Genomic DNA, 288,358 nt, shown 5'->3' with positions numbered 1-288,358 from the left:
ACAATGCCAGAGTGACCTTTCTTCTGCTAAGAAGGGGCTGTGATATTCTCTGGCTTTCTTTCTCCCAGATTCAGTGATCTCCACTGCTCTTGGCTGTAGACAAGTAAAATCCAGGCAGACACACCTACCCAGTGCATGGGCAAGTCTCTGTTTGGAGGAACACAGCACAGCCACTCTTCTGTACTTCATGGGTCACCCAAGAACCACCTTGCCACCTGCCCTCCACCACAACCTGGGAACATGGGGACCAGAGGCCATGCACTGCCCTTCTGCACAGTAGGAAGGAGGGGAGGTTTGCCCCAGCTAAAAGCATTTTATTTTTTGCAAATGTTCTGCTTTGGAAACAGGAATTTCTGTTTCTTTTGGGATGGTCACCAGAACCATAGTCATCATCAGGGCTAGGCTTTGCGAACAAAGATTTGAGAAGGATTCTATCCATGATTGCTACAAGCACACTGATGGCTGAAAAGGCCAATGTGAGATAGACAAGTCCGGTTGCAAAAGGTACAGGTGGTATTGGCAAGTGCTTGGCCTCCATGCTTCCAGACTTCACGTGGAATTCCATCAACCCCAGCTGCCTTGCCAGTTTTCACCTGCTGTATGACCTTAATAGTTTCTCCCATAGTAGGGGCAATATCCAATTCATTTTTCACTGGTTGTTGTGTAATGTACTGTATTGCTGAGCCTTGAACTACATGGTTGGTACTGAAAAGAGCCTGAAAATGTTCAGACCATCGATTCAGAATGGAAATTTTATCTGTGAGAAGCATTTGACCATCTGCACTGAGTAAAGGCCTTTGAACCTGGTGTGTAGGTCCATACACTGCTTTCAAAGCCTCATAGAATCCTCTGTTAAGTTGTGACAGTTCATGGGCAATTAGAGCCGAACAACGTTCGGGACGTCCACTATCCACAGTATCAAGCATGGTTCTGATGTTCCAGCATGTGAGTGTCAATTTGAACACATCTTTAAAGGCAGGTGTATGCCTTTGTCTCTTTATCTTTATTTGACAGCATCAGAAGATGCCCGTTGGCTGCGGTTAACCAACCGGGTGAAGGGTGGAAATGAGCTTTGGTTAGGCCACCTTTTCTAGGCTCCTCTCTGTGTGGAACAAGCAGTGCTCTCCTTGAAAAGGGCTACTTGGTCATTCAGGATGTTGCCAAACAAGACTGTCATCTCCGGGGTCAGTCTCAAGTGACCAATGTCCTGGACCGCCTGCATGCAGAGTTGGGTCTGCAGCTTCCAGTGCACCTTATCACCTCCTGTCCCTTGCCTGTTGCTACAGGGCTTTACAAATGTGGATATATCCTTCAAGCCTGCGCAGTGGATTTTTTAGGTGAGGCACAGCATGCGCAGAACTAGTCCCGCCCTTTACTCCTAAGGTTCATCTGCCAGGGCCTAGATGGTGACACTTGGATGGTGACAGTAAAGTCCTCAGGACATAGGTTTAATTACAGTATCCTTCTCTTGGATGGATGACCTTACAGTGCTAAGCAAGCTCCATCTGCTCGGGTTTGGAATTAGAGTTGTCTTTCTCCTAGGATGACTGCCGGAAGGCTAGCGAGCCCATCCTGCCCATGGACACATTTTATTTGACCCTTCAGTTTTGACCTGTCTGGCATGGGAGACCCTACCGGAGGCATATACCACCACCAGTACAGCTCACAACCTCATAAGGGCTTCTCCCCCACTAAAAGCTCACAAGCTTCTCCCCCACTAAAATGATTTGGATGAGCCTTTCTCTCCCTAGTTTTACCCCCCAACCTCCTACACTCAAATCCAGGGACATTCCCTTGTCCTAAACACCCTTCCAAGACACTATAATTCCAAAACAAACCATTCCTGGGCAGAAGCTGCAAGCGAGCCAAGCCCAGCACATCCCACCCTCACTGCAACAATGCCGGAACAGGGAGTGATGCTGACACACACCCGGGCAGGACGGGCACACAGATAAGGGGTCTTCGCACCCACCCAGGGTTTAGGCACCTCCCACAGCCCCAGCCCAGCCTAAACCCCTCAACCCCAGAAAAACCCACTACCCACCCTAACCTTACCCCCCCCCCGCCATGTCACCACAGGCCCCCCCTTGCACTGCACACCCGAGGCCCTCCAAACAGGACTCGTGGCACAGCAAGCAGGGTTGAAAACACCGCCCAGCAGAATGCCAACAAATATATATGACTTGTTTATTATATTTAATGTTCTTTACATTAAGGGGAAAATGAGGAGATAACATTTGCATTAAACTGTTTCTCTAATATTATTATTTCTAATGGACTCATACATTATATTAGCTGGCAATTATACTTTAAAGCTTAGTACAAACATTGACAAACTGGTGTCTCACAATAGGTACACAGGAAAGCAAATATTTGGGGCTTAGATTCTTATGGAAATCACAGAATGAAACTGACAAGATTCACGGAAAAGAAAGGACAAGAAAATCACAGAAATAAAGTGTCTATACATTTGGTTTGTGAAAACTATTTCTCTGGTTCAGTATTAAATCCCTGACTAACGATGGTGACGCATAGTATTTGGATCAAGGATAGATGTGGATTAATGAAATTATATTTACTAAGGACAAGTAAGAACCATAGTAGAGCAGGAACAACCGGCAGAAAAGACAAAGAGAGCCTCCTCACTTCACATGCTTCCAACAACACAAAATTTGACAAAACATATTTGGATCTGGCTTTATTTTCCATCTCTGCTATTTCCTAGGGATGAAATAATGGTTTTAATGCCCTGGGTGCAGATGGTTCTGAGATGTGTGAGTCCCAGAGATGCTCAGGGAACAAACTTTGCTTCGTGAACATGCTGAGCCTGAGGACCCTCTAGAATAAGTGAGTCCAAGCACCCTTCAGAGTAAGTGGCCAGGTCACAGGTTTGATTCATTGATTTGTTATAGGTCAAAGAGAAGCTAATTGTGTGACACTGCAGGATGTAACATCATTGCCATTATTCATGTTTAGTGTTCTAGCGTTTTAAGACCAACCATGGATGAATCCTTGTACAAGATTAGCTGACAGGCCCTGAATCATGAAAGTTACAGTTCAATAGGCAGGGTTGGGAAAAACATCTAACACACACAACATTCATGCATCATAGTAATCTCAGAGTGCTTTATTTTGTTTATGTCTCTCTGTGTGTAGGTTAAATAAGCATGGGTAAGATAAATGGAAAAGTGAATGCAGAATAGATGAGAAAGAGCAGATGAGACAAGAACAAAAGGGACAAAAAGGGACATTTTAAAGAACTGAATTTTTCTTTAACCCAAAGACCCTAAGTTTTCACCAAGCCTAGGATCCAATCCACATGTTTGCATACACATCCTCCAGTCATAGCCCAATCCACCTGGGAAGGGCTTGAAGAAGTTGCTACATGAGAGATGCAGGTTGTCTGTCAGTCAAGCAAGTTTATAAGTTGTTCTGCCTGTTTAAATATTTTATCCAGACAAGGGAACACTGCTCCCAGTTTGATTTCTATTACTGGCAAGTATCCATCCGTCAGTCCCATCTGTTATGCTTAACCTGCCTGACACATGCAGAGAACTCAGTCCTGAGGGCAGGCTGACAAGGTGCTGGTGCACATTTACATTTCCTACCAGTGACTGAAATGTCTATGCCAGCATTTTCTGCGGATGGGAAATGGGAGAGTACCCAAATGTCAGGAAGAGATCTGACATCAATAATTCTAGAAGCTAAGACTCCTAAAAGTCAATAGTCCACAGACAAGATAGCAACACTATTTGGACCATTTTTTAAAAAAATTCTGTTCTTAATCCTGCCTCCAAAACAGGTCTATCATCATGTTTAGGAACTGTTGGGGTATTTCCAAATTCTCTTTTCTGGGAATGTTCAGTGAGTTTCCTCCCTTCTATTTTTTGGGTGCCAATGACATGAGAGAAATACATAGAGATATTCAACAACTTTGAGTTTCATCGGTTTGCAGCTTCCATCTTCTTGGACAATTCAGTTTCTTATGACCCTTCCTTCCACATCAACTAACAGTACCATTTACATGGTGATTTGTTTATATAAAACATTTATTTCTGATCCTCAGATTGCTTGTGAAGAGGTCCTCCCATGCTATTTTCAACCATCGCACAAGCAGCTGTGTCTTGAAGTGCTGCAAGTGACCTGGAGAAGTCGCCCCAGCTGGTGACAGCACTGCTACTGAGAAATGAGACATGTAACTCTTGCAGGTGTATAAGGGCAGTAGGGGGAAGCCTGAAAACACAACTGATAATAGACCGACAACCACAAAAATTGTGTCTTTCCTCAGCTGAAGTCTGCGCTGGTACTGAAAGTATAGTGTGGAGAAAACTGAGTGGATGAGGCAATATCCATAAATAACATCCAGTGATATGGCACTAAGGGAATTGCTAGTGGTTGTAAAACTCATATGTGCTAAATGTATGGATATTTAGCTAATTAAAACAAAGTGTGTGATTGAAGACAGTGACCAAGGAGAACACATTATGCAATGTAAAGAAGATGAAATATATCTATATATAAAGGAAAGACTGTCTATATGCTGCTGAACAACCAGACCCCACTTTGTGTCGCTTGATCACTGGCATACCTATAGGTATACCTGTAGCTTTTCCCCACTGTGCACTGGTATGGAAACCTACTGAATGAACCTGGTGTGCAGCTGACCTGCACAGTTGGTGGTGGCCAAGTCCTGGGTAAAGATTAGGGTCTACCACAGCTGACTGTGACAAGGATAAAATATCTTCTGCACAGAGTGCTGACCAAGTGGTATCCTGTACTGCCAGCATGTTTCCAACCCTCAAGCTCTGGAAAAGGCTGCCCAGAGCCCAAAAGCTGCCAGGCATGCCAGCCAAAACTTTTCAAGAACCCCAGCTTTAGTTTCCACCCTTGTAACTCTGTGCACGGTCAGCTCCGTAGATCCATCTGCTGTGTTCCTCACCCTCACAAGCAGAGTCTGATATTTGCTTATTAAACCAGCTGTGAACTGATTTCTACACTGCAACAACACAGCAGTGTAGCAGACCTGCACACAGTTTTTAGTAAAGCTACAGGTAAATGACACCTTATATCCATGTAGCAGATTTTGGCTCCCCTACTCAATGTAATGCAGTTTATTTTAAAGTACTGAGCTACCTTAAAGACAGCTTAGCTAAAGTAACATGCATAAAAATCAAGCAGTTTTCCTAGTAAGATTTGGTATTCGATAGCAGCTCTGAACAGAAGTTTCCCTCTGTGGCTGATTAGCAGGGTGGTATCTGTGGGTTCCACATGAAGATTTGCACCACTCATTGTATTAATCAGTTTTCTGCAGGTCATGGTTCCTTCCACACCTTTTCACTCGTCACACAGGAAAACATATGGCTCTTGCTCATTATTGCTTTGTATTTTCCAAATTCATGTATGGACCCCCTTGCCACACTACTTGCAAGCTGTTGTTTATTAAAGCAGTGGGACCCAGGTGTTTCTTCTGCCTTTGTGCCAGTGTAGGCAAGGGAACTGTAGAGACATGGAGCCCATTTCATGCTTCACTGCATTTTTGCCCATAAGCTCCTTGGGTTTTTTGTGGCATCCATGCAGGTGTACAACAAGCTCCCTGACTAGAGGAAAAAATCCCCCTTCTTATGAGTGAGTTCTGCAAGATAATTAAAGCACGTCAGAGGAACATTAAAAAACATCCTGTGGTTATGCATCTCTGTAATTAGTGGCTGGTGGACAATGACAGAGGAAGGAGTCAATTACTCCATGTCTTCTCAAGATACTGTGCCTCCAGAAAGGCCTAGCAAATGAGTAACAACGAAGGGAAAGTAAGATATCATCCATAGGAACATCAGGCAGTAGCCTCCATGTTACTCTGCTGTCTCTGCTCTTTGCAGATCATTGGGTTCATTAAGTTTTCAAGGTTACAGCTCTTCTTCTCTTTGCCAGGGGAAAACCTCCTCTTTGCCACGGGAGATACGTGGCACGAGTGGTTCAGAATGACATCTGTGGGATTGAATGTGCTTTGCCTTTCTCATGGGTGCCCAAAACAGTGATTATCTTGAGAGAAAACCATCAGAGTCTGCAGTGCTGCATCAAAAATGCCAACTAAACAGTGTAGTGAAAAGGAAGAGAGAACATGTTTAGGAAAAGGGATGTTGAGAGGGATGCAAGATGAAATGGATTAGCTCACTGACAGACTTTAGTGGTTCCAACCCAAATGTCACATTTTGTCCACTCTCAACGGGATATACTTCAGGGAAGGAAGCCAGCTCTAATGGCTGATAGATATTTTCTATGGTTTCACAGGGTATTTTGCCTCAGTTGGTCTGGTTTTTATACAACAGCCTGTCTAATGAAGTCGTTCTGTTGTCCTTTCCAACAGTTTTGAAGTACAGCATGTGTTGATTATCTCAGTTGAATGAATCTGAGTACATTTATAAGTTGCTTTGTTTTGCCTTTTTTTTTCATTTCTTTGTTCCTCCCTGCTCTGTCTAAAGCACACAAATTGTTTGTAGAGGGAAAAACATATAAACAGTGTGATTCAGTACAATAAAGAACAGCTTGTTAAAAATGTGCTTTTGGTGTATGTGGAACACAAGCTTTTTGTCTTTCTAGCATGCCTTGGTACAGAAAGCATTAGCTGAGGTTACTCTGGAACTTCCATTTTAAAACCCTCTTTTCTTCTTCCCGTAAAACCCTGGAAAATTCTTCTTTTCAGTTGAAATTATGCATGTTTTCCTTTAAGCCAGACAATATTTTACAAAAGTTTGAATCAGACTCATACACCTTTTAGTTTTATGAAACTTATGAAACTTATCAGAAAGAAATCGTATTGCAATGATTAGCCATTGTATGGAAAATCTGTTTATTCTTTTTTTCCTTTCTTCTTTTTAACCAGCTGAAAGGAAGACAATGAGAGCTTTTCTATCTTTCTGCTGAAACAGAATCAAATCCCATCCCTTCAGCTGAAAAATTGCATGTGACTCATTCTTATGAGCAAGGCCAACCTGTGGTTGCCATTAAAGTTGACTTTAACTCCTCAAGAGTTGAAGCGACTGAACATCTGTTTAGTACTCACACAGTCATATGCATTCACTGAGCGCCAACCTATATGTCTGGAGCTGCACACTGACATAAATGCACCCAATGAATGTTAATTATGTTTCATTCTGGAGATCTATCACTGTGTAAGCCTCCTTAAAAGATTACCACTCTCTCAGCATTGAGACTGATGTGTTTGGGCCTGCTTCTATGGCTTCACTTGCCTGGGCAAACTGCAGAGGCAAGAATTCTTTGAATAAAAATTTCAAAGCTGACATGCTTTGAATAACAAATAAATAATGGCATGCAGGTAGGGATGTATTTCTGACTAGGAATCACCCAGCCAGCAGGAATGGTTTACACGAAAGGGAGAGGCGCAGTGCTGAAGCCAAGGGCAGATCTTGGGGCTAGGGAGGGAAGGGGACCCTGGAGCCTCTGCCAGCCCTTGCATCTCTTGTTTCCCTATGCCCCAGGCAGCAGGATGAAGAGCAAGGTATTTGCCTTGAGCCACAGTGACAGGGTGTGGGAAGTGAGGGTGGGTGGACAGAGGTGGGTGGAGTGGTGGAGTGAGTGACCATGGGCTCAGAGGCTGCCCTGTGGTTGTGGCATGACCTGTGAATGTGGGCACAGTGTTGCCCTCTTGATGTACCCATCCCCTCTCCCCCCTGCAGGGGCTGCATCTGTTGCACAGGCAGAGCTGGTTGCACAAGCCATACACTTCAGTGAAGACAGACATTTCATCTGGACCCCTGAAGGCAGGGGCCATCAGGGCTGGTGGCCAAAGCTGGAGAGAGAGGGGCTGCCTGGGCAGGGGCAGGCAATCAGGAGCTTGCCAGGCAGCTTGACTGGGGTCCCTTTGCTGCAGAGTGGGGATCACAGGTTTTCTTTGCAGGGAAGAAGACAGGTTACGTGTCAATCTGAAGGGGGAGGCTAGAGGCTAGGGTACAGAGCACCAGGGTAGGGCCAGAGCAGACAGCAGATGCTAGAGGAAGGGTTGAACGCATATAGAAAAGAAAGGGGAATATAAGCTGAAAATATTAAAAACCATCACTAGAGAGAAAGTATTTCAGGACCTTCTGTTCTTTCTTTTTATAGGAAAAAGGAAAAGGGGACAGACTCTGGAAATAACAGATCACATATTTCTGACGAAGGAATCCATTTCCAGCCACAGGCTAATGAAACACATGGAGGTCCTCTGCAGGAGCTCCCAAAGGTCAGGAATACCATAGGATTCAAACAGGGACTATATTTTTGCATGGCAGTCAAGGTGGTTCATGGGAAACTTCTAGCCTGTTAAAGAGCAGACATTTCACGGATTTCACAGAAAAGCTTACTATCATGAGACTTTCATCTAAATTTGCAGACACAAGAGACTCAGGCACTTTATAGACACATTCGGATGCTTATGTATATGTAGCATCATCCAGCTGGGTCTGTGCTCTTCTCCAGCAGAATCACTAGGATGAGGAACAGCTTTTACCACTGCAGATATTTGAGGAAAGCAAATGCAATTGGATTCATCAAGCTGTTCCCTTAGCACGGCGTGAACTTTAGCTCTCAAGTTCTGAGAAGAGAATTGATCAGTCAGTCCCTTGAAGACAGAAACCCTTAGGTAATTAGGAAGATGGCATTATTCAGAAGCCTTTGCTTTTAGTGCCCTTTGCTGAACAGTTGGGTTTGGGTAATTATGGTCCCTGGGGGATAAGTTTCAGTGACTGACAGCCCCCAGTGATGCTTAGGTCTCATCCTCCCAGCTGCACGAGAAGTGAAACTGCACACAGAAGCAGTTTTTGTTTCAATTTGCGGTAGCAGAGATTTCTCTGTGTGTGCACATGTGTGTGTCTGTGGGTTTATTCAGGTTTAGCAGTTCCAAATATAAGACATAGGTTGTGTGTACAACATTTCCCTTACATCCGCACTAATGCCATTTTTGAAGTTTAAGAGCAGTTAATGTACTGCTAATTTTTAACTCCTTTCTTACTGATGAGCTGCTCTGAAAACTCACCAAGCCAAGTGCAAAATCCGCTAACCTCCGTGTACCATAAGTACGGAATATGAACCAAAGAGCAGGCTTTTATTCACCTATTTAATATTTGCCAAAATTCAGGGATGTATGCAATTATTCAAGACTCCTGTGTATGAGAAAATCTTGAACTGCTTAGCAATGTCTTTGTAAGTACAACATTTACAGTTAGAAATAAATACAGTGGATGCTGCTGGTCTGCAGTTTACTTCTAACAATTTTCATTTGAGGCAGAACCAGCTACACTTCTTGTTCTGAATAGTCCAAGCTATTTCTGTATTTCTGAAATTTTCCACAATCTTTTTCTGTGAAAGATCTGTGAGTTTCAACATATTTTCTGTGGAGTTATTTGGTGTTCTTTTTCTTTTTAATTCAGTGTGAATTCTGAATTTCCTGGCTTATAAATATCTTTCTGATATAAGATATTGCCCATCAGGTTATTGATGTGTATATCTAACCTGAAGAGCAAGTTAAGTGAGGGGATTGTTTGGATTAGAAGCTGTTCATTAGACTTCCTTTTCTCCTGTTAAATCTGTGAGGTCTTTTTGTTTAAGATAAAAAACCAACACAGGGTAATTTCTTACCATGAAGAAGTTTTGGATGGATTACAATTAATTGTGAGCTGCCTCAGGAGCCATTTTGAGACTCTTTATTTTAGGCTAAACTATCTGAATAAACAGTCATCAAACTAAGAAACAAGGACTCATATCCATAAAACAAAAGCCAAAAAGGCCTCAGAAATGAAGCTTGTGGACAGATGGGTATTTGTTTCCGTAGGTGCCTTGGAGACTTTTGTTATGTGTGGGAATGGCATAGGCATGCATCTGGCAGAGGTAGATCTGATCAAACGAGCTTAAGCCCGGGTAAAAATCCAACCAGACGAATGAATCATATCAGCTTTAGCAAAGCAACTGGATGTGAGAACAATATAGCACTCTATGAATGCACCCCAAAGATACACTTGTAACAGCATGGAGATAGGGAAGGTGAGGCTTGACATTTAAAGGGAATGAGAAATTTGATCTGAAGATGAGTAAGTAAGGTGAAATAGTCTTTTGACAATCAGGGTAAACAGCAGCAGCTTCACATCCAGCCTTTCACATGTACCAACACTGCAGTCCATTTACAGGACCATATTCAAGTTTCTCTCTCTCAGTGACCCCTATACTTTTTGTGGGTAGCCTTCCCTTCACTACTCTGTGGAACACAAACTCTTCACAACCAAGACCATTTTGTGAGATTAACAGCCATCAGTACTGCCCAGTCAAACACCTCATAGCTCTCAACAGCACCTCCTGACCATGTAACATAGGAATGATGTATTATAGAATGCTGCCAACGAGGCCAGGGGCTTGCATATGCTAAGAGCTGAGCTTCCCACAATACTGTTTTCTCTGCATCCATTTATCCCTTAATTAGTGTGATGCCACATTAAAGCCCATGCTATCCCACATTTTCTCTCCTCATTGAAGATGTTCCCAGTGTATTTACGTCCTTCTTACTAAAACAGCACAGAAATGCTTTTTTGCATTTGCACTCCTGGAATGGTTTAATCACAAACAAGGGATGCTGATTTGAAGTCAGGGCAACAGAGGAGCAGGAATGGATGCTGTAGACTTTGGGCACGCAAACGTGACAGTTATTTGAACCTTATGGCTTCTGACTTTCTGAGGCTGTCAAATACTGGGTTCATATTATGATGCAGGTCAAGTTGAAGAAAATTTGTATTCATATGAAGATTCTTCATGATGTTGTGTATGGTGATGCATACTGTGGTGCTCAGAGGACATGACTGTGGTCATTAGAACCACAGGAAAGGACAAAGGACATCAGGAAAGATGCAGAACAAGTTAGCAGGAGGAACTGCATGGGCAGAGATGGAAACATAGAATCATTTAGGTTGCAAAAGACCTTTGAGATCATCAAGTCCAACTGTTACTCTAGCCCTGCCAAGTCCACCGCTAAATCATGTCCCTAAGAGCCACATCAACGTATCTTTTAAATTCCTTCAGGGATGGTGACTACACCACTGCCCTGGGTAGCCCATTCCAATGCCTGACAACCCTTTCGGTGAAGAAAGTTTTCCTAATATCCACCACTGGCACAGCTTGAGGCCATTTCCTCTTGTCCTGTCACTTTTTACCTGGGAGAAGAGACCACACCCCACCTGGCTACAACCTCCTTTTAGGTAGTTGTAGAGAGTGATAAGGTTCCCCCTGAGCCTCCTTTTCTCCAGGCTAAACACCTCCAGCTCCCTCAGGCACTCCTCATAAGACTTGTACTCCAGCCCCTTCGCCAGGTCCATTGCTCTTTTCTGGCCATGTTCCAGCACTTCATTGTCTTTCTTGTAGTGAGGAGCCCAAAACTGAACACAGGATCACAGCCTCACCAGTGCCAGGAGAATGCTCACTTCCCTGGTCCTGCTGGCCACACAATTGCTTATACAAGCCAGGATGCCATTGGCAGAAGAGAGCAGATCTACCTCAATGCCAGAACTTTTCTGTAGGTTAGTAGAAAAGAAGAATTAATTCTTCAGCTGTCAGGTCCTGCCTGAGTTTGTTAGCTGCTCTGATTGCCATGAGGCACAAAGGCAAGTGCTCAAGCCTGCTCTTGTTCTGGGGAATCTCCTACTGCTGAGATGACCCAAGCCTACATGATGCATAAGCTTTGAGAGAGCATAGTAGATCTCCCTGATGAGTAATATTGTTGATTTGCTTGTACAGATGTTAGCAAACACCTTAAAACCTCAGTGTGGAATCTCTTGTTGCTGCATTGTCTGGTTTTAGAGGCTTCCCACTTGCATGTAAATTTTGTTGTTTGCTTTTGGCTTTCTGTAACCATCCTTTTAGCTCATTAAATGTCTACAACAAACAACTAGTACTAGACCAGTGAAAGTTAACCTCTTAACAACATTGTATATCTGTTTGGGAATGTATTACTCCTCAAGAATTTGACATCCTGTTTTAGAATACTGATGCTGAAATCCAAGAATTCTCCTCTGAACTATTCCAAATCTCACCTGATGCCTATTGACAGTGTCTGCAATCTAACCCATTAATAATGTTATTAATCCCACTGCATAGACTACTTCTGCTGCCTGTGTGAAAAGACTTAGCAGTGCCGGTCAAAACTGAAGCAGCTGCCTTAGCTTTTGCTCATGGCCTGGTCACCAGAGGTGGTACAAGACCATTTGGTTGCACCCTCAGAAGAGACTGCACAAAAAGCAGATGCCTTTATTTCATACAGGCATGCAGCAGAACAGGCAGGATGGAAAACTCTTCAGCCAAAGTGGGCAATCTTGGTTTTCCTGTCAGCAGATGGACAAGAAATTTCTCTCATGAGACTGATTCTGCTATTTAATTGTGGTGTCTACATACTCTAGTGAACAGTGGATTACAGTGTAGAAGATCAATAAATACAGTGACTTCAACTGACATGGAGACTTGGATAGTGTTCAAAGGATTTTGAAGGACAAATATCTATATATTGAAACAAATATTGGGCAAGAAAAAACAAGGGCTTTAGTGTTACTAAGTGGACTCTTAACTATTGCCGCTGTCTTTGCAGCAAATAACGGGAACTATGAAATTAATTTAAAAGACAGTATTTTCCCCATCTGGAGTAAAGCTGCACTATCTCTGTCAACTTCCCTCATTAGCTTTTTGAGAAGTAAGGAGTTTCTTGTTAATCAAACCCTGGAGGAATGAGTTTCCAAGAACTACATACACAATTATCTTAAGCATGTTACACTGCATATCCTAGCCCTCAGCCAACTCATTTGTGTATCTAAATGCCATTTCCTGTCCCTTCTGTATGAATGCCTGGCCCCCCTGGCCAGACAAACACAGGAGAGGAGGGGTGCCATCAAAGCAACCTCTCTGAGCCTATCAATAAGAGAACAGCTGCAGGCATGAGTGCTGGTGGTGGAGGGGAAGAAGCAGTAAGGCTGGCCTTCAAGCCACAGGGCTCACAGAAGGAATTTTGCTTTTGCAGATGGTGGTCTAGATCATTATGCCACTCTCTGGTCATGGTTCTGGAGCCCTTTGAGGACTCATGCAGAGCAGTTGCAGGACCGCAGCTCTGCTGAGATATTTGCAGGCAATGGTTCAAACTGGAGGCCTGGAAGAGAAACAGAGCTGTGGTCCAGCACCAGCAAAGCCTGGTGGTTCTTCATGGAGCAGCAAGGAAGCAGGTGAAAGCCTCTTGAGAGTCCCTGCAGGGCCCACTGTTCCTCTGTGAGCCATCAGGGTGTGGGGGATCCTAATGCTGGGGCAATGGCATTGCCACACACTGGAGGCAATTCCACTGGCTGTGAGCAGCACCGCACAGCTACAGTTTAGATGGTCCTAACCCCTCTTTTCTAGATGCTCAGTGCTAGAGGTGCTCTGCTATTGTGGTTCCTCTCACACCTCACCTGAACATTGTTTACACAGTGCTCTACATTTTACTGGAGCATCCTGTCTGCTTATGCTCCCTCCCGTGTGTGCTGCTGGCTCCTCTGCAGTCAGACTTGCTTTCATTTCCTCAAAGCACAGCCCCATATCCTGCCACCACCAGCCCCCAAAGTGAGACTACTGGGGCCAAGTTCTACTTCTTTGGAGGGTCCTCTTGTCCCATAGTGACTATGGGAGCAGTAAATACTTTATTAGGTTATCAGGTACTTCTCATTTTAGTCTTTAAGCGTAGTACAAAGACCTTAACACCACTTAACCAGAAAAAAATTGAATCAGTCTCTGTGGGAACCATCTTTCTCTGCCTTGTTCTTCCTGTCTCCTTGAGTTTGTACACCATAAAATAGTCTCCCTTGCTATGCTTCAGATTCCACACACCAAAACCCCTCCACTATGTTTCAGACCAAATAAAGGACTCTGAATGTTAAGTTTTAAACTTAAATACTCCATTAAGCACTGTCAAAGTTGCCATTCTGCTTTTTGCTATATGGAATTGTAGTTAAATGTGACTGTGCATTTATATTCTCAGTGTTTTTGTGATTTAAAACTTCAGCTGAAAAGTTTTGCCTTTCTTTTTTGTCAATTTTCAAGTCTATTCTAGCATCTAAGCTGATGAAAACCCTACTCTGATTCAAATAAGATGGAGTCAATTTGGGATCAAAATTATTAACATTGTATACTATTTCATCTCTTCAGGGACAAACAGAGTTTTCCTTTATATTGGCATCAGTCCAGTCTAATGAAGAAAGACTTTTTAAAAATTTATCTTGCTGCTTCTCTCTGTTCTGGGTCTTGTTATCACTCTTGTGGTCCAGACTTCGGGGAGGCACAGAGTCCCTTCACCTTTTCCAGTGCTGTCAGATCATTCATCATTACTACTTTTCTGCACAGACTGCCACAGGTCTTTACTGTAAAGGTACCTTATTAGATGTTGTGCACGTAAGGCACTGTACACATCAGAATCTGTACATCAGCAGACACATCTGACCAATAACTTAAAAAAACCCTCTAAAAGAACAGTGCATAGTATTTAAATGAAACTGTGTTGCAATAGAGCAGTTCCAGCAAGAGATGGCTGTCATTTGGCCTTGTATCTGTATGTGTTTGTATATATCACCAGCCCCGGCTGCTGAAGTGAGTAGTGATAAAAGATTTATTTTGAGACAGTACATTACCTTGAATAGCATCACAGTCCTGGGTACCAGTGACAAATGAATAATGGAAGTGCTTTTTCTGCCAACAGTGTGTATATTTGTCTATTGCATCTGCTGCCAACAAGTTTCTGAACTAGTGTTTGCGAATCCAGGGCGTGAATTTACATAGAATATGAATAGATATTATTTACTATGGCTTGTTTTGCAGATACAATACATTTTTATACTTTTATTTCTTAAACCATATTTCTCAGAAACCAAAAAGCAAGCAAGCAAGCAAGCAGTCTTTCATTTGATTTTTAAACTGATGAATGCAAAGTGACAAAGCTTATCAGTCTTAAACTCCACAATAAATCCTCTTTTGACTTTAGAACTTAATATCCTTACACGAGTAATCTCTCCCTTTTGTATGCAAACTGGCAGCTAACTTGCTTCAAGAAGGAAGTAATTGCTGCTTCACAAAGGTGACACTTAAAGGTTTGTGGCAGGAAACTTCTGTTTTGATCCTTTATCACCCAACCTGCACTGAATGAAGATCAAAAAGTAAAGGACCATTTCATAAAGACCAGACATAGTTATTCTGTGATGCTGTAGGAGTTGTGCTGCTGTCTGTACTGACCAGCGTCTGTACAGTATCTACACTGTCTGCCATATAACCAGGCTATAGTACATGATGGAAACTGCAGCTACACTCCTTCCTGCGACCTAGATCAGAAGGTGGAGGCAGAAGGGAAAAGATTAGGACCAGCTGAACCTTGGCCTGTTTCCCATCTCATTCTGAAGAGATTTATGTCTTGGAGGAAAGAAGGGAGAAGTGGTTTGTACTTGAGGGGTCAGACCTTGGCAAGGCCAAAGAACAGGTTTGGGAAGCCACTGTGTGCCCATGCCCCATCCTGTGCAGTCTGCACAAAAGCTGTGGGTGCTTCAGTCCTTGATAATTGAGACAGACAGAGACAGGATTTTTAGAAATGAGTCTGACATATCACATTCCCTTGGCGGTGGCCACTGCCAAGTCACATTGACTTCTGATGTTTCCCTCCCAGTCTGGTCCTTACCCCAAGGTTATCTCAAGGGGAAGGGACCATGCTCCTCACTTCTTCTAGCCTGAAGAGCTGATTTCTGTTTACGTTTGTTTGTGAAATTACTTCCTCCCTAATTATAGCTGTTCTCTTGGAAGGATGACACATTTATTTCAATTGAAAATTACTGTTATCTGAATCCCTGTATTCACTTATTGCTGGCTATCAGTTTGTGTTATATATCCCTTGATGACTTCATCTCTGACTTCCAAATCTGCAACACTGCCTTTCTGCTTCTTTCCCCTTGACTATAAGCATCTAGTTTCTGGTCCACTTCACTCACCTTCTGTCCCTTTCCTAAAGTCCTCTCTGAGGCCCCATGATTTTTGCTCCTCAGTCCCCAAACAGGCCAGAAGCAGATATGCAGGAGAGAGGACTCAGGGATGGAGTACACAAGTGGCTCTCACTGAGAAGAAATTTTACCCTGCATGGTCAGGCAGTCCTGAGGTCTGGTGAGGAGAAGCTGCATGAAAATATTTGTTTAATAATTTTTAACCTAGCCAAGGCTGCCTGAAGCACACAAGTCTTTACTCCCCTCAAAAGTTTTTATTACACATGGAGAACTGCTAGGTCAGGGATCATGAGATGTCTGCTTTACTTGCCTTCATCTGCAGAGCTTTCCAGGCTGCTGTGCAGCTGTATTGTGTCACTCATGTCCCCTGGATTTTTTTCCATATGAATTTTGATTACACATATACCAGCACACTATTTAAAGGAAAAACACTGATTAAAAAAAAAAAGAAACACCAAAATGCAAACAAAAACCAAACCAGAACATTAGTAGATCTGACTGTACTGCCATTGATTTAAAAATCAAATTTTACAGGAGAGCAGATCTGTGTAAGTCCCTTACTCCAATTAGACTTCCAGTTACAATGAGCACTGTCAGCTGAAAAGAAATGTGTTAACAGTTCAGCAAATGCTGAATCACAGCAGACACCTTATAACTAGCCTATCTCGTTCCAGTGTACAGAAATTGGCTGCTGTCATTTTCCCTGTAGTGATGGGTGATATAATATACTAACATCAAGACACAACTGTAAGAAAGTCCAACTGAGAAGAACACAATCTTAGTAAGGGTTAGGTTTGAGGAGGGATTTATAAAACTGCCTCAGCAAACTAGTTCGTGATCTTCATTCAATCATTGCGCACAGAGAAAAGCACGTTGCTAAGTATAGCAATGCCTCAGACTCCACAGGCATGCCTAATGGCAGAGTCCATCCACTCTGCAGGCCAGTGCTATGGATTAGTCTCCAGGTGCCTTTATATTTGAACTATAGATATATTCTCCATATTTAACAGCAAATGAGAGGAATAACTGAAAATGAACAATGCTGCATGCATTTTAGTCTGCTGGTACCCAATACCTCAGACCAACTCTAAACTGTTAAACAAAACAGTATCTTTTCTGTTTAAATGAACTCAATTAGTGGTGCCACCCAGAGTAAAGGAGTGATGCTTCATATCTGTCTTAGGTCTTCAACATAGTCATCATGGCAGGATTTCCATTTGCAGAGAACTAAGGCACAGAACAACTAAGTACCAAGACCTTGTTTGAGCTGAGGTGAGTTTCGTCCCTAAAGCTTGTGCTGGTAAGAGGAGGAGCAGAGTTCATGTTCAGACCACATTCCTTACATCTCTGATCTAAGCTCTAACCCTACTCCTTGGTAACAGAAGAAAGTTAATGTTTGATGTCTCTGCTTTCTCTGTGTAAAAGATGAGGGAAAGTGCTTTTCCTTCTGTGAAGACTGCTTCTATCAGATGAGCCCTGTCATGCCGTGGCAACATGACCTGACCTATCCCTGTTCCTGGTGGAGGATGAGATGCCTGCACCATCTGCCCTAGAGAGGCTGGCTCACTCAGGCATGGGATAGCCAAGGACTGCTACAGCCCAGCTCCCTGGGTCCCCCTCCTCGCAGATCACCACACCATGTAAGCCCAGTCATTGCCTAAACTACACTTTAAATGAGCTCATCCTTTGGTCTTCCTTTCTTTCCTAAAAGTCCACCACAGACTTTTACTGCTCTGATTGCATAAAAACCTTCTTCTTTCCCAACTAAATGTATTCCTGACTGGGAAATACTTGAGATGATCTGTAGATGATGGCCAAGCTCACATGGTTCACCTCCCCACTGCTTCCTCTTACCCTGCCAGATGCAGAGCTCTGGGCTGGGGGAACCTCGCACAAAATGCCAGGGATTGATGGGAGAGAGCTGGTAACAGAGCTGTGATGCCCTGCAACAGAACTTCCCACAGATTTCTGGAAAAGGAAGCTTGCCCCTTTGCCACAACTCAGCTGGTGGCAGGGGGATGCTGGCCCCTTGGCCTTCCCTCCCCAGCCTGGCCACGAGGTCCTGTGGGGCAGCAGAGAAGGTAGCAGGAACACCCTGGGGGTTAGGACAGCCAGTGCCATGTTCTGAAGAGGATAAGGGAAAGCTCTTTGCACTCTTATCATCTTTGCACATTCGTTCAGGGATCTGGCTATAAAGATGCAGATCTGTGTATCTGTTAACACATCTGGAGAGAAGAAAAAGATACATTAAATTCCCATTAAACTGACAAAGCAGCAGAAGGTCTGCCTCTGCTGAGAGTCTGGAACAAAACCTGAAGCTACTCTGTGTAAACAGTAAACCAGTGGGCGGGATCCTGATCCCCTCTCCCCATTTTCCCCAGGGTGCTGCTGGGAAGCTCAGTGGTACTGTTGCCACTGGTTTACTTAAAGGCTATGGAGATCTGCACAAGATCCAGAGTGTTTTTAAAGGCTTAAAATAGGCCACAACTTGGCCAAAAATCTAAATTAAAACTCTCTTTCCAAGGTTTTGGCCAGCAGCTCCAGCCGTCACAGTGACTGGAAAGCCAGGCGCGCAGCTGTGCATGGCTTCCCTCATCCAGAGCCGGAACATTTTAATTGGGGAAGTGTGGGGGAGACTACAAGGCCAGGAACCTGTCAAGAAAGAAGGCGGCTTGAAAATTCTGGGAGACTGTGGAGGTTTGCTTTTGCAAAAGCAAAGCAGTGGGCTGCTGAGCCATCCTGGCCCTGTTGTTAATCAAGGAAAGCATCCTGAGAAAACCCCACAGTAACAGACACTGCAATATTATTTTATTTGCCATAGGGGTGTCCCCTTTAAAGCATATAAAAATAGAGGGAATGGTGTGCAATGCCTGCACAAGTACTTATACACTTTGTTTTTTGCATGCTCCTCAGTGTTGTGCCCACAGCTGAGCTCGCTGTCGGCACCACGTAAGTTTTGCTTGCTTCCCAAAGCAGTGAATTTGGTCTGTTTATTGCTCCTGTCCTCTCCCAGATGCCTACCTTAAACAGTCTCTTTCAAGCAAATGTTTCAAATTTCAGTGTCATACTGGCTGACTTCAGCTGCAAGTCAGAGGCAGACTTCGTCTGACTTCAGAGGACGAGACTGCAAGCAATGTTATGATAAGGGAACATTGTCCGTGGAGGGACCAAATTCTGAGCAAGTTGTTCTGGCTTGCTGTTAGCTCTGAAGTTAGCTGTTATGTTTCAGACCTAGCAAAGGTGCGACGTGCTAGAAACCTAGCATAATCTTCTCCAGCCATGCCATTTAGTCTAATAAAAGACAGCCTGTGAGGCAAAGTCTCAGAGTAACAGATAGTAGGAAAGTATCTGACTCTCACCACGCCCTCTTTGCTATGCAAGGGGAAGACGTGGGCACAAATATGGGGGTGCTTATTTGTGAAGGCAGCTCTAAACAAATGCCTCATGTTACCAATGTCCTTGTACTACTGTGGTTATGGCAAGACTCTTACTGATATACTTCAGTCATGTCATTCACTTGCCAATATTCCGGTGAAAAAGAGAGGGAGGACTCACATTGCCACTGCATGGCTGCAGTGTGCAATTAGAAATACCTGCATGTGTATCAGTGGAAATTTCCAAGGGCAATACAGAAGGTACTTCCTCTTTTTTTTCATAACAAACCGATCTCTGGCATCTTCCAGGCAGAAATATCAGTATAAAAATCAAAACAGTCAGTTTTTAACTTTTTTATGCTTTCCTTTTAATATTCTCAATAAAAGCAAAAAAGAATCACAAAAAAATCTTCAATAGGACATAAGCAATCCCCTTATAGCATAAGAGAACATATATTTAAAAGTGGAAACTTACAATTTATCTACTTGTACAGGAAGAATCTTTGAAAAGCGACAAAAGTCTGTAAAATGAGCACTACTATTGAAAAGCATATCAGTTCAAAACTTATGATTTGTTTCCTGGAGAATTTCATTCACGTCAGTCCAAATATGTAGAGGCATGCTCATATGCACACACACACAAATATCCAAATGCTTTTGTTAAAACAATATTTTTATGACTGAGTGTTTTTCAACAGAAAGATTCTGGACTGCTCCACCAAAAAGTTCTTTTCTAATCAAAGGAAACTGCAGAGATCGCCAATAGTATGAAATGTGTTTGCAACAATCGTTTATTATTAACTCCTGATGGTGCATCTGTTTCATCCTACTCAATAGTCTTTTATAGACTTTGATTCTTCCCTGTCTTGCATCAAACTAACACTTCTTGCTGTAGGCTTTGGATGTGCACCCTTTTGTTTCCATGTCCTTCTACGTATAGTTGCTGTCCTGAAACAATCCAGTGATTGCTCTTGTTTCTGACACTTTGGTGAAGATCAGACAACCTATTTATTTTATCTTAACTTTGCCCTTGATTTTGTTTGTGTCCTTGGAAATATTTCTAGTAGTTCACTTTACACAACAGCCCATTTTTATAAAACTTGTGAAGACCAGTGGGGTTTTCAGCAGTCGCACCTCACACTTCAGACATATATCTGATTGCCTTCCATCTTCTCTTTAACATGACACTTCTCAGTCTTCTATCACTTTGCACCAACTATTTCGTTTTCTGTTTTCACATTATTACCTTTTCATTAGCTTTAAGAATTTCTCAGGGAAGGAACCAATAAAATAATTCTTACCAGTTGTGTAACACTTTTGAAGGCCTCTGTCTTACCATTGCATCCCATAAATATTGGCCTTGAGATAAACTGAAACTATTTCCCTGCCCTACAGTTTGTCCATACATGGGAAAACCCAAGCTTCAACAACTGAGTATCCAGAATACATACAGGATGGATTTTCAGCTGATCTTGGTGATAAAACCCACATTTGAAAAGAACTGAAAAATCTTGAACATTTAAGGGCTCCACACTTACCAGTGGGTCTTCTTCCAGAAGGGCAAACTCCCTGCAGAAAATACACATGCTTTCTTCTTCACTGCTAAAGCTTATGAACCTGTTACGTACTCTGAGAAAAAAACATGGCCACACTGACACATAAGGGCAGATCATGCTGATATGGAATGGTTCCCACTCAATCCACTCCTCTTTAATATTGTGAGACAGTCATTTGAGCATGGCAGAGGTGTCTAAGCCTCACACCCATATCTAAACAGAAGCATTTGTCCTGAACAACCTTACTATGCCGTCTGCTCTGCCACTAATTCTGGGGACTTGGCTGGGTCTCCTACCCAGACCAACCATAGTTTTCCTGCCCCCACCTGGGCTACATCCAGGCATCCTGTGCATGCTTTTGGCATAGACATAGGCATGCTGAGCTATCAACTTTCAACATAATCATGAATCGTTACTGTAATTGAAGGGATCATTCCTACTGTGAACTGTAGGAAAGGACTTTGCCACCAGAAAGATTAGCTCATATTTATCCAGTCCACAGACAACTGCATCACTTCTATGATGCTCAGAATCTCCACTGGAAAAGGTTATGTGCAAATCAAAGTCGTTTACAAAGCACTTACAAAGCCATTCCAAGTGATTATTATAAATCTTGTGTCTCTTGACTAGACAGAGCTGTGCTGGAGATGATTCAGCCCGGTTTGACAGAAATGGCTGTCAAGATCACAGCCAAAGTGGCTGTTAAAACCCACTTTTGGCGAACTCTGTTCCCTGCTACTGAACTTCAGTCTCCCAGAGGCAGTACTGTTACCCTTGCCAGGGAAACTGCTTCTTCCTAGCTCACCAGTAAAACTCTGGTCTGGAAGTCTCTAGGTTGACTACATGAAGGTAGTGGGAGATTGTTTTGCCAGGTGCTGTGGCCCCTCTCCTGCTCCCATCCTAGCCTTGCCAGGTGTCCCTGGCCCCAGAATGAGCTCTTCATCTTCTAGCAGTGCCCTTTGCATCCAGGTGGACAGTGAAATCACTCCTTCCAGAGATATAGAAAAAGTAGCCATGCCTGCACATTATAAAAAGCAGATATTTTCCAATGTTATCAACACTGACATCAAGCTTTCTGCCATCTTATAAATTCTTATCTTTACTCTTTTTTTTTACCTTTGTTTGATGATGTGTTTATTCCCTAAACCCTGGATTACCTTAAGAACCTTTTTCTCAGTAAGTCTTCCAAGACCCCTCAATTTCATCCACAAGTGACCTTCTGGAGGTCAGAAACAAGCCTTAAATACAGTCATTGACTGTTTCCTTATGAGTCCAGTAATTCAGGATCTTAATTCTTCCTTGATTGCCTTCATTCTTTTCTCACTGCTCCAGAGAAATGTTAAAATCCAATTGCTTTGCACATGCAGTACACAGACGTACTGACAACAGCTTATGAATTGGACCTTGGGAAAGAGGGTCATCACAGACCCATAAGATGCACCATCACCAAGGAGGCTTACTTGGGGGCCAGGCAGTTCTAACAGTGTAAGAAATGGCTAAGACTGTCAAACAACGTAATTGGCTGTGCTAGGGAACTGTGTAGACAGGGATGAAAAATGAACTGCATATCTCTAGGAGCACTCTAGTCTTTCTGCAATGTTACAAGCCAGCCCTCCATGTTCAGGCAGACAGGACCAAGGGCAGGATGTTTCTGGTGGTATAATCTCAGACCCACATGTTACCCAGATTTGATATTTTTTGTGAGTGTTCTCAAAACACATTTGTTTTATAAGTGCATTCCATTCAAGCTGCTTTCTGAAAATTAACTTTTCTACACAGAGGTTTCAGCTTACCCTAGCAAATTCCCTTTGCACAGACAGGCAGTAGTTCTGTGTCTGTGCATGTCCCTCTGTGCCTCTCCTGTGTAAATGTGTCCCTCCAGCTCTGACCCCTAGGTTTAGCTGCAACAGCACCAGGCAATCTTTTCTGTGCAGTTTTGCAAAGAAGCAGTGCTTGGGTATACCTATCAGCAGCTGATGAATTTGGTGATATTGCATGGTAAAAATGTTTGTGTTTTATGAGAGCACAAAGAAACCATAAGGAATTTCGCAGAAATTTTTTTTTTTCACAGGTTAAGGAACCTTGCAGGAATTTTTGCTGATGTAGTTTGTTTTGTTGCTTCCTAATTGGAATGAGGCCTTGTTATCAGCATTTGTGCCCAATTGCACAGATTGTTTGCCTGCTGTGAGGGAGCTGCAGCTCTCTATATTTTAAGTCAGAGCTGCTAATACCATTATTTTCTGAGGACACAGCTGACAAAAATATTAAAGCTGTCTGAGGTTAACATGATGGTACCTCCCCTCAGCTTTGGCCTCCAGCTATAAGAAGCTTTGTGGTTACACAGGGAAAATCTCCCAGTTTTTGAGAGTTTAAACTTTAGTTTAAGTGGACGTGAAGGAGAACAGATTTATGCTACTATGGGTTATTTCAAGAATGATGGTGGTTTCAAGAGCAGAGTCCTGTTTTCACTTCCCAAACCCTCCTGAGAATCTGTTTAAACCCTGGGTGACTTTATTTGAGATGCAGTTGTGAAGGGCTTGGGATACACTAGCCAGTACATATCAATATTAATAATTGAGACTGACAAAAACATGATTCTGTTTCCAGATGTTCCCTGACATTTTCAGTGGGGTACAGCGAGGCCAAGATCCTTCCAACCTAAAGTTGGATGGAATGCAAAGAAAAGAGGTTCGTGCCCTGGAGGACGGGTGGATCTCAGATCACAAGGCAACAAGGAATGAGGCTCAGTGATTCATCTGGTTTCTTTGGAGCCACTCAGCTTTATTAGGAATGGCCCATTACAAGGAATGAGAGAAGAAGCTATATTTTGGTATAGAAAGGCTGGGAAGAAGGAAGCTATTACTCTCAGCAATTGAAGAGGAACTCGAAACACTCTTGATTAAAAGGTATCTTCTCAGAAACCTTTGTTTAATTTAACATTAATGCATTCATCAGCCTCTTTTTTTAATGGATTGTTCTCAGTAAATTTATGATGTTTTCCCTGAAGCATCCAGGAACATGCTGTATTTACATATTCAGTACTTATATGTAAAATGGGAAATATGTGTTTACTAACCCATTACATTCCACTTGGTGAGTGAGGGTAATTTTTTTTCAGTTATTGGGTTGATTACAGACTTTTTTGCTTAATTGAGTTCATGTGTGCTGTCTACATCTGTGATGGCAGAGGCCCAAAATGGGATGTGAAATAGGGAAGTGGCTGAAATGCACCAAAGATCGCCTCCTATTCACATGCTTCTGTCTGAAACAGGTGTATCTGGAGGGAGTTATTTTAAGATTAAGTCAATGCTGACCTCAGCTGAAATAATTTACCCTCTCACTCTTCCTCCAATACAGAGTCAAGAGGGAGTTGTCTGACTGCTGTGTGTGATTGTACACATCTGTCAACAGAATCGGAGATCCGAATGCAAAATGTAGCACTTGGGAGCACTGTGTGGGTTTCCAACATTCCCTGAAGGACATGAGGACCATAAACCAGTGAATGGATTACAATAAGGCATAAATAGAGCATTTTTATCTGTGACAGATGTAATCCTGCTCCAGCACTGCTTACGTTATTTAAAGGAAAATGGTCTCTATTTCAGACCAGCTCTCTGAATTTCGAATGAAAAGAGAAGTGATAAGCATTCTTTCCATGTGAATAATTGTGAGGTTCCTTTGGAAGTGGTTTGGCAGCCTTATTTTGAAGAGGGCTGGCCATTACCTCCTACAGAGCACCCTTTCCCCAAGAGCACACAGAAGAGACTGTAGGCTCTCATGTAGCTTGCCACCCCAAGCAGGGAAAGGCCTGCTTTGCTGCCCTAGCTTGCCATTTGAAGCCTCCAGCACCACAAGCCAGCCAGGCAGTAAGGGAGTTATGAGAAATAACATCCCAAAGCCAAGAAGCAGGTGTGAAACATGCTTCTCTCTTGCGCAGGCATATGCTACAAAGTGTTGCAACCTTTCCTGCATAATATCCTAATGTATAGTCATTAGGCAGGACAGAGTGGAGAGCACACATATGGAAAATGTCTCTTACTTGGAGACAGGAGCGTGTACTTTCCCTTTAATGCTGGCACATGCAAGGAAAAACTGATATGTCAACTACAAACTGCTGATCACATCCCAATAAAGAGACAATCTTGAAGAAGGCAGAAATTTTACTGAGTTTTAGGCTTTTTTTAGGTTTTTTTATTAATTATTCCCAGAAGTGACATAGGTGGATTCTGGGTGACTGCATCTGGATTTCAGTGCATCGGTAAGTCTTAAGGGAGAAATAAGCTGAAAGACGAAGACTGGAAGTTAAGACTGTGCTAAATTCAAGTAACCAGGGCATACGGCGCTAGGGTAGCTCACTCCTTTGCACAACCTCCAACGTACACCCAGCTTTCGAGGCAGGAGGGGAAATGTGGGTGTCAAATACCTGGACAAGAGTATGCAGCTGAATAGGATATTCATTTCAAAAAATGGCCATATTCTAACATCTTTGTAGTACTGGATTATTTTATTTTTCCCTAAAAGTAGATGCTGATGAAAATCAATGAAATCTAAGACATTCTAGACTATTTAGCCAGCCAAGAGGCAATCAGACACTGACTTGCCATGGGAAACAAACTCACAGAGCAGCTGATGGCTGGGGTTTAAGGAACTTTGCATTGTATTACCAGGCAAAAACTGCTGGAATTCAGGCAGAACAAAATAATTCTATAACTGAAAAGACTAGATTCATAAAGGTCTGGTTATCTATAGATTTTTGAAAGATTCAGGCATTAAGTGAGATTAAGAATGATGTGTCTATTAGTACTGAAGTGAAATGACTAAGTTGAATATGTTAAAAAAACCCCACGAGTCTTTGCAATGTCATCTGTGAAGCAACTTTGCATGGGAAGTTTCATTTCTTAAGACATTGAAAAACTAACTGAAAACTAGGAAATGTGTTGCAGAAGATGGGCATACATTGTCATGGAGATGAATTAGATGAGCTGCTTGACACAACAGGCATTTTTTCACCTCTGTCTCTGTTCATCTTTAGCTACAGAGACATATCGTACTGGTATAACAATCCAGTGATTTTGTAGACTTGATCTTTTGACACAGACACATAAATATACCTCAACAAATTCCTCTCTTTCTCTCAGCCATTGTAGTTTAGATTTTTATCCACATCACACCATGTGCTGCTGTTCTTCTCCCAGCTGGGGAGATGATCAGTGACTTCCAGGTCAAATAAATTCAGCGGGGTCCAGTAGCAAAAATAACATACTGACGCAAATCTGTGCACATTTATTCAGCTGCCTTTGAACCCATGCTCAGGCTCAGTCCTGTTGCTTGTACTGCCCTTCCTAGATATGTGCCTATGGGGACAAGACATGGGCACTGGAACCACACAGCATCACAGCCACACAGCTGTCACATTTCACTCCCTTTTTTTGGTTTTTCACTTCCACTGCTCAGATCCCAGACATGTGAAATCTTGGGCTTTTCCTCAGTGGTACCCAGAGAAGCAGAGAATATATTACCAAGGAAGCGCATAGCTCTTTTGCTCTCCAAGGGAGCCAATGGAGCCAGAGGCGTATGGTTCCTTTCCTCTGCATGTTCCAGAGTAAGAAGAACTTGCAAAAGATGGAGTTTTCCTCATGCCTATTTCTTAAAGATTAGGTTTGTGCAGCATGAGCTGTAAGTTATGAATTTTTATGGTGGTATTACTTTTACTGACTGTGAAGCTTTGACACAATGAACTAGGTAAACCTTGCCATGTTCATTAACTACCCAAGCTGCTTCCTAGTGTATCTTTAGCAAGTGACACCCCAGTGGCTTGTAGGACAAGGAATTTGTGGATGAATGTTCTTCAAGGACAGCTCCCAGGTAGGCAGTAAAGGAAGCCATGACACATACTGATCGTGGAGAACATCTCCCTTTCCCCTGCCACCCATCCAGACCAAAGTACACTCGTGCATCTGCTTTCAGAAAAGTCAGCCCATATCACGTTTTCTCTACTATGAGTGTCAATGCACTGAAGTCATCCCATAACTCCCTGTTATTTATATCACTGGTGCATCTTTCCAGCCCTGGCCAGGGAGGAAAGGCTCACCGGACCTGCCACAATTTGTTAATGGCACAAAACATTTGATTTGTTTCAAGCACGAGGGCATATTTGGTACAGCCAAGACAAGCTGCAAAATTTTTCTGTTTTTTCAATGACCTGTCATCACCTGCCTTCTAGCCAAGATGTGGTTTGGAAGAACCAGTGGGTAAACAGCATGTGGAACAAATTATTTCGGGAAAGAGAAGAAATCTGAAGCAGTGCTGCATGCCATGCTGGCTCTCATGCAGGAATCTGCTTGCTGGTCTCCGTGGGCACTTGGTGAACAAGGAACATTTCTTTTATTAACATTATCCTGTGCTCTTTCATTTTACCTCCCAACTGTACCAGCTAGTAAGCAAGTGATGATTTTAGCACACATGATTTAGCACATGTGGCATGAAATCAGGTTTTGCTGGGGAAATAAAAATTCACCTCAGAAGAAAAACACCATCCCATGCCCAGTCTCCTTTAGTTTGTTTTTTGTTTGTTGCCATGTGGTTATAAGTAACCTGTGTATGTAACACGGCTGTGTGTAACACAGTAGGGATCAAACTGTTTTCAATTTTGTGGATGTAAATAATATGACTTACACTCATATATTTAAGGAAATTATCTACCCATATTACAAATGACACAGACAAACTTTTAAAATCAAATCTTTTTTTCTGACTGCTTACTCTTCTTTATTTTATATTAGTGTTGAGTAGGCTTTTTTTAGCTTGGACAGTTAAAGCAGAGTTGTTTTCTTTCCTGTTTTTCGTGTTCCTGTATGCCAGAGAAAAGAGTTGGCTTTGATTTCTAACAATGTAGAACATTTCAGTTCAGAATTATAGCAATAGAATTTAAACTGACATAGTTTTGTTAAATGTTATACATTAAGATCATAGCCTAGTCTGTAAAATCCACTTTAAAAACTACTTAAACTATTTAAACTGCTCATCAGTGGCAATATGACAGGAAAGAGGAAAAGAATAAAACCAACTGTGCCTGATTTCCCTTGCCTCTGTGTAGGGAATTAAAGTCATGAAGTTTCCCATCACCACCTCACTATCAGGCAACACTTCCTTCTCTCTGCCAGGCACGGTGCAGCCGAGAAAGGGTCCCTGCCTTCCCCCTGTGCCCCACTCCACAGGAGAGAGGGAACACTGCTGAGACAGTAGGTTTTCAGGGATAGAGTGCATGCTATGGTAGGTGGGAGGGATGAGATGGGGAACTTGCACAGGCCAGGATGAGGGGCTTGGAGGGAAGCACTGAGGTCCATGCAGCACGTGTCACTCAGGAGGAAAGGGGTGGTGGACCCTATATAAGTATAAGTAGGTATAGCCCTGGCCTCCCACCCAAAGGGCTGCATGTGGGGATCAAGGGAAGAACACCTGGTGCAGGAGAAAGGAAAGGGCATGGGAAAAGATCACCTCCCCACCACTGTGCAAGTGCTGTACCTCCTGCTCTGGGGCCAAATCCTGGATGGCAGTAGTGTTTTTCTGCGGAGAAGAGATGGGAGCTCAGCCATCTGTGCTTGGCTATCAGTTCACCCCTCCATGAGCTTGCAGTGTCCTCACCATGTGCTCATTTACAAGGAAAGTCAATTAAGTTGCTCAGGAAAGGTGAAAATGCTCAGCTAAGATGAAGGGCTGGTCTTTCTCAAGATTCAGCTTCTTCTTTGCCTGGTTAGGATCTCAGTAGAGGAGTGACTTTCTCAGCCATGCTCAGTGATATGTCTGCAATTGTTTCTTAACTTCTCTCTACATCCCAGACCACGAGACCAACTAATACTGGATCCCTGGGGAGAGTTTTCTCTGTGCAGCTGTCCTTTTAACCTTTTAATGCGCTTCTAGTTTAAGCTGTTTGTGGCAAGACCCAGACTTAAATTGCAGAACGCAGATGTCACAAATTGCTTTTCAATATGCTCTGGTGATGCCTGGAGCTGCTGACAAGACCTGAAGGGGTGAGTTTTAAAGGAAGGTTTTAGGTTGGACAAGCTTTAAACTGCTTTCTCCTAGTTCAGCACCCACATGAGTGATGAACTGATGAGTACAAAGAAAAAAAGGAAAGTGCTTTCTCAAAGAATGGGCTCATGGCCTGTTGAAACTCTGCCAGAAGATAAAAGTAAATGTTATAAAGAAACTTAATTCTGAAGAAAGTAGGAAGCCTCCTTCCATGGCAATTTTCAAAGAGAAACTAAGAGAAAATGTGAAGCATGGCTGTTTGCAATTACCTTCCATGGGATTACTGCTGTATTCCTCCTAAGCAGTCCATGGCAGGGGCTGCCAGATTTGGGTAACTGAGCAAGACTAGTTGGTTATGACAAGTCCTGTTTCCTGATGGACCTTTGGTGGTTCAGCCAGAAGAGAAGGGGACTCCAGAATGCCATCTGGGAAAGACACTGCTCCTGCAGTACTGCCATCATCAGAACCAACAAACCAAGAGCCTGTTTAGGAAAAAAAGTGACTCTTTGGTGCTCATCACCAGAGTGGTAGAGAACTCATTGCCAAAATCCTCCCTTCTGTACTGTGACACATGCTTTGCAAGCACTGCCACAAAAATTCTCAATCAAATCCTCTGGGCTTTAATGAAAGGGCAACATGTACCAAAACATGCTTGAAGGCAGTTACGCCTTTTTTTGTTATTATCTTGTTTATAAGTGTGTTCATCTGGCTGTAAATGTCCGTGATATTATCTATTCAGGTTGTATTCCTCTTTTAATTATGGGAATGTCTGGATCTTATTTTACAAGGAATGTTTCATTTTCTTCCTTCCCCTGTTCTCCTTTTTTCACCCAAATTTTTGGAGATGCATGGGGTTACTGGTCTGCAGTTGGTAACTGGAAGGTTTTACTGTTCTTATTAAATTTTTATTTAATTTTTATATCAATATTGATATTTGATATAAATCTGGTAGGCATGATTCTAGTGCAGACATCTAGTTATTTGTCTTTTTTTTTTTTTTTTCCCAAAATGCATCAATCTTGTTGACTCCCTCACCATCAATTGCAGACCAGTCCAGACTGGGAATACCTTCCTGTCAGGTCTGCATGGGAAGGCATAAGTTTTCACTTGCTGGCTGCTGCTGGTTCATTGAGGCTGTGTCTGTGCCACCAGACCCCAGCTTGTCCTAAACACAATGGAGAAGTTGGGATGGAAAACATAACTGCCAGCCTGCCACCTCCAAGCGTTGGCATGGTCTCTGACACCTTGGGAGAAACAGCATCACGACACATGTGTGACTCAAGAATTTGGGGCTGCTGAAGGGATTATACTTAACAATTTTGGGTCATGCAGATCTAGGAGTCAGAGTGGGACACAAAATTATACATCTGTCCATGACTAGCAGAAAGAGGCAAACCCTCTCCACAGACACAAATTCCCCAAGTCTCCAGCAGGAAGATTTGGCTGCCTACTGGCTCAGTTTTTGGAAGGGTATCCAGCTCACCCTGAGACCTGAGCCCCTGGGACAGGGGGAGGGAGAGCACCCTGACACCCACACCATGCACAGCAGCTCACAACTGCACCCAGGCACCGCTGCCTCAAGGACCAGAAAGCACTGCAAACGTGAAAGCGTATAGCTCAGACATGGGTTCAGAGCAGAAGGAAAGTTGAGTGTGAAAGGAGATTGAGAAAACCTTCACATTTGGGTAGGCTACCAAGCAGGAGAAGGGAGCTGCAGGCTAGCAACAAAGAGCAGCGAAGTCCATAAATGCATTGGCACAAGCAAGGCAGGCCTCCTTGTCCCTGATAAAACAAGAACTCTATTCTGACAGGACACAGATCTGTACCTTCTTCCTGACTGATCATTGGAGGCTGCATGTTTATTTATCTTTTAAATTCAAAATCTCTATGATAAACACCAGGTAGCATGCAACACTGTGTTTACCATTGCTTCTCCTGTGAACAGATTTCTTAATTGTCTCGAGTGATGACTGTATATTGCACTAATGCTCCCAGTCCCCAAGAGATCTCACGCTTGCCTGGCTTTCCTGCAGGGGTTTGCTAAGAGCAGATGGTTTTGGTCTCAAAGGCTTCATTTTTTTCTAGCAGGAGGAACAGTTATGGCCCAGCTGAGTGGTCCCCAAGGCAGGTGTGGGACTGTCTCTGGAAAGAGCCTTCTGGCAGAAGTGGGAATGGATCATAGCTTGGGCTGCTGCCTAGCGAGAGAGCAAAGGCCCACAGGACAGGAACAAAGCACAGCAGGCTGGGTGCGATCCATTCCCGCAATAGCACATCTGAACTTTCAGTTTATTTAAAACAATATTTCACAATAAGAAAAAGACTTGATGAGTTCTCACTCATCTGAGCACTTTGCCTTCCTATCTTTCACAACAGTGCCAGCTAATCAGGCAATTTTTATGTATAACAATGAACAACCCTTTCCCAGAATGATTTTCTGCGCTCCTAGTGAACTTTGCTTTGTTATATTGGACAGCTGTCAGAAAATTATTATACTCACTCTGCAAATGAGGAAGATGAGATACAAAAAACTTATGTGACCAGGTCAGGACACAATTACATTCGCAGAAACAGGTAAGAAAATTCTGACAGCTGCGTAAGATCGCTTGTTCTTTTTTCATGGCACAAACACTAGCTCATTCTCTAGCACATTGCACTGGGTAGGGGCATTTATTGCTGGTACAGTTTGTTTTCTGTACTTGTTTCTGATAAAATGAGCACTAATAGAGATCACTAGTCTTGAGAATATGCAAATAATTATTTAACCTATTACCAATGGTTATGGTCACGTGAGCACATACATATTTGTACATGAACTCTGCATATGGAAACCACACAAAGCAGCTGCTTTTGAAGTGTCATATTTTAAGTAATTTTTTTAAAAGTAAATGTCTAAGGAATGTCTCCTCAAGCCCCTAAAAAATCCAATTGCACATATTTTGACTAATCTCTTGCCAAAGTTTGTTTTTAATTGGCATTTTTTACATTTAATTACCATATATAAATGCAGAAATACAAATCAAACCACAAAAATCCCCCTATTTTATTTCACACTCATAATAAGTTAGAGTAAAATTATCAAATGTGTATATTTTTTTAAAAAAACTTGGAAACACTCTGTCTTGAGCAGGGACAGTTACATTTTTGCATCGAAGCCACTCTGCAATAAAGCTATTTCCCCGAAAACCTCCTATTCTTAGACTAGGGGAAAAACTTAGCGAGATGCTCTTTCTTAAAAATAGTAACAATATATGCTCAGTAAACCAGCAGGGGTAACCACGAGGGTTTCCAACAAAATGATCTGACTTGTACGTGCAAAGTATTTCCACCAATATTTTGGAGCCAAAGTTCTGAGAACGGTTTCAACCTCTGAGTTCCACAAATTCTAAACTTGAAATGCCTTTGGGTGCTTACCCTTATGATGCTCCTGGGACTCATTTCAGGAGCGCCAAACACACCTCATCCTTGTTGACACACTGGGAATTAGGAATGCTTTTTGAAGGTTGGGCTGGCAGCATCTCAAAAATCAGTTGCCTGCTAATGAGTTGCCACATCTGACAAATTGATCCTGAATTTTTTAAGTCCTTTCAATTACGAAGCTGTTGCCCACCTGATCCTATCACTGCTTACAACGTGCCCTACCAACAACTTTAATGGCCTTTGTAGTGGCCCAAGGGAGAGGGTTCTGGACCTTAATACAAGCCTCCTCTCAGGGATGGAAAAGCACAACCAGTCTATGAGCACATTAGAGGTTTAACACTTTGGTGTCCTGAAGGCAAAGCTAGCTATTGAAGACTCCCATGGCTCTGTGGTAAAGGATATATGGAGTGGAGGGCAGTGGGATGCCAGTGAGGGTTAAACCAATGTCCTGAGAAACAACAAATATGAAATTGTGAGACAGAGGCTTTAAAGAGGCAGTAATACATGGTAACCTAAATCCAACAAAGTCAACAGCCTCCAAAAATGCTGTGAGGTGGCTTGTCTTTCACTCCTCTGTAGCCCCACACTCTTTCTGTTCAGTAGTCAGAGTGAAACCTTCACAGAAACATGGGCTTTAAATTGGGTGTGATGAGCAGTGCTCAGCAGCCACACACAGTTATCCTGACCCAAATAGGAAAAACCCACTGTTAGACATAGCAGTCGATACCATGGCTGTAAGCAGGGTGGAGTACCACATGCAGATGGAATGGCAGTGGCCTTGGTGGCGTGCTTGCCCTGTAGTGGTGGTTTATTCTCCTGCCTGAGGCACAGATAGGCATCATGTTCTCAGGGCCTTACTAGCAGCAGACTAAAACCTGCTCCAAGCACTAGTGCATTTATTTTTTTCCTGGAAGCTTTAAATGTTTGTTAGTTGTCATGTTATGCTGCGTAAGAAGTATAGTCCTCTACCAACTGGACAAAAACATCATGGGTGGCAGATAAGCAAGCTTGCCTGCTCCATCCTCCCCATTCTTTCTGGATAGATGAGTGTGTCTCTAAACCTGTTTCACTCTTACCATGAAAGCATCAGTATGTGGAAAGAGAAAGTTTCTCCTCTTGCTCTACAGCATCCTCACTGAGATTAGTGAGAAATGAGTTTGAGCCATGAGGTCTGACAGAGGTTGCAGGACTTCCTTCCCCTTTTTTCTGAGGTGCAGATCCCCAGAGTGCAACAGAGCATTGTGAATGGTGAGCAGAACCTCTTCAGGATGGGAATCCTTGGAGGACTTGCTTCCAGTCACCCTTGTCCAGCTGTTCTCTGCCAACTGTGATTGAATGTGACATCTCACTGTTGCCAGCTCTTATCTTTTGTCCATAGTCTTACCATAGCTGATGATTTACCGAGAGTATAGATGTGGAAACAAAAGGTTGCCTGAGCAGCTGAGGGCTACTTTTTAGTTTCTTCTTCTTTTTTTTTTTTCAGCAAACACATTTCTAATTTTCACGGGAAAGCAAACAAAAAACCAACCAACCAAAAAAAAAGCCCAATTAACAAACTGAGTTTAAAAATACTGCAGTCTTTTGTTTTGTGGATTTTTGAGCCTGTCTGACTGTTTGGGGCAAGAAAAGGCTGGGTGCCAAAACAGGGAAGAATGTAGGGTCAGAAGGAATACAACTAGACAGAAAAACCCCTCAGACTTCTGGGGAGAACTTCAGGGATTTTGAGAAACAAATTCGTTTCACATAAACTGCCCTCACACAGTGGTTTCATTTAATGCTACAGCTATGTTTATTGACTACCTTTTCTGGCCTACTGCTTAATCTCAACCTAGCAAATGTGGGTTTGTGGAGATGCAGCAGACGGATACCATTGTTTCAGTAAATCTTTATTACAATGTTTGTTTATAGTGCAAAGGAAGGGATGCCAAAGGAATTCAGAAAGAGGGGATTTCAAAGACTCTGCAGATTACTTGTGAAATAGATTCACCACAAATCTGGTGACCCATGAAGCTGGTGGGTTAACCACTGTAGCTGCTGCAGTAGTTTATCTGCAGTGGTGTCCCAAAGGCAGATGTTTGTGCTGCTGAGCCGCTGGACATCTACATTGCATCAAGAGGGATGAAGAAGAAGGAGCACAGTGCAGACAGGTTGCCCAAACTATTTGCTCTGTTTGATTGAGACCTTTGACATTAGATCAAAACCAGTTTGCTTAAAAGTGATTTTATTTTTTTTTTTAATGAGAGTCTAATTGCAGGTATTCATTCATTGATCTGCATCCACAGTCATTTCTTTGAGATCTATGCAAAAAAGGCATCAGTGAATAGATAAAGATATACAAATAGACAAATGAGTGCTGGCTGGAATTGCTTTAGCATGTTTTTTTATTCATTCTTCAGACTTTTCAAAAAAGAAGTTGAAAAAATCCAGGAGAAATAAATCAAGCTTTGAAAGGGAATTGAAATCTCATAGTGGAAGCTTGCAGCATCAGTCTTAGCTCAAACAAAATACACCATAACAACTCCCAGAGAACCAGAAAAGAAAGAGCTGGAATGTTCCTCTCTTTTCACCCAAATTCATTCCAGATCGAGGGCTCCAGCTCCTCAGTCACTGGTGTAGTACATCACTACAGGAGATGGCATCATTTTGTGCAGCAGTAAATCTTGTGGCTTGGAATACAAGTTCCAGAATGATAAAGACCATTTCTGGATGGGGTGTATATGATCCTAAATTCTGTTAAGATATGTACAGGGCGTGAACTTGTCTTTTTCAATACAAAAGCTAAAGTAAGTATGGCTAAGGCTAAAGCATTGATATTCTCACTTAGAGGCAGTAACAGTCTATAGACACATTGGGATATCTCTAGTTAAATCCATGTAGATTGGCATATCCATGAAGCAAACAGCTACAAGGCTGGGTCGTGAAAGCCCTGTAAGCTGTTAGGAACTCCCCTGTTCAGTAGCAGCATAAGGAGCACCTTTGTGGCACATGGGCCCCCACACTGCAGTGTGTGTCCCGGTTCAGCATGTCCCAGCCACTCACAGGAAAGAGCAAGATCCCTGTGGCTGCACAGACTGCACCTGCCATGAGTGATGGACCAGCGGAAGGAGATTTCAAAACATCAGAAGTTGCTCAGAGGCCAAGTACTGTTTCTAAGTCAGTATTCTGCTTATAAGCAGGTCACACAGATTCCACCTCAGCATGCCCTCTCTCCAAGAACCTGGAAGACTCATTTCAGAGAGATTAATGAGGGCTTTTTCAAGTGGCTGAACTTGCCTTAGTGTGTCCTCGATCTGGCCACAACCTTTTATTTTGTTGGAACCAAGGCGGGTTACTTCCTCTACCTGTCCTTGGCTGAGAGCAACCTCGAGGTGTTTGACAATACCACCAGTGGGTTGTGTTCGTCATTCCCTAATGCAGCTGACACTGTGATACATTTTCTGTCAGGTGCAATTTAGAGGCACATTAACCTACTTGGTGGGAACAGTGAGTCAAAAACAGCTCCTGCGGGGAAATGTCCTCACTGTGGAAAATGTTTCTGGGTTTTTAAGGCTACAGTTTGATACATCTACTGATTGTATTCACAGTCTCACAGATATTCCCCACCAAAAACCATAAAAATACATAACCTTCCTAGAAACACAACTGGCTTAGCTGCCTGAATTTTCTAGACATTTCTGTCTTCTTTAAGCAACCAAAAGCAAAAACAGCTTTGAGACTCTCTTTTCATGCCATCTATTCTGCTGGTAATTTCAGAGTTGTTTGGTCTACATCATGAGGGCTGGTAGTGACCAATACATCTGCTCCAGAGTCAGATTAAGAGTCAAGAAGAAATGACCTTTCCCTGGCTGGACTTGCATATGCCTGTGTGTCCTGCAGAGTTTCCAGCTCTGCTAGCACTGGTACTGGACCTGGATGTGTTGCCATTGTGGCTGTGGAGGGGCCTAGCTTGGCATCTTTGCTCTTAGCAGCTCTGCAGAGCAAGAGGGTGCCCTGGGCACAGTGTGGCACAGTGCAGAGACTCCTGTACCATTTTCCATCAAGGACTGGCTCTTTCCCAGTTGGTGCACGAGTGAGACATTGACACTCAGCTGATTTCTGACAGACTTCCCTGGAGACAGGCCACTTCCATCAAACCCTGAGAGGAGCCTGGAAGTGATCTGAGCATACCAGGCAGCTTAGGAAGAGCAATTGGTACTGGTTATCTCTAGTCATTTGCTTTAGAAGAGTAATTCTTAGTTGGTAGTAATGGCTACTGTCAGAGATGTTTGAAGCCAGAGTCAATAGTGCCACTGGTATCTTTAACTTGAAAGTGACCATAGTTGGAAAGAAATCTTTCTGTAAAATATTGTGTTTCCTGGTTCAGATTCATCTTATAGCCAGCAGTGTATCCAAGCTGCATTATTTACTTTTCCCCTTCTCTTGCTCTCATTCTATGTACTTGTATGGTTCCTGTCACACTTATATATGAGTGCCTCTCCCTCAATGGAATTTAAGAATAAAAATAACTCTCTATCTCCTTTCCCAGGCTGGAGAATGCCTCCAGTTTATAGTTTCCTAAAAGAGCGCTGAACATACTTTATCCCAAAAGGCCTTTTTCTTCAACATGAGTATGTGATGGGAAAGTTACATCAAAAAACAGCTAAAGGTAAAAAGAATAGGGAGAAGTTGTAGGAACTGGGTCTGGTCCTTGACATATAACAGGAATGTGATCTCTGTTATATTTGTGTAATCTTTAATTACACCACAAAAGGTACTAAGGAAATAAATATTTACCTGCACTAGTGCACCTATTTAATTCAAGCGGAGGATGTTTTGTGATGCATTAGTTAATGCTGTAGGCCACTATGAAGATGTAAAATGCTACATCTGTGCTATGTATTATTATAATTATTATTGTTATTAAAGGTGAATTGAATAATGTAGTAAAGGTGATGCGGAGTAATTAAAAAGAAACATTTTTTTCTATCTATTTAGGGGAACAAACATAGAATGATTAATACGTCCTATAAAGAATTAGCAAACCATTAATTGCACTTGCTGTAGGGAGATAAGTGTTTATTTCCTGGCAAAAGACCCTTTTCTAGATAGCCCCATCCATTAGACACTTCCAGTTAAATTGGACATTTCTTTTTACAGATTTTTTTTCTGCTTGCTATTGGTGCTAACAATTTCTATGAAAAGAATTGTCAATCCTAAGTACTTGAAAGTAGTACCAATAAAAAGGAAGGTATTAGTCTATAAAGTCAGCTGGTAAGATCTTGAACTGAAAGATCAGGAGACATTTGCAACTACACTTCCAATGTAAGGAAGTGCACTTTGGTCAATTTATGCCACCACTTTTCTACCCTTACAGTCATTTCTGCCTTGTCACCCTGGCTTCTCAGGAAGTAACACAGACCTCAATGCTGATCCAATGTATGATCCCAGGCAAGGATCCCAGGCAAACTTCCATTGGCATCAGTAGTATATACAGGGCAGGGGATGTGAACACACAACATGATGAAAACTTAGTCTGCAAAGCCAGTATTTTGTACTGGCAATGACACATCTTCAGAGGAAGGTGGGAAGATCTGTACATTTGTGTTTAAAGCAATATCTTCAGAGTGGCTGGAGACACAGGCATCTAGGTTGGATTTTCAGATGCTCCTTAGTGCCTAATTCCAATGACTGCAGTAAGTGGTGAGAAGTTAACAGAACAATTAACAGATGTTTTTGATCACTCATGTACAACAAGGGTCAAAGAATCTTAGAGTACTTGTCCAGAGCAAAACATGGATGGACAATTACATACTGATTTATCTATAATGGAAATCCTATTTAGAAAAACACATGCCCTCATGAATACGCCCACTTGCTAAGAGAAAGCTTACAGCATTTGGAAGAATTTTTCTTAGGCATCTCTGGTATGTAGATGCCTACTTAGTGGCAACATGCACTCTTTATAAGATGGCCAAATCCCCAGGTGATTCAAATTTGAAGGATGCAACTGAGCTGACTGATGCAACAGAAATCAAAAAGCTTGTCCTGGAGCGCTTTGCAATGTATCCCTTTCAGGGAAGGCAGGGAGGAACCCGTATTGTTCTCTGGGAGTGCACAGCAAGCTCACCAAAATTGAATTAAATCTTTGAAAGCAATCTTTAGCCTGTTATATCTGAGTGGTTGAACCCTGTGTGAGGTTACATACAGAAAGAAGTTATTTTGCATTAGCAAAGCTGATTAGATTTTTGTATTTTACTCTTTGTTGTGACCTTTGCTATGCATTAAACAACATCAAGTGAGAACTCACCAGGGCTTGCTCCTTAGAGAGAAGTGGAAAGAAGTATGTGATAAACTCTTGATTCTGCTGTTATATGGGAAAAGACCCTCACAACCAGCACTCTCCCATTTCTGCACATTGTGGCTGTGGGCCGGGGCTCTCTTAACCCTTTTCCTTGCTTAGATCACATCAACATAGCACAAGACATTTTCAGAGTGGACTTGAACCTTAGTTAATGTTGGTTCAAGGTCCTTGATAAAATGCAATTTTGCTATTTGCTAATGAACTGGTTTGATATAATAAATAACAGGAATATATTCACGAGTAAGGTATAATCTGGAAAGTCTCCTCAGGACTTGTCTGTATAAAAGGATTAGTACTTCAGTCCTAGGAGTTGGATCCACAGTCCTTCACTGGGCTGTTGACCTGAAGAAGTCAGGATAAAGCAGAGCAGCCCTGGAGTATGGATGGTTGCTGGACTGGTATGGAATTGTTAGTATGACTGTTCCTCAGCATCAGCGTTTACTGAGGCTCTTATTACCACACATCTCTCTTAGAGAATTTTGCCCCTCTGCCAGCTCCAGCCATGCTCTGGATAACCCAGGCCAGCAAAGGGGACTCCGGCACCGGGTCTTGTGGTGGGACTTCCTCCACACTGAACCACTGGCAATTGCTGCTTCTCATGTATCTTCGTGTCACAAGTATCCCATGCATCTGATCCTGTACCAGCAATTTGAGACCAGAAATCATTTCGCTTCAGCAAGGATGTGTATTTGTTTAGTGTTTCTGTGTATGGATATTCCTTAAATGCATTCCTACTTGGCTTCATTCAATTAAGCTTGCTAATTAATAAAAACTGAGTCCCCCAAATCTTATACTTCCTTAGTTTAGGAATGCTTTGGTGTCATTAAGTGATAGGGGACTTGGTTGACATTCAGTGTCATTTTGGGTGAACTCTTAAAAAACATACTCTATAAAGTGAAGTTGACTGAGCTGCAGGAGAAAAAAAAAAGAAGGGGAAAAAAAGGCACCACAAACAAAACATATTCTTCTCTCCGAAGAAATAAATTCACACTATGAATTACTCCAGTAAAACTAAATCAGTTTGAATTCATACCTTTGTTTATGCCACTGTAAGTTTTCCAAGTAGACAACCCCATATAGGGAAGTTACATTTTACATTATAATGAGGTTACAACGTGCTAATCCCCTTGGACTGAAGCAATTATCACCTGACTGCTAGGTGTTAAATGCTGCATTACAAGGGGATTATTTTCTCTTTTGTTCTTACTGAGGCCTGGTCTACCCATAAATTCACACTTGTTAAACTGATTCAGGAGGGAGTTTTGCATTTTGCTGCCTTTGAATCAGTTATGTATTGCATTATTAAAACTGGACTCAATGACAATTCCCTTGATATGTTGTAATTCAATGTAGTAAAATTATTATTTCTGTGCTACCTGGCCATTTACCATTATTCTGTAGCCTCAGTTTTTTTGATTTTATTAGTAGCACATTTTATTTTATAGTTGGGCATTTTCTCTTCCACAGCCTAGCTTTTAACTATGCACTGAAGCACAGTTAAATAGTATAAATTAGGCGAGTTTGAGACTTTTTCAGTCCCTGGAATAAAACACAGCAAATGTTGGTGCCGCAAAAAGTAGGTCAACAACCGGCCTTTTTTTCTTCCTTATCACTTGGTGCAATAAAATAGTACCAGGGGACACCTGGTTGTCAGAGATGCAGTCTTTTGAACAAGCTATAAACGTCTAGCTCCCACGTCAATCTTCACAGCAGTAATGAAAGGTTGCTGCCTTGAGTGTCCTGGGTGAGTTCCAGCTACACTATTACGGTTTACATGTCTCAGTTTCCTTATACCTTATTTGTACGAAGAACCGATCACAAACTTTTTGTGCAGACATGCATCAAGTTTAGAGGCATCTATCTACCACTTCAGAGCAGATTGTGGTCTAGTGATGGTTGAGTGAGCTGTACCCATACACACATGGCATACCAACATACACTGCTCCTCATCTACAGTCTCAACACAGAGGAGGAGAGAAACACCCACTCCAGTGCGTGCTTCAGATCTTGTATCCTGAGCTGGCCTTTGCTGTTCACTTCAAAGCTGAAAGGTGTGTTTTGGCATGAGCCGTTGCAACCTATTCTGCTGAGTGTGTTCATAACACTGCTGGGCACAGCTCTTGAATGCATCTCCTCCTACTTTTCTCTCTGCACTTCCTCAAGGTTGCAGGACAGACATTATTTCTTTAGCCAGGCAATTCATGACTGTGGACAGTTGTATTGGACTTGCCCAATGTTTTGAGAACATAGTCTTATTTGGAGGAAAGACACCATATACTACCATAATTTGTTCCCATCATTTGTTATTTGTAATATATCCAAAGACTCCTTAAAGACCAATTATATTACGCCTATTGTTTCAAGAACTTGGAAGAACTTATATGAAGTATCTCAAATAAAAACAGAATTTTTTTGTGGTTGTACAAATGCCCTTCATGAGTCTGAGTCCTGCAGACACTGTCAAGACAAAAGTTGATGCCAGAAATCTTCATAAAACCATCTTGAAACCCACCTTTTTTTCTTGCTGATAAGCTCAGTCCCACACTTAATATAATCAGTGTAAGAACAGCACATTTTAAAACAATGTCTGACTTCAAATAGGTCCATAATAATAAGTAATAAATAATAAGTAATAAATCAGTGTTTACCTTGCAGATTCCTACTGATTTCATGGTGCTTACAACCTAGGGAATCTACAGGTGCTGTTTTTCCCCACTGGATAAGCAGTATGGCAAGATTCACCAAGACTTTCTAATACTGCTGTTCTACATGGTGACTCAAATCAAAAGCCAACCCAGTTTACACAGCAGATTAAGATGCATTTGCCATTGGTTTGTACCATAGGAGTACAGCAAGCTTCCTGCATTGGCTTGTCTATCATCCTGAGCTGTGGCACATCAAATCAGGGACATATGATTCTCAAATGAGAAGCCCTGAAGGGTGCAGGCCCATTCAGATGGAATGCAATCAATGTTTTGAATGGGTGATGTCACCTTTAGTGAACATCTAAAAGAGAGATAAAGGACTTTGGCTCAGTCACTCAGTCACTCCTTCCACCTTAGCTGCACCATGAAACAAGGCAGAGTGTGGCCAGGACTGGGTGCCATCACAAGTGTTTATCTGTGGAAGGTGTCTGTGAGCATGCAGCAAAAAGACTGGCCTTTGCCCCTGGCAGAGTTCCCTGCTGCTGCTTCTGGGGAGAAAGTGGGAAGGAGGGAAAGGAGTTGACAGCAATGAAAAGAGAAGTGTTACTCAGTTATCTTGGTAAGCTCTACCCCCTTTTTCCCCCAGCCAGTTCTTGTGATGGAAGTCATTCAGTCTCTCCTTCCTAGGAGGGCATAAGTAGTCCCTATTCCACCCCTAAGGAGAAATCTGAGCTACCTCTGGCACAGGGAGAATAGCAAAGGGAAAAGGCCTATCTAAAGTAGCTGATAACTGAGCTGAAGTCAGTGAAGTCATGTGGCAACATATAACCAAAAAACTGGCATTTCGTCTGGATATCTCCTTCACCTGCACACTTTGCTATCACTATTACTTAATTGGAAGCTGCACGACTGCAGGTTTCTCACTTACAAAATAAGAAGGAATGATAAACACATCATGTAGTGGGTGAGCAATTTGCTCACAGGTCGAGCAGGGACAGTAATAGTGAATGGGGTAACATCAGACTGGCCACCTGTCAGTAGTGGTGTACCACGGGGCTCCATCTTGGGCCATGTGCTCTTCAACATCTTCATAAATGACTCGGACACACAACTGGAGGGGATACTAAGCGAGTTTGCAGACAACATAAAACTCAGAGGAGCTGTTGACTCCCTTGATGATAGGGAGGCCCTGCAACGAGACCTCAGCAAGTTAGAGGACTGGGCAATCACCAACTATAAGAAGTTGAACAGGGGGAAGTGCCAGATTCTGCACCTGGGATGGGGCAACCCTGTATGTATGTACAGACTGGGGAATGAGATGCTGGAGAGCAGCACTGGGAAGGGGATCTGGGCGTCCTGGTGGATGTCAAGTTGAATATGAGTCAGCGGTGCCCTGGCAGCCAGAAGGGCCAACTGTGTCCTGGGGGGAATCAGGCAAAGCATCACCATCCAGTCAAGGGAGGGGAATGTCCCTCTCTGCTCTTCACTGGTGCGGCCTCGCATCAAGTATTGTGTGCGGTTTTGGCCACCACAATATAAGAATGATATAAAGCCATTAGAGAGTGTCCAAAGGAGGACTACAAAGATGGTGAAGGGCCTTCAAGGGAAGCCATATGAGGAGTAACTGCGGTCACTTGGTCTGTTCAGCCTGGAGAAAAGGAGACTGAGGGGAGGCCTCATAGCAGACTACAACTTCCTTGTGAGGGGAAGAAGAAGGACAGATCTCTTCTCTGTGGTGACCAGTGACTTGACCTGAGGAAATGGCCTGAAGTTGTGTCAGGGGAGGTTTAGGTTGGATATTAGAAAAAGGTTTGTCACCCAGATGGTGGTTGGGCACTGGAACAGGCTCCCCAGGGAAGTGGTCACAGCACCAAGTCTGACAGAGTTCAAGAAGCATTTGGACAACAGTCTCAGGCACATGGTGTGACTCTTGGGGATAGTCCTGTGCAGGGCTAAGAGTTGTTGGATTTGATGATCCTTGTGTGTCCCTTCCAACTCAGCATATTCTGTGATTCTGTGATTATTATTTTTCCCTAACTCTCTTGTTACTTGAGTCGTATCTTGTCTAAATCTAGTAGGAAGCCAAAACTGTAATTGTGAGCACTGCTGAAGGATTTTTTCTTCTGCTGATTAATGATGGTAAATGAAACCCTGATGAGGTCCCTGCCTTTTGTCTCACAATAAAGCCCAGAGTCCTATGTATCCTGTATGGCTTCCCTGAAGTGCTACCCAGTTGATCCACTTTAATGAGGAATGCATTAGTGATGATCATCTTTGGCAACCAAGCATTTACCAAAATCCTTAACTCCAACAGATGGAAGAGAAAGAAGAGGATGGAGCAGGAAAGTCATAGAACCAGTTGTGATGGAGGCAGGAGAAAATAGCATCTTTAAGTGATTCACAGCCCACAAATTCAGGTCTTTGCTGGTTTCCCTTCTGCCTGCTCTACCTGTCCTACCACCCTGGGAACCCAGGCTGGCTCCTGGCTCTCCTGCCAGGTAACTTACACTGTTACCTTGCAGAAGGTAACAGTGTATGAGAAAGTGACTATTGTTTGTGAAGCCCTTTTAACAAGAACAGTCATTGTCCTCATCTTGCCTATTTCCCCGGTGGCAGAAGGAGCAATAATACTGATTTTATAGATCCCTACATGCTTGGGGAGCCTTTGGGCAGTGTTCTTCCATGCCTTAAAGCTGATCCCAGGCTGACTGGAGAACATTTCTAGAGCAAATTCTGCTGACCATGAGCTATAGCTAAGTGCTTTTCACTCTGGTTAAGAGCAAGACAGATAATTAGCATACTCCTTTGCTAAGAGTCCCTTGAGATGTCTGGAATTCCTGGTCAAACATTGTTAAATTCATGGCATACTGCACATGACACGATCTTCCCAAAGGTCATCATTTTCCAAATGATTTTGTATGTCTGGCTTGTGGCACTCGTTTTCTGATTTGCAAGGACAATCTTTAACTTCAGTTCTTGTAAACTTTATGCAGACTTTTGAGCCTCTGGCCCTACTCAGATACAGGCCATCATGCCTGAAATTGGCACTGAACAGCTGATGAAACCCCAAAGGAAGGAAGAGAAATTCATGGAAATGTGACTATAAGTGTGCAATGAGCCTTATTCCAGGCACATGAGAACAATGCTCTAGAAATCCTCAGGTTCTGCCTCTGCAACAGAGTCTCATGCTGATCATCAGCTCATACTGAAAGGTATTTTAACCTCCTGAGTTTATTTATAGCTCAGAGAAACCTTGTGCTTGCCCTTTTTCCTTCAGAATTTGTAATGATTCAGTGTTCTGTGACTGTGAACTTTCATCTTTTCAGGGTCATAAACTCCCTGTGCTCCTGCAACATTATTGAAAGGAGCAGTTTTCCTTGCTAATGTCATCTCTTGTGCACTAGGTCTGGATGAGGGGTCTTGCAGTTGGACAGCAAGGTAAATGATATAGCAATAAAACAAGGACATCACATTTAGCTATTGGGGTAGAAAATGATCTGTTTGCAGACTGAAAATCCTTTTTTTTTTCTTCAGTATTGACTGTTACAAACCAAGGAATGCTGCGGGAGAACCATAATTGCAATTCATATAGATGTCTACAGTGATGAAATTTCCTTCTGTCAGACTGCAAATAAGAAAGATGAAATCCTCAGCTGCAGGTGCCCCCAAATTAGTTGAGTGGACAACTGGTTTACATTAAATTTCAAAGGCCTGCAATTTTGAATTTGCAGTAGGCCTGAGTTCAGATCTTTTTTCCTGTTATTATTCCTACTGAAGTATCACCCAAATGCCTTCATCTAGAACCCTTTCTTTGCCAGAGGAACTGGGAGCTCTGTTGTGGCCACCAATTCTTATGTTCCAAGGCTTTTGTTCAACAGTGTGTGTTTTGCACCATTGTACAGCACATAGATCTACTCTAGGATTAAAAGCAGAGAAGCCCATAGAATGAAAGGGGAAACGGCAATAAATATGGCATTGTTATCACCTTCTCTGGAACTTGCAGGGATAAGGAGTGCTCCCCTTCATACATGTCTGTAGGTTTTCTTTTGTGCCTGCTTTTCCAGAGGTCCTTTTTCCCTGGTGAGCCCCAAGAAAGCAGCTCCTGGAGGGGGTGAGCACGGCTTCTGTGATCCTGAGCTGCCTTCTCTTCCTGAAAGGGCTGTGTTGGGAAGCAGGACACCCATGTCAGGACCCTTGCTCTTTAGGTCACACAGCTTTGGTTGAGGAACCTGTTGTCATCTGCCACTTAACTCTGGATAAATTTAACCACTAGATGAAATTTAAAGAAGAAATATTTGCCATAATGCAATAGAATACAAACATAAAGCAATAAAAATCTCACTGTTTATATTTACAGCTAAAGATCCTTTGTGGACCTCAGCTATTTTTTGTATTTCTTTCTTATTACGTTAGGCACCAGAATCTCCCTTTATTGACGTAAGATGGAGTTTCTTTGTCAGATATGGCTGCTGCCACTACTGCCTCCTGTTACTCCCCATTCGCCCAAGAAGAGAAGGGTAGAGGGAAAAAGCTAAAACTGTTTTGCTATCCCATCCCAAGCTCAAATACCCCAGTTTTCACATGGTTTACTTGAAAAAACTACCTTCTAAATATCTGTGATTAGTTTCTGGGCTCTGCATGGCATCATATAAAAGAGTTATCTTCTGTCTTCCCTGTTCCTCAAGATCCTTTTGCTAACATTTTTGATCTATGCCTTAAATAGCAAAATCCTAGCTTTGGAATATTGTCTTTGTCATTGTCTTCTTCAGACAAACAAACCACTGTGCCTATGTAATTCTTCTCACTAGGCTTATAACCACTGGTTTTTTGGTGACTATCTTACAAAAAAAAAAAAAAGAAAAGCAGATCATGATGAGCAATACCAAACACTACTCTCTCCATTTTAGTTTTGATAGACATTATCACATATACTATGTGAAAAGCCATCTCAACTTATACCACATGCAGGAGAGAAGTAGCCTTGCTTCATTGTCTGCATATGGATTTTTAAGCAAGATGTTACATCTGAGATTGCATTTATGCAAGAACTGATTAGTATGTGAATAAGAGTTGCTAACAAGATGGCAGAAATTAAAATCTATTCATACTTTTGAAAGAGTGAGATGTGTAGGCACTGCAGTGCTCCATTCCATGCTCTGACACCTTCTCTCTTTCTCTTGAATAATCTAATAATAACTGAAGTTTCCACTCCAAAAAGCTCTCTGCATTAATCATTTGGTCTGTCGAGATCTCAGCTCAATTATTGTCAGTCTTGCATCTCTGCAACTAGAAAATTACATTAAAAGTTACTTCAAAGTGATGTCAGAGTGCAAGAGTTGAATTGAGAAGGGGTAGCTGGGCTTTACTCTGTATCAGCAAAGCGTCCTCTCCAGGACAGTGCTGAGCTGGTATGCAGTACTGTTTCCAAGGGGAAAAAAAATTAATGCAATCAATTTACTTCACATTTTGCCTTGTCTCAAAAATTATTGAGTCATTAATCTTAGCAATGTCATAGTGTTGTCATTCACTGAATTAAATTAAGCAGGAGCTCAGCACTGGAAATCTGTGCGTTCTTCACATGCAGTAATAACCTTCTTGACCGTAATGAATGGAACTCCCCTTGTTGAATTAGGGAAAATTTAAAGGAAAGGATCTAATGAAGATGAATAGGATAAACTGCTTCAGAATACTACATCTTGCACATACCTAACCCTGATAGTACTGGGGCAAATTCTTCTTATATAGGCATAGGCATTACATGGAAATGCGAGTTCACAAGCTTCATTTCAGGGTCCCTAGCTCTTATGCTCTTCCATTCTTTAATTTCCATTTTCACTGAGCTAGTGCACAGTCTAGACGAAGAGTCCAGGGGCTTTCATGCACAAGGGCACCCAGCTACCTTCCCCTGAAAGCTGTGCTGTAAAGTGACTTTGTGCCCTTGTGTCATAGTAGCCACTGCTGAAACAGCACCATATTGCTATGCAGAGAAGTGTTCACCAGAGGAACCGAGTGCTGATGCTCTGAAGGAAAACTAGCAGGTCTGAAGAGAAATTGGAAAAAACAACATATGTCAATAGGTTAATTGAGCTGAAGCTAATTTACACTGCACGAGCAAGCAGAAGTTTCTGTGATGCCAGACAAGAGTAGGATTAACATGGAATATCAATGAAACTGCATTACGTTAGATCAATAGATCATCAGGAAAAAAAATAAATCTGATCTTGTCTAAGGGAACTGCCAGAACAAAAAGTCAGATAGGAAACTTGGTTTTGTCCAGCAAGTTGAAATTATGTCACTGGGAATGCTACAAAAGATGGCATGCAGACTCTGATAAAGGAAAAACACCATCTCTGACCACCAGGGAATGCTTGGTGGGAATCTTGGGGTCACCTCTATTTCACATAAGAGCATGGTGCCAGGAATCCCAGGCTACCATTGACTGATCTCCGGCCACCTTATGACACAGGCTGCAGGCTATTAGCGACAACAAATGTTAGTTTGATTCCCTAAGAACGTATAGGTGGAAGATAACAGGGCTGCACATAAGGTGATTAGTCTTGTCTGTCAGCAGAACTAATCAGCTATAGCAGCAGTGATAGCATAATAGTATTACAATAGGGCTTCTGATTTTTGATGGTGAGGGATGGTGTGGATGGGTGTCTGTGATCTACCTGTACATTATGCAGCACTCATGCTATCTCATGCACCAAACTCAGCCTTAAATCCAGTCCTTATGCTTGGAAGTGCTATATGTAAAATGTGTGCTGGATACCACATGAGGCACTTTTTGAGCTGTTTCCCAGGATTACCAATATGAAACAGGATCACCACGTGTATTGGTTGTACTTCCATAGTGTCATGGGGCTGTATAGAGTCACTGGTAGGTGGTGTAGATGCACATGCTGAAAGATGGTTCTGGCTTTGACTCTGAAGACCTTCCTTCAAAAGAAACATAAGTGGAGGAAGGGACAGAGCACACAAATACACATACAGAGCCTACCAGGAACATGTAAACATGGAACACAATAAATTACTACAGAGCAGTTCAATTCAATGTGTGATGTTAATGCACCTAAATTACAGGGTGTAGAGTGTGTTAAATCCTCAGGTGAGTAGTCTCATTCAGATGTGTATTACATTTTCACTGCATCATCCTCTTTAGACAATGATGCTATTCCCAGAGGAGGGCATCTGCATAGGAGCTGAATGCTCTCTAACTTTTGCTTATTGACTTTGTACCATTAACTAACTTGTTATCCTGAATGCACCTGTGAAGGATCAAATTTTGTATCACTTCAGCTCTAATCTTCACAAGTAAGACCCACTAGTGTTATAGACCAAAGAGATGAGGGCAAGTTGTCTCTCACCCTGTGCTTCTGTGAGCAAGAGGTATGACTTCAGAGTTGCAAAGGCAGTGGTAGTGTTGTCACTGATAGTGTCCCAGTCCTGTGTTAGAAAAGGAATAGAAAAGGAATACCAAGGCTTGAGGAGCTTTGCTCTATCCCTGGTCAGGTGTAGCCACTGGAGTGGTACTTGAGAATTGATGTATGTGTCTTCATCTCTGGTCATTTCCTGGCCTCCTAGGCCAAACAGATTCTTCCAGAAGGAAGATTAGGTTCTAGTCTAACCCTGTGCAGTTACTCAGTGTATGTTTCACATACTCAAAATGTTTCATCAGATTTTGTAGTAACTGCAGAGTGCAATGGGCACTGATTATAGTTCATACAGTAAACACCCCCATCATTTGATTAGTGAGCCTTTTTTGGAGATAATTCTTTCAGCAAAAGAGAATAACTCACAATACAAAATGTAGGGATATGAAAGGAATAGGCAATGACAGTGTGGTGAGGGATAAAAATGGTCTTTATTCACATAGTTTTGTCCATTTGCACCTCAAAATTTTCAGTAGATTTTTCAAGTACTCAAATACTAAGTCCTGTGTATGGATGGTTTTATCACCTTACACATTTTTTCTGCATTCTGTTCTTGTTTTGTCATTGATAAAATATCTCTGACTAGGAGAATAAGGAAAAAAGAAACAAATGGGCATATCTTAAAAATGAATGTTTTTAGTTTATATATTTGCACCTTCCCTTGTGCTTCTGATAGGTTCTTAGTTTGCAACACATTTTTACTATTTGGTAGAACTTCAGACAACGTTTACTATTATCGAAGTAACCTTTGAGTTCTCACAGTGTACAGCAGGAAACATCTTGTATCTGCATATGTGCAACTGTTTTAGTTCATTAGCTAGTTTAATTTGACTGTTAAGGTGTTAACAGCAGTGAGCAGCTACCTCTGTCCTGCCCTGGGACCACTGCAGTTTTACTGATGATGAAGCCACCAAAGCTGGTCTGTGCTAAGCAAAGGGCGTCATCCCAGCATGCTACAAACAGGCTCATCCTACATCACCTTTGTCATGGGAAGTGGCTGGTGTGACAGCTGCTGCAGGATCCCATCTGAGGCATGGAGAGGGTAGATGGAGTGGGCAAGCTGGGGTGGGGAGGAAAAGGAAGGAAAAGCTAGTACCAAGCAGAGAGGGTGCTGGCAAGGGGAACTGGAGTAGAGTGGAAAAGGGGAAAGATGGCCCTGCAGATGAGGTGGGGGCACTGGGAAGGAATGAGATCTGCCAGCATCTGGGGAGAGTGGGACTGCAGAAAGGGAAAGCAAAGGCATCAGCATGAGGAGAAACTCAGGGAGAAGGAATTGGGATGAATGGGATGAGGTGGGAGGGAAGGTGGATTTAGTAGAGGTGGAAAGACTTGTAAGAGAAAAAAGCCTCATCTGCTGCAGAAATCAGCAGTTACAGCATGAAATAGGTATTGAAGAACAGGAAATTAAAAGCTTATCACAAGGTTGAAATAACTGATCATTGTTTCTGTCCTTACAATCATCAAAGAGATCCTGTGTCATGCCTGACATGCTACTTAACCCAAATCTAGTATTAGTCATCACTGATACTGTATTTCTTTTCCTGTTTTTTGCTGCTTGACTTGAGATGCCGGAGCTCTTACATCTGCGGAGGCTGACAATGGACAGAGCTAGAGGGTGTGTTTCAAGCCCTACATTGTCAAATACACCCAAATCATCACACCCCCACTACTTCTATGACATGTTGAAATCAATGCTAGCTTTTGACCTTATTCTTTCTATACCTCAGCTGTAAAACAGGATCAGACAGCCTCCACCCCTGATAGCACCTGCCGTGGTGCAAAGTCACGCAAAAATACAGTGGGACTCCAGGTGTGAATCAGCATTCAGGGAGGCTGGTGGCCCGTGGGACACACTACACGGCTGGCTGCAGAGCTGGAAGCAGTACATCAGAGGATGCTGCATTATCTCAGCCACAGTGTGAAGGAAGGGGATTTTTACTGAGCTCACCAGGAAGGCCATAATGGGAAAAGCAGCTTGGGATTCTTGGACCATTTGAGATGGGTTCAAAGATGGTAGTGCTCATCTGGCAGACAGTCAGACCAGAAACATAGCTTTCTGGGAAGGTTTTGTACAGTGAGCAGAAAAGTAGGCTTCATTTTCAGAAAACAAAGCCCAGCAGTGAGGTAAAGAAGCCAGTAGTCTTGACATGTTATGGTGCGGACTGGAGGAGAAAAACAGTCTGTCACTGTACATCCTGCAACAGGAATCAGAGTGCCACGTCTTTATTAAGTAGCTTCCCAGGATCCAAGGGGCAGCACAGCAAGGCACATATGAGAAGCCCCCAGATTTTTGAGTGGGGTTATTTCTGAGTGCCTCTCTGGAGCAGGCAACTGCTGCAGTTGGCCATTTGCCACCATATTCCTTTTCTCTCATTCCAAGGGTTTCAGTTTCAGTCAGTAATAAAATGGGAACAATACACCATCTTTGTTTTATTTTTTGAACCATTGTCCTGCTTATGGCTGGGACAGAGTTAATTTTCTTCCTGGTAGCTGGTACAGTGCTGTATTTTGTGTTCAGTATGTGAATAATGTTGATAACACCCTGATGTGTTAGTTGTTGCTCAGTAGTGCTTATCCAAAGTCAAGGACTTTTCAATTTCTCATGCTTTCCCGGCCAGGATGTGCACAAAAATCTGGGAGGAAGCATGGCTGGGACAGCTGATCCAAACTGGCCAAAGGGATACTCCATACCATAGAACATCATGCCCAGTAAATAAACTGGGAGGAGTTGACTCAGGGATGGGCTGAGCATCAGTCTGTGAGTGGTGAACAATTGTATTGTGCATCACTTGCCTGTCTTGGGTTTTATTCCTCTCTCTTTGTTGTCTACCTTTAAGTTACTATTATTATTATTGTTATTTTATTCTATTTTATTTCAATTATTAAACTGTTCTTCTTTTTCTTTTTTTTTTCTGATTCTCCTCCCCATCCCACCAGGGTGGGGGTAGGGGAGTGAGTAGGCAGGTGCATGGTACTTAGTTGCCAGCTGGCGTTAAACCACTTTTACATTTACAAATTACAACCATTTATATTTATGGTTAGTGAATAACAGGAAAAACAAAAGATGCTACCGTTTAAACCAAAGCAGTCAAAACACTATGCTCATCCTTCCAGCCTAGAAAAAAATAAATATCATAGCATTTAGTGAAGAGGCAACACAGTCATAATAATGAAGTACATGTTTTTTAAGGCAGTGATTGAAAATAACCAGTTTGCAAGCAAAATAGGTGGGACCAAACAAATTAGGCACACAAACCTACCAACACTAATTGAGGTTATGTTCCTAGGAGGAAGAGAGTGACTAATAGAGATGACATGCAATTTTTTCCAAATAATAGCAGATTGTTAAAAGACCTTTAAGTGGAGTAATACAACACACAAGTGATTCCATCTCTTATTTCTTGCCTGGCAGACTGGAATAAGTTTAATAGATACAAAAGGCTGTAAGCACATGCATGGTCTTCCTCTGTGGTTATGTAAGCAGATTTTGACTTTGCAGTAACCTGTGTGCTTCAGCAGAGAGTAAGCAAAACTCAGCTTTGATTCCTGTTGAAAAAAAAGGGAAAAAATACAAAACTGGTGAGGAATCATAGAATAGTTTGGGATGGAAAGGACATAAAGATATCTATTTCCAACCCACCTGCCATGGGCAGGACACGTTCCACTAGACCAGGTTGCTCAGAGATCCTTCCAACCCGGCCTTGAACATTTCCAGGGATGGGACATCCACAGCTTCTCTGGGCAACCTGTTCCAGTGCCTCATCACCCTCACAGTAAAGAATTTCTTGCTAATATCTGATCTAAACGTACTGTCAGTCTGAAGTTATTACCCCTTGTCCTGTTACTACACGCCCTTGTGAAAAGACCCTCTCCACCTTTCTTGTAGGCCCCCTTTAGGTACTGGAAGGCCCCAGTAAGGTCACCCCAGAGCCTTCTCTTTTCCAGGTTGAACAAACCCAACTCTCCAGATGGAGAGGTGCTCCAGCCCTCTGATCATCTTCCTAACCCTCCAACAGGTCAATGTCCATCTTATGCTGGGAGTCCCAGCAGTACTCCAGGTGGGGTCACACAAGAGTAGAATAGAGATGGAGAATCACCTCCTTTGACCAGCTGGCCAGCCTCCTTTGGAGCAACTCAGAATATGGTTAGCCTGCTAGCTGTCAATGTGCTTTTATTGGGTCATATTGAGCTTCTCATCCACCAATCCCCCCATGTCCTTCACCTCGAGGCTGCTCTCAATCCATTTTCAATCCCGCCTGCATTTGTGCTTGGGATTGCCCTGAGATAGGTGCAGGACCTTGTACCTGGCCTTGTTGAACTTCGTAAGGTTTACACAGGCCCACCTCTAAAGCCTGTAAAGGTCCCTCTGAATGACATCCTGTCCTGGCTCCGTCCAGGACAGAGTTAATTTCTGCAGTAGCCATGAGGAGGAGGAGCCTGGAGCCATTTGGGCTTGGCTAGGAAGTTATTCTATACCACTTTGTGTCAATTGCCTGGGGTGCAGGTAAGGGCCTTTCTGGCTTCCAAAAGAAGGGTGTGAAGTTCCAGTGGTGGTGTGGGGAATCTGTCCACCATTGTTCATTGTGTCAGCATCCACAGTTAGCATTTTTGCATGTGAATCACCCTCTTTTTGTATACTTTTGTTATTAATATTTGTTGCTATTATTGTTCATTTTCTTATCTCATTGCTGTTTCCAGTAAATTTTTCTTATCTCAGTCTGTGATCCCTGCCTTTTGTGCCTCCCATTTGAGGAGGAGGGGAGCAATTTGTGGTCTCTTTAAAGGAAGTACTTAACTGGGGACTACCATTCCTAAGCCATAACACATCCCTTTCCCTCCACTGTGATTGTACCACACAGCTTGGTGTCATGGGCAAACTCGCTGAGGGTGCACTCAATCCCCCTGTCCACATCACCAACAAAGATGTTAAACAGTGGTAGTCCCAATACTAACCCCTGTGGTATGCCACTTGTCACTGCTCTCCACTGGGACGTGGAACTGTTGACCACAACTCTTTGAGTGTGACCAGCCAGCCAATTCCTTACCCATTTAGTGGTCCATCCATCAAATCCATGTCTCTCCAGTGTAGAGACAAAGATGTCATGCGGGACAGTGTCAAATGCTTTGCACAAGTCCAGGTAGATGACATTAGTTGCTTTTCCCTCCTCTGCCACCACTGTAACCCCCATCATAGAAGGCCACTAAATTTGTCAGCCATGATTTACCCTTAGTGAAGCCACGCTATCTGTCACCAATCACTTCCTTGTTTTCCATGTGCCTTAGTATAGTTTCCAGGAGCATCTGCTCCATGATGTTTTGGGGCATGGAGGGGAGACTGACCAGCCTGTAGTTCCCTGGGTCTTCCTTATTTCCCTTTTTAAAAAGAGAGGTTATGTTTCTCCTTTTTCGGGGGAAGTGTTTTCCTTATTAGCCCCCCTTGAAACACAGAAACCTGGGGCCAGATCCTGAGCTGTTACTAAGGAAGATGGTTCCACTGGCTCCTGTTGAACTCTCAGTTCTCCAAAGGTTGCAGACCTGGCTGGGAATTTTGCAGCCCATTAATTCTTTTCAAACTGCCATTGAAGCTCTAAATAAAAGCAAAAGCAGTAACCATACAGCCCTTCTCCCTGCCTTTGTGTGTGCCCCTCTTTTAGTATGAACAGTGCAAAGTACAACAATGAAAATCAAATAAATTTATTTAGTTTTTCAAAAGTCAGTGGAAAGCTGATGGAGGCCCACGTGAGGTCTCATGTCAGGAAGATCCACCGTCTCCAAAGATGGGTCACGGAGAATTATTTTATTTTTGAAGGGAACATTTCTAATGAGACTGAGTCAGAGTGTGACCTGCTCTTGAAAAAAACTGAGATGAAAAAGTGGAAAGATGCTCCTGTATTAATTACCAACATATTTGGTTGCCCTGTTAGATGCATCCAGGAGGTGATCCTGCAAGATGCATCCAGGAGCAGAAGCTGACCTTCCAGACATCAGGCCATTGTCAGTGCCCCAGTCTCACGCCGCCCTTCAATAAAATGCAGATTCTTCAGGAAAACTTATCCTGTTTATGCTGTCATTCAAACACATCAAGTTAGAAAGACCTAGGGTTCCTTCAAAAATTATCAGCACGATTTGAATTTATTTCTTAGAAAAACAAAACCAAAAGTCTGTTTCAATCTCAAATGCTTCTAACTCACATATTTGTATTCTGTGCACTGGCTCTGAACATGTAAACAGCTATTCCATAGTCATATCAGAGAAAGATTTGACTGTTTCCATTTTTTTCTTAGCTAATTTCTTATAAAATGTCCCAAAATCATGGGCCATAGAACTTCTGATTAATGGGTACAGAATCGGTTGCCTCAGTGCCATAAAGAAACCAAAATAAATTACTGAACAACCAGATGAACACTTTAGCTCTTAGCTAAATATGTAAACACAATTCTTGATTAACACAGTAACTTCAACATCTTGCCCCAATAGCCGTAACAACCATCAGCACCTGCAATGCTGTTGTGCCTCGCTTCTGTAATGTGGGCCCATCCATGACCTGGCTAGGGCAAGTTTCCCGGTAGAAAAAAAATCACAACTGACAAATAAACAAAGGCTTTCTCCCTCCTTAAGAGCCTTGGAGAGGAGAAGGGAAGCGGGTGACAGGCTTACTGCTGTCATGAGTGAGCATAATGTAAATACCTTGACAGGCAGAATCTGAGATTTTGACAGATGTAACATAGCTGCAAAGCCAGTAATAACCGAGTGTTAAACCCCCGTAGTGAGGGCGCAGCCCATCTCTGCTGGTATTCTCCTTATCCTCTCTCCCCCACCCCGTCTTTGTAAGATCTTCTTTGTCTTTTTTAGCTTTTTCTTCCACCTCTTTCCGCCTTTCTTCCTTCTATGCTTTCCCCCCACCCCCTTCTCCCTCTTGGGTGCTGGCAGTTTGGGCCCTGTGATTCTTCGTGGTTCATTGGCTTTGCTTTGCAAGGCTTCATTTCTCCGCATCAAACAAAGATTGAGAGGAGGAGAGGTTACATCAGGCATGTTGTAGACAGCACTGAAATGCGTTTGTAACCTTGCCAGATGGATGGACAGCCCCTGCACAGCAGGGGTTCTCAAAAGCAGATTCAAAGTCATATATACCAGAGGGTGGGGAGGGGGACAGAGAGGCAGAATGTTGTATTTCTGTATATTTCCATGAGCTTACTGTCATTTATGCCTAGCATGTCACTAGCAGCATATTACAAGGCTTTCCTATAATAGTACTGCCTATTAAAAGGGTATCCTGACCTAGTTGCTTCATTTCCCCCCCCAAAAAAACAAACTCATACTGTGGAAAGATAGTAGATACTGCCTGGAGCTGGTAGGAAGCATTCTCTGTCACAGTTTGCTTGTTCATGCTTGTTGCAGTTTCTGTTCTAAGCCATGCAAAACAATTAAACAACTATAGACAGGGGTATCCCCGTCACTCTTTGAGCTTATCAAGGATTTGATTTAACATCATCCAGATACAAAGGAATGTGGTGTAAACAGACAGAAGCTTGTCACGCTGGCAAGTCATACAGGTCTTATAGTCCATATCGCTGCAGTGCCTTTGGCTGCAGCCCTGGTTGGAAACTTTCAGGGCCAAGTGCCATCAAGAGGTCAACAGGGAAGAGCCTGGACCGGGAAGCTCACATGGTAAGCACATCTGAAAAAGTGTCATCATTACAAATAGCAGATAAGAGCATTCAGCACTTTATAAAAGGGTCTTTCAGCAGTGGCCAGTCCTCGGTACTTCTCTCCTGTCAAAGCCCCAGGGAAGAAGCAGCCTCACAGATACCTCATCCCAAATGTGGTCTATCTTGGGCATGGTGGGCAACACAAGTCTATCCCACCCCACTACCAAGCCACCACCAGTGGCTTTGCTACACTGAAGACTAAAGAGATAGCTCTGTTCAGGGAGCTTGAGGATAAGGTGTTCTCTGGAGAGATGCACTGGGAGAATTCATTCTCTCGCTGTTCGTACCCAAGCAGGGCAAGACAATTTTGCAGGAATTCCTGTCATAGAAAGATTTGAACAGTATTTTAGTATCCATATTTTAGTATCCAAAAATATTATTATGTCTGTCTAGTATCCACTTTAAAACCAAGTCTGGTTTAACTACCTTAATTTATCTACTTACAGAAGCTAAACTACTTTTGAGATAATTTTTCTTATATTTTGTCTTATGCCAGTGATAACTACATGGCGTAAGTTTAGCCAAAGTGAGCCAATTCTTTATTTTAGCAAGAAATAAATAATTTTGTTCCTCCCTATTCTGTTGTCTACCTTCCTGCTCCTACCACCACTCCCTGCTCCAGCAGCTGAAGGCTGTAAAATTTTCACAGAATTCACAGAATCCTCAAAAATTTACAAGATAAGCCTGAAGGCAACAGGTTTTATGGTGTGAGAGGAGTCAGCTGGGCCTCTAGCCCATTTTGCCACTGTGTGTGGTACCACAGAATCTGGTGTGCTCTGGCATGTAGCAAACTGCTTAGCTGTTAGACCACTTCCAGCAGCTTACAATAAGACCTTCCCTCAGAAGCAAATGCAGTGGCTGAGAATGAGCAAGAGCATCAGAATGAGCCTTTAAATACAGTGGCTTTCCATTGCTTTTCTAAAGGCGTTTCTTCTTTCCTTGGCACTCCATAAAACAAGGAGTATTGGGCCCCTCAAATGCCTTCAGATGCTGCTGAGACATTTGTCACCGAATGTTAAAGCTGTTGTTTAATCACTTTACTCACAGCCAGATTCTTCCTTTTGCTTACAGAAATTTCTGCAGTCTGGTATGTGTTTTCAGGCAAGATCAAGCTGTTTTCCAGCAAAAAGGTCTTTTCAAATCTGCAGTCATGTCTTATTTGAACTCCAGCTGGGCTCCTTTCTGAGTGCAACTCGTCATGGTCTACAACACATCTCTTTCTGTAGCTGTTGTTTTACCATTTCTATTTGAAGCTGACTCCAACCTTCTGCCAGTTTGTGCCCGTATCATCTGGTAGGAAGCGCTGGGAAATGGGGGCCACCACCATGCCATGCTTGGTTTGTTGTAATGCAGAAAATACATTAAGATGTGATGTTACATTATGTTATGTTATGCTATGTTATACTATGTTATATGTTATGTTATGTTATGTTTTATGTTATGTTATGTTATGTTTTATGTTATGTTATAAGCAGAACACTGCAGCCGTCTGTGCAGAGCTACATCCAGAAGATGTATGATGCCACGCATGATAGTCAGCTGGTTTACTCAAATACCTGGTGAATACTTGGGAGTCTGCTACAGTTAGATTACTGTCTAACCACTGTTTCCTACATCCATTCATTGGTTTAATGCCAGTAATAAATAAAGTTAATATTTCAGGGAATGAAAATTTTTGGAGACATTTTTAACTTCACAGCTCCACATTGTCTGATTTGGCAAGTTAAATGATCAGTCCAAGATCTCTCTTAACCTGCTGTCATGAGTGAGACATGCCTAATCTTTTTTTTTCTGAGTTGTTTATAGGTTTGTTTTTTTGTTTGGTTGGGTTTTTTCCTTGCCACTTAAAATAAGAAAAGGTTAAGAATCTTTCAAGGATAGTTTAAATGATCTTTTTTCTTCTTCCCAATTTCTAAATAATAATATTAATTTTTAAAAAGCCTTCACCTTACCCCAGTTTGTATCAAGTGTAGAAGTAAATTTTCATTGATGCTTACAATAAATGCTGTCTAGGGAATGAATTCTTTCCAGGATGTCTCACGTGAACTTTACGGTGTTCAAAGTAAAAGTAGACAGAATAGCCCAGGTACATCACAAAAATTAATATAGCAGTGTCAACAGCTGATCTGCTGTTCAGGGCCTGTGTGCACAGAGCCTTTTCACTGCACACAGATGTAGTTTGCATAAAACTATTTGGTCAGTTTTCTACTATTGCCCTATTTGGCTGTATGCACAAAGGGAAATAAAACAGAAAAAGAACCCCAGCATACAAACCAGTTAGATACTGAAGTAGTAACAGGATGTGTAGGATGACTGCTAACTAGGTAATTTCAGAGCTCACAGATATCATAACCTGTTAATTTATTTATGGCTGCTACCCAGCAATAGGGGTAAGTGTGGATGGATAGAGAAGGATATGAGAGGAAAAAAATCTACAAAGTTTACATGAAGTTTGGTAGTGTCAGCCGACAAAAGGACGCAGCAGAGCAGGTCACAGCCAGGTTAGCTGCAGACTGCAGATGTAGGGCTGCCCAGCACTCAGCCATTGGTGCCTCCCAGTGCGTGGACTGGTCTGCTCAGCCAGGGGTGACAATGCAGGGAGCAACATCTCCGTCCATCCACTGGCAGATCCACACCTCATAGGAGAGGGGTTTTTTCCCTAAATTTCAGTGAATCCTGCTTCAAAAAAAATCATGAAATCTACCAATTTTGTTGCAATTAGTTATGTATACAGAAAAACTGGTCACTGAAGAGGGAAACTAAATGGATTCCAAAGCCCTAGAGTTATGAGATCTCAGCTCCTACTGTAGTCACTGGGATTGAGGCATCTATTTTTCCTTAGAGCTGATGAAATGAAGTACCTCCTGCATCTCATGCAGTTAAAGGAATTCCAAAACAGGAACAGGGCTATAAAGCTTAATTTCTAAAAGAAGCAGTGCACCCTGTCAAAAAACTTGTGTTATATTTCATTTGGTGGTTGCTCCAGAAATACTCTCAGCAGCTGTTGCAGTATCTTGGTTGGGATTCCTCTCATCTAACTTTAGTTCTTCTCAAGTGAGACCTCCAATCTAAACTTGATCCCTTGGCCTCCCCTGCATCCAGGCAGCTACTCCAGATGGTGATTCAGGACTGAAAAAGTTTAGTAAGTGGAATTTCTGCGGTTCCAAAGTTGAATTTACTTCAAACAGTCAACCTGTTTATAAAGTCCTGCTCTGAGAAAACACTCTTCAACCCATTAAAAATCACTGCATTTTGTTACATAGAGCATGAGACACACAGGAACCTTGATGTAAAATAAAACAATTGTGTTTCCTCTTTGAGATTTCAGCTGCTCATGAGCTGCAAACTGGCAGGGAGCTGGCTGGGGATGACCCGCAGGAGCAGGGTGCTGAGCTCCCAGGAACTCCTATGGACCCAAAACCAGAAAATAACTATTGCTGTGGCCTCATTTCTGTCTCCTCCAAGGAGGAGCAGGGCAGGATCCTTTTATTTCAACAGGATTACTACATTCAAATTGAGAGTGGCATAACCTGTAGTATCACACTAGCTAGAGCTGGAGTCTTCAGCATTACAGTAAAAAGGGCAGGCACAGGGAAAATAAAGGAGTAGTAAGGGGATTGCCCTCTGGAGCCCATGGCATTCTCCCAGCACTGCAGAAGCAGCTCTGGGGCAGCCATCAGAGCTGAGACAGCTCACCGAGAAGCTGTAAAGAAATGGAGTCGCTTCCCTGAAGAGCGCTGGTGAAGTCCTCTGTACCACAGCTTTGTCGCATTAGCAAACCCTACTTAAAAGCAGCTCATTCCTCCAGGTGAAATACGGAGCTTTCCAAAACAATGATCTTGTTCAGCTCAGGGTAAAAAGCAGTTTCTAGAACATGCAGAACTGAATCCTTTGTTGTGCAGAGACCCTGAAAAGAAATGGGATTAAGACAAGCACCGAGACTTTTAGCAGTATGGTAAATTGAGCTATTAACCTGGGCTGGTAGTGTTGACCTCTTTCTAGGAGGTTTTGGGGTTTTTTGTTGTGGGTTTTTTGTTTGTTTTTTGGGGGGGAGGGAGGTTGTTTTTGTTTTTTAAATTCCCTATGCTCTGTGCATATGGGGATGGGACATTTTTGGTCATTCAGGCCACCCGAAGGAGGTAATTTAATTTATCAGTGTGGTAGTCAAAGCTGTAATTAATCTCATGGTTTACGGCTGTGGTGAATGCTCATCAGCTGTCACTAGTGATAAGGTGCTTCTGCAGGGGTTCTTTGGTTGCATGGCCCAGAGCAAGGAGGTCAGTCCTGTTGAGAAGTGAGGTAAGTCCTGATTGCTTTTGGGTGGCTGACAGTGAAGTGTTGTGAAACTGTGCCTGCTACTGGTGCCAAGAGCTGCAGAGGCAGTTTTCTGGACTGAGCTTCATAGATCTCTGCAAAAAAATTACTGATTAGTGTTTATTTCTACCTGCTAAACCCTTCTGCAGCAGCTTGTCTACAATTAGCAGAACAGAACATGGTAAAAGCTGACTGCTGGAAGTGTTTATGTCCTTACTAATTGTATCTGAGCATCCCTTTAGCTGCCTTAGTGGCAGAGCTCTTTGAAAAGTATTGCTTTGGGATGAGGGAGTTGTATCTTTACATGTTGAAACTCTGGTGCTCTGATACTGAAGTTTGCAGTAGAGTTAAATTTGAAAGTAATCTTCTAGTCAGACTTTTCTTGACCCCTCTGAGGTCTAGGCTCCCATCTGTTTTGCTCACAGAGACTGGTCCTGGCCATGCTGAAATAGGTCTGCTGGAAGAGCTGTTCTTGATTTGGCCTGAGGTGACTTCTCCCTTCTCCTTTGAAAAGGAAATTGCTCCTTTTGAACTGTTTTTTAATCTCAGCTTTTAGATGTCTTTCATGTAAAGAGGCTGTGTCCTCCTGGGATGTCCTCCCTTTCCTTAAACCCCAGCTCCTATAGCCTTTCCAGCTGGTGCTGCTTCCATAAACTAACTTTATCCCTGTTGGTGAAGAGGAGTCTCAACTTGTTTCTCAGAAAGCAAAGCTTCTCCCTCATTCTTGGGGTTCTACCTGCATGAATGGTGTGAGTTCCCATGCACTGACTCAGGGCCATGAAGCAGAGGGGTATTTCTAGGAAGACTTTAAATTGAGGAAGGGGAGGCATTGAGCTGCTGGTGTATGACCACTCCCACAGTTGTGCTGTGTGTATCTTGGCTCTGTGCTGTAGCTTCTATTCTGTTGGTAATTCAGTTGAAATCAAAACATAACCATGTCCCTCTGATGCTCTGGCTGCTAATTAGCAGTATTGTGAGTAAACCAATGTTACTTAAGAGAAGTGCTTAATGTGGTAGAATTGCAGTAATTGGGGTACAAAGTTAGATTTAAGAGTATCTGGTAAAGGAGCTGACTGGCGTTCAAAGAAAAGCTGCTTTTGTTCAGTCTTTCTGCAAGTGGGGGTAAGCATCATCCAGAGGAATTACCCTGGCCATCAAACATTGTTAACTCCTCATTCCTGCTCTGCCCCTGATTTTTACCCTGTTGGCTTCATGTAGAAAATTTTGCTTCATGTAATTTTTTTCTAGTTTTAAGAACATTTATTTCTTTGGTTCTTAGTGCTATGTGAGACTGCTCATTTCACTGTAGGAAGAGCTACATGGGTAATAAAGTGCTTCCCCCTTCCCAATGTCAAACTAGGTAGGTTAAATGACAGGCAATAGAATTGCTCCATAGCCAGAACTGCAGGGTGATAGCTGTGAGGACCCAGTGGGGTTTCAAACCATCCCTTGAGATAACCTTAGGTCTTGCCATCTACAATGGCAAATGATGCCACAATTCAGTATTGCTGCTATTCAGTGCTCCTTTGTGTTGATCTTGTGTGCATCCCATTGTCTTTGCTGTTGTTCCTATAATGCATCTTTGCCATCTGCCGCAGCCTTTAACCGGACCATGCTCTACAAGCCTTGAACAAAAGCATTAGCCTACCCAGAGAGGGGGTAAGGAGAAAAAAGATTGGTCTATCTTAAAAATAAAAACCACTCAAGAGGTTGTTGTTAGTGGTTAGCTTGTGAAGGAAACATGTACTACAGGCCTGGTTGGTTGGAGAGGGCAGGGAGGGATGCTGGCTCTCCTGGCTTTCAGCAGTGATAATGGGCAACAGGTGAGCATTTGATAGTGAAGCCGGAGTCTTAAGGGGCTGCAAAGCAAAATTTCTGGCTTCGAACTGCCACAGCCATGCAAGTGGTGAACGGGAAGGTTGATCAGAGGGATACCTGAACACAGTTTTAAAAAACAGATTATCTTCTAGGTATTCTGTTTAAGAGACTAGTTTTTCAGGGAGGTTGTGTGTCTGTTGGGAGATGTTAATGTAACTGAATTTGTCAGGTTTTGGAACCTTTGGAAGCTTGCACCACAAGCCCATGGGTTAATGACGTTGTTTTTCCCCCCCTTTATTAAACACATAGATTTATTTTTTTCTCCATAGTTAGAAGTGGGCACAGAGACTTTCCATGTAGTGTGAACTGTCAGAGTGAATGGTGTCAAGGTTTGGTCATGATATTGTGGACACTCACATTTTAATGAGCTCTAATAAATGGCCCTGTGAACAAATAATTAAAATATGATTTATTTTTTCAATGTCTTTCATGATGGCAGAAAAAACAACCCTCAACTTGCCCATTTGAAAATGTTTTTTCTTTGCTAAGCATATGCAGATTAGGATTTTGTGGATTCTATCAAGAATTATTTCAGTTTTATGCAGAACTACCTTTAACTGCTCTAAAGTTACATTAGCATTGCCAGTCAAAAATAAAGTCTGTGGCTAGGTATGACCCCTCAAAAATCATACAACGTCACTTTTTTATTATTTTAAAGTAGAGATAATAGATATCTGAGACAACTTGATTTATATACTTATTAACAGACATATGGATGTACTAATATTTTGTTTAATTTCTGGTGCTTTCTTAGTTCGATCGGGGAAAGTTGTATGAAAGACCTTTTGTGTAAGCATGTACAATTTTGTTTCAGTTTGTCATGGAAAGGATAGCCTATAGTTTGAATTCCTGGTGTGGTATGTTGGCACTAATCTGATTCAATCTAGATTGAGAAAATGAATCTATTGTTTCTGATCTGTAGGTCAAATCTGTTGCCACTTATAATTGCCTATATGACAACTTCTGTGTAAAAGACCTTTATGCTTCACTGGCTGGTTAAAGACACTGAGAATATTTTTTTTTTCCTTTCTTAAACTAAGGACTTAAGTCTTAGGATCTGGCTATCCATAACACTAACATATTTCTTTCTCTGCTCAAAAATATTAATGTGTTTGTACTGGAGTATTGTATGCTTTGAGATATGCACTGCTGTCTTCAGTGCTGTTCCTCAAGATAGAAGATGAAGGTCTAAGGCAAAAGTGGCAATTAATTGAGTGCTATATGGAACCACCTACAGAATTCCTTGCACTAGGATATTCCTGATGTTCCCCTCGTGTGAATAAAGAAGGGAGTGGAGACAGCACACAGGGAAGTAGAATTCTGTCTTATCAGACTTCCTGTACAACTACAAAGCGGTATGACAAATAGTTTACATCACTCTTCTTCTAGCTCAGCAGTTTTGGAAATCTTTCCAAAACACCTTGGCTATAATAGTAGTTGTACAGCTTGGGTGTCTGCCTTTGCAGGTTCAAAAGCTCCTGCCTATCAGTACAACCATTTCCCTATGTAAAGCTGCAAAACTGGTTTTGCCTTGCCTATGGGGTTCACCTATCCCAGCTTACAAAGCCAGGTGTGAGCTGGAAGAATCCCTGAATTTTTGTGGTCTGAAACTCCCTCTCAAGTTTCATTAGCAAGATGAATACATTTGGACTGAAATACAGTGGGAATAACAGGCTGGGGCACTTTTCTTACCTGTCTTTAGTAAGTTATTTCCTATTTTGCATAATTCTGGTGATCTCTCACACTTTGCTTGAAACCATGTCCTGGGTAACAATCTGGAGTTGTCTGTCAACACCATAGAAGGCTCTTTCATTTTTGTTTTGGCAGTTTCCATGGCTCTGAGTTACTCACAAGAAGTGCTCTGTGAACTTCCCTATCCCAACTCTATAGTACAGATCAGGCTCCAGGTGGGTTGCCATCCTGCAGGGAATTTCATGTTGTCCAAAACTTTTGAAAGTATTGTTAGTGAAGTAGCAGCCTTGGGGACCTATGAGATTATCAGGGATACAGAAGGAGCAAGACTAAAGCCTCTCTGACTTAGTGAGATAAAGAATTTGAACCTTCCTCCAAGGAAGTGCACAAGTGCTTGTCTGCTAGCTATGGTGGGAAACATGGGTGGTTTCTTAATTAATGTTTTTTTTGTTATTTTGTTTTGCTTTCCTTTCCTTGATTAAGAAGACTAACAAAGCATGATTTCCTCAGGAGAGATACAAAATAAAGGTTTCTTTTAATGGGATAGTAAAAATATTTCCTGCAGAGCTCTAATAGCAATATTCTGCTAGTTCAGGCAATATTTCAGGTAAACAGTGCCTCTGGGCAGATGGGAAACTTCTAGGAAAAAAATATATCCCCCTAAAAACATCTGTTTCCAGTATTTTCTGGCTCCTGTTCAAGTATAGAATTAGTCAAAGATGGCCCCTCATTTACATCCACCTTCTGTTCTTGCAGGATCCAGGGGAAGGCAGAAGATGCACAGGAAGGGAAGGCTTTGTTGTTCATATTTGTGGTTAACCAGGCTTGAAAGTCAGCTCAGCCTCCGTCTGAGCTGAACTTTGTTGGCTGATGACTCTTATTCTGTGAACGCCGATTCCCTCATCCAAGTTCATCAGTGATTTATAGGAGTCCGCACGTAGGTGCTCCTGTCAGTGCGGAAGGAAAAGCCTTTCGCTCCCTCAAAGGGGATAGAACTTAGTTCTTGCTGGGTGAGAGCAGAAAGCTTTCTGGAAGAGCAGTGAGTAACAGGGAGGAGCAAGGATGACTCGGCACTTGAAGCTTGTCCTTGCCACTGTCCTGGTCTGCTCTGTAGCTGCTTGATGCTCCTGTGGTGCTATGGGGACAGCCAGCTGCAGCATAGGCTGGGCAGGGTGTGATCTGGCCCACACTGAGTTGCTCCAGTCAGGTAGAGAACAGTCCTGGAGAAGTCTGTGTGTACAGATTGTTTCTAGCAAGCATTGACATTCAATAAACCTGCAAACAAATTCTGTGCCTCATCGCTTAGCTACTGGGGGATCCTCCTTAACAGAAGGCTCTGTATTACCCCAAGAAGATGTGGTTTTGTTGCTGGGTTTAGTTTTTTCCCCTTGCTTGAAACTTAGTCCTGCTAGCTTTCCCCCAGATAGTGATTCCTAGTGCACAGCAAAGATGAATATGGAACACAAGAAATGTTGTTAAAAAGAGAAGTTGTTGCCTTTGCTGAACTAAGCTGAAGCATTAGATGATAGATGAAAGCCATTAGAGCTAGGCCAATTCACATCTGTATTATCAGTGAAATGCAAAATGCTATCTCCTGCCTCTCATTCTGTACAAATTGTCACGTGCACACTCCTTATAAATGGCAGTACTACTGATGATGTACCTTTTGGTCTTGGGTTTCTTTGTTTATATTGTGTGTTTATTCTTGTTCACCATGAATTGCTCTGCAATCATAAGAGCACAAGCATCTGCCCAGGGTCATGTCTTGGCCTGCTGGATCTGTCAAAGGAGGATTAAGCCTCTCTCCTCCTTACCTAGCAGAGTTTTCTACTTATGCTGCACCGTGAAGTGAGAATGGTGAGAAGGAAACCCCAAGCTGTGCAAGGTAGTGCTAGAGAAACAGCTAGTAAAGGCAAGTGTGTGGAGGAAGCATTTAGATAGAGGGGCTTTTTACTGTAGGAGCTGAGACTCTACATGTGCTAAAGGAGCAATATGATTCTCAGGCTTTTAGAGGAAAACCCACAATAGATATCCCAGATCCTTAGCTTAATGTTTGGGATTTCCTGTCCAGGTTTCTTTATTTATTTCAGGCTTAAGTAAATGAAAATACCATAAGCCCTATTGGGGTCCTGTAACCACAACCTTGAGCAAGTTGTGATGCTCCAGAGCATGAATTCCTATTGGTGAAAACTGAACCTGCAGACAGAAGTGGAGGGAAGGGCAGGTCCTACCTCAGCAGCCAGGGGGTGGCATGCTGAACTCTGGGCCTAAACCTAGCTAAGGCACAGGACCACAACAAGGGTGTCCTAACAGGTGGGTTATCAAGGTGAGCTGGTGTGAGGCTAGGTTTTGGAGGCAACTCTTCCTGCCCATGGCTTTGGAGTCAGAGCTCTGGTCTCTGGAAGGCTGTTGCATGCCACCAGGGTCTTTCAGCAAGTGAGCACTCTGGTTTCAATATATGGCTTCTCTTCCCCTGTTCTTCACTAGATCTCTTCCTGCCTTCAAGGCTCCACAGCCACCTCCCAGAGATGATGGCACATCGATGTGCAGAACAGCGTCCCCCTGCCCCTTCTGGAAAGGGAAATCTTATCCATCTGGCATGTAGTGCTGGGTGAGTTAATTCCTTGCTGGAGCATATTTGTAGGGTGCGCTTGAGTGTTCCTCTGAGCTGGTGGAAAGGAAACCAAACAGGAGGTGCTAACAAAGGAGGAAGGACCTGTCTGCAGAAGGAAACTTTGAGAAGTAGGAATTAAAGGGATGAAGAGTCATCTGTGGTTGACATGCTGTAGCTCATGTCAATCTCTGGCAGTTCTGTGTTTATATATCTTGTATCCTCTTCCTGTTTACATCAGGTTCCTCTGAGCTATGCACCTCACGTGTGAAAGAATCTTCAGAAGTTGACACTAAAGCTGAAATTCATGCTTTAAGCTACTACTTCTTTTAAGAGAAAAAATCTTTATGCAGCTGTGCATTTGATGGGTTTCTAGTGTGCAATTTCAAGACCATTGTTCCTTTATAACTTATAGGTGATGCTCTGTGGTAGTAAAAATGTGTAGTACATTGAAATTGTTTACATCTTACCTCGAGTTTTGAAATGGTAGAGAAAAGTCAGTCATGGCCAGTCTTCGTGAACGAAGATTTGGGAAAGGTCTTTACCCTTCGAGCCTGCGCAGTGGATTTTTTAGGTGAGACACAGTGTGCGCTGAACTGAGCCCACCCTTTAATCCTGAGGTTCATCTGCTGGGGCCAAGCGAGCTTGGATAGTGGCAGCGAGGTCCTCAGGACATAGGTTTGTTTAGAGTGACCTTCTCTTAGATGGATGGCCTTACAGGGCTGACAAGCTCCATCTGCCCAGAGAAGCTCCCTGACTGGGAATCAAACCTGGGCCGCAGTGGTGAGAGCACCACATCCTAACCACTAGACCACCAGGGGTCCTCGGTAGAGAAAAGTATGTTCAAAATAACAGCATTCCTCAGTAGGGACTTTACATCTTCCTAAGGAAATCAGATGATTATGCTATGGCTTTTGAAAGGATGTGGGTCCTTTAAAGTTTTGTACCTAGCTCTTCTTGTGGGAAGAGCCAGGTTCAATTTCTCATCTGGGCAATATATGGAATTTAGTGTATAGATTTTGTCTCAACTTTGGGTTTGAGGATCCATCTTGTACACAGTTGTAAGACTTTGAAAGTCCACAGTCATGGGTGCCGAGATGATAGGCTGAAAGCATGCCATGAACTTGTAAGGAAAGGCAGCAGATGCTGACCACAAAGTCTGTGTGCAGCCAAGGGGGCTGCAACACACCAAGGGAAATTGATTTGTTGCAGATGCTGTATCTGTGACTGAGCCAATGAAGGAAGGGGAAGAGGGCCGTATTACCTCTGACCTGCATGCTACAAATGCTCTTTTCTCCCCACTCCCCTCACCAGCTGCATTTTCTGTGTATGTTTGGGACAGATGAGAGCTCTAACTTGAAACCTACTACAATTCTCTGTGGTAAAGAATTGGGCATCCCCTGCATCCTTTTGGCTCTGTCCTTTCTCTATCTGCCCCTGGTACCTATCTAAGACAGACAACCCAATGTTTGAGAGTTGAATATAGCAGATAAATAAGGGAGAAGCTTTCTGGAGTCCTTAAAGCTGTATAGCAAGCATGTACTTTGCTAATCTTATATAGGCTTTTGATGTCAGCATTTCAAAAAAAGCTCTGAAGTATCCCTTTTCACTGTAACTACAATAAAAGAGAAAATATAGATGACTCTTGAGCTGACTTTAGAGATGGAACAAAAGCCTGCAATTGAAGTTCTTCTCCAGGTGCCACAAGCAAGTGCAACAATACCTGGGAAATCAATCTTGAAGGTCTCAAAGTCAGATTAAAAGGTTGAAGCTTACGGTCTTAAGCTCTGCCAGGGGAGGTTTAGGTTGGATATTGGGAGGAAATTTTCTACAGAGAGAGTAATCAGACACTGAAACGGGTTGCCCAGGGAGGTGATGGATTCACCATCCCTGGAGGTTTTTAAGAGACTGGATGTGGCACTTAGTGCCATGGTCTAGTAACCATGACGGTGTTGGATCAAGGGTTGGACTTAATGATCTCAGAGGTCTTCTCCAACCTGGTTGATTCTATGATTCTAAGACATTTGGAGGATTTTGGCATCACTAATTCATTGAGTATCCTCTATGAAATAGTTCTTACAAATGGACATGCTTCCACCGTGACACTGGATGGTCAAAACCAGAACCTTGCGCTCCACTTGACTCTACCTGTTCCCAGCCTTTCTGGGAAATGGTTCTTCCTGGGACAGCCAAACTTTTTTCTCCTCTGCAGTCATTTTCTTCAACCCTTCACCACTGACCTCCTGAGCCCCGATCCAGGCTTCTGTTAAATTGAACAAACTTGACTCAAAGTATGTATATAAGCACCTGACCTGAAGGATTCTCATCTTCATAGGTCATAGCACCTGCAGCTTCCTCAGAAACTGGTGAGAAGCTTGAGCATTCCTCTCTTTAGAAAACCAGCAGAGCCTCTTTGGCTCCTGGAAGACAAACGGAAGGAGACAATATAGGAGAAATACAGATATTATATTCCTTTTGGGATAGAATCTCAGATGATAGTGAGAAGTAGCTGAGAAAATATAATCACAGATGTTCACCTCTGTTTGGAAGAGGAGCAGTGTTTTTTCTATTCTTTGCTATTATTTCTGTGGAGTCCTACTTCCAAAAGTGGAAGATAACCAGAGTCTTTACTCCAACCCCCAGGTCATGCTGGGGTGAAGACAGTAAGGAGCTACCATAGAGGACAAGGACAGTCCCACTTTTTCACATGAAATGCTATTATCTGAGCGAGTTTTGGTCTGTGGGTTTCTGTTGTTGTCCAGGATTAATGTACACACTGGTGTTCCTGGGTCTATAAGTGTTACCTGCTGCACTGTGCTGTCAAGCAGAAGTGTTAAGCTCATCATCATGGTAAAACCTACACTATTCTTGCCTAAACTGAAATGTAGGGTAGTCCTAACCTAGCTACCTGGAAAATTGGCATTCAAGACCTGCTTTTAAAAACAGTAAAGTGCCGCATCAAAGGGGAAAGCAGACATTTTTCTGGTGTTGGAAGGTGGCGAATGCAGGTGAGCCTTGAACTTAAAAGGAGCAGCTCTTCAGAGACTAGGGATGACTTCTGTTTGGTTTGCTCTGAATGGCCAGAGGACAGGTAACTAATAAGCCAGTATTCAGATGTGGTCCTTGCTGATAATGCAACATCAGCTGTTTGGGACCTGGCTGCTCAGTGAAGTCAGGCAGGCTGTCTGGTTTCTGTCCTAAATGCACGTGTTCACATTAGGAAGCAAAATTGGAACTGATACTAACTGGCACAGCAGTGGCCACCTGCATGTGAGGGAAGGGTGAGTAGGCCCTGAGCACATGGGCTGGGAGAGGACTAGCTCCAAGTAGGGGATGCTCTCTGCTGCTGACTGCTGAGAAGTTAGGTTGGCACTGAATTTAATAGCTGTTTAGGCATGCTGGAGATATAATTCATCATGTGAGAAGTGAAGTTGTGACTCCAGACTGGGGAGGCTAGTAGAGACTGGGAAGGGATAAACTCTCACCAGCTAGGAGCGTATCATAGAATCATTACATGTCCTGAATTAGAAGGGACCTACAAGTCCAATTCAGGGCCTTGCACAGGACAATCATAATACAGTTTGTTGAAGCTAAGAACTTTCTGCCTGTAGAAGAAGTCAGCGGTTCAAAAAAATTTTTTTCCTGTCCAGTATGCCTTGAACCCTGTTCTCAGCTGAAGTTTTAGGGCTGCTGGAATCTCTGCAGCAGGGCTGCAGCTCTGGTTCAGGTGCCAGGGCAGCTGCTCCACATTCAAGCTGTAAGTCTGTGCTAAAGGAACACTCTGCATTAGATACCCTGATAGGGAATAAGGCCAGTTACTACTGGCTCCCTACTTGATTTTTTTAGGTGAGGCACACTGCAAGCAAGGTTTCCATTAGCTGGAGGGGAAGGTGGGACTGCTATCTGCATTTATGGATGGAAGAATCCGTATGGAGAAGAGGCTTTACAGCTGAGCAAGTAACATTTGTGGTTTACCTATTACCAGTGAATGCATGGCATTTCTACCATACATGCAACTCTGCCTCTTCTCCTAAAATCCACCTGGGAAAATAAATTAATTATTTCTCATCAGGCTACAGGAATTTTGAAACTCCTCTGAGGGTTCCTTCGACACTCTTCTGCGTATGTCTTAATTTCCTGTAACAGTCCTAATCTGCTTCCCATAGGTACCCATGGGAGCCTTGTTATCGACCTTAACTGGAAAAAGGATTGTTTCTCTCCCTCATTATAACTGCTATTAACTGGCATAGTTCTTGTCTGTCTCCATCACGGGGGCCATTAATGCAATAGGTCAGAGAAATGGAGTTCTGCCAGTGTCCCTGCAGTGTAGGGATGGAGCATATTGGCTGTGTGAGAGGGAGCTGGTCTAGCTCCCCATCTGCTCTGGGAGTGCCGAGAGCTGGGGCTGTCAGAAAGGGCATCCTTCGCAGCATTTACACCCCCACAGGACGCCTGGGAGAGTGATACAGGTGACAGGCTGGAAACTTCCTCTGATGGCTGCTTTTTAATTGCCTGTTCCTGAAGCAGCCTCTGGGTGAACTGACACTTGATAATTTGTTACCTGTGTGGCCTCCATAGGATTTCCGAAAGCTGTTGCGTAAGATGCTGAATTGGTCTTGGAGCTTGCCTTCCTCCTCTGCCTTCCCAGAGTAACTAGGCACTGGAGCTAGGGTGAGCTGCCAATTTAATCAGTGCTCTCCCTCTTTCAGTAGTGTCCCAGAGCACAGTGATCTTCCTCTCCAGAACTGGGAATACCCAAATACTAGGTCTCAAGTGGAGGAACTGGAAGCAGAATTGGTGGAGAAAATATAAGGATAGTGTAGTCTCACATGTATTCTAGGAGCAGGTCACAGGTCTGCGGTATAATCTGACTGGTGTTACAAACCTCATTGCCTGATGTCTCTCCTGAATGTTTTCTTGTGGTCATACAGACTAAAAGGAATGTGGAGGAAGAGATAAGAAAAAGTAAGCTTCTGTGATGGGCAACATATAGTCTTCAGTCCTCAGAGATCAAAAGCATCAGATTTCAGTCTGGGAAAAGGAAGACTTGGTGATGTGCTTTTGGGGAGAAAAAAAAAATCAGAAAATGAGATTATAGAAGTACTCATAGTTCTGCACACAGCCAGTATGCAAAGCTTGCTAAGAGCCATAGAGATCTGTAATTACATTTGTATGGATTACAGTAATCTGTGAATTTGTAGCCTATGGGACCTGGCCATGTTGGGTCAGAGAAATACAGAATTATCAGGTAGTGCTGTGTGGTGTGCTAGTACATGTCTTGTGATTTTTTTTATTTTTTTTTTTTCCTGGACCCCAGTAGAACCTTTCTAGTAGGGTGCTGCTGCCCTTCCCCAGTCCAGGTTCTGGTTGACAGTGATAATTTGTCTTTTTCAGTGTAACCTCAATTGTACATTTAGGAGGCAAGAAAACCTTACCAACCTTTGAACTTGCCTTAAGGGATAGCATAATCAGGGATTTATTTAAATATAATCCAGGAATTTTCTTAAGTGTTCTTATTTTCTTACTATAGTGCTGGTTATGCAGATGCAAGCAATCTTAAAATCACAGATCACAGTTTACATTTCTCACCTTGGAGATTAATCTCACTCCAGCTTCATCTTTGACTTCTAACATTCCTCGTTCTCTGGCTTAATGCTGCAATTTCAGGGTCCCAGTCCCCACAGGGGATGGCTCAGCTCAGGCTGCTCACTGGCATTTCACTGTTTGAATCTGAACTCTCCCTCTTGGGTAATCCCTCTTGGTAATTGTTTGGATATCCCTGACAGTACCCACTTACTTGAGGAAAAAAATTAACTTGCTAACGTCTCTGCTGAGACAGAGGGAACACTTTTATATGCTCATCCAAGAGTAATATTCTTTAAAGAGGCTGTTGAGATGTGTGACTACTTAAATATCCACCTGAAACCTGTACTCAAAGGAGGCTGTGGCCAAGTCAGAACACCTTACGCGTTATTAAATTTAACTGAAAGATAAATTTAAAAATCATCAGCATCAAGGAATCACGGCATGGCTTAAAGTAACTGACCCCTTCACTAAGCTTTTGAGCATCCTCCATGCCTCCTGAAACTGAGGATGCTGGAGGGGCTTGTGAAGTGAACACCTAACACATCTCCTATTGAACACTTTAAGCTTAATGGGGAACAGCGATGGGATAATGTTGCCTGAAGCCAACTAGTAGAGGTCACGTTCTTGTGAGTGCTGCAACCATAACTTGTTGGACTTTGGGTCTACTCAAAGTGTTTATTTTAAAGATGTACAAAACCAGGCAAGGCAGATGGGTTGTGCAGAGTCTTTCTGGGTAGACATGTGTTTGTAGGAATCCATAGTGGGGGGAGGGAAAACCACATAAAATGCATCTTCCATCTACTGGGTCATGGATATAGCAATACAGTGATGGAGGGGCAGCAGGGCTCACAAGTGCCATTTGGGAAGTGTTGGGACAACAGTAAATTAATTTCTGAACTTCAGTGTGCTCGTGAACTGCTAACCTGATGTGACTACTTCCTGACACATAAAGTGCTTTAAAAAATGTTTCAGCATATGATGCTGCCATCTGCTATGAGATGGTGGCATCCTCATAGTGGCCTATAGCAGGGTTTCTCTCAGCAAGCTTCATGTATTCTTCTGTAAATATGGGCGGGCTCTCAGTTCCCTGTCCAGGCTCTTTTATTAGGCCAAAAGTCAGGAGCTGATCCAGAGCATGGCCAGCCTTTTCCCCCACACACTAGTGGTTGTAAATTGCCATTAATTTTCAATACCTCTAGTGAGGTGTATGGGAGGAGGGAAGAAATAGATGCACTTATACTGGCTCACAAGTCAGACACTCAGCACAGGGGTGCAGACAGATAGCCCCAGCCTGCTTGGCTTAACCATGTCTGGAACTTATTCAGAGTGTGTGGACTGATTGGTTTTAGAGAAGGATAGAGGTCTTTTGGTCCTGGCTTGCTCCAAGATAGTATTCCCTACCCTGAAACAAAGCTTAGAATTGCCTTCCCAAAATAAAATGTTCCCTCTCTCTTAGTCACATAGTGTATCTGCTCTGGGCAGAAGACAGTGTCTGTTCCTCAATATTATTTGATCATGGGGCAATTTTTATGGTACCAAGCCTGCTAGAGTCTGATGGGCTTCATCTATCTAGCAAGGGCAAAAGAAACTTAGCATGTGAGTTGGCAGGGCTGATCAAGAGGGTTTTAAGCTAGGTTTGAAGGGGGAAGGGGTTGAAACCAGGCTCTCCAGAGAAAAGCCTAAGGGTGGAAAGCCAGGGTTATGAGTGATATCAGCAACCCAGTTGAAGTGCATGTACACCAATGCAAGCAGTTTGGGAAACAAGCAAGAGGAACTGGAAGCCATCGTGCAGCAGGAAACTGATGTAGTTGCCATCACAGAAACATGGTGGGATGACTGTTTTATACTAGGTTTGTAAGGCTGCAAATCCTTCAAGGGCGAAAGAAGTTAATGTCCTGGGTTTGGTCTAAAGCACAAAATTTCTTCCACACAAAATAGTCTGACATGAATGACACTGCTGCAAACTGCAGGTGTGTGAGGAGATGGTGGCCGAAATCCTTACCTCACCTTCATCCTTCACTAAGAAGGTTGCTCGTTGTTCTTTTTTTTTAAATTAATACTCCATATAATGCAAGGAATGGGGCATACACTACCTTCTGCACTGTCTTGCTGGGGGTGTAGTGATGATAGGGACTCAGTCTGTGGACTGTTCTGGGAAAGGCATTGTATATGAATGTGTAACTGTCTCTGTCATTATAGGACTGCTGAGAAGATGGGTTTGTGTCCCTTTGTGGCTGTCAATAGTTAACTAAAGAGATGGCTAAAGACAGATCGTGCTTTGGAAAAATAAATACCTTGCTCTTCCTAGATAATCTTTAGCATTGCTGACTTATTTATTTCCTTATTGTAGCTAAAAATGAGGACTGCATCTTTTCTTTTCCTTTTTAAAACTGTTGTAAAGCATCATTACATTAGAAAGATTCCTATGCCCTTTACAAAAGGGAATTTGTTTCAACTAGGGGTAAAATGTTCACAAGATGTTTTGGATGAATGGGGAAATAAAAAGAATGAATCTAAGGTAGTGTCTTCCTTAGTGAATCCAATGATGTCATGGCTGCTATCTTGAAATGCATAATGGGCTCTGAGATCCTACAAGCCCTCACTTAAAGGGATCCAAGAAATGAGCTATGCTAAGTTGTGCCCTTTAAAGAAACCCACCTCACATCTCCTGCCTTACTGAATGAAAAGTGTCACTCATGGGTAGCCTGTAGAAATTCTGCAGTGTCTGGCCTGAATCTGTTTTCTGTTTATTGCAAGAAGAGCAAATTTCTATCACCTTCTGAAAGCTTCACATCTGTCCATGAGCTGAAGGAGCCAAGTCTGTCCTTTACTGCTGCAATGCCTACCTTCTGGTGCAAAGTTTGTGTGCAAATATCATCTTTCCTGTTATTTTATGAGCACAAAAGAGATTAACTAAGAGAGGGCGGTCTTATACCAGTTTCAAAGGGGAAAGATACATGAGGAGCCCAAGCAGAGTTCAAATGCTGTAGGGATGTTGTTGCAGACATTGGAGGTCTTTATCTTATTACCTTAGGTCAAGCTTTCCTTAAGCAGCTCAGCTGTTATTCCAAAAGGGGCTGTAAATTGTTGCTTGTGCTTACGTTTTATGTCTGGGTCAGTGCTTCTTGTAAAGATGCAATTTGGAAATGAAATGCACTTACTGGTTGCCATTACAAGAATCCTGTGTCAATATCTGTCTAATCTCAGGTTTTTCTAGCATTTTAAGAGCAGAACTTTGGAGCCATATCAGTGGTGTGCCTCTTACCTGCATTTTTTTCCTGGTATCACTTTGTGACTCTCCTTGGAGAACTCTACATGATCCTGCACACTTTAATGCTCCCTCCAGCAAAACCTCTTAAAGGATTACTTTGACTTATGATTAAAAGTGGCAGGGAACACTTGGCAGATCTGAAACTCAACTAAGTAATGCTGTTTACTTTCTGAGCTTTTTCCGCCTCTTATCACAGAATCACAGAATGATTGAATTTGGAAGGGACCTCTGGAGATCTTCTAGTCCCCTCCCCCTGCTAAAGCAAATTCAACTATTGCTTATGACACCTGGAAGGGCAGGTGGGGTTTGGTTCAAGACTCTGTGTTTAGCCTAGGAGACAGTGGAGTGGGAATGTGTATATTAAAGTGCAGGAGAAGCTCTTCTTTGAACAGCTGTTGATATAAATTCTTGTGCTGTATCCTCTGTTAGAGAAGCTGTATATCTGCAAGGGGAAACCAGAAGAAGGAGGCAAGGTCTCCAGGGAGCGTCAGAAGGTGGAAAGAGAAGCTAAAAATTAGTATCAGGGGAGTAGCTGAGGCTGGGGGAAGTAGAGCTGCTCACTGGACTCATCCATGTGAGTGGTGCCTGCTGAAACTCATTGCCTCCCAGATGCAGAGCAACATAGTTCCTCCATGTGAGCAGTAGTAAAAGTCGTCAAACCCTTCTTTTAGCCCCAAATATCATGGGAGAAGATGTTCTACCTCTTGGTGAGTCTTGAAGTGAACACTGTAACTTCTTGGCCAGTGGCTGGGAGTTGAAGCAGCAGGCCCCTGCTGGGGCATTGTTTTCAATCTGAGTGAGAGTTAAACTGCATTCAGTAACACACTGAGATTTACAAGAGCATATGGTTGAAATCTTGTCACCAAGTTGCAAGGAAAAACTTGACCTCTAGTGGGTGCTGTTTTTTGCAGTCCGTGTAGTCACACAGTGTCTGCTTTTTCCTATGCCACATGCTTCACGGAGGATGTCTTACAAGCTTTATTTCTTCTACATCAATTCAGGGTTACACAAAGCCATGCCTAACTGTAGAGGACCATAATATCTTTTCAATTACCCCAAGCCTCACTGAACCACTGTAGATGTTTTCAAAATCAAGCTGGTATTCAAAGTCACAGGCTTACGTGGAAAAAAGGGTCTGAACATCCTCTGCCAGATGCACAGTGCAACCTTGCATAGGGGGTTCCTATAGACTGGCCAGGAGACCTGACTGGTGAGTACTAGGTTCACCAAGAACAGAGAGGCATGTGGATTTCAGCCTAGCCTGACTAGAAAGCTCAGCTTGGACAGTAACCTTGATGGTATGCCATGTTTTTATTGTAAGGTTGTTGGTAAAATTTACTAGGGACTCAGATTTGCATTCTCAAAATGCAAATGTGCTTAAAAGCCCTGAGGGATGGAGACCTCTGCCCTTTCATCTGCTTTCAGTGGGCAGCACTGCTAATTATTTGGGGATAGTTTGGAATTGCCTATAAGGCATGAGAGATTCATCTTTCCTGTTTCTCTAAAGTCTTCCACAACCGGTAACTGAACTACACAGTAACCACCCAGGACTGATATGTTAACTCTAGCTGAGACTGGTACAGTGAGGTACTGAAAGCCCATGCTCACACAGCCCAGCTTTGGTAGGGTCAAACAGAGATCCAGGCTATCCTTGACTCTTGAATTTGCTTTTGCTGTATCTCCAGGCAGATGAGTTTGCTTTACCGGGAAAGAAAGCGTGAGAAGGTACCACTGCAGCTGATAACCCTCTGTGAGAGCCTGGGCCTGTGGTGCCAACTGGGTCCTGTAGCTCTTCTGTCATTCTGTGATGAGATTAGCTCTTCTGGGAGAACTGCTGGGGCAAGCCCCTGCCTGTCCAAAATGTACGTTTTGCCTCCTACTTCAACTAGTAGAACTAAAATGTCTTGCCTATCTGGTGGTGTTCTGTCAGTGTTTCTGCAGGGAGAGGGAGAAGACTAGTAGACAATTTGGGTGTGGGGTTAGAGACAAATAGCTCTGCTCTCTGCTTGGCTGGCTTCAACCTCCAAAGAGGCAGATGTGTGCAAGACTTGGCTGAAAAGAGCTTTCTCTGACCTGTGCTCTGGGGATCCTCAATCCTTGAGCATGCCTGCCTCCCCTAAGCATCAGGCTTTCAGTAGACTTCAACCCGAAGGAGTCAGGGTAAAGCATCTGGGCTCTGTTTATTCCCTCGGATGGAGCGTGCGTGCGAGGAGGGGTGTGCGTGCCCACACACATTTGCAGAGTGCAGGGGTGAGGACTGCCACAACCACCCGTTTCTCAGAGCTGATGTGCCAGGCCATGGCAAAGGCAGGATGCTCTGCAGGGAGATCAAAGAGGAGAGCTGAAATGAAAATATGACTAGCAGCAGTGGGGAAAAATTCTTGAATTCCAGTATGAAGTTTCCTCCTTTCTTTCAAATTGGTGCACCATTTAGGACATGCATAAGCCACATGTTAAAGGTGTTAGAGGGATGAATGTGGAGCACATGTGTCTGCCTGAGCCTTTACCTCAGGGGTGGACTGACTGGAGGGAAGGATAAGCACCCTGAGAGCTCCTGACCACAAGACATCAGATGCTTTGCTTAGGTTTCACTAGTGGACAGTCCATACACAGGAGTTGGGATTATTTTCTTCTATTGATTCAACTCCTAGGGCTAAATACCACTTTCCATAACAAATGACCCAGTGACCATTAACAGCTGGAGGCAAAACTTGAAGCTTACCAATATCTTTTGCAAAAGATAAGCAGGCTCTGTTACCAATTTATGGGGAAAGTGAATAAAGAAATCGCTGAATGATTGTTCTGCTGACCTCAATATATCTTCTGGGAAGAACTTCCTAAAGCTGAAGAACTAAGGCTGCAGAAGAGAAGACGTTAACCAGGCCTGGTGATTTAGTTCTCTTTAAGGAGACAATATTGCTGGTTAATTTTTTTAGTCTTTTTTCTCCTCTATAGTAGACTCAATCAATATTACATTTTCAATTCAGGATAAAAAGAAATTCACACAGCAGAAAGAAAGAAATAATGCTGGTGATGCCTTACTATTCCCATGTCATAACGAAAGGAGTATTACTGTACTGGAAGAGCTGTTCTGTGTTGCAGCCTTGTGCTCACAATGCTAGGGAGAAGTTTTGTAGACAGCTGTAGGGGGTTTGGTACAGCTGTAGTGTATTGATTCAAAGAATTTGGGGTACTTGTTGAGAAGACAAAGAAGAAACATTTCCCATCAGGATTAATGGAGAGAGACTGGTTTCATTTGCTACAGCTCATTATAGAAAATTAGCAATGACAAATCATGTATGGCTGTGAGGGGCAGGGTGTTCTTTTCACCTTTTCTTTCTCATTTAACAAAATCAAGTGACACGACGTTGATCAAATGACAGCACTATAAGCCAAGACAAGCAGTGCCCGATAGCTACGGTGCTGTTTGGGTTTCTTTGGGTTTTCCTTTTTGCAGAGGAGGGTGGTCAGCACTTTAAGTGGATGTGCTGCTTTTCATGCTGGAGCACAGTCCAAGTGCTGTGGCACTACCTCTGCTCCCCAGCCACCAAATCTGGTGCCAGCACCACCCTGTTCTGCCTGGTACTACATCATGAAACGTGTCCGTAGCCCATTTAAGCTGCCTGCACCTGGGAGGGAAGAAATTTGGCTCATAAGCCTAGGCTCCTCCCTAGTCAGGCTGTGAACCATTTTGTAATAGCTTCAGTCTTTGCTTCCCAGGAAAGATTTACAATAAGGCTTTCCTTAGCATTTGGTTTCACTTGCCCTTTTGAGCTAAGGTCAAGATCAGAGAGTAAGTAAACAGGCTTTCCCGACTTGCAGATACCCAGCTGTTCTGTCCTCCAGCTCCATCTCTGCAGCTAAACAGCAGTTTATGAAAGCATTTTTCCTTTCTGTGCTGTTTTTTTTTTTAAGCCATTAAGGAAAATGCATATATTTAAGGTAAAGCAGTGTGACTATCACTCAGTGCCATACATAACATGCATGCTATACGAACTTGGATTGTGTTGTTTTCTGAATCAAGTGTATTACATCTGGGATGCAGAAGGGCTTTATTCACAATCTCTGGGGAAACAAAAAAAATCCCAAGGTTCCTTTAACTTTGAAAGCCAGTTCTGTGCTCCAATGGACAATTACTCTCCATGTTAAAAATATTTTTTTTTTCCTCTGTGGTGGAGAGTTCTGCTAGATGAAACAACCAGTAGGCATTGGAAATCTTTCTCCATGTAAATACTAAAGGACATGAGCTGCTCACTTTTTGGCCTTTAGTTAGCAAGTTATCTGTACTTAACTTTGTTGGCGTTCTATTGTAAGAAAGTTAGTTTGTCTTAATCTCCAAGAGGTTCTTGTACCTCTTCTCCTGAAACCTTGCCTGCTTTTATTTTGTGGGGGCTTAGCAGATTTGGCAGTGCTATGTGCAGATGGCAATACCCTGTTCCTGCTCTTCAGTGTTGCCCACCTAAGTGAGGGAAATAGCCTGGTCAACTTGTCAGCTGCTGCTCCAGGAACTCATGTTATTGAAATTAAAGGAGTTAACTGTGATCCAAACTCATCAGACAATAGCTAGGAACAAATGGATCTCACTGCTTGACCTTACTGTATTTGAGCCAGGACAAATAAAACAATCCTGGTACCTCTAAATTTCAGGTTATGGAGGATGCATAAGGGACTTTCTGAAAACCCACTCTAAAGCAAAAACAATAGGAAAAATTTTTAAGCTTCTAGAATAGCACAGAAATAGTGAGGTGGACATATCACTATCACCCCTCCCAAGCCCTAAGGAGTGGAACAGGTTGGCGCTGATATCTCTAACCCAGTCCCTGTGACACTGACTCCCAGAACAGTCCTGAAGAAGCTCCTAGATGTAGAGCTGTGTCTGGCTCTCAGATGCTACCCCTGAGCCTTGCCCTGGGACTGGAACTAAAAGGAAGCCTGAGAGCAGGCACCAAACTCTGGGTTTTGGGTTGAGCTGGTAGACTTAAAATCTTGAGTCTACTTGACAAGAAAACACAGTGGCCCTTCCTTTGGTGTTTCAAAGTCTCATTGTCAGAGAAGTAATAAATTTGAGGTTGTTTTCTTCTTATAAATTGGACTGTTACTGTGGAAAGGTCTCTTAATTTTCCATTTCTCCGGTGAGATTTATAATGCATCTCCTAGCTGTGACTGACTAGTTAAATATTCTCTCTCTTTTGCCACTTAGTATTCCTGTACAGCTGCTTGTTATTATAAACTATTTGTTCAACTTTGCAGGCAATTATAAGAACAAATAGCTTAGTGATGTATTGACGTTGTGTGTGTCTTTGACAATGCCCAAACACCTCCTTCCCGAAGATACTGCTCTTCCAGATGAGAAAACAAGGACAGTGTGACTAAATGACATGCATTTGCAGAACTCAAACATTTCCTTACTCACTCAACCCCAGATGTTCTTTTCCCAGGCCTCATATTCAAAACTTCATTAGAAATTTGAGAGAAATGCTTTACTGTGGCTGCTGGCTTGGCTGCTTTTCAGGTTCAGGCAGAATTTCTTATATTCACAGGCCCTTTTTTCTTTTTATTTTTTTGATACTTCTCCAGAAACTTGTATCATCATCTTTAGCAGTGCAGGAAAATATCCACATGAGCGTAATATTTTAGAGCTTCTTTGTACCATGTTAATCTCTGAGACTAAAAAAAAAAAATCTCTTGGTCCCAGTTTCATTTTTAATAGGATAGTAAACTAAGAGGATACATAAGGATTATTCTAATCTCACCCTCGAGCTCTCTCCAGCACTACTGCCTATCTGGGACCCATTATTGAACTGCCTTCTCTAGTGCTCTAGAAAAGAGGCACTTATCTTGATTTAACAAGTAATGATAGCAAAAGCCTGAGCTGTCATGCTTTAGAAAGAATGGATTAGCTAATTGATTGTGAAGAAAAGAAATACTAGGCTGGAGCTAAACACCCTTTGGGGTGCAGGCCTTTCCTTGCTTTCTTTTTAGTTCCTTGAGAATATGTTTCTACACTGGGGGGGGGGGAGGGCTTGGGTGTGTGTATTTAACACAAACTACTCCTACAAAGCACATGCAAGACACCACTAATCATGAGTTGTTTCCTCATTTTGCAGCTCTCCTGGAGCAGTCCATTCTGTGCTTTGGAAGAGCAAGGGAGCTGGTAAAGGGGCTGGAGCACAAGTCTTACCAGAAGCAGCTGAGGGAACTGGGTTTGTTTAGCCTGGAGAAAAGGAGGCTCAGGGGGTATGTATCACTTGTTACAACTACCTGAAAGCACATTGTAGGAAGTTGGGGGTCAGTCTCTTCTCTCAAGTAACAAGTGTTAGGACAAGAGGACATAGCCTTAAAGGAGCTGTGAACCAGGGGACGTTTAGGTTGGATAGGAAAAAACACTTCACTGAAAAGGTTGTCAAGCATTGGAACAGGATACCCTGTGAGTGATGGTGTCACCAGTGCTGGAGGTATTTAAAATGTGTAGATGTGGTACTTAGGGACATGGTTTAGTGGTGGAATTGGCAGTGCTGGGTGAATGGTTGGGCTCAGTCGTAAGGTTTCGATTTAAATTATTATTCCATTATTGTGGCAGAAGATAACCACATAAAGCCTTATATGCCTACATACTCTTCAGACCCTTTGGGTCTGGGGTCTTGGATGGGGACAGCACATGTCCTGGGCAGGACAGGGGCTTATTTCTGGTGATACTCATTGTTTGCAGGTGATGGGAGACCAGCCCACCTGGAAGTGAGAATTCTAGCAAGTATGTGTGGAACTGGTCCTTGGGACAGTGTACATACTCTCCTACCTCTAATCATAGCAGTAAATGCACGTAAGGGCATAACTTTGACCTCAGATATGGCTGTAGCCAATACACAATCATACTTCCCTCAACCCTTAACCATGGGTGAGGAACTGAGGGAGGGCAGGCAGGATTCAGTTGCACAGCAACAGTCTCAGTAAAACTGAGACTCAAGTGCAGGTTTTGCCTTGTCTGTATAGTTCACTGCCTGATATTTCCTTCTCCCTCTCACACTGAAAACAGCTATATTTTTACTGTCAGACTCTAGTGTTGAATATGTCTTTAGACTATTTCCAAAAGGCATAACAGACTCCTCCAAGCAGATAAATTACTGCTGTCAACAGCATAATAATAGTCACACACATGGTTTCTTTCTCCTTTCCTCCCCTCCACTCCCCATGATAAAACTTCTAAAACGTTGTACACTGCACAGAATGTGAACAGACACTGGGTTAGTTAAAAACATACTTCTCTTTATTTGAAAGTTTTCTATCCACAGATAAAAGGCAGTTGAGACATTGCATAGTATACTTTTTTTTTTTAAGTATGCTTATTATCAAATGTGTCTGAGAAAAGGGATGGTTACTGGCTCTAACTTCCCACAACAAACAGTGAAGTTAATGGAATAATAAATTAAAGTAGTAGTAGTCAACATTATGTTTAAAATAAATGTTAACAGATACAAATATAACTTGAATGATAACTGATCCAGTTTCCCTTCTCAGGAGTTCAGTGTCTTCTTAGAGTGGTTACCTAAGTGGAGTTTTATTAAAATGCAGTGATGCTCTGAAGCTTCAAAACACAAAAGCCACACAGATTTTTTTTAATTGAATGGGAGTGTCTTCAAGAAACCTTGCTAGTGAGAATGAGGGTGCTGTTTCCCTGTCCCTCTGATGGTTGGTTAATATCCCTGTTGCTGAGCCCTTGCTGCTGCAAGGAGGCAGACTTCATGCTCCAGCTGTGGCTGATCCTGGCTCTAAGGCACTTCTAGGGCCTACCAGCTATTTACAGTGTAGGCACTAATTATTCAAAGGACAAAACTCAACATATTCTGCAGTGTGCGAGAGAGGATTGTCATGCAATCTTAGTGTACTGGCCATTGTCTCTGGGACTGTCCTCATTGTCCTATATAAATGCTCATTGCTGGATACTCAGTACCTGGGCCCTCTGCGGGTCTTAAAGAAACAGTTTTAAGAGCTCTGTCTTGTCAGTGTGCTCTCTTTCCTGTTACCTGAACTCATGTGGGTTTCCATGAGTGCTTTCTGGCAGGTGGGGTTTCGCATGGAGCTGGTCCTGTGCATGGGCTGAATGTCAGGGTGCTGCAGGCTGCCACCCATGCTTGTTGGGCTGCCTCGAGATGGAGACAAACACCTTGCTCATCTGTTCAGGGGAGCTTCAGAAAGTGTCAAAGCTACTAGGGGGAGGTAGGTATTAAACAGGGACTTATAGGAAGAAACTTGTCAGAGCAGCAGCAGAGCAGCAAGAGACCTCCATTTGAAACAGGGCGGGGAATGCAGTAGCAGAGTCCATGCAACCTTAAGATCCAAGAGTCTTTACAGCAACATGGATGCTGGTCCATATATTACACAACAAGAAGTCAACCAGGTTCTGAATGTCAGAGTTGTAATTTGACCCTGAGGATCTGATGACCACAGAAACCACCAGAGTTCTGCTTCCCTGGTTTGACAACTGTATGCTCCTGCAGGCAATTATAATCCTGTTGTATGTCTCAGCTGCCTGGCACTTTTTTCCTCCTTCATTATGTACTTAACATTGAGGTAGAATTTTCAACTAGTATTTAAAAACACAAGAAAATGAACACAATCTTATTGGGCAAGTAGTCCAGGGACCTCCAGAATTTGCTAAAAACCTTCACAATGTGGCTATAAAATGAGTAATTGAAGTAGCAGAGAAAAGTAATTCTAAATGTGTCAGAAAAACAGTATCAAAAAAAGTACAGCACTGAGTTGCAAGACATTTTCTTCATCTGTTGGATTTAAAACAATTCAGTGGTTTGTTTTTTTTTTTTTAATTTTTCCCTCTGGAACAAATGATAGAAACAGAATTTTTTTATGACATCAGAGATATACTAGTATCACAGGAAGAATACACAATGAATTTTTGAAGGCATTAACTTTTTTGAACAATGATCTAAATAGAGGTAATTTATAATGGTTGGCTTCAGTTGAGCATTGCTTTTATTTCTTATAAAAATACATGTTTAAGGATGTATGTATAGATGTGTCTTGCAAAAAAAATCTGCATTCCTTCTGACGTTTATAAGGAAGATCAAAGTAATAGTAGTAACCTTTACAAGGAGACTTAAATGTCTTATTGTTCATACAATATTTAAATGTAAGGAACACATATCAACACAGGCTTTTTTTTTTTGCTTTACAACCCCTGTTAATAGTAAAGCAAGTTTATACCTAAATAAAGCTAGTTAAACTAGTGCTATAGGACTGCTGTTAGTTACCTCCACTGTACTCAATACCACATAGTAAATGAGATCCAAATTTCTGTTGAAAGAACTTGGTTAGCTTGAATTTCATCCTATTGATTTAATTATTGGCAGGAATGTGAAAATACATTCAGTGTAAGAAAGCTGTTTAAAGCCAAAGGGGAAAAAAAGTTCTTATTATTCTTACAGCTATTTTCCAAGAAATACTAGATGTTCCAGCTTTAATGTTGCATTTTTAAATCGGGAGGAAAAAAAATCCATGAGACAGATACCGTTTACGAGTCTTCAAGGAGAACATTTCACTGACATTAAAGGCAACTTTGCAGACTCACTTGAAATGTATCAATTTGTAATCTACACATTTACAGGAGCTGCTCTGCTCTGAAAGCTGTTTCCCAATCTGTGCCAAAACATGTGAGGCTGCCTAGCATACTTCTGATGATAGACCTTCAGGCTCTATTTCTCCATAATTGATTTAGTTATTAGTTATGCAGGGGAGAGAAGAGATCCCTGAGGCTTAGTAAAACAGTATTCAGTTACTAAAAGCAGCCCTTTGTGAATTGTTATCCTACCAGCTCTTTCTGCTCATTATTCCTTCAAGTCTTGTTTTCCTGGACACCAGCTGTCACAGAGGAAGTCTCCAGCCTTTTCTTCTCCTGCCTCCTTGGCTGACTGAAGTTGCACTAGCACGGTCTGGAGTGTCTCCTTCACTACCTGGATCTCCCTCTGCAGAGACTGTGCAAGCTTTATTAAGGAATAATCTATAGGTGATTGGCAGTCCCTGTTCTCTTTCCAAGTTATTAAGTAAATTCTTGTTCTGCTGCTCACGACAGATGGCCACGGCTATCTAATTGTAGCTTCAACTTCTTCCAAATTGTTTGGATTAAACATTAATACATTTCTCACACTTGCTTTCAAAAGAAAAATTCAGGCAAACTCAAGTTCTCAAGTAGCATTACTTGGTACTTTAAAAAAGGGAGGGGATGGGGGATACTGTTTTCATGGGAAGGAAGGAGATATAGAAATTGTACCATGGAGGCAGCAGCATGAGCTGTGAGTTCCCTGCTGGATGAAGGGTGGATTTTTAAGACAGAGACACTGGCCTGGGTGGATCAGACCCCAGGTTAAGGCAACAGGGCAGTGGGAACAGTCTGAGACATAACCCAAGTGACTGCAGCTTATGGGGCATTAGTGAGCTTAGCAGCGTGTGCTGTGCAAGGCAGGATGGGAATCTAGGTAAGAAGTAAGATGAGCTTATAGCAGAGAAAGTGTTTCTGCTCCACTTACCTCCCGAAACCTTTAACGTTAACTCAATTATCAATATAACTGTGGTGCAGAACACACAAATATAAAGCCATACGAGACTCCACAGGCAATGCTTTGAACAAGCTGAAAAGCAAAGAGGGCAGTAGCAAGGTTGTACTGTTGTGCTTTAGAAGGAAGAAGGCCACTTGAAAAGTGTTAAATAATTCAGTATAAAATGCTTAATGTGGTTAAGAAAGAGTTTTCCACATTTTATTGGCCTTTCTGCTGATAATCTTATATCAGCAAGACTATTCACTGTTGAAAGAAGTGCAAGGAGTAAGTGTAGCTCAATGAGACCAGTATTATTTTCTCTTCCACAGCTTACACTATGTGAAGAGGAAAGCGAGCAGAGGAAAGTTAAAGCCTGCTGAAATGCTAAACGAATGACCAAGTCTATGTGAACAAGGCCTAGAGCCCATCCCAACCACACTGAGGCCTCCTCTACAGGTATGGCCGAAGGGCAAGGATCCCAAAAGACAGAAACAGTTTCCTTTCTAGCAGTGTGTCATGAAATTATCTCAGAATCTCACTTCAAGGGAAGTGAAATAGGAGGACACTGAAACAGCTCAGTTTCAAAAATACAATGCACAGAAAAGATAATGCACGAGGACAGTCTTCATCCTTTACAGAGCTCATACATTATGAAATGATGTTTTACTTGACCCCTGATGTCAATACAATGTGAAGAAAAAAAGCCTCAGGTTATACAACTGTAAAAAGAAAGACACTCCTTTTGAAAAATTGCAACTAGAGTAGACTGTGGTAAAGTTATACAAATCACTGCTATTTCAGGAAGTCATTATTATGCCTTTGAAAAGTGTTTTGGCTGCTTTTGATTCTGTTATCAGTTCCTCAAAATTTCATCTTTGTGTATTTACATGCATTTACTATGATGTTTTGCTCTTAATATTTGTGCATACTTCTAATTTCTGCACAGCTCTGTTAATCTAAAGGTTTTCTGTCTCTGATTACAAATAATAGCAGTACACACAAAGCTTCTCCTATCCAAGAATCTCAAAGCAGCGTACAAGGACAAATTAATTATGTTTTGCATCTTCTCTGAAGTAAGAAGAGTTATTATCCTCTTATTAGTGGTCCTGGACTCTCCACCCCTCTGCAACTTAATCATGAGGCTCTGCTGAAAATCTAACTAGTAAAACAGAAATTCTTCAGCTTAAGAACACCATGAAGTCTCTGAAATTTAATTACTTCCGATGTGTAGTCTCTGACTACATGCTGTTACTTGTAATATCCCAAGCATTTAAAAAATTCTTTTCAGGTTGAGAGAAAAAGCAAAATTGAAATGTTTCACTGGATGAAAAATCTTGAAGGATGAAAGAAAATGACGAAGACAAGGAAAGAAACTTCTAACCAACAGAAAGATAGAGCAACAGAAAAAAGATGACTGGATAGTCTAACTATAGCAAGATCCAGTAACCTCATAAATAATACCACAATCATCTGTAGACAAGTATCTGTCAAACAAGCCTTTATGGCTAAGTAAAATATATGGCATATGGCTAAGCATGGAATCTCTATCCATATACAAAGGTTATATCTGGATAAACAGCTTCACCCATTTTAAAAATTCAAATAACAGTTTTGCATGGGTCCACATGCAAAGGTGTTCTTCATGCTTAAATTCTCTATCCAGTGCTGCAACTATTGAGCCAGTATTCAAGGCAGGAGCAAAACCAAGTTTCAGCTAGGAATATATTCTGGTTCTGCTGTCTACTTGTGAAAAATTGACAAAATCTCTCCAATGTCTCATAAGCAGTAAATTAAAGTACTTGGGTACAGTTTCACACAGCCACAACCCATATTCAACAATGCTGAACATTGTCTTCCATTAAGCTTTTCACTCTCTTTGAAAAACTTGAGTATCACGAGAAAGTCCATGATTTACACAGAGATAAAAAGCAGATCTAAATATGGTAGAGATTTAATTTTTTGAAAAAATAGGCTCATTGGTGCAGCTTCTGTTCTCTCAGCACAGATGTTTAGAGAGTCAAAAGGTAGATATTATGAATCAATTTCCTGTAGGAAAGATTAGAAACTAAGAGTATATGTTGTAAAACAAAAAACCTTAGAAGGATAATCAAGGACTACTGCTGAGCTAAGGGCCTCTGGGATTTCAGAGAATAACAGCAATTTTTGGACATCTGAAGAAGAAATTGTCTTGAAGAACAGAAATATCAAAGATGTTTTGTGGTTTTTTTTTAAATTGGTTAACTATTGTTCTTGTTTCCAACAGCTAAAAGTTACAGTGGCTGGAGACAGAAACTCTGCTAGATGTACCACCACCTAACTGCACGTGTCTCTTCTAACCCCAGGTGCTCCTAGACATGAAGTGGCCAGCCAGCTGGAAAGTAGCTCTGCAGGAAAGGACCTTAAGGTCATGAGGGACAGAGCTGAACATGTGCCATCAATGCATCTTGAGGCAAAGGTGGCCAACAGCCTACCGGGCTGGATTAAGAAAACACTGCCAGCAGGTGTGGGGAGCTGATACTTTCACTGTAGGCAGCAGTGGTGAGGTCCCATCTGGATGTTGTGGGCTCTACAGTAAAAGACAGAGATGGACTCTCAGTGTGACTCACAGTGGGAAGGGCTCAGTCTCTTATGATCTAAAATAAGATCAAAGAGGGTACCACTGCCAGCTCTCACTCTTGTGGGAGCCCAAAATCTCTTACAGGTTCACCCAGGCTGAGATTCCTCAGTGAGGTACAGACAAGGCTAAATTCTACACTTGTGATTCTGTTGAAAAGCTACTGTGGTGTAAAACAAGACTTGTATGAGTGCCTGCCATATGATAAAGGTGAAAGGTTAGCAAAGTGACCTGCAATGCTTAACAAACATTTAGGCACAAAATTCCATTTTCAAAATAGCTGATTAAAATGTCTGTTTTAGGGCAAGGAATGAAGATTGCTTTTCTAATAATACTCTAGCCAGGTTTTCTTCCAACAAAGCATTTTCCTGAGGACAAACTATTACATGCATTCAAATTGTCTATCAAAATGTAACTGCTAATTAAGAACAAAAATTACTGTGAAATTGCAATATAGGCTCCATTTAATTTTAGTGGGAATTCCAGGCCTTTACTGTCAGGAAAGTAACACCTCTCATCAGCTCTGCAGACACCAGAATGAGTCACCTCTCATCCTTTGGTTTTTCCAATTAATGATGTGGACTGTTTTCATACACTCACTAATGATTAATCATAATTGAATGTTTTGTGGGTTTGTTTGGTTATACTGTGTAGAATTCAGCAGATCTGTCATAGTGCTGCAGAGAGCTCTAACAACCCCCCTGCCATTGTTTGATGCTTTTTGTACAAAAGTACAGTTTAATGTTTGCTGTGAAAAATTTCAATAATAAATTAGAATCACAAGTGGGTCTGTGCCTATACTCAGGACCAAGAAATATCACTAAATTTCTCCTTTGTTCAGTCATGTTGGCAATTATGACAAGCAGCATGGTTGATTTACGCGTGCTATGCCATCAAAACATAGACTGTTTCATAGAATGAAAAACAATAACATCTGGGTTTTTTCTTCTAATACAAACTTAATTATTAATCAAAGCTATGACACACACTAAACATTGGCAAATGGCTTGAGAGTATCATGAATTTATTTTTCTCAGTGGAGTCTTTAAAAGTCTTTTAATAATCAGACCACAGGACTAATTTACATCTCTGCAGCCCCCAGATAGATTTTTGACCTAATACAGTTTGCTACATTCATGTGCAAGGCAGTTTTTTGGGGGGATGATGGGAAGGGTGAAAATAATCAGTGAACGAGAGTTTGAGAGCATGAGCTTAAATATCTGAAATTGTAATGAAAGCAGGATAAGTTTTTCAGAGTTCTAAAGATTTTTAATGAAGACTGCATAATTTTCCACTATTGTGATAGGAAATTATTTAAAACCAAATAAACTACTGTGCAAACAACAGATCCATCTATTAATCATCCATCTTCTACTGAGGGTAATTGTCTCCTATCTCAGTAGTAGTTCCTGAAATATATTCAACTTACCAATGAGTGAAAGTTTATTTTATAGGCACTGAGCAGTTTTTATTTTTAAAAAACCCACAACAATCTACAGGTCTGTAGCACTGTGGTAGCTATTTTTCTCATTCCTTTTTGAAGGATAGCTCAGTGATTACATGTACCAGATGGTAACATTTTATGCACATTGATCTGGGCTACTTCTGAAATAGCAACTGAATGTTAATGAGGGGTAGCTGAATCGCTAAACTGCTTCTTTGTATGTCCCTATGTTTTAAACATGTTTTTTTATTTTGTGACTGATGGTCTTGCTAGGACCAGGATATCACACAGTGTGCATTTCTGTATTTAGGTAACGTGAGCTGAATTTCACTGATAGAGGAAATCAGATCTCTATCAGACAACCATGGCTTAAAACAAGACTAATCTATAACACTTCTGAAACTTCCAATGATTAATTTCATTTTTTCAACTGACTCTTGCAGTTTGAACAGCTACGAAGAAATATGCATACTCCATAAAAAGTACAAATACTACTATTTTTCATACTTGTAGTGTATTATCTTCTGGAACCAAAAACGCAGTTTTTCAGCTTATTTTATCTTACCTTATAGTAAACTATAACTATGATCAGACCTGACTGTTCAGAAGGTCATTAGTTTAAATCCTCTGCAAAGAGCCCATAACTCCAACCCTCAATACTCTTCTTCTACTAGGGCCAATTAAAAAAGATCATTCAAGAGTAAATATACATAAGGAAGAAAGGAATTAGATGCTGTACACACAACCAAGTATGCACTCTGTAAATATAATTAAAAGAATGTTGAATCTTTCTATATATTGTCTGTATATTGAAATGCTTAGAAAAGAAAGATTTGAAGTGGTAACAAATTACTGACTGGATTTTGTCCCCTCCGATACAACTTTGCCCCAACTCCATTCTCCCCTCCACCCGCCTCTTAAAGTTTATCCTTCTGATACCTTTAAATAAACCAAGTTTTTAAAATGGGAATTTTGCAATGACTTGGCAACTGATGCCAAATTACTTAAAACACAGTGGTATTTCCACACACTATTTTTTTTTCTCCTTTCTCTAAACTACCCCACCTCAGCTTAGCAGGAGCTGAATCCTTTCTAGTACCATCATCACCTTAACTCACCTTCAGATGTCTGCAAGGGCTCCTCTGCTAATCTCTCCGATCTGAATTTATTAATCTTTCTTCATTATCCTCTCGACTGACACCTCTTCTTCAAAAAAACCTCACCAGCTAAGTACTCTCATCTTCCCTGGCCACATTGGTTCTTTTTCTCTTTACCCTTTCTCAGAAGAACAAAATCTCTTTTATGATACATTTTTCCTATGAAAGTTACAAATTAAATTTAAAAAAAATCAGTGCCCTTAAATTTTGAAATTTTGAAAAATTCCTAATGAATGCCTCATAAAGGTTAAGCAATCTTAAAAAAATACTGACAGGTGAAGCACAGAAAGAGATAAGGGTGCGTAAGACATCTCATCTGGTTGCTTCCACTGGAGTATTAGAGGTAGATTAAATTTTGTAGGATGCCATGATACATCTGTTTCCCACTTTTTTAAAAATGAAAAAAACCCAAACTATATGTAACAATATACACAGTCTGAGTCAATAATGTAGGATTTAATTTAGTTAAATCATGTTGGGAAATGCAGGTGCATGAACACTTGTATCCATGCAGCTTTTGGTGCATCATGTTTTTACTTATATGAGCATTACAAACAAAATGATTTTAACAGTAAAATAAAGTCTTTTCATTGCCTAATCTCAATTTACAAAGAACTAATTTCTATTTAAATCAATTAAAGCTAGATCAGACCACAGTGAAAATGCACTGCAGGAAACAAAAATGCCCATTTCAGCAAGACAATTAATTCTTCCATTCTTAATGTATCAAATCTACAATAAGAACTAGCATTCCATGTGAATCTGAAAGGTAAGTATTTCATGTACATACTTACATAGATTGATACATATCTATAGCTATAGCAAAAAGGATATGAATAACTCCTTCATCAACTCTGCAGGTGGAACTTTGCAATTGATCTTCCAGATGCACCAATTTCTCACTTATTGCTTCACATTTTTCTCCTAACTCTGCAGAAAATATGAAGAACTCCTACAGAAAGTTGAAAAAGAAAAAGAAAAAGGCATGTTTGCTGCTGGCTGCACTTTTATACATCAAATTTGCATCAAATAAAGGGAAAATAAAATATTAGTAAGAGGATATGATGCTTTGCAGTGCAAAGACATTGCCTAAAAGCAAATTGCTATTAAAGAGACAAAAAGCTGTTACTGTATAATAAATTGGTGATTTATATGAAATGGAATGAGTTTGTGGTCTCAGTCTACTTCCCAGAAGAAACAAGTCATGATATCACTTTCAGCAGATGATTAAAGGGGTGTGAAGACCAAACTGCTCTCCATTTTCCCCTGTTGACTCACCACAGCAGGAGAGGTCTCATGCTGACCACACCATTTAGGTTTCCAAATTTCAAGTTGTTCATATAAATATGATTTACACTTTTCGGTCACTTAAATATTTCAAGCAGCATCACTTTTTGTATCTTTTATAAACACAAAATGTACTTACATTTTTGAAGAAGAATCTGGCTGGAATACTTAGGGACTTTGTTCAATTAATCAAAGAAAATGCATCAAAGTCTTGGAGATTATGAGACAAAACCATGCTTTTTTACGGAATTATCATTAAACAAAAAAAATTTCAAAAATAATGGTTCTCTACTTAGAATTTATACAGACAAATACTTCTGCCATTTTACACTAGTTTCAAAGTCCTTCCCATAATTTTTTTTCAGATACACTGCACAAGAATAATTGTTATCTTTGACATTTTTCAGTGAATTTGAGAAACGACCCGAGCAAGCAGCAAATATGAAGAGGGAAAAAAAATTAAATCAATTTGTGCAGCTCTGAGACAAGCCTTTCCTCTCCCTCCCATGGCACCATAGCACTGCCTACAGTGAATGACAGGGATTATTTGTAAGGAAAAGATTATAGTGCCAAGATGAAGTTCTGATGCAGCCATGTTGAAAAAAAAATTGAATAATTTATCAGCTGGGATCCAGAAAACTGGATTTTCTCTAAACCTGATCTATGCACTCATCCATAAAGCAACATGACCATGGGGCCATATACAATTTACAGAAAGTTTTTCCTCTGCTAAAAAAAAAAAAATGTACTTGGGGTCCTTTGCACTGATTTGTTGCTGTAAGAGCAACCACCAGTGGTTGTCTAAGAAAACTCAAGCCTTCAATCAAAGACCTTCTAAATAAATTGTGCCAATGCTTGTTGGAACGCTGTCCATTTGGTAAACACATTTACCAGACATCAGTTCTGTGCTATCCTTTCACTTTGCATCACACAGTGCATAGGAGGAGTCAAATGTGAGAAGAGCTGTGCTTCCTGGCACATCCTCAGTTATGGCACAGAGCTTTGACCCTCCTGCTTCCCTAGGGCCTCTGCCAGACATGGCTATCCAGCACATTGCACAGGTGCAAAACCACCTGCAGCTCAAACCCTGGACGGGTGGGCTTGTTAAGGGAGGTCATGTTGCAAACACTGGCAGTTTAGACACAGAGCAGCACAACGCCTGAGTCCCTGGCTCTGTGCACAAGACCAGAGACATTACCAAACATGAGAATCTACAGCAGCACTTCACAGAACTTACAGATGTGAAAATGATCCTTTGTTTTTAAAATGACGACAGGAGAGAAGAAAGAAAACATTTTCCTTGCAGCAACTAGGAACATCCTTTTCTCATGACCAGGAACAGAAGATGAGGACAAAGTCTTCCATTCAGCAGCTAAATTATTACTCAGTATACCAGCAGGACTCCATATGCTGCTATGGAGTGGGATAACCCAAGCAATTTCTATCAACAGAAAGCTCTTAGTGAATCATTCTGTGACATGCATGCAAGAACAGATGACAGTTGCCTAAAAGACCTTAGGTCTTGGGCTAAAAAACTCAGTAAATAGAAAAAATTACTGAGTACTCTGAAAGCACATCTAAAACTACGACCATGTAGGGAAAGATCCACCTTTGATCACTGATTTTCCTCTAACAGTAATAACATGTAAGAAAATGATGTCTTCACATGCTGTCATTTCTAACAGCAGCTTAATTTCTCTTTAATACAGCCATAACAGTGTAGGGATAAACTATTTCTGCATCTACATAACCCAGCTGCCTTTTTAGTTGAAATGAGAAGTTCCTCCAATACTTTAGACCAGTATTGTCTCACAGGAACTTAGTTGCACATGTCATATGAAAAATGCAGGAGAACCATCACATAAAGTATGATTTTCCAGAACTTATATATATAAAAGAAAATGGAAAAAATATACACTGCTCTCAAAAATACACAATAATAATTCTAAATATTCAAGCAATTCCACAGTTTCTGCCCCCAAGGTTTCATTTGAAAAAAGTCTGATAACCCAGAGAAGTAGATAGAAGAGAATTCTCTTAGTGCCTTTTATGCCTGGTAGCATCACTGGTAATATTTTTATTTGACATTTGTCTATGTATGCAGGGAAACCACTGTCAGCGACACAAAACTATTCAGAATAGCTCCCGGTTGGAAAGTGGCACTTTACACTGATCAACAATATCTCTGAGAGGAGAGTGGACTCTGCCTCAAGCTCAACATATTAATAAAATACAACCCATCCAGGCTTGTAGGTTATCTCAGTGTTACAAGCTGCTGTAGGTCTTAAGATTTCTTTGGTTATTTTTGCACTAGCATCACTTTTAGGAAGCAGCTAGGAGAGATTGCCGGAGTCAGGAAAGAGCTGAGATGCAATATTGCTTTATGGATTTTTCTGTAAACAGGGAACGTAGCTGGTTGGGAATTTTTTTTCCTCTAAATCCTTAAGCCAGTGAAAACAGCAAAATAATGGATGTGAATTATTTTTTAAGGTGAAATTCTTCTGCCTTCTCACATAAAGTAGAAATTCTCATGCTTTCCCAGAGATGTAAGAGCTTGATGCAAAAAACAGTAAGAACAATGTTCCAGATGATGCACTGCTGGAACATCAGCATACTGCATTAAGAGCAGAGGGAATGGCTTCTGGTCTAGTGTTCTGCATTTCATTTTACTCTTTTACAAGTTGTTTTAGTAACCTGTGAGCAACAGCTCCTCAACAGCATTTCTCAAAGAGAATGTTTGATCAGCTTTTCCAGTGCAAACACCTTCTGTGTTCTTGAATCTGGTTCAATCTTATACAGAAGAATCAGAATTGTAGTAGCTAGATTAATCTAATTCTATTATGGATTAGAGTCTATATTAGAGTCTTAGGTCATTGTGCTGAAAAGCAGGATTCACAGATATATCCTTAAAATTCATTCTTCTTACAGAGGAACTTCTGTAAAAAGGCGTTGCTTTACTTCCAAGTAGCACCATCATAATTCCAATAAGATACAAGCCTTAGAAGACCTTCTTCAGAGTCAAAGCCAGATTTCTTTCACCTGCACTAAATTTTCTCTACTATAACAGTTAAAATAATTCAAAATAACATAAATAACAACTACAAAAAGTTGCCCTTGCAGACAGACACTTCTCATTATGGCACAAGGTTTAGAACAGTGACCTATTGTTGGCAGAAGTGCTGCATGTTTACCCTCGACCCTTGCAGAAGTTAATGGCAATTGTCAGCACTTGAAACTCCATAACATCAGGCCAGGGTATCTCTTAAATAATTTCTAGAAACAAAACACAACAATCCATATGTTTGTCCTGCTTGAGCAGATGCTTCAGTCCCATGCAGGTTAAGTGCACATGACCCCAGACAATGAGCTACACAGCCATGAGGTGTCCAAAGTGCAGGTGGAGGAAGCATTCATTCCTGCTCTGCATCCCAGATTTCCTGCCCCATATGCATTGTTCTGGGCAGAACAATCATAGATGCGGAAGGCAACGTGTCCACCGAGAAGAGGTCTAATCTCTGAGTTTGAAAATAATGAATGTTACTTGTGACCAACACCATCATGGCAAGGTTGACCAGGAAGCAACCAGGGACCACCGAAGCCCACTCTGTGACTTGCAGTGTGACCAAGCCTACTGTGACTGGGCTCAGCTGGTGTCTGTATAAGTGGCTCTTAGCAGCTGACAATGGATGGTTGCAGGGTATTGGCTCCAGGGCTAAACTGCCCTTGCCGTGAGCAAGTCTTCGTCCTGCAAACTTCTCTTGCTACAAACCAGGATGGTTACACTTCCTTTTACCCTTAAATAGCACACACCATTAACTACTAGTTGTCCTGTTTATCATTATGTTTTATGTGGTTGAAGATTTTGACTTTCAACCAGACTACGATTTCTAAACCTTTTATTTCTGTTCCTTTCTTTCTTTTCTTCACTGTGTTCCTGTCTTCTGCAGAGTGAGGTGTCCAAACCATAGTTCTCTGGAGGCTTTAGCATTCTCAGCTAAGCACAGTAATTATTTCTGTCTTACAACTGACATTCCCATTAATGAGGCTGCAAGTGACATTTGCCCTTTCTTCCAGCTCAATGAAGGTAATGAATCCCACTATATTTGTAGTCCACTATAAGCCTAGATTCTTCTTCTGCAGTATTGCCATCTCAGTGGCTATTTACCATCAGTATATATAAATTGGACTCTTTTTCTCTCTCAAATGTAATTTGCACCTGTCTTTTAACATATCCCTTTTTATTGATTTCAGGCTATTCTTTCAATCTATCAAGAGCATTTGAAATTCTAATCCTAATTGAAATTATGTTGACTGGCACATAAACTCCTGGCCTACCTCCTTTTTAAAGGCAAATACCATGTCTGCCTTTTACTGACCCCCTGGGACTTCAAGCTTCCTCTATGAGTTTTTGAAGAAGCTTGTTAATGGTTTGGAGATTGTTTTCCTTGGCTCCTATGCACTCAGAAAAAATTTCATCAGTCTAGCCTGACTTGAGTACATCTCATTTGCCTTAGGATCCTTTACTGTGTTTGTTTCTTGCTACCTGGTAGCAAATACCAAGAGCACTACGTATTTGGACATAGCTTATCATTTTTAGAAAGACCAAAAGCAAAAAAAATAAAGAAGAAAAAAATAATTCTGATCTCATTTCTTTTCCCATTCACCTTTCTTATTAGAAGACACACATGCTTGCTTTCACCTATCTCTTACACACAACTTGTACCTGAACTCTTTTGACATTTCACATCTTCTGTTTACAATAACTTAGTGTGCTTAGTGGTCTTGCTGCCTCCACTCTTACATGCTGAAGTACCCTTTTAGAGTCATTCTTGGGAACATTTTTGCCCTTCCCTTTTCAACACTCTTTTGAGCTGCTGAAAAGCTGCTGACATAGATATGTAGTCTGTGACTGCTTGTTCTTTTCTACACCAAAAGAAGACAGTACTGTACTATAAACCTGATGTCTTCAGGACAGTACTGAAGAAAATCTGCTGATTCCTCCTCCTACAGAGCTTGTCCCATGTAAACTCACTTGTTGCTTCTTCCCTGATTCTGTTCAGGTGAGTTTTTCTTTCATGGAGGTAGCTATCCACCTTTTCTCAGAAAAGAGATCAAGGTTGTTTCCCAGTTACTCTTGCTCTTATCACCTTCCACTTACAGACTGCTAGCTTGTTCCATCAGCCTGTTTATGTATATTTAGGAGATTTCAGCACTACAACACACTCCCCACTTTGTCATATGCAACAATTCAGGCATAAAGCTTTCCAGATAGCTGTTTTGCAACTGTGGCCTACCTCCTTCCCACCAATCACACGCTTTTCCCACACTTCCTCTGCTTGCACTGATCCCCTTCCCTCCACCACAGGGATACAACAACACATGGTAGTGTTAAATGACTCATCGGAATTGCCAACGTCCAATGTTGGCAATTGTTCCCTTTCTTTTATCTTCCATTACAGCTATGGAAGAGTGTCCTTGGAAAAGCATCTGTGCAGGAACAGAGTTTTTCACTGCATTCCAGCACCCTGCTGTAGGTTGACAGCAGTCTTCCCATTCTCATCCCTAGTAGACTGAAGATCTTCCCCAACTACAGATTTTCTAAAATGAGAGCACACTACTGCACTGGTTTATTTAATTAAACTGGGACAATTCCAGTTCCTGCTGTGGGATGATAAGGCTATTTACTGACTTACCAATAAAAATTCACAGTGGGTCAGGACTTGGAAAAGGAAACAAAAGCACCAAACTGTTTTCCAGTGTCAACACCCTGCTGTAAAAGAAGTCAGCGTAGCTGGGTATCATTTATAGGTGGTTCCTTGTATTCACTCCCATCTCTGCTCCTGAGTCACTAAGATGAAACAATCTGGAATGACTAACTGGGTGCTCTCCTGCAGACAGTGGGGAGACTGACAAGAAAGGATTAGGGGACCAGAGCATCAAAGGAACACTTAGGCAAAGCCTTGACATGGTACAGGGTGCTGACAGTTCCATAGAGCTTTTATAGAGCTGTCTACAAGTCAACATCAATCCATCTCTGGCAGTGTGGTAGAGCCTGGCTTTCTAGCATATTTCCATTTCCTTTATTTGTATCATTGCTTTCTATTGTCTTTATACACTATTTTCCCCCCTCAAAACTTCAAAAGGGCAAAGTTTCTCCACTTCTGAGGACTGTAAGATATTAAGCTCTTAAAGAATACTTCTACAGGCAGCCCTGTGAGCTCTGGTGCCCTCAGTATTTTGCCCTGATGGAAGTAGGGCTTTTTGCTACCTTTATCCCACAGGACTGCCTCTCCCCTATTTCACGTCATCTGTGGACACAAGCACCTGCACAGTTTTGCTTTAATTCATAGCAAAGTTCACTGATCAGAAAGGTCATTTGCATTTTCTGCAAAGTTCACCTTCATTCTCAAGGCTTCCTGTTTTTATTTATGCTGACCTCACACACAGTCAAGCAGTCTGTCCTAGGCATGCTCTCATGTCACATTCTGCCTGAACACAAGGTCAACAATCTGAACTTGGTCTTGCAATATCTTGTATCTTTCCTAAAGCATTCCAGCCGATCCAGTCTTTGGATTCACTGGTGGGAATCTAAAGAAATGCCTCATCTGAATAGTTATCCTAAACTGCAGTATTTATTTATTTAATATTTCCTTGGCTGAGCACTTGTCACTTGTACTTGACAGGTGGCATGTATGCTATTATGGAAGGTGAACTGAGGGTTACTTGTTCATGCAATTTATTTGCTGGCTGGACACAATGCTTGGAAACTAGATTTCCTTTTTAAGTAAGTTGCAATTCAAGGCATACTGATGTAAAAATGGACAAGACTAAAACAGTACAGCTCTTAGTATCAGTATAACTCTCCTTACACTTATATTACCCAAACTCTTAGTTTGTAGGTAGATGGATTTTTGTATATAAGTAGATTTTTCTCACAGGAAATGCATCTTATGTTACTTAATTATCCCAGCCTTCTTAAATACATGGACTAGGATGTGACATATTTTTGTTTATGAAAATAATGTAAAATTACAAACATCCAGTATTTTTATTCAGATGGAATTCCTCTTACCCTGTATTCTGCCACAGTCTGTATGCTTTTATACTCCAAAAGTAAATTGAAAGGTATTTTTAGTGGTACACAAGAAAACAGGCTTAGCATCATGACTTTGTTCCATTCCCAAGCATCAAGACAGTGCTACAAGTAAGGCTGGCTAAATATTATTGGTCCTACTTTTCCCAAACATATTTGTGCTGTTGCTGGTATATTTTAAAAATATTAGCACAGGATTTAACTATAAACTCCCTGAAACACTCAGCAACTTTGCCATTATTTTCAATGAAAAAAAAAAAGAAAAAAAGGAATGGGCCCACTCTCATTGTGATTGTGTTGCTTTTCTACGTGCTCACACACTCTTCAGCAGTTTTTACCCCAAGGTAACACTATAAAAACAAGTGTCATTAATTCTAATTGAGACAAAGAAAAGTCTGTACAATACCACCACTTTATTTTGCCTAGGAAACACTTACCTCAGATAAATGACCTTCTGTTCCAAATGAAATGTCTTCCATAACCTGTTAGAGATAAATTATTAAGTATATAGTAGATACATGCTATATAAACAGTACAATTTCAATGTAACTTACAAAAACCATACAGCACAATAAAATTTATATAAGCTGAACAACTGCATCAATGTGCTTCACATGCATGAAAGATTTAAATTGCACTTGTAATGGGGCAGTGGCAGCCACCCAATCTTAAAAACTATATTTGAATACATTCTATTAAAGCCTGTCTTTGGCTTCTCAATTAAAATGCACAGGGAATACTGCCTCTAAAATGGAAGGACTAACTATAGACTGAAACAAATTTTCTATCAAGCTTTTGCAGATCTGTATACTGTTCAAGAGTTTACAGAAGTATTTTTGGCATAAACCCTGGACATGAGTTTGCTCAGGAGAAATGAGAGACCCCACTGATGTTTTCTATTGGTAACACGTGCTAACTATAGTAAGTTCCTCTTTCAAAACTTGCTTCATCTGTGAAGTCTGTAAGAAATTAGCCAACATTTCATTGATTGGCTGAGGAGCAAAGAAATTTGATGTTAACATTACTGGAAAATCATTAATACTTATCACATGTTACAGTATTGATAATCTTTACATAAACTGAGATAAGCATATTGCTTCGGTAGGGCAGTACTTGGTATCAGAGGTAGGTACATAAATATATAAAAAAGTGCAAAATCATTAATCTGCCATAAATTCATCATTGTTACTGGATACTATTTTCAATAATCAATCTGAAAAAAGGTTGCTTAGATTTCTTTTGCCCATAATATGAATTTTCAGATTATATTTTTACCGCGAAATACATGTAAGCTTTAAGCCTACTGTGATGCTACAATCCCTAGCTAAAGAGTTAGCATTTTCACTACACCACAGTATCAGATGAAGCTGAGGGGCATTGTGCTGTACAACTACGCACGTGACTATACAGTGACGATCTGACCACTGTGTACAAGCCAGCTGCCTGTTGCTACTGAAATCCTTTCCAGCTTGGATCAATACAAAAAAACACAGAAATGCTGACTTTCAGTAATGCTTAATGCTGACACTTAAAACTCAGATGAAATTTAAAGTTTCCAAATTATTTTTTCAGAGCTTCACAAATACAACATTTAATTAAAACTCAAATGAATGCACAGTTTATTTAGCTTTTGAAAGGCTTTGTCCTTTACACATTGCCCATTTACCTCCTGGACCATAAGGTATCTCAATGCACAGTAATGAGTTACAGTTTGCTTACAAAGGCTTTCTTGGTCTTGCTATCACTAAATTCTGAAAAATGTTGTATTATGTCCTGTGATAGCTTCTTTTTAATGAGAGACACCACACTAAATATTATTATTTTTTCATAATTTTTCATTTGGTATCACTTAGAACACTCAGTACCTTTTAAAAAGTTAATTATATGAAGGCTTTACAATTATAGAACATCTTCCCAACACCAGCATGATCTTCAAAAGACCCCAAAACATCATCCCAGGGGGCAAAAATTAAGTATGCAGAGGTGAAGAAAAGACAGCAGCCCTTACCCTTATCCCTGTTCTCTACCCTTTTATGATGAAAAAGGAAGAAGTGATCTACAAAGAATTCTCATGGGAAACTACCAAAAATGCTGACTTACAAAAGGTAAAACTACTGAATTTTGGATTTTACCTTGTAACTTTAATCACCTCAATTTTCTTGAAATCTAGTAGGTGTTTCTTTCCTTCATAGTGATTAAGAGGGAGCACTGCACAGCATGCCAGAGAGCAGAAGAAGAAGAAAAAAGGATAGGTCAGGAACTCAAGCCTGCAGGTGCACACATACCCAGGTTCATCAAGTTACTTGCTGTTAGGAAGGTCCCAGCACACACACATCTCTCAGTTTATTAGTTATCATTGATGTTTCCGCTGTTATAAAAAGCTTTTGCTTACACATACGTTATCAACAAGCAAAAAATAAAGCAAGTTATCATAAGGAGTGGAACAAGCAGGCATTGTCTGAAGAAAAATGAAATGCTACTGTATATTTTAGAAATCACATCGATATGTATCTAACTATGTAGTAAGGATCATAGCAATTTCCACCTCACTCACATATCACCCAGGCAAAATAATTTGCAGTCAGTTTAGAAGTATGGAACATTTCTAGGATGAAAACTAGAACCTATCTTAAATTCCTCAGAGACCTGGGAGAAAAATCAAGCCCAAATAGTCACAAAAAGACAAACTACAACTGCAATGATAGGGTACCCTAATTTCATCAATATAGCTACCAGCTGGAAAGTATATTCTTATATGAAAATTCAATAATCTATATCAAATAAATTAGACAAGGTGACTTTCACATGACTGAGGGTAGTAATATTGTCTGCAACTTTGCCTCAGCACTTTTTTTAATACTATAGTCTAATGAGTTGTCTGTAATTGAGAAAAATACATCTTATTTTTTAAGTAACTCAGAGTGTTTCACAGGATGATTTTTGCTGGCCCCACTTTATTTAGTTCTGACCAAGACATTAGTAATGATGCTTCAACAAGCTGAGCTGTAAAAGCATGTGATTGTCTTCTCTGGTTAACAGTCAGTGTTGTAAAGGAAACCTAATTTACGGAATTATTTTGGGATGCCAGCCTACCACATAAAAGCTGGGAAAAAAAATCAGCAGTCTTAGAAAACACAGTTATGAAAACTATAAAATAACTGTTGACAGTTAATAAACCTGTGCTCATATGACAGTAAAATATTGAACTTTCAAAGAATTTATACGTTACATATTTTTAAAACAGAACATGTAATATTTTGTGATCTAGTGGGGATATTTAATTAAAAATGATACACAGTCCTTCTACAAAGCAGTGTCTGAGGATCTTAGTGAAGGGCTCTTTTGATTCATCTATTTTGCTTTTCTTATAATTATTTTTCTTACTTAGTTTTTTGCTTTCTAATGAAACAAACAGTAAGATACAGTTATATGCAAGAACACTGTTTACAGTACACATCAACAAAACCAATATCCACCCAACACTAATGTTTAGCTAGATATGACACAATAAATAACTGGAGAGCTTCATTTATAGCATTTCACTGTAAAGTAAATCAATCACCTGGGAATGAAATGTACCCTCCAAGGCATATATGTACATATGCTATCATTAGCCTTTCCTATACTTTTTGAAGTAAGTAACTCAGTAGCCTCTAAATACAAAGAACATCACTTTTTCCTTCTACTTCAGTGACCAACGGTGCTCTCTAGAAATTCCCCAATGGGGAACAGAGGTTGTGACACAGTTGAAGAGATTAGTCATTTCTCCTAGTTTTGGCCAGGACAGGGTTAATTTTTTTACAGTAGCCAGGAAGAGAGCATGGCCAGACCCTAATTACTGGTCATTCAATACCATCACAGGGCTGGAGTAAGGGACTCAATCTCTCTGTGGGGAAAGCTAAGTGTGGTAGGGAAGAGCCAGTTGGTATTCTGTCTGTTTTTTTCCATGTAGATTGTTTCTTTGTCTTATACCTTTTGTTACTGATATTGTTGCTGTTACTGCTCCTTATCTTATCTCAACCTGTAATTTTCACCTTTTTGGACCTCCAGTTCTCAACCTCATCCCTGGAACAGGAAGGGAGAGGGGTTAGGGGGGAAAGAAGCTAGCGAACAGCTTCTAGTTTGGGGGAGTCTCAGTTGGGGAGGGGCACTAAACTGGGGAGTGTCATTCCTAAACTATGACAATATTCTAGAAACATGGCAACCAAAGCAAGCTAGTCCTCTCACAGAAACACTAGAGGCTTGGTAAATAATATCAAACCAAGTATTCTGACAAATTCATGCTTCTCTATTAGGTATTCTCACTTGCTAATAAATGGCTATAAAAAGGTTCTCTACTAATGGACAATGATAAGTTTTTCCATAAAAGTAATATAAACGGCTATATTTAGAGACTAAGTACCACACTGCTATTTTTTGGAGGGGCCACAAATACGAAATTAATTTTTAAATAAAATAATACACCACCACATAACAGAGCACTTAAATGTTTCAGAAGCGGTTTGTTTTTCAACTAAGTCCATTTACAAATCAAGGCATATTCTCTTTTGTACTTCGACAAAATCAAAACTGTAAGTTAGCATGATTTGTGTCAGAGTTTTTTGTTTGTTTTTATATTCTGCCTTGTGATGAACTACTAAGAGATGTTAGGGATGTTATTCTGCTACAGGTCTTCTCTAAATGTTTAGGGCCTGTCAACCCTACTGACATCAACCTAAAGCATTCTTTTCTGGGTAAAACTTCTATACCCCACAACAAAGAAAAAAAATCTCAGCTTCTAAAAGTATAAAAGCAGGCAACCCAACCCTAAATCCAGAGCCAGAATACGGTCATTATGTTGGGGGAGTTTATGGTTGCAATGGGTTGCAGTCATCACTGATGCATAACTTCGCCTCAATGGTCAAAGCTGCAGGCAGCACTGAAGAAATAGAAAGCTGGTTGTGTAAGTCATGATAAAACAGAGCTCTGTTGCTCAACTTCATTTAAAAGTTGGACAATACATGACCAGTCTCATACCAGCAAAACTGCTTCTGTTTTTTCTTTCAAGTTTATCAGTCATAGGAGTGCTGCGGCAGATGGAGGAGTACCTCCACAAGGCTTTCCCTGAAGGACATTTTCATGCTTACACATCAGCTTCTGAATGGATTTTGGCACATTCTCAAAATGGAGTTTAATCAGGATACCAGGATGGGCCATTTATACCACAAAGTTTAAGCACCTAGATGAAGAGCTGAAGTTAGTGGGTAGTCTTCCTAAATTCCCTCTATAATTGATAGAGGCATAGAGAAAATAATGGAAAAGCAAGTTCAAAAGGAGGAGTTTAATGCAAGTGTACACTTTCCTCTTCCATTTAAGATATGGGGAACCTGTCCCTTGACTCCTGCACCTCTCTCCAGAACCAGAGGTCACCTAACTTCAGCTGCCCAGATGTCCTTCTAGGATAGCAAGGTTGATTTTCAGGGAAACGATCTGGACTTGTAGGGGTTAAAGAGGTGATAATCTATAGTACAGATCTCAAGAGCGCTACAGAAACAGTCATAAAACCCCAAACCCTCCAGAGCTTCTAAGCTGCACTTTTGAAAGGGGAGCACAATATTCCATAACCAACAGAACTCCTCATATTACTTCAGTAGACTCATCAAAATATGATAATGGAGGGGTAGAGACAGAATCAAAGCCACAGCTGACCATTTCTAATAAAAACATTGTCTACGTGGAGTCAGTCCATTGCAACCATTTTCCTTGGGAAAAGACTGCAAGAACTACTGAAGCCTGATATAAAATCAGAATTTTACTTACAAGAGATTTTACAGTAAGGTAAGCATCTCTAAGTCTCAGCCAGTATGAATGCAAAATTAGGCATCAGATTTCAAAGCAACGCATAGTTCAATGGCTCTTAACATCAAATGCAATTAGGAACACTTTAAATTTTTGTCAACTAAATTCCATGGTAATAAAACTAATGACTCCTGTTGGAAGGTCTTTTTGTCACAGTGGTGCTGTTGGGTGATGAAGCTTTTTTAACAGCTTGTTTACCTTGGCAGTACAGTTAAAAGGCTATTAGATAGTTGTACATTTTTCAAACAGGACGGCATTCCAGATCAGAACATGAAAACTTAAAAGAAATTTGTCAAACCTTTTAAGCTTCATGATTTTTTTCTCCTTTTTGTACTTGCTGGATGCTGTAAGCCTATTAGCATCTAAGCACGGAAGCCTTTGACCATTTCACTAAGGGAGGAAAAAATTTACTCTCTCCTCCAGATCCAGGCTAGCAAGTGAGCAAAACCAACTCAGAGTGAAACTTGTCAGTGAGATGAGGAATATCTGATAATTTGAGTTAAACACTTAATAGTTTGTCCTTTACATCCTGATGTACATTCTGTATTTATGGTCTGAATAATTTCCACATTTTAAAAAGACTGATGGTAAAAGGAAAAAGGGTTGAAGGGCTTCTGAGAAGCTAATAAGCTATTTTATTCATGTCCCAGATAGGAGGCCAGATGTTAAGTTCATACTTAACCTGCCCTGCTGACCCATCACCAAAATTCAACTCTTCCTCTCAAAAGGAAAACCATGAGTATTGCTTGAAATGCAGCTGTAAACTATTTCAGGTACCTCTTTCAGCTCACTGTGTTTGTGGCAGGAAACAGTAACCCACTCTGTGCCCTTCAGAAAGTGACCTTCTTTTTTTTTTTCAGAGTCAGGTGGGCCATCAGCAGTCATCTCCATCTCATCCAGTTGGTTCTCTTCTTCCTCAAAAACACAGCAACTGGTTTCTTTCAGCTGAAACCCTTGGATGAACAGCTGACATGCCTCCAAGTCAGCTTCCCACACTCTTTGGAGCAGCTGGCTCCCACAGCTGAAATAAAAGCCAAAAGAAAATAAAACTGCAGTTCAGGGAAAATAGTTGCTATTTCAAGTAACATTTGGGCTAACTGCTTATTATTAGACAGAAAAATAAAAACAACGAAAAAAAAAACAATGGTGCCTCAAATACCCCCACAGGGATAACAAATGCTATATCAAACTGAAAAGCAGTAAAATTATTGCCTTATTACAAAGCCAATGACATAAAACTACCTTTGTGCTAAGATGTTGTTTCCAACTGCTACATGTGACTTTCTCCTGTTCAGGGGACAGGTCCAGGGGTCTCGGCATCATAACCTGAGTTTCCTTCATGCTACCAGATATACTTTTAATCCAGTATCATCTCTCAGACATGTCTGTGCACATTACAAATACTGCTCCTGAGATTTGTCCAAGAGTTATATTCACCTGAAGTAAATGGGAATTCTATGCGCATAGATAGTTTTTCAGAACAAGACAATGAATGCTAACATCACACTGTTTGTAAGTGATGTGGTCACTTCTCCATTTAATACATATTGTCTCTAAGGAATCAAAAGATTAGTTTGCCTACTAAAACATAGCAGACCAGTGGCAGAGTCCAGGATGGGACTCAGAAGCAGTAATTCCCATGGCAATACGCACTGCCAGACAGATACAAATGCTAATATCTAATAACATTTCTAATAATATTTTTTTCACCATTCTTTTTCAAATTATATAATTTACTCTATGTATATAATTGTGAGCAATTTTAAGTGACTAAAAGAAGAAAAATAACCATTTGATTTTAACTTTTCTGACTAAATTAAATATCTTTTAACCAAAAGGAAGGATAAAGGAGCTGCACTGCTCACAATGAATTCAATAATCTAACAAAGGTACATTTTGAACTCCACAAATTTACACGATGCCAAGCTGTAAAAATCATACAGCAATATACAGATAATGAGAGCAAAATTAGGCTTCAGAAGCTGAGCTATTTGATCTGTGCTTAGAGTATGCATATATGTTTATTGAAGGCATAATGCAGCATGGGGTCCACAAACAGTCTCCCCCAAGGAGTTCAGAATATCACTAATTAGAAAGGGAAAAATTCTTCACTGGATTACACCTCTGTGTTCCATCCAGGTAGCATTTCACTTAGCAGGACAGAAAAATAAAATAACTCCCACTGTTTCTCTTCTTGTCAGTCACATCATCATGGTTACACAATCAAAACATTTCCCTGCAGACATACATAAGCCCATTTACTTGCCTTTTGAAAATGTTTGTTTGCAGCTTTATATGGTTTATTATTAAAGGCTAAAAAAATACCCTAGAGACCTAAATCACAATTTCCAATAGATAGCTTGTTTTGGCTATTTAATTTAATGAAAAGCACTATTGACAAAATTAGGCAGAGATGGTGATGTATGCCATATTCAGAGTGGAGAAGATGAACAGCATATGTAAAAGTACAGCATAATGGTGCCTAGGCTGCTATTATTCGGCCATGACTCAGCTCATCGGTCAACATGGTTTTGACTGTCTAAGTTTTACACACATTTTAGTACTCAGCAATTACTGAACACAAGGCTAACTGATGGCTTTTATTTGAAGGCCTTCTTTGTTTTACCATGGTATCTGTAAAACTCCGATTTATCTTGAGCTAAGATGTTATGCTGAACTTTTCAATTAAAATCAGTGAATGCACATACACTTGGATACTCCAAACATATCTAAGCCCAACCTATCTAAGCTTTTAGTCTGTATTTTGGAATTCAGTGCCGTGAAGCATTTTTCAAACACACTTTTTGAATGAAAATTACTTGAAAGCTGCAAATAGCTGACACACATACCAAATGATTACTAAAAATTATGCTGACCCCAGCATGAAAAAACTTTAGCTTTTACATCAGGTGTAAAACTAAACTATTGAATTCCAGAGTTTGGTTTATTCATGTTCAATCCACACTAAAAGTGCATTTGCAGTCTCCATGAAGCCTCCATTGCGGCTGTACTGAATATAGCGAGATTTTTCAGGTATGCAACTTTTCAAAATGATGGATCAAGTCTGGATCAGATTTCATATTATTCCTTTACTTACAAATATTTTATGATATATCAACCTCTAGGTTTTATACACCTGCTTCTTAAGACAACCCTTAAGTTTCAAACAAGCAACAACAGCTACGATACAGACGAAGATGTTCAAAGGAACACAGTGAACATGGCATGTTATTTACAAAGCAACAGTTTAATTAGTTACACAAGTAACTGATTATTCTAATTAGTGTCAAGCACTCTTAAGTAGCACAGTGGTATTGCATTTTAAGGATTTGGAGGAGGCCAATGAAACATGTCATTAGATATACAAGATCTCCATCCCTCCATAAAGGACTCATGTAAGAAAGACAACAGATGCTAGTAGAAGAACACCATGGGAAAGTAATGACACCAATGTTGTTTAACATCTGCAGATGAAAGTCAGTTTTTTGATACTAAAAAAAAAAAAAAAAAAAAGGACTGAGTAGGGGCTAAAAGATTGTGAGATTTTGAGCAGCCCTGATATTAGAGGCAAGTAGTTAGACTTGATGGGACAGAACAGAGGGAGTCAATGGAGAAAAACAAAGTGAAATGAACAAAAGACAGTAGTGCTGACTTTGAATGAATGAGAGCAGAGCAAGGGGCAAGACTGCTTTTGTCAAGTCATGGCCAGGGAAATGGATGTCGAACTAAGTGAGATGCAAGACTCAACATGAGTAATTTTTTAGCTATATGGATAGCTGTGACAGGTCTTATCTCAAGGATACTATGCAAAAAGAATCTACAAGAGCAGGCCTAAGCTGACTTGAAGAATGGCTGAGACATCCACAGCAACACAAAAGTACACAGTAGAAAGAATTCTGTATTAAGTCAAGTTGATGATGATGAAAGAGCTGTCAGAGAAACAGAGCTGTTTATGGACAGGAGGAAATGAATATGGAACAGAGAGATTTGTCCTTGAGTTCTCTTCATAAAGTGGCAATTGACATTGTAATTGCATGTGCCTTTACCAAGTTCCAAGTAGTTTTCTAGGAAGAACCATAAGAGATCAGAGGGTAAAAGGAAACTAGAGGATATCTTCAATCTACTTACGATGTTGGGTGAAATTCATGTCTAGAGACATATCCAGCAAGAATTCTCTCTCTCGAAGTCCAAAGAACATTGCTCCTTTGTCTTTTCACAAGATTCTGGGAGATGTCAGTGGGGGCTCTCTCTACGGCTCTCAGCACAGCATTATTCTAAAGCTATTTATAGTGCTAATTGGAACTACAAGAACATGACTTTTCTATTGAGGGCTCTGCATATATTCAAAAGGCACATTCAGTTCTTGAACATTATAGTCTAAATGAAAACATGCCCATGTAAAAATAGTCAAAAGATTTTATATTAAACCCTATTAAAAAAAAAAGGCCAAACCAAAACAAAAGAGAGTCTCCCAAAACATCCTCAAAAGCAAATTGCAATTGACATAGGAAGATGTCACTACTCATAAATCAATCTCATCACCTACAGTTTTCAGGAATGTCCCTTAGTGAGTGAATTGTTAAAAGTGGTTTATAACACCCTGAGGTCAACACTGTGTTGATAAGATGATGTTGCTTATTTTAAGAATGCACACGTTGAAAGCCAAGAGAATGAAACTGAAGCTAAAATACATAGTAAGACATCTGTTTAGAAACTGCATAATCAAAAACTAACTTAAGAGGTGAGATTACCCACCACTAAGAAGAGATACCCTAGACAACCTCCTTCCAACAGGTGAGCCACAATAAGATGTGGATTCAGGAAACCATGTACTTACCTTTTCCCAGTACTTGGCACATATATTAACTCTACATTCACTGACCCTAAAGGCAGTTTTCTCTGACAAAAAAAAAAAGTAAACAAAAAGCAACAAAAATAGTCCGGCAAAAGAACAGGGATTTTCATTATGGCAATTAAAATGACTGGAAAGTTTTGAGGCTTGGAGAAAAATCACAATGTGAATCAAAAGACTTTGTTCTATATGCCCATTCTTTATTGAACTATTGTACATACTAGGGAAAGTTTCTCTATATTTTGGTCACTCGCTTCTGTTTATATTTTGCACCACAGGGAAGGAATGAGGTCTTCTTACTGAACATTTAGTTGTGTCTTTGTTGCCTTTCTTAAGGCAACAGCCATGCAGTGAATAAGGAAGGCAAGCAAAAGAAAGTATCCAGTAATAATATTTAGAGGAAAGAAGGCAACCATATTGCTTTACTGTTAGCAGAAACCTACCGTTTTATTTGGTTTATCATATTAATGCACAGTCATGCATTAATAACCCTTCTTACATTTAACAAGTATTTACTACTTCAGGAATATGCTTTGCTTCTCTCCTTCATTAAAAAAAGAAAAAAAAAGGTTTCCAGCCTGATCAGTTCTTGCCCCTTCACCTTGGCTGTTATATTTTAAGATGTCTACAACCAATCTGTGGAACAAAACAAGGACTACAATGTGTGTATGTGTGATTCACATGAGGTTCTAAGGGGAAGGAGGCACATAACCTGGTTTTCCCCACCTGACTGGTGTGCAATGGTGTGCACTGATAAGGGCAAAGGTACAGCTAGGGCCCACCAGCTCACAGCTCTCAGCTGATAAACTTAAAAAAAGAGAAGAAAGAAGGTGTAGGAAAAAGGATAAAGAAAACCTGGACTTTGTCCAAACAGTAAAACACTTTTTTCCCTTGGCCTGCATACTAGAAAATCACCTTTCCTAAATATCTGAAATCAACCCTTTTTTTTTTTTTCCTTCTTGCAAGTCTCCCTAATCCTATAAACACCTTCAATATAACCTCAATTTCACAATTCAATTCCTTGCATTGTGTCTTTCCTCTCCATTTTCCTCAGGAGCTGAAAATCTCATGAATTGATTACATATGGTTCCAATCATGTGATTGTCCCCCAGTGAGGGAGACATTCTTCCTACTCCCTTATTTCAGAGCTCACTGATAACTCTTGTTTGCTGCTTAGCACTATTGTCGCACTTCTCCATGAGAAAACAAGACTTGCTCCCAGAAGGATACTCCACATATTCCCCTGTCAGATGACAACCCACTCTATCATCTACCTTGTAGACTAGCTAAAACTCCCAGGAAAAGTCTGAAGCTTGCAGTACTTTTCTCTGGCACAAGCAATTTGCTTCTCTGACCTTGCCTTCTCCCTTATAAAACATACAATAATATCTAGAAAACAACAAGTGGCTAACCCTCTTTAAATGTGATGTTTCACCTACTAGAGAATATTCTGAACCAGAATCACTAAAGATCAAGTAAGCAATCCTCACAATCCCCGTCTAGCTTCTAGACTTTTACGTCTTCAACACCTGAAAAATTTGCTCTGAGCTGACTTTTCTAATATCTATACTTTATAGCTACAGACAAGTTCTCTGTACAACAGTCCTATTCAAAAGACATCCAGTGCGCTCAGACAGGATATGACAGTGCAGCAAAGAGGTGTGGACACTACTTTCACACAGCTGAAAGAATGGGTGATAGCAGTGGCTTTGCTTTCTACAGCACCCCAGGATCAGAGGCAAATGTGCAGGAAGGGGCAAATTTGAGGAAAAAGATGAGCTGAGCCCCAAAACCAGCCCTCAGTGTAGTGGTTATGCCATCCACATCTCCTCAGGGATATAGCAGCACAGGGTACATCTAGAGGTGCAGTAGACAGAGCAACTGGAGCCAGGTATCCTGTGCCTTTGTTTTGTGATCCAACCTCTACAGTATTGCTACAGAACATCCACCACAATCTTTTAAGTGGTGTTGGGATTAGGAGCTCTCACTTGTTGGCTTTGTGAGCAAGAAGAAGAGCAATGCTTCAGTTGTCTCCTTGCTCACATCTGCCAAATTTCAGACAAGTCCTAGAGGAGAACCCCAAATACATTCAGACATCTGGTCATCTGAGATATTTAACACTAAGGTCACTCGGTCTAGTATAAATAACACTTAGAGAATGGAACTGAAGTGCAACAATATGTATGCCGGAAGGAAAAATGCCATGCTGAAACACAGCCACTCAAACACTGCACAGTCTCCTTCAGACTACTGCTGCCTGCTGCACAGATCCCGCTTCTATCACATCTCTCCTTGCCCATATCTGGACTTTCACTCCAGGAAAGGTGTATTTCTACAGGTCTGGCCACAGAGACAACCCTTACAGGTCTTTATGCTCCTTTCAGTTGAAAATTTAAGCCTTTTCTTCACTGCCTCCATTTTCTCCCCCTTTCTGTGCTGTTGCCCAGCAGCTAACACTGCCATTTTAGTCCTTGTGGTAGCTCCAGGTAGTGTCTTTAAAGACATTTTACACATACGCATAATGAGGCTACACCACCAATTCTATAAATTGTATAATTAAGAAAAAAAGGGTAAACACTTTCTATTATGATGGATTCTAGGATTCCTAAGGAATTTTCTTAGACCTTGCAAAAGCTATTAACCCTTCCAACTCAGTACATTATGTGATTTTGTGAATTTGAACTGCCTTCATAATACTTAAAAAATTCTTTCCCCTTAAGACATTCAGAATTTTTCATAGAAAGATGCTAATAACAACAAATAAGAAATATATTAATGTGAAAATACATGGCCCCTCACAGTGACCCCAGTAAACAGAAAAACATAAATATCTGACAGTATTTTCTGGCAAATGTTTTTTTTTAAAAATTAAGCTTATCAGCTACACTCATTGTCCACAATTTTTCCACTCAATAAAACATTACCTACTGTATCCAGCATACTGAAATATTAGCATCTGAACTGAAATCTAAAAACAGCCCTTTAAGAATTATTTCTCTTCCCCCTAAAAAAATCCTGATACAGCATCTTAAGGACAGAACTACCACCTTGTATTTTAAGTGAAATGTACATATTTTATGTCTGCTTTTTCTTTCCTGAAAGGCCTGTTCAAAACAAAGAGGAAGAACAATTTTTCTAGTGAAAACCAACAATGGCCATTTGATTAGTGTTATTAAAAAAACAAGATACCACACAATACCGAACAATATTTTTGTTGTTTTCTCTTCAATCCTCAAGCCATTTATTTTACCTGGAACAGAACTTTAATCATGGCCTGTCATCTTTCTAACAATATTCAATGTCATTGTGTTATACTTAAATTATCTCCACTGGAAACACAAAATGATAGACTGCTGAAGCTGATGGTTTTCACTTTGATTCTTAACATAGGGTGGATGCAAGAATGGGACCAATGTGTCAGATGCAGGAAATTCAGTAATTTACAAGGGAAGAAGGGAGGTATCTTGTAGTGAGAATTTACTATTCAATTTTGTCCCTGTATTTACTGTGCAGTTTATTTTCCTACACTACCTAATCTATAGTATAAAAATTTACTGCCTGCATTCAGGACTATTTATTTCTCTTTAAAAAAAGGAATGGTCCTCTGCCCCTATCTCCACTGAAACATTTATGATAAATAATCTATTCTAAGAGTAAAAAACTTAACTTTGATAGATGAGGAGAAAGTTACCCAGGAATTCTTCTTATTAAGCAGTCCACATAAAGCCAGCTTCTCAATCCTAGTTTGTCCTCCATCTCGTTCATAGTCTGATAAAACACATTCAAATTTGGTACTAACTCTGATAACCCAGTCTGCAACCTGCTTGCCTTTGGCTCCTGCAATAACAGAAAAGCCTCACATCGTCACTAATTTTGTCTGGATGGGAATACATGAAATGAGATATTTTTTCTGCATTATTTAATACTTGATCCCAAATCAGATTTAAAGGAGAGGCATGAATTAGGCCACAATTTTAGAAAACATGCATCTCAGGATCTACATATTCATCTTAGCTCAGTTCAGCTGAGCTGCTACACAAACCTCAATACTTTCCTAAGCTTGAACTCCACAAAGGATTCAACTTGTAGTGAATTCCACTGAAACTGAAGTAATTCAATGGCTTTCAAAGTCACAACCAGTTCCAATCCAAGAAAATACATTTGTTTCCAAAAGCATGCCACAGGAAGAAAGCACAACATTTGCACTGAGGCCACATTCTCAGCTGCCACAAATGTGCACTACAGTAATAGCAGCAAAGGCTATTCATACCAAGAGAAGAACGCGCTATCGCAAAGCAATTAGAATAATGAGCCTGATCTCTTATTGCTTATTACAGTCTCTGGTCACAAGTGTTAGGAAGCACATCGAAGGAATTTACAATTCCCCTATCATTTTTATTCACCTCTGCTTTCTGATATAAAATTCAACAGTTTATAATATATTTTTCTCTCTCTGAGATGATGAGAGATTTAGACTTTAAGTGTCCAGTGAATTCGGAATGTGAATCACTCTTTGTACTACTGATCAAACAGGAATTAAGTATACATAACAATTAAAAACAACAGGGTAAAGAATTGTCCTTTTTAGAAGAGATACAGTTGGGAGAGATGATATATTGTCATCATGTGGGAATGCACCTTGAAATTCAACTTTTGTAACCAGGAAGACACACCTGGAAAAATGAGTGTGTTGGCCAAATACTGATGTCAATAGCCACGTGCTTACAGAGTTCCTCTGAAACATCCAAGGGCACCTCTGCTGTAGTCATGCAGAGTCATCTAAGTTCAGGAGCCAAACCCTGTTCTGGATCAAAAAGAGCAAGGAAGGAAAGGCAAGGTCTACAGAGCTTCCCTGGCTGGACTCTGCTAGCTATAATGAATCCTGCATGGCTGCAGACAGTATATTTAAAATTGCTGAGGCCTGTGTATCTACCCAGATTAGCACTGTACACTCCCAGCAGTAAGTACATTAAGTAATGAGAGCTTCCGAATGCTAGTAGGAAAGACTGCCCCAGCTACATGCAAGATAGGGCCATCCTTCATCTTCATACTCATGCTATGCCGATGGCAATACTTTATTTATTTTCTACTTCTTTAATTATCATGATGTTTCTGTCTAATTGGCCAGCCAGGGCTTTGTGCAAAGTATCATCCAAAGACAGGATAGAAGAATTTAGGAGCACCGCTGGACAGCAAGCAGGTGATTGTCAGGCATCCATCCTCATCTCCCTTGATTGCTCTACACCCATTACTACTGTTGATGGCAATCCTGCTCAAGAGAGATGACAAAGCCTCTGAGAAATGCACAAATTAAGTTTGGATCTTGCCAAGTTCAGAAGGGAGCAGCTTTTTCTCACTACACATATTCACCTACAAGCAGCCACCCAGAGGACCTGGTAAGAGAGTAGAAGCTTAATATCATGGACTTAGAAGTGACAAACAGTTTTGCGTATCCCTCCCTCTCCTCACACAGTCATATCTTCACTGCTAAGACAGGTTGAGGTTTGCATGAAATCAGCTCACAGAAGAGCCAACAGCAGGGCAGAGCTGGGCAAGGCACAGGTGATGCTGAAGAGCAAAGAGAAGCACTTTGAAAAGTTTACAGTAATTTTTCTCAGTAAGACTGGGAAACATCTCATGAAATTACTGGAAACAGTCTGCTGCGTAAGTGGATATTTTTCATCAATTTCTCACTCAGTGCCTGGTTTTTAGACTGCCTCTCACCAGACCCTATGCTCTTACACTGCCGAACACCTGCCCGCTCATGGGAAGCAGTGAATTAACTCCTTATTTTGCTCTGCTTGCATGAGCAGCTTTTACTTTCCCTATTAAACTGTCTTATCTCAACCCACGAGTTTTCTCACTTTTACCCTTCCAATTGTCTCCCCAGTCCCATCGGTGAGGAAGCGAGCAAGTGGTTGTGTGGGGCTTGGTGGCTGGCTGGGGTTAGATCACAAGACTGTGACAGCAATGAATTTCAGCCGTGTTGTACTCTAGCTTTACAGGCATGATGGACCAGCACCAGAACAGTGCAGCGTAAGAAAAAGGCATACAGAAAAAAACCAAAATCCTAACAAAACACACAATTATTAACAAGCTACAGAGACTGTGAACTTTCATCACACTTCTTTTTTAAGTAAGGGCAATAGTTAATGTTTTTAGAAGGCCCAGCCTTGTCCTCTGATGATTTTTGCTATGCTAAGAATAAAATGAATGGAAGACAAAGAGCCTGGAGGGAAGGAGGGGAGGTGGGCAAGCTTTTCCCTGAATAAGCAGTAAAATCCTCTGTCACCTTTTCTTTGACAATGCTGCACACTAACTACTGAAGCTAATTCAGTAACTTGGAAAAAGCCCTGGATGAAACCTGAATTAATATGGACAGGGAGTTAGTAAAAGCTGTTCAACCATGTGCTTTGCTTTTTCTAAAGCTCTGAGGCACTGGAAAGTGGCCTCAAATCTGACCTTTTTTTTTTCCCCCCTCTAAAAAGATCTAGTTTCAATGCTGAGAATAGCTGAAAAGAACAGAGTTTTCTGCTACTTCTCATAAAACTATATACTCATGTGCCACAGTTCCCCTACCTCCCAATTAAAAATCAGTATTTGTGACCTGGTGTCTCCAAACAGGCAAAAAGCCAAAAAAAAAAAAAAAAGTAAAAAAAAGACAATAACAATTTCTATGTTTTTAATTCTTATGCCCTTCTTCACTTTTTACCATCTCATATATAAGCCAAATAGTCATCAAAAAATGTACAGTGCACAAAATACACCACATTCCATTGGTGCACTACTAATTGTTTGCTAGGACTTAAAGTGGAAAAGTGAATTTTATGGTATGTCCCCTTCTCCCACACTGCTGTTGGACCAAAAAGCCTCCCTATCTCATCCCGCCCTTTTTGCAAAAATCTCCCTCTAAATCTTAAACCAGCAGATGGTTCTTCAGGAATTTAAACAAAATTCTCCTTCCTTTGTAGCAAGAATTCATTTTATCACTGCAAATTCTGAACACTTTTGCCACTGCCACAAAAGACATGGTGTGTTTCATCAATGCTATTATATCCTATCTCATGGAGACCACAGAGAGAAGCAGTAGGGCTTTTTTTTTTTTTTGGTTGGTTGGTTTTTGTTTAATTTTGGGGTTTTTTTAGTATATTTTCTCACTTGGTGGAAGAAGCAGATTGCATTCTTTGCCCTCCTCCATTTTTACTGCTTGTGCAATGTGCATTTCATGGGTATAAATATTAGTTCTGCCAGTGCTGAAAACACAATTTACAGGCCGGGAATCAAGAGCTTCATCCTGGCATGAGGCATGAATTTATCAAAGGATCTCCACTAGCACATGGCACCGGATAACACCGAAGATAAAATGCACATTATGCTGTAGAAACATGATTACAAACTCTAATCTCCTGCACTTCTAGAGATGATTTTCCTTTTCACCTCCTGTGGGCATTACCTACACTTTCCACAACCAGAAACAAAAGGAAGAGTGAAGATTTTCCCCTTTTCTTCCAGACTCAGTTAATCCAGGCTAATCCATTTCTGTAAAGCAATACCATCAAATTTCTCCCGACATTATTTACATTTACTAAGAGTTTCCAAGATACTACTCTGCCAGGACACTGCAAACATTTTCAAGTAAGTGATTGTGAAGACAATAAGAATATTTAAAGAGAATCTGCACTGTGGTTTGAAAAGTAACCTGATATGTTCTAAAGGTGAGAACAGGTTTTCTGCAAAGCTAGTATTTTATTATATTTGTATTATCCAACTTCCCCCACCTCCATGATATACAAAGGAGATATGCAAAAATAGGTGTCCTATGGAACAAAGTTGGAAAAAAACAAAGGTAAGAATAAAACACACAAAACAGAAATGAGACAACTCCAGTGAAGGAAGACAGAGGAGCCACAGTAAAGGAAAAAGCAGGAAGAGAATCAGAAAGCCCTTTTTCTCATATTGTTAACTTCAAGATAGAGTAATTAAAGAACAGCAAATGAAAAAGTACACAAACATTTAAAGCAGAGGGGGAAAACAGAGCAAGAAAGAATACTTAAGTTTTTCTTCTTTGTTAACTGGATTCATCACTGTGAAAATGAAGTTTCCAGAACTATTAAAAAAAAAAGGAGATGCATCTCCCAAATAAGTCTGGGTCAATATAGAAACCAAAAAAATCACCTGTAATTTATTAACTAGCACACTTAGCCGTTTGCTTTTCATTATTCACAGCTCCTTTTATTCACGAGTATTTTGAACAAGTTAACTTCCCTTACTACAATACCAAAAGATCACTGGGATCTTGCCGAATTTCCCCTCCTCTACAGAAATCTCTTTAAAATGCTACTTTATTCACAAGTTCCTATGTTCTTGTTACCAGTTACATGGCTGAAGTGATAATCCCTCAATTCATGGTATCACAGCTTTTCCACAGCAAAGTGGAGTTGCTGTTCTCAGGCTGGAAAAGAATATCAGGAAAACATGAGCCTCTAAGAAAAAATAATCCTATTTTCATAACATCATCTCTCACATAAACTGAAAAATAAGGTAACTGAAACAATGTGAATGTCCTCACAACAAGGAGAACCGATTCTCCAAAGTAAAATGTTTGATCGGTCCCATGAGGGTTTGGCGACACCGCAGTGTTTTTTCAACATTACTGAAACCCAAGTTATTTGGTGGTGGTGGTGTTTGAAGGTTTTTTGAGTACCCAATCAGTATGATAAAACTACTCATTGTGTTCAAGGCAGACTATTTTACTCTAAAGAACAGCAAACCACGGTTTAGGCAGAATGCCTTCAGATGTCAGAGAAGTGTACAAAGATTTATTCCAAATTTACAAATCTGGCAAGTTATGTACCATACTCACTTTCAGCAGCATAAGTTTCTATGTTCCCAATTTTCAGTACTTAGGTTAATCACACCAGGCCTAGTCCTGCAGTGCTTTTTTGAAAGGGCAGGCAACACAAGTGATTTCACTGCCATCCAAGGGCATTTCTTCAGGGAGATAAGAACCATTCATAAATAACAGCTCGAAGTCATGAGCAAACAACACATTTGGGGAAACTACCCCTATATAATCAATGTTACATTATAAGAAAGAAATATTCCATACAGACAGGAACAGTAGAGAAAGAGAATTATGCATCTGCAAGGACACGCAGTTCTTTCTATGTGTTCTAAGGCCACTAAGACCGTCAGCAGTGTGAAATATTGTCCTTTCAGTGTGCAGTGTCCCTATTCAGAGCATTCATACTCAGCTCAGCACACAAAAACATTTCTGAAACTTAGTATGTTATAAAGGAGACTTGTGGTATGTAAGCTAAAAGAATGAATAATAAGGGAAGAGAATAGCTTTTAAGACTGTTTATTTCCATCTAAACTGGAATGTGATATTGTGGCATTTAATCCTGACTTGTCCTCTTAGGGCATGGGACCCTCAGAACATCAGATATCTTGTCTGAAGGGACAGATCTCAGCAAGGATGACATTTTCAAATGCATTAAAAACACTGCCTGCATGAGAAAACATTGTTTCTGATAGAGAATGCATGCATGCCATAGCAGTCTGAGCAGCCAGGTTGCAGCCACATTTCTTCTGAACTAATCAAGTAACATTTGACTGAAACCCTTAAAAAAACCAAACTTACAGATGAAATCAGGTAGGGCTTGATTTCTGCTTCTTCAGTAGATGCAAGCTGTCCTAACCACACACAATCACCTTCACACCTCAGTGAACAAGGAACCATGAAGATGAGCACAACTTGTATCAGAGTAAGACTCTATGTAATTTTCCATACTGTGTACCCATGAATTAAAAAAAGGCACCCCCCCAAAAAAAGAACCCAACACAAAGAGCGAAAGACAGTCAATTAAAGAAGAAAGGTTTTGCACACATTTGCAAAGTTACCAGGTGCTTTATCATTCAATAATGGCAAAGTACAGTCATTGCAGTATTGCATCTTACTATATTTATCTGTTTCCCCTTTCGTGCAGAATAGCGCAGAAAATAGCACAATAAAATACCTTTGTGTAATTGTCACCAGTTATTTTGGAATGATATTATTCTCCCAAAATAATTTCATGATTTCTATCTGGGAATTAGGAAAAGGCACTTAAAAGCCCTGATTTTGTGATGAATGGAAGTCACAGCATAATCTTTTGAGGCCCATAGAACAGTGCAATCACATTAAATTCCCTCAGTTCAAGAAATGTCATCTTTACATCAGCTGGTATAAAAAAATTGTTTCCAGCCTGAGGCAGTTATGATAAGGGATTTAGAAATCATCACCATGTGGGCCATGAGATATAAAGGAATGCATCAACGCATATAAAGTGTCTGCTGCTCACAATTTCAGAGCTAATGTTCTCACAGCTGTGTATGACTTAAGACCAGCTGGGAAGAAGAAAGGGACTAAGTGAGTCACTAGTATTTTGTCTAACCTGCATTTAACACTCCAGCAGCAGAACTGCTGGTAAGCAAAATAAGATCAGATCATTATCCAGCAAGGGATGGGGCTGTATGGTCTCTTGGAAGCACAATAGAAAACACATAGTCTTGGGGGGAGGCAGGCAAAGATGGCATTTCAGTCCTATCTGTGCACTCCTAAGGTTTTACCAGCAGCTGAAACAGCCCTCAGTGAAACTGAGGTGGGTCATGGGTTACACAAAATTACCACAGGCCATCTGGCACTCCCGAGCACACCTGCGCTGCTGCATGTACAAGAGGCAAAAGCTTTCAGAAAGCCTTACTCAGCAGCCTTAGCAGTTCTCCTATGGCAGGCATCAGAGTTTCTATAACATGACATACAGGGCACTAACGTTCAAGATGAAATCTTACCCTTACAGAAGGTAAGGGTCTGTAGATGACCAAAAAGGGGCTTTGTCATGAAAATGCTAAATATTTGCAAGCTTGTGCTTGTAGGCTTGGCTACCACAGACTGCTCTTCAACAGCACAGCATCAGACTTCAAACAGAGCTCTGAGTGGGTGCAGGAGGCTAACAAGCTCCAGCTGGATGCAGGAACCTCACCTCACTGCAGAAAATCATTGCAGTCTTGAGAAAGGTTTAAACGCCTAATTGTTTAATTAGCAATGAAGGCAGCTCCTTCTGGGGTTTCTTCAGCCTCAGGGTGCAGTGCTCCATGATAGGTCTTGCTCTTGCATTCTGAGTGCCTGCAGAAGGACAGACGATAGTCCCAAGATCTTTGGTCTCTCCCGATGTTTTATTTGCTCTCTGCATTTTCCCCTCAAGAGGTATTTTCACTTGTGAGATGCTCCTTCACTATATATCATATTTAACAATAATTGCTTAGGCCATGGATCAGGCATAACGTTTCATGTTAGCATACAATGCCACTCAGGAAATATATTGTATGCCAAATAAAACCAGTTCTTAGGGCAAATATCAAATAATTTACAGCATACCAAAAAAAAAAATTATCTTCAGGTGACACTCTCTTCTAACAATTTCACCACGTTTATTCCATCTGCTTAAGAGGGCAAACTTTCACAGATTATCAGTTTCTAATAAGTTTCACAGAGGCAGTGAATTCCAAATATGTTTCTATAGATATATAGCAGATGGATACTTGAAAAATAAAAGTATTGTTATTTCATCATAAATCTCATTAAGCTCATTTGCACCATTAATTTAACCTTAGTTGTCTTTGGTATAGAGAAATCTAAAGGAAGACTTCTACTTTTCCTCTACTACTACAAGAAGAGCACAGCAGGGTCTCCAAAGGAAAGACTGAGCTGAAACAAGTCATTTTAGTGCATGTTTCAGTAGTGTAACTGAATTCCTGTTTTTGCACAGCACTTTATAAGATAAACACATTTACTGTAGAACATTTACCAGCATCTGCAAGGGCAAGGGTCTGAAAGATTTTAAAAAAAATTTATCTTGTTCTACATATTTGTTTTCATTTCTCCAGCTATCACATACAGTTCTTACACAGATCAATCTTTCTCACAACCCCGTCTGCAATGGAAGGGAACCAAACTAAAGCTAGGACAGAGATTTAATGAGATACAGGGTGCATGTAAAATGTGACAGATGCACAATGGCTTATGTCACATGACCTACATTGACATACATAAGAGCTAGCAAATAACTCAGATGATGATGACTTTTCATGCAGAAATATATATCAAAGGTTTCTTCTTCATTTAAAGGACAGGCAATTTTATTGCTATCTTCAAAAACAAGTGAATACTTTCAAACCCAAGTCTGGACTTGGACTCCCACATCTAAACAAACATAACTTAATACTTTCTCTCCATTAACATCAATTTTAAAGGTGTTTATTGTACCCCACACATTTTTCAATATCTGGCCACTTTTATCTAAGTATTGATTTAGGAGACACCATTTAATCACAGAATCCTAACCCAAATCTCCTTTTACAGCTTTATAGCACTCTTTTGAATGCACAATTCATGACTGTCAATCATTTACATGACTTAAGCTCACTTATGGTAGAACTTGATGGTTCTTAAAAAGAGTTGCTGACGGTTGAAGCCGACTTTACTCATGGTAATGATATAAAGCAGAGCCTTCACTTGGTGTGGAAAGAAGCAAGATGAAAAAAATACACTTTGCATGAAAGAACACAGGTCCCACAAGAAGATGTGCAGTTGAATTTTTATGAGCTAAGTCAGACTACTATGGTAAACTTCTCCTGTACACTCCCTCTTAAATGGCTCAAGTGATGGGCTGAAGTTATCTAAGCAAAACTTCTTGCACTTCAAATACTTATACAGACAAATGTCTCTGCTGAACACACTTTCATTATCCTAACTCTTGACTACTTTTGCACATCTCCTGTTTACTAACAAAAGGTAAGCAGTTTGCAAGGGCTACCTTGGAAGCGATGGCAATGTTATTTACATTCTCAAAAGAGCAGCTAGTGATTTAATGTATAAACTTGAGGAGTGGCTTGATATATACTGGTAACTGGGAAAGAGACAGCCAGCAGCATTACAAAACATACTATTTATTTATTCTTTTCATGAAGGATACTGTCCTCAACAACTGTCAATCCACTGCTCAGAATATAACCTCTATTTTAAAAGGAAAAAACAATGCCAAGTAATCTGTGGACTTAGTGGGTGTTTTGCCTTCTTTGGAGTGAAACCAGTAGATACTGAACATATTTCATTTTTTTGTCAATGCGTATTTTCCCTTTTTTTTTCCTTTAGGTACAAGGCTATCAGAAGAGTAGTACTCCTAATCAAACATATTCTATAAGCTACTTGACAGCATGTATTTTGTAGGCTGCAGTCAAAAGCATTGCATTTGTTTTAAAAACCAGAAAACAAACAAGCAAACAAAAAAAACAAACAAAAAACCAAAACCAAAAAACCACAAAACACCCACACCAAAAACCCCACCTTTCCAAAACATACTCCAGTGAATAAGCTAGGTTCCCTCTCCCTTCACCAACCCAGAAAAAAAAAAAATCACAAAATAAGCAAAAGAGAAAAGAAGGGGAGAGGGGGAGGGGGGAAATTAACTGATAATATTGACTTTTTTAAACTCAAATCTTCATTAAAGCTGTTTTGGTCTGAGTTTTCTTCATTAATTTTCTTCTGTTGCAAAAGTGGTCAAAAATTACATTTCTAAGAGTTTTACTTTACTCTGAAGCTCTATTTTAAATTGAAGTGTTCTGAATCTAGGTTGTTTCTATTTGAAACATTACCTAGCAAAATGATATGTTTCATCTGGAGAAAAGCTCTAGAAGCTTATTTGAATTCATGCTACCCAGAGTTGATCCTCTTTGGGTTTCAAGAGCAACCCCAAAGGTGCGTTCATGAGCCAGATGCAAATTCTACTGCTGTCTAAAATGTAAACTTAAAACTTACACCTTAAATTTTCCTTAGGGACTCTTTATTTAGTTTATGATATATATAAAGGAGTAATCTGAGCATCTATATGAAGGCCAGAAAAAGAGAAAGACTCTCAAGTTTCTTCTCTACACCGGAGGAGGGGGGCACAGGGGATGAGGAAGCCTCTCTGGCTCTTGCTTAGTTGTTTGGTGTTTTTTTTATTCAAGCTGTAAAGCAGGTGTACTTAATTACTTAAAGACCAAGAAACCTTTTAAAACCAAATATCTAAACCACCTTATTAGCATAAATATATTTTTCAAGACATAGTATCTTAGAGACTTCTTTGTGATAAAAACATTACAGATTTTCTCTTTCCACCAATATTAAAATAAATTCGTAGTCCTTAATTACTTAAGATGAACTATTTTTAGACTAATACCATTTGCACATGTTGAAAAACACGTTCAGAACTGAATCTTCACCATCTGGAACCTTGGCCAACACTGTGCTGAGTTTTTTGGAGGAGTATTTTGTTGGGTTTATTTGCTGAGTTTTAGCAGGGTTTTGCTGGGGGGGGGAAGTGGTTTTTCTGGGGGGAGGTTGGTTCGTTAGTTGCTTTTTTTCTTTTTTTTTTTATTCTTAAGTTTGGAAGGGGAATTTTAGAATCTTGGCAACATCACAACAGTCTGTTAGAGAAGCTGACAGCAAGCTCTTAAGAGCATGTTCAGTGCAGCAGTATAGATGCATTTGTATCCTCAGAAAAGGCAGGGAAGAACATTTACCTCAACAGCAAAATTTTGAAGCATGTAACCAGCTGCAATAGAGAACCTGGACTAAAACGAGCCCAGGTCTGTGTGGTACAGAGGAAGTCAACCCTTGCACAAAAAAGCAACAAAATACATTATAATACTTGACAATTCTTAAAGCTGCTAAGAATTGGTCAACTACTGTTTTAAACTACTGTTTGGAGGCATTAAAAAAAATGCCTCCAAAATATAAAGCAGTGCCAAAAAGAAGGTTTAGCTTTTAATCCTTTCCCTGAAATGATAGTCCCCAAAGAAGCAGGATGAATGCCAGTAGTTCAGCATGCAAATTTCTCCCACAAATAGAAGAAGAGAAGAAAAAAGCATGCTGCAAGCTCATTAACAACACCTATCAAGACACATAAAAAGGTGCTGCAATTTAAGAGACTGATGCAGAAAAGTCAAGATAGACAACTCAAAACTACAATCATCCCCCATAACTAAATTTAAAAAAATCAAAACTGCAAATTCTATCTGATAAGTCCCTGGAAGAAGAAAAAAAAATATATACAGATTCTCCAACTATTTAGCACTTAAATAGAAATTTACATCCTTCTGGGAGCCTGATATGTCGATTAAATCCATACAGCCTAGAAGCATCAAAACATGTCACAGAATTTACTGAGTTGGAAGGGACCCAAAATGATCAAGTCCAACCCTTAGGCCTGCACAGGACCATCCCCAAGAGTTACACCATGTACCTTAGAGTATTATCCAAACTAAATAAAGAATATTGTTTTCCAAAAGACAATGCACTGAAAGTCCTTAAGACTTGTCTTAAACTTATGGATTGGAGTATAAATGTTATTAAGGCAGCACACAGACACACAGCTTGATCTTCCATCATTTTTTGTTCAGTTTTGTATTACTTTCAAATTTAAGAGTTGAGCCAAATAAATACTTCTATATTCACAAGTATGAGTGAGTAAAAAAAAATATATATAACCCTCTCTTTATCAATACAACAAAAAAACAGTGAGGGCAACACTTAATTAATTATACCTGCTTAGTAGTGGAAATGGAAGCGGTGCTAATTTGGTGAGTTGCATTTTATTAAGGCTCAAGCTCCAATGACTATGTATGAAAGCCTTTTTCAATTAAAATAGAGTTGTTCAGGGCAAAGTTCACGAATGCAGAAGATTCCATTAGAACAGCACTGTAATATTTGCTGATCATATTTAAGGAAAAGCCTTAAGTTGGAGGGGGTCACATAGAGCCCCCTTCATGCAGCAAGAGAAGGAAATATAAATGTTAGCATTTGTTTTTAAAAAAAACCCAAAGCCATAAACATATGTAAATTCTGCATTGGGATTCAGTTCTTAAAATATCTCTATTGTTGTCTTGGTTTCTATTTGCTTTCCACAAGACCCCAAATTGGCATTATTTCAGAACTGTTAGATAGAGTGCCTTTACTTGTTAAAGATGCCCAGAGTTCTGGTTAAGGACTCGGCCCTGCTCAGAATTGGTTTTGAATAGTAACAAAGGGGTGATTTTTCAACCAGTTGTCACATCCCTAAAACTTGGGGGTTTCTGGGTGCTTAAGAGATCACACTTCTGGTTACAAGACCTGCAGGTAAAGCTGGAGTGAGACACCATAACCCCACGCACGGAGCTCATTCTCTGGCTGTACCACCACCATTCCAGGGCAGTCCTGTGCACTGAACAGTGATTCTTTTACCTGCACCCATTGCCAGGCTGGCAGAAAAGCTGCTGAACATGATCATGAAGAGAGATCTTAACACTTGTGGAATTTCCTACTTTGAACTATTTTTGGTATTATTCTAATGCAAATTCCCTAACACTTTTATGCATATCAATGCTGCATTAACAAGCATTTTTAAGATTTCAAAGTTTTCCATTATATCATCCTTACCTATGTAGTTTATCCTCTAGAATCTCCATGTACTTCTCAGCATTTTCTTTTACACTGGTCACTACAAAATAAAGGTCAGAGTTAGGTAATGGTATAACTGCACAGTTTTGTGGGGGCTTTCTTTTTTTTTTTAAACCAACTCAACTCTTACCCACATATTTTACATATATCAGTCAGGAATAAGAATTCCATTAATCTTTTTCACATTCAAATTACAGTGTGGGTGTCTTCTCCCTTTTTTCTTGAAAGTCTATTGTATCTCTATTACAGTAATATATCTAGCAATGAATGCATTAACCTCTTGGTTGTGCCAGAAAAATGGTAGGACTAACAAAGGCATAGTTTGTGGAAGTTTCCTCTTGACAAAAAAAAAAAACCAAACAAAATCATCCCCACAAAAAAAGAAACAGCACCCACACAACTAGGTCCTCCCCTTTACCTTTAGGAGAAGGAAGCAAGCCTAATGCATGCATAATACTTCTTTAAAATGTTATGAATCTTGTATCAAACTTTTTCTGATAAAACCAAAAAGGTTTTATTAGAAAAGAAATACCACTCAAGACCATTATGAAATTTAGGTTGTGCTTTTTTGTGGTTTGGTGTTTGGGGGGGTGGTTTGTGTATTTGTTTTTAAAGTTCAGACCTAGACATTGCCTGAAAGAGTCCCTACAGCTTTTTCACCCAGAAGAAACTCCAACAGACCATAACACACAACAATAAAGCCATTCCTTTGGATGACCATTGGTACTTATCAATGGTACAAATGGGGAAAAGGTAAACCTCCTCCAGGAAAATGGAGGCTTTTAGATAATAACCATTTTCACACTATAACTTTTCCCCCCTCCCTAACAGCTGCTTGCCAACTTCAAGTCTAGTAGGACTGTAAATCAGGCAGTCTCTATTATAAAGTCTTAACTCATTGTACATCAATTAAATATATATTTTACATGAATATACATCCTATGGAGCATCACTGTTTTTACAGGCAAAACTTGTGATATGGATCATGTACCCTGTGAATTTACCCACTCATCTCCCCCATCTTCCCCACAATACAGTGCCATTGAGCACAGCTTACACATATCAAGTGCTTCACATATTTCTCACTTTTCCCTTTTGTGTTTGTTTAGTGGGGTTTTTTTCTTGAAAAAGTAGAATGTCACATGCACTAAAGCTGAACCTCAAAACTCAGCATTAATCAAATCAGGTGTGCTAAAGTTTAGTTCACACACACACACACACACACACACAGGAGTTCACTGAGGTCATGCCATTAGCAGCAGGTATGAGGGTCAATGTAATATCGACTATCTGCCGAAGGTGGTGTTCACCTTGTCACACAGCAGTCACACATCACTGAAGCACTCTGCATCCCAATAGCAAGTATGGAACACATTTTGCCAAGTTGATTTACTTTTTGGTTGGTTTATTGTTTTGTTTATTTTACAAGTTTATTGGATTAGCAAACAAACAAACAAAAAAAACTCCCACAAACCTGAAACAAACAAAAAACCCAAACTCACCACAACCCCAGTACTCCAGAAGGATGATTGTGCAGTATTATATTGTACATAGACAACTGCATTAGCTTATACATTCACAGATCCAACTGACCATTAGAAGAGTGCTGGTAGATGTTATGCAAAAGGTTCTATAAGGATTTCTACAATGGCACTGGAGACTAAACACCTTTTCCTAGCTTGTAGCAGTTCTGTAACAACTACAGGGTTTAGTGGAAGTTCACAGTTTCCTTACCGTGCTCTTATTCCTACACTTCGTGTGGAACTGCAGAGAGTCGGCAAAACTGTAAGTCTTCCTTTAATGACACATTTTAATGATCACCACTTTTCCAAACTCCCTATCCGTCAATCCCCAAATGCGCTGACCTGAGGCCCAGTGCATGCTTTGACAGCAAATATCTTCAAGGTGTACAGGTGCCGTACTTCCCCTTCTCTTGCCATTGTCACAGTGTCCTTCAACATGAGCCATTACAACTCAGGGGCTTATTCTTTTCGATAATAAAGTCAGCAGATATTATTAGTTTTTGGAGAGGGATGAGAAGAGGTGGAGAATCTGTTTCACACTGGCTTTGTTTCTAACCGATATAGTGGCTTCTTATGTTACATGAAAGATAAACCTTGCTTTCAATTTCTCCTGCTGTGCTTGTCACTTTTTAATTGGGTTTGATCTGATGGAGTAATTCGCACTTTCACAGTTCAGTCCTGCCCCTACATGCAATTTTACAATGCCCTTGAAGCACACAGCTTAATATATCAGCATTATTCAATGACAAAAAGTAATGGACAAGAATACACCACTAGTAAAAAGTAGGTCAGTAAAAAGCTAACACTCATTTGGAAATCACCTCACATCACTAAACCCTACTCTCTCCTGTCAAACATTTTAACTACATTAAAAGAAATGCAAACTTTGCTGCTGAAAGGGAAAGCTCCCTAGACTATCTTTGTCTCCTTGCCTTCTTCTGCATGTAATTGGAAAAGCTGTAACCTGGAGATTTTGCTGGAAGGAAAACGCAGCTTAAAAATCTGATTAAGGTTACTTCCCTTGCAATAAACTGCAAATGGCACTACAACAAATACAGAAATACTTTCAGTCTTTTAGAGTATCCATTGAAATAGAAGACAAGCAACAAATTAGAAAAATTTTTTTTTGTTCTAATTTAATGAGTTTATTCACCAACACTTCAAAGCAAAGAAATGCATACAGGAAACTGTGTATGCCTTCAATCTGGCCAAGAAAGTACTAGATGACAGAGAAAAAAAAAAAGAAATAATAATTTATGAGATTCTTTTCTGCATGCCAAATGGTTTATTTTTACATTTAAGTGAATGGGATTGCCTTTTTCATCAGTTCCCTGGGGATGTACATGCTTAGCTCATATTGGCCTTGAAGGGAGTTATTAAAATAAAAAAGTATAAATACTCCATTAAAATAAAGAAGTATAAATACTCACAGAAGATCAGACACCAGGGAATTTGCAAAGACTAAAAATAAACTTTTCTTATGAAGTCTTAATTGAAGAAAAGTGAGTCAGCATTTCCTTCTCTTATTTTTTCATAAATTTTTCTCCCTCCTTAGAGCAGCAAAGTCCAGTCTTGGATTCAGTCCTGGTTAGACAGAGTTGAAGAGCAGCAGTGAACTCCTGTGGTGGCCTTTTAGTTGTAATAGAGCATAAATCTGCCATTTTATAAGCTGCATAAATACCTTTCAATAATTAACCTACATAGCGTTCTTTTAAAATAACATCACGTGTCATTTCTCATCTGAAAGCAGCCCCAATGGGGTAATGCTATTTCTTTTACTTACAAAGATTATTCAAGCCTGCATACGAAAGGATATCATCACTTTTATTCTTTGGTCTTTTATTCTTTGGTCCTCAAAAATTGAGCTTAAAAAGACGTATGGGCCATGATATATGCTTTGGGTTCTATTATCAATATTTTCTAAAGTAAAGTATCTGACTGGAGACACCTTGAACACAGTGTTCATATGGACATTCCAGATGTGGATGCTTGGCAACTCAGAAGAATAAGTCTTTAAAACTGAATTACGGGCCTAAAAAAAATTGTAGTCAATATCACAGTAGTTTTTTACATGCTACCCCACAGGTCTGTAGTTCTCTCCCAGAGAAGTGATGTACTGAGTCCCAGAGATACAAAGTCCAAAGTTAATTTTTGCCTTCCACCCTAAAAGGTATTATTTCTTTTTTCTTTTTTTAACGTGTGGACAGTGTGGATGAATAATGTGAACACACATTTTTACACAGAATTAAAGGTTGGAAGAGCTGCAATGGCTGCTGGAAGATCAAGACCCAGCATGAAAAGAACTGCCAGACATTACCTGCCTGCATGATGAACCTGAAGCCTACAAAATTGGTCTCTCCAATTCGCAAGCATTACGTTCCTTCTCAAATATCTTATTAGTCAGGTATGGCAAAACTCCCAGTGGCTTCAGGGAGATTTTTGCCTGACTTAAGGTCTAGGATGAGATTAGTCTCTTAAGAATGATATAAAAATAAAAGAAACTACATGGACATGCATTGATCCACCTGGGGCAAACTCTGAGGGCAGAATTAGGTGTGAACAAGGCTGACATGTTGCTTGTCCTGTCACTATTCTATTTTTTAAGTGTAGAAATTGTTATTAATGCTAAGAGAAAAGCAAAAGCAGAAAATGATTCTATGAAAATGATTCTAATCTTTTCTGTCATGGAAGATGTACAACATTAATGTGTGAAGTTTGGCTCTGAAAAACTGAAGAATGGCTTCAATACATTTAAAGGTTAACTTGAAAAGACAGTCAAACTTCAGAGATGACATCTCAGCTGCTCAACTACATGTCAAGATGATTTATCCAGCCCCCAGTAAGAAGATTTTGGATTACAGAATGGTAAGGAATTTTGCATCCTGCAGACAGACAGGGGATAAACCCAAAGAACAAGCTCTGTGTGAAGAACAATGGCCTCCCTCCAGTGCATTGTTCCCAAAGAACTCTAGAAAGAACTAAAAAGGCCAGGATTAAAGAGAGGAAAATAAGTGCTTTGATAAAAAAGTGCAAATACTCAAAAAAGAGGAATGAAATTCTGTGCTGGTTCACTGACTGTTTTTCAGTAATGAAGTATATACTGAGATATGTAGTTATTACCTGTCTCTTCCAGAAATTGTGTTTTGTTCTAAGGAATGTGCTAATCCTCAAAATATCACTGCAAAACAGCACAAAATTTGCCTAAGGAAATTACTGCCACCAGAGATGAGGTGACCAAAATTTAGGAGTCCAAATGGACTGAGTATTCCATAAACAGAAACACTACATAAAGGTGATCTGGAAAGACTAAAATCTGAACATCTAAGAAATCAAAGCCAGACATTTAAAGATGTAGCCCAATCTTACTTGATGGAGTTGAAAATACCCTCTCCCTAGTTAGAGATGATTTCATAACTCAATCACAAGGTTTGTCCCTCCTGAAAACAGCTGGCCTGGAGAATAGGATACTGTCAGACCACACAAATGGAAAGCTGTGCTTTGCTGTGGCATGCCACCGGCAGGCAGGTCGAGAACAGCAGTTCTGCTGGGACTGAAATGTGTGAATGCAGCAGGGCTGTACTATATAGGACTGCTGGATGGTCTCAGTCCCTCTGCATGGGAAAGAGTCTGCAGCAACTGCTGAGTGATTCAGAAATGTTGATCTTGTCACAATCCCATCCCACAGGAGAACAGGGGGCTTTCAGAGATCTATTGTCAAATGCTATTCCACTGCTTTCAGAGCTTGCAGAAGGATGCAGTGCGTTGTATCTTGTCCATATGAAAATTTCCATCACCATCACTTGCCTCTTCAGCACTAGATAGTCAACTGCTCTGATACTGTAGAGCAACTCTTCTGATACATAGGAACAAACAATCACCGTCTTAAAATACTTTGCTCACTCTTACATTTAAAATCTTGTAGTATACTTTCAATTCATATCCTCTAACTTTGGAAAAACATAGGAAGTAATAAAAATATATGAAGACTAATGGAGAAATACAAAATTGGCAGAACACAGGACAGCATAGTGTTTTCCCACTGCACTGAAACAGGAAAAGACTAAAAGTACAGTGTGAACTCGTCTTCCTCAGGAAATTCCCTTTGGAGTTGTGGATACAGAAGGTCTACTATTAAATTTCTCTCAAACACATTGGTACATCCTGAACAGGAAGAAGCATAGTCTAACCTCTAGACATGCTGGGAGTGGGTGGGTACTGCAAAACCAGGAGAACCAGTTTTCTCTCTTTAGGAGATCCCATAAAGGCCAAATACCAGTTTGTTTGGAGAAATGGTGGTATTTTACACATAGCAGAAGTAGGCAAAGAACATACTCCATCTGCTTGTGTCTCTGTCTACAAGGCTCTCAATGTATTTAAGGATGGCTTAATTTGGAGGTCTTGGTGCAACAATGAATTTTGAGCCTGCAATGAGACAAGTGATACCTTGCCTTTGATGTAAAAAAAATTACAGCTAAACATAGATAGTATATAGAAAATACTGATTTTAACAGAGATGCCATATTCTGCTCTCAAGTTGGATGTCAGGGAGGATATAAGGTATGGAAAATCTCAGCATGAACAGAAGTTTGACAAAGAAATAAAAACCAGAAAATAGATCTTACAAAGAGAAATGACAGGAGGCGCCAGCAGCTCTGCCTATAACAACTGACAATTCTGTCTCTCTGTGAAACACATAAAAGGTTTGCAGAGGTGACAGGGAGCAGGGGGAAACCACCCTGAATAAAAAGGCACATCTGAGAAACAGACATTCCCAGAATTTGCTTCCTGAACCTTCTTTGTTGTATGCAGTACTTTTCATCCAAAGAGACAGGTGACCCTTCAAGTTCTGTTATGATTAAACTGCCTAAATTCAGAGAATTACCATACTTTCACATGCATTCTCAGCTTCTTTCAGATTTCTGTAAAATCTGTCAAGCCTGACACAGGGGGTCCTTCCATGCTACACGTGGGAGACAGCAGGTAGAAGGAGGCAAATTGCTTTCAGTAAACAATCTACCTTTTAAAAATAACAGCTGAAATTCTATCAGTTGCTTTATTATGCAGTATCAAAGCAAGCATACTGATTCTAAACTAATGGGGCGGTAGGTGACATGTTGGCTCAGCAGTACACGCAGAGCACACAATTACATTGCAAAAGACCTGTCTCGATACTTTAAGAGACTATATAAAGTGTAGGGAGGATTACAAAGCAAATAGCACAAGACCACCCACCTGTCCAGTCTCAGGTCTGGAAGCTGCCTCCTGGCCTTCCAACTTCTTTCCTGCATGTACCACCTCTGCAATAACCACAGCTAGGTGCCGATCCCCCATCACAGGTTTGATTGCTTTTCCACAAATGATTCAAAAGCTACAGATGATTGGAGAGCACCAAATGGAGTTTTAAATTGGCTGCAGAAAACCATGGAAGAAACCATTCCGTACTTCTTGTTTTTTTACCAGATGGCAACATTCTCACGACAGGGAAATCAGAACTCAAACCCAAACTCCCTCTCTGCTTTACACTGCTGACATAAATAAGCCAACTTGCACCAGAAAGGTTTCTTCATTACAGACAGCTTTTACTTTATTTAAAATAAGTTAAGACATGGATCCATGCACAATTTCTAGCTCCAGAGTGACTGCCTAGTACCACTTCTGGGAGAATGCTGGGGATCTGCACTGACAACATCCTCAGGGGATGGAGGTTCTTGAATTCTCCTTTGGGACAGGTGAGGGTTGAGTTTCACTCTCCCATCCCAACACATGGATGGGACCATCCTGTTTTGCTTGCTTCTCTGCAGCAACCCAAATAATTGTTTACATTTTGTTACACAATAACTTATTAATCTACCTTAGCATTGAAAGTATCATGTCTTTTCCAAAAACTAAAAGGAAAGTTTCCTTTCACTTTCCATTTCTATTTCCCTTCCATTCTTTACTGAGCAATTTGGGAGAAATGAAGGGGAAGGTAGAGGGAGAGAGAGCAATCTGCTTACATTTTCTCCACATTTTCTCTTACCTGGTTTTCCTCTCTGCCTGTTCACTACCTATTACTTCAATCCTCTGCTAACCATCTGTTCAGACACTCCCTCCCCCCAAAAAAAATTCTTTTCTCCTTTCTCCTCACAAAGCAAAGCTTGAACATCAAGGAGAGCCATGTGGCCAGCTTGCCCTCTGCAGATTGTCAGCAGTCACAAGACATCATCTGGAAATCATTACACAACCGAACAAGGCAACCAGACTCAACATGTGCATAGGCACCAGAAGAGTTCAGACTTGTTACTTGAATTGCCACAAGTTTTTCCTGGAAGTAAGATTTATTTTAACACTGTTAGATAAGATAAAAAGACCCAGAATGAGCCTTTTATATAGCTATCCAAGACAAACAACAGAGAACAATTAGGCTTTATGCAAGAGCTAAGCTCCATGACAATGACTGACAACACCTAATGCTTATGTTATGAAAAGCAGGAACAGGTCAAAGGTTTTTGTCTGAAGAGACAAACTATAAAAAAGTGAAATCATAATTCAATTTTTGGCTTAAGAGGATACTTTACGACTAATATGGATGATCCATAGAGAACTGGACATATGTCACAAACATTCAACAACATCAAGGCTTTTAAAATAACAGTAGCTGGTTTCAGTTATACCATAGTGTCTGTTCTGCTGAACTTTCAAGTATTCAGTATTACATCTAATGCTTTAGTACCTAAATTGCAACCAAAAAACTATATTAAATTACTGGCTCACTTTGGCTTTTTAATTTAAGGTCACAAAGGAAAAATGGTCAAAGATTTCTTTGAATCACTATAACTCCTCCAGAAGTTTGGTTTTTTTTTCCCAAAAGAGCTCTGCAAAATTCCATGCTAGTCTTAATACTGCTAATTATTTTTTCCCCAGCTCAACATGCTGACTAGTCAGGCCATACAAATTAGCAAGAACCCAGGCACCTACAAGACCTACAGTCCTCCACCAGAGGATAAAATATATTTCTTACTTCAACATATACAACTCTTTAATACAGATGATGTTTGTGCTCAAAATTTCTTTACAGAACAAAACCACAGCACTGCAGCACAGCCAAAAAGAAAAAAAAGAAGGAATTTGCTCCCAAATGCTGTCTTAGAATCTGGTTACTAGAAGAGATTAAAGGGAGAGCAGAGCACAAGCATAAGAGCTTTGAAAAGCAACAACAACAAAAAAGAAAGTGTTAAAAAGGCCAAAGGACAAAGGAAAATCACAAACACTTATCTTCATAGTAGAACAAATCGCTGCAAAAACATCAGTCCTTCAGATTATGTTAAAGAAAGCAAAGCTGATCTCAAAGGTATATACCGAGGGTTAGAAGTAATACAAATTGCAACAGTGATGAGAAAGAATATTCAGCATTGCAAGCTATTTTTTAACAACCTTGAAATGACATCAAATAAAGCAGGGACTGCCTGTACCAAGGCTTAAAAATGATACCTTGCGTTTTTGTACTGCTGTTCTCTCCAAGGATCTAGAACAGGTCTTCAAACTTCAGAGAAGCAGCAATTTCTTTTTGAAGAATAGGTGACAATGAGACCATGATACAGCGAAGCAAAGTGTCCCACATACACTGAAGTTTTCAGAAACCCTTTGTAAACTACTTGACCAATGTTGGCTATACCAGGCATCCTTTCTGCAGTGCATTAACAGGGCTTCCAAACATGAAAAATGTGAAGCTGCCCAGCAGAGAGGCTGAACAGAGGCTGTTCTGTAGCTATTTCAGGGACAAAGAGCAAAGCAGACAGCTTTAATATATCATTTTCCTAAATCCTTAATATCTTTTCCCTGGATACTTCCTTCTCATCCTTCTCCTAGCATTATGCAACCTGCACAGAACTGCTTATGAGTTTCATTAAACCAATCAATTATATTTGGCTATACTTGACATATCAGTGTAAACATGATGCTTTTGGCCATGAACATGCAGTGATGCCTTAAAAGCCTCTCTGCTACTTACACACAAAGCCAGGGCAAAGATTTACACAATATAATTGGGAGAGTTACTGCAGCTGAGTAAAACAGATGTACCTACAAGAATGTATGTGCACTAAGTGCTTCTACTAATCCTGAGCACCCAAAAGGGCAGAGTCACAGACACAAGGGCACACTGTTGAGTGGGCAGATGTTTTTTGAACTGCTTTCAAGACAGGATCATTAATTTAATTGGCTGACTTAAAAATGTTGCTTACACTGTTACAAATTCTTTGTTAGTTTTCTTATTAACTTCCTAGTGCAAAACTCTACTACACTAGAGCTCTTGAAAGCGACAGTTTTAATATCTCTAAGTTAAGGTGGTCACAATGAAGGCATAAGATTTCCCACAGGATGGTAAAGTACATTTTATAAATGAGTTGTACACACCACTTTACACTCTGTAATAAACAAGGGATTCCAATGACATTCCAGAGGAAGACAAAACCTACTACACTGCAAATTACCATGTAATTTTCATCTGTGCTACTCTCTATTTCCTATCTCTTTTTCCTTGACACCCTCTTCTGTCACCACAGCCAGGCATAAATCTGCATCTTCCCCTTATCTGGATAAATTGTAAAATATTTGAGGTCCCTGTAACCTTTTTTTAAAAAAAAAAAACCAACAAAACTCTATTCATATTTTCCTTAGAAAGATGATGAAAATGCAGTCTTATTACTAGTTCAAAATCTCTTTCAAAATTGAAGCAGAGAGTTTCACCATCAATAGAAAATCTTTTATTTGAATTAAACCCTAAGACTTCTGTTTATGTAATGTCCATAAAACAAGGAAATTAAATACTTTGCCCTTCATATCGAGTCTCAGCACTGCTATATTATAAGTAGGATGAGTGAACTCAATTCTTCAAAGCAGTTTGCTTTAATGCAGTGGCCTTTTAAAAAAAATTCCCTGAAAATAACAATTATTGTTGGAGCTGACACTTTTTCTTCACTTTCAACTATGATTTTCTTTTATATACATTTTGCCTGCCATATGACCCAAGCTGTCTCCCTCCCCAACTCCTAAGTCTATGCTGTTTGTGTCTTGTTTTATCCTCCATTCTTCCTTTTAGTTTCCACTCTTCCACCTTTCAAATTCCTCTTTCACTTAAGGTGTAAATCATTCAATACAACAGGGAATTTTACTTCTGGTTTTGCTCTCCATATCAAATTTGCAGTGTTTAATCTACTTCCAGAAACAAAAGCTTTTAAGTACAATCTCATAAGGACTCCTGAGACAGTAGTTTGCGGGCATTCTATTGGTCATTCTGGTGATTTTGAAATAAATCCCTAATGGCTTTTACAGTAGCTTAACTGAACATTTTCTAATATCAGATGTTCTTTACGTATGATTTCACATGCTTAGTTGATCTAAACTTCATGATCTAAATTAGTTTTCAAGTGTCACCTGGAAAGTTTTAATGTCTTAAGTTTTGAAGACATGAGGCAGAAGTCCAATTCTGGTAAAAAAACAAAGTCCAAATCCTCAAAACATCCCAAAACTTACAGCAAGAACAGTATTATGAGGCTATTCCAAAATGTACAGAGTTAGGATTTCATACCTCCTCTCTTAACCTTCTCGTTTCACTAAGGTTCAAGAGCAGCAATAACTCTTACTTCTTCTGGACACTCTCAGGACAAACTAATCAGCCCTACAGACAACATCCATGTTATTCGCACCATTCTTTCATACAAAAGGTGGACAGGCAGACGGAATTGTCCACCAGATGGACAACAACAAGGGCTGTGATACCCAATGACTGAAATTTTCCACCAGTCCCACATCCTGTACATAGAGAAGTTGACTTGGATTTCCTACTCTGGTATTCAGTCTAATTGTTGGGCACTTAACAGCTTAAGAGAGACAGCCTGCCCAGAAAAACATGGGAGTAGTGCCAAAAACAGAAGTGGAGGGAGTCAGATAGGAAAAAAAGTCATAATGAAGAGTAGGTTCAAAAGTGCTGCTGAAGAACTGAGCCCAAAGGAAACTCCATTGGTCTGAACTGGTCTGCAGCAGATGGGCACATTACAGCCCATTGTTTAGGGCACTCTGTTCAAGTCTGAGTATAGCCAAGTGCTACAGTTCACCACACTGGACATTAGGTTTTCAATGAAGTTGCTGCCTCTTTGCCTGGTTGACTCACTGATATGTCAGCTGAACAATTATAGTGACTTTCCTGCCAGTTTCCCCCGTCCCCAGTTGAGCTTTAAAGGCTGGGACAAATTGCCCACAGTCTAATAGAAGTGGACTTGTACCAGCCTGTACATTTATGCAAAGTTGAGGAATATTCAACAGTTTTCTGAATTTTAAGGTCCCTCATAGATTTTGCTGGTAACACCAGGCCAAGTTATAGAAATGAGAAATGCTCACACAGCAATGTTTCTACAGTGTTGCCTCATTCCTTGCAAGAGGCTTTTTCAAAGCGCTGTTTGTGCATTTTAGCCGTGAGACTTTCAGTGATATCAGTAGGAGTCACACAGCTAAATCCCCAAGCAACACTTTTGGAAGATGATTTATATTTAAAGAAGGATTAGAAGAAAATACTTCTTAAACCATTTTCCACGTAACATTACCAGTCTTAAATTCAGAGAAATATGGAATCATTTGGGGGAATACGTGATTCACTGGGTATCAATTTTTCCATCCAATTAGGTTGGGCAGCTATGCTGAATATCTAACACACATCCTTGCTTCCCCCTCCCTTTCCATAGAGTGTATATATTAAACACAAGTTAAGACTTCTGGGTTTTCAACTTTGTTGATTTTACATTCCTTTTGGGATTTAAAGTACTATTTTGTTTAATTATTTTTCCTGTACTCATCCACAGTATTGAATGACAGTAATGAGCTCAGAATCATTGTACAAATCCCAGTAGGAACCATTCATAGTTTGCTAATACGACATTATATTTGCATTACCAAGTTCAGTTCAGAGTGCGTTGTGTAAATTAGCTCTGAGGGTTACTACCAGGAATCTAAAACCAGAACATTAGGTCAATTAGCACAGCTCCAAAGCACAGTATTTTGGGTGAAAACATAAGGGGTATGATTAGAATTCTAGGAAATTCTAATTCTTGGGCTAAGCACCTCTAAAAAGATGTCTGATTTCATTTCTGGGAGAAGCCAGAATGTCTCAGCTCCCAGCAGCATGGTCTGATGCTGGTGACCCTGATGCCTGATAAGCAGTACTGGCCTGTTCTAAAGAGAGGGCAAAATTAACTTGCAGGAGGTGTGGAAATCCTCAGAACCCGGTAGCAACACTTTCTTTCCCATCTGAATTAAAAGAACAGGTGTGAGGAAAAGAACAGTATGAGGAAGACTTGGAGGATCTGGGAATTTAACACAGAACATACTGCTCAAATGAAAATGCAACTAACACAAAAAAGCTATTCAGTTTCCTTCATGGAGACAAACCCAGCACATACCAACCACACAGTCAGAGACTAAAAAGTCACAGTTTAATAATGATGACAGGAGGCCCACAACAAATTAAGGCAGGAAGATCCCAGTAACAAGTAGTGTAGGACTACTTACTTTTTGGGCAAACAGCATACGTGTATATACGCATACCCACAACTGTGGAAGTAGTTAACCAAGTTAATGAACTTCAGAGACCACATAGCATCTTTGGATCAAACTGCTGAAACAGAAGCACATAGACACAACAGGAAAAGATGTATCCTAACGAAGTTCTACCTCAGGACTACAACTCTGATGAAGACAGAAGGTGTCACATAAAAATAAGAGAAAGGGCCAATGGGTATTATTCTGGACCCTATTATTCTAGTATTGGTCTAGACCCTACAGTCAATTCAGGTCAAGCCATCAAGTCAGCACAGTACATGGGCTATAACTCCCCCTGTCCAAAGATGATCTTAAGATTCATACCTTGGACCATTTTGTGGTAAAGCCTTTGCAATTTTTATGTAACTGCCTTATAAAGCTGCTTATTCTACAAATGCTAACCCGTAATACATCATTATTCTCTGCAGAAACGTAACAGAAATAACAGTTAGTCAACTTCAAAATTATTTTATCTTAAACCAAATTATGGGATTTCAGATTACATAATAGAAATCATTCAATGGACAGGTTTTATAGTCAACTATATAAGAATCGTCATTCCTCACACACTTGGATGGCTAGAGCTGGGACAGAGACGTATTTCATCATTAATATTTATAATTCTTCAATTAATTAGGCAAGAGTCTAATCTATAGGGGAATCTATAGGGGCTGAACAAACCAAAGCTTCTCACAAGCCCTGAAAGAAATTACTGTGATATAGCAGGACCAGGTAGAGAGGTATAAAAAAAAAAAGAGATTCGAGAAAACAAATTTGGATGTTTGAGTCAAGTACCTCAGCAAAATACTTTCAGGTCCATGTGTATGACCAGCTAAACAGCTGTAACCTCCTGGTGGTAGCGGTGAGAATGAAGGATTTGCCCATATGAGACACTGGACACGCTTTTTGAGATAAAATGGCACACAAATACATGACAGATTCCATCCTAGCTGCAATACAAACTCATGTGTGAAACAGAAAACAGGCTTTTAGTGAATTATAAATAGCTGGCAAGGACTTCTGAATACTCAGATGGATGAAAAATGCTTTATATGGATGACAGTAACACATGAAAGATCAGAAAGCATACGTAAATTGAAAGAAAATGAATATATTGTCAGACTACAAACAAACAAAAGGCATATTTTGGAAAGTAAGCACTATAAAATGCTTACTGTTGCATGAAAACTCAGCAGCAAAAAGAGATGAGCTAGAGTGCCTGAAAAAGTAAAAGAGATATGGTACAATAAGTGCTTCTGAAACTAGGTAATCAATTGACTGCTTATTACATCTACCTATTTAGTAGCACAGGAAGGCTTAGATTAGCCTTAGGAATCTCCTATTACAAGTACAAATGAATTTTCAGAGGCAGAGAAGCAACACACTACTGTAAGATTCAACAGGATCTACTGTGAAAAAATTCTGCCTTTAAAGGACTATTCAGGTGGATTTGAATTCTCCTTTTTTTTTTTTTTCAAATCAGTTCATGCGTTGTTTTCTTTCCTTATTTCCATTACAACTGTTCTTTTCAATTTGCTGTTCTTTTCCACTGGGTTCTTGGTGGCTAATGTTTCTCACATGACGTTTCATAAAGAGGAAGATAAACTGTAAAAAACATTTGTTTCTGAAGAAGAAAAAAAAAATTCTGTCATTCTGCATTGCTACATCCTCAGAGAAACATCAATTAGAAGTCTCTCTTTAAGATATACAGATGTACAAATGTGTGGTAATTTGTGTCAGACTTCTAGGTGCATCCACTGAGAGTCAGGGCAAAGAAGAGGGGCGAAAATAGCTTCTCCTTGCTTTCTCTGTGTTTCACATGAGACTGTCAGTCTGCTATCGTTTCCCTAATGAGTGGTGTAACTATTATTCCTTATTGTGCATTATTCCAATTTTCAGCATTTTTAAAACTAAATTATTTAAAGATAAAGGAGATGTCCAAAGGGGAATCATTCCCTAAGAAAATAGATTTGAGTAGCAGCAATTAAATACTCGCTCTCTAAAAAGTTGTGAGGCAGAATTGCTTAATAATGATTCATTTCAAATGAACCCAGAGAAGCTCAGATTTTTAAAAACTTCATTCTCCTTGGTCTTCCCCTGAAGTTATCTAAACAGGGCACAAGACTGCAATCAACAGCAGGAAGTGAGTACTGCTTCACTACAGCAAAATGCAGCATGTCAGCATAGAAAAGTACAGCTGCCTACCTTGATTTCTAGCATTTCATCTTTGCTCCAAATGCATTTTTTGTGGGAAGTTCCATGACATTTGGATAGCTACAATTCTCCGAAAAGCATTAACATATTGATGTTTTCATAATTTATTTTTTGTTTGTAACGGAGTTTTGAACACTTGTTCTCCCACCAAATCAGATGACCTGTAAGAGCTATTGGCCAACTGAGCCATCCAAATAGACAACAGGTAGCCAGGTATGGTCATTTTACAAAATTCTGACACTCAACTCCTACTGCCCAAAGTTGCCACCTCTTCCTCCTGAGCTTCTTAACAATTTATTAAAATTCACTCTCTGTGGTTTAAGGAGCTCTCCTCTACACTTTCTGTCATGCCTTCCCTGAAAAACAGGAATCTCTGGTTCGTGAAGGTTCAGGACCACAAGCACACTCGAGCCCTCAGAGAGTGAACAGTGCCACCTTCTGCCTCACTGCCCTGAGCTCCTGGGGCACGCCAGCCCTCTTATGGCAGCCAGTCAGGCATGTAATGACTTACCAGGTTCAGATGGCAGGACAGACCTGCTGAGCTTGCAGGGTGCAAGGAGGAGCAGAGAGGCAGACAAAACAAAGAGGAATGAAAAGAAACCCTTGTGCAACAGCTTCTGTCATCCTGCCATAAAAATCACCTTGTAGCCTAGTAAGAATCATCTTTGATTAACCTTTTATCTTCCACCCTCCTTAGTTAAGAAATTAGCAACAAAGGCATTAAATGACATTGGATTTCTTCTATTTGATTTGCACCATCTTCAGACTTCATCAGTTCTGAAAGGTGTTAACATAATCTGCTTTCTAATGGGGCACGGGCAATACAACACAGATATATCTCATCCCATTTATAACAGAAATAAAAGTCATTAACCTGTTTCGTCAATTATTTGAAGAATATTTCTTCTTTTGACCTAAACTGTCCAAGAAACAGGCTCTGTGTTTTCAGTGTTTACCTATAGTGCCTCTTGTATTTACAGTGATTTCTAGGAAGGGAATGCTACTCTCAAGTACATTTTTATGATGGGTTTCAGTTTTCCCTGGGGGCAATTTCATTCTTAGAAATGACACAATACTGCAAAGAATCTTTAGACAGAGAAAAATTATACAGGCACCCTAATAAGCTATAAATCCTTTCTACAAACTTCTGCTGGCTTTTTAAGACTCTTAAATTATCTCTGGTGCTGTCGATTGGGTAATCATGGCACTCCAGATGTAGATAAAGGGAACAGATGGACAACAGAGAAAACAAAATTCTTCACTGTTCAAAAAAGTCTATTTCAGGAAAAAACCTCTTACAAAAAGCATGGAGGCAGCAACGTACTCTGGCTATCCTGATGGGAATTCTAGCTGATGGGAACCACAACTATCTCAGACCAAGAAGCTTCCGACAATTGTGACAGCCTGTATGGCTGGACTGTACTTGAGGGCAAATATCAGACTCCTGTAAGTGTCCACTGCAAGTGCTAAAACAAAATGACTATTCTCACTTCCACCTAAAGGAGTGAGCTGATTAAATGTCTTCTGGACTGGCCAAGCTAGTTAATAGAATACTCCTTTGGGAATTAGTTTCTAGCAAAAAGAGAGTAGCTCTCAAGCTATGTGGGTTTCTGCCCAGGATCAGATGTTTTCTACCCAGCAGCCTCCAGATGACAACTTCATGCAACCTGCTCCATAAGGAATTTCCTGTGCCAAGGAGTGGTGGCCCTCAGGAGTCAGTACTAGGACTGACACTGGTCAACATCTTTGTCGGTGACATGGACAGTGGGATTGAGTGCACGCTCAGAAAGTTCACTGGAAACACCAAGCTGCGTGGTGCAGCCAACACGCTGGAGGGAAGGGATGCCATCCAGAGGGACCTGGACAGAGGTGGGCCAATGGAAACCTCACGAAGTTCAACAAAGAGATGTGCAAGGTCCTACACCTGGGTCACAGCAATCCCAGGCACACCTACAGTGGGGTGGAGAAGTGATTGAGAGCAGTCCTGTGGAGAAGGGCTTGGGGGTGATGGTTGATGAAAAACTCAACATGAAGTGGCAGGGTGCACTCACAGCCCAGAAAGCCAAATTGAATCCTGGGCTCCATCAAAAGGAGTGTGGCCAGCAGGTCTAAGGAGGTGATTCTCACCCTCTACTCTGTTCTTGTGAGACCCAGCCTGAAACATTGCATACAGTTCTGGTGCCTTCAACATAGGAAGGACATGGAACTGCTGGAGCAAGTCCAGAGGAGGCCATGAAGTTTGTAAGAGGACTGAAGCCCTTGCCCTATAAACACAGGCTGGGAAAGTTGGGGCTGCTCAGCCTGGAGAAGAGAAGGTTGTGTGGAGACTCCATTAGCAACTTTCCAGTATCTGAAGGGGGCCTACAGGGAAGGCAGAGAAGGACTCATCAGGAACTGTAGTGATAGGACAAAGAGTAAATGGGTACAATCTGAAAGAGGGGAGAGTTAGGCTAGATATTAGTCAGAAATTCTTTACTGTGAGGGTGATGAGGTACTAAAACAGGTTGCCCAGGGAGGTTGTGGATGCCCCAACACTGGTAGTGTTCAAGGCCAGGTTGGATAAGGCCTTGAGAAACCTGGTCCAGTGGGAGGTGTCCCTGCCCATGGCAGGAGGGTTGGGACTAGATGATCTTTAAGGTCCCCTCCAACCCTTAACATTCCACTCAGCATCTTGCCTTTAGCAACATTTGTTGCTGGATCTCAAAATCAAAGTGATGCTTTTCACAGAGAGCAGAACTGTTTCACCATTTCACAGTTACAAAAACAGACCCAGAAATACATGGGAACTGTGTCAACATCAGCCAAGAGTATATGAATCAGAGACAGCAGCTGAATACAAATGTCCAACTGCTCAGTTTGTTGCTCCAAATTGCACGCTGATTTAACACACCCACAGCCTATAAGACACAACCAAAATTAAGGCTATTTCTGGTGTTTCATTTCTAAAAGCACTACCAAGGTGGAAGCAAGTCCCATCCTTAGCTGTAAAAGAGGATACGCTGCATACTGCCAAAGTATATTTCACCACAGATGACAGGCTGGATCATCACATCACCTGAAGGACCAGAATGATTCAGAAGTTCACCGGGGATATCCTTGATACCAGAAATAGCCAGCATTCAGGGAGACTACTTTCCAGCCTCCTGCACAGGGGTGTATCATGCCTCATACCAAACGAGACCTGGGACATGCCAACAATTCATGGAGGGAAGGGCACCCTAGGTGGCAGATTTGATGACTGATTGTGATTGGCAATGCCCATCAAGGGGGCTCTCAAACTCTAGTCAAAGGGAGACCGTAACTTGCAGAGGTCAAAGCAGAAAGTTGATCAGCTGGTACATAACACAGAAACAAACTGAAAACTCCTCTCATCCTCTCAGCAGGGCTCTGCTTTTGACCTGCTTTTTTCCTCTTTTTTTTTTTTTCCACTTCCATTCACCCTTTTTCAAAAGGCTGTTAACAAAGGCATTTCATGTATCTGCAGTCATAGCTTTAAGTATTTGCATCAACTGTCTCTGTTCCTATAGAGTTAGTGTCTGCATTGAGTTTAACCCAGAAATCACATGCAGACATCTGCAGCTCAGGTGGGCTGGTAGGGAAGGCAGCCTTTGGGAAAGCGGACATGGCAAAACATATCATAAGCACAGAACTGCTGCAGAGAGAGGGGACAGGTGGTACCAGAGGGCTTAATTTTGAATCAATAGATTCAAAGGATGGGAAGAAAAGCAGGAAGACAGGAAAAGAGAAATGGGAAGATCCCCTGTCACAAAACAATTTCCCTGTCTGTTCTGCATGGACATCAACATCTCTGCGTCTTTGAAAGACTAGCTGATAAAAGTAGTGTCAGCAAAATCCTGTTTTAGCTGCATTACTTAATATGCTTTCAGCTCAACACTACTGTCCCCTCACATACTTAATTGCCAACACATACAAAGGTCGATCTCAGTGTGAACAGGTGTTTCTAGTGTTGCATCAGCACAGCTCATCACAGGCAAGTTACTTGCCACAGGGCTTAAAAGAGAACACCCAATCGAAACACGTCAAACAGCATTTCAATTCAACACTTTTGATTAGATTTCTTCCAATTGCTATAATTTTTTCCCATTTCCTGTTATAATTTTAATGAAAATTCTTCTATCTACAAGGAAAATATTTTCAGAATTTTTAGTAAAACTAATTTAAAAAAATTAGGAAATCCCTCAAAAAAGTCCCTTGAAAAACTTATTTCTGATCAGCTTTAGTTAAGTTTAAATATTTGTTGATTTATAAGTGAAACAAAGGGATAAAAAGAAAAACAGAACATCCTCAAAAATCAATGAAACACAAAACACAAGAAGCAGGAAGGACCCACCTGAGCAGAAGCAAGTGTTCTCACAACTGACATCTTAAAACCACCAAAATCTTTCAAAAAAACCTCAAAAAATCAAGTTTGATATACAAGTTTCAAGCATTTCCATTTTATCTAGGTATGATATTCCTCATAAGAGACAGAAAGTGCCATCCTGCCAGAGGAACTTGGAGAAATGGGGGAAAAAAAGAAAACATTACTCACCCTGATGTTCATTTTTAGTAAGTTCAGTTACTAATTCTCTCATTGATGGCTTTGTATCCTTTTTCTTGGTCACCTCCTGAGATCAGCACCTTTCAGCACTTGCAGCTCTTGGGGAGCAAAACTACAACTCCAAGACCTTCCCTTAATTGCTCTTCCTGAGCAATTAAACTTTTCCTCCGATAATAATGGATTTTGAGCTCAACAACATCCCATAGCACTCAAGTCATGTTACTAGAGCCCCGCTTCAAAACAGCCTCAAATCATCACCATACTGCATAAAAAATAATAATTATAGCCAGCATAATTTTAAATTGTGGCCAGGAACAAGAAGCAAAACTCTGAATTTATAAAGAAACAAAAAATTTTCATTCCAGGAATTAGAAGGACTCTCTTTTCCACAAAGATTTGACATAGAGAACAAAACTACTGATGGGTTGAGGCATTGCGGATTGAATCAAAGAGTTCAAATAGATAGTGCTCCCAGTACTGCCACTGGAAAAAAAAGAAGTGAAAAATCTCTTTGCCTCAATCACAGCTCCTTTGTCCACCTGCAAAAAACTCCCAGACAATCTGGAAGCCTACTGCTTCAACTCCTGATGAGCATTCATGGTTCACAGTAGGTAACAGGCACAAGAAGATATAAGAAGGATAGAGCAAAGGGTCATAGGGTTGAACTTCTAATGACAGCTGTTATGGACGGGTAAGTCAAATACAAAATGTAGTTGTTCTGGGGTTCAACTGGAATACACAGAATTGACTTAAATGAGATAGTAAAGCTATGGCAAGAAGTTTCTTGTGGAATATCCTTCATACTACTCTCATACAAGTAATCATAGATGAATTTTATGTTTATAATAACTTTTAAAAGCAGGAAGTAACCATTTTCTTTACTGAATAACTAGTCTCTGATACTTAAAAATGTATGAGTCTCATTAGCATTAAACTTCTTTTGAAAGAACAGTACTATTTTATTAATATTCCCTCTACTTCTTATAGATTTGTTTTAAATTAAACAACAAAAAAATGAAACATGAAGATAAAATTATGCTGGTGCAGTTCAAATATAAATTATTTTTTCATTTAAGTGTTTTAGAAGTACCCAGAAAAAGCACAGAACAAAGAAAAAAATTCAGGTCAAGTGAGGATAACTTTCTACTTCTTGCTGATAAATGAGTCTTTGCACATATTGCCTCAGAATGCATTTTATCTTGTTAGAACAAGCAGCTTTGATATGAGAATTAAGAACAAAAATCATTGCTTGCTAATCTCTTGATTGTTTTCAACTGAGATAAACTAAAAACTGTGAAGGGCAGTTTCAAAACACCACCATTTCCTTATAGAAAACATATCAATTTCAACCTCAATATATTCCTAAAGTTGCATTGAAGCAAGGAATATTTGACAAAGCTTGTTAGAGACCACATTTTAAAGAAAAAAATGGTTTTGGAGTACAATCAGATGCACAAGTAATGTCATGGTAACAATTCGAGAGCAAGGCTAGTTCAAAGAAGCCAGATTATTCTTCAAGAAAATAGGAGGGTTATCAACCAGATTTTCTCTTCCTAATCAAGTCATTCACTATTCTTGATGCCATTAACAGATCAATTTAGTTCAGCAGTACAGCTACATAAAGCTGAAGTTAATATTTTTGTGAGTTCAAATCACCTTGAATGGACTCAGTCTACTCCGGACCTGGAACGCAGCAAAGAGCTTACAAAAATGAAACTTCATCAATGCAGAGAAAGCACTTCATGGATTTCAGGTTTTAAGAAAATGACAGGTCTCTCTGGATAGTCCTAGAGCCATGAGACTGGTGTGTGGTGCTAACTCATATACTTTCTGACATCATATGCTGACCTTGTTCTACTCAAGGTTTCTGGCTGGAGATGGGGGGTCAGAAAATGGAATTTGCATCTTTGTAACAGACTGACCGTGATAACAAGACTGTATGGAGACCAGCATACACGTCTCCCTGAGATGAACAAATTCATTATCCTGCAGCTGGAGACTGAGGTGAGCTGGTTGGTTTTGCTGACCTCAGACATACAAACTGCTCTGGGCACTGTGGGCAGCTGCTGTCCTCAATCCTCCATCAGTGTAAGATTAATGGGTCACCATGGCACATTCACATCCAGGGCACAGGAAAAAGAAAAGGAAAGGCCTGACTGTTGTAACTCTGGAAGGCAAAAAAAGTGAATGAAATGCGACGATTCCTGCTATACCTGGTAAGGAACCACCTGACTTCGCACAGGCTTTTAAAACATGTTTTGCCCCTGCACTGTTGGACCACATCCAGCGTCCAAAGAGATGGATCTCTTTGGATTTTTTTCCCCTTTTTTTTCTCCCGCTGTCTGCCAACTTTTCCCAGAAGCTGACTGTGCTCTCAGAGCACCTCACATCCTACAAAGTCACACAAAGTTAGACCAAAAAAATGCAGACAAGTGGTGCAACATCAGGAAGCAGAGAACAGCTGAAATTGCTCTAGGGAGCATTTTCTGGGCAAATACAATCAGATTGGCGAAGCCATAGAAAACCAAAGTAGAAAGTATCCTGACAGAAAGAGAACCAGCCTGGCTATGAGAGGAGGCCAAGCAGCACAAACCGACCTCTGACGGAGCAGAAAAAAAAAACAAAAAACAAAGAGAAGAGTAAGAAGAGCTTTATTTTTGCAGTCACAGTTGTTATTGCAAACAATTAGGCCAGCACAGTGTCTCAAATCACAAGCAGAACATTGTGTACTGCTGCTCTCCAATCATACCATATGGAGATGAGATGAGGTTCATTTTAATGCTGCCCTTTGATACCAGTAAGAAAAAGCAACATTTTTATAAAGTGAAAAATGGTTCTTGACAGAATAAACCAAGAAGGACAGCATACAGATGAAGTAATTTTATTGCAAAACATTGTCTGCCTGAAAAACTGTACTACTGTATTTTTTTAGATAAAAATTCAATGTCCATATTAAAAAAAAAAAAAATCAGAATTTCCAGTTCACTGTTTTAGAGCCCTCAGAATCCTCTAGTTCTAAGCAAGATAGAATGTGTGAGCTCTTTCTTGCTATGTTACAGAAAATCAATGAATGCAATTTTGTATATGCAGTATACATTCACTGTATACTGTAAAAACTTTGGAAAGTAAAATTGAACAAAAATACCCAATAAAACAAGCACACCAATGCCAGCATGCAGCAACTCAGGGCTAAGCAAAGATCTTCCTCCTGCAATTGAAATTAAATAATCTCTCTTATTTATTGGTGTGTGATCCTCATATTAAAAAAGAATTGTCTTAGTTTACCAGTAAGGATGCTGGGGAAGCTTTTACATACACTCTACAATTCTCAGTTACTCACTTCTTCTGAATCCTAATATTGGCTGAAGGAGACCCAATCAGTATCAAATTGAACTTTATTTCTTTGTAATTATACAGGCCATAAAATCCATTGCTTTCAGGCGCACTTTTACACATGCACAAGTGAAGTGCCACCACTGCATCTTCCTCATAATTCTCTTTCCTTATTATCCTTGGTATCTCTGGCTAAGCTACAAAAGCTTAATTTTCACTAAATTCTACAACAATTGTCATTTCTTCTGGAAAAGAGCTCTATAGTCTTAGTCTGGTTAGAATCTTTATTATGCAAATCCCTCAACTCTGCATGGTTACCCAGCCTTAGAACTCATTACAGATTCATTAGAAACACAGTTGCTCCATCTTCTCTTTAGATACTTTGAAATTTAATCATTACCATGAACTAGGGGATAATGCTGCAATATGAACATTATATTCATCAAAAAGCTTTTGTGCTGGTGCACAGGATTCTTTCATGCCTAATTTGTTATTAATTATAGTTTAGATTATAGTCACTGTTGTGGGCTTTTAAAAAAAAAACAAACAAAAAAAAAAACAACAAAAAACCTCCTTATTTGAAAAAACAGCCTGCATCATCTTCCAAGTACCTCCTACTCTGCTCTCATATTTTACTAAACATATTAACAGAGACAAGCAGAAAGTAATTACTCTTCACAGAGATTAGAGTCTCAGACTACTATTTTTTTTTTTTTTAGTGGGACATGGAAAAGTTCAGAGGACAGACAACTTGAAAGGGTGCAACATCAGCGCTGTAGTAGGTACTTCTCTCAGGATGCACAGATGCTGAAGGGAGGGAAGCAAAAGGGATGCAGGTTGAAATGCGATACTAGAATATCATTCCTTGATTTACAGAGGCAAGAAATATATACTAATCTAAGCAAACAGGAAGCACCTCCAAGATATTTAAGCACGAAAATAAACCGCAAAATACATCTAAAAAGTAGAAGAAGTTATAACTCGTGTTCTTTAGGCCTGAAGAAGTTCCAGGTTTCATTACGTTTGAGGTTATTACTGATTATTAACATCAATGCACACAGTAATAGTTACATCTCAAAGGTGAATAAGGAGTGGGTGATATAAGAAAACATTCATAGTAAAACTGGTGACTTGATACATTGTTTAAAAATGGAGGGCACTTTAATTAGGCAGACTTGACAGTGACGAACAAAAAAGATGAACAAGAGATTTCTTCTGTGGGCATGAATTCTGTTGAACTAATCAATGCAATCAAATGCCTATAAAGTCTTCGCACTGGAGCTGCACACAGCAGTTCCCCAGGTTCCCAGGAGAAGAGCAGGGAAATTTCCCCTTAATAATAAAAGAAACACTAAAAAGATTCCGGGGGGGGGGGGGGGGGGGGAAGGCATGTTACTATTCTTTACTTCACTGTCACCCAGGCAGGAAAATACAATCATGGACTTCATTTACCACCTAGTTGAAATCCCCACTACAGCTTCATCTGTTATGACACCTTTTGCTGTTCCAGATAAATGAAGAACATATCACAAAAGGTACCAAAAACCATTATCACAACAAACCAAAGGAGAATAAAGCAACCAGTGCACGTTCACTGCAGAACGCTGACAGCAAGCCAAGCTTGGAGTTTATATAATGAACGTCTGAAAAACTTCACAGCAAGGCTGTTTTTCAAGCAACACAAATATGCTGAAGACTAGAGGAAGAAGGAAGAGAGAGGAAATTAGAATGATTCATTCAGTGCTCTTTGTAAGAAAGAAGTAGCCTGTACTTGTTCCCTGAAGTATAACTCAAAATGCATCCATGCTAAGCTGTGCAATGAAGGGGTGAATCCAAAAAACTCTACCACTGCGAAGAGTGACAGAATTAAGGCTGAAAATAAAGCATTCAAAAAGAAAACAAAGATATACACACACACAAATATATACTATTTCTTTTCTTTAGCAGAAAAAATGAAGGAGGGTCTGCCAGAAATTGCTTGATACGTGATCAATACATTCATATCCATACATGCTGCAGCAATAGGCATACCAAAAGTATTTCTCTCAGTAACTTAGTGAAGCACGTTTTTTGCATTAACAATTCAATTCTAATCTTCTCCTCCTCCTCTAATTTCCCTAAGAGATTCAATAAAGCAACTTCATCGGAAATATGCCATCTAGAACAATGACTAAAAAGGATATAGTAAAAACTAACTGAAATTGCAGTGCAGAGGCTGATCTGACCATTTAGAGCAAAGCATGAGAAGATAACAGACACATACATTTTGAAGTGATAAAAAAGCAGTCACCAGCATATCAGAAGTCACTTGACTACCTGACTACTGTAAGAGTTAAAGACCTATCGGATCTGAAACAAACATTTCATTGAGATCTCCCTGACATCTTCAGAAGTGACTGATCTGAAAAAAGTTCCCTAAGCCACATACTGAGTAGTTAAAACTAGTAGTGCAAATCTTCAAGTTATAGCTTATGGAGGGGGAAAAAAATCAAGTGTGAATTCTGCTTCCATATAATTTAATGTTAGACTTCAATGTTTTACAGAAAACTTGATCTGTTTGGAAAAAGGCTTATACAGATTACAACAGCTACTTTATAAGAGATCATTTTGCAAGTCCTGATTTTTAATTTTTTACAGAATTAACTGATTGCAAATGGTTGTTTATCTTCTGAAGTCACCATTCTTCACTTATGACGGTATTGATATTTCCACCACACCACTCTTCACTGTCACAGACTGGAGTTCAGCAAGGGAATAAGTAGTAGAGATCAGCAGACTCCAACAGAACCATAAGATCCATTTTGCCATTAATCTCATTTAAGTTCTCAAAAACAAAAGAATTACACACTTTGCCTCTTCTGGAACACTACAAAATCATTACGTGACAATGAGAATGGTACAATAATAAAGGAGGAAGGAAAAAATAATTAGATGCTGATTTCTCATACAACGCTAACAACCTTTTAGACTTGGAAAGCTTCTGAAATATCAGTTCTCATTATCCCAAAAAGTGAGATTGCAATTATTCTGGTAATTTGTTAGTTGTCTAAAAAACTCAACATGCCCCTGAGTTCACTAACCTTTGAGTTCCACTAGTCTCACAAGTTTAGTATCCTTGTTTGGCAAGAGCAGGATGCTCAACAACTGTCTCAGGTATCAATGTAGTTAAAACGTTCCAGTGCTCATTAGAGAGGAAGATGAAATCACCAGGAAATAGTATTATGTACGCTCTTGGTTAGAGACAAAGGGGACTGGCAGTAAGCCTAGGCTCCCTTTCCTTCCCTGGCAGTCTGGATATTCTCCGACAAAGTGAAATCTGTCAGTCTCTTCCTCCAGGTGATTAGAGAAATGAACTATTGCCTATACTTTGTCCTTTCTTCAGGAGAGGGCAATAGTCTATGAACTCAAATGGAAAGAAACATTTTCATGAAGGCCTGGGCTAAATATCTAGGCTCTAAGGAGAAACACAAGGCTGATGACTTATCTCCCTCCTTAGCCTTTCTTATGGCTAGCTCTAAGCAGTTGCTGCAGACCCCCATCCAAGGCACTAATTCTCACCAAGCACTGCATAGGATGCCCGTACACATGACGGTGTGCAGTACCATGCGTTGGAGGGTTTAACGCCTAGAAGCCAGAGATTTGCCTTGCAGCATCCAGTTCCTTCAGATCAAGACCTCAATAACTTATTAAAGACCAGTAGAAAAAGACATATTAGCTTGTCTGTGAGACAGACTAAGAAAGTGTTTGCCTGGCACACACAAAGGGCAAAGTCAGAGTAAATGATGCGACAATCTCTCCTGGCCTCAGCCCTTTGTAAACAAAGCTTCATCTCAGAGGGGCTGAGAGACTAATTAGTTTGTGCTTTAGAAAACTCTTCAGAAACATGGAAGAATTATGCTACTCTGCTTGTAAAACATTCATTCTTCTTTGGTTAATTTAATTCAGATTCCTTTTCCCTTAGCATGTATCAGTGTATCCCCTACTAAGATATACTGAATAAAGCATGGAAGTAGACCACACTTTGCAGTTCAAGGTTGATGTTTGCATCAGTTGCTTCAACACCCTGTTTTCATATTCTGTATATGGAAGGCTGACTGAAAAATTAAGGAAAAAAAATAAAAAATTAGACTGTAATGAGGCAAGAGATTTTGCCCTTTGTTCTTCTCTGTTGTTCTCAGCATGCCAAAAGGTTGGGAACAATACATGCCTACTAATCTGTGATCACCTATAACAAAAAAGAGAACCAAGTACATCTGGGAGGTTTAACTTCCTTTCATATTATCAGGATATCCACGCTTGCTCTAAATTAGGATAAAATAAAGCATCATACCACATGTCCTGCTCAAAACTAGGGTCTGCCTCCAACTAGGCATTTGAGGAAGAGTACTAAACACTGAAGAACGACCATCCCAAATACCAGGATACTAAACCAGACACTGGAAACTAACTATCCCAAAGCAGTGCTAACAAGGACCATAGCTTGCCAGTCAGACACTTTCCATCAACACTTATTTACTGAAATGAACAGTACATTAAAAATTTATCCTGCAAGACCACAAGCCTTGCACAGGAACGCAGGGACAAAAGATACAAATCTGAACACATCAAATACACAAGTGGGGAGCAACAAAGCTACCATGTTGTTTCCTGGGACAGTACTGTAATTAGAACACAATGTGACCTTAAATCAGTTTTAGCACCTCTACATTTTAGCTAATCCTCAAAAAACGTGATTCTCTTTGCACAGCAGGTGCAAAAGGTTCATCCACAACCAAATCATGCTGTATATCAGAATATATACTGTATGTTCTGAGAGCACAAGACAAACACTATTTAAACAGTTATAACTTACAAAACTTGTATCTTTATATTATCCTTATGTTTATTTTATTAAATAGTAAGCTAAGTTTCTATAGTGATTTTAATACATTTACACCAAGCTCAGCTTGAATAAAAAGAGTTCTTTTAAAAAGGCACAAAAAGAACACTGTGGAATTGTAATAATTCCCTAACTAAATTACTTTTGATGACTTATGTACATATGAAGGAATTTAGGTTTACCCAAAATTGCATTTTAAATTTATCAAAAAGAAATATCATCTCAGACTAGGGAGTGGACACAATCATTTGAGTCTCAAATTATTTCAAGACTACAAACCTGGTAGATTAACGTGTTGGAACACAGCTTTTATTTGCAGATTGGAAGAGGGGCAACAAGTTTCTCAGTGGTTTAACTCAGTCAATTGATCAGTGTTCAATAAACCGGTCACTAAACTAAATCAGTCAAATAAACTAAAGCAGGAAATGACCTCATAGCTCCTGCAGCAGAGAGAAGAAAGACACTGTGATGTCAAAAGTTCAGTTTCAAACAAACTGGGATCCCAAATGCTTGGAGTCCAAACTTCCCTTCAGAGTAGTGGCTGTACTTTCCTGTCAAAATTTTAACTGTACATAGTTCCATCCTGTGCACAAGCAGATAAATATAAAAAAATGTATTTAACACATCGTAGCAAGCTTAGTTCTTCGCTATTTCATAATAATATCAAACTCAGTTTCAGACCATTTGTTTTCACCTTTGGTTCTAAACACACCCCAATGTATTTGTTGGGGATCTGTACACTGGGATCTGCGGATGAATGGGGTGTTGTTCTGCATGGGGCACTGGCCCAGGAGCACACAACCAGGATAGGTTGCACTTCCCTGGCCTCTTCTCCCTCCCCTCATCACTCTTCGATCTTGTATCTTCTGTTACACAGAGGATATGAATCATAGCTGCAATTCCATCAGTGAACCTCAAAATAATGAGGGTTTACTGCAGGAGCACTCTTCCTCTATCCTTCCCAAGGCCTCACATCCTGATTGCAACCCCTCACCCTTTCCAGTGTGAGAATTTATTTATTTGAATCACAAGCAAATAAGGCATATCTACAGAGTACTAGTTCTTCTAGCTTCTCCTCAGGGACACCTTCACTGCCAATATATTCAATTTGGTGTTAATAAACCATAATGAGTCAGCAGAAATCACTCCTATCCCAACCATATTTCCCCAAGGGCACCAGCAGATGTTCAAAGGAGAGATCAGCAGCAGTGCACTGCCAATTGCCTCCATGTTATTTTAACCTCACTTGTCTGTTCAGCTTTTAATTGTCTATATTATAAAAAGGGGATAAAAGAAACAAATCTTCTTGATGAATATAGTTCACTCCTGCAGAGATAATTATCTAGAAAATCCCATTCACACTTGTATGGAAAGACACACATAATATTGCTTTATCACCTGAAATGATACAAAGCCACTGTCATTTGAATCAGTTGGTCTCCTGTTTGCTACACAATACACCACAATAGAGTTCAAGGGGTTTTGTCCACATCTGCAGATGCACATGGTTTAATGGTGGACTTGGCAGTGCTAAGTTAGCAGCTGAATCTTAAAGGTCTCTTCTAACCTAAACGATTCTATGAATTTCTGGAGCAGAAAGCTGAAAGTCCCCCTCGGCAGAGCTCTTGCACAAGCACGTACGAAATATTACATTTAGCTCTGGACACCTCATTACTAGAAAGATAATACATTAGACAGTTATTAGAGAAGCAACAAAAATGATAAGTGAAGATTGAAGACGCTTATTACATCAAGACATTAAAAGCTAACTGCATAAATGTTAGCTAAGTAACAACTTTCCCGGCGGCACAGTAACAACCTGTAAATATCTGAAAGAAGGATATGAAGAATATGTATGCCAATAAGGAAAATGAATTATTTAGCATGGCAAAAACTAGATACAATTAGGAATAAAAGGATGAAATTAAGAAAGGTCTGGCTCAAGAAAAAAAAAAGAAGGGTAATAGAAGGCAGGCTTTGAGAAGCCTATCGCTTGGATGACTTAATAGGTCTTTTGTATCTCTACCTCCTGTAACTCCATGATAATAATGATGGAGCAAAAGAAAGGACTCAAACTATAAAATCCAATTAATTCTTTGCCAGTAGGCAAACCATCTTTATCAGATATGTTGGCTTAGTAATAAGCTTAAACTTGGCATGATAGATCTTACCTGTCAGTTATTCAGATGTAGCTTTTTGTAAAGTCTTCAGGGAAGAAAAGAGTATTTTTATACTTTCATTAAAACACAGACTACATCCATCAAAGGAGGAAGTTATATTAAAAAGATCTGTGGCATCTTCAGACTAATCTGTGCATCTCACCAGTGCCATATTTAGCATTATCTGATCTGTTCTGTGCATCTAACAGACTGCAAACCCTTTGGGGCAGAAATCCCATCCTCGTCTTTCTTTGTATCACACAGCACTGAGCGTGTTGACAGTGCTCAACAAATAATAGCCAGTTCCAAGGGAGGGAAGAAGTCTGTGCTAGCACACACTGTGCAGTATTATTTTCAAGGCATGAACCCTTACATTAGTAACAGGAGTCTTCATGTACATTTCAGTAGAAGAATAACTCCTACTTCTCTCAGGAAGAAGAACTTTACAAACACAGAAAATGTCTCAGAACACACAAAAAACCAGATCATTTGGACAAGTGCAGAAAATGGCAGGAAGTGACAGAGGATACAAATTACTGAGACATGGAAGAAAATAAATACTGAGATTAAAATTTAGCACTCATGAGGAGTGCTTTAAAGACAGATACAGACAATTTGTATGCATCGTGATACCATCTTTAAAAGCACAGTCAGGCATCACTTCTCAAATAACAATTCATCATCGAGGTATATTTAAAACTCATATCAGTATACTTCTCTGTTTCCCGTGAAATTTTTTCATTCACAGCTCACACTACTTATTGACACTATTTTGGCACATGCAAAACTCTTGCAGAAGTGGGTTCCATGTGAGGAGCCAACAAGTCTGCTCTCTGTCTTACTATCTGCCAAAGTTAATTTTTGAAAGAGCATATAGGGACATGCATGGTTACATAATGATATGCTGCCCTTTAAGGTGTTCTGAATTAAAACATAAGTCACAGACTATTTATAAGATCAATGGGAGCAAGTTGTTGCTGGCAGCCTGCATGGTACACCTGGACACTCCTCTGACAAACTCCTCCTTTCAGTATTTAATATTTCACACATATATTAATATATTACAGACTCACAGTTATAAACTCCAGCTTGGAATCATGTATCCCTAACAACTCTACTTCCACCATCCTGAATACTTGCTTTTAGGCAGAGATGCTGCCTGTGTTGCTCTTAGATGAACTTTCTTCTGAGAAATAAAGTCAGCACTAAATGAAATACTGATAGCCAAGGAAGAGACAGGTTTTACAGAGATGCTTTGTTTTTAAAACGATCCCAGTTAAGTGTATGAAGCATCTGTTGTGTACTGCTCCCTGTACACAAAATGGATATTCAGGAAAATAATTTACATTAAGTAGTACAGTACACTGTACTACCTCATTTGCCACAGCCCTCAAATGCTGTGTGCATTTAGAGTTGCTAACTTCAGAAACAGTTGCACTGTAGCTTCTCTTTCCAAGGAATAAATTATCTAGAAGAATTTAAGAAAAATGCATTTCACTGGCCCAGTTTTTCAATCTTTAATAATCAAATCAAATGAACCCTAGGTTTTGATGGATAACTTAGGACTTTTTTTGTTCATAGAAATGTATTTTTCCTGTCAAATTTTCATTTAGTATGAAAACTACACTTCTTTAAAAAAATTATTACAAGACTTTACTGAGATGAAAAAATACTTTTTTACTCACTTTTCTTTAAACAATTAATGATCCAAGATTTTTTAAAAACTGTCCAGAAAGATATAGGAAGCAACATACAGAAAAGAAGATGTAAAACTTCTATTTATAGTCACTTATGTCATTAAACAGTCTAAATCCTAGTTGAAGCCAACTGGACTTCAGCACTTTGTATAACTTACTCCACTGGACAAGCTAAGCGAAGGGAGACACTCAAGATACATAACTGTATCCCAAGTTGGCTTGCTGCCAGCTTCACCCCCACAGATATCAAGTAGCACTTGCAGCCAGATACATTTTTTGCAACTCCTAAAACTTGGGCCAAATCAAAAACAACTACAGATAGATTTTGTAACACTGGTGATAAACAAGCTCTAAATGAAGAACGATAGGAGAATTTTTGTCATCTCAAGTGATTTTGTATCACTTTTAGCATACTGCTACTACAGCAACAAGTAAGGGATAGCTCAACAAATCTCAAACAAACCCAAAATTAGGACTGCATTGGAAAGCCTATCCTTGCAAGATTCCCATAAATTTTGTTGATTCTTTCTTTAGAAATCAGTTAAAGACCCAAAGAGAATCAGCATCTGAATAAGTTCATTATCAGTGAAAGAAGGGGCAAAAAACTTGCAGGGAGGGAAGGCAGGTGAAGAAAAACAGAAGTGGCAGCAACTGTGCAAGGTGTTAGATGCTAGAGTCAACATACAACTGAAGAGCTCTCTCTATGAAGCCCAGCATTATTCTGTTGCTTTCAATTCCTGACTTTTTAGAATTAAGCAAGGAAATGGAACATTGCTTGGGGCACTCCGGTTTGGAGTTCAAAGTACAGCCCTGTGCTCACCACACCGGAACTCTCTGAAAACCAATGTGCAACAGCTGCATTCAACATGAACTCAATGTGGTGAGCAGCAGCACGGGAAAAAAAAGATGCTATCTCTTCTGTTGTTAGTATGTACATGTTCTTGCAAAAACTAGAAGACAATTCATAGACAAAGGGAAAACAATGAGCGCCACACAGTGCCTACAAACCCCCACTAACTCTACTGTTTTGACAGGCGTATAGAGCCCCTACTCACAAGTTAGCCCTTCCAAGTTCTGAGCTATCACACCATCTTCATTATTAAAGTGACAAAAAAAGCCAAAGATTACTTAAAATTTCTATTTAGTCTTCTGGGTGAAACCGATGAATATTAATAAGCATTTTCCACAATATTTCACAGCCCTTCAAACTTATTGTGAGGAACAAACCATCATTTTTAGCTTAACTATAACTTTACAATTTAATCTCTTGTTTGCAGCTATTATATTACATGTTAAGATAATTTATAAGACAGATTAGTTATTGTGCATAATATGGACTCTCCACAAACTCCTCCTCAAATGCGTTTTAGTCAGAAAATCTTTCAGGATAAGTTTAATTATATTCTGAATTCTAGATATTCTGTATAGTTTCACAGATTTAATCTTTTCCATATCTGCCAGCAAAAGCAGCAAAACAACTTTTGGAATGACTTCTATAAATCTTTACACAAAACTATCCAGTTGGGAAAGCTATAAACAAGTGCTCTTCACATTAGCTTCCATGTGAAATTTGGTTTGCTTTATGATCCTGAGAAATCACCTCAGCTGAAATGGGGACTGTAACACAGTAGCCTGCTTATTAAGGGTTTTCATAAGAGACTACCAACCTCTTTTTGTATCACCCTCTACCATTTCCATCTCATTCATAGCTAATTCCCTCATTTCATCCTGATCCTAGATACTCCTATAATCTCAATACAAATCTATGGCTAAGTGTTTCACAGTGTCATACTGTAACTGAGGGCTAATTTTCTCCCTAAACTGATCTTCACAAATCTCTTTCAGTTGTGCTCACAGCACAACCCTCAAATTGAGATACAAAAGTATAAGTCCTGGTTTCTACAACTCTGGTAGAAACTTTGCTGTATGCCGGAGGTCCATAAGCACACCTACAGAAACTCCTGCTGAAGAACTAGTAAAGTGAACTTGTTCAAAAAAAAAAAAAAAAGGAGGAAAAAGAACATTTCAATATGGTTGACTACACAATTCACATTTTCCTTTCATTGCTAGGACAAAATGGCTCAACACCAGCACTGAAAGGAAAATAGCTGCATTCCTCAACGTAACAATCATATTCTGAAACAGTAATTCACCTTTAACACTTGTATTGATTCACACAGATAATAATATCTCCCCCTAAAACATATTTCCCATTGTCTTCACTCCATCGATCAGAGATGTTATATAAATGTTTCAATCAATCTGATGAGGCTTTTAGCTACACATGCGCATCTTGTAATTTTGCTGAGCTCCAAAACACACAGATAGTCCATGTTAAGTAAGAAGAATCTGTGCTTTGGTTACAGGCTGTTTCCTTTTATATATCCACTCCCTTGCTAAGATCATGCTACACTGGATTTACCAGCAACAATCAGCTGCTCTTCTACACAACAATCAGTGTCTCCTATGAGACAAGTAAGTGCATTGAAAAGGAAAGTTTTACTCAACACGTATTTTATATGTTTGGTAAATTACTGATGTTTTTAGGTATCCTGTTGATACAGATCCATATATTTTTTCATCCTAGCACACTGTCACTGAGTTCTAGTTCAAACTGATGGATAATACATTAATTCTTACTAATATAGTAAGTCTGACACTGTATCAGCATCATATGTTGCATAGGCATAACAAGATAGAGGAGAGCAATAACACTTACAAAAACTAAAGCTGCATTTATAATAGAGATGATAGAACCAGAAGTTTGTATTAAGGTAGGTAGTCAAGAGACAGACATTTGGGGGTTATTAAAATAATTAACAATATACATCATCTTAATGGATTACAAAGATGTTATATCTGATAGTCTAAAGTATCAGCAGCCCCCTGATTCCATTTCACTATTCCAATGAACCTAAACCCTGACTTTCCGGGAGCAAGCCTAAGAGAGAATTCAAGTGCCATGCTTATAATGCAGTGCTAATTCTCATGCACAATTCCCATCAAGGTCTAAAATACCACTGCAGGTTGAGGCATAGCTGTAGGAAAGGAAAGCAACCGACACTCATTTTACCTAGACCATCACCAACTGAGAAATCTGACATAAGCAAATCCATCATTAAGATGGAAATCAAGACATGGAAGGGCCTGTCTTTCATTAGCAGTTACTTGAAGCATTCAACTGTCCTTCTGAAACTAAGCACGATTTTTATGAACCAAATAAGCTCTCTTAGCAAGCTCAAATCCCACAAGCACCTAAGGAAAATGATAATTCCACCTCTGTCAGTAAAAATTATCATGACAGAAGGCTAATTCTGTGCACACAGTGGCTACACATAAACAAATCTACAGCAGTGTCAGGGCACTCACTTGTTTTCCCCTTGTACTGACATTTGAGGAAACATGTTCTCTATTAAAAATCACTTTATGTAGCTCAATCACTCATTACTCTGCAGGCATTTCAAAATTTGGCTTCATTACATGTTGCAACACCACCAGCAGTGATCAGAGATAATAATTCAGTTTCAATTATCAATTATCAGCACTGTGATATTTTCAAGTTAGGATAGACAACACCCAGACTTGTAAGTAGACACTTGGAGAGAAATAATGTTCCTTGAGACAGTGACCAGAAAAGTGAGAAGGTGGATCTATCCATCATTGGAAATCTGGTACCAGTGCAAGAAGTGCAGACCACTGTATTTACTACATGGTTTGCATCCTTTGCTTGAGGAAGTTTTACTCAGAAGTATCAGCAAAACATTTCTGTGATGCTCCAACAAATTGAAAAACTTAGTAAAGTCTTTTACAAAAACATATTCTGACCAGTTCTACTTATTAAACTGCTTGTACCACGCTCTTTTCCGTTCAGCATCTGAAAGAAAAAAAAAAACGCCTCACACTTCTCAATACAGTTTTTGAACAGGTATATAGGAAATGTAGGATATCATTCCATTAGGCAGCAGAAGTAGCACAAAATGTATGGTATGCTCATATGATATTTTAAGAATCTGTTATTAATGTGATTAACAAGGTTCTGCTCAGTCACATCACTTTAGCAGCACACACGAGGACTGTGAGCACACCTGTTTGTGACACCTTCCCACCCAATTATGTAAGTTCATCTTCTCTTTCAGAATTAACTCTCAGCACGTAACCACAATTCAAACAGAAATCTGAGTTTGTGAAGCATCCTCCTCTGTGTGAAACAGCTCCAGCTCTTCCATACTGCACAACTACTTAAAAATAATTACCATCAGGAAAGGTGCCGACATAATATCCTAATTTAAATGGTTATTTTTCCCCTTGTTAAATCCTCAAGTGTTTTGAATACAGCACCAGGGTATAATAGAATGTGAATACGTAATGAATGATAAAGATGTGGATTTAAATAAAATATCCCCTATTACCATTCTTAATTCTTATCTATTGTTAAGATGACAGCCATCTGGAATATTACAGCAAGGTGTTCATTCAGGAAGAACCCAGACAGAACAAAATGCAATTCAAAACCCAGAATAACAGCCTTAAATCAAGTTTTAAGAGGACATCTGGCTACTAAGAAATACTTGCCGGTTTATCTTATTCCAGCCTGCATTTTGCCGCAGGACGCAAGGCTGGTGATGCAAAGCTGAGGGCAGGATTCTGCGGGACGCTCCCGGGGGGTGTCCGGGAAGAGGGGCTCCCTCTCCCGCGGCAATGCCGCCCCCTCGCGCTGCCGGACCGGCAGGGAAAGCCCTCGGCCCTCGGAAGGCCACGTTAATTGCTGATTAATTACAGCCTTTCACCAAGGTCAAAAGGAACATTCAGAGGCAGTATAAATGGTATCATGTGGAAAATACATCATATTAAAAAAGCTTTTTTTTTTTACATAAAATCTGATATTTGCTGCCTTAACGAGTACAGAGCTTGCCTCTCACAGCATCAACCCTGCAGTGAGGCACCTCTCCCGTGCATGAAAACAGTGACACTTTAACCCCGCATGAAAAATGAAATTCAGCTAACAAGAGGATTTTCTCCAAATTAGATCATTCTATTTCTATTGAAATTAATTCTTTCCCAAATGAGACTGGCCAATAGTGTTACACTACCTATAATTATATTTATGTGATATTTTTAAGAACATCAAACTTTCAAATGGATCCAATTCAGAAATAATGGAAACAACAGTGCAGACTGGCAGTTGAGTGCAAGCAATAAATCATATAAATTGCATAATTACAACTTCCATGACTCCAGAGACAGTGTGCACTAACAAAAGCAAAGAATGATAACAAGGGATGAGTTTTATAACCCCTAAAAGGAGAAAGTTCTATTATAGTAGTCAGGACACAGGTGACAGCACAGTCCCTCCTCCAGAGCACATGCAAATACTGGGGAATCACCATCAAACCTCCAGCAGGTCACAGAGAGGTGGATTCAAATCCTAGAGGAGGAGAAACTAAATCCAGATATTGCACACTGAGATAGTGCTGGGCCACTGATCTCCCACTTTGTATTTAAGGGGGGAGAAAATTGAATTCACTTGACTCTGGAGGTTTGCAAGGGGAGGAGATTTAAGCTTTGCTTTGGGCTAAAAGAAACATTTCATGCATTACTAAATCAAGAGCTGCTTCCAATCTTCAACACCTTCTCTTCAGATACATCCTTGGTTTTCATGCCTCCTCCCTACTGCCACTTAAATTCTTCCACAAAAGCTTTTTTTTTTCCCCTTTCTCTCAATTTTCCAATTCATTAGATAAAATTAAAAATAAATTATTTGCAGTATCCAAATCACAGCTGCCACCTCAGGACAAGGGAGGAACAGCCTCTTTCCTTTTTTCTTCTTCATTGCAACTGATTTATTACCAGTCACAAGTGAGCTGAGCCAGTGCCGTACCCTGCCAGGCAGAGAAGTGCCTCTTGGTGTTCTCTGATAACACAGGCACAAAGTAAGTGGCAAAGAACAAACTGGCATAAGGCTTCCTCTAGTACTTTGTTAAGCTGTCGGAGCTGATGGGGCAAGACTCCAGTGAATGCTACAACAGTTTAACTCAATCTTACTTCCTCCTTGCTAGCAAATTGCACCCATTTTCCAATCAATTTATGGCCTACATACCCACTCTGCTGTTATAACTGTTTACAGTAAATCAGATTTGCCTGTGATTGTTGGAGCAATAACTCTCAGCAAAGGGGGCAGCACAAACATATTTCAATCTAATAAAATAAATGATGGCAGATTAAGTTCTCTTTTAAAGGATGTCTTATCAAAACATACAGAAAGACTGTCATTTTACAGAGGAAAGGGGATGGTTGCCAAAGCCAGGAAGAGTTTAAGAGCTTGCTGTCACTCACACATGGTGTGCAAAATAACAAAAATAACATGTGAAGAAAGTAATCACCTACAGTGGGAATGGGGAACAAAAGCTAAATGAGTTTTCCCTGTACTAGTGACCTTTGACTGCTAGACAGTCAGATAACTTTTCCTACCTAACCGCTTATTACAGAATTATTCTTAGACAGCAAATCTATTACTATGCCTTTTACCTATTTTATAACATTAAAGGCTTACAATACTCAGTCTCAAACTATTCACTGAAAAATTCACTCTTCACTGAAGAGTATATATACTATGTACTGAAGGAGAATTCTTCATTATACAATCACTTTAGGTAGGTTATTTCCAGAAATCTATCTTTTTGCCTTTTTAAACTTTACAGCTAATGTAATTTCCAGACACATGTTAAGTATACAAGTTTATCACCAGTTCTACTGTTCAGCAGCAAAACACCATAGTGGAAATAAAGACAGAAAATAGTAATTCCAATGCCAAGTCATCTTGGGCTCCCTGCTTGCTGAATACAGCAGAAATACTACTCTGTGGGATCATCATACTCTGCCTTGAGAGCTTCGTACTTCATCACAGCTCAACATGGGCCTTTTTCTAACAGGGACCTGAAAGAACAGATGGGAACCTGGAAAGCACTGCTGAAGGAAATGCACATTTGTGATGTGTGATGGTACAACTAAGCCAGGGTTACCCCACCACAAATCCTTTAAATGTCACATTGAACAGGCACAATGGGCAGGGTAAGAAAAATACCAGGTTTGTGATAAGGAAACCCTATGACAGTGCATGTCCACCTGAGAGCTGCACAGAGTGTTGTCTCTAGTCTGGTTATCATTGATAAGAGCAGACCATCTTACAGCAAGGGAGAGCAGTATTTTGACTGAAGGCACTTCATCACAGTATCTGCCTGTTCTGAAACAGGAAAAGGACCTGGGACTACAGAGATGGGTCTCCTGCTCAAGAATTTCAAATACACTGGGATTAGGCAATGAAACATGGCTGGTTAGTAGTTGGTGGTTTACACTGCACAAATAGTAAAATAAAGAAAGTATATCCACAGGAGAAGAGAAAGAAGCATAAATAGCTTCCCATTTGGATTAGTCTCTTGCACTACAAACATAGGCTGGAAAAAAAACTACTTGTCAGCAAGTACTGGCAATTTTTAGAGCAACCAACTACCTAACCACCAAGTCACAGATGACACAAATGGAAAGAAAAATCTGGAACTCAGATTTGCAATATGTGGACTGAAACAAGAAACCTAGTCTCCATATTTTTTCAAAAGAAGTAATCTTAAGCATCGCATGTAAAAAGGTCAGTTAAACTGGGGAAAAATAAAGAAAAATAATTTACAAAACAGGAAATTAAATTAACAGCAAAGTGTGTCCGTGAAAGTTACTTCAGGAACCATTTGAATTAGAAAAACTACTAGAAATGAGAGAATAGCAAAATAAATTAAATTATTTTGCACATACACAGATACAAATAAAAAATAGAGAAAAATCAAAATTTTTGAACAGAGATGAGGAAAACTAAAAAAGATAAAAGACAAATAAAGGGAAACTACATGTTAACTGGACTTAGGAAGTTGAAGGCTTACAATGAAAGTAAACATATAACAAAAATAGGAAGAACAATTAAGGGGAAAAAACCTAAAAGAATTATAAAAGACAGATTTTTTTTTTTTTTTTTACTTCACTGCATTTCTTTGAAAGATGTAAGAGTATGCCTGGTATGCTACGGGAGGATGAAACAGAACTAACTAATAAATGTATACCCTAATGGTTCTCAGCTGCAGTTCAGCATTTTAGTGCTGTAACAAAGTGTTTTAACACAGGAAAAGAAGCTGCTGCCCTGGTACTTTATCCTGCAAAACTGTGAATACCTCTTCCATTTAGACCAGTGAATACTGGTTTTCAAGATCAGGCAGACAGCTTGTAAAATGCCCTGTGCTTTCCTTACAGTCTCCATTTCCCTAACCAATCCACTCATACGCTACATAAGTAACTTCAGCAGGGGTCACCAAGAGAGGCAAAATGCAAGTTGCATATGAATGAGCAAACACCTACATACTTGTGCCTTTGAGGAATTACACAAGTCAGAGAAGACTTGTGTACAGCATCTTCTTTTAAGAATAAATAAATCAGGTAGGAAAAATGTGGTCTTGGTGAACTGTGCACTGCCTTGGAAAAGGTGTGAAATTGTGCTCCATGTGATTAGGAGCTCAGGCAAACAGAACTTCAATGAATTACTGAATGGTAAGAAAACAATTTCATATAGCGTAAGCTGGAGAAGAAAATAAACCATGCAGAGACTGAAAAGTATTGGGAGCTAGTAATTTAAAAATTAAAGAAAAAAGCAGGAAGGAAGAGAACCAGGAATTACTGCAGGACCCAATGAACTGTAACACTTATAGAAAATGTTATCATTCTACACTGGGCTTTATTCATCAAAGAAAATACCAAAACAGGAATAGCTTCTCTAGTTATCAATCTATTAATAAAACAACAGTTCCAGAACACAAGTTTAACAGAAGTTACTGCATTAGATGATGCTGTTCATCTGCAAAACTCAGGTAGTAAGATTTTTCTGAATTGATTCCAGTTAGAACTAGATATAAAAAAAGCCAAAGAGTTACTGGAAACTTACAACAATCTTTTCTAACTCTGGCAAAATCTAATTGTCCTGTCAGAGAGAAGGTGAATTACTCTGGTTTTTTTAATCTAAAGTTGTCAAGCTTCAATTACGAGCCATTAGAAATGATCACTTCTGATTTTGTCTATCACCATAACAATCTTTCCACTATCAAGTTCTGGTCTCTGAGCAGGTACTTGCAGGCTGCCACCAAACAATCTCAGACTTCTGTTCTCTAAGCTGAACAGAGATGGCTCATACGTGCAACTGGTTTTAATCGGCCTCCTTGGGAAAAGCTATTCAAATACATGGGTTTTCTTTTTCAATTTCCTGTGGTCTATAACCCATACTGCAGACAGGTTGCAGACAAAATCTTTTTGAGTCCTGGTCAGTTTGCTCATGAAGCATCTTTGAGCTATGACGCTGACACAACATCCATGCTTTTTCAGGCTGACAAAAGACTAATCTATGTACTTGGTAGAAACTGTCAGAAGCTCTGTTCAGCACTACAAAGCTGCTGGAATAGTCGTGTCCCTCTCTAGAGTTTTTTTTAATTTTAAATTTTCCCAAGACTGGCATTACTTAAGCAAATAAACAGAAAAGACATGAAGAAAAAAAAAAACACCTAAGCTAATAAATACATCTATGCCTTTGCATTGGAATCTAAGGTCCTAAAAAGGACACCACCATTTTGGATATTTGAGCCAGTATCTAAGGCTTATTTAGAGGGTATCTCTCCTCCTGGAATACTATCCTCCCACCTAAGAACGTGGGTGACCATTTCATGAGCTAATGAACAATGATACATTACACAGGTACTCATACAGGGGTTTTTTCAAAGGTACTGAAAAGAAGGAATAAACTTTACACTGGGGTTTTAATATTTCTCTGCTAGCACAAGCAAATTTTTATTTTGATAACAGATCAAAGAACATCTATACAAATCAAGAGTTAGATCAAGGACATGTATATACCCACAAGATTGTACACTGGAAACATGAAACTACAAGAGCAATACATTTCATTCAGGTCATTTTTTACTGCAGTAAGAATAAATGCTACAGGTGATTCTGTTGGAAATGCCACACTGCAAATGCTCTGACTTGTAAAAAAATAGTTTTCTCCTAACTACAGAGAAACAACATCCTAACATAATAAATTAGTTGTAAAAGTCAAAGGACTGTAAGTTCACTGAACTAAAAATCAGTAGCAATTAGCATTTGGCTTAAAATCTACAAAATAAAATAACTGATTCTTCTCTAATAGAAGAGGCCTACCAACTTCAAAATTTATTATTTGTGATGAGATTGAAGGATTTCCTAGTTAAAAGAATTTCTCACCAAATTCTGCTCTTTCTTATGTGGACAGCACTTTCATCAAAATAAGGGGACTTGCATCTAAGCAGTTCAGATCAGAAATGAATGCTGCAGCTTCGATGTAGTAGAATGCCACAAGTGAAACCCTGACCTCTGCTGAAACTGGAGGCAAAACACTTACTAATATCAATGGATCAGAATTTCTGCCTCCAGGTATTTTCAAAATTCTCTCTCCAACAATACATTCAAAAACAAGAATATGGAAGATCTACAACTACTGCTGTTTACTGCAGGATTTAACATTTTCCAAAGGTTCTTAAAGTCAAGCATACAGGAGACATGGCTGGTGTCTATTTGCTTTTCTCTGGCACTGAGCACAGATAATTTTTCTCTGTACAATGTTTTAGAACACAGGAACCGGGGAAAAAATTAGTAGATAAAACGTTACTATGACTTCTGATCCAGATACAGGATTGTTTATCTGCACAAAAATACACATAGTTTCAGCCTGTCATTGCCAGCTCACACTGTTAATTATATTTCAATGCACTTCACTAGATAAGAGGAATAGTCCAGTCAAAAGCATATAAAGGTTGTAGTCCAAATTATGCAAGGTGTCTTCCAGCTGATAATTCCAACAGGTAATGAACTGTTTAATCTTATGCAGCTTGGCAAACATGCCTGTTTATCTTTACCCAAGCCTTCAACACACACATCAAACCAAAGATATCATCCACAAATACGATGACTGAATCTTCTTTTCAGTTAGCATCATACAAAGCTTCAATTATATTCTGTCTACTAAATATTTTTGTATAAAGAAAAAAACTAGGGTTCAAACACAGCAACAAAAAAGTAATCTTTTGAATATCCAGTTTGATGTATTTCTTACATTTCTTACATGATCTCAGCCTATCAGTTGAACTCTAGCAGGCACTCAGAAATAATACTAATCGCGAGCACCTGCTGCACATGGGCCACAAATTCTTCACAATTATAGGTGACAAAATCCCTGGGCCTTATACTACAGCCTGCCACTACCGTCTCCCGTGTTTAAGTATTGAGTCTGCAGACCACAGACCTCACAACAGAGTTGTAACAGCAGCAGTGATTACCTCTAGTCCTCATACAAGGAAACTGTGGCCCAAATCAACTGAATCATGAGCACACTCTCTCTGTTCCTGCTTGAGTAAGAAGAGAAATCAAACTGGAAGGACACATGGAGTTGCAGCTCCTAACTCCAGGCATTAGCAATTCTTTGGTTTTCTGCCTTTTACTCCAGTTTACGTCTCCAAGGACAGAGGAGAAAAATTCTTGGATGAAAACTTTCAGTTCCTGAACAGGAGTTAGAAAGTATTTAACTCTGCTCTAAATAATAAGATTTCCATTGCCTCAGAGTAATCAGTTAGGATTTAATGGAAGTACAGAAAAAGACTAAAAGCTTAAGAGAAGAAACCCAAGAACTGAAAATACATTTTCTCTGGGGAATCATTGTCAGAACAAATAATCTCTCTTTCTTCCATTTAAATTCTCTGCATTTCTGCTTTTGTATCTTGGTAAAAGGTGACAATTGGAAGAAGTTTTCTATTGTAAAGTCTTCTTTAGGATAATACATGTAGCATTAAACTAATTTTAGGGACAAAACCCAGCTGTTCTAGAGAGGATTACAATTTCAGTGGGTTTATTCTGGGTTTATCATCAGGTATTATACTTCCCCATCGTTTGATAAATATTATTATCCATTATGCCAGATTTGGCTATACTTCCACATATCTGTGGTTATATAGCCTGCAGTATGATTGGAACTCTGTGGTAATTGAAGTAACAACCTATCCAGCAGACAGTCATTTCATTCACTGTAAGTATATAATTATTAAGTAAAAAGTCAGTCAAGGTTGATAACGTCCCTATTTTACAGTATCTTAATTACAGAAACCTTCATTTAGTTTGTGTCTTTACTACTGTATTTGCAAATACCTCAAAGAAAGCCTTAAACCAATAAAGCAAGAAAGAATGATGCAGAAATTACTTTGCATCTGACAATCAAGAGGAACAAGAACTGGAGAAAACAAACCTGTATTTCACAAGGGACATTTTGTATTCCAAATGGAACGGTATCCTAGGGGGTTCTTTTGCTTAGATGTACATACTCCTAGGTGCTGTATCTGAATATTGCCAGTCAATATCAAAGCAAAGATTAAAGGTAATGCCTCAGAAAAATAAATATCTGACTTTTTCTTCAGTCAGTGAGGTGAATTTACCATCAATGTAAGGAGGTACAATTCTTTACAAATTGCATGTATTTATGCAAGCACAGAATTAGACTTGCATACTATCAAAATCCTTCCATGAAAACTTTTAGGTGGAAATGTATTCATGTGCTAAGATTTTGAATCAAAATACATACATCTAAAAAATACCTGCAACTAAAAGGTTAAACAGTATTTTCACACTCTGAAGTGGTATAACCCTGTTCTAGGACATTGATTTTACATCAGTGACCCCAGATGACCCAAACCAACATTTTCTTGCTTATAGCCAGAAAAATCAAATAAAATCTGAAACATTAACTGAAAATAAAGTGCTGTACTATTTTTATCTTAAATCTGCAGAAATTCTGAGTATTTGGAAGGATAACTGCCTGAGACTGGTTTCACTGAAGTACTACTTGAAAACAAATTGACACTATTTCTTAAATATTCTATCCATCTCTATGCTCATGCTCAAAGGAAGCTAAATGAGGCAAAGTATCCTAAAGAGCCCTTTGCACATTTCTGGGACCTGACCATGTTAATCTAACTTGAACAATGTCAAAAAAAATAAAGAAAACAAAGCAAAACCATTTTGTATGACATTAATAACAACAAAAAGAATGTAATTTAAAGAAACCTGTGAATGCCAGACCAACTGTTCATTGACTTTTTCAATAAGCTTCAGGTTTTTAAGAGACCAAAAACTGGTTTTGTACTTCCAACTTATTAACGTTTCAGGATCAAGTTGTCAAATACATGCTGTAATCCCATCCAACAGGTCCTGACCAAATACATACAGGCAGTACCTGAAACGGCAAAATGAACAGAACCCAAAACTCCACTACCTTGTCTGTGAGACAAGGAAAGTAGTATTTACCTTTCTTTGAAAATTAATTTGATCCTATCTATTAAGCATAACGACATAGGTCATCACTTTCTTGATCGTCTTCTAGGCATTCCACCACCAGACAGAGCTTTCTGCCTGCTTCTGAACAACTCCAGTCACATGCAATATCTTTCCTCCAAAACTAGAATTCTCTTCATATAACATGTAGAAACAGTACCTGTATACTATCAGGAAAGGGGTTACACAATGAAATAAAACAAATTTTATAACATGAGTTGCTCAAACTATAGAAGTGGTAAACTTGCAAGAATGTTTGTTGGTCGTCACCAGGGCTAGTGTCATGCTAAAGTAGTTTGAATTGCATGTGGGAACCTGTTCCATCTGTCCAATGAAGAGAAGACACTATTTTTTCTCTGTTTTTTAATCCTAGCTTTCTGGCATCTTAGCACTACATTCTTTCCGAAATTAGCTATAGTCACTAAGGAAAACAAACATTGTGAAATTTATCTGAGCCCAGTATCTCAGAAGAGGTAGCTGTAGAATTAGAATCTAATGAAGAATGATTAAAATTGGTGATAAACACTTCCACAGTTATTCCAAATTTACTCATCTGTGTTGCTTCTTCATACTTATTCTGTTGCAAGGCAGTCAGCTGAAGAAGCTGAACTAAAAAGCAGAGACACTCTACATTTCTGTGGCACTAAACTTACAAAACCTTGATTTCCTTATGCTTATCTTAGTTAAAGATGAAATTTTTCATTTTCCCTGAAGAGAGTTAGAGTAAAACTTCAGACCAAGCTCTATTTCTTGCAGCTGGTATATAAGTCCCCTGTGACTGCAAAACTAGTTTTAGGTCACTTCAGGAGTTATTATTCTGTGTGCAATTACGTCATACTGCTGTCTATAAAGCATTACATAGATATATAAACCATTTCAATAAAGTTATTACCACCAGATCTCGAAAGAAAGAGATAGAAGAGAAGCTCATCTTTGAGCATCAACATAGAAAGGCCCTGATCAAAAGACTTGGTCTTTGAACCAAGCTGCTGTGTCAGTTCAAGCTGCCTGAACACATATTTCATATTTCCTACATTACACATATTTGCATCTAATTATACAGAATTTAATACCTCTACTACATTTATACAAACTAAACCTCTATCCTCCAAGTGAAAATCAAAGTATTTTACATATTTAAATGAACACCATCAGACAAGATGACCTTTATAATCACCATTTCAAGAAACACAATTACAAGTGACTCAAGGCATATGGCAAGCTTAATTATGCTTAAACAGACTGGTTTCCAATCTTTTCAATCCTGACAAAAATAGACATCTGAAATAAAAACTTATTCGAGATTTTAGTTACAGGAAATGCCTAGCAGAACTGATTCTTTATATGTTACTAAATTCTACTGATAATATTTATCAAAAAAGGCAATTCCATAACACACAAACTCCTCCTCCCCTTCAACTACTGAAAAGTTAAATAATATTTAATAGATATGATGTGGAATGAAAATCATTATTCTGAATGTGATCCTCAAAACTTGACAACAATTTGATATGCAGTTACTACCATTACAGAATTATAAGATCAAAAGATGTATATGGGTATATATAACCTAAAAGATCCCAACTGCTTTAAAAATGTTACTTATGCTCACACAATCAATGAAACACAAACAAGCACAGAATAAGCATAACAGTACAAGTCCATGTAAATGCAGAAACTCCAATTTTTCAAATGAAACAGCGGAGAGCAGTACTAATGAGCAGTGTAATTACTCATGCTGTATTTGGCCAAGACAAAACAAAAGGAACTCCACAAGACTGGGCTTCTTGGGGGTTTTGTTGTTGTTGTTTTATCCTTTGCTTTTCTTATGTGGACATGACTGTTACATGCTGCCCAACAGAAGGTTGCCAAGCACTACTTTGGAGTATCGGATGAACGTCAGCTCAGAATAAAGGATGATACCAGTTGCAGTGCCAGTCCCTTTCCTGCATCACCACTGAGGGGTTTATACCTCCTGTGAAAGCTAAATAGAATGAATGCTGGCTAAATCTGACAAGATCACTATTTAAGTAGAGATGGCCATAGACACAAGCAATAAGCTGTTCCATTTCACCACTCACTTTAATGACAACAAGCGTTTCACACAGGTATGACATGCAGAACATAATCATCTTGCACAAATTAGAAGTGGTCACACAGTGAAACTCAGAGCAGCCTCTTCCTCATGGAAGCCCATCTGTTACACACTATGTGGTTCTCCTTTAATGATTTATTTAAACAGAAGCAATCAAAAGGTTTGGCTTTTCAGTTTTAAATCAGATAATTGCTCAGACACAAACTACAGAAACAATATGAAAAGCCTACTTGGTGCAGAAAAACTAGCACTGAGGAAGAAAATTAAAAATACCACCTGAAAAAATCACTGAAGTAAAAAACGGAATCATTTTGGTCATGTCATAGGCAGATCCTGAGTTGGTATTTTTTGCAACAATTAAAAATGCTGTAAAGTTGTTAACAATCTTTAGACATTTTCAAAAAGCTTTACAAAAATCAGTTACGAAAAGAAAAAGAGAAGTTTTTATATAATAGCTATTATTAAAAACAAATATTTAAACAAACAAACAAAAGGTAAATTTCCCAGTGGGAAGCACACTGCATGTGCTTCTAGTGTTTCTATTATAAGACTTTCACTGTTGAACCTGTCAGAACAAAAATGTGTCTTTGAAAGAGAATAAAAATGCTTTGCAGTAAATGGTCATTAACAGTTTGATAAATCACATCCCCTGCAATTGTACATGGAGCACAGAACCTGCTTTTCATAAATATTTCAGTATGCAACAGCCAGCATTACTTTAGGCAGCACCACTAGTGGTTTCTGCTGTCCACACAATAAGTTTTAGACTAATTAATTGCATCCTCTATAACAGTCAAAAATGCAGCTTTTGAAACAATGACTGCAAAAAGATTAGAATAATTTTTGTTATTCTTCAAAGTACATTCTGAACACATTTTATTCCTAAGTAGCTAGGCCAAAACACAGATATATTCTTTTAAAAAAGCAAATTAAAAAAATGGACTAGGATAGGTTTCTCCTCTGTTATGAGGACAAAAAGCTGTAAGACATTCTGTGCAAGCATGCAGTGTGAGTACTGAACAAAAGAAAGAAAAACTGAGCATGAAAGAAAATTCCAGCTTCCCAAGAAACCCCTTTGCTACATCTAGTTCATTGTTTAATAAATATATCTGTTCAATTCCAGAAAGCTTTACTGTACAAGCAGGTTGGTAAGAGCTTTAGGTCTTACACAAGCAATTTCTAAGACAATAAAACTCAAGGATGCCAACAAAAGTTGAGCAGTAGAGACTGAAGTATCAGCCTTCAAACAAGAGGGTTTTTTTAAAACAGGTTAAAAAGTTATTTTCATGTGCATGAAAGCCTTTATTTTATATTTCCTCTAGAAATTAATTCAGCATAGAAACTCTACTTAACATGACTTGACAAGCACAGCCTAGCAATTTGATCAGGAAACATGGTGCTCCCTGGTTTTGTGCATACATCCACTACCTTCTAGGAAATGGTTTCCCGAAAGTGTAATAGGGCCAGAAAAAGGCTGAGAGCGGCCAAAAAAGGAACTCAGCAGACGAGGTAGGAAAACTTGCCGATCAGTACTGGTAATAATAACAAGAGGATATGTTTCATTTCCAGCCCTGGGTTACAAATGCCAATCAACACAAGCCAGGACTTGTAAGTGCAACCCAACAGTTTGGCAGACAGGCAAGTAATCAAGCTTCACTTGTCTGGAACACAAGTTTGGTTTTTCCGGGTTATAAAGCAGTTCTCTTCCTTGCCATACAAGAACCTTCTGACTTTATAAGGCAGGTCAACAATCAAGTACAAGACCTTCAGCAATTTCCCCAGAACCATTATGTCTTAGGCTACCATCTAGAAGAACGTAAAGCTCACACAAAATCACAGTATCACTTGATTTCACATCTATTTATTGCAAGTGATTGATTCAATCAGGACTTGTACTGATGCTAGACCATCAATTGGGAAACTGTTTCACCACCATTTCAGGTAAAATTACATGACCTCTAAGTGTCTGGCTTTCCTACCTATAAAATGACAATAAAATTTGATCACTTTTACAGAAGCGTTTTTAATGCCCTCAGAAGAAAGTCAAAGTCTAAAGGGCAAATTAGTACTATTCATCCTAAAATGCTAATACATAGCGTTACTTGTCAATGCTTCTATTATCCAATGGGAAAAACATTTTTGAGCATCTCTAAAAATACAAAAGGACTTTTTGTCAAATTTCCTTTACAGGGAGCACTGACAGCTCTCAGTGCAATAAGCCAAGCCTGATTTTTGCACTACATCTGCAATATCTTTTATACTGGGGCAGCTGGCACAGAGTGAGAAAATTCATTAACATGCTAATGATGTGTCCTATTTAAAATTCCAGCTCTGATTATTGTGTGATTAAGTCTCTTCCCTTGACGTCTGCTTCCTTATATCTGCATTACTGTGAGAAATCAACAATTATTAGTGAAGTAAAAAGTAGGTGACCAATTTATACACAAGAGAAAGACAAATATACGCACATATTTTAGCATTTAATTTTTTTTTATTTAATGCTTTTCATACAAAGGAGTATTATCTTCAGTTCAAAAAAAAAAAGTTTTGAAGAAGCTCACAGGCACGAAACATAACAATTCAAACTGTAGATGATGAAGAAATAGACATGTACAGGAATAGCCAGGTAGAGGTGCTATATAAAAAGAGAGAGGATTCCTGAGGCAGGGAAAGTATAGGATTACACCCTGGAAACAATTCATAAGCAAGACTGAGGAGATAACAGCTCTAGTTGATCTGATTACCTTTACTAAAGAAAATAAAGCATCCCCTTTCTAAAGTGAAGGACTTCTAAACCCACTGACTTAGTTAAAATGAGATAAGCCTTTAAAGATCAAAATCATAGAAAGACTTGGGTTGGAAGGGACCTCAAAGATCATCTAGTTCCAACCCTCCTTTCACTTGACCAGGTTGCTCAAAGCCCTGTCCTATTTGGCCTAGAACACTCCCAGGGATGGGGCACCCACAGCTTCTCTGGGCAACCTGTTCCAGTGCCTCACCGCCCCCACAATAAAGAATGTCTTCCTAAAAGCTAATCTAAGTCTATCCTCCTTCAGTGTGAAGCCATTCCCCCTTCCCTGATCACTCCATAAAGATCAAGAGACCTCTTTCCCCATATCGCTTTCATTGGACTATGTTTAGTTTATGGACAGACACTTATTTCATAGCAAAGCTAAAGCATTGCACAAGTCTGCCACAAGAAGGAATCACAGGCAAATCCCTACTGCACACCAGGACACAGATCAGCCAGCCTAGCCCTGATCATTTTTGCTGTTTCAGTTAGAGAGCCCTTCAGGTCAAGCTAATAAATGCTGGGCAGACAGATATTAACAAAAACAGAGAGGACATTAACATCTTCAGCTAGTACAATTAGATGGAGAAAGGATTTCTCTCTCTGGCTTGTAGCTTTAAGAAGTCAAACTAACCAAGAATAGGCAGCACCAGCAGTGATACAACTCACACTAATTTTACTCACACCACAGAGTAACTGAACCTGTGGTGCCCTACTAGCTCAAGGAACAAGCATCATAGGAGCCATTTTCCTGCCACACTATACTCTCCCAAAATTCACACTGTCACCAAAACCAATGGGTCAACACCCCTTGCCATCAGAAGTCCCACAGACCTGCTGAACCCCTCGTGCTGATGCTGGTGCTTCCACCACACAGCAGTGGGCCACACGGGCATTCTAATGCCTAGCTCACATCAGGTTTCTTGTCTACACTGACCTGGTGTACGGGCTGGGGCAGGAACACAAGGAAAAGGCAAAACTGCCTTCCTCCACAGCGACACAGATTTTACTGGCATAAACAAAACACCAAGCCTGAGGCTGTGAAGTAAGTCAACTCAGCTACCCCAACTCAAATCCCACCTTTCACAGTGCAGACAAAGTCAACACACTTACCTCCAGTTCTTTAAAACAGCAAAAACAAATGGTAGAAAAATTGTATTCCAACTCTTTACGCTTTTTTCTCTAAATATAAAAGTGCTGAATAACACCGATTTCATAAGGGTGCATGCCATCTTCAAGACATCAACTGCATACTGGTTTCCAGAGTGCATCAGAAGGCTCATATTCTGTTAAATGCGATGGTATCAAACTCACGCTAGAGTTCTCAAACCTAAGTGAGTTTCCATTTGTTAAAGAAGAAAATTGTGTAGATCACATGTAAAGGGGGTAGGAACAAGAAGAAAGGAATATTTCATGTTTCAATTTATGTATCTATGACTAGTATCTGCTTGACAGAGTTTTATTTTACACAAGGATAAATTTCTCCTTATGCCTATAGAGTCACAATAAATTAAGACAACAATCCCCATAGCAAACATTCAGTATTTTGAAATTTATTTTCTTAAATTGTGGGATAGTGTATCAGATCAAGAAGACATCTCCTTACTGCTACATAAATGTAACAGGGAAAGAAAAGAGTCTGAACTGCTACAAATTCTGTTGCTTCAGCAAAAGTCTTGTACAGGCTTTATTTAAAACCCTGCTGAAGAAAAATACAAATGAGAAGTAAATGTGAATTATAGGAAGTTTAATTGCCCTAGGAACAAAAGAGAAACAAAATGGACTGATTAGAAGGTTAGAACCCTTTTCAACTCTCCTGCAAATCCAAGTAAAGAGAAAGCATTGCCTGATGTGCATTTGTGGGTTTATATCACAATGCACTAAATTTGAGGAATAGTTTTTAAAATTTTTATCTAGATTTTAAAAAGTTCTTATCTAGTAGTGTGTATACATATAAAGTTCTATTCATTTTTAAAACAGTCATAGATGTATCCAGTTGCCTACAAATATTTTTGTTTCTAAGATAGCTCTTCTTATCCACTTGGTACGGAGAAATACTAACCGTAAGATCTGGAAATAGTACTCATAAGATCCTGGAAAAAAAAAGACATTTCAAACCCCTAGAGCTTTAAAGTAACTCAGAATTATACTTATACCTATGGAAGTAACTATAGTAACTGTACATTTGCAGGCAGTCAAATGTTACTCAGTCTTTTCATTTAAGCAAGCACTAAGGCCATTTATCTGCTTAGCTTCAGGAAAGAGTACAGCAGACAAGAGGGTAAGCAAAGTCTAGGAATGACCTCGCTATTTGCTCATTTGTCAATAACTTGCCCAGTAATTGCAGACAACCTCCCCATTTCCACCATGACACTACAACCCAAGCATACTGCTTACAGTTATAGGAGAGCAGCATTTTGCAAGCTGTTTAAACCCTCTCTCAAACTTAAATTTGCTATGAAAACTCTTGCTTTCAGAATCAGGCATCCCTTCCACTTCATATGTTCAGATCCACCACCAAATATGGTATATATGTACACAAGAAACATTTAGTTGTATATAGTAAACATGTTCCTTTTGTCACAGCTGGCTACACCTATTGCTTCCGCATCAAAGACTACATGTTCCTCTGTATGTGAATGCATGCACAGTACCATCATCACTATGATAAAAACGGTTTAGAAAAGAAAGGTTTTGAGAACTGGGCTAAGAGAGATTTCAAAAAGTTGTATATCACTGTAATATCCCTTCTCCCACAAGCCTCCCTCAACTCCAGTGGAAACAGTTGAGAAGACATTGAGCATACTGCTTATCTAGGTCCTGACCAAACTTTCCTCAGGACATTCAGTACGTTTTGTAAAAAGCAGAATGATTCATCAAACCCAGCACACTTCCAGGAGTTCTGGACTGAGTAAAAAGATGTAACAGCCTGTGAACTACTTACCAAAGGCAGTCTCTCCTTGCTCAAGTTCTTGCTTCAGTCTGGTGTAATCATCTTTAATTCTCTCTAACTTTCGGACATTTTTGGCACTCAGAACCAACAGTTCATTGAGTAGTCCTTCCAGTCCCTCCTTCTCAGATGTTAATGACCTTATTTCTTCTGCAAGATCCTTCGCAGTGCCAAAATTACTTCCTGCATGTTTTGTGGGGGCAGGGGGAAGAAAGAGGAAAAAGACAATGAAGCAGACACTTGCAACATCAGTAGGTTACATAGCAATCCCAGGAAATTAGGCAATTATACTTCCCAAAAGCAATTGAAAGATCAATTTTGGGGGAACAAAAGAAAACCAAAAGGAAAATCTGCTTTGCAAGCATCCATTTCTTTAATATTACGAAAAAAAATAATTGTTGTAACTGATTTGACCTTATACACACAGAAATAGTATTGTCTTTAATTATTGATACAATTTATATTTTTGCAGGAAACCTGTTCCTAAGGGTTCATACTTCAGAAACGCCAAACTGCAATTCATTGGTCATTGTGGTGTGATCTGTAAGACGATTTTCTTCTTTTGGAGTACACCTCAATTCACAGTACTTTTTAAACAAAGGCTGTCAACCTGCGAGACCCCAAAGTACCACCACCAGCAGCTGCCAAGAGGGGCTCCATTCCTCCACAGTGCAGGAGTGAATGGAAGCACTTTCAGTGAATAACTACAATCGTTCTCCTGGAGGAAACATCCTGTTGCAAACTCAAATGGTCGTATGAGGGCAGGTGAGCCAAAGAGAGCCTGTACTTTCCAAAATTTTGGAAAATACTGTATCAGATAACTCTGGTTTAAAGACTGAACATTGTTAAGTATGATAGTCTTGCTTTGTGTTTGGTTTCTTGAGGTTTTTTTTTTTTTAGTCTCAAGGCTATGGTAGTTTCAGTAGACCTCTTCCTCTCTTTTTTCTTTTTAAGAGGTCAAATTCCATTATTTCTAATTCTCAGCTAAAACCCTGTTTACCAGTTCCATCTTACAAAGAATTAGACAATTAAATAACTAAAAATAAGCTTTACAAATAGTACGATCTTACGGGTTACCAGTGCATTTGCTGGGAAACAACAGAACAAATTTTATTATCTTAATCTGTCATGTCTCCAAATAGGTAAAACAAAGCAGCAAGATAAGCAAGATAAAAATCACTAGAAAAATGGCAGATATTCAGACACTTCTAAGGTAACAGGACTTAAGTCCAGCTTTATTCACCTGACCTCATCCCAAGCATCAAAGCACAGGAGTCTCAATAATACATGAAGGCAAGAGAATCTTCATTAGAATCTGGAGCCTGCCCTTACATTTCAGTAGACAGCAAGGAAAAAGGTATGATATTGCATATGAAAGTTTTATACAAGCTGAATGGATCTTAATTCCCAGAGGAGAAGTTTATATCAGAACTGAGGCTATAAGGAAATGGCTTCAGATACATGCCCAAAAGCCAACAACCCCCCCCCCCACATGATGCAGCTTCCCATGACAACAGAAATGCCTGAAAGTCTACAGTGAAAATTCATAAGACCATACAAAAACCTCGTGCAGCACAAGTACCATCAGTGAGTTCTGACCTCAATCACAGCAACCAAAGTAACTGCTTTCTAAATGCCATAAGAAGGTTGATTAAAAAATTAATATACAATTCATAGCTGCCAGCATGAAAAAACATGCCCTCCTGGGGTTGTTTGTTGAGGCAAAGTCACATTGGATGCCACAGAAACATTCTGAAGACATATGTCAAGATATTTTATTCTGTTAATATCATGAAAATGTTAAAATTCCTCTTTTCGATGATAAAATAATTATTTTCTGTAAGTGAACACAGTAACTGTTACTCTGTCAACCACTCAAAGCTATATTTTATACAGCCATACCAGAGAAAGAGTTCTGATTGGGTGATATAAGTCAGACCAAACTCTTCCCAGGAAACTCAAAAATCACTGAAGCTAACTGGACTGCTCTCTCAGAAAATCTGTACAGAGACAACAAAGCTAAGGAATTAATAGGCTGAGACCAGTGCTGAGATTCTGGACTAAACGAACACATGAGACAAGGATTCTATGAAGAGGACTGAAGAACGAAATGTCACTTTTGCCATCTTTCCTCCTGTCTTACAGTGACACTTACTAGAAATGTGCAATTTCAGCCACTGAATATAAGTTCATATAAACATACTGGGCACAAACTACTGCAGCAAATTTGAAGTATCCAGTACTCTGAACAGGTAGAATAACATGCTTGCAGTACACTGTCATAAGGAACTGAGTATGTACACTTCACTTTGAGGGACTGAACATTATCATTATCTCAAAGACAGCAACAAAAACAGTTAAAACTTCCTCCTTAATCTTGCCCTCTGGGGCTCCCTCCTTGCATGCATCCTTCATAACCCACTCTCTACAGACAGTGACATCAGGTAAGCTCCAGTAGCTTGATGTGAATGCCAAAAATACCAGCCAAATCAAGCAAAACAACCCACACTGGAAAAACAGTAATGAAAAAAAAAATCACCAGGCAGAAAGCAGCTATATAATTGCCTTTACATACTGTAAACATTAATATATTTACCTTATTTCCTCTCTTCCTAAAATTCTACTTGTATGACTACAGCTAAATAGTACTCTGCACATCAAATATATTTTATATATATATATAGTTACAGGCCACAAACTCATGTCCATTATAACAGCTCATGGTCAGATTTTTCTATATTGGGCATATTGTTGTCCATTTAGTAGCCTCAAAGTAAAATATCATTATTCTGATACCATTTGCCAGCAATAAATTGACTAAAAATATGGTTTGAAATCTGTCCCATTTTATAAAAAACAGCAAATGTGTTATTAATTAAACTTTATTAAATACTGCCCCCTTCAAAATATAAGACAAAGTTAATGGCCCACAAATTTTTTAATCACACTTTTTCTCACATTTATGGCAGAAATTCCATACACTCACAGGTTACCATTATTTATACTTGAAGCAGAGAGATAAGTCCCATCCTTATGAAACTATAGCACAGACAAGGAAGCAATTTTTGCATTAATAGTAAAGTATAACTATTGCACACTGGCTTGAATTTAAGAAATAATAGACTGGTCAATCTTTACCATTATTTATAAATTAATTCTTCATAGAATAACACCACTACCTTTAATAATTCATAAGAAAGTTTACATTTTAGCTTAGGGCATTTGCCAGCATGGTATTTATCAGTAGCACTGGAATTCAAGGTTGAAAATCCTTCACCCTCTGACTAATGAGAATACAAAGTGATTCCAACACCAGAAAAGAAATTGAAGAAAATAAATATCATTCACCTACCCACAAAGAAAAAAGCTTAACACATGACAGAAATGTAAGATTCTGGAATCACTGCCAGTGTGTTTGCACCTCTGAAAAAATAAACAGCAAATGAGGGACGGTCTACCATCTCTTGAAACATTTTACAGTATTCCAGCATATTTGAATTACAATTATTGCTTTTAAGCAATAACATGTGCCAACGCTTTTATGAAGCATAACACAAGTGAATGATTGATGTGATCCTGAAAGTTAACTGTCATCTAGAAACAGGCGAGAGACCCCACAGACATGCATTTGGGTAATTCTCAAGTAATTCTCAGCCATAGAGAGCCTCCTGTACCTGGACTGAATCAATCACCATAGAGTAACCCAGAAAAAAAAAAGGGGGAGTATGGGGGAAAGGGGGTAAGTAAACCCCAAAGTAATAACATTTCAAATCAGTAATAACAACTCAAAGGCTCAAGTGAACATTATCAATAAGAAAAGGCAAAAATACGCTGAAGTAAAAGGCAGAAGTTTGGAAGATGGCAATTCAGCAATACTGAGACTCAACCTGTGCCAAAGCCTCTCCTAAACCTGTGCTGGCTGGGTTTGATCCCTTGTCCATCCTGCAGGTGCTGCGTGATTGCACTGAGGATGATCTGCTCCATAACCTTGCCAGGCACTGAGGTCAGGCTGACGGGCCTGGAGTTTCCCAGGTCTTCCTTACGGCCCTTTTTGTGGATTGGCGTGACATTCACCAACTTCCAACCATCTGGGACCTCCCCTGTGAGCCAGGACTGTTGGTAGATGATGGAAAAAGTCTTGGCGAGCTCTTCTGCCAGCTCTCTCATCACCCTTGGGTGGATCCCATCTGGTCCCATAGACTTGTGGGGATCCAAGTGGCTCAGCAGGTCACTAACTGTCTCCTTCTGGATTACAAGGGGGCTGTTCAGATTCTTATCTCTTTCTACAAGCTCCAGAAGCCAGTTGTCCTCAGGACAACCTGTCTTACTGTTGAAGACTGAGACAAAGAAGGCGTTAAATACCTCAGCCTTTTCCTTATCTTTGATGGAATATTCCCACCCGTATCCAGTAAAGAATGGAGGTTTTCCTTGTCCCTCCTTTTGCTATTGATGTATCTGTAGAAGGATTTTTTGTTATCCTTCACAGAGGTGGTAAGATCAAGTTCAGTAGAGAGGAAAGGACTAGCTGAGAATAGGAAAACAGCCCAGAACTGATACCCACGATCCTGAGGGCTGTATGAAATCATCAACCCCCTTTTTACCAACCAGGTTAAGAAAGAAAACCAGAGAAAGACCTAGGAGAGAAATATTCATGCCACCTAGGTGCAGACCCCAAAAGTGCGTGCACTGAGGTTCAGATATTTGTCACCTTGCCTCCCTGGACAGTCAGTGGAAAGAGAGACATCACTGTCCCCTTCCACAGGGGTTTTCTCACATCCCCTCCAGACCACAGCCTCCCGTGGGGTGTCAGTGCCTTCCCTTCACACCTCTCCCCATCTACCATGTCTCCTTTGAATACATAACCCCAGAAAAGGAAGTGCCAAAGAGATAAGTTGACCTTCTCTCCCGCTCCAGGGATAGCCGCTTAGGTAACAGGAGAGAAAGAGAGTAAGTTGCTACATGACTGACTTCTGCAACAGAAGCAAAGATTTTCTGCTGTCTGGTCACATATCATGCTGGAATTTCAGCTACAACAAATCACCTTTGAAATTTGCTGAAAGCCAGTAACATCCAGCAGTCTCATTTGGAATTGAGATTAAAAAGACAAACAGCACAGTGTCCTCGTTTTGGCTGGGATACAGTTAATTTTCTTCTTAGTGGCTGGTTAAGAGCTGTGTTTTAGACTGAGGTTGAGAATAATGTTGATGACACACTGATGTTTTTAGTTGTTGCTAAGTAGCACTTACCCTAAAATCAAGGACTTTTCAGTTTCCCATGCTCTGCCAGTAAGCAGGTGCACCAGAAGCTGAGAGGGAGCACAACCAGGATAGCTGACCCAAACTGGGTAAAGAGATACTCCATACCATAGAACATCATGCCCAGTGTATAAACTGGGAGTAGTTGGCTGGGAGGGGGCAATCACTGTTTGGGCATTGAATGGGAATCTGTCAGCAGGTGGTGAGCATCACTTTACTGGTATTAGGCATCACTTGCCTGTCTTGAGTTTTATGCCTCACTCACTCTCCTTTTCATTATCATTGCTGTTTTGATTATTAAACTATTCTTACCTGAACTCCTGAGTTTTACTTTTTTTTTCCAATTCTCCTCCCCACTGGGACCAGAAAGTGATCACGTAGTACTTAATTTCTGGCTGGGGATAAACCACAACACATAGCTGTCTGAAGTCTGAGTGAACACTTAAGAGTTGGTTTGGGGGACTCACTAGCATTATTTTTCAAGTGAGTTAACAGATGTGCCAAAAAGTACATCGCTTTCACCAACACACAGTGGCAAATTCTACTTCATGGAGAATAAAGCAACTGTAGTGGGAAGATGTACCAGTACACAGCATTGTATGGTGGAGCCAGACATTGCAGCCATGAAGTAGAATTAATCTCCATGTGCCCCTAATCCATCAACTCAGGCTGCTACGGAAAGTAGGAATTGGAAAGTGTGGAACCAGCTATGTCATCTGACAAGACATACCAAACAACAGTTCTCAGAAACAGATTAAAAAAAACAGGAGTACCATTGCCTTCCAGTGAAAGACAAATTGAGAGCTGTATGTGGCACATTTGGGGAAGAACTCAACATCATGACAAGAACTGTATGTCCACACATATTTCTGCGTGAAACAACCAACTACAGCACAAATTTGAAAACAAGACATCCACATTAACATAAATCACAGATGGATGGCTGAAAATGTCCTTCATCCTGCACTGGCATCTTCCAGCCTGATGGCTCTGTCCCCTCTCTAACATACTCAGTCCCAACAATAGCACTTAGCACCAAAGCTGGAAAGTAGGAGGCTCTTTTTGTTACAGTTGTTTTCTGAGCCACACTGAATTTGCCCTAAATGAGCATCAAAGAGCAGCCAAAGAGGCAACAGTCCAAACATGAAGTTTTGTGAAATGTGCTATCTAGTATTTACGTCATGCTACGTATAAACTACACTTGAACACTGACATAAGGAAAAAAACCCTTATTGTTCTACTGCTGGAAATCATCCCACAACAGCATTTCCAAGCAGCTCCAACTTGCCAGTATGTAGTGAAATCAAGGTAATGCTAACTACAGGATGATGACACATGGTCTCTCACTGGTACAGACAGTTTTAAGATTAAAAATAAAAATTTTAAACTACAAGTCACCTCACTCTAACTTCTGTATTTGAATCTAATTTGTATTTGCAAAGACATAAGGAAAGTTAATGACATGCATCTCATAGATAACAAATTCAGCATTTCATTCATGCCTGCTTAGCTCCCTGCTAAGCCACTTTCTGGTTATCTCGTCCCATGCTACTATGCATTCTCAAGAGGAAAAAAATTCACAGAGTCTATGAAGACATTACAAAACATATCAAACAAACTCTTTTATTCAAATATAGGAACCAGACGTAACAGGACTAAAATTCATTTTAGTTTACATCCTCCCTTCCATTACCAAATTATTTTCTCACTAAGGAAAAACATGAAACACATCATTTCTCATATATGATTTGCTCTTGCCTGTCACTGGGTACCTGTCGAAAGGCCTTGGTCCAAAGGGGGGAAGAACGACACACAAGACACAAGAGGATGGTGAGACAAAGAGATGTCTGCCTGCTACACTGAGCGGGCAGCTTTTATTTAGTGCCAACTTCCACTTTCCCCCACACACACTACAAACATGTTCTTACAAAACACCCAGGAATGCAACACCTGCAGTTTGCCAAGCAGCTCCGACCTTGCACTGTCCAGCACTCAGGGCTGTTTCCATGGGAACGTGCAGTTATCTCTACTTTTCTCAAGGGAACGGTCTTATACCCTGTAATGCTTCGAGCTCCTCTACTTCCAGGGGACCTGGGGGTTCCATCGGCCTGCCATCTCCCCCCACACTTGCCCAAAGTATGAAAATAAGTTTTAATAGTATTTCCACAGCTATGTTCACACTTGCTTACAGATCATTCTATTTGAATTTTCTTACCAGTTTCCAAACATTTCATCTGAAGTTTATTCCCTCCAAAAATTTCATGCTAAATAGTTACAGAATGCTAAAAGAAAGGAGTACCGTGTACTGTCACATTCTTCCCATAACTGATGGCAAAATTTTTATAAGCACGTTAAGAGCTACTGTAAGAAGCAACTGTTAGAATAATAAAATGCAGGTTTCTAAGCACTGCCATTAAGGTAGTCAGTTATAATTAAAAAAAACAAACACACAACCAAAAACCTACTAGATGCCAAACTATAAGATTACATGAATGAGTATTTACAAATGTGTATGTCAACAGTAACATCTCATGCAATCAGGAGTACTTGTTAGCTATAATTACCGAAAGCTACTGACTTAAGAACCACAAACAATATAAGGTTCTACTAATTATCTTTGGAGGAAAAGTCTGGACTAGCATCTCAGGAATATTTATCACAACAGATCAATCAGAAGTGAGCTGTTGATATAAAGGATCTGAATTGTAATTGTTGATAGAAATACCTCTTGAATGCGTAAGTATGGGCTTCTTTTCTTTTTCCCATATGAAATCTCACTGGGATTTAATTAAACCCACTGTATTTATTTTATGGCCTTCAATAATCCAAATAGTCATAAATTGTCTTCTAAATTTAATTTTATACTTCTTCCCAGAACAAAATAATGAGGAGAGACATTTACGTACACAATATTGTCTTTACAGTGTCATTTATCATACAGCCTTAAAATCCAATGTATTCTATTGACAGAACTAATAGAATTGTTATGCTTACAATGCATTTATTGTGGTATTTTCCTCTAAAAATAAGATCAACCGTATTCTTACATTTTCTGTTGCAAATACATCAATACTTTAAATCAATATATTTGGATTATAAAGTACCATCCATGTAGAAGACGAATGTTGTCTCAAGCTACTAAGGAAGCCATTAAAGGCTGAAGTATATATCAAAGCTTTCCAAGCCATCACATCACTAAGTCACCACATGTAAGCTCTGAAAACTAATTATCACTTAACTATATTCTTAAGCTCATCTAATTTAACTTCTGGGATACAGTTACCCTTTTACTTTGACACTGTTCCAAAGTCACTTAACTCTTACTGCTTCCTCAAGAAAAATGCTATGTTAAACAAAAATGATGTGACAACTACATAGAGAAAAACAGTTGTTCTCAGTATCTATTAGTACTGGTTTTGAAGAAACTATTTGAATCTATCTATCTAACTACTATGGAAAAAAAGTAGAAGTAACAGACATTTATCCCTGCCTGATGCTTCCAGACTAAATGAAAACCTCTGTGACCATTAGACTTTATGATTACTGCATATTTACATGTCCACACTACAATTTCTTCTGAATGTCATGCTATTCCAGGGTTGTCCTTAAATAATTGTACATTACCCAAATGAACATTCTTCCATCTTTTAATGATTCAATATATCCAGGCTGCTCATAACATTGTTAGCTGACTGGAAGATCAGGGGATATGTACATACAGTATCTTGCTTAAATCTTAACCAGTATTTAGAAGGTTAAGACCTACTTCTTAATTATGACTTATTTAAGAAGGGTCATTCATTTACACCAAACAGAGGAATACACAAAAACCAAGTGATTCAGCCTTCTTTATATTATCTATTCCTCACTGGTTTTGTCTTAAGAAGAAAAAAAAACCACCAACATAAAACCCCACCTATTTTTCTCTCTTCCTTCCTCTTTCTTCTTCTGTATTTACCAAGTCTTTTCTCTCTCACTTGTTTCTCTGCTAGCTGCAATTCACTCTGTGTCTTGGCTTTTCTGATTTTATTCACTTCACGCTCTAAAACTGAAATATTTCTATTTTTTTCAGATTTTTTTTTTACTTTCAGGTCTTCAGAGAAAAAATTCTCTTTTTATTCTTGTATCTCCCCTGTATCCTCTGCATATAACTCTTCATTTAACACAAGCAAGTGCCACCATATTAACTAAAAGTATCTGTACCTTAAACGGAGGTGAAGAAATTACAGTATCCACTGTCACCAAATTATCTTTTGTCCTTGATTTTCAAACTAGTGCCATCCAGAATTCTGCCTTAGTAACAACTTAGGATTGTACCATTCACAGTCATTAAAATTCCCTGAAGGAAGAGTTTTTCAGAGCAAGAGTGAAAAAAGAAATAGTGCTTCTTATCAGTACAAAGAACTTGCACAGATACTTAAAAGCATAGAAAGGCAGTCACAGTGAAAACAGTTTATAGAAACAGCAGCATTAAATCGCCTTTTGAATTCATTCCTGAAACAACCAACCTTTTTCAAGAGCTAACAAGTATAAAATACTGTTATGAACGTCTTGGAAACCATCCTCAAGTTGTCATTCACTCTCTCAAAGTGTCAGACTGAGATACAGCTTTCCTGGCCAAATGCTTCCTACTAGCAGCATGAAGCAGTTGCACATTTTGTTCTCAAGAAAGCCACAGAATGGCTGTGGAAAACTTTGACCCCATTTCTGAGAGTTAGAAAATTACCTACATTCAGGCAGCCTATGGGTAGAGAAGGACAATTGCTCAGCTTACCTCTTACAAGTGGACAGAGAAATAAAGAGGATTTCAATTTCAAAAAGGTGTTATGAGAAGTAAGAAAACTGAGCATGTTCAGCAGCAGCAGAAGATCTGGGCCTTGATTTCCTTTCAGATTTTGTTAAACCCTGATGTCATCCACTTCTGGCAAACAAACCATGTGACACCGCACAAGGTTTCATTTTAAAATAATTCATGTGTGTAGTATAGATTCTTGTATATAATTGAGAAGGTAAATCACCTGTGGAAAGCTACATATCTCACCTTGACATGTATCAAAAATCCTTTAGCCTTTCTTTACTTGGTGCAACACCAGAAAACTCCTTGTACTCCAATCCACATTCCCTTCTACTCAGCTTCCTCTCTGAGGCAGGTGTCTAGCAGAGAGACACCTACTTAAACATTTGTAAACCATTTGCTGAATTAGGAAACCTACCTCTTTCAGCTTTCAAGATAAAGAACTGTGCTTCATCTTTTTTCCTTGGACAATAGTGCAGCAATGCCAAGTTTGGGGCATGTAAAGCTGTTATATATCAGACGCTGTAACCACATTTCAGTGTTTTATTGGTGCTAAATAACATGCATGAGTGCTACAAGGACAAAATTGCTCCTTTGCTGCTAGCAATAGTTGTTTAATGATCTGAACAGCAGAAGCTGCCAATTATTGTATTCCATTTTAAAGCGTCATTTAAAGCCACACTCGTAATTTTGATACCTTAGTTATACATTTATAACTTAGCCAGAGACCTCTAAGCACGTAACTTGTAGAGTCCAGGAACAGCTATGGATAATTATATACCAATTTCACCTATGGAAAAATAACATGTCTATCACACGTTTACTGCCTACCGCACAGCATCCTCTCTGCCAGTAGTTCCAAACCGCAGAGAGGGGCCTGAAATACCTTACACAAGACATGACACAACCCCATTCTGCTAGACTTGCCATCATTTGAAGGCATGTACACAAGCACATCAACAACTTTTTAGGAAAAGTCTGTAAAGAAGAGGTCAGTAACTGCTCTGATACAACCCTTATCAGTGTTAGTCCTTCTCATCACTTAAGACTTACCTGAAACAGCCAGCATTTTGGCTTCAAGTAGAGCTGGTAGCTGAGTCTCAATATCACTCACTTTCCTCCTCAAAGTACTGCAGAGTTTCTGACTCGTGCAAACCTAAATTGAGGCAGACAGCCATGATATAGAATTCATCCATGTAAAAGTATAAGGCAGCTCAAATGGGGCTTCAAATGTTCTTAGTTTACAGACACGACATAACATCCTGCAGCAAGCTACAAAAGCTTAATAAAAAGTGATGTCTTTACAGAAATACCCAAGATGAATCAAAATTTCCAGCCTTTGCTACACATTCTATTATAAAAATAGGGAAAGGTATTAGAATTAGTTCCTGTATGAGAGAGGACACACTGCACTACTAGGTGCTGAGGGCTGCACACAGAAGAAAGGCCATTTTACAAATTCTGTACAATTTTAGTATTAACAGTGCTGCTTGGAGTGGAGTATAAATAAACCAACATTTAGAGACTAAAGTGCCATAACACAACATACAGCAATTTTTACACAAAATATACCCTGCTCTACATCTTAACTAGAAAAAAAAAGGCAAAGCAGCCTTATTTCTGCACAGGCAATAAATAAGGCTATACCAGCTTGATACTGTACTTTGTTTCACAATCATGAGACACAGATGACTGGGATTCAGGTTTCTGACTTGCCCTCTCTTTTGTTTGTTTTCATCTTTTTAACTGAAGGCCCCTCAGCGATCAATCAGAACTGGTATTAAAAACATGGAGAGAGATAGGAGAGAAAAAAATACATCAAGGAAGTTCAGACGTTTCTGTACTTTACGTTTCAGTGTACACTGCCACCTCAGAAGGACTGAGGTGCAACATACACAGTTCATACAACTATCACATATTCAAAACCATTGGGGTTTACTCCACATTGCATTATTTGGGAAGGAAAGCAAAATAAACAAAAAGAAAAAAATCTTTCATTGAACTAAGGCAAAACCCTTATTCTGAAGGCAGATGTCAAATCCTTGCTCAAAAGTGTAGCTGACACTTAAGAAAACATTGGAACCAAGGGTAAAGCAATAGTCAAGATAGGCAGAGGTCAGTTCTGAAAAGATGTGATGTGAAATGAAATCTCCAGAGAGAAGTTTCCCTGCCTTCCTTCACTTTTTTTCCTCCTCAAAAACAAATGCCATGCTTATTAACAGAAGCACATCTCTTACCTCACTTTTTAAGAGCAAAAGCATTATAGTTCTAATGGATTATCTGTACAATTAAAATATAGTAATTCAGATCTGACACTAACTGTAAATCCTTTTAAATTAATAATACCCTCTTAGTTTAGCTGAGATTACCTCTTAATCATAAATGGGTCATACTTTTTCTTGAGTCAATAGAACTATCCTCCAAGCAGTAACTGATACTATCTAAAGACTTCAGAGTCATCCTATTAATTTAAAAACACATATCTCATCATTTCTGCACCTATTACAATTTTTCAATTCCCACATATCTCACTTTGTTTCAGTACCCCCTTCTAAGTGACTCACCAACTAATTCAGTCAAAGTATTTTTAAATCCCCAAACCTGTCAGAGGTGAATAAATGTGCCCAAAAGAACCTGAAGGCCATTTCTGTCTCCCACCTCCAAAATAAATCTGAAAGTTTTCAATGACTTCTTTCTAAGCAGTGTTCTCTCTTTAGGGACACTGAATGGCTCAGTGAATTGCAATTAGATGGGGAATCTTTCAGCTCCAGGAAAACTGCACGAATATATCCCATGCTGGTAGTAATTTAAAGTCATTAGGACTAGACAGCTGTTTGGCAATTATGCAAAATAAGCTGGGAGGTTTAATCAGTTTATAGTGAACACTGTCCAGTTTGTAAGCACTACTATCAGAACAAAGCTTGCTGGTGCTCTTTATTAATGGACCAAATGCAGGGACCAGAGGCTGAAAGGCAGTTCCTCCAACTCAGAGATGATTCTTCTGGAACATGAGCTAAGAACATTGCCGAACCTCTGCTTGTAGCTATGTCACATGTATTCTACAGATAAATGAACAACATTAATCTTCAGGCCCATCATATGGCATAGTTCAACAAAACTAAATGAGCAACTGGGAAAGACAAAGTAATATCCCCTAAACTAATAGCCCTACTTCCATATTGCATCAAGTCTACTCTACAAGCTCCAGTTCTTCTCATTTTTTCTAACTGTTTTATCTTAATAACAGATATTATTATTCATTACAGGAGCTTATTTGGCCACTAAGGAAAGGTTATTTCTTCACTAACAAAGATGGTGAACATTCACAATGCCAGTGTTCTTTGCTCCCAGTGAACACACCATCCTCCTCTACCCAGTCTGACTGCAGGTGCCTGGGGCCCCAGTGATGACCTTTTCCTTTTCTCAGCGCTCAGCTCTGCTGTGTCCCACAGACCAACAAGCTTGAAGTCTGAAAAAACTCCCTTTCAGTTTCAGGGAAGTTTTTTTACAGCCAAGTATTACTGTATCTATTTTAAAATTCTCTTCAGTGGTTTGTGAGGGTTTTTTAAAGCAGACTTTAAAAAAAAAAAGGCTCTTGTTTGGGAATATACCTTACAAATCTCTGTTCAGACACAAATTCTTCTCAAAGAAGCAGTCTATCTGAAACCAGTAGGAAGCTGGTTAGCAAAGATGTGTGCAATCAAGATGAAAAGCAGCAAAATATCAAAAGCAAATTTGCCCACTGTCATCCTCTTCCATCTTTCCAGCATATGATGTTAATCTAGAGCAGCAAAAACAGGGACAAGGACAGCGACTAAAGCACTGGAATTTACTCTTCCTCCAATCATCTCAAGAAAAAAGAATTTTGAGTAACCTTCACATTTCTCTACAACAGCACCTTGGAAAAGATAAAGAAATTCTCTCAACACTGCCTGAAGGAAGGAACAGTCCACTTGGTTTCCCACACAGCATAATCTTGCCATTAGTGAAAGCAGATAATAATTTCTGAAGGAAGGTGGTGAATAAGAGACACTGTTCCCTTCATTAGCAGGCAAAACTTAGCTTTTGCAGCCAAGGTTGAAAACAACACAGATGAGGCAGAAAAGGCCATAGAATGCCAGTGGCACAGAGGGAAAGAAAGGACTTTTGACAAATGAGTGTTTTCTCCATACAATAAGAAGGTTTAAAAGACCAGCTCTATTTATTTTGAGACGAAAATAAAAGGATGAGACAATCTGAATAAACTACATAGTAAATTACTTGGAGGAGTCTCATTACATGCTTCATATTTATCTTCTCTAATAAATAAAACCCATCACACAGAAATAGAATGAAACTGAAGTAATATTTTATCTATTGAAAATTTAAAGAAATAATCAAGCTGTGAAATTCTACCTTGCAGACTTCTCTATTGTTACCCAATGTTTCAGTTCTTATTGAAAAAGTATCCAGACACTACAGTTGTAAAATAAAACCTCAAGAGGCACATTTTCTGGGGAGAAGGCAAATTCTCTAACTTCTGTTTTAGTTTGCAAATAGCTTTGAGGTACCGAATGACTTGTTCATTTTAGTAGATGACCTGTATGTCAGTTACAATAATTTCCTTGATACTTTATTCATAGTCATTTCAAAAATACAGGAGGAAGCATCATATTATAATAGTCTTATACTAATTTTCCCAATATGTGGGCATAAGCAAGGAATAGAGAAAATAAGCTTAAAACAAAGCAGAAGAGAAGGAAGGACGATCTTTTTAACAGTGCATACTAAAAGCATTGGTCAAGATGATTAGGAAGAACAAATTATAAAGGATAAAACTTTTACTGATTTAGGTGAGTGCTACTAGAGAAAGAACATGAAAAATAAGTTTATTTCAGACCATAAATTGATTATTGATCAAAACCCAGAAATATTTTCCACTCCCTGTTTCATATAGGTGAACTTACTTAGATGAATTAGGTAGAGTAAGTGGATCTTTTTTTTCCTAGAACATTCATGGAGCAAAGATGCTGTGTGGCTCACTGAGCTACTCCAAAAGAAAAAGAAAACTTTAGTATTCTCCTTCTTGAAAGGAGGCCAAGAGAAATAAGAAAGTTAAAGGAAGAGTAGTAACATTTCCAGTTAAAAACAAAAGTTATATTAAATATGCCATATCACTTTTCTTTGTATTTTACAAGGAGTGTGAGAATGAGATTGCTAGCTAGATTATTAGTGAAAGGGCAGGGAAATGAGGTTCTTAGTTTATGCTTTTCCCTTCATACCAACAAAGCCAGTTAGGTAGGAAAGAAAGAGGTTCTTTATTAAGAGTGAAAACATTCAGCTATGACCAGAGCTCACTTTTATTTCACGAAGCTGAGGAGTCTGATCCTGAACAGAGACCTGAGCAAGAGGACTGATCACCAGCAAAAAAGCTGAGAAAGAAGAAATTACTCCATCCGCTTCTGTACCAGGGTGAATTTATGCTGATACTTTTGGTCTGTGTTTGGCCCCAGCCACCTGCAGTAGTTTATATTCTCCCTGCCAAGTTCACTGATAGAACAGTGAATTCGTCCTCGGAGGGAGAACTTCTGTATAAACTGTTTTAATTGGTGTTCTGTGATTGGCTAATTGTCCTCCAAGGTCACTTGAAGGAGAATTTGAGGAGGAGGAGGATGAAGTAGCGCCCCCAGACTCAATTAAGAAAGACCCCCAAGGCATACTGCGCGTGCGTGAGGGGATTTCCAAAGTTCTCGCGCACGCACAGAAGAGATGCACTTACATAACCGGGATGTGGGACTGAGGGCCTCTGGCTGGGCGGTGCTGGCCACACCTGGGAGGTTGTGGTCACTCAGTTAATTGTATAAAAGTAGATAGTGCTTTCTTGGAAGACAGCTAACTTCACACCAAGGACAACGTTGCCTTTTGGCGGGGACGCCTGCCAGTTTGTGAACTTACTGACTCTCCAAGGATGCAGCTTCTGCTGTGGGTAATTACAGGCATGCTAGGTCGGTAAGATAACTTTATGGGCAACAGCTGGGTAACTGGGGAGGTCGTGCTGAGGGCTTATTTCTCTCCTCCTTCCTCCTTTTTGGGTTTGTTCATTTTGTTGGCCACCTCTTAGTAATAAATATTGGTTTTTGTTAAGCTTTTAACAGTGTCATGGTTTCAAGTTTCAGTATGTCTCGAACCCTCCCTAATACACGCTTCCCTAAGTATTATAATCTCAGTGGCCTGCTCAAATATAAAGTTGAGGAGGGCTTTTCAGTGTATGCTTGAAACTACTTATGTACAAAGTCTTTTTAGAAGGAACACTGCAAAATAAACTTTCTAAAACATGGACAATTTACTATGATCTGCTTCTGTAAATATTCTGAAGAACCGAAAACATGTACTTACTTTGGCAGTAGTTTCTTTAATGGACATGCTGAACAATCGTTCTTTTTCCTGAAGGCTAGAAGGGATTGAAATAAAATAAAGTTGACTTCTGCTCAACACGGGCTGCTACACAAGACACATTTCCATAGGGAAATAAAGGCTTTAAGATGACTTGTACTAACACAACAGAGCCAATAGCAAGAAAAAAAACTAGATGTAGTTTCAGTGTTGTTAGTGACTAACCAATACGACCTTTACAGTTATTTATGAGTATATGGATTTTACTTACCGTCTGAGACACAATTAAGATTATTTGTGTAATCATGTCTTAGAAGTCCCTGGCAGTGCCCAGGACAGGTGATTTGCTAGACTGTAATCCAAACACCTAATGCAAAGGCATTTCTAACAAAAACAGTTTGCAGCTTTCAACTCTGCTTCTCCAGTTTTCAACTCTGCCAGGAGAAGTTCAACTACAGTCACTTGTTCTCAAGGTAACTGTATGTGAAATACCATTACTCAGTTTCTTTAGATCCTTAAAACCTACCAAATATTTACCAAATTGATTCAACAGTGGGCTGAAATTGAAGCATCACACTTATACGAACAAAGTCAAAGTTCTCTTCCACATTTATAAACAATTAGGTTCACTACTTTTATATCATCGAATCTAGTGTAAATCTGTACCTTTGGTTCCTGTAAATAAATTAATTATTTGCATTTTTAACATAAAGTTCAAAAAATCCAAGTCAAATCAAACATCAGGAGTTAGGATAGAGATTATTTTTGCAACTTAATACTTCCCTCCCTCCTACTTAGGAGGCATATGCTTTTATACAGTGTTCAGTCACTTTATCACACACTATTTTCTTTTCTGTCAGACACCTCAATTCTGTGTACATGACAGTCAGAACTCCCCATCAGCAGCATTTCAATTTTTCCTTTTACCTGTGTTATAAAAACCGTACTTCTTTCACAACCTACTGTTACTATGCTTCCCAAATAAGAACTATTAATTTATTTCTGAGCTTTTCTTTAGTCCTTGATGCTGAAACATCCAAACATTTCAGAAACATCACTGGGTTTATTTCAGTGATACTCTTGCATGATAAGACAGTGCTGTATTCATTTTACAGGTGGAAGAAACACAACTCACTGTTATTCAGAAAGCACGTTAAGACTGAGTGCCTGTTTGACATGTACGCATTTCCTGCTGCCTACCTCCTCTATACATTTTATTTTTCTTTTGAGAACATGCTCCTTCTTATTTTCCAAGCACAGCATTTACTGAGCCCTATTTCAAGAGTCAGCATTTATATGGGTCTGAATCCCAAAGCACCTGAAGTTGGACTTGCACTCAGTTGCTGATCATCTACAGAAAGGCTGGCTGGACCATCTTACCCAGCTGCACACAGGAGTGAAACAGCCTCAGAGGCAGATTTCAGCATATCATTTAATCACATTAATGAGACAGCTGTTTGCATTGCTTTCCCTAATATTCTGCTTCATGGAACACACACCTTTTCGATCGACAGCCCAGCAAGGCCAGTCACCTCATTACCACCCCAGGACGCAGGGGTCCCTCCAGCTCCAGATGAGGTAGCCCCTCAGAAACAGCTCATGACAGTGTAAGTCAATGCCTATGTAAGGCAACAAACAGAAATGAAACTAGCTAGCTATGTAAAAGTGGTTTAATTACATTTCCCACACAACAGTCTCAAATTTCTCCCTTTTCTACAGCAATATATGTGCAAAACAGAAAGTATTACATGTGTAATGATGCCATTATCAGCTTCCTGCTTGCCTCTGGGCATGCCAGGGGGAATGAACTATTTAGCCACTTCTTTTCTCATGCTTTGGAGCTCCCAGTGACTTTCAGCATCTCCCACAATTGGCATCTGAGCTGGTCAGGTTATGTAAAAAAAAGATGAGCTTTGTGTACAGATGTCAAGGAGGAGCAGCAAGGCTGCAGTGTGTAATTGAATGAATAATGGGTGACTGACCCAATTGTGCTGAAAATGCCTCATAAAATTCAACTCTAAAGACCCAGGCCATAACAAAATGTAAAGTGCAGTTATAGCCAGAAGAACAACAGTATATAGATGGCAACTCTATTTAACAAATCCCTTCCATGTGCTCTTCCCCTTATCTGTTTACTTTCCTCAAAGAAAGCCTCCCCGCCTGGGGTTCATACAATGTTTCACTGCTCTGCAGAACTCACACAGCTAATGGGAAGAGAGATCAATTTTTAACTTCCTTTAAAACAATACATCCAAAACAGCATTACAAACTAAGTCTGCATTGCTAACAAGGATGCACAAGCCCACCCAGACTTTCAGGACCAGGTGCTCAGTGGGAAACAACACCCTCTTTAATACACAGATTTCTTTTTTGAGTCTCTATCAATTCACTGAAAGAAAGGTAAATAAAGAATCAAATGCTGCTGCTTCAATGACAGAAGAATTATAGTTTTAAGAGAATTTTGCAGAGCTATAATTTTAAGGGATTTTTTTAATTAAACTGACCTATATCAATAAAGGGTATCACTAGTAAGTAATTAATTTGACCAAAACTACTGATAGCTGCATTAACCACAGACTTGAATCTAAAGAATCCTTTTGTTACAGTTGCAGCATTCACACAGACTCTTACAAGTGTATTTGTATTATTTATGGTATGAATTTCACAGTAGAATCCTTTTTCAAACCCTTGTTAGCCTTCAGAGCTACACCATAGAAATCCTTTATCCCTTTTAGAGATTAGCCCAACATACGATGCACACACAGCAATCAAAACCATGTAAGAACCAGCCATAGTTACGAACTACAAACAGCTTTTAACTACATTTATTCCCAGGTTGTTTTCTTCTACCACAAAACACCACCACAGAGAAGCCCCTCACAAGCTTTCCAATTAACTGACAAGCTAATGACCCGCAAGAGAAACCAGGCAGTCAATACTGATTCATTCTACCGACAAAGAGCTTTAACAGCCATGATCTGTTACATGTGACTTGAACCAGAAAGAGTATTTTCTTCTACAAGCACCCTGGAGCATCATATTTCATTTTAAGAGGGGTATTCTGTCTGCATAAAAGCTGCTTTAGGTATTACTACAAGGGTAAATGGCTTTAGAAAGAGCTCCTTGGAATAACACTAAATTCTTGCCTTGGAAGACATCCATAGTTTTGACTCATTGCTATTCTTCTCTGACAGAACAGCTAATCAAGAATTTGACAGCTTGTCCTCACAATCTTAGCAATCTATTATAAGGACCATTTAGAACTTACTTCTCAAATTCAGTATAAGCTAACTCCATCACAGAGAAAGCAAAGTTCTTGACCCAGTTGATGGAAGGGCTAGAATAAGACAGAAATTCAATTAATGCAAATTTAACTGAATATGCAGGAAAATAAAGGTTTTTAACACTTGCAGAACCCACAGCAATCCATACATCATGTGCAATTTTTTCATTCATGCAGATGCCACATAGGCCTTTCATTTAAATGACTTGCAGTGGACTTAGACACATTAGGATCTGTAATGAGGACAGAAGAAGAGGAATGCAGACTTGCTATATCCTAGGGTCTTACTGTATACATGCTAGACCAAAACAGGAAAGCAGGAGCTGAGGAATGATGTAATTTCTGGATGATGAAGGAAGTAATACTTTGACATAACATGGACTTCAGCTGGAGGGTTGCAGGAGGATGTGGGAATGCTGCATGTTCAGGAGCTCAGGCTGATCTGGCATGTAACAGGAGACAACGGGAAAAATTTTAAGAGCCAAACACTTCAGGCAAGCCACAGCCCCTTATTGATCCCATTTTACTGACCTTAAAAAAAAAAATAGCTACCAAGTATGTTGAATTGTAATAACACAGAACCTGCCGAGATGATGATGTTCGTAATTGGGAATGGTGTGCAAGCTAAATAAAGGAAGCCAATTCAATGCAACGGAAGAAGACTAGGAAACAAGTGGTCTGGTTCACACATTCCTCACTCTATCGCAGGCTTCCCACATGACTGCAGAGGACATTAAATGCCATGATATAATAGATAATGTTTAAAATGCCTTTTAAAGAATATTCCAAGAAGTTATGATTTGCAGGCAGGAATTACAGATACTATGGAAGTGGCTTTGTTCAGAGGAAGGCTGACTAGCACAATACTGGGAAGAATGGCTTTCTACTAAAGGAAAGCACGTTTCTGAATGTCTTTCCTTCTACTTTTCTAGCATACTTTCCTTTGCATACCAGGCTATTATGTATTTATGTTTTGCTTCCTAAGAAAAAATTAAAAGAATGCAAATGGGCAAAAGGCAAGTCATGCTGTTCTACACATTCAAGATAAACAAATATACACACTGCTTAAACAGAAGCAGTTCCTGTATAAGTAATAACATATACAGAGTAACAAAAAAATGTAGTCAGAATGCAGTTTCCATATCTGCACAATAGAATATACCACACATATGGTACCAGTGTAAAACAAATCCTGTACTGAAAATTCTTATTTTTCATAGAGAAACTAAGCTGCCATCTCTGATCCCTGCCTGAAGATCATGAAAGACAAGAGTCCTTTAACAGTAAATATTCTCCTTTCCATTACTGTCACCTAAAAAATTACTAAAGATCTTATTAGTTAACTCCCTATCTCCAAACGACAATATAGTGCTTAAGCAAAAAGCACTTTAGTTTCTTTAAAACTAAGCACAAATCAGAATAATTTAAAATTACTCAAATTTGAATTTCTAATTCAAGAGCAACATCCTAGAAGCCCACATTCATATTGTATGCATATGAGAAAGCATGATGGGCTGAACCCTCAATTCATATGAATATGTATTCCCTCCTCGATAAAAATCAGCAGATTTAAACAGTGTACAGTTTGAATTTGGTCAGGAGTAAGGACACTGCCTGCAAAGGATAACCTCATTCTAGTGATCACAGCCTGCACAGAACATGGTTTTTACAATCTTATGTCTTCTAATATGATTCCTCCTCCGATTCTCAAGTCACAAGAAGCTGTACTGTCTGAGATGATGAAAATATCTAAATCAAGCCCTACACTTCTAATCTTGTTTTTAACAGCAAACAAAAGCTGACCTTCAAAAAAAGCTTTTGTCCAGTCCTTTGCAAAAGGAATCAGAAGTGATACTTCAGGAACATTTGGTGTAAACATCTGTGACAGTCTACATCAAGCCAAAAATCCAACAAAAATCCTAAGTCTAGGGACTTTGCTGGGCCTTTAGGGAAAAAATCTACAATATAAAAATCAAATCAATCAATAATTTCCTTGTATCTTTACAGTTCCCTCAGTGGGAATATCTCAAAGTTTTGAAGACAAAGCTTTTGAATAAAACTATACTTAACAAGAGACAGCTTTAAGCTAGACATGTACAACTGGGACTAAAGAAAAAAAAAGAAAAAAAGAAAATATGCTTGTACCCAAAGTTTTCTTGGGTAAAATCAACAGATTCATTCCTTACAGATATCATGCACAGATTTTTACCAGGACAAGACCACATTGTTGCTGGTCTTGAACTTCCGCTCAGGAACATTCAGGGCTAGATAGCATGAAATGCACTAAGGTAAACCAGCACTTTTTGTTTTCTGAAATTCTTTACCACAAAGTTTGATTCTATCTAATCAAGGAAGACATTAGATAAGATTTTCATTCTATGTGATCTGTTCATAAGCCTGTCTGGGCTATATCTGAGTATCACCATACCAGGAAAGCAATTTTTCAGTCAAGCACGTAAGTTCCTTTTCATCTCTGTGCAATGATCCATGGGACTTTAAACAATGAGATTTTCACAGCAGTACATCTCTGTAATGGGAAGCAAAATCATCCTTTAAACATAGCTCAGGGTTTTCTAAACAACTCTGATTTTTCCTTGGATAATGCAGTCCACAGAAAACTTCTATATTATGAGAAAGTTAGTTAAACAATTATAAAAACACAAAATATCTGCTGAACTGATGTGCTGAAAATCCAATTTCTCTGTCTAAACCTAATAGTACTCTTGAGGCATGGACTTTTGACACTAAATAGGAGAAGAGTCGTGTTTAACTTATACTGAAAATGAAAATTCTGTCAGTTGCCAGAACTAGTCACCTGAATTAGAAGTAAAATGCAGAGTCTTACCTTGGAAAGCTTCCAACTTCAAAAATTAATCTAATCTGAGACAAAAAATATCAAGAGATGTACTTTAAGGCGTAGAAGCATTGGGCCTTCTGCACATTTCAATCTACAGAGTTCTCCAAGGGTTTCCATATGAATGGGAATATGAATGAGAACTCAGAATTATGCACCAAGCGCTGAACCATCAGAGAGAGAAATTTTGCTCCATCAATTTGCTGCTCTTCTAGCTATGACTTGTAGAGCAATATTTCTTCACTGTTGCTTTAAGTATTGCTTCAATACATGTGCTTCCCCACACAGAATTTATCAAGAGGCAGAACCAGAAGCACACTTTCCCAACATCTGTATGGCCTCAGCTCACCAACAACATTTCTCACTGACTCATGGGTTGCTGGGTGACTGCACTTGTCTTCACTGACTCTTAAAGAGTTATACCTATATGACCATAAAAACTCATCATCCTGCCCAGCTCTTGCATACAGTAAGAACTCTAAACTGAGATGGCTCTTGTCTGCTGCAGTGCTGCCAGCCACTAGCCCCAATTAGGAGGCCTGCAGAAAAATCAGAACATTAGATGACACTTCACAATTTTTTATAAGAATTATCATTAAGGGTTTTTTTTTAATGCCTGCAATGGTAATGAGGCAGTACCTCAATTTTGCATTTGATAATATAAAATCATGGAATCATAGAATCAGCTGGGTTGGAAGGGACCTCCAAGATCATCAAGTCCAACCCTTGATCCACTACCACCGTGGTTGCTAGACCATGGCACCAAGTGCCACATCCAGTCTTACCTTAAAAACCTCCAGGACGGAGAATCCACCACCTCCCTGGGCAGCCCATTCCAATGTCTGATTACCCTCTCTGTAAAGAAATTCTTTCTAATATCTGACCTAAACCTCCCCTGGCACAGCTTAAGACCATGCCCTCTTGTCTTGCGTGGGAAAAGAGACCAACCCCCACCTGGCTACAACCTCCTTTCAGGTAGTTGTAGAGAGTGAGGAGGTCTCCCCTGAGCCTCCTCTTCTCCAGGCTGAACAGCCCCAGCTTCCTCAGCCTCTCCTCATAGGACTTGTGCTTGAGTCCCTTCACCAACCTAGTTGCTCTCCTCTGGACCTGCTCCAGCACCTAAGATCCTTCCTGAACTGAGGGGCCCAGAACTGGACACAGTACTCAAGGTGTGGCCTCACCAGTGCTGAATACAAGGGAAGAATCACTTCCTTGGACCTGTTGGCCACACTGTTCCTGATGCCATTGGCCACCTTGGCCACCTGGGCACACTGCTGGCTCATGTTCAGCTTCCCATCACTCCAAGAGAAACAATCAGTTCACAGCCACCTGGGAATGCTGATGGCATCTTTAATGATTCCAAGCTCAGTTTTCATTGCCATGCATTGAGAAATCTGGTCCTGTAACACACTATTCAGAGCGCAAAACTGGCTGTCTGTTCGAACCAACCATTCGCATAGTGCCGCATTTCCCACCACTCTTGTGCCAGCTGATGTTGCAGGGTACTTGAGGCAGTTGTTGCATCAGCTGCTACCCGAAACAGGAGCATCAGACCGAAAACAAAGGCACAGTCAAACACCTCAACAGCAGAAGCAATTCACATATCCTACCTAATACTTTTCCCAGATTTTCTGATGTATTAATAGATGCCCATTCTTCTGCCACATCTGTCTGGTGTGCAAAAAAACTAGGGCTTGCCCAGAGCAGCTGCAATTATTCTCCTAAGAATAACATCCATTTTACTTCACTAGCTGAAAGAGTCTGTCCCTAGATGTTGTTGCTAGCTATTTCTCTTCGTTATATACAAACAAATTTAGTATTCTACATTGATTGGGGCAGCTGGTCATTTTTCTCTAAAGAGAAATAAATCTCACTGTGTGCATACCCAGAGGAATCAGCACAGATGTAGCCTGGGCTTTATAGGCTGCTACGTCCCACTGGATGCTGTTCAAGCAAGCAGGGGGAACCAGATGCTCAGCAGGGAAAAACAGATTCCTCATTACACTGCACATGTGGGTACTCAAGCAAGTGTTACTCATCTTTCTGCTGAGACTTTTTCCTTCTGTTCGGAAGGACGAAAAAAAAATGCCTCTAAAATTGCTCCAAAATATTCAGGTTGCCAGCAGTGGTTCTGTCCTCCAAGATGGAAGACTTGCTTTCTCCTTTCCCTGCTGTGTTTTTAACCCCTCTTGTTCTTCCCAAGGAAGGCCAGTGCCTACAGTGTGGGAGAAGACATTGCAGAAGCCCTTTATCCTCTCTCCAACAGGGGTCCCCACCAGACCCAGTGGGATCAGAATCCCTATGAACTTCAAAGTCACGTTTGCACCTTCACAGGAAGAAAATTCACTTCACGTGCTGAAGCACAGGCATTGTATGGCATGCCAAGCTTTCAGTACACTGTTACTCCTAGAGTTTCTGCTAAGAGTGAGAAAATAAAGAAATAAAACTACTTGCCCATGGAGTCTACCCTTCAGCCCTAGGCAGAGAACAAAGGAATGAAATTAACCCTAGGTAGAAGACAAAATGGAGAGGAAAACACCTATCTATCTACAAAAAGAAAGTTGAGCCTCCTAATCAGTCAGACAACAAAAGATGAAGCAGACCTCTTCCTTCACCTATGACTTGTCTTAGCCTCTCACAAAAGACTATAGCCAACTTCTTTGAGAAGGCTGAGATGATGATCTCATTGAAACACAAACCCAGTTGTGGGACTAGCTGAAAATAAGACAATCCTATTATCAAGGCTTGAGTTATGACATTTGATAAGAAATGTGGAGTTTCCCTTCAAAAGCCCCTTGGGGTAGAGGAAGCTGGCTGTGAGAAGAGTCCCTCTGAAGGCAGAGTCCTCCTCAGATGCCAGGGAACATCCTCTCTTAGTTCTGCTCCTCAGCTGCAAGCCCACTGCTGCAGGTTTTGTGAAGGCATAGCCCACAAAATAAAATGGATCAACTAAACAAGATAACTACAATTAAAAAGAAAATAGGGCTTTCTACCATCTTCATTATATCTAGCTATAATAGCAGCAGTGGTACCAGCTGTATTTTAAGAATCCTGTAATCATATTTTGGCTCACCTCATGTAGCATAGTCAAAGACAGGTTTCCTATCACAGAGAACAGAGTTAAAAGTCTGTGTTAAGCTCTTAAAAAATAAAATCTGAGCAGCCTGAAAGGGCCCTAAGTAAGGCAGTAAGGCAAATACTCAAAATGACCTGTGCATTCTCCTCACATCAGAGAACATGATCTATCACTGATGGAAATTAAGTCAACCCAACAGACCTTAGGGGGCAACTGAAGCTGCTAGAAGGTTCCCATGCACAGAAATTACAACTGGCATAGAAGTGAACAACAGGGAGGGCAGTTCTGCACAGCAGTTCTGGTGATGTACAGCACTTCATCTGATGCAAACAGTTTTTCAATTCCTGCAGACTTGCAAAGCTAAAATAACTGAACTAGTGAGGTGACTGAGCGCTCTCTCTTCTTCACTCTTACGACTTGATGATGAAGCTCTAACTGTGGTGGACACTACACAAGTGTCCTGTCTTGGCTGCGTATCTAACAACTCAAGACAGCCATTTCAGCATGCATATCTACAGAAAGGAAATAAATAAGGTAAAGTTCTCATCTCTCATTTATCTATTTTACTCACTTGCATTCCTTTTTAATATCATCCTTTCCCCGGACCTTTGGTATTTTAGAGGAATACCATGTGGACAGATAGCATGGTGTAGGTGTGACAGAAAGAGGTATTTTTTAAGAAGGCAAAAAAGAAGAAAATTTGCCATACAAAGCTGGAAACAGTACAAAGGAAGGAGCCCAGAAGGTTTATCCTTTCACACAGCACAGGAGCAAGAATCTTACAGAGATTAGAGACATATGCACACAACACACAGGCTTACACCACCATCAGTGAACTGTAACAGTATCTGGGAAGGCAAGTGGCTATTGGGTAGGGACAAGTGATAGCAGGAGGAGGAAAGTCTGGCCAGAAGGGAAGAAAGTCTTCCTGCCAAGGGAGCACCACAGGATTGCCGACATTCTTCCAAGGCAAAACTTGATGATGCAGCACAGGAAAATCACCCATCAAGTAGAAAACACAGAAGTAAATAAAGTTGCAGGAGAAGGTAAAAACAACATTGACTTGCTGAAATTGGCTCCATGTGCAGCCAGTCCCAGGATCAGCTAAAACCTCCTCAGTGCCAAATGAGGCCAGAAGAAGTTAGAAAAATCATGCAGTGCGCTTAGAGGTCTACCAAACCATCAGGGTCTTCAAGGAAAAACTTATAACACAGCAGGAGTCCCTCCTGGAAAAAAAAAATCATGAATATATTAAAAAAAAAAAAAGTTTAGATCATTTTTGCTTCTAACCTACCTATCAGCATCACTTTCTACTTGTAATTAAGAACTACTATGGTTGTAATATCAGGAAAAACGGAAAACAACAACAATAAAAAAACTTCAAATAATTCAAGAAGTAAATCCAGAAGACTCCAAGAGTATGTGGCATTAAAAGTACAATTCGGTTCTCTGCTGTTCCACATACAGGCACAGCAAAGAGTCACGAACATTAGCAGCCTGCGCACTGTAATATAAATTTTCTGATGCCATAAAGGCACTTCATCCCTCTGTTCTTTGTATTTGTGATACTCTTATATTCCCAAAGGATATTTTTGATATGTAGGCATTGTCAGAGAAATAGTCAAATTAAAACTCAAACCACACAGTAAAAAAGGACTTTCCTAGACATGATTGCATGTTTTCTAGCAAACAACAGATATCCTTTTGAAAGAATGGATTGCAATTTGCTTTGCTACTTTAAAGCTAAGATTTTTGTTGAAAGGCTGATATCAATAAACATGGCGACATTAAGGCTTACTCAGTAATTTCATGTAGCTTGCTAACTTCTAATTTGACTAGAATGTATTTTGAAGATCAACAAAAAGCGTACCAAGCAGTCTCTCCTAATGACAAAACACGACAGCCCATTCTAAATGCTACTTTCCTACATTACTATGTAAAACTATATAAAAGCCTTTTTTCCTATTTTTCCCAAGTAAACCAAGTTCTCTTAAAAAACACACCTGATCAGGCTTTGCCCTCAACTGAAGTTGCTTTGAGTACATTCCAACTAAAAAGGTTTACACCCTGAGCATTTGTATTTCACTTCAAATTCATCTTTCTCAAATAAGCTCCAAGCATCACGATAGCAAAGTGAACTGGCTACATAAGTCTTCAAGTTCAGTTTCTTGCAGCACTGGCCATACTGTAATAACTAATACATATCAGTAGGAAATTTCCCTATCTTCAGAAATCCTGCACAGCCACTGTAGAACAAATTCCTATTAATTAAAAATCATTCCATGCAAAAAGTGGAAGAGGTGGAGCATTCAAATATTTTTAAAGGTAATTAATTGAATTTCTTTCAGCCAGCAATCAGTGCACAGACAATAGTCCAGATGGAACTTTGCAATTTATTTTAAGCACAACATGCTGTATGGACACATGCATCTGTAGATATGGATAAAAACAAAGAAAACGCTAAATGAAACTAAATATGAACTGAAGTATAAGAGATTTCCCCAGATTTTATTGTGGCATGAAAAAAAAATAATCAAAAAATACCTCCCAAAAAAACTCCCAAAAAACACAAACAAACCAAAAAAAAAAAAAAAAAGGAAACGAGAGGTACTGAAGTCAGTCAAATAATTAATATGGTCTTACTTTATAATTGGGAAATTCAACTTACACTAGTTAAAAACACGTGTTTCTGAAATGGTGTCCACTTCATTAGCAAATAAAGAAATTATATATTTTGATACCTTTTGCAAACTCCAGCAGAGAGTGCCTCACACTGAAACACTCATACCTATTTTCCCTCTGATTTCAGTATGTTGCCTTTAGTTAAAACACTAGCATGTGTCACAGTGCACACAACACCAGCCGGTCCCACCTTTTAAACACATCTCCACACAACCCCACGCAAGTGAAGTGAGTTTTTGCCCTGCAATTTCCTCATTTTATAAAAATGATTACACCCTTTAGCTTACCAAGAGCAATTAAGCCTCTCTGGATGAGCACAACAACCACATTCTGTAGTCTCAATCTCAATAAGAATTCCCTGTCAAAGTATATTTCTTTGCCCATTAACTGGCAGGTTTTAACCCCATCTTCCAACAGCCCTCAAAGAAAGGTCCCAGAGTAACATGCCTAACATTTCTGAATTATTCAAACTCAAAGCATGCTGTAGTTGTTGACAAAGGCTTTTTGTTTTCAAAAAGTTTACCACATACCAAAGACAAACAAGACAAAATAAAGAATATTCCTTAAAAAAATAACAATTGACAAGAAAAATAAGCTTAGAAACAACGCTCATCCCAACGTTACATTGACTCACTCTCTTCTTCCTTCATACTTTTATTTGGGCAACTCTTCTTCGTTTTATATGTTCTCTCATGTTCCTCGAAGTTTGCTTCAATATGCTGTATTTAATAGCATTTAGATGAAGAAAAATAATTTTTATTTTATAGTGAACTGCAAGCCACTGAATAAAATTCATTACAGCACAGATTGTCTTAAGAGTGCTTTGCACTAGCTCTGCCTTGTTACTCCAATGTGATGCAATTCAGGTAGTCAGCAAATATTTATGCAAAAACACATTATAGCAGTACTTTACTGACTAGCACAACGCTGTCGGAATAAATACATAGTATCTTGCAACCCAATAGCCAGGAACTTGTAATGTACAGGCCATCAATGCTGAACAACTTTCCACATACACACCGATCTTCAGTATACATTCATAAGTAATAGAGCTATCTGTGTGAGAAACAAAAACTTTGGAAAACCTTTTTTTTTTCAGCAATTATTCATAAAATAAAATGCATGTTTCCAGAAAAATCTCTTAAAGACTAAATATCCCAAGACTTTGGAATTTAAAAGTAATATGCTGAACTAGCATCAATTAAGTATTTTAACCTGTTACCTAACATACAATACTTCTTTCACAAGAAGTACTGATTTAGAATAAGCCAATGCAAGTTGCAACCATGGAAATTCTGGCTAGATATGAGACAGAGGAAAAATTCATAGCAAGGGTGATGAAATGTAGATGCCTAGCAAGGCTACAAAATGTCCATTCTTGAAGATATGCAAAACTTGGGCAGATGGAGCCCTGAGTAGCCTGATCTTATTTGGAAATTGTGGTCCTGCTTTGAGCAGTTTAACAAGATGACCTCCTAAATTATTCTAGAACTGTATGACAATGTAGGTGATGCCCACAGGCACACAGGACATATACCCACACCAAATGTCTTACTATCTGCATGCTGCTTTTTCATCTTACAGAAAGAGAACAGAACACGACTGGATGCAGACAGAAGATCACTGTACCTAAGATATGATGGACTGCATAGCTTTAAAAGGAAGCCACCTGTCACTTAAGCTCACTGTCAAACTGAACAAACTCTCACTGTTAAATAACTGCAGCCGTTGCAAGGGCATTTTCTTCTCCTCAGCCATTCCAAATATATAGCCTGCCCTGAAAGAAAGAATTAGCAGAGAACCCTCACTGGAAATGTGGCTGCTGACCACCAAGTTGGGATGCTTTCAGCTACCTAAAGTAGCAAGTGGTTTGGGGAAAGAAATTTGAGAACCAAAGGCAAGGAAGTGGCCAAATCATAAAGTCAAGTGGTTGAGTCTCACAGCTGGACTGGAGATTTCAGTCTGTGCTCCCAAGACAGCTTGTGCACTTTCCAATAGAGTAACAGACACAGCATATACAACACTCGGGCAGATTTTAATTCAAAGACAACCACCATCTTCTGCAGAGAGGAGAGGAGCTGCTCAATAGACAGTAAGTGGTACCTTCAAAAGGCTGCATCAGCCAGATTGTGACATAGTCCCACCAGTTCACTTTGCTTTTAAGTTATGAAGAAGGAAGGGAAAAAAACAACCCCAAAATCAAAACATTAGCACTTAATTGAGGGACTGTTGCCAACTCTCTCAAAAACTACAACCACCAGGTCTCTCTCATCTAGTTGAGTGCTATAATTATTAAACTTCTCCACTTTCCCAGAGTCAGACTCCTCTTGCCTGTTGGCTTTTGCTAGATTTCTACTTTTGCATTCCTGGATACAATAAGGCCCAGCCTAAGAACTGTGATGGAGCATGCTCCCTGCCAGGACACTGAAATCCTTGGCAGGTAAGAGCTTGCCCTGAGTCTGTAGGTTCAGATCTAGGCAGGCTACAGAGGACCTCAAACACAGAGCTTCCCCATTCTGAACCAAGGACTCTGTCTCCTACGTGACCATGCCATAGGCAGGCATTTACATCACTGCCATCAGTTATGGTCAGAAAAGGCTTTGGGGTTTTACACAAACACCCTACTATAACCTGAAATAGGAGATTTAAACTGTTCCCAAAGGCTCTCACAGATGCCTAAGTATGTTTACTTGTGCAGCCCAAACCAGCATTTTTGCATCCTTTATTGGATCTAACTGAGATGGGGCTAACTTACAGCCCTCACAGTGCCGTGCTTTGCACTGGTAGCTAGAAAGTTGCTGATAACACACCAGTGTTTTGGCTATTGCTGAGCAGTGCTGGCACAGCATCAGCACTGTCTCTCCAACATTCTGCCCTTCACCCCCCAGTAGGCTGGGGGTGGGCAGCAATTTCTCATGAACATTAATATCAAACTAAACCCAATAAACACGAAGGGAGAAAAGAAATTGCAAGCAACATAGTTATTGCTTATCTGGGAGAAATACAAGTTAGCATAAACAGGAATTTTATTTTCTCAGCAGTAGTATCACTTTCAAAGTCCTATCACCAGCGTCCAATTGAGTCTAGGGCCCAAGTACTTCTATTGCTTTTGTAAATAAAGATGAGGTTATTTCCAAAACATTATCAAGAGTAGCTACTTTTCCATTTAAGGAACCATATGCTGTGCATGTAACTGTAGGTGTCCCAGAAGTATTCACGCTGCCTCCTTTCCCCCACTACCTCAAGACCACTGTCTGAGCTTAACATTCATCACATCGGACTTTATTATGATTATGAGTTTACTGAAGCAACATCTCTGATATTTATTTGAATGGTGCCTAGTACACACTTTCAGGTTGTGAGAAACGTTTTAATCACTGCATTATAATAAACTGGGAAAAAAAATTCCACCAGTTAACAAGAAGATATGGTGTAAACTGATGATAGGTATTAACAATTGATGGATGCATATGCTCTCTATAGGTAACCCTTTATCATAAAAAAACATTAAGTGCAAGACCTTCAAATAACTACAACCCCTTCCTGAGGAAGTACATCAATATTAGAATTTCAACATCTCTTAGAAAATTTTCCAGAGTCTGAATGCAGCTAATTAGCTGGCACTATCACAAAGAAAACAACTGACAGCCAATTCAACAGAACACTGAGGAAGATACAAGATTCTACATCCAAATTGAAATTTAGATACCTCTTTATTGTTCCTGGAAGATCTAGACTGAATGGAATTTGATAGGAGGCTGCTAAAGTGTCATCCACAGCCTTGCTTATTTCCTGCAGTTCTCTCAAAGAAATGCAGCCAAGTAAAGCAGCCAGTTCACAGTCCTGTGACTGAATAAGCCTATCTTGTTCTTCAATTTCTCTTCTTAGCTGTTGATCTTTTGCTTCTAATATGGTCAGTCTTGTTCGGAGGTCTTCAATTTCTTTCTGCATAGAACAGAGACCAGAGTTTACTATATAAACCCTGTTAAAGAAACCCCTCTGCCCCTAAAAAAAACACAGTACAAGTCTCAAGAGTTAGCATGAATTAAGTCTGTACAATTTAGCACAATATTAAATGAGAAGACATCCTTTTGCTGACATGCAAAACTCTTACGTTGGTTGTATTTAGAAACTCCAGAGCTTCCAACAGTCTGAAAACTCCTCCCTTTCAACACCAAATTCCAGGTTTCTCTTCCAACACTCACTGTCAGCCATCTTTTACTTTTAGAATACACAGGTATTTCCCAAGTTAAAAATTTTCAGGAAAAACAAACAAACAAACGAATCTCAGTTCAACCATATAACAGAATCTCACTCTACAGACTGGCAACTGAAGTGATCTGTCCTTCTGCAGAATATCCCCTCAATGGTTCCTCTAGGCCTCCAGTCCAACATCAGGCACAGGATGCAAGTGGAGAAACACTGACTAACTGGACAGCCCTTTTGATAATTAACACTTCATTTTAATTAAGAGCACAAAAACCATCTCTGGACTTGAAATGTCCAGAACTTCAACCTCAGTTGCACCAATCTTGCTAGAAGTTCAAACTCTGTGCATCGTGATACTGATGTTTCTTCAAGAGCATAGACATGTACAATCACTAATGTTGGAAAAGACCCCTAAGATCATCCTGTCCAACCTTTGACCGAACACTACCTTGTCAACTAAACCATAGCACTAAGTGCCACGTCCAGTCATTTCTTGAACATTGCCAGGGATGGTGACTCCACCACCTCCCTGGGCAGCCTGTTCCAATGCCTGACCACTCTTTCTGTGAAGAAATTCTTCGTGATGGCCAACCTGAGTTTCCCTGGCACAGCTTGAGGCCGTTTCCTCTTGTCCTGTCACTAGTTACCTGGGAAAAGAGGCCAACCCCCATCTGGCTACAGTCTCCTTTCAGATAATTGTATAGAGTGCTAAGAACTCCCCCTGAGCCTCTTCTTCTCCAGGGTAAACAACCCCAGCTTCCTCAACTGCTCCTCACATGACTTACTCTAGACCCTTCACCAGTTTCATTGCTCTTTTCTGGACACGCTCTAGCACTTCAATGCCCTCCTTGAAGTGAGGGCCCCAAAAAAAAGTTTCACAAATTTGCATTTCATCCTTGTACAGGTTTTTCCTTGAAAACCCAACAGATAGCTTGCATCTTCAAGAAGTCTGCGTTGCCGAGTCAAAGGTATTTAATGTATAGCCCTTGGCTCATTTGTACCAGAATTTGAAAAGCAATTAGGAAACACGGTGGGGGGAGAGGGGGGGAAAGGAGTACTTGTCAAACTAGCTGAATGTCATACTGAAGAATTTGCTTCTATTCCTACATTTCTTACTGTCTCTGTGAAACCTTGCAAGCCACTTAAACTATTATCTTCACATGCAGCCACAGACTACGTTCACCATTTTTAATACAACCTGCAAGAGAGGTCTCTGACAGGCCATCTACAGACCCTCAACAGAAATCAAAGCTCAATTCCATGCTCTGATCCCATTTAGTCCAATTAAAAATAAAAAACAAAATTAAAACCACAAACTCAAAACTAAACCTTTAACAGGTAAATAACTAGGCATTACAAAACTGACATTAGAAACAGTGTGGGTTTTTTATGGCAATTCACTTCTTCATTCTCCATCTTTAAAATGGCAATAAGAATATCTCTTCACTTGAAGTGGTGTTACACAGATAAAATAAGTTGTTTTGAATCACTAAGATGTCATATTGTTTAATACTGTAAAAAGAGTCCATTCACTAATTAATAAATTTGAATCCAAAATAGGGTTTGAGGGGCATATAGTAAAGGGATTCTAAGACCAAATACTGAGTAATGAAGATAACACAGTATTCTGAATATCTGAACAGACACTTTCCATCTTCAGCAATGTATGAGGCAGGGATCCGGGGGGGGCGGGGGGGCAGCCTTATATAATTAAAGACTCATAAAAACATACATACCATGCATAGATAACTAACTTGGGCATTCCTTTGCTTGGAAACTTTAACATTATTTTAATGTTTTCAATGTAATTTATGTGACGTTCAGTTCATTAATGCTCATTTTGTCAACAAACGTACTTTCAGGTTTGCTGCACTGTAACTAGCTTCTGCAGTATCACTTAAAACAAGAAGAAACAGTCCCTGCACATTCAAAGGTTGGTTGGCTCAAAAATTTCAACTTATAAATAGTGCTGTACACTAGATTCATCAACTACTTTCCTCCTTTTTTGGTTTTAGATTTAGGAACAAGAGAATGCTGTGGCCCATGTTTCAACTCACAGGCATTTGTCAAGGACAGAAAGGTCAGCAGACCAAAAAACATCAGTTTTGTTTCTTTCAGTCTCAAATTAGGCTTTTAGTGTGCACAAAGGACAATTCTGTCTGTATTACTGGTTTGGGAATACTGCCAAAATCTTAATAGGCCCTACTTAATACAAAGACCTTACATATTCTGTGAAAAAGCAGTAATTGCAATCACTGCAATAAGCAACCTACATGGGAACAGAAAGGAAGATGAACAGAATCTGGTTTTACAAACACACTTTTAGTACTGAAGTGTTATTACAACATTAATAGATAGCAGAAGCACACAATCTGCATTCACAGAGAGAAAGTTGCTCTGCTTGGGAATAGTTCACAGGCATTTTTGGGAGCGTGGAAATTTTAGTCAGTAAACTGGAATTCTCTCGCGTTCTTTTCTAGAAATGCCAAGAAGCCTTTAATGTGCTCTTGGTCAGGCTCCAGGGACAGATAAAAAGGACTTGAAGTCTCACCATGGAGCAGCAGACAATATTCATCCCACTAAACATAAGCTGAAGTTTTATTTTGTGGATTTGAGCTTGAACAGATATTTCTAACACGACAGCTAATCAGTACTGATGCTAAACCTCCAGCTTCACTTACAGGCTTGTGTTCTCCGTGAACTACAGATTGCAGTAGAAACATAATTATGTAAATTTTAGATACTGTCACAGGTTTTCAAATCCCCGAAGACAAATGCAGAAGCACCAGGAGAGAGGAAAGAAGGGAAAGTAAAGAAAAGTGGGGCTGGGGGGGTGGTGGTGGAATTATTTCTGATCATGCAAGATTTTGGGCAGGACCAATCCTTAAGGGGTACTGGAAGCAACCAGTCATCACAGGTTAGCCTTTCCCAAACCTTGAATTCCTAATAATTTTGATTAAATGCTAATAAATAGCATGCCTGTACAACAATGGGGTAATTTCTCCCTAATAACTACACAGAAATAAAGATTTAGTTGGAATAAGAAAAACATTAGCTGTTATGGAGTTTCAAGTAAAGCAGTTTTCCATTCAATATCTTGAGGTGGCTGCTGAATGTCTGGATCAAAAATAGTTTTCTGCACAGTGATACTGTTGAACTAACTCTTATACATTGACAAAGTAAATCTAAACAATACAATGGTGATGATTAGGATAGAAAAGATTTCTTCAGCTAAGTAAGACTGAGATGATCACCTAAAATGCTTTTCTCTCTTTTGGGGTTTCATATATATATATATACATGAGTGTGTATACAAACACACAGATTATTTAACTATTGGATCCACCAAAGCAATGAAAGTATCAAAAAAAGAGATTTTAAGATAAGACCACATAAAAAAAGGAAAATTGAGTCTACTAGCTCTCTAAGGTGCCACATTGTCAACTATGGTCACCAAGGTCTAAAAGACTTATAACTAGACAGTAAACTCATAGTTTTGAAGGACAGTGAAAGAAAAGACCTAAATTTTGCTTAAAAGGTTTGCAGATTTAAAATTGGACAGAAGCCATCTTAAAAACATTCCATTTGCCCACATTGTGACATCACATGTCAGTGTAAAGCTATTGTTAGCAAATGCTGACTGCTTCATGATGATTCCTTCATCCTTATGAAAAGCATCAATCATCTTTCAGGAATAAAAGCTGGTAAATCATGTATTTATAATAAATTCTAACCAGAAGCAGATGAAAACTTTTTGTCTTCAGAAAAAAAACTTCTGAAGATCAGTTTAATATTAAAATGGCAAATTATAACATAAAAAGCACACTTAAAAAGATAATGAGGAAAATTTAAGCATGCACACAAGCCACCAAGCCTTCTAGCTCTGCTTCTCTGTAATGAGATTAACACAACTCCTGTAGCTGCCATCTCCAATCATCACTTAGATTATCAACTGGACTACAGCCAATGCTCTAATTGCAACACAGAAGCAAAGTTGCTACTACAATAAATTTATTTAATTCTCTGTGACAGCTTACAAGCTTTTCCCCACACAGCACTGGTTCTTACACGGAACTCTGCAGTCCAGTTACCTGTAACCATTTCTTTTCTTGAAAAAGCTGGCTTCGTTTTGTGGTCGAAACCTGCATCCTCTCCTGGTAAGTTGATCTCAAAAGTTTATGTTCTTTTTCATGACAAAGATCGTTTTCTTCATGTCTAACCCTTTGAGAAAAACATGACAAAAGCTAAAAATTAGTGTTATCGACAAGTATCAATGTCTCAAAGATTAAATAGATCAGAATGCTACATGTTACCTTTAGAGTCATAACACTCCATCACCAGAATGATTAGATCTTAAACAGATATAGTTAGGGAACAAGAGATTTTTCCTTGGCATATCTTCCTTTGTTATCTCAAACATTTACACTGTTTCTACAACATGCTGAAGAAAGAAAATGGAAAACTTGTGTAGCTTCAGGCTTCCCCCAGCTTTTTCATATTTCAGAAATTTATCCATCACTGCCTTGAAAGAGACAAAACTAAGGCATCTAGTTTCTATCAATACAGAGAAATAGCTCTCTTAGACAGAAGTTTAGAAACTTGCCAAAGCCATTTTTGCAGCTTCTGTCAGCTTTTAGAGACTACATTAAAGATCATCTGGAGTGTTCGTTCCACGATGCCTAATTTTACTTCTCTCTTGCACAGCGAGTTCTTTCAAAATTGCAGTCAGTGGGTTTCCTCACAGTGGTTTGTACAACCCCCAGTTGTAAATGTTAGCATGACTGGACCCCAAGGAAATCAGTGAATTACGTTAAGTATCAATTCTATAATCAGCCTATAAAATGCACCTGCAAACAATGCAAATCTATTTTGCCTTGCACGTTCCTGCTCAAGGGTGCGTACACTTGCAAGGCCAATTGCATTTTTGTGTCCATCTCTAGGGACAAGTACATGCATTTCCACATAGAGGGTATAGGTGCTTTTCAGTATCATGTTTAAAAAATAGTCTCAAACAAAGAATGTTTTTGAAGTATGATTTCCCACTGTAATCTTGCAAAGCAAATATATCCATGCCACACACAAAACACGCATCACAAGTCTGGTTTAAGCATGATTAATCACGCAATTATGATCTCCATGCACAGTTGTTGAACAAGCCTGTAGAACAAGAGGTTCTCATCTATTCTCCAGGACCATCAAAAGACCAGCATCCTTTACTCCCTCTCTATAGGCTGAAGAATGTACTGGAAAAAAAAAACAAAATAAAACCTTGGCCCTAAAATAAATATCATTAAGCAAAATAAACATAATGACAGGAACTGTATTTCTGTAATAACATTCATTCATTCATGGCTAGGCTTCATGAACGAAGATTTAGGAAGGCTCTATCCACATTTGTTACAGGCATGCTGGTGGCTTATGAGGTCAATATGAGATAGACATATCCGATTGCAATTTCCGTAATAACAGCACAGATCAAAGCAACATCTGTATTAGGAGGTGTTAAGACCATCACTGTGCCTTACAATCATGATAGGTTCCTGTGGACCCAACCAACCACACGTCCCAGCAGCCCTGAAGCCACCTTCCTTCAGTTGGACCTGCATCTTTCCTAGAGAGGTACGTAATAAATTTCCAAGTGGCCAATCAAAGTTTAGGAAAAATTCTCAGAACCTTCTCGGAAATCCCATGTGTATCTGCCTACTTGGTACTGATGGAACAGAAATAAGATCTCTCTGATCTCATCAAACCTGGGTGACCGCACAGCGCTGTTTCCTAAGCTAAACATAACCGAATCTGGCTTCTACTCTGCCCCCAATATCCTGTGTCAACATCAAATGCATTCACCTAAAAACTCATCTCATAATTTAATTAAGTAAAACAAAACCAGGGCATGAATTTCAGCTTTGTATATTAAACAACCTGCCAAACATACTTTTCATTTTAGAACATTGCAAAAAGATGAGACTGGCTTAGCTACAGTAAAACTGCAATGATCTGGTCTTCTGGGGTTAGTCTGATCATCTTTTTAGTTTTCCAGGTTAAAAAACAACAACAATAAACCAAAAAAGAAGTCGTGGGTATACTGCTTTTGTTTCAGTTCAAAATTTAAATAAAAACTGGAGCCCACAAATTTTCCTTGAAGAAGCAGTCATGTTTTTCACTGTACCATCTAAAAATAATTTTGGAAAAGTCTTAAACCTCTTTACAGAAGACAAAGTGTATGCTTGCTGTATCAACAAGAGCATCAGACCACAGACAAGGCAGTATAAAAGGCTACAAGAATCAAATGAGCAAAAAAAAAAAAAAAGGGTCACAACAACAACAGTCAAACTCAAGCTCAAAGAAAGGAGTGTGCATTAGACAGAAAAGAGGATATTAACCTGCCCCTGAAAAATGGCACCACTCAGACCTGCACAAAGAGAGGAGTTACAGATCTAATCATACAAAGAACAAGAACACTTTCATAACTATATATAACATCTATTTTATAAATTAAAAAAATTGTATATATATATTATATAGGGACAAAAATAAGTAGACTTCGTAGTTGAAGGATGCTTTAGTGACTCAGTTTCTATGACACCAGAGACACCACCACCTCTAGAGTCAAAATCATTATTACAAATTAATGCATGGAGTGAACACATCTTAATGACAAAATAGAGAATGGTGTATCCTAATCTTAAAGGAATGGTAAAACAGTCTCTTAGAGCCTCAGAAGGTAGAAGGAAACAGCTCTGAAGGAGTGCAGTTTGTTTTAAACCTCCCATATTAGTAGATGCTATAAACAGAGGCTAAAAATAACTTCAGATTCTCAAATTTTGCAAAAAAAAAATAATTCTATTATCTTTACTGATTTTATCTAATTTTCATGTCTATCAAAAATTACACCCAAACATATTGACTAGCACACTGCAGCCTTTATACGTACCAGCTGCCAGAAAACAAAAGGTTTTCCTTGTTTCATTTGTGCTATTGCATTTGAGAATAGCTTTCAATACCTATAAAGCATCCTCTTACTTCTAACAAGAGTAACTAGGAGCATAGACGAAGACAGAACAAGAAATAGAGGCAACTTTTTTTTTCCTAAGCTAACTACCCCCCTTGGGTCATCCAACATATCTCGCATTCCCCCATCTTTGAAGCTGTTATCCCTTCAAGACAAGGCTGAGAATCTATTTTTGTGACTTTGTACAGTTCTGAGCACAATACTGCCACCTAACAAGTAGCATACAAAAGGAAGCTCCAAAAGATCTATTCATATCAAAAAATAATCTGGTTTTACTTTATATTTAAATATCCTTTCATTGTCTGAAAGGGAGCATCAGAATTAACTCCACGGGGAACCGCTGCTCAAGCTGCGTTGCTGTTGTATGCTCAAGCTGCCATGCCAAGGATTCAATCCCATTCCCACTCAACATCAATCAGAAACGTTCCATTTAATTTGCCAGTTCATCATGATCAATGTTTTTCAGGGCAATTCTGAAAGAATTGCAGGAAGAAAAAAAAAAAAAAAAGAGTCGCAGGGTGGGATTTTCATAAACAAGCTCCATATTGATATGTTAGAAGGTAATTAAAACTCTTTATTAAAATTATTCATAAAGTGTATTCTGCATTTTGAGAAAAAAGAAGCACCATTTTACATGATAACGAAGCAGCAAACTTACCGATGATCAGCAGCCCAGCACAGTGCTGCCTGAACTTGGGTAATGCATCTATCCAAAAAACTGCTGACTGAAGGATGCCTTGAAGGAAGTTGAAATTTTAAAGATTTTTTCTCTTTTTCCAGTTCTTCCAGTTTCCGTCTAAATTTATCAGCTAGAAATTAAATAAAAAAAAAAAAAGAAAATTAAACAGTGACAAAACAGTCCTGTTTTACCTGAAGAAAAAAAATGTCTCAAAAAAAAAAAATTCACTTCACAGATGGTTCTTCTTCTTCCCCTTTTGATAAAAAGTATGTCTGTTTTGCTCAAGGATGAATTAACAAGTCTACAATGGAAAACATCAAATAACCAAGATGCTAAGTTACTTTATTCTATGACAAGGACAAAACTGCAGGCTTCACAGCACTTTCACAGAGTTTTAATTTGATAGGGCTCCAAAGAATTGTTTCAAAGTTATCATCCATGCTCTTTTCCTGGAGTAACTGCTGAAAATTCAATTCTAGTAACACTGCTACTCTTCACTGCTTCAGTATGTCTTAACACTTAGATGGCAGTTACGCATTTAAATTCTGGCCTTTTAAAAACTTGTATTGTTATTAGGTCAAGAACTGAAGAATCAGATACGATATCACAGCAGTGTATTTCAGCAGAAAATGCACATGTAACTATAACAATTAAACAATCATCACATTCCACACTCTCCTGAGTTACGCTTAGTTTATCATCCAACAAAAAGATTTACTTTCAACTTTAAATAAAAATGATAGAGGTCCCTAAGAGATGGCTTTGATTCTACCATAACTCTACACATTTCTTAGGGTAACCACTTCTCTATATGTTACTTCTTATTTGTTTTCTGTCCCTGTGTAGGAAACAAAGGAACATCTTTCCAATTGCTAATTATTATTTCCAGTCCATCTATCTTCTATTGTGCCAGTGTGCTAGCAAAATCACATACGTGACAGATAACAAGACTGCCTCGTCCAAGATAGAACACCTTTGATGATACATTAGTCAAATCAGAGAGTTTTGAGCTAACCCACTAACGGAAAACCTTTACAATTCAGTACTTTCCTTGTGACCTCGCTGCCTACAATTTTGTGCCATTAGCAATCCTTCTAACGTTTTCAATACATTACTATCAGAATAACATCCACCTGTGCATACTTTTTATTGCTTATTTTCTTTCTTTATCCTCAAAGGTGGTTTAAGAAGAGGAGTTGTTTATATTTACTGGTTTAGTGAAATGATGTATTTTTACAATAATCTATCATTAGTATTGATCTCCATTCTGCTTCTGTGCCAACAGGTTGGAATAAAGTCACAGAACTTACTAATGAGACTATATCTTCCAGGCCAGCATACCGTTCCAGGGTAAACTCACTATGTTGTTATCACTGTAGTGCAAAACGTTGGTAGAAGGCTCTTGCTGAAATGAGCACCCCACTCCAAGTATCCCTGTGCATATTATTCCTACAAAGTAGAAACACCTTTTCAGTAGTGGAGGTGAACCACATCTGTGGTGCATTTCTCAGGGACCACAGCTGAACAGATTCATCCTATCCCTATCACCACAAGGAAACTGAAATTTGGGCCAAGATGAGACTCCCAGTTCCATATTTTGACCAGAAAAACATATCAGCATTTGCATGCTGACTTGCCACTTGACCTTTCAAACTCAGCCATCAAAAATATCAGTGTTATAAAACAGAAGAGTAAGGGTCGAAAGGGCTGGATTGTGACCAATGATCACTGAATGCCAAAACACATGGAAAAACCTCCTTTTACTCACACAATTCACCAGTGGGCTTGCTGGGAGTTGTGGCAACCCTCTACAGCCATTTAACAATGTCGTCATTGTTCTTCAACATAATTATGCTCATACGGTGTTTGCATGTCCAGTTGTTTCATCGTTCTACTCCTACCCATCCTGGTCCTAGAAACAGGCTATTTTGGGAGGGACAACAGATGAGGGGATCCACATGCCAATTCATTCTCTCCTTCATTAATGCAGCATTCTTGGCTGCATTCTGCTTTATACATTCCAATTTACACAGTATTCAATTAGTTTCTAGTAACAGACGCTTCTAAATAATTTGTTCCATTGGCATTTTATAAGTAATATGGTTGGTCATATTTACTTATCTCTCTGCACTAATTGATTTTTTTACCCTTTCAGCATTGCTGTGAGGGGTTATGTCTCAAGAGACTCCAGTGCCACTGAGCTGAACACTGAAGCATTCAGCTTTTAGGATCCTTTCCTGGAAAGGAGACCCCTGCCATTTGACCTTACTGATATCTTCAGTGCATGGAGAGACCCAAGAACCTCAGTGCCAGTTGCAGAGCTGGGAACCATGCAAATAAGGCTCATCTCAGTCCAGCTTTCAGTCTTGCAGCTCAAGAGAAATCTGGATCAAGCAGAAGTTATGGAAATTATCAGAAGTCTAGCAAACAGGATGTGAAAAAGAGGGCAATAAGCACAGTTCCTCAATCTAGCAGAGATAAAGACTGAGGGGAACAACTTCCAGTACTATTACAGACAAGCAAGCTACAAAGAAAGCAGTAATACAATTATTTTGACCTTCCCTTAGAACTTGAGTCCTCAGTACAAACCTGAGATGCAGCAGAGGAGATGAGAAAAAATGTTAGATATAGTAGAGTGCTAAATCTAACTGCCAAGGTTAGACAGGGAATCACCACCAGTGTTGATTTTTAGGTCAGACAAACATCTCTCAGGAATAGCTCTGGCAGAGTTTTTAAGGTTTTTAAGTTTTTAAGGCCAGACAAACCAGATGTGTTCTCTTCTTTTAACAAGGGCAAGTACAGGATTATGCACCTGGGATGGGGCAACCCTGGATGTACGTAGAGAATGGGGAACGAGAGGTTGGAGAGCAGTGCCATGGAAAGGGACCTGGGGGCTGTGGTCAATGACAAGTTGAATATGAGTCAGCAGTGCCCTGGCAGCCAGAAGTGCCAACCATGTCCTTGGGGGCATCAGGCAAAGCATCACCAGTCGGTCGAGGGAGGGGATTGTCCCGCTCTGCTCTGCACTGGAGCAGCCTCACCTTGAATATTGTGTGCAGTTTTGGGCACCACAATATAAGAAAGATACTAAACTATCAAAAACCATCCAACAGAGGGCAATGAAGATGGTGCAGGGTATAGAAGGGAAGCCATACGAGGAGCAACTGAGGTCACTTGGTTTGTTCAGCCTGGAGAAAAGGAGACTGAGGGGAGACCTCATTGCAGTCTACAACTTCCTCATGAGGGAAGTGGAGGGGCAGACACTGATCTCTTCTCTCTGGGGCCTACTGACATGATCCAAGGGAATGAGCTGCAGTTATGTCCCGGGAGGTTTAGGTTGGATATTAGAAAAAGGTTCTTCACCAAGAGGGTGGTTGGGCACTGGAACAGGTTACCAAGGGAAGTGGTCACAGCACCAAGCCTGACAGAGTTCAAGAAGGATTTGGCCAATGTGCTCGGCACATGGTATGATTCTTGGAGCTGTCCTGTGCAGGGCCAGGAGTTGGATTTGATGATCCTTGTGGGTCCCTTCCAACTCAGAATAGTCTGTGTGGTTCTGTGTGATCCCTTTCACCATATTTTCTAGGATTTTTCAGCCAAAAAGCAGACATGGAAGACCTTTGCTATTCCTAAGTCATCTAACTCACGGACACAACTTTCTTTTACTTCCATTTTAGTCTTTTAAGCTTGTTATTCCAACACAGAAAAGACCTGCACAGAATCCTCAAAACTCACTGATGGACTGAGACACCAAAAAAAATACATGCACTCAGATATCTCTGTCACGAAGAAAGGTTTAATATTTTTATGCTCTGTCCCATACTTCACTTCAAAATAAGTTATTTAATGCAGAGCTTACATGCAAAAAGCAATCCTCTCATTTGATGAAGTTCTTAAATGAAGGAACTTTAATGTATTCAGTACATACTGTTTTACAGAAGCATTTTAAAATGAGGCCTAATTTGGCCTCATTAGGCCTATCAGTCTTTTATTTCATTGTATTCTGCTGATAGGTTGTTGCCTTGCAGAGCCCTACAGATATCCTAGACAAAGCTTCTATTTTTGTAACGCAAACAGTAAAAGTTAACCCTTACATTACCCTCCACCACAATGCTTACCACCTAGTGTACTTCAGACATCCCACTCAATTTAAAGCCAGTCCAGAGTACAGGTCTGGAAGATGCCAAGTGCTCTTCTCAGAGAGACAGCAGTTTGAGAACAGTGTTCTCTCCATAGCTCACGTCTTGTAACAGCTTTGAGCAAAAGAAGCAATTTCTGTAATTTTTAATTGACCATGTGCCACCTCTACTTTTTACATACTTTGATATTCATTTTACTCCCTTGAAGAAAAGGTTCACTTTATTAGAACTATTTATCATCATTTAAAAAACATTTGAATAAATAATTTCAGTAAGGACAGAGCCTCATTTGCTATGTACTGCATATATTCAGGTTTATTTATGTCTGTATTAATAGGTGGGAAGATGATCAATCATGTTATTCTACAAATTGCTGGACATTAAAAAAAAGTGTTTCTTCAGCTGGTTCAACTCAGGAAGGTCATTTAATTCTAGCCCACAATTCAGCAGACAACCTTCTCTCTTTTCCCCTGCACTTCCTCCAAAAATCTGAAGGCCCTAAAACAGGATTTGTGTAGGATTTACATGCATAAATCACACACTGCAGCCCTAAAATATTTTTTTCTTCTTGCCTGCTAGATACTTTCAGAGATAGGTAACCTCCCTACCATTCACTTTCTTAAAAACTTAAAGCTTCCAAGATGACTGAAGTGTTTTTGTATACTACGCATCAAAGACAGCTAAAGAAGTCTTACGTTCAGATCCAAAGAGCCCTCTAGCAACCTGTGTCCAACCACACATAGTAGCAGGCATTTAGAGAGGAGACTAAGAACCAGGGTGCAAAGTGCCCCCTTCCTGTTCCTGAACCTCTAATGTCTGTCAGCTAAAAAATTTCTTATGTGAGCCTTTACCGTGTGCTGTCTGGTCACCAGTACAGAGCAAAATCTTTTTTACCTTCCATTCAGCCTGCACATGGAAAACAGCAAAATAAACCTAACGCAAAGTCAAACTGCACATCTGGTGCTCTGAAAACTCCAAGACAAGGGGTTGGGAACACTAGAGGAGTCTGCTGAAGCAACAGGAGCAGCAGAGCTATGCCTACCCTAGTGACCACGTGGACTAACAGGAGAACATCTGCAGAGCAAAACAGTTCAGAATTGAGGCCCAGCATCTGCAGTTCAGAAGGTCCTACTTCAGACTAAATTTAGTGTAATCCCATGGATTGACAGACGGTAAAATAGTTGGCCCTTTGGGTACCTCTGCAGCATATCTTCAGACTTTGTCCCACCTGAAAAAAAAACAACCCATGTAGTCCAAGACTGCTTTACAATGCAAAGCAAAGCAAAGCACAGTAATTAAATTATCCTGCTTATCCACCACTTAACTTTTTCCATCCCAATCAAAAAGGCAACTTTGTGAAGTTTCACACTCCACCTGTGCTCCTGAACTATCAAAACTACCTTGAGGAACAGTGGAACAAACCAAACTCCCAGTTGCTGAATATCCTTTGGTGTCAGAAGCTACTGACACAAAATTCACCCTTAAGCAGGAAGAACAAAATCTGCAGAGAGTGCTACAACTCCATAATTCCTTGGTTTGTGTGTAGTCCATAGTTTTGTCACTCTCAGTACAGATGACAAACCCTTCCGATTCGTGCTGAGATGCTAGATTGATGTTCGCTTCCAATTCCGGTGCTATTTAAAGACTAGTAACCTGAAGACTACAAGAAAACAGGACTCCTACATGCCCTGACAGAGTCAAGGCATCAGAGTAGCCAAAACACACAGCAATGACCTAATGTAGTATTCAATGCCACAAGCTTCCCCTCCTGCAGTCAACATCAACTGTCAATTCTCCCTCTAATTCCTTTTCCTTTCCTAGCAATGAGGCAGCACTATACATAAATCAGATGGGGGAGGAAAGCAAAGGAAACCTGGCACTCAAAATAATCCCTTCAAGAGAAGCAACAGAGAACAGCATCTAAAAGATTTCTTAAAACTACTGCTCAAGCACATTCTCTGCCTCCCAGCAAGCTCTGCATTTTCCACCCATCAGCTCATACCAATTACAAGTCAGGAAATTGCTGCCTCCTTAAAACATACAACATTTCAGAATTTTATGTACTGAACATCAGCGTTGCAGCAGGGTTGGGAAGTCTGAAAGCTTAAAAAAAATACAAGAACAGACATTTTAGCCATTATTACAAAAAGAAGCTTGACACATTGGTAAATATTAATTTTCCTCCTCTAATTCATATTGAATTTAAGAGCATTCATTCAGCTTTGAATTAAAAGCTAATTTCTCAGAAGTTTCACAGATGCTTCCGCTAAAGCACAACATCAAGTTTTCCACCTACAGATTACACCTTAATGTTGAAAAGTCTATGCTATACATGCTATTTCATCCCAGAAAGGCACTAGTGGAAAGCCTAGAGTAGACTTTCAGCATCAATTTTGACTAGTGCCCCTACTTCGTAGAACATACACAGCAGCAGCATCACTGACAGATTGTCACTCAGATCCATAATGTGTTCTCTGACTCTTAATAACAACAGTTAAATGGATTTATGGGAACAAGCTGTAGAATTCTGTGGGGTTTGTGAGGGACTAGGTACAGTTACTTTCAACATGAGTGGGAACATAAGCAAGAAGCCACAAAACCAGAAAGGTTCTTCCAGTACACCTCTGGGAAATATGCGGGGTGAGAGCCCAGCAAGAAAACGTCAGAGTCCTGACATGGACAATTAATCTCTTAAATTACTTGGCCAAGGTTAGAAAAATTTTCCTTTCCCATGTTACTTTCTCCTCAGCTGCAATGATGTAGGGTGAATTATCCTCACAGCTGTTCTTTCTAGGCTGAGTTTAAGGACATCAGGACTATTTGGATAAACTTATATTACAGTTTCCTGTAACATGACTATTCTGCAAGCAAAGTAGTTATTATTTGCCACTATCATCTCACAGAAGAGCCTCAATTGGAGGCTCCAATTTTACTAGGCTCAGATAACAGGGATTAAAAAAAAAATAACCTACTCCAATAAATTTACAATCCACAAAACAAATGACAGCTGAAGGGGAAAACAGATAGGACAATCCATTAGACTACACTCCAGGTGAAAATTAGGGACAATAATTTCAGTGTACCAGAAAGCAGCTTAATCTCCATTGCACTTAATCTGACGCTTCCGAAAAACATGAAGATTTGGTAGTATCTTAATAGCAAATTTTTTAATATTAAGACCTTTATAAGTATTTCACATTAGAGCATAAACTAGCTACTTCCATAATTTTCTAAATGCTGCATTAATCACAATTTTTCAAGTCCCCAACATGCATAACAAGTACTTAAATAGGAGGCAGTTTTTCATATGTAGCAACCTTTGTAATTCATTCCTGTAACTGCACTAAAAGTACAATTCCATACAGTGTCTATCCCATACAGTCATTCTCTTCAGATTTTCTGCATTTGTAAATTCCTTCAAACACCACAAGAGTTCGTGTATAGGCATGTTCTGGAGACATTTCTCCTTTAGCCAATTCACAATACAAAATAAACAGTGCCCCATTGACTGTTTGCTTTTCATAGTCTTTCATAAACCTCAAGTTTCCAGTGAAACCACCAAGATGTCTGCATTTCCAACATGACTTTATAATAAAAATAATTTACAGTAACATCAAAGATATATTAAAGGGGAAAAAAAGCTGATTGCTGCTGCACTTTGATACCAACATTATTCTTTAAGTAGTGCTGACAGTACTGTCACTACATTTGAGATTTTACAGAAATAAAGAAAAACATGTACTGCTGATTCCAGGCTGCATCTGTATCTTTAAAAAAGTCAGGCTGTGCAGCACAATGGCACAGACAACCATTGTGAATTAAATTCTACTCTGAAAAAGATCCCTCAAGACAAGAAAGCTGGCAGAAATCAATGCAAAGCTCCTTGGTTTGCAATACCTCTCCTTCTTTTATTTGAGGTGGTAGAGGAAAAGCTCTGGTAGAGGTCTCTAATCAGTGTGCTTCACATACGTGAACTATAAGCTGTATATTAATGTCAACTGTGGACGATTCCATCCCAGTTCACTCCGTCTCTTTCCTTGCTCCAAGAATCTCTAAGCCAACATCATCTGTCTTTCTTTGCTGCCTCTGAATAAATGTCATGGGTTGATTAGAAAACAGGCGAGTCAATTAACAGTGAAACAATGCAATACTCTACAACTAATTGCATTCTATTGCATTCTGTCATCTTTATACAGCAAGTTCTAAATACTCGATAAAGAAATTTAAAAATCCGATGGTCTACATCTGGGCTTTTATATCAAGGATTTTATGACTAGAGACAGTCAGATTATGTTGGGACTTTTTTGTACCAGGCTCTATTTAAGTACATATTGTGAATCTAAAACACTTTGTTCCAGCTGTCAAACAAAGAAAAGGATCCTTTATTATTGCCTAACTTGAATATATTGAGAATATCATCCTAAAGCACACCGTTTGAAAGATCTTTTTTTTTTATGATAGAAGTCACAAACTAGAATAGATAATATACCCAGTTTTATCTTCCCACTTTTAAAAGTCATTTTGCAAAAAAAATGCACAACAAAGCAAGACAAATTCTAGGCTAAAAAACACCAATAAGTAGGTGCAGAGTTGCTTTAAGTTGAAGTTTGAAATAAAATAGCACATATTTTTGAAGTGTGGTGTATATTAACTATTGTATATATATATTATTTTGCAATGTTTCCCAAGGACTATAATATGTGAAAAAAAATCAGCTTGCAGTTCTGCTTAAGCCCACTGCTACAGATCAATACCATAAAAAACAAAATGCAATTAGACAACATTATCTTCCTTCTGTGGCAAAGCACACTGATGAAAAGGTAAAATATTACTTCTTATAGAATGAGTATTACACACAGAGAACTACAAATACAAATGCACACATGCAACTCCAAAGCAATTGTTCTGAAAAAACTGCAGTGGGGAACTCTACAAGGAAACTCGAAGCTTCTAGAAACAAAAGGGGAGAAAGTAGATAAAGGAAGTCTTTGTGGTAACAGAGCTGAAAACAGTATATCCATTCATTTTGGATCAGTACCTGGATGCCAGAATTTTACTTCTGGTTAAAGCAAATCTTTTTTCTGCCTCTCTTGCTCCCTGCATTCTCCTTCATGAGTTTCCACAGTACTGCTCAATGTTTGCTTGTATCCCAGGCCTCCACTCTTGCATTTAGTAGCCTACATATTCTCAAATATATACATCTAATTTTATAGTTTCTTCCTTATCCCCAGTGCTCTTCAAGACTTAAAACTTTACCATCAAATTAAACTGATACCCTTCCCCAAGCACTCTGCATCAGTAGATAACAACACCAAAAACTGTTTAAGAACTATTAAACTTAGTTTAGCCCAGCAACTTTTCCAATTTCTACCATTGATCACTGTTCTAGCTCCAAAAGTTACATCATTCTACTTTATCCAGAAAAGGTCATACTCTAAGAAAGCAAGCAGTAAGGGAGAACAGTTTACAAAATGTCTCCGCTGATCTCGGACTACTTCGCCTGTCATAGTCAAAAAGGGATTCACAAAATTTAAAACGTCATCGAATCATACAATGGTTTAAGTTGGAAGGGACCTTTATGGTCATCTAGTCCAACCCCACTGCAACAAGCAGGGATATCTTTGACTACATCAGGCTGCTCAGAGCCCCATTCAGGCTGACCTTGAATGTTTCCAGAGAAGGAACATCCATTACCTCTCCACAACTTGTTCCAGTGTTTCAACTGCGCTCACTGTAAAAAATTTCTTCCTTGTATCTAGTCAGAGCCAATAATTTCTACCAACTCCAGGAATCTGAATTCAACGGCAAAGGAAATCATTTAAGCACAGAATAGCTTCTGACTGCTAATATCTGGTGACTTATTTCCTACCCTTCCCTTTGAACTTGGCCTCACTAATCAATTCCCTCTTCTCAACAATTCACAGGCATCCTTATACCTTAGTTTCTCCCCTTTCACCCTCTTCCCTTCCCACATCATTAACCTCAGCTAGCATCTGCTTCTCTGGCCACCTTTCTTTTCCAAAAACAGACAAAATAAAACTTTTTGACTATTTGACTTACACCTGCAGTTCATCTGGCTTACATATGCAAATACTGAGCCCTTGACTGTTTCCTACCTACCATCTTCAATACTGGTTTCCCAAGTCTGTTTTTGGCACAAAAGTGTATACGCAAAACAATTTAAATCATTTTGGGCAGTGACAACTGTAGTTGGATCCTGCAAAAACATAAAATATCAAATATAAAATCTGCAAACTGTAGTTTTTTCCCCCTCAGAAACTGTTTCAAGCACACTTTGTCCTATTGATCCTGAATTTCAAGACATCCTATATTTTCTGACATTTCCAAAATGGCACCAACTTCTGTTAAAAAAAAAAAAATTCAGAAAGTTGGTGGGGCTCAGAGTACTGCATGAAGTAAACTTCTCTGCAGAAAGAGGCTCTCATGCTGAACTGGATCAAAGCCACATCTCACTGAAATAACCTCAGAGGAGGCACTTTCTCTGCTATCAAGTCATACATCACGTTGGCAGCTTTGCAGCAGTGTAACATTTTGCCCTGCAAGTCACCACCTCCCTACAAAGCACTGCCCTGAAACAAAGACTTTTCCGGCTCTCTACCCACGTGTTATAGCCCTTGCACTACAGACTTACTTCTGTAAATGTTCCATTACGTGAAAATTAGAGAACCTTCCCTTAACTGGCACAGAAACACAAGGAAGACAAATGGCCTCCAAGCAAAGGTCTCAGGTACTCTTCTCAGGTAACGACTCCATACTGGAAGTGATATACATTCACAGACATATATAGATGGGTTTGTTTAGACCCATCTAAAAACTCAAAAAAACCCCAAAAAAACAATCATCAAAAAACCCCACAATCCAGCAGAATATGATGAAAAGCTTAGATTACTTGGCTCAAAAATCCAACATTCTACAAACAAAGCAGTGTAGGAATATCTCAAAATTCTGTTTCCCCATCCTCATCCATCCACCAGTACTTTTACAGAATTTTTTTTGTGACATTACCAATAGCTCAGGAGTATTACAGGAAGAAAAACAACAATTAAGAGTTGTTTGATTTCCCTATAAGAAGCTGAAAAAACAATCTCTCTGTTCTGCTTTGAAAAGATTTACATGAACACATGAAAGGAATCAACATAAAAACCTCACCAACATATATTTTTCTTACTGCTGCTTCCCATAAGCCTCTCAAAACACAGAATGCTAATCATAATATCACAGGAACCCACAAATCACGGGCATAGCATAAGAAAAAAGAAATAAAAGGAAAAACCCAGGAGCAGTTACAGGCATAACCAAGATAGCCCACCTAGAAAGAGTAACTTTTCTTAGTCCACAGGTTTTTTTATGCATCTACACATACCTCGATTTTCAGGCAAAAAAAAAAAGGCAGTAGGAATATGCAGCATGGTTTCATGGAAAGGGTTCTGCCATGGTTGCACCAGATGGCTTGAAGTCACACTGTGAATTCTCCCATGAACACCAATTTTACAGTGCCGCATTAGAGGATCTCAAACCAATAACCCGATTTCTTTCAGCTTCTAGGTCCTCTGTAAAAACACAGATAGTAACAATTGCTCCATAGGGGCCTCATTAGGCTTAATTAACACCTGTGTGAGATCCTCAGAGAAAAGGATTGCTGTAATTACACAATTTGAGCTTCTACTTGCATAGGAAACCTTGTATTAACCCTTTCATAATTTGACCTTTTCAGAAACTATTCCATATAAAAGACTATCACCTTCTGGAGTCACTTCTTAAATCTAATTTCAAAAGCAGATGAAGCCCATCATCTTTCCTATTTGAACAAAGAGAATCCTGAAGTTTTTTGGGGGTTTTGTTTGTTTGAGTTTTGAGGGTTTTTTTAAATCATTATTCCTCACCTCCTTCTTTCCTTTCACATACACAGGTCAGATTTTTTTACATTTACAAAATTCCTTTCATCCTGGCTCTGAGCTCCTGGAAGGGTTTCAAGTGTAAGAATCACTCCGCAAACACACAGGGCAGTGGGTAGAGCTGCACAAGTGGATACCTGCAGAAGTCAGTAGGGAGAAAACCAAAGGCTCTCTAAGGAGGTTCCACAGCCCTTTAACTCTATTTTGGTCCCCACTTCAGCAAAGCAGTTACGAATGAGACAACATCCCATCAACCACCAAATGAGTTGGAGGCCTGGCTGGATTGCATTCACATGGAAACAGCAGCGACCACCCAATGACAGCCACCGCAAAGAAGTCCAACCTCCTCCAGCATGCAGATCCACAGAAGAGCCTCTTGCATGCCCAAACTGAGTGGAACACAGCAGTGCTAAGGCATCTTCACCAGTCCTCATACTTCAAGCTATGAGCCTTTAAAACTTTACATACAGGCTCACTGCCTTATCCAGCCTGAGCCCATGAAAGTTTCACTGCCTCCAGCAGCCTCTTCCCCCGTTCATCAGAGCATCCTCAGGCTGGAAATGAAAGCTACCATACCAGTGCCTGTATTGACTAAGAGCCAGCTGGTAAGGGGAAGGAGGAGCAGAGTGGGACTCCGATGGGAGTACCTCCTAGCAACCGAGCTCAGGGAGAGGTTTGGCTATCGTCATGCTCTCCAGAAGGGGTTCAGAAAAAGGAGGTGCTCCAGAGAGGACGAGGGATTTGCCATTTTAATATGAAAGAACGTCTTTGAAGTGTGATCATGTTGTAGGTCCCAGAATTGCAGCTAACCAGGGGTAGGTTCTGCTTCCAGCTACTGCAGCTGAGCTTTCTACACATCTCCTGCAAGCATGTAAAACAAGTGCATTAAAGCCTCCTATCTTCTGTACCATGCATTGACTACAAATTAAAGCATTGCAAGAAAATAGTTTTTATTAGCAGACAGCTTCACAATAACTGATCTCTATTTTCTTCATGAGTTACAATCAAATAGTATTGTTGCAGTAGTGAATCTTGCTATGAATTTCACTCTATGTCAGTACACCCACACAACTTGTTTTACCATAGCAAAATAAACATTTCTGCCCAGCTTCCCACAGTGATTCTGTCCAGCAGCATCCCCTGTTGTTGAAATGTTTAAGCAGATTGTCTTTAATGTAGTACTTGCTTGTTATTTCCATGTGTGTAAACAGCAACCTCTACAAACACCTTATTTTCTCCCTTCCAAATACCTCCTGCAAATGCAACAGAAAATAGCTGAGCTGCTTTTCCCTCTCACACCCATTCAGATTCTTTTTACTTTACCTCAACTGGACAGCTTGAGAAGAACTGTGGTAAAATATGTAGATCAGACAGATGGCATTTGCTGCTCTTTTATCAGTCCTGCTGCTCAGTGGTTTCAAAAAGCCATGATAATTCATTACTTGAATAGTCCCAGATAGATCCTGAGTTCCACCACAACTTTTACTTATCCATTTTGGAAGTGGAATTATTCTATTTATGGGAAGTATCAAAACCTTCCACCACAGAAGAGATACTGGATTATAACAAGATACCTGAAATACCTGACCTTTGCTCTTTGCTTTCTCCTCAACAAGCACAATCCTCTTCCTCTTACTTCAACAGATCTGAAGAGCAGCTGACATCTGCACTTCCCATCTGGATCAGTGGGGCAGGATGGCTAAGTTCTCCTTTTATGGTTCTCTTTACACTATCCACCCTCACCCTAGAGTGTGCTCATAGCTCCTCCCCACAACCAGAACTTCTCTCTTCCCAGAATTATATCTGACCATAGCAAAAAAAGCTATTTAGACACATATCTATCTCCATCTTTGGGTGGCATGCATATACATATATATACACACACACATCCTGCCATCCTCTTGAAAGACACGTCCTTCCTTGTCAGACACTGAAAATTGTTTATCTGACTTTTATTCCTCTTCCTTTTATAAGACAAGTAGCAAACTTAAAATACAGAAAACCACTGTTTGGTTACAAAGCAATACAAAAATAATTAAAAAGTTAAACCAATAGATTTTACTCTGAAATATCACTATTTGATAAGGTTTACTAGAATCTCAGTTAACCAGTGTTCAAATTGCAATTTAGGCAGCAGTCATTTCTAAGCAAGATGTCCCTTAGTGATGGAAGATATGCAAATAACTTTTATCACATTATTTACTAGAGGCTCCAGATTTCAACACACATCTGCTTCCAAACAATAAGCTCCTGCCAAGTTAGTGTTCCATCAAATCTGTCAATTGCAACTCATTTGGTGCTACAGGACAAGCTGACACATTGCATAAAGGTCAAGTGGAAAAATGTCCCTTCCACTACATCAATGTCTAAATTGGTAAAGGTCACTCCATCCAATAATTGCTACTACAGAAAATAACTTTGGTGTAATCTACATGGTAGAGGAAAAAAAAAAAGCAGTTGGAGTACTTAATTTTTTTCCAAGATATGACAAACTAACACTACTGTCATTTCATGATTGGAGTTCAAGGGGCTTTACAATCTTTAATTAAAACTCCAAGGACTGCAGTATGGCAAGTAATGATATACCCATTTTATGACCAAGCTCACCTGAAGCAGACTGCAGTACCTTGCCTAAAGTTAAAATAGCAAAGAGCAAATATGATCACGTAACCTAAAACAAAAGAAAAAATGGAAATCTGTTCTGGGTTTGGGTTGTTTTTTTTTTTTTTCTTTCTTTTAGCTCCCTATTTCTGTACAAAATCCATTCTCTGTCATGAGAAGTTTTTTCTTTTTCTTCAAAAAGTATCAGTCTATCATGTGTAAAAACACAGCGTGTTGTAAAAGATCAAATTAAGATATACAAATACAGAGTTAGCATTAGGCCACTTTAATGACAGAACTGAAATCTTAAGGCTAAGTGAGCAACACCCCAACCTACAGAGACACATAACCTTTGTCACCCAAGGAAGCCTGGGGTTATGTTGTGCAATGATGGAAGAGAAAGAAAAGGAAGATGTTCAGGTTCACCTCACCTCATTACATCAATCCAAGTGCAATTCATATATAACTCTGTGTATTCTCAGCTTTCATTACTAACAAAAGATTAAATATTGAACACTAGCACATAAGATTCAGATCCTGTATCATCAAGACAAGTTTGGAAGAAATTCTGCAGTTACTGGGAAGAGTGGTAGAAATATTTTACACACTGGACTCTAAAACCAAAAACAATATAGCATACAATTGATGCTCTAATTGTAAGCACTGGGCTTCTGGAGTTGCTGCAAAGCTGCTTAAATCTCAGTAGCCTTCCCAGATTCTAGTTGAACATAACTAAAAACTGCCTGCATCCTAAGTAAGCTTTAGATTAAATAAAGAAGTAACAACTTTCTCTTAAAGCAACAAAAATTAACCAGAGGTAGCTGTAACTCTGTCCCTAAGATACAGAATAAACATTAACTACATGAATGTCTCCAGAATGAGGCTAATGGAAATTATATCATCATTAATAACAGAATCAGGCTATCCTGTCAATAAGTACTCTAAGAGATACAGTTCCAGGTAACTGAAGCCACACATCTCTCTTTAAAGGCATTACTGCTTCATTAGGAAAAATCTGGCATGGCATAGCATAATAATACAGGTTTTCACTTCCAGAGGGAAGAGAAGGCTGGAAGCTGACCAAAGGATAGGTAGCATTCTTCAGACCTCTTCACTGCCACTTCAGTTGCCACATGCAAGAATGAGAGTGACGTTTGTTTTACCCTCTGGCAGGTTTCAGTTGTTCAGTAACAGACAGAAAATATAATTTTTAAGTCTTTTAGGTTAACAAAGCACTGTGTTTGATCAATGTCCCTTGAGATGTGGATGCTTTAACTGTAACTGCATTGACACAATACAATATTCTGGGGAATAACCCTCCCCATTCTGGAAAATATTATTTGTTTACTTGAAAATTTCAAATAGATGCATTACTGTGTAAATAAAATTTGCCCTCCATCGAGCACAGGATCCTGCCTGCAGCAGTGGCAACTTGATTTTTCAGCACTTCAAAGGATGGAGAGAAAGGCCTACTTGGGCAGCCCACCACCCTCTGCAATGCTGCACACACCTCTGGTGCTGGGAAATCCTGCAGACCTCTTCAGCAGACTCCAGGAATTACCAGGCTGCTATATTTTATATGTAGTGCCGTTATGCTACAATGAACATTAAGAAAGAAACACTCAGACAAAATTCCCTCATGCTAACTTTCAAAAAAAAATTTCCAGAAATACTTCTTTAGACAGAAGGCACAATCAGATACAATAGGCAGTGTGCCAAATACATGAAAGAATACAATAAAAAATGCAACGAAGTATTTGCATAAAGTTTCAAAGAAAGTAGAAGTCTGAATGTTATTCTTTCAGAACACTCCTATATAATACTTCCCTCTGTACAACTGCTTTGTCTCCCACATTCCAGCTACTAAGCTTCACTGATGATCAAAAGCCTGCATTATTTTTTTCAAACAAATTCTACAGAAGTTCTCCCTGATGCCACAAAATTTGCACTGTCATCACTCTAACTTATATTCACCTTCTTCCTCCACTGTTATTCAACAGAAGAATAAAAATAAAACTTAAAAAAAAAAAAGTGAGAAATAAATTCTCTTCTAAACAGCAAAATATCTCTTGTGCAATTCAGGCATTCCTGGTCACTCCATCCAGTTTCACAAATCTTCCTTTGGGAACCAAACAAACCATTATTTGTCCTTGTACTTAACCTGATCTTTGAATTACTAATTTTCCAAAGAAAGGATTAAGATATCCTCTAGCACTATGGCTTCTTCTCCTGTCCTAGTTTGGCTTGATTTTCTTCGCGTATAAACAAGCCTTTGGCTTATTTACCTAAATCCACTAACAATTAGCCCTAGCTGTGAAACTAGTACAGATATCCGCAGATTTTGGTTAAAAGGATTGAAACAGGATTACAATCTTACTGGTGGCTGGTCAGGAGGCTCTCATCAGAGAGTGTGAAGTTCACACAAGATGGTAAGAATAAGGGGTGATTCCAGCTGAAACCCCAGACCTGCAGCCTGACAGCAGTCACACAGGACTATGGAAACAATCAGACTACCAGAAGCTTTAGCTCCAGGCAGCAACTTGGAAAGAAAGAAACAAAGATATGCATGAGCTTCAGGAGCCACATAAACAGAGATGTCTCACAATAGCTCAATACACGTGCTTCATTCCCAATATTAGAGATAGCCTGGGAATTTCCTAGAGATACTGCGGCAGCAAGACTCACTGCAACAGACTGACATAAACAGAGAAGGAAAAAGAAAAGACAGAACAGAGATGAAAAGGATTAAGGCGTAAATATTGCCAACTGCAATAGAAAGTATAGCAGAAAGCACAAAAGAGTGCAACTGCATGCAGTGGGCAGAAAGGTCTCCAGGAATGTGCTCTTTGATGTGAGGGGAGACTGGGAAATAACAGAAAGCAGCAAGAAACCTAGAAGAAAAGTAAAGTATTTGAGGCCAGGTATTTAATGCATCCATCTCTTGGGGAAAAGGGAAAGAAAAAAGTATATGACTGAATGCAAATATTTTGCTAAAAATAAAACCCAAACCACAAAAAAACAATTCCACCATTCCTCCAAAAGGGGAAGCTCTGGCAAAGCAAGGACAAATGATATAGGCAGAGAGCAAGCCAGAAGTACAGTCTGGTTCTCTCACTCCCAAAAGACCAGGACAACAAAGGGTAAATTTAACACACTCTCTTCCCATTACACCTTTCCGCCAGAATTCTGCTGCAATCACACACTGACAGAAACCTGAGGAAGGAACAACTTTGTTAGGAGCAGAGGATGGCTTTACAGAATCTAACCCAAACCACTCACAGCCAGCAGAAAACCAATACATAGAAACACACACCACCACCCCCCAAATCCTTTTTACTTGTTTCCAGAAGGCACAAATTCAAACCAACTAATTTTGATGCAAGTAGATACATTGTGTGAGGCTCCCTCCCATACTAAAGAGCGCACTGGTTTGAACTCCAGCTTTCACACATGCACTTTTGTTCCTCAGGCACCTGGGGGGCTGCTGCAAATAGAGGAATGCAGGAAAACACCACCTGCTAAGAAAAGGTTATTAGCTGTCTAGTCTGGTAAAATCTCATTGAAACAAAGGGAAAAGAAAGATGCACATTGTTATCATGCCCCTAATCTTGATTTCAGATTACAGGGAGGCAGCAGAATGACTATATTGCACCAGGTTAGAGCCTGCAGCCCAGAGGACAGATACAACCACAAAATGCATCACAGCAGCAGGCTGACAATATCCACGACCCTCTTCAGAAGACCACGATTAGCAGGTGCGGAGCAAATTCAAGCCCTGCTCACCAGGTGACAAGCAGAAACAGCAGCAGCACAGGCTAATGAAGCCTGCTGGCTGAGTAAACATGTAAGAAGGGCACAGGAGAGGAAGAACCTGTAACTCAGGGAAGGAGATGAGACACTTGCCAAGCACTTTCCTAAAACAAGAAGTAGAGGGAAGCAAAGTTAAAAGAAGAGGGCATGGAAACAGATGACATCACAGTGGGAGACATAGAAAAGCAAGCTTCTTGCCTTACTGTCACTTAAGTTCCTCGTACAGTCCCACACATGCAGGATGCAATCTTCCTTGCACACAATTCCCATGCCTGAAAGACTTCAAATCTTCATTTCTAAAACAGCATCTGCTGGGGCTGAATTTGCACAGTAGGAGCCCTGGCAACTCCTCATGACCAAGGTTAAGGCAGTAAAGAAATAGCTGTTTAATAGCCCTTTTGCCAGAAGCCCCAGGCAGAGTATTTGTGAACGAACAAGTGCAAAACACCACAGCATAAAATCCACCCAGAAACAGCAGTTCTGACAGATCTATATTTCCCACTGGCTTCACCCTGGTAATTAGCAATTCCTTCTTCACTGTGGTCATTCCCATAGATTTCAGTAACAAGCAGCTGCCTATGCTTGGAAGTAGTTGAGCAACAAAGGAAGAGGATATTTAAATATTGATCAAAAACCAAAGATGGCAAGAGCATCACCTTCACAAAGACTATGCACAGGCAGTACAGCACTGAGCACATTATAATACTGCTAACATATCCCATATCCATGAGATGTTTTCTCAAACAGGTATTCAAGGCCAAATTGGCCTCCTCACCAATAGAAGGAAGCAGGTTGGAAGGTATCTCAAGGATTATCTGGTCCAACCTCTCTTGGTGACACACAGTCTAGACAAGACAGCCCAGCACCCTGCCAAGTTGAACCTTAAAGGTATCCAACATTGGGAAATCTACCACTTCCCTAAGGAGATCATTCCAATGACTATTGGGCTCATTGTGAAAAATTTTCCTCTTGTGTCCAATTGGAATCTCTCCAGGAGTAACTAGAGCCCTTTACCACTTATCTTCTTATGTGATTCCTTGCACAAAGGGAACCTCCATCTTCTTTGTAGACACCACTTAAATACAGGAACACAGTGACAAGGTCTCCCTCTAAACCTTCTTTTCCCAGGATTAAACAAACCCAGTTCTCTCAGCCTTTCCTCACATGGAAGGTATCCCAGTCCTTTGATCATCTTTGTAGCCCTTCCCTGGACCCTCTTCAGCCTGTCCACTTCTATTTTATTTTTTTTTCAGCAGGGACCAAAACTGAACACAGGATTCCAGGTGTGGCCTGACAAGTGTTGCATAGAGTGGGAAAAAGTTGTAAAGCAGGACAGTCACGAACTTCGTGAGAGCTGGCAGTACTGAAACATTCATTCAACTTTTTGACCTTACCCTGAGTTCCTAAGAAGAACATTCTTTGAATGGAAATAAGCATTGCACCATCTTCATCCTAATGTTCAAAAGAAATCTGCAGCAGTTAAATCTTAGCTGAGCAGAACATCTACATCAAGGAAGATCCAGCCTCCCTGTACCTCTCTATTGCAAGTTGGTTTGGGTTGTTGCTTTAAACTCCTTTGCATAGAAGGGATGACTGGTAATTTTTGTGACTTTTAACTGACCCCAGTATCATCTGTCTGCTTGCCTGGAAGCCAAGATGATAGCTTTGTGTGCTATACATCATTTCAAAAAAGACCTCCAACTGTCGAGTCAATTGGCCTGCAGATAAGAACTGGAAAAAAAAAAAAATCCAGTATTTTACATCGTTTTCTTGATTTTTCCAAAGGTTATCCAGTCTACTTTGGTAAAAACAGCCTCTCTAGTTGCCTGTCAGGGCTGTATAAATGCTTTCTTTGCTCTCCCAAGGGTACTTCAAAAAAAATCTGCACCACAGGTAACATTTAGCAATATTCCTTTTAGGTAGGCATTGGAGATAATAGGAACTATATGTGCTGTTACATTACATCACAGATGAATCTTGGATATTAAAAAGGGACTTTGGTAATTTTAGGCAGACATGAAGTGTAACTTTGTAGTGGATAGGGGAAAAGAAAATAACACTGTATAAAAATGCATAAGAAAGAAAACACTCCTTAGAACTAATAGGCATCAGCTATACATACCTGAACAACCAACCATCCAAACAACTCTTTAGATCTTTCTACAGACAAAGAAATGTGAACCCTACAAGCCTTACATGAAAGAAATGAAAAAAAAAACCATCTATCTTGGCTAAGAACACGCCAGCTTCTTGGATCCCTGCTCCAGCAGTGGGAAAGGCACACAAGCCACTGACCTGCCCACAACTGCTACAGAAAGAACAAACTTGGGTAAGCATAGAGAAGGCCAGGCAGCACACTGAACTCCAGAGAGAACTGGGAGCACAGAAGTTCACTTTTCTAACAGAAACAGAGGAAAGGTTGCCTCTTAAGGAAAGGGAGAGCCAGGAAAGTGTTTACAAGCAAGGAGGGTACGTTTCCCCGAAGAACTAATTTTCCATCCCTCCTAATTTCTGAAATCAAAATCGATTTTATAAGCAAACATTCAGTTCATTATTAGCTGCTCTTAAGAGCATTCACTCTAAACAATAATTAGAGGCGCTTTTAGGAAGTTTCTATTAAGGAATTATAGGCGATAAAATTGAAGCAGGGAAAAAAGGGCTTCTAGACAAATTAAAAGCAGACACAGCACGCGAGGCAGATCTGGCTCCTAACTCCAGAGACAGGAGAAATGACACTGTTGCTTGCACACAAGGGAGACCAGGAAATGTGGTTAACACCACTAATAGCACAGCTCCTACAGGAGCATACATGGAGGTACAAGAAACCTCTCACCACAGGCCTTTTAAAGTTCAAGTTTACTCCTTAAAGCTACAACCCCAGGGGATGCTTGTCCAGCAGAACCAGGCCCGCTGCATTATCCCTCCAAATTACTCCAGTCCTCACATGACCTACATCTCCTGCAGTCATCACATAACTGAGCTCTGGCTTGAAGAGGAACTGAATTCATCTGAATATTTTAATCTGAACAAAAGCAGCATTTTTCAGGGCACTTCAACAAGCCAAGAAAGCTTTGTTTCACATTCTTTGACATAACAAATAATTTTTTTCCTGCATTCAAACGAGTGTGTCACAAGTAAAGAAAGTAAGTCAAATACAGCTCAGCTGCTTTGCTGCCCACACTGGTCCCAAGTAACTCTCATCTGTTTGCACTGGGGAGGCATTAGCCATTCACACACAGGCAGTCTTGCCTTCTCCTTGCTTGATTGAAAAGGAAAGGGCTCCCCCTCCCCCCAGAAGTAACAGCAATGGAATAGTTTTACTGAGCATGTAAGGCTGTCCCTATATATTCAGCCTGACTGGGTCAGTCAATGTAACAGCTAGAGATAAGAAGAGCCTAAGTATTTTGAAAGCAGGAGGAGGGCACAGAGAAATAACTCCTGTACACAGTAACAGGCAGGTTCACTCAATAAGTAAAATGGCACCAGTGCCTGGCATGGGGAGTGAAGATTATTTGTTTCTCTGACAGATTCCTCACCTTCTTATTTGGAACTGCATGATTGTTTTCAAAAATGTCCAAAAGAAGAAATGTAAGAGCCATTTAAATGAAATAAGAGAATCCTACTGAATCCTGTGTATTCCTCGTTATAAGCCCTGGGAGTTACGGGTGGGGAAAAAAAGCACCTGAGATGGGAAATATAAAACTGCACAAAATTCAGACTTATCTGCAGGCAGACAAGAACAGAAATGTGATGGCAGAATAATTATATCAGAAAGCTATTTCCAGTAGCAATGCTTCTACAGGTACAGTGCTCTGAAAGAGAATTAAATTTTAACTCTAGAGTTATTCTACTTTGGATTTTTATTTTCCTTTCCCCAAATATTTCTTCTCTTTCTCCTCCTCAGCATCCTCAGTGTTTCTTTCTCTGGAAGACTTTGTCATTTTATACAATATTATGAATTTTTTTTTTAAACACACATACATCTTAAGTCTTCTTACCCTAGGTTCTGTGAGGCAGGTGAAATAGCATGACCAGAACCACTCTGTTCACAACTCCTCACTATTTTAATATTTACTATATAGCACCAGAATATCCAGCTGTTGAAGCCTGCCTGTGAATGGGGCCATTTCAGCTCTCGCTCAAAAGTGTTTTCTCCACCAAGTACAGGTCATGATTAAAATATTTCAAACCAACACCCCCTGCACTTCAGTATGAATTCAGATTTGATTTTAATTACATCTGTGCACCATGAATTTGTCCAGACACCATCCAACAATGAGGAAGGAGTATTATCAGCTCTCCACAGAGGACTTACACTGGAAGACTTTCATGTCTGCTTTCAAATGGTAGTCACATTCATTCAGCACCGTTTTAACCCCTAATTACAGAGAATTTGCATTACTGCGACATCCAGAAGTTTCTACCCATGTTCAGTCATTTATTAAGCAGATAATAATTGAAAAGAGGAGGTGTCCCCTTTCCCTTAAAATTTTTATATCCTAAGTGTAAGACAAGGGCAGCAAAATCAATTCTACTTGTTGGCTGAATTAATAGCCATACCGTCTCCAGTGGTCATATTGCAAATGAAACACAATTTTCTTATCTGGAGCTAATATTTCTAAAGAGAAAGGGAAAGATAAGTCTGTCCTGAATATAAAATTTGTTTTCAAGTGCAAAGTAAGCAGATGGGCTGGCTGAGTATCAGGAGAGCCATGTCACTCACTCAGTGGGTACTGTCCAGATAGCACATCAACACTTCTCCCAAGTTACACCCATCAGAGCCCTATGCTTCAAACAGCAATTCAGCAAGTAAGATCTTAAATTACCCATAATTGCTTATTTTGTTCATATTTTTCATTGCCGGTTTGTTTGTAAAAGACTAGCCAGGCTGTCTGGGAACAGCTTGGTTGCATCATGGACTGAGAAATAGGGCCCAACTATCATAGGAGGGGTGGCCAGCAGTGTCAGTTTTAGACAGCAGATGGCCAGGAGCAGAGAAAGCTTCCAAGCACACAGTTTGCCAAAACTTCAGCAATTTTCTTTTTGTCAAGCAGCTTCCAGAAACACAAGATGTAGCCGAACCTCTTCACACTGGCCAAGAGTAAAATACGAGACCATAGTAGAATCCTACAAAATACTATCACTTCCTAAAAATATTTAGGCTGCACAGTTTAAGCGAGATACTGCATGAGTACAGCAGTTTCCTCTCCAATATTGGCTAAGGAATTAGAGATGTAGGAAACATGACTGCATTTTCAGTGTGGGGGCACAAGCAGACCAACAGCAAGATCCTGTTCTACCTCAAAGACACACCTTGATGTGATGGAAACTAAACAGCTGGGCTAAAATGAGGATTCACATCAAAAGCATTTCAAGAAGCTGCTGAAGATGCATGTGCTTTATATGTAATGAGTAAACACAAGTCGAAGTACCCAGAAATGCACACCAGACCTCCCTCTCATGAGCATTGGTAATTGCTATATTATTTTAGAATTAAAAAAAGTTTTTCCTGTTGTCTACATGACAGCAAGATAAGGAAATTCATACCTTTAAATTGTGACTCCTGCTCAGTTTTGTGATTAAAAAAAACAAAAACACCCACACAGTAGCAACTGGATACACCTCACACAGATTGCATAAAAAGAAACTATGTCATTACTGCTGCTAGTAAACAGAAGCCACGGTAAAGCATTTGGACAACGGCATCTTGGTCAACAGTTTCAGCCAGCACCAAACAATAAATGGATATGTACAAAAAAAGACTTCTATCTTTTCATTTCAGCCATGTTAGAGAAATACAGACAAGGTGTAAGAGTTGCAAGGCTTGTGTTACCTCTGTTTTGTTACGAGGTAAATTAAGTCTAATTTATACTTCACATAAGCATTTGCTATCCTTAACCACCCAAACTCTTTGGTGGAGGTTATCTGAATTTGTCAGAGTAGGACAAGATAAACAAGATTCCTGCAACAAAGATTTGGGGTTGGGAATTTGTACAGGCCCTTTCCCACATCCTCTTAATAGCTTTACTGGGAAGTTGTAAAAATGAACATGAAACCCAAAAAGGCTTAGCCACATATTTAAGGAACCTTCTACAGCTTGTGACGAAACAAAGCTCTGACAGTATGGCATAACACAAAGTCCTATTTGTTCCATCCACCCCAAATCCATTGACAAGTCAATGGCCTGCAAACTCCAAGTTACAAGCTCACAGTAAATCTCCTGTGTCACAGAAGATCTCTCCTCCAGCATCCACTTTTTATTAAGTCAGCAGCCTCAGATATAGAGCTTCACTCAATATACAGCTAAGGTTTAAGGATTTAACTTTCAAAGGTATATGGCACACTGAAACAAGTCCAATCCAAAGTGACATGTTCTTTGAGAGTTATTTCCAGATACATCTTCTCTCAAATTCACTGTCCTTCCTCAAAAAGAAGCCAACTTGCCTTCATTTGTGTCCTGTTATAGCAGCCATCTGTCAAGCAAGCATTTTAGTTCAAAATAATAGAAGTACAGTAAAGCAGGGATTCTGTCCAAACCTCATCCACATATAGCACTTCCAGGAAAAAAAGAAATTAAAAAACAAAGAAAAAAAGACAACAAAAAGAACAACACACCACCACCCTGCTTGAATATCAAATTGGTTCAAATGTTGTAAGAGTTATGACTAGAAATAGTACTTTACACTGGGAAAAATATTGTTCCAGTTTAAACTGCAAAAAGAAATTTGGAAATACCAAACAGCTATACACCTGGTCAGGAGTTTGGAGTTTGCAAGAACCACTGTAAGAAAAGTCCAAGGCCTCCCTCGGAGTGCCACTTAACACAACATTTTTAACCCAGCCATTACTTTATTGTTTTCTCTCTTTCTGCAGAACACACAGCACACAAGTCCATGGCAGCTTACATAGTTCATGCTTTGAGAACTCACCTAAAATAACCGAAGGCTCACATGATGTTAAATGTATTAACAGCCTGAATTTTTATTGCTGAGATAGGATAGGTTTTGCCATGTCTGGCAAAGATGTTTCTGTGTTCTACCTGACATGCTGGACTGATGAGCAGTTGCTCTGATCTACTGTATGACCTTCACTGAAGAGCTGTAGCTACTCTGAATACAATCTGATTGCACAGGGAAGTTTACATTCAGTTGCAAACAATGAAACTGTATGCTCACATTCCTGCATACAAGAATTTTCTTTAAAAAAATAATAATTAAAAAATAAACAAACAAAAAAGCCAAAACCAAAAAAAAAAACAGTAGCTCTGAAAAAACTTCCTTCTGAGTAACAAGATGGCACAAGGACCACTAATAGAGTTCAGCAGCAAGACAGTCCTGATAGTTACCAATCCACTTGCCTCTTGCACCAGGCAAAGTTGAGCAGATCAAGAAGTAAAAAACAGTAAAAAGGTTTTCAAATGTTGGGGCAATAGATTTGTACTGAGCAAAATACACTTGCTCCTACTGCAAGCACGACTCCTACAGACACAAAATATATTGTCTTCTTTTTTCCCCCCCTGTATTCAGCAGTGTGTTTAACCTTGGAGCTGTCAAGCTCCATCATGAATAATGAGCCATGACAACACTTCAAGTGATCCTTGGAGAACAGACCAATTTTTCCTATATGCTAGGCAAGGCAAAATGCTTATATTCCCATGGTACTGTACCTGCTTTGAAAATATACAGTAATGTGGCCATCAAGAGGAGACCACAAGTAAATACAGAAAAAAAAACACCAAATCACTTATTTCCTGATATTTCAGCCCCTACAAACAGAAAGAGCAGTAAAACAAGTAACATCCTCATGGTTCCTATTTAAAAATATACAAGGGCTGAGGAGATTTGTCTCACTGAATACGCATTTCACGTAACCATTTCACAGTATGAATAACTGCAATTGAAACAACCCCTGACAGCTACAGTATGAGGAGAGAACACCCTGCAGTTTCACTGCACTGTGCTCAGTGACCTGCAGTAGATGAGCAGCAATATAGGACAGGGGGGCAGCCTCTGCCCAAGTAGCCCCCCAGCACTCTTGGAACAAACATATCCCCCACTCCACCCCATGGCACTGCAAGAAAGTATAGGAAAAAAATGTAATTATTTGAATGACTGACTGAAGCTCCCCTACACCAACACCCTAACCATGCCAAGGCAGGACTTCAGAAGGCACAGCACAGGTAACCAAGCAACGGCAAGTGCCATTTCTGCTGTGCACCTCTCAAGCCCAAGATGAGGAAGAAGAGAAGGAGCAAATAGATTCACCTAAAGAAAGGAAAAACTAGGAAGAAACAAGCTGAAGATTTAAACAGGTATTCCCTTGTCTTTTAAACAAAAATGGAAGGTTGTGGTTGCAAAAAGCCCTTAAAAAAATCATCACTCATTCAGGAATCATCACTCTAACAGACCCAAGCAGCATGCATTTGTCCTGCATTTCTGTAAAGGGGGAAAACAAATATATCCTTATTCCTGCGAAGTTTGCACTGTCACACAGCAGAAACCAGTCCTTAGCACTTTGAGGAGTTTTAAGTACTAACACATCTCCGTCCCACCAAACTGCTGTAAAAAAAAACAAACAAACAAACAAACAACTGAGGCCCTTCCTGCAAGACTAGATGACTCAGAAAGCTGAAGTCAGAAAATCCCTTCAACTATGTCAGAGTTAGAGAGGAGCCTCTAACAACAAAGCAGTAATTACACATGATAATGTATTTATTGACAATTTAATTTTCCACTTGGGAGTCCAGTCACTCATACCCCTCCCTCCACCTGCTCTCCTTCCCCCCTACTCACCTCTTCCATATATAGGGCATTTATCAGTTATCCAAATCATACTAGGTCTACCTTTCTCCTAGAGAACTTCCAACTGAGCAAGACCTGTGTCATCACCACACACAGCATGACCACCCTCTCTGGTTTAAAACAGTTCTGCTCTTAACAGAGGACTCGGTGTACACTCAAGGTCATTCCCCAAATTACAGGGACAGTAATCTTCTGCATATAGTTAAAATGTCATTAGCCGTCCGTATACACCATGTTGGTTTCTCACATTCCCTGATAATACATCGCCATTTATGCTCCACATCACAGCTCTGCACATTTAGCAATTCCATTCCCTGTTAGCAATATTTGACAATAAGAGCATTTTAAAGAAGGCTAATTACAAATTTCACTTGAACAGAAATTGGTACTGGGCCAATCTATAAGCTTTTTAATAAGATTTCAAACTTCACACCAGGGAAGACTGTTCTCCACCAGGAGCAGTGACATAGCTCTAAAAGCAAAGGTGGAAATCTTGCCACTGCAAGATGAGGAGGGAAGGTCACAGCTCTGATTCTCCTTGCAGCACTGCACCTTCTCTATGTGACTCTTTCCTTGAAAATATGCTGCCCATGTTTCATGAACAAAAAAACTAAAAAAGCCAGTTTAGATACCATGAAAATAATGAAAAGCAGTATCAAAAACCCCTTGGTTCACAGTTTTATCAGAAGAGGAAGAAAGACCAGTATGACAGAAAGCAGGTCAAGGACTCAAAAGCTAGAAATTCATAAAATTAAGGATGCATGGTCACACACGTGCTTGAAGCATGGCATTTTCTGAGAACAACGGTGTCTCTAGATGGACTCCCAGTTTTCAAAGGGATAGAAGAACCCAAGGCAAAGTTTCTCAAGCACTTCAGCATCTAGTCTCATATCAGGACAAATGTTTTCTGTCTATATATACACCAGACTTAGCACAGAAAACAGCAATCCCACCTGTGGATGCTCCTTACCACCTTTGTACTGCTGCCACTTTTTCTCTCTGCATTCACAATACGTGGTGAAATAACATTTCAGCCAGATCATTTTTCTGAGGGGAAGATTCTGCAAACCACCCTCTGTGCTACCTGCTCGATAACTAGGGTGGAACTGAAAAGGGTAGTTGATAAAGTGATGGTCAACAGAACATTGGTCCTGTTTTAAGGGTACAAGACTAGTGCCCAGGAAAACTACAGAAGGGCTTTCTGTGCAAGATTCAAGACAAGTCATAATTTTTCCCTGTGGCCAATGACTATGTGGCATCACTCAGAGATGTCACACCTGACACACTGAAATACCGCTGTCAGAGTGGCTGACTGCCCAGAGAATCCCAGCTGGAATCTGTGCTAACCATGTGCACCAAGTACACAGCTGTTGGGAAGTCTCCAACTGTGAGCTCAACCCACAGACACTAGAAAAAGAAGAGTTGTGAGTGTTACACATGTAAAGCGCACACGTGAATAATATCTATTTGACAGAGATTAAAGCCATGAATATGTAAAACATCCTTAGCTTTTAACGTACCTAAACATTTTCCCCATTAGGAGGTGCCACACTAAAAGAATGATTTGGGATGGTAGCAAACTCTTCTATACACAGGCGAGCCTTTAAGAGGTCAACAGAACCACTCTTGCAAAAGGGCTACATACCTACTCCCTACACACTATTAAAACACATTTTCATCACCTTGGAGACTTCTTTGGGGACAGGAAGTCATGGTACAACTGCAAGCATTTTGAAAGGCAAACCATAAGTTCTGACCACTGCCCGATCTCTAAAAGCTGAGAATAAAAAAGTGGCAGGAAAGGAGCTATCTTTTTCCAGTCTTATTCTCTCAATTCATGCATATTCATGCATATTTTACTGACATGTTTGCAGGGTTTTCCAACTAATTATAGATCTAGTGGGAAGAATTTAGCCTAGAACCTCAAGACTATCAAAACATGAATACCTGAACACAGACTACCAGAGCAGGAAACAAGAAGAAACCTAATATGTGTGTTAATAAATGCTTTAATTATTAATGTGTGCACACACCAAGCTTATCAGAAGTGCCAAGGCATTTGAAAGGAAAAGCACTATTCAAAGACAGCCATTTGCCAGCAACTCTATCATCACCATATTCTCTAGTTGGTTTTGATTGAATTCAGTGACATCAACTTAATCCCACAGGACAGTATCATTCACTTTTATAATAGCTACTGACCTTATTTCTGTGTTTGAGCCCTGTTGTAGTGTCATGACTAAATGTGGCAAGCAACAAATCTCACTCTGTCAGCAGCCAGCGCCTGTCCTTTCTCCTTTTAAAGCTTTCATTCATTTCTGCAATTTTTTTTAAAGTCATGCTGCTTCAAAACAGCTGATCCAGATGGTGGATATTTGGATTTCAACCTTCCCACATGGTGATGTGGCTCAAGAAAATAAAAACTGTTGCTACCTGCTGCTGACCTACTTTAATTTGCTTCCTGCCATACAAAAGAATAAAGAATACAGTTCATTGAACTAGTCTTCCACACCTACCAACTGTTATGTAGGAAATATAAAATAAAATTAAGAGAGAAAGAAGAAGGAAAGAAAAAAAAAAAACGGCAGCATGATCCCATGGAGAGTAGGGGGGAGCAATTCTCACCTCTATCGTAGTCATCTTCCTCTATTGCTTTTTCCTGAAGCCTCTGAAGCCGTAAGATCAAGGATTTTATCTAGGCAAAGAAAAAAAGTTAATTATGAAGAAGAAGCTGCATTTAAAAATATTTAGACTATTAACCTCTACATAATATAATGGCTTACTAAATCACTACAACGACCAAATTTTGATAATTAAGCCCAGTATTTGTTAATTAGACAGACCTATTTGGAAGTCAGTTGAACTGAAGCTACTTGAGCCAAGCATGGCTTTAGTCCAAACACATACAGAGAATAACAAATAATATTGCTTGAAAAGCAAAGGAGATCATGTGATCACAGGATATTTTTCACCCTTTGACTAAATCAAAGTAGGATTATTAGAGGATTCTGTCAGCATGACATATACTTCTGATCACACTGTACTCAACAGTGTGTTCCCGAGCCCATTCCAACAATTTTTTTCCCTAAGTTTTGCACAGAATACAATATTTCCATACGCAAACCACATTTTATTCTGTAACTAGAAAGAGAAATGCAGTATGAATATTTTGGAACAGGTATACTCATGTTATGGGTCAGAAGACAGTATTCATATACACCCAACAAAGTTTCATTAAAATACAATTTAGGCTCATCTACATAATGTCGATGTTTGCATTTTCAGTTCACAATCCAAATGCTGGATGAAGAAAAAAGCAGAACACCAAGAATACCTAAACCACATACAGACTGCTCTCTCACACCCAAAAAGAAACTTCTACCATAATAAAGTTTTATTTCAAAAGCTAATGCTTCTCTTTGCTAACATCAAAGAGTCTGGACTAAAGTTCTAAATTTACTAAAAATTTGTAAGGCTAGGTGTGCATTCCAAGGTCTTTACAAGTTTTTACTGTAAAAAGAAATTGGTTAGAAGGCAGGTTTAGTCCTCTCCTCATTGCCATGCTAGCCATAGCCTAGCAGGGCTACAGTTACAAGACCGAAATGTGTTTCTTTCTTATTAAATTTATACATGACAGGTACCAAACAAGACAATATCAGCACTGAAAAAGGTAAGCCTGGAAAAAAAGCAGCATATATTCCTACAGTCCAAAGCCTGAAAGTGCTTGGGAAAGCATTTTCCAACCCAACAAAATCCATGCTTTAGACATTCTGCATTTACAGAGTACTTCACTCCTCCCTGAAACTCTTTCATATTTAATCCCTATATTTAAACTCTAAATTGAATAGAGAAAAAGAGGTACAGCCAGTCAACAACTTCATAGAAGCACTCAGTTATTGAGACTACACAATCAACACACAAATTAGGCAAGACTTTTAAATTCAGGATATCCCTTCTAAACATGGTATGTGAAAGTGGACTAGTCAGAAAAGAACTATAAAAAATAAAACCAGGAAAGTATCCAAAAATGGCTGATTAATCATAGGCTATAGGACGGTCCAGAAGAAAAATAAACACAAAACATTGTATACATTCCCATTTCCTCAAGGTTTTATTTTATTTTGGTTTACATACCCTGAAACTCCAATCTTTTTTCTCTGATGCTGCTGAGGAATGTGTAAGATACTGAAGGGAGGAGCTCTGAATTCTCATCGTAAATCGTATTTTCTGTATTTTATGCCTGACTTTTGACAGAGCTTTAAAGAAGCCTGCAGTAGGAATGATTCAAATGACACTTTTTTTCACATATATGATGTATAACAACCATCTATACTGCAATACAGCTTTGCTGCTGTTTGCAGTGTTTATTCCATCATGTGCTACAGGGGCAGGTCATTTAAAGTCTGCTTGGGTACCACAGCCCAGGTTCACCAACAGCAAACTGACTGATGCTGCCACAGTAAAATGTTTTCTATTTGCAGGCTAGTAAGACATTTGGAGCTCAACTCATCGAAGAGCTGCTTCAGCGTGGCATGTCCTATATCTGTACCAGATGATGATCACTTTTAAGTACAGAGAACGCATAATTTTAACACTTTCGGTATTGTCTCCTTTTCTTGACTGCAGTTGCCTTCCTTCCTTTCTGAAAACTTTGAGACTTGCTCATTATCATTACAATAGGAAGGTGCTTCAAATTAAACATACACGACTGGCTAACCAAGGGCAAAGACATCTGAGGGCACAAATCCCCAGTTCTCCTTTCAACGAATTAATGAATACAGAAATTAAAGATAGCAATGTTTCATTTGTGCCTATCAAAAAAAGTACTGAAAGGAAAGAAAAATAACTTCCTATTTTGATTGTGTTATATATTCCCAAATTTGTAGCAAATGAATTTCCCAAACCATCCCAGACCACAGGCATGTTGTCATTCCAGGCATGAAGCCAAAGAAACTGCTCCATGTCAATGTGTATGAAGTCTGTAAATAACAAAACCTAGTTTGAGTTCTACATGAATCCTCTATGGAAAGAAAGTATTAGAGAGCATTGCAGGCCCAGGTCAGATGTCATGCAGAAAAAAAGCAACAGTAAAAGTTTCTCAACCTTCTGTCTTACCCAGACAGCAGGGTTGTGCTAAGTCTCCCCAGAGCAAGTTGTTTCATCAGGTCTAAAGACAATACAGTGTAATAAGGTTAGGCTTCATGAACGAAGATTTGGGAAGGCTCTATCCACATTTGCTACAGGCACGCTGGTGGCTTATGAGGCCAATACGTGACAGTTATGTGCCTGAGTTTAGAAGTCAGAAGAATCTGAGTTTCTGAAAAGCACTAATGAAACAATTAAAAAAAACCAACCAACCCAACAAAGAAAAACCAAACAAAAAGCCCACCACACCAGAAAAACCCCACTACCTACTCAGTGCACCTTGAACAAATTAGTGAAATACATTGTCCATATTAATCTCTAGATTACTGCTTCCTGGTTGCATAACAAATCTAGTATTTGGTTCCTTGGAGCAGGTAAACTCAGAATTATTTTCCTCCAATGCCCACCCTGCCATCCCAGAAACCATATAACAAAACACAGATGATCCTTCTTAAAGTTTCCTCACCCCTCTCCCATAAAGGACACAGTGAATGACTGCCTGTACACATTGCAGGTATAAGTGTGGGTATATACATACGTGCAGAAATAAAGACTCCTGACTCACTGTTCCACTACTCCTCTGTGGTGGAAGGAAAAAAAAAAAGGTTCCATTCCCAGCTGGAGGCAGAGAGGGACTTGACCCCCATTTTTCTTCATGTGGGGAGAATACCCATCTCTCAGATTACATGCTACTCTCACACAGTTGCCTCACTCCAAGAAACCTCTAGCTAAACTTAAACATTTCCAGTTAAAAAGTTTTGTTAAATCATGATGCTTCAAGAAAAGTTATTATCATCCCCAAATTTTGCACTACATATACCCCAAACTGCAGAAAAAACAGCCACCTGTGAAACAAAACGGTGCTTAATGAACTCAGAAACTGATGTGTGACATTAGAAGTGAGTTGCAGGTGAACACAGAATAGGTACTGCAACGACATCACCTTTTTTCTGAAGAACCAAACAAAACCTGTTCTCTCACTTTTATCGTACAGAGCACTACTGTAAAACTCTTTGAACAAATGCTACAAAAGCCATTAGTACCTGAACTCCAACATAAACTTTGATTTCAGAACCATAAATAAAAATGTTTTGAGGGCCAGGGAGAGGAATCGAAACCAAAGTGAGATTACTGACCTTTAGTGTACTGCGGTTGCCAAGCAAGCAATCTTGCAACACTGGTTCATATTTTTTCATCAAAATATCCCAGTTACGGTCACTAACAGTAAAGCTACTTTCATAGCCTGAGGTGACAGAAGAGCCAGCAGATGCTGCATCCAAGGAATCTGTAGAATATGAAAATGTTGCATCTATATCTGAGAGAGAGAGAGTCTCACAGTCCTGGAATTTATCATTCACAGGGCTCTCATGTTCATGCTCTAAATCCTCACTGGATCTGGAGAAGCAACATGAATCTCCCAAGTTCTCATGAGCTTGTGACATCTCTTCTGGCTTCTGCAGACTTCCTGTGGTTTTGGGATGCAGAACAATCTCAGTTTCCTCAACAGTTGATTTGCCTTCAACATCATTTACTCCAGAGGCCGAGTTCAGGGAGAGCTGTATGAAGCTGAAACTTGAACTAAAACTATCTAAACTATTGTGTGCAACAGCAGAATGAGAAATGTCATCTCTGTTTTGATATTCACAGTTGTTATTCACTTCTGTCCGATCCAAAGCATACATATTTGGGGGCTTGCTCACTTTAGCACTGTGGCTTTTCTGCCGTGTACAGCATACAGTAGAAACATCTCCTTTGCTTGTTGCGCCAGCAGGGTAAGCTGCTGTCACTGTGTTTTCTGACCGTGGACTCTTGCAACACGATAGATTTTTGCAGCATCCTGGCATATTTCCAGTAGTGGCCAACATTATTACCCCATCAGCAGGAACTACAGTGCTACTAACTTCACTACAGCACAGGAGTTCGAAGTTATTTTGGCATTGTCTGCATAGAGTGCAGTTCTCAAAGTCTCCACAACCCTGCCTTCCATGCTGGAGCTCTCCTGGTCTGGATGGTTTGCAGGCACCAAGGGACTGAAACTCTATCTGTTGCTGAGCTTCTGGCCTCATGTATCCAGGTCTTTTTGACAGCTTCTTTTTACGAAGGGAGCCTGCAGGCATTAATTGCTGGTGATCATCTGGGGGAGGGAAAAAGAGTCCATGAAATGCTTCTGCAGTTTTATAAGTTTAACACATTGTAGCATCTGAAAATAGTTGTTTCTGAAATTTCAAGCAGTGCACATTGTTTTCCATTTCAACGAAACAAAGACAATGACCATACTGCAGAAAGAGAACACTGCATGTATTCATTCACTTTCTAAAGAATTTGCACCTGGTTTTAAGTGAACTCACTAACACAGTCTTGTCCATCAGGACACAAACCTGGGTACAATGAATCACATCATCTTCCCTATTCACAATACCAGTCTACTTTTTCATTCTCAACTTGCTTAACAGCACATTAAAGGACAGAGTTTTAAGTCTCTCTGATTCAGAATTATGGCAGACTTACAAGCACATGTAAGACAGGACTGAATCTGCATCCAACAAGGGGAGAACCATACTCACAAAGAAATTTTGTTCATAACCTATTGTTGCTTGTGTCCAGTTTCTTGTGTCCATATCCATGCTTTAATAGTATGAGTAGCAAGTGGTTCAGATTCTGCTTCCGGAACAGATGCAATTCTGTAGCACCCTGTGGTTGCAGATATCAGTCTAATGAAATATTGTAGAAGTTGTCATTTAGATTTATGGTACTACCTATCGTGCAAAACACAGAGTTAAAGGAGAAGCTTTGCATGCAGAACCATCAGTCTTAGAAAACAAATGCTTTCTAGCGTTACTGAAGTATTAGTATCATTAAGGAAGGGCCTTTGCTCAATAACTCCATTTCTCCACACATACCTTACTTACATAGATGAAAAGATAAATTTGCTGTTTGCACAGAATAGAAAACAAACAAAAAATCAACCAAAAAAACCCATGATATAAATCACAGTGAACATTAAAAGCAGGACATCAGAATTGATGTCCTGTCTATGTTTTCTGTATATTTCCATATATATTATAGGTGAAAGATTATATGGCAACTACTTTCAGTTTCTCAGTTTACTGCTAGTTAAAAGGTATTCCATTTGTCTGTCCTGCACACAATAATGGGAACACAAGCTTTGCGCTATCATCCATTTTGTATCATGGAAACATATTGACTGGACCTATTTGCCGGAATCACCCTTCAAGGGGATCTGATGACTAGTTGAATTATGCCCTCTACTAGCTGCCCTCTACTCACTGAAACAGAATCAAATTGCCAGAATCTCAGGTATTAGACATATTCATATCCCACACACAGAGCTCTTCCAAAAACACAAATTTCAGATTTTTTTCTTTACATTTAATATTCATCTCTCATCACAATCCTTTGTCAATTTTTACATTGACAGATGTGCACGTAATCTAAACTACTCAGCAACTCCTAACACAGGTCTCATACACACCTCACTACAATGACATCCTGTTACAAGAATTAAAGCATTAGACCTGAAACTTTCCAGGAGAATTTTCCCAACATTCATTACATTCTCTCCAAATAACCTTCAACAAAAGCAGTTGATACATTTTCCATATACTAGAATAGTGGCACATCTCACCATGAGACTGCAGTTAGGCCTCTGTATTCTGCTTCCTATCACCATAAATTAGAATATCCCAGCTATCTCTTACATTCTCTTTTGTCTGAGGAAAAAAGCATCACAGAAATCAAAAGTAAAAAAGGTCACAGAATCCATCGGCCTGTCTACAATAACAAGACAGTGAAATGCTGTACTGGCAGCAATTTAATAGAAGTCTTAACAAACGGAAACCACTCTTGGAGCAAGGGAAAAAAATTGAATAAAATGTTCTTTAGAATTTAATTCTTTTAGCTTATATACAAAACAACAGCCTAAATTTGACTTCAGCAGAAGAAATCAGTCATGCAGAAAAAAGTCATTCTAGGACTGCATATACTTCCTCACCATTTAAAAAGGCTAGTCACAGGCCTCATCTGTAAAAACGTAAAAGATTCTCTGTTTTAATTAAAATCAGTTTAAAATTGATCTCACTAAATCACTATGAATTTCTAAAGCAGACAGATAATTACAACTCTTTAAACACCAAATTTAAACTAAGCTAATGTAAATAGGGTTTAAATTGGCCAAAGCATTAGATATTCACACCAAGTGAACTGGATGCAATTCTAAATATTATTAGAGCCAAAGGGGTACAATTCCAGTATCCTCAACAAGTTCACACAAAACCCACACATCTCTGCAGTCCTCACAACATTTCCAGGTAACCCTCTAAGCACATTTGGCATTCAGTTCTTTTAGGGACTCCAGGTCTGTCTCCCCGTGAGTCCAGCAGCACAAGTTACCCACCTGGATACCAGAACAGACCACTGTCTGAATTATCCTCAAGATTACAGTCCAAGCCACGACCCACCCAGAGGATGCTACCAGGAGAGAGCTGCAAGTCCTTCACCCAATGTAGCTGCCTCTGAGCACAAGGCAGAGTGGACAGAGCTGGGACCAACATGAACACTCACACCTTTGCCCAAAGGATAAGGGAGGGAGAAGGCAGTGGTCACAGCCTGATCCCCAGTTCCAGCTAGAGAGCAGCCACGGTGCCCTCAGCCATCACAAAACCCAGCCAGGAAGTTACTATAACTTTGGGCATACTCTTTGGGCATTGTTTACCCTTCTGTCATGTCCCTTTTCTCAAGATTATTCTAATTTCAGTTGTTTATCATCACCTATCTGAAATTTAGTTACAGAGACTTTGTTTCTCTGCATAGCCTCCCAACCACAGCTTGCTTTGTCTGCACATCAGATACAGAAACTACACTGAACCAATTCAGCTATCTTGTTAAATAAAGACAGGCCTCAAATTCATCTTATAATTCTCTCAATTTCAAGAACATCAAATAACATTTGGCAATTAACTACAAGACTATCAGAATGGAAACAACTGAAGGTAATTTTTAAATCCTACATAATAGTGTTTCATGCATTATATCAGACACACATTTAGAAAAAGAGTAAAGTGCCAAATGGAAGAGCCTTTTGATTGTAATATTACAAATCAACTTCTAAAAAAAATATATTTTACAATCTTAGAAGATGATACAACATATATTCTAATGGCAAGTATGTGCAAATTACTTCAAATTATGAAAGCCCAGAAATAATCATAACAGCTCTTTCACCACAGCAATCTTTCCTGATGACCAATATTCCATAAAAGCTAACAGTTCACATCCAGAGCATAGGGAAAAAGAAAATAGTCTACTGCTGTAAAGCAATGTTGTTCACATCTTAGTCCACACCAGTGAGATGAAAGAGGGAGAGGTGAAGCCAAAGAGCATTTCCCTTTGATGAAAAGAGCACATTCTCTTGTACCCAGCCTGATGCTGAAGAACAACAATCATTTAATTTATTTTAGATCACTTCCTCACACCTGCTTTAAGCATGTAATGTAAAATGCTTGGAAGCTCATCAAGTCCTTTCTGAAAGTGAGTGAGAAATTATATATGCAGTTTTTAAAGATAGCTCAACTATCTGAATACACATATATTACAACTGATTTTTATTAGAATAACAAATTCCCCTTCACAGCATTTGTGGGTGGTAACTGTGGTGGGGAGGAAAAGGTATTTAGTCATATTCAAAGCCAACTATCAAAGTACTGCTCCAAGCAATTTCTGTAGTGCTGCTTTTGTTAAGGAAGCCTTAAACACCTGCATCAAACTGTACACAAACAAAGTAAGTGAGGTGAAAATATTTATTATTTACAAACACATACACAAATGTTTAACCTATCAGGAACAAAAATGAACCATTCTGAGGGATTAATCAATCTGACATGACAATAACTATTACTGTTCAGTTCCTAAGTCATAGAAATACATAAAATGTTGCAGGTTCTTAATCGGTTACAGTTTGACTCATTTGCTGAATTTCAGAGATACCACTAAATATTCAAAATAAGATGGCACTGATCCCAACATAGCCTCTGTTAAAACTACTGTTACAGAAGTCTCAAGCAAAAAAAGCCAGGAAAGCCCAAGACCTTTGCAATTAACATCAGTGTAATCCTGTTACAGACACTCCTCACACTTCTCGTTCTCCAGCTATTATTACATCTCACTTCCCAAATTCATCTGTTGGGTTGATAAGCCTCAACCCAAATCACTCTCCAAACCTCCTTACACAACCCACTGATATATTTCACCCAACCCACGGATATCCACCTTGGCTAGCTAGAACTGCCCAACTCACATAACTAGCTGCCTAACAACAGTTTTTAGGCTCCTCAGTCATCACTTACCCTACACCCAGCTCAGCAATCCATCCTGTCGACCATCTGATGGACAACAAAACATCATGGGGGGAGAACACAAGTAGGTCTGGAAGAACAAGCCAGTACCAGCACTGGGTGCCTTCAGCACAGTCAATAACAGAAGGCACTTCCCCACAAATATCCAGCCCAATTTTTTACAAACCTTTAAGTATAATTCTCTTTAACTTCTAGGTAAGTAACTGAGAATAATTTATCCAGTTTTCAAAGAGGCAGATGGACACACAAGTTGCAAGCCTACAGAGAATATTCACAATAGAAAAATCAATGCTTATTTCAGGAGTTGGGGGGGTATGTAAATTTTCTTGTTCTTCATGAAGAAAAAATGTTTTGTTCCCTGTTTCAATGCAAAATTCTGTAGAGGCAGCCCATGCAAATGTCTAAAGTGGAGAGAACACCCTGTTCTTTCAGTCAAGATCTGACAACGGCTTTAAATATTACACAGAAATAGGGGAGCAAGGATATTGCATAGAAACTGTGAAGTTTGCTTAGGTCATAAATTAATTTGCAAACAGCACTTAATGGGTTTGCAATCATATCTTATAAAAGTATTTCACCAAACGCGTGAAACTGCGAAATTAGTACACAGCAGTCCTTTTCAAGAATGGTCTATTTAACACAACACACTTCTCTTTCATCACTCTGTCTACAGAGTGACAGCATGGATTCCCACTGCTTCTGCTCAGTCAGATCATCTACAGCAAGACTCTAATATAAAACTCATCGGGGGGGAGGGGGAAAGAATTTTTAAAAAAAAAGTGAAGTGTGAGAGCACATTGACAGCAGTCAATTTCTAATTCAAGCACAGTTTGAGTGCTCCAGCTTGGAGATTTGAATTTTTAATTTCACCAAGAGAGCGGGTTCCAAATTAAGCATCTGATGCACAGTCAGTCTGAAACCAGAATTGAGTTTACTGAAATAGAAAGTAATTTTCTCTTAACAGCTCAGTAGTGATCACTATAATGAAAATAAAACAACGTGGCAGTTCCTATATTGCCAAGGGTGAAGAGTCCGAATTCTTTTAGCTTTACAATTTAATATCAGTCCTAGGAAAAATACTCCTCCTTTGCCTGAGGAAAGAAGTTCACCTTACAGCCCCAGTCCGGCTGTCAGATGCAATGCCCATGAGGTCTAGGCAACAATGGAGAGGGAATGGAGCTCCAGACACAAGGAAACCTGAGCACTAAGTTCCCACAGAAAGCACACCACCCCAGGATGCAGCTTAAATACAAGATACTATAAAAGCCAGGCATGAACACAAACTGCAGCTACAACTGTGCTCAGGACACAAGGCCAACCTGTAGCTAGAAGGAAAGCAAAAAAAGTGGTGCTGGTCCCTCACCCTGCTCCCCCTGAAATGAATATCTCAGGGCTCCACATGAAGCCCTGCAACTCTTTATGCTCCAACAAAATTTCTGTACTCAGGTATTCTTTGCTCTTTGCAGCAGCAACTGTGTGAACTGTACTTTTGCCAGCTGACAATAAACTGCCACTCCAAGTGGCAAGATGAAGATTCTCAGCTGAACCCACGAGGCACAGACTGCAGCACTGCTCTCCCATCCTCAACAGCGACACGAGCAACTTCAGTTAACACAAGTCCTTGCTAAATGCCAGTAGATTACTCAGCATCATCATCAGCCTGCAGATGTTATAACCTGTGAGGGGTCAACCTTTGTGCTCCAGCAAGCAGACTGCAGTTCCCTTGGAGACCTTCACTGCTACGCAGGAAAGACACACACAGTATCCCTTTTGAGACCTTTGCTGAGAATATGGCTTGATCTTTACAAACCTTACCCAAGGCTGTAGACAGACAAAACAGAAGTTGGAAGTTTGTTTTATTGGGCCTGAGAACACAAAAGTGAGGACATGAGCTATATCCGTTTCCTCTAGCATGGAGGAAAAAAGTAGACTGGTCAGGAAATTCTGAGATTATGTATGAACAAGCTACGGAAGAAGTACTATAGCAGATATTGCTGCAAGTGCAGGAGAATACTAATCGCTGGCAAGAACACCTCTCTTCTAGCAGAAATCACTCGTCCTTCTAAATACAGTGGGACAGAAGGTCACTCTACCTAGAACAAGTCAGATATCTTAAAAAGAAGTTTTAAAAATTAACACTCCAAGAAAGAATAGAGTTTCTCTCTAGAAGGCAATGGCATTGAATTACAGAATGTAGCACACATGGCAGCACAGAGCAACAACGGCAATCAATACAGAGGATGAGAAGACCTCAAGAAATGGTCACAGAGCACTCAAAGAAGGCAGTACTAGACAGCTAGCTGTCTATACCTTCCCACTGTGAGCCCCGGCAGTAACTTGGTATTTCCAACCCACATCACCAGGTACTGCAGGAGCACAGATTCGAGCAACTGCTTACTCGTGTCCAGGCAGGAGCTGAGTTACCCCGTGTGCCTGACACCATGACTAAAGACTCAACAGGACCAAAGCACGTTCATGCACAGTCAAAGCCATTTGACTTCCACTAGAAGCAGACAAGGATCAGGGGATACAGTCAAGTAGCAGCCAGTCAGACTCTAGACTGAGTGAGGACATCGCCAACACCAATATTTACTTTGACTGTCACTTTTTACTCATTTTTGTCTCCATCTCAACACTGCACACGCTTTTCACCGCTCCCATCAAACCCTGCATTATTTTACACTAACTTCCATTGCATTTCAATCCTCGCTCCCCATTTACTTCTCTCAAACCAAGCACTCATTTCTCTTCAAGTGAAAAAGAGAATTAATCCAGAAATCGTTCTATTTGCTGCCCTGGATCTTTGACCAAACTCTGCATAGGTCACACTTCACACCACACAGTCTAGAGCGATAACAAAGCTCCCAAACAATGTTCAAAGCCACAGAGAGATACCCTCTTTCCCAATATCATTCCTCAATACCACTTCCCTGGTCCTTTCCAGTTTATTCTTTTCATCCTGACCCCAAAATGCATAAGCCTCCCTTCATCCCCCTTGACAGCATTCCTCTCACAACGGCAAACAAGCATGCCTCAACTTACCTCCAAAAATCCTCTTCCTATGAGCCTCCAGGCCCTCCAGCTCCTCAGACCACCCCATCCCTTCCTAGACGGAGAGCCTTCCTACTTCACACTTCCCATCTGAGCAGGGCTCAGAAGTTTCTAGTCTTCCCCAGATGCATTTAAAAGGAACCCAACCCCACTTCAGCTGTGTTCACTGATTTCATCGCTTCCCTCCAGGTGCTCAGCCTTTTAGCTACCAGGACTTCAGCCAGTTCTCAGGGCTCCTTTTACCTCTTTCACAGCACACACAAGAGTTTGTATGACAATCTAAACCAAATCTCGCTCTAAAGGCACACTGACTCCATTCATCCCCTTTGAGATCATCTCAATGAAAACACTCTTGAAAGAGCTTCTTTCCCATGACTGTAAATTACTGCTATTCATGTCTAGGAAATCAAGACAATTACCTGCCACAACTTACTCTGGCAGTCTCCCTGGGCTAACATATATTACCTAATAATACAGGCTACACTTCACTTATTAACACATGTCTATGCTGCTCAACAAAAGCCCACACTTTTGCCCCAAGTTTTTTTTTAACATATTTCTGTCACATGCTATTTGTAATTCACTGAAGTACTACTACCTACGTACAAAGCCCGAGGACCTGCCACCTTTCATTGAGCCTCACTTGTCTGCTTTTGTTACCTAGGTACATTAAAGCATAGTATTAACCTTTAAGGAAATTGTACCCTTATATGAGATAGCTTGCAGATGTTTCTTGGGTGCCAAGGCGCCTGTGTGATACTGTAATGAAACAGTCCTCTGCAGAATACTTCAAGTTAAAAAAATAATGAGAAGTACACTCAACAATCAGACTGGCCTTTCAAAAATATTCTCTCTATTAAAAGAATAAGCCAATGAAGCAGTTTTTTAGGTCAGCATATTCCAGATTCAGCTTAGCATTTTAAGTGGATAAAAAGGTGCATATTGTACCATATGGCGTTAAACACGCACACCTGAATAGATCTGCTTCAGTAACAAAAAGCTTGGCAGAGGAAAACTTTGAGTGTCATTCAAATTGTTTTCCAGAATAAATATAGATGGATAGCTCGTTACTTCCAATACTTTTTTCTTTTTAATTTATTACTTGTTTTAGAAAACCGGAATTCTGAATCCGGGATTAGCAGGATCCTGTGCAAGGTAGCTCACATCTGCCTAACCCTTTCAGGTGTATGGGACAGGTCCATGGGTACTACTGGTGTAGTAGCAGCAGCAGCAGATTTCTTCCCCTGCTTCTTTCAGGTTTACATATAATACTCCTGACAAGTATTACTATTGAGAAGTAGCAGGCAGAACTGCTGTAGCTTCCTTTCAAGGAAAGCAACGCATTTTCAGAGACATTTGATCTCATCAGTTCTGAGGTACAGCAGTGGTCTGACGCATTGCTTTGTGGTTAGAGCAGGCCATGTGAGAAGCTATACGACTTACCCCAGTCACAAAGCATGCTCAAGACAGAAAAATTACTAAAACAGGACTCCTGAAAGACAGTTAGACAATAAGTATTTTTACTACCAGAATACACCTAAGGTTTTGTACTTTTAGAACTCCCGCCTTCATAGAATAGATTGGAGATTTAAAAGTAGCACTTGGATGAATTTTATCTTTATATTATCTAAACTATCAAACCTTGGAGTCCCAGTCCCAGAGTCTGAGGCAGACTCTGCAATAATGCTATCCTGTCCAATGAATTTTTACTCGAAATTTCAGGTTTAACTTACATTTTCACCAGAAATTTGAAGCAAATACAAACATCATCTTTAGATGACTGCTTAACTTAGCCATAATGACTTGAACCTGTCTACACTTGTGTACTCTGAACTGAAACAAGTCTATATTAATCCACAGATCTGAGACTGGAAAAAATATTTATAAAATATCTGTGTCAAGGAAGTCCACTAAGAGAGTCCATAGACATAAGTAGTTAATTGACAGGCTTCTTTCATTTCTGAAACAGTGGTACTTTTATGCTGGAAACCTTTTAAATTTTTTACTGACTAGGGGAAAAGGAAAACTCACAGCATTTTGAACATAGTTGCAAAAGTTTCACAACCTAGAAAGTATCCTCTTTTTCCAAACCTCTGTGAGCAGGAACACCTTGCATGACTAGCCTTATAAAAACAAAGAGGTGACAATAAAATTGTGAGAGATATCAAGAAGATACATGCATTTTCATTTCTGTACAATAAAAGTGTCATAGTGCTTTATTGAACAAAAACATATGAAATGTCTTGAACTTAAATTACCTTAAAGTCTGAGTCATAAGCAAGGACTCTGCACCAGAGAAAGCCATGAAGGCAGAACTAACAACATCTTTGAGGTTAGAATGCCCTCTTTGGGTATAAAGATATATTTGCAGCAGTGGTAAATTTCATTAAGTACAGTGCTATTTTATGCTGTAGAAAGGAAAGTAAATCAAAGAATGCCAAGTGTGCTACTCTAAGACTTATAAAGATGTTAGAAATTACCTTCTAATTACCCTCTACTGGTAACAATTTTCTGAAGATGCTACATACCAATAGCAAGGATGACAGCAATCCATACACAGCAGCGCACAGAGATTGGACAAGAAAGAGATGGGCATAACTTAAAACAAAAAAGGTTCCAACTGGATACTAAGAAAAACTTTTTCATCCTGAGAGCAGCCAAGAGGTAGAGCAGGTTGCACTGTCCTTGGAGCTTTTCAGGGCCCAACAGGATAAAGCCCTGAGCAACCTGACAGAACCTCAGAGTTAGTCCTGCTTTGAACAGGGAATTGGACCAGAGAGTATCTGAAGCTCCCTCCAACCCAAACTATCCTGTTATACCTCTAAGATTTATATATATATGTCAGGATATTCCACTAGTTAACTGTACACAGAACAAAAGTTGAAGAGTTTCATTTGTGAAGATGCATGCCACCTTGCAAGAAAGCAACTTATTTAATTCCACAAAGGAGTCACAAGTAAGTTAAAAAACAATAGTTCCATCACATCCTAGAAGCTGAAAACAGCTGACTTTCAATGACTAAACTTCAGAATAAAGTTCAGTACTAGAAATAAATAAGTTCTCAAACAGCATTTAAGCATCTATCATACACACACAGAGAAATCATGAGCTTTGGTGATGGTCAGGGCCTTAAGCAAGGCAGACACAGTAAAGCATAAGAACGTAGGAACTCCAATTATTCCACAGCAGAAGGCCTTTAGTAGTTAGCTGGTGACTAAACAATGCTCATGAGCATCACTTCAATGTCACTTTGATCTACTGCAGTTATTTCACAAAATCTTTATTACTGAGGCTTTTTTATTGGCTGTAACAAATATTGGAGAGCATTTCTCTCAAAGCATTATTTGGTTTACTACATTAAAAATTATTTTGATACCTTTTCCTAGGCTGCTTGCCAACTGGAGGACAAGACGGAGCCATCTGTGAGACTATAACTCTCTGAAGACACTTTCCTTTCAAAAACACAATCCCTTAAATGGTTCCAAGGGCATTACACACAGAAAAATCTAACATCACATCTGAACAGCTGCAACAAAACCTGCCTCTCAAACAAACTTCCTAGCAAGGCAAGGAGGAAGCCCAGGGAATACTGCCACTATCCTATCCAGCATGAAGTCTGATTATGACATGAGCAGGGAAAAAGTCAAACCTGAATACTCAGCCACACAGCTGTATCAGGTAGCCATAAGTGTGACAGAGGTGTGTATGTTCTATATAACTGAATTAAGTAGCAATACAGCTATTTCTATATCTCCTCTTCTCTTTCTTGGTTTGGTTTTTGAGGGATTTCTGGGGCTGGTCTTGTTCTTCTTCCACTACTAAGCAATGTTGGTGCTCAAAATACATACACAGGCTGCTACCCAGAATTCCTAATTGTCCTCTGCACTGTCTTTAGCTGGTCTGTTTGATTTTGATTATTATTACTACTAGTATTATTCCCCACTTGCTCCCTGCATTGTAATTCTCCTTTTAAAAACTCCTCTCATATTTTATATCATGATTTTCAAGTCATTAGAGATCACTTTTAGAGAGCTAACATGTAGCTCACATGTAGAACAATTACTTCTAAGAGACCTAGAAGAAAGACAGCAACCCCATGTACTTCTCATGGCTTGCACTGAACAGTCATACTGGCCTCTCAGCATTAAAACCACAGACAATTTAAACTTGCTAAGGCTACACATAACACCTAGGCTTTCAATTTTATGGCCAGGCAAAGCACAGAGAGTTTCACTAAGGGCAGCACACAAAGCAGTAATGTAAGAAGTATGTGTGCATCCAGACTCAGGAGAAAGGTCTGAACTCTCATCAGGAAATTCAGTGCCACACCACACTCACCAGAAGCACAACCAAAGGCTTGCTACACACCATCACTAGTTATAACAAAGCTAAATTATTTTAAAATTATATGAAATTAATTCAGAAGGTGAATGGCATGAATATACAGACTCTTCAACACAAAGATGGAAAACCTTACTAACTGCACTCTAAAGGATAAACAGAAGGCCCTAAAGAACAACAGGGCAAGTCAGTAGGTTTCACAAAGGGCAATCAGAATTGGTATGGATTGTTCTTTCCAAAACAGCAACACTGGTTACTACCTCCCAGTCCCACCTCATACAGAAAAAGTTGGTAACAAATGTACTTCGTAACTATATTCAAGGTGGGCAGAAAACACCTTGGCTAACATGAAATGGTTCCTAACTTGACCCTAGAACAGATGATTCCATGGAAAATTCTGTCATTGGCAAAAGCTGGTGCAATAGCAGGCAAATTCTCAATCTGTTAAAAAAAACAAATACCCTATCGCTATTGCTTGCTGCAAACAAAGAAAGAAGTGGAAGCTGATCTTTTCTGACCTTACAGCAATCTGAGACCCCTGGCAAAACTGGATTTTCCCATTTTCATTCACACAGGAAGCAGACATCCAGCTCTGGTGCACCGCTCAAAGGGAACTATTAAGTGAAGCAGCTCTTCTCACAGCCAAGTCTGTACAAGGCCCCCGCAGACCACGTACATGGGAACACTACAGCAGCTGTCCCTCCATGACCATGTTCAGGTTCCCAATGGAAAAGGGAAACACAATACCTGTTGATTATTAACTAGTTTGGGAGCAAAACCACACAGAAGATCAGCTGCTCTGGTGCTGCACTCGAGGCAACGGTGACCAGGCCCTTCTCACGCAATTTCAGTGAGGGTCTCCTCAAGATTTCACAGCTCTAAGCAAATAAAAATGTACTGCTCCCCTAAACAAGGGCTCTGGCAGAACGGGAACAAGTTTTCAGCATGGTTCCCTGGCAGAACAGTGCTGCCCCACTGCAGTGGCAGCACAGTCTGGGACCATCCGGGGTGTCCAAGAGCATCCCATGCTTCTGAGACTCCACACCACTGCTGAAGCAGAGATATCAGCACCCTATCCGTATCACTCCCACTGGGGTCACAGCAACAAAAAAAATACTATCACTAAAGAAATCTTACTATAGCAAGATAAATCATCACCAAACTCAGCAGGTGTTTGTCACATTCTCCCAAGATTTGTGTGCCTATGGCTCTGCAAGAGCAGAGCTAGGAATGCAACACAGCCACAGCTCAGCCTGAGCTACTAGGGCAAATACTGACAGGTTAATGCACTACTCACAAAACGAGAACAGCCAGGCCCCAGCAAATAGCTGTGCTGCCCATTTCCCTCCATCATCTGGGTCTCCATGGGCCATCAGCAACAGGAAGCACCTGGGACTTAGACCAGCACAATGAAATTCAATCTCATCCCTGCCTCAGTTACCATCCTTGTCCAAAATCCTAAAAGAGAATGGAAAGCTCTTGTTCCCAAAGCCATGCTCTCCAACAAGATGAGAAAACTAATTTGATATGATCAGCTTAGCCCTTGCAACAAAGAGTCAGATACTTTATGGAGTTGAGACAGGCTGGATTTACCACACTGAACAGGCTCGGTGATGTTCCTTCCTTGGAACCTCATGGTGTTTCCCTGAAGTAAGGCATTTATGTGTGTGGGAAAGGGGAACAACCAGAACACAAGCATTAGGAACATAAAGGAAAACCATGTGGCTATAAGCATCTGGCCTTGCAAGTAGTCTCCCCTAGGCACCATTCCAGGTGCCTGCGTATCTACAGGAGTGATAACCCATAAGACTAAGCTGGTATGTCAATGGAAAGGACGCTTACCAAAATATCATTAAAGATTGGTAGCAAAATACTTTAAGCATCCCACTAAAACAGCACGAAAGCAGTTTAGTAGCATGAAAACCCTATTCTTCCCCTTCCCAAGCTCTCTGGAGACTTAATGGCTTTCCAAAAACAAAACAAGAAGACCCTAAGAATGTTCTCCTTTGATGCTCAAAACATATTTTTCAGACCCTAAACCTTGGTGATTTAAACTCAAAGTGCTGTCAGATAGATGAGCTGAGCTAGGGACTAAGCTGCTCACCCCATTAATCAGCAAAGTCACAGCTGCGCTGGGCAGGACACGTCTCAAGGACGAAGGACCACCACCTCCCTAAGATCTTGCTTTATGGTGAACTTGCCACTGGCTGCCTCAAGAGAGGAGCCCCAAAGAAAAGATACAAGGACTCCTTGAAGCAACATCTCAGCCTTGGCCATATTGATCAACATAACTGGTCTACTCTGGCCTCCAATCGGGAGGCCTGGAGACACACCATCTATAATGCTGCTGATGCCTTTGAGAACGCACGCAGGATCACTCTTGAGGAGAAGAGACAATGCAGAAAGAATCGTGCCTTGCAGAATATACCACCTAAGGAGTCTTTCTGCTGTGCCTTTTGCAACCGGACGTGCCTGTCTCGTATTGGCCTTTTTAGCCACCAGCGCACTTGCAACGAACGTGGGTAGAGCCCTTCCCAAATCTTCATTCGCGAAGCCCAGCCATGATCTGATGATCATGAAGCCGTTGACAAACTTCATTACCTACAGACATATTGAAAACATCACTATCATTTGATTCTGATTTTCCATTATTATTCACACTTAAGCAAGGTCTTGAAAAAGCTACATCAATGCCACAGCTACTAACCCTTCCATTCCTGTTTAGTGTTGGAATGCTCTCTATCAACCTCTTGACTTCTCTCTACAGGTTGCCTCAAAGTTTCCCTACTAAGAGATTTTCCTCTGTAATGGTTTCCTGCCCCACTGACCTCTCAGCCCAGCAAAGCAAAACTTTCAACAAGAGCACACTAAACCCCTCCAACCAACCAGCTCTTCAGCCACTGCAGAGAACAAGGAAAGTTCACACACATGACATTCTTTCTGCTCTTTTTTTCCAGGAGTCACTTTTCCCACAGAGCTCTTTTCCAATGAGATTTTATAATCTGAGCATACATACAGTGTGTTTAGCAAATTTCTGTTCATTCTGACTTGGTTACTGTTTCATTCAATCCATAAATACAGGTAATGCATACAACTTTGAAACTAAAGCACTAAGCACTACTAAGAAAATGCATTTTCCACTTTCCATCCCTAATTCTGAGTACACAGCTGTTTATGTAGTAAATATTTACTTTTCAAGGTAAAATCTAATATTTAGGTGGGGTTTTTTACACTTGTCACTGTTACAAATAAACAGAGTGACGGAAGGCAAAAAGAGCAGAGTAATTAGACAATTTACCCTGACATCAGGGTCACACAACTAACACACCTATTTGTAAGGCAGCAAGAGGGGAAGGGAGGAGGGGGTGAGAAAGAACAGAATTTGCCATCGATCATACTCATTAGACAGCAAGGTCCCAATTAGAAATTTATCACACACAGATAATAAGAGTTATTCTGGAAGGAAGCGTGGCTGTAAGATGAAGGAGGGTCTGAAACAGAGCAAGCAGCATTTTACAGTACATACAAAGGGGAGGCAGAATCCAAATTCTGCATGTCCCAAAGGAATCACACTGAACAAAGAAACCCTACTTGAGGCAAGCACATGATCTCACCCCTCTGCCTGCAGACTTCAGATTACTCATTAAGCCACTTCACATTCTCGGCATCAATAAATAGGAAAGCAACTCCATGTCAATTGCCAATTCAATTGCCATACAGAAGACTGATGTTTAACAAACAAAGTATGTCCATAGCGGATCTCAGCTCCCACTGCAGCAGTAGCTAGCAGGCTTGATAAAGAAACATTTCTCCCTGAAATCATTTTTCAGATGAGCTGTTAATGGAATCTGTGCCTATAGGCTAAAGAAGAAGAAAAAAGAAAAAAGTGTTAAATAATGTTAACATTACACAGAATTAAGGAAACACCTCCAAATAAGGGTACTACCATGCCTAACATAAGCACAGCAGCCTTCTTCAGTGCGAGAGGGCCAAGTTTTATCTCGTGTGACTGTTGATTTACAAAAGGAGCATTCATTCCGAATACATAAGGGTTTTTCAGCAGTTTTCCTTCAAGAATATTGAATAGTATTACAACATATCCTGAGTTCAATCCTAATCTAAGTGACACAGCATGAAAGGACTGCTTTCTGGAAAAAGACACAAGATGCTAAGGATGAACTTGGAAATCACTATGGCAACTCTGCAGGTTCCTTTCTGTTCACCTTGGAGGCCAATACTCCAAAGGAGGTACAGAAACCCCTTTCCACAGGAGTCATTAATACGCATTATGGCCAAAACCAGAAAAGGTCACAGCCTGTCTCTGTTCAATTAGAAAGACAATTTGCTCAAAGAAACACGATAATGAAATGGGAGGAAAAATAAAAATCATAACTCCCAAGGAGCACTCGTGAGGTGTCACACACTCCAGTAAATCTCACTTGAAAGGTCAGGTGGTTCAGTAGTTGTCAAAGGCTCAAGCTATGGCGAGCAAAAAAAGCCTAACCGAGTGTGCCTAATTTGTGAACAAAGTCAGAATTAACCTTTAGGGTTTTCCCTTTTGTCAGTACAAAACATTGTTTGCAGTGCTTCCTGTCCTCCTGTTCGTCACAATTAATTTATCCTGGTGCTAATAAATCCTCTTTTCTTTCATGGCTCCACTACAATTCCAGCAGCAGCAGCAGCTTAGGCCCAAAGTTTTGACTTCACTTTACTGACAGGAACAAAGGATTATTTACCTAAATTTAAAGAGGGAGGAAACCAGTGGCAATACAATACTTGCCTGTGACCGTTCTTTAGAGCGCTGCTGCACTGCAATTATCAGTATCATGTATGAGAACATGCCGTTTGCAGTGTCCAATCTCAAAGAGCTGTACAGAAAATTGATAACTCTGATAGTATCAAGCACTAGGAAGAAAAAAAAGAAATAGTTGGACATGGTCCTAATCTCAAGTGTACAAAACACTGTGCATAAGCATTTGGGGGTTCATGCACATTCCCTTGTGGCATAATGCCACGATCACAATATTTTAAGAAACCAGAAACCTCTAAACTCAGCTTTTTTAACTATTAAATCAAATATTTAAACACTCTTACTTTTCAGCTTCATAAGGGTCTAAAAGCCCTATCAATAGTAAAAAATGTACTGTAGCTTCAACTGGAAAACCACTGTTAATGTCTTCCTAGAATGAACCACAACAATTTTAACTTCAGCAATGACATGAGGGAATACTCATACAATAATTAAAGGGACTTCAGTATTTAAACATCAAGAAAAGTTTAATAAAATAGAACTTCTCCCATTTTCAAGAGTTACCGTAAGGCCAATTGCAAATTGACAAGTAAATGAACAAATAAGATAGGACAAAAGCAGAGATAATGCATCCCAGTGTACTTCAGTCACTTCTTTGAAAACTCATTTACTTTTAATTACCAGCAGCACTAGCTTGTATACCTTCTGCAGCATATTCTGTGAAAACCTTTATTATAAAAGCACTTCACTGCACAACTCTTAAACTGCTATTTAAGAGTATAGCAAGAAGTTACTCAAGCACTTGTACAGAAAGATTACCAAAATACGAATGAGCTGTTTTCTATTAAACCGTTGGTAAGGAAGATGAAAAAATAGCAGAAATGCACCCAGTGAGCGATACACCTTTCTTCACTAGCTGTCTTGGAAAAGGTGAAGTGCTTTCTTCCAAAATTTCCCAAGGCTCCAGCCTTTCGCCAGCACCAGTATAGGTAATGAGGGCAGCCCTAGCTCAGGACAGCTGACTGCTGCTGCTCTGAGGGAGAAGGAGAGCAGCTCATCCACATTAGAGGTCACGGTCTTATAAAATTCAGTTATTTATAAGTATATATGCACAGAGTCTTCGTTGGGATGGCAGTTTCCTTTTTCTTCCTTAAGCCAAGACTGGAGATATTATGTGGGTGACTCTTCTAAGAGCACCATTACTTCCCTCTTTTTGTTCATTAAAAAAAAAAAAAAAAAATTATACATCTTCGTATCATTATAACTGCGTTCACCGGCTGAAGAGAAATTCGAGGGTTTTTTTGAGTTAAAAACCAGTTCTGTTATTTAAAAGTTGCAAGACTGTTTCTTAGACTACAGTTACTGTGAAACGAATGCCAACACCACCGGGGGCTTAGGAAAAAAAAAAAAAAAAAAAGGAAACATTATAAAATCCTAAAACTTTCAGACTTTGAAATGAAAGATCCGTGTTTTATTTACGAGGAAAAACAAACCACAAACAAACAAAAAAAGAAACCCAAACCAAAACATTAGTAAATTCCCTCCATACTCAACACGACTCCCCGGGGCTGCCGACTCTCCCAGCCCGAGGGCACCTCCAGCCGAGCCGCCCGGCGCCTCCCGCAGGGCGAAGCGCTGCCGGCCCCGGCCCCATCAGGGGTCCCAGTCGCCCCCTGCCCGTTCACAGGCTCCTCCGGGGCTCCCCGGCCGGGCACCCCCCGTCCCCCCTTCCCGCCGGCGGCCGCCCCGCCCTCCCCCGCAACCCCCGCGGCTCCCTCGGGCCGCCCCGCTCACCTGAGCCCGCCGCGTCCCCCCCGCCGCCGCGGCGCCGCCTGTCGGTACCGCCCGCCCCACACCGGGGCTGCGGCCGCCACATCCCGGCACCCCCGTCCCACACCGGGGCGGAAAGCGGCCGTGGCGCCGGCCCCTCCCCGCCAGGGGCGGGCCGCAAGCAGCCCCGCCGCCCTGGGGAAGGAGAGGGCGGCGGGCGGGACCGGCTCCGGAGGGTGGTGCGGGTGGCGGCGGTGCGGGAGCGGCGGCAGGGCCGGGGCTGTTCGCACGCACGGATCCAGAGAACAAGGGCCCTCCAGTTCCTGCTTGCGCAGTGGTCTCGGGCTGTACGGTCTCTACTCTCGCAGGTCTGCGGGACACCGCCGTTAAGTTAGGAGGGATGAAGAATCACAGAATCGGTCAGGTTAGAAGGGACCACTGTGGGTCATCTGGTCCAACCTCCCTGCTCAAGCAGGGTCATCCTAGAGCACATGGCACAGGATTGTGTCCAGATGGTTCTTGAATATCTCCAGTGAAGGAGACTCCACAACCTCTCTGGGCAATGTGTTCTAGCATGCAGTCACCCTGACAATAAAGAATTCCACCAAGTGCTTCTTGGTTGGCATCACTGAGAAGAGCCTGGCTCCATCTTCTTGGCATTCCCGCTTTAGTGAGGGCATTCCTCCCTCAAATACATTGATGCTTCTCTCAGTCATCTCTTCTCAAGGCTGAACAGGCCCAACTCCCTCAGCCTGTCCTCATAGGTGAGATACTCCAGTCCCTTACTGAACTCTGCAGCCCTCTGCTGGACCCGCTCCAGGAGCTCCATGTCCCTCTTGTACTGTGGAGCCCATAACTGGAAAGAGCACTCCAGATGAGGCCTCACCAGGACGGGGTAGAGGAGCACGATCACCTCCCTTGACCTGCTGTCACAGAGCTACTTTCCAATAGGTCAGCCCTCAACCTGTATGGGTGCTTGGGGTTATTCTGCTCCAGGTGCAGGACACCACCTATGTTACATGTACAGAGGTCTATGGCTTCCCTCTCGCACATCCCAGCATCAGGGGGATCTGGCTAAGCAAAATGTATATGCCAAACATACTCTTGGGAAATGATTTACTTTCAAATTTAGCTATACTAGGCATTGCTTGTGTCTTAGAGCCATCATGTAACTGTTAGTGACCCCTACTCTGGCACTGCATTGCATTCAGATACTTGCTGAATTTAGTAAGACATGCATACAATTATTATGGTATTCATTGGCTTTAAGTAGCCATAAATGACTTGGATGCAGGACTTGAGGGGATACTAAGCAAGTTTGCAGATGATAGATACAAAATTGCAAGGAACTCTTGACTTCCTCAGAGGCAGGGAGGCCCTGAAGAGAGACCAAGACAAATTAGAGGACTGGGCAATCACCAACTATATGAAGTTCAACAAGGGAAAGTGCCAGATTCTGCACCTGGGATGGGGCAATCCCAGAGGTCCCTACAGAATGGGGAATGAGAGGCTGAAGAGCAGTGCTGGGAAAGGGACCTGAGAGTCCTGGTCGATGACAAGTTGAATATGAGTCAGCAGTACCCTGGCAGCCAGGAGGACCAAGTGTGTTCTGGGGGGCACCAGGCAAAGCATCACCAGCCAGTTGAGGGAGGTGATTGTCCACTCTTCTCTGCACTGGTGTGGCCTCACCTTGAATATTGTGTGCAGTTTGGTGCACCACAATATAAGAAAGATATAAAGCTATTATATAAAGCGTCCAAAGGAGGGCAACAAAGATGGTGGAGAGTCTAGAAGGGAAACCATACGAGGAGTGGCTGAGGTCACTCGGTTTTTTCAGCCTGGAGTAAAGGAGACTGAGGAGAGACCTCATCGCAGTTTAACAACTTCCTCACAAGGGGATGTGGAGGGACAGGTACTGGTCTCTTCTCTCTGGTGACCAGTGACAGGACCTGAGGGAATGGCCTGAAGTTGTGTCATGGGAGGTTTAGGTTGGATATTACAAAAAAGGTTCTTTACCCAGAGGATGGTTGCACACTGGAAAGGCTCCCCAGGAAAGTGGTCACAGCACCAAGCCTGACAGACTTCAAGAAGCCTTTGGACAATACTCTCAGGCACATGGTGTGACTCTTGTTGCTGTCCTGTGCAGGACCAGGAGCTGGACTCTGTGATCCATGTGGGTCCCTTCCAACTCAGAATATTCTGTGATTCTGTGAATGCTGTGTATGTATTTTCATTTCTTTCGTATGACTCCACATCTCTTGATGTCACAAGCTTTTTATTTTCATTGCAAGGTGCTTTCATCTATATATATACATGGATTTTGGCTAGGATAGAGGCAATTTTCTTTATCGTAGCTTGTTGAGGATTGTGTGTTGGGTTTGTGACTAGTGTATAGCATAGGGATATTTTAGTTACTGCCGAGCAGTGCTTCCACTGCTTCTCGCACTGCCCCACCATCAAGTAGACTGGGATATACAAGAAGCTGGGAGGGGATGCAGCTGGGACAGCTACCCCAACGACCCAAGAGATATTCCTTATGACTATCCATATGGTGTCATGCACAACAGTGAATGTTGGAGGAAAGGAGGAAGAAGGGAGGACATTCAAAGTTAGGGCATTTGTCTTCCAAAGTCACCACTACGCATGATGGAGCCCTGCTTTCCTGGGGATGACTGAACACCTGCCTGCCGATGGGAAGTGGTGAATTCCTTGTTTTGCTTTGCTGGTGCCCGCAGCTTTTGTTTTATCTATTGAACTGTCTACACCTCAGCCTGTAACTTTTGCCTTTTTCACTTTTACCTTTCTAAATCTCTCTCCCATCTGGCAAGAGAAGGAAGGTGAGTGAGCAAGCATGGGAATTAGCTGCCTACCAGAGTTAACAGTAAATAATTTCAAGACAGTAAACAATTTCTAAGATCACTGTACCAAGACTGTCACCTTGAGCTCACATATCATTGTAACAACATGATTTTCTGCTAAAATCCCCTTTCCTGTTTTGTGTTTTATATCATTTTGGTCCTCCATCATTTCCTGTGTATCTTCTCCTCCCTAGTTAACATACACATCACCTTTTGTTACCCCTAGTATCTCTCTACTGACAGTTTTATTTCTATTGATATTACTAATTACAAGTTTTATATAAGCTTATGAATGTCCACTGACTACAGCTTTTATTAACTTTGCTAAAGTAGTACCTGCTTCAATCGTGGATCATCATATCCATTATATTAACCATACACACGAATTCAGCATTTTTCAAGATGACCTCCATCCATCCTAACCTTCAAGGATGCTCCTGCCTTCTCAGATACAGGAAATGTAATTGTACATTAAATATACCATCCTGTGCACAAGGAAGTTTTCATAACATTCAGAAAAGTTACTAAAAAAAGCCCAGGTTTATCTAACAACTGTCAACTTACTGATCTTCTCTGGTTCCAGTCCATTTACTAAGAAATACAGGACATTCTAAAGGAGTTTTGACCTCCTGTTCTAGTCTGTGCCCTTCCTGACTTGTGAGAGAAGACAGCAAGCATATGGGCCTCACATGCCAAAAATAGCCCCACATCCTTCTCCTTCTTCCTTCAGCCTTGCTGCAGTGCATCTGGCTGAGATGATGTCAGTGCTGGCTCCCATCAGTCAGGGGGAAATTGGTTGTAAAAGGGCAGCATATGGGTGTAGACAAAAGGCCATCTAGAGCAGCCAAGGCAGTTGCCTCAGCAAGAGCAGGAACAAGGCAGCCCACACAACACTTCCCTTTTGGGCTCTCCCACCCTCTGACCAATATCTGCAGAGGGGTTTCCTCAGCTCAGTTTGGTTAGTTGAGTCAGTAACTTGCAGTGGCTCTCACACTCTCCAAGGCCTTGGCCAGCCCCCGCCTTGAGCCCACTTCAGCTTTTGGCCCACACAGCATCCGTGGGTGAGGGGTTCCCCAGGTCTACTTGCTGCACAAGGCATCAACTCCTGTTGCATGCTCTGAGCCTGGCTATGGCTTCCTGCCTTTGAGAGCTCTTGGATTTTTGTGGTTTAAGAAACAGAGGTTTTTCCCACTGTGTCTGTGCCCCTGGTGATTTCCTATGTGTTAACACATCATGCAATCCCTTTTCCAAACTGCACAGTGCTAAGCTAATCAGACTGACCTTGTATAGAAGCTGCTCCAAACTTTTGATGATCTTTGTTGTCCCTCTATATTTTTTTTTCTGTTTCTGCTTTTTGGGATGAGAAGGCTAAGTAAGGGTGCAGGTTATCTATGGATTCCGCAAGTGCTATCTCCATGTTTCCTGTTGTGTTCTGTGTTCCTTTACCAATGGTCTGTAACATTTGATTGTCTGAGTGCTGCCACACACTTTACTGATGTTCTCAGATATGTAACTAATGCCATGGTTTCCTTCTCAGTGACAGTGATCATCTCAGAGCTTTCTATCTTATATGACAGACTAAGATTTTTCTTCCTAGTAGATGTCGATTCAATTTATACAGAGCGAATTTCACCTAGTTTTGATTGCCCAGTCATTCAACCTCACAAGGTCCTTCTGCAGTTCTTTGCAGCCAGCTCTTGTTCATGCTACTTCAAATAATTCAGCATCAGCAGCAGACTTGTTTCAGCCCCTTATATGTTGAACAGCAGAGGTTCAAGAGATGCTAGTTAATCCAAAGCTACCAAAAAGTACCTCTTCTCTAAAGGAATATTCAAAAGAACAGCATGATCTGTACTCAAAAAAAAAAAAAACCACTGCTAATGAGTTCTTTGCATTTGCTCTGAATCTGCTCCAAAGTTAAAGTTTATCCCAAACTTCATCACTTCTGTTTCAAGTGAGTTTGCCTTGCCTCCTAGAATACTCAGCAGGCTGTAATTTATTACCTTGGAAGACAGTCAGGTGTATGCGTGAATGTGCGTGCATGTGTGTGTGTATACACAGAACATGCCAGTCTGTTCCTTTATCCAGAAAGGAGCTGCTTTTGGACAATCATGCTTGTTAAATTGTCAGACCATTGGAAAGGAGATGGCAGATAGTTTTTACTGACGACTTTAAGCATACCTGGAGAAAGAGGTGCAGGAAGCAGATAGACTTCTGAAGCAAATACTTCTAGGTGAAAATAGTCCTCTTGGGTTTTAATGCTATTTGAATTGTGCCCTTCATGTAAGGTCTAATCCAAATGACATGGTGAGACATCCAGAGCTTACAAAGAAATATACCCCCCCCAGTTTGCTCTAATGCGCTTTTAGGCAGTAGTTAGGTATTTAGATTGAGATGGATGGCGTAAGAAATGACACAGAAAAGCATATCTAACAGTGGATACTATAAGGCTATCTTCTAGTTTAGTTTAGTCAGGAGGGAGCTGGAGCATTTTGCTAGTTCTTAATTTCCAGTTTTTCTTATAATGGCATATACAGACACAGCTGCAAAAAGAAATGGTCCTACCTGTTCCCTCCACTACTTTGTCTCCAGTTGTGCTTTCCTTCCCTTCCCCCATGCTACTGCCTGCTTTTTGCCTTTTTCCACCAAAAACTTCTGTTCAGTGGAAAGCAATTGTGAAGCTACAGCATTACATGCTGCATCAGAAATCCCACCAAATTTTAACAAACTCTCTCTGTACTGACAGAATTGCTGCTGCCTCTTTCCTTCTCAAACAACTTCCTTAGCCCTCATGCAAGCTCCAAATTGACCCGTTTTTCACTGCTTGGCTTGGCCTCTCAGCTTCTCACTGTCTACACATAGCTGCTTCTTTGTGTGGTACCTTCGCTTCCAATTGACATCAGTGTATGAGAGCTCACCCCTTGCACCTGCTGCCATAGTGAACAGATTTCCTGTAGCTCTGTTCCTCTGGTTCATCTCATAGCTCAGCTGCAAACTCTGCTTTTCTTCTTCTTCTTGCATTCATCTTTGTTGTTCACTCTCTGCCCCATCACAGCTACACCAGACACCTTTTCTGTTTCAGTAGTAAATAATGTATTCACCAGAACATGCCCCTGAAGCCAACTCTCCTTGCAAATTCACATTCAAATTAAATTAAAAAAAAAAAAAGGTTTTGCATAGCATAAGAATGAGGAAATCCCAGATATGTTAGACTTATTTATTTTTATCTGTCCAGGATCAAGACATCTTGATCTTTTTAAGCTAGGCTCACATGTGGCACTGCAACATCTCTCATAGAGCAGAAGAGTAAAACAAACATTATGCTCATGTTCTAATATGGATTTTTTCAAGCTATTCTTCCAATCATCTCTCCTTTCATTTAGAAACCATTTACATGGCACCTTTTGAAGCATGTCTGCAGCATGGACTATGGAAGCTGCAATGAGGTGGGAGCGTGGGAAGGCGTGGCTGTGCAGAGCAGCAGCATGGGCTGGCACAGATGAGAATGAGATGGAGGCTGTGCCCATGGGAGGTAGGGCACACAGCCAAGCTGCCATATCTCACCAGAAGACTCAGGACAAAAGATGATGATAACCATGGCTTGGCTCAGTGGTTTGCTGTGGCCATTGGCTCCTGCTCCCCATATTGCTGCCCTCTGCAGAAAGAAGAACCTGGCCGATAGTTTTCCATTGCCTGGTCCTTCTGGAGCCACAGTCTCTGAGCTGCTTCCTTTTCACCTGCATATCGTCCTGACTTCAGGTCACCACCTTTTATTTCCCCACAGTAACATCTTCTGCAGAAGAAATTAACACTTTCACATTCCTTAATTTTCATTTCAATTGTTCAAAACCAGAACTCATTTCACCGTCAATGGTAAAGTTCATCACCAAATGATTGTTTTCCATAAAAAAACCAGTAAAATCAAGGGCATTTGGGGTTAATCTGCAAAGAACTTTTAAATATATATATTTTTAGTTCATCCACAGAACTGAAGCAAAAGTTTTCTGCATGGTTTTAATCAGTGCTTAGGTTAGATATACTATCATACCCTATCCAAAATGAGATGTTCTGAGTTTATGCTTTAGTTAACTCTGTGGGTACTTAAAATACCTCTGGAATATGCTTTGTGATGTTATTAACATAAAGTTAATATTCATAATAAATAGGGAAATAAAATAAACTAGAGTGCATTGTCGCTGGGTACCTGTCGAAAGGCCTCGGTCCAGAGGGGGAAGAATCGACACCCAAGACACAAGAGGGTAGTGAGACAAAGAGATGTCTGCCTGCTCAGCGCAGCAGGCAGTCTTTTATTTAGTGCCAAATTCCACTTTCCCATACACACACACTACAAACATTTTCCTACAAAACATCCAGGAATGCAACACCTGCAGTTTGTTAAACAGCTCGACCTTGCACTGTCCAGCACTCAGGGCTGTTTCCATGGGAATGTGCAGTTATCTCTTACTTTTCTCAGGGGAACGGTCTTACTCCCTTTAACGCTTCGAGCTCTTCTACTTCCAGGGGGCCCGGGGGTTCCATGGGCCTGCCATCTCCCCCCACAGTGCATAATGCAAAAGATAGAAGTCCTGAACTCAGTTATTAAACCATGAAACAAGAGATTTCAGCTAAACCAAGATTTTAAAAAAAAAACAAAACAACCAACTTTTTAAAACAAACTAATGTAAATCTGAAAGAAAAAGGTGAGACTTTAATGTGGCTGTTGTTACAGGTGAATACATTTAACTTTCCAGAATCACCTTTTTCATTGTTCATCTAGAACTGTAACAGAGCAGCTGTTTGACTTTACTGGCATCGTCTTCCGATCCTGTTCCAAAGATAGTGACTCAGCCGGTGTCAGGGTAGACTTCAAAACAAGACTATCACTCAATTAAAAATATTTATAGGCTTAAGAATCGAATTTGAAGTCCTAATCTAGGGGACATACAGTTCAAAAAAGTTAAGCCTTTAGGTGTTTATTTTGACTGAATGATTTCCCATAAAGTTAAGTTAGTCCAATAAAAGAATTAGATTCCCTAGACATACCTGATCACTAGCTGAGGATTTATATTGCTGTTCTCCAGGCTTTAAAAATGGACTGTAGTCATAGTAGTGCAAACTAGCCATAATTCAAAGTCAGTAGATCAATTAAGAACGAATCTGTGAGAAACAGAAGCAGGAACACTGGTGGTTTAGAAAGCAGAATAAGCATGTATTTCTCATCAACTGTACTTTTTACTGAATTAATCCCCCCAAATCCGAAGTTTCCTCATATCTTTTTCTCACACTCTTCAGTATCTACTGCTTGACACAAACTGGGATTTAAACATTACAGTACAGTCACTGAGTAAACAAACATTCCCACATTCATTTTTTTACATCTGGATATGACATTATTTTCTATTGAACTGTCATTATTATAGTGGGTTTTTCTCACAGCACATGTGTATCTGGATTTGAACTTGTCATTATTTGGCTGTTACATTCATTTAAATAGACCTTACTCCTTTAACATGTCATCTTACACCCATAAGATGTTCATTGCATACATCCATTTTCCTATGTGGATTGAGTGGATCCCATAGAAGGGAAGGCCCGGTGTCTTGGCAGTCACAGTGACTCTGGCACAGAATCCCTCAAAAACACTCTCACCTTCACAGAGCTGTGGCAATAGCTTATCCCATCCTGCAGCACTGGGACATGGCTGCTCTTGCTGACTTTTCTACTCTCCTATCACTCCCTGCCTGACTGCAGTCAGTGCTATCCAATGACCTGCTGGTGCTGTGATGCAGGTGAAAACGCTGGCTGAGGAAGGATGCTGTGACTTGCCCGCAGCCGATCACCTTGGCTGCCGTGCCTGAAGGAGTGGTGGGTGCTGAGAAGGGACTGCCCTGGGCTGTGTGGAGGCTCTCAGAGCTGCTGGTGTACACGGCCACAAAGAGCGTTCAGGCACATCAGCTTTCAGAATGAGTTCCTGCTGCCTTTATTTTTCCCATTTTCATGCCCATATACCTTATAAACATGGGATCATTTAAATGATATCTTAAACAGAAATATACGATATTAGAAGTGAAAGTATGGAAACCATGTTCCCTGCATGTCAGAAATCCAAAGAGTGCTAGAGCAGGATTGGCATCTGGGGATTGAAAGCCCAGTGCATTGGGTCTCCAGCTGGAGGATGGAGTCTGGCTTCAAATTCAAGTTGGTCCATATATGTCTGTGCTGAGACTTCCTTAGAGTTTGTATCAGGAACTGCAGGCTATTATCTGATTGCATGGGACTGGTAGCAGTAATTGATGGGGTTTTTGCTGCTCTGTTAAAACAAGTCTTCTGTTACCTGCAGAGGTTCCAGAGCAGCTGGGGGAGCATCCTGACACGGGAAGACTGAAGGGCTTAGTGCAGGATGTGCACCCAGCAGACTCTCGTATGTGGGATTGAGCAGGGCTTAGAGAGTTTATCTCAGCTTTCCCCCTGCCCAAAAGGAGTCACACATCTGTCATCTAACATGCTGCAAGTGAGTGTGTTCAGGTGATTGAATCCCGTCCTGGGGTTTTACCCTAATGTAAGTGTTTATACCCTGGGTGATGAACACTGATATCTTCTTCCTTTGAATAAACGGAATAAGGTGAACTCTACCATACCTGATGAAAGGCCTCTTTTTTTCCAGTTCTTGAATTATTTCAGTGATTCTTTGATGTGCCAGCAGAAAATCCTTCAGTGTTCTTTTTGAGTGGGAACACTCCAGTGGGATGTGTATTGCAACAAAGGTTTCATGTGGGGCTTTTGATCACTTCCCACTTCTCACCAATCCTATATCCAAAGATGGTCTACACCTTTTTTCCCATCACACTGGGATCTACTACTGAGTTGCTTCTCTGTTCTGACCTTTCCAGAGTATTTCAGTCACTACTTACTCCCTGAAACTCACCTCCTGTAAGTACAGCCTCTATTCCCCCCTTTTTAGATAGTTAATTTAGCAATATACCGTGGGACTGCACTAAGACATCACTTGGCTGGATGGGCTCTCTACTGAGCAGTCCTGGTCACTCTAGTTGACTCATCTTTTCATCATTATTCCTACACAGACAGCGTTCACACTGTACAATTTCTTAGCAGAAATGTTATGCTCACTCTCAGATCTTGAACAGCAATAAGTCTTATACTGCTCTGTGCAGACTTCACTACAGTATTTCCCATCCCTTAACAGTTCTTCTGTATCTTTTCAATCCACCAGGTCTCATATCATTGAATATTTTGATGTTACACAGTTCTACCTATTCTTTTTTTAAAAAAATCAGGCTTTTGTGTGATACTTGCTCAAATAACTGACAGAAAACTTTTGCATTTATGATGGCCCATATTCATCAACCTTGAGTTCTCATCAACAATAAATACCAAGCGTCAGGTCTGACAAGGCTTGTTTTCATTAGTGTCTTCCACACTTACTACATCAGCATCTTCAGTTTAGAAATTATTGGCTCTTTATGAGCAATTACATTATTTTTAGTGACTTTTCCCAGGGCAGAAGTTAAGCTGACCTGCCTAGAGTTCCCTGAGGAACTTACTCCTTACTGAGAAGGAGTCTGTCAGTAGCACAGCCTGACCTTCTGGGGTTGTGCCAGAACCCAATTGTCACCTAACCCAAACACTGGCAGAGAATTCTTTGGCCAAGACCTGAGACTGGGGAGGGAGCTGGCAACTCAGACCAACCGATTTCTTAATATTCATGACATCTTCCCAAATTACCCAATGGACTGGAAAACACCTGAGATATCTTCAGAAATCCTGAGTACCATCCTCCTGCTTTCTGTTTGTGCTGGTTTTGGCTGGGCTAAAGTTAATTTTCTTCATGGTAGCTGGTGTGGGGCTCTGCTTTGGATTTGTGCTGGAAACACACAAATTTGTGGTGTTGATAACACAGGGATGTTTTAGTTATTGCTGAGCAGTGCTTATACAGAGTCAAGGCCTCTCATACCACCCCACCAGTGAATAGGCTGAGGGTGCACACAGAGTTGGAAGGGAACACAGTCAAAACAACGGCCCCCAGCTGACCAAAGGGATATCCCATACCATATGGCATCATGCTCAGCATATAAAACTGGGCAGGGAGAAGAGGGAAGGGGGGAACATTTGGAGTGATGGCGTTTGTCTTCCCTGGTCACTGTTATGGGTGATAGAGCCCTGCTGTCCTGGGGATGGCTGAACACCTGCCTGCACATGGAGAGCAGTGAAGTCCTTGGTTTGCTTTGCTTGAGTGCGCAGCTTTTGCTTCACCCGTTAAACAGCCTTTATCTCAAGCCGCAAGTTTTCTCACTTCTCTTCTGATTCTCTCCCCATCCCACCAGGGGAGAGTGAGCAAGCCAGTGTGTGGGACTTTGTTGCCAGCTGGGGTTAAACCACAATACTCATTCTTTGTCCTCACCAGCAGATGGAAAGCTACACTGAGTAGCCAGCATGGCCCAACACTAAGATTTGTGTCTCCCTAAGATTTCTAAACGTACCCTTATTAGTCTTCCTAATCATTGGCTTCATATCCTCACTACTGTAGGGTTTGCCTGAGAATGTGCAGATGGGCAACATAACAGGCATCCAGGCATTTCTAAGGAAACAGGAAAAAACATACTCTCTTCTGTGACCTTCACACGCCTTGCCTGTTCACAGGTATTTTCCTGATTATGCTAAGTCAGGAGCCAGTCCTGCTAGTGGTACTGTTGTTTCTGCTTGATTAGAATGGCAAAGGAAATATTTCTCTGGTTGGTGATACAAACCACATCTGACAATTCTAGGAAATCGGGTTGTCAAAAATAGATTTACTTTTTAAGAAGTAAACTATATGAATTAAAAATCCTCCTAATTTTATTCTCCAATTCAGGAAATGCCATGAGATGACACAAAATTTTTCATTTATTAATGCCTGGAAAGAGGAAAGCTGGTTTCATTTCAGACACCATCAGATAATACCTTTGCCAGAGGATGTTATTACAGTTTTAGGCTAAATATATAATATAAATAACCTGTCTTATGCTGTACAAAAAATCTCTGCTGGCTGGAAACAATTATTGTGAGATAATACATGGAAGTTTGCCAGCTGGGCTTGTTACACTTTCTAACTCTACATTTATAATTTACATTAGTGCTCAGTACTATCTCCAAGCACAGCCAAGGCTCTATTGCTCTATTTATGAACCTACGTTATGTATCAGTGATAAAATTACAGGGCTGAAGTAAACCATGCAGTGAAGTAATCTAAACCAAATCCTTAGAAGAGATTCATTTCCATTCAGGAAATACTCACCACCTCTAAGTGGACCACATTCAATATGAGTGAGTTATCATTCCAATTATTCGGCCAGCTTTACAGCTTGCCAGCGGCTCAATGCCAGCATTTCACTTAACAGGCTAATAAAAATTCGATTATCAAAGCCACCAGGTCAGCCACACACACAGAAGCAGCTGAGGGGCAGAGAGTGAGCTGTAGGAGCAATTGCCACAGCAGCCACCTTGGTCAGACACAGGGCCAAGGCATTGTCTGTTACATCATGGCCTGCACTCAGTAATAAAATTAATCAAAAATACTCCTAAGAGCTATCTGGGCCAAAGAGCAGGTGGACGTAAACCCCGGTTTTCCCTCCACCAGTGATCTGTAGAGAAAGGTTAAGTGTGGGAAAAAGTGTCCTGCCGAGCCTGCCCTGGGACAAGGGATGTACATGGGGAGAGCAGTCATCCCTCCTCTGCCCACCAGTGTTTGAAAGGGAATGCAGGGCAGAGATGGACAGGGAAGCAGAGGGAGCAAATGGCTTCCACAGTTTTTTGCATTCCTGGATCAGCAAGCTGTGATTGCACTGGAGGTGAAATCCTAGGAAAACCAGAGACGGAATCTCACAGGCAGATCATAGGACCAGATTTCTACAGAGAAAACAGACCTTTATCATGTAACAGCTTGTCAGCAAACTCAGTATGCAATAGGGTGTGCCTACGAAGAAACTCTGGGAGGGTTGTTTTAATGTGACCTACATTTTCTTGGTCTGATCACGGAGAACTGGAAAAATCTCTAGGGAAACAAGTGTCTGGATGGAGATAAGGCTACAGTTGCAGTTCATGGTTGCTGTGTGATTTGCTACAGAAACAGCTAAACATGGGTCAATTCAAAATGTTGAAGTTAGCCCCTGGGAAACCTCCTCCAGGTGAAATAAAAGCCGTGGAAACTATGTGCATGCCTGCTTTTAAATGGCTGAGTGAGACTGAAAGTTTTGTTTCCCTTTTCACTTTCATTCCCTTGCTCCTTGTGCAATACTTATTTTAGAGTGAAAAAAGGAACAGGAGCAAAAATGCTCGCTTGGCTTTTTGAAGTCAGACCAAATGCTTTGTCTGTAGCAGATAGGACTTTGGGCCAGGGGAAGGTTGTTGCAAGGCTCTGTCAGCTGCTGTGCTCAGGTGCAAGTTGTGCTGACTGCCAGGGTGTGGGCAGAAGTCTGGCACCCGGGAGGGCAGTGTTGGTCCGAGGGAAGATACTCTGATCTCTGCTCCCCATCCATCGGATGTATGCCAAAACACTGCAAAAGCGGGATTTGTACTAAATAACTTTAGGTCCCCAATTCAAAGCTCATAAGTTAGGATATTTGTCTGTCTTACCGGCAGATCATGGCAGGAGATCGGTTTTCACAAGGTCTTACAACAGCCTTAAAAACTGACCTTCTGGAGGCTCTCATCTCTCCCAATTGACTGCAGAGGGAACCAAGGAAGATCACCCAAAGTGTGAAGAACCTCAAACTGTGGGAGACAACTCTGGGCTACATAAATGGCCACGCAAACAGAACTGCTGTGATTCAGCCCTTGGGAAAACAACCAGAAAGAGAGAAAGTGGTGCATATAGTTTGGCAGAAAGTAAGAGGGAAAAGCAAGAGAAATAGGGAAGCTAAAAGAGGACAAGGGGAAGAAATGGAAAGGAACAAACATGAGTGGTAGGAGGGAAAGCAACTGGGAAACGGGAAATAATGAAGGGACTAAGGGGGGAAAAAGTGTCTGACAGATCAAGCAAAGGACAAGTGAGAAGCCAGAGCATCACGTGGAGAAGCCCTCATCCCCGTGCTCTGGCAGAGGACCAGCAGCTGCCTGCAGCTACTGGAGTCACTGGCTCAGCCACCCCCGGGGCCTGAAGGGAGCCTGGCATGAAGCAGTTTGCTCTGCCAGGGCCACTCCTGCAATGGCCCCTTCTGCCATTCCTGGTAACAGCAGAAATTTAGCACTTGTTCATCAGCAGCCAGAGAATGAAATTGTCTTTTCCTCATGGCAAATGTACAGCACTGTTCAGCAGACACAGGGCAGGACTTCTGGTGTGTGGTACCAGCAGGAGGAATTTTTCAGTTTTCTGTTTTCAATTCTCTTTTAGACGTGAAATAGTTGGCAAATTATTCAGGGCTTTTTCCTTGCTCTGCTGCCAAAATTATCACAGCATGATCAAGGCAAGGTAAGCACAGAGAAGCCTCCAGACACATTCAGCTTGCGCTGGGAATCTCTGCAAACACTTTTGGTTTAATTGTTAAATGTCTTTCATACTTACCATGTACTTGGAAAGTTACACAAATAGGTATGTTATACAAATCCAATGACTAAAGGTCACTTACTAGTTCATAACAGTAAATATACTGCTGACTGGCAAAGTTAAATACAGTTAATAGAAAAGAATGTGGGAGACATTAGCCAGTGTAATTACTTTAATAGTGTCTATTATCTTTTATGGAGTTTTTACAAAATGCACACACATGTACTCACTGTGAAGATACCAAATTAGAAATAAAACTCTGGTAGAACCAAGCCACAACTTAACTATTTGAACCATTGGTAAAAGGACTGGAAAAGGACTCCTTGCAGCTGGATTATTAAGTACTGCAAAACGTAGTGAGACACGTGTTTTCTTTGAGAAACCTTCCTGATCACTGCTTGATACCCTGCAGAAGCATTCCTGAAGAGTGAGCCTGCTCATCTGGGATGCAAGCATCCAGGCTGTGGCTGCATGGCACTGCAGTCTAATGTGCCGCAGAGCTGCCAGGAGAGGCCGAGGGAAGGAGAGAGGAAATTCTCACAATTGCCTGTTTCCCCGCGACGCATTAAACGATTGAGTGATCACAGGCCACAGCTGAATTACAGGAGTGAGTCA

General features: G+C 40.1%; 1 protein-coding gene and 1 long non-coding RNA gene across 2 annotated transcripts; one reads left to right on the top strand and one right to left on the bottom strand.

The window, feature by feature from the left end:
- Positions 1-84,633: 84,633 nt before the first annotated feature.
- On the bottom strand, positions 84,634-273,884 carry DISC1 (DISC1 scaffold protein). Its single transcript, XM_051783465.1, has 15 exons — positions 273,371-273,884; positions 254,200-255,197; positions 250,544-250,613; positions 220,631-220,781; positions 217,052-217,181; positions 212,461-212,696; positions 200,125-200,193; positions 196,860-196,914; positions 191,538-191,640; positions 180,429-180,617; positions 127,207-127,267; positions 106,634-106,877; positions 100,456-100,500; positions 92,480-92,590; positions 84,634-85,871 (listed from the first exon to the last, which is right to left on the bottom strand). Exons 1-15 carry the CDS (start codon positions 273,450-273,452, stop codon positions 85,716-85,718), a joined length of 2,700 nt encoding a protein of 899 aa, XP_051639425.1. The 5' UTR covers positions 273,453-273,884; the 3' UTR covers positions 84,634-85,715.
- On the top strand, positions 215,982-223,180 carry LOC127469328 (uncharacterized). The gene is made up of 3 exons (XR_007903947.1): positions 215,982-216,664; positions 218,497-218,579; positions 222,807-223,180. It is a non-coding gene; the product is annotated as an uncharacterized LOC127469328 (long non-coding RNA).
- Positions 273,885-288,358: the final 14,474 nt, after the last annotated feature.

This window comes from Manacus candei, unplaced genomic scaffold (assembly GCF_025592945.1).
Source record: "Manacus candei isolate 608988 ecotype Guabito, Panama unplaced genomic scaffold, ASM2559294v1 h1tg000017l, whole genome shotgun sequence".
NCBI classification, from domain to species: Eukaryota; Metazoa; Chordata; class Aves; order Passeriformes; family Pipridae; genus Manacus; species Manacus candei.
This window is presented reverse-complemented; position numbering and strand designations above follow the sequence as displayed.

What these genes read in the sequence shown, in the direction of transcription:
- DISC1 (XM_051783465.1), bottom strand. Translation starts at nt 273,452, where the DNA reads ATGTGGCGGCCGCAGCCCCGGTGTGGGGCGGGCGGTACCGACAGGCGG. An exon ending in GGAAGATGACTACGATAGAG is followed by an intron (nt 220,782 to 250,543) that starts GTGAGAATTGCT and finishes TTTAATTTCTAG; the next exon opens with CTGATAAATTTAGACGGAAA. An exon ending in CTTCCAGGAACAATAAAGAG is followed by an intron (nt 200,194 to 212,460) that starts GTATCTAAATTT and finishes GTCTTATTCTAG; the next exon opens with CCCTTCCATCAACTGGGTCA.